Here is a 288,358-nt window from a genome sequence, read left to right as displayed (position 1 = left end):
GTAGAAGGTTCAGTGAAACAGATTCGGGTTCTTCAAGCAACTGTCAACATCTGCCTAATATGCACCAAGTCTGATCCTTCTGTCTGGAAGTACTTTGTGGAACCACTTCAGTATCTCGGATGCCTCACTGCCCTTTTCATCAGAACTTGTTAAATACAAAATGGGCCCATTAATTTATAGCTCCTTACCATACAGGGCTACAACAAAGAGCCTCTATTATAATTATTCATTTTGCACACTCTAATTCCTACCTTACATGAAGAACACCCAGAAATGCTTATGGTTTGGGGCGTTGGGTTCCTTTGCACTTCCCCCCCTTCAATGGTTTTGAGGTACAAATCTCTCTGCTAAAAATTCACAACAATATGGCCAAAATAAATCCAACAATATTAAAAATATGGCAGTGTTAAGATGCTGCCACTTTAATGCATTCTCCATGTACTTCTTCCTTAATCTTTATAATGCACGCAGTTATGAAATATATTTTAGTCTGATTTTTTTTTTGGATGCATAGAATATGGATTATACTCCCCATAAATTCACTATATAGATGTTGTGAGATTAACTTCACTCAGGTGTTGAGTAAGTAAGGGTACAGGAAATTCTGTTGACGCAATCCCCAGCATGGACGCCTCATACATTGAGCACACCTCTCACTGATCTGTATCAAGTTGGCAGGTGGAAGTTCTGGACGTCCTGGTGTACAGCAGTGCTGCATGACCCTAGCCGCATACAAGCTGCCACACACAAGAGTTAACTGCTTGGAAGTGGTTCAAGGTGCCCCAAGGGCAGGCAGGCACCAAGAAAGGTTAAGTAAGGGAGACAAAGTGCCCTGGTACACAGGCACTACATACACCACCATATAAAAGAATTCATGCCACCTGCCATCATAGCAAGGGCTGACCACACTCACAGTTCTCCCCTGCAGTTTGGTGCACGTGCATCTCAATACGCCTAGAAGACCTGTGTACATAAGGACTGTGTTAGCAAAGCATGTACTACCCAACACTAAAGAAAAATCACTCATTTGCCAGGCTGTATGTTGTCTGTTCTGCAACAGGAAAGATTCGGTAAGTAGCACAAGGCTGCACTGTGATAAGTCATTACAGGTACTGCAGTGGAGAAAAAAAAAATCCAGGGTAGTCTGAGCAGATTACCAGGCTTTTAATGCTCCTAACTTAAAGACAAATGCATGGCTTCTGTCTCTTGTGCCAGAAGCCACTGTTCTTTATTAGCGACTTCCCATTAGAACCTCCCAAAGTCCATAGGAGCTATGTACAAATAGGTAAAGCTAGAAACATGTCTAAAGATGGGAAGAAAGCTTATTGTCTAAAAGGCAAAATCAGAGATAACTGCTAAAAAATACCCAAACCAAAGAAACAAAAAACATGTTAAAAAATACAAAACACACCCCACACCAAAAAAAAAAAACCACAAACCAAACAAAAACACACACACACACAAAAGCCCCACAATTGAGCAGAAAGACAGCAAGGAACAGGCAACAGGACAAAGAATGTTCATCTGACTGTGAAAGTAGATTTTGTCCAGCAAACTGAATTGCACCTTCCAAACTAGTTTTACGCTCAACCCATCAAAACAAAAAACCCAACTAGGTTACTGCACTGTAAGAATAAAATAGTACATACACAGCATTAAAAAAAGAAAAATGAAAGCCACTAAAACACATGCTTTGATTAAATTTTCAATAAGCACGATAATATTAACAAGTAATACAAGATAGCAAAACTGACAAAAATAGAAACTTCCACAACAGATATGAAATAACAGCTGAAGCAACTTAATATAACCCCATCATCCTGCAGGAAATTTATCATTGGAGATAATCAAATCCCAGACCTAAGATTTCACATACTATGAAATCCTCAGACACATAAATCTTGGCAAAGCATTTGATAAGCTGCCACTAGTGAAGACTGAGATAAGAGACAGTAGTAGAAGACATGCACAGGGTAGAGACATGACAAAAACAGAGATAGAAGAGCATAGTATTAGAATAAGAAGAGATTACTAACAGTTATTAAATATCTAACACCAATACAAATATTGGAATGATAAAACATTTGTAAATACAGGAAAGCAACATAATACAGGACAAATAAAACTATCTGATGGACAGAAGAATGAAAAATGGAAGTCAATCATTAAAGGATCTTTTGGGTTGATCCCTGTAAAATTTCTGCTATGAATTTCAGCGCATCAGTTGGAAATGACTGCCACCAATGCTGTAAGCATGAAGTAGACACATAAGATCATGATGTTTGCATTAGTTATGGACAAGTAGTACCTCCAAAACATTTCACAAGAGACATTTATTCTGTACTCTATGCAGTTCTGGTCACCTGGCTTCCAAAAGCTTTTTGAATGAAACATGCAAAGAAGGGCTTCCAGGTTCTCTGAAGACTCCATTGCAGAAGGGGAAACCAGGAGACCTCAGCTTGCTTATGCTAACAAACTGAAATCTGCACGAGGATACACTTGCCATGTTTAAATACCAGGCAGACAAACCAGGAGTATGAATAAAACGTAAATTTATGCTCAAAATCAGAATTTAGCAATCAGATTCTAGAACAGTTTCCAGAAAACAGCACTAAGAGTCAAAAACCATAGATACTTAAGTTGACACAGTTTCTTTTAGGAAGGAACCTAATATCATATGGTGCCTGCGCAGTATAGCTAACCCAGTAACACAGACTCCTTTTTTCATTGGTTTGATTAGTTCTGCTGCAAACTCAAAGCACTTCTATATTCCTTCTCATACAACTCCACCATTCAGTTGTGTCACACATCCACTTTTTCCCTAAGCATCTGTTGCACAACTGTCACAGTAGTATCAGCTGTTTAAGCTCAAAGACAGATGAAATTAGAATCCACAGACTAGTAACAAACAAAAAATGTTTTATTAGGTTTGACAATGAAGTTTTGAACACACAAAAAGCTTCATTTAAATATGGCCCTTAATTTAGGTTCTCTTTTCTCACCCTAGACATGGCTTTCTCACAATCAACTAAGTGAAATTATTATTCTTTTTAAGCAGACACTACCCACAGAGCACTTTCATTATCATGCGTGTGCTCAGATTCTGGACAACAAAATCATCTTATTGCTGCTTTTATGCACCTCATTCTCTCACTTCAGGGCAGGGCAAAGAAGAAAAGAGGCAAGAGAGAGGTAACATTAAGGTAATACATAGTAAGGGTCTGTCTCAATCATATCTTACTCAGTTTCCAGCCATCAAGATACCTTCTTCACAGTGCCCCAGTACTCAGTGCTCTACAGAACTGCTTACAGAACTCATAGCTTCCATTTCCTCAGATAAGATCAAGACAAAAAAAACACCTTACAAATCCAGGAGAATATATCCTTTTCCAGAGCACAAGCTACCCGTTTACCAAATCCTATTACAAAAATCAAACTATTAGCTCAGCGTGTAATCAACTTGCAACAATAAGAAAGAAGTTCAGCTCAAAACGGAAGGTGTTTAAAATGTATTACACACTAATAGGAAGGAGATCCTTAGCGTTCTGACTTCCACCATTCAAAAGCCAGCTATACTCAGTTGCCTTACAGCCAAGAGTTAACTGGTAGATACTGTAGCACAAGGCAACAAATTTCAGCAGTAGCATTGGTACACAGCTGCAAGCAGCAGCAGTTCCTGGCCCTCACACAGCGCAGGCATGAATCAACCAGAAGGACAGAATCATTACAGGCAACAAATGGCGTAAGTCAGAAATGTGAACACGTGTACATGCTATTTAACTTTAGCCTGGGGTTGTAAGAGGTTTGCTTTCTTCTTACAAAAGGTCTCTGTCTCTCCAGCAGAGTTTGAGCATTAAAGACAAAGTATAGGTTCACTAAGTAAATAACTGCACAAGAACTGAAGAAGTTTCTGCTCACAAACTGCTTACAAATTATCAGGTTCCCAGAGTTTCTTTCTTCAGAGATCACCTACAAGCCTCTATTCTGTTTTGTAGTTCTTTAGAAAGGACATTGCATAGAAGAACGTTTTATTCTTTTTGAGCTATTATTTTACAATTGCTGTCAGAACAGACTGAACATCTGAAGTTATGATCCAGCTATAAGTTTTGAGTGCAAACAAGAGAAGTAGTAAATGATTAATGTCATGCTGATTAACTGATGCTCTGTTTGCAAAATGTTTTTCATATGGGTTAGATGTGCAGGCCCAATATCAGAGGAACTAACAAAGGAAGAATATATCCACAGGCAACGTTCTGAACAGAGAAGTCATACTTAAGAGCATACAAAAGTGGAGCACTGAATGCTGCTAGCACGAACTTCAACATCCAAATACTCTTTTCAGAGGTACTCAGATCCACAGCTTTGCTTTGTTTCTCGATAATGCAAACAACAGACCACTAGGGAAGAATTATTATGGACTGCGCATCAGAAAAAAATATCACAACACGCTCACTGTGAGAAGTCTCTAGAAGCTGCCTTTTTATATTCTTAGTTTTAATTTTAAAAAAAAAAATTATTTAAACCAGGCAACAATAAAAATCACAACAGAAGACAAACTTGAATATCATTATAACAATCTACAAACAGACCTAAGTGGGTGACATGCCTTCTCTCAGAATATTAAAAGTACTTCACAGGAAAGATTTGGGGAAAATATTTAAAGAAAATTTTATGTGCGACTGTGCACTCACAAATTCTGAAACAGAGATGACAACTGACAGCATGAGCTTTGTTACCTTCAATAGGCTACAGGAACTCTGTCACCAACAATCACTACAACTCACATGGCAAAAGCACATAGAAGAAAAAGCAGTGATGAAAACTGAGACTGAGGATCTAGACTGAATATTCTCTGTAAAGCTATACATCACACGTGGATGTTAAAGAAAACTCAAATATCCATGCAACTCATCAAATAATTTTCTTTAGGCATTAAGTGCTAGAGTCAAAACTGTAAACAGACAAATCAAAAACAAAATTATCAAACTAACCTAGGGATAGATTTTTACCAAGCAAGAGATGACAACGTACCAACTGTTGCTGAGTAACAGCCTCCAAATCCACAGAATTAAAGACTGGGTACATACACCTGCTTCAACTGCACACTTGCTTTGTACAGTAAGACAAAAAAGATTTACATTTAGGGAAAAGAAAGCACAACTCCTCCCACACTGAATGCCTGACTTCCTCATTCAAGAAGAAGAAAATACTGTTCAGAGAACACTTTACTGTATTTTTTGTAAAGACATTAATAGCCAATTAAGATCTTTCTTGAACAAGACACACGACATCTTTGCCCGTTTCAAAATTCAGCTTTTAGAGAGATGAGTACAGTCTTAATCAATAACACCTGTAATGACAACATTTCAACGATGGTCTCTATATTTTTTAACATCATGCATCTATATGGAAGTTTGCACCGTTGCTATAGAAATGGTACTAACAGGAAAAACTAACAGCATATGAATTACCTATATTTAGTATGATGAATGTTATGTGGAAACCAACAGACATTTGGGGAAGAGAGCTGTGCCACTATCCCCTGCATTCATTTATGAAAGTGTGTGAAGCTCAAAGGATCCAACTTCTACAAGCAAACAATACACAAACCAGTTATTTATCCACCCAAGCATCCACATCTTTCCCAGATTTCTAACTCCTTTTGGAAGAAACTCAGTAAATCAGGCAACTGATGAGACAGCTGGTAAAGACTCAAATACCAACAGTTTAATCCTAAATACATTTCTTCACCCACAACCAGTCAGTAATTGCTGACCACCAAAGCATCTGCCTAAGAAAGTATCATACAGAAAATGAGCAAATGGAAGTTAATTCACACAAATTGAGGATTTCAACATACCAAATGGATCTTGTAACCTTGTAAATGTTTAAGACCACTAGATAAACCCACTGAGGATTTGTCAGTTCTCACAGCTAGATGTCGATGATCTAGTCAAAGCTCCTGAAATTGGAGATCAAGCTACATTTGCATCAACTGAAATAATGTAAAGTTAACACTTTCGTGAAGGAGGATAGTATATTTTTAAGATGTTATCAGACTTCTTGTTATCAAAACAGAAACTTGCAGTAGATTGCAGGGAAATCTTGTCTCTTCAGATGCTCAAGGCAGACAAGAATTTATTGAAAGCCTGAAATTCTAGTACACCGCCTTATTTCTTGTACATTAACAACAACAGTTGAATGACCAGAAAAACTAAATGTGGTTTCAGGTAGATGGGCAGTATAAATGAAAGCCCTGCTAGAGCTATTTCTACACCATCTATCTACATTATTGATGAAAGGACCTGCTCAAAAGAAGGAATGACATAATATATGTCTACAGAGTTTGTACAACTTGTATAATTGATGTAGAATACAATGTTGTCCAGAAGACATCAAAAAGACACTTGAGATGCAACATAAGCATTAATTTGATGAGCACAGCTGGCAAAGCACAAGAACCAGCTATGCAAACCCATTTGTATACCTCTAATGGTAGTAGAGAAAAGCCTCAAATTCTTGTTACAAAACAGGTAAAAAAGGCAAACTGCAGGGGAAAGACAAATTATAAAGTTCTTTACAGCACACATGACAGCTTTAAACTAACCAGGGACAAAGGAAATCAAATAATTTCTCAAATTACTTCAAGAAGGTAGAGAGGCATGCTATTCTATTTGTGAGCCATGCTTCAAATGAGGAAAGCAAAAATCATCAACTGCTGAAGAAGCATGCAACCTTTTGCTCTAGTCTGGACTTAGTGGCAATTTGATCAACATGCCACGAAGCCAGAACACAAACCTGGACACAATTTACCAGCATTAAAAAAGTAAAGGCACAAGATGCTCATGTACACAAAATGCTGATTGGCCTGCATCGCTTGACAGGCACAGAAAGGCTGTAGACACTTAAACCTAGAGAGAACAGCTAAACACGTTCAAAGCAGAGACAAGCATTTTCTTCCAGATATCATAGAAAGCATAGGGAATCCTGGAATTCTTATATGCCTCTAAGAGCACGGTATCTGCTGACAGAGTAACAGCATTTGACAGGATGAGGGGGAATGGCTTCAAACTGGAAGAAGGTAGATTTAGATTAGATATTAAGAAGAAATTTTTCACTGTGAGGATGGTAAGGCACTGGAACAGGTTGCCCAGAGAAGTTGTGGAGGCCCCATCCCTGAAGGTATTTAAGGCCAGGCTGGATGGGGCTTTGAGCAACTTGTTCTAGTGGGAGGTGTCCCTGCCCATGGCAGGGGGGTTGGAACTCTATGATCTTCAAGGTCTCTTCCAACCTAAACCATTCTATGATTCTAAGTTGTGCCAGGGGAGGTTTAGATTGGATCTTAGGAAAAATTTCTTCACAGAAAGGGTTGTCAAGCATTGGAACAGGCTGCCCAGGGAAGTGGCTGAGTCCCCATCCCTGGAGGTACTTAAAGGACAGATAGACTTGGTGCTTAGGGACATGGTTTAGTGGTGATTTTGGCAGTGTTAGGTTGTTGGTTGGACTTGATGATCTTAAAGGTCCCTTCCAACCTGGATGATTCTATGATCCTACAATTTGTTGGTCTTTTCAGTATTTAGGACTCAAGTCCAGTTCATTTAACCCCCCCTAGTCTGTCAAGCAGGATTTTTTAAGATTATTCCAGCACTATGAACTCAGCATAGTAAATTCACAAGCAATATCCTACCCAAATTCTACTTGGATATTTGAGCTATTCAGTGGATAACTGGATAATTATTAGTCAAATGTATCCTTCAGCTTATGAAATTCAACTGTGTCCATTTCTGCTAAATCAATGGATGCATGCATTAAAGATTGATTTAAGTGCAGACACGCAAGCTGAAAACTTAGGTCCAAGAGCAATGACAGAGAGATAGCCTGTACACAATACAGTTTCAGTAGAGACTTGGAGAATGGTGTTTGGAATGTAAATCTACCATTTTAAAGCAGATGAGACTTTCTTCTTAAGGAAGTCACGCTGTTTAACAGTTCATTTAACTAAAAAGAAAATTACATTCATCTTTGTATAATTCTTCTAACTGATAAAAATTAAATCTGGAATGCTATAATGCAAGAAAGCCCACACCATGAGATGGCAGCATATCACAATTAGGAATACAAAAACCATTATTATATCACCATTCAGTGATGTCAACCGTATCTTTAAAAAGCTCACAGGCTGGTACCTTCAAAAAAAAAAAAAAAAAAAAAATCCTGCTAATTCAGTTAGTACTAACAGCTGAAATCTCTAATCTTCTAATCTTAGCACACTGATTAGAAAATGCTTTGCTTTCCTTTCTAAGATCACTAAAACTATCACAGCGCTAAAACAGGGGCGTAGTGCAAATCAAGATTAGAACAAAAGCGAAGATCCTCAGATCCTAGAATACCTACCAGATAAGCTTTAGTATCCTCTGGCAACTTCTGGCAGGATACCTCGCAGGAGTTCTGTCCTAAATTTTGCACAAAAGTCTTTTTTTCCCCCATCTTCTACAGAGAGGGGGTCTTCCGGACCAGACTAATCAATAGCACTGGCTTTCTCTTAAGTAACAGGGATTAGCCATTCTGGACAAAACAATGAAAGTTAATTCTTCGCTTCATCTAAATGAAAATACAACTTCTTTGAGAACCTGTCATGCCATGCTTGGCCAAGACAGCATTTTTGCTGTCACGCAAGATTCACCTTGAATAGGAGGGTAAACATGAAAAAAAGGTCTGAGGAACAGTTTAAGTATTTGGAACCAGTAGACTGAGTTATAATTAGGACAAAGATTTGATACCGCTTCATCATTATTGACATTAAACTGCCCTTGTCCTGGAGGTACAAGGAAATCTGTCAACATAAGAAATGCAAGTGGACAATGCACACCAAACAGGGAGTAGCCTTGTTTGAAGCAACAAAAAAGCGGCAGTGAAGAGAAGGCTGTGCGGCAAAACAAACTGAGCTGGGAGAGATGGACAGGGAACCCAGTTGCCAGCAGGATGTTTTGTTGCCCTGCACAGGCAGGCCACAGCCCATGGGCTGCCAGTTGGAGAACCCTATTGTGCAGAAGCATGTGCTTTTAAATGCTGCACCATTTAAGCATTTTTAATGCCCGATTATTGTAAGTTTAAGGCAAGTTACCTTGTCACTGCAATATTGCAGCACGGAATGAATTTGATTCTCAATTCAGAAATTGTGTAAATTTGCAATTCCAGAAGGTATTCTTTGATGACATACAAGATATACTAAAATAATTTACGTTACAGCATTTTCAAAGGGTTCTACCAATAAACTGTCTTTGCCAGGCAAACAAACTGAGCAAGTGTGGACTAGATGACTGCCCAGGTGTCCCCCCCTAAAGTATTCTGATTCTCTAGTTTAAAGAAAACACAAAAGTCATTAACGATCCATTAAAATAGCATGTAGGTTCAGAGAGAAAGAAGCATATCCAAATATACTGATCAAGCAGAATCAAATCACAAACTACTTAATTTTTTGCTCTCTTGATGACATAAATTTTACATATATTTTTTTAGATTCCAAGAAGAGTGGATAAACAGTATTAAAAAAGCTTGATATCTGTTTGAATCTCCCCTTATTTCCTTCCAGTAAGATTTGGTAAAATTTGGCTTCAAACCTCCCACAAAAACATTCTACTTCACAATAAATACAAAGAAGGTCCTGCAGAACAGTCACAGAAAACTATTTTTAAATGCATCACTTCAAGCAATCAACTTGTGGCATGGGTATGTTCTCCTAGCTAGAAAAAGCAGCATTGCGATGAATACTTAGATAGTCCAAAGATGTCATTCATATGGCCTCTCCCCCCCCAACATTAACAGGCACCAGAGATACACCACAGTCCATTTTGTCCTTCCTGAAAAAACATCAGAGAAAAGCAAGACTGCCAAACATGCATACACAGGTTGAGAGGCGAGAAAGCCTGTGGACCCCAGAATGAGAGCTGAAGTGTACTGGTGATGGAAGGCCATAATGCAGGAATAGAAAAGAAAAGCTGCAACCTCTCATGTTGTGAAATAGCATCTAACAGCAAATCAGCTGGGTATCATGGAGGGGCAGAAGCAAAGAGAGAGAACATGCAAGCACCATCCACACCCATTTCTCCTAGCCCTGCTAGGCATTGACAAAAGGTTTTATTGTGTTTTGATACTTTGTGATACTGCAACACTTCATGGTGTCACCACCACGAGAGATTCAACTGATACTGCCTATGAGGATTTGGATAATCTGAACTGCAAATAATTTGGTGACGGAAATTAGTACAGGGATACATTTTTCTACAGTTAAAAAATACATCTATATTTTAACTAAATAAACTCAGATCTTTCAGTGTTGTCTCAAAGCCAAGATCATCCACATTCGTGAAAACATTCTGTTTCTTGAAAAAAATAACACAAATTATTAATTAGTTCCCCCATTCTATAACTACCAGGAAGTGAGTTGCCTCTTACCTGCTAAACAAATGGCCAAAAAAGCCAATACCTTGGCTGCACTTAGAAAATACTTTCATTTTTTAGTTTCACATTCAGCTTGCCAAGTTGGGGAAGTTCATTTGGTCATGAACGTTATTTAAATATAAATGAGAACCAGCCACATCATAAATAGACTATTGGTATCCTAGTGTTGAAACACCACTGAAGTCACTAGCCACAACCTGGTTAATGTGTTTTTGGCAGGTGGTATACTTTTGAAACAGCTTTATCACTTAAAAGCTAAGATATTTTAATGAGTTACACAAACTTGTCTTCCACTGCCTCCAAGACAACAGAGAAAACCAACCTCAGCAAAAACAGCAAACGCAGCTACCAATTTAAATGCAATATTCATATAGTAATTTACAGGATCTTTCCAATCAAAGAATCGAGTTTTTTCACAAACAACAGAGTAGGGCTTTCCAACTGAGTTGTGTGTGGCTAATAAACACCATAAATCCAACAAAGCTATCAAACAGCAGGCAGTGGGGCTGCTCTACCACAGACACTGCTGCATAAGCCAGCCCCCTCACTGAGGAATGAATCAAACTCAACATCAATTCACTGTGGGACTCAACTGCATGCTCAACCCAGCCCCAGTACCCCCAAAAGAACACAATTTGCAAATGGCATCTCCAGCCTATGCAAGATCCCTTTTTCTCTTCCGAGATGTGTTTTCTGATTTTGAGGATTGTTACATTAAAAAATATCAGTCGCCTCTGCATTAGGGAAGATGCCAGTGATGAATCCCAAAAGACTGCAATTTTCTTCCTGTTAAGCAAAGCACTTCTACCAACATTAGGAGAATTATAAATACAGAAAAAGCCACAAAGAAATACCGATCAGCCAGTCTAGCGATAAGATCATGGAAACACACCCTATTGCCCTAGGGAAGACAAGATATCCAATTCCATTAATGACCTGGAATGTAATAGAGAAAGATGACACCAGAGAAAGAGACCAGCAACAAAAACTTCAGTTGCTGAATCCCATCACTTCTCCTCATCTTCCATCCCTCAGTCAGACAAGTAAAATCAAGAAGACATCCAAGACATTCAGCACCAGTCCGCCCAGAAATCTGACACCTAAATGCAACACAGAAACTCCAGCACATCCCAAGACAGCAAGGGAAGTCTTTTTTTTCCTGTTCCCTGGAGAGATCTCACTTCTGTCCATGTCCTTTAACTTCATTACTGCCCAATTCTGTTTGCCACTTAAGACTACCACTTCACCGAAAGATGAGAAGAAAAAGCATGTAAAACCATGGATTTTTTTTCTAAGTCATGAAAATAAAAGCTAGCTTTTTTTAAAAAAAAAATAGGTATAGCTGAAATAACTACATAAAGCTCTCAACTTTTCTACAATAAACCTTTGTTTACAAATAAATTAAGGATTTAACAAAAGCTTTGTGGGCACAACAGCTTAACAAGACATCTTTCATGTTAGCTACTTGCAGTATTCACCAACAAGCTTCCCTTTTTAGCAGTATAACTTAACATAGATAGACATAGAAATCTAGTTAGCCTAACAGCATAACACATATACAACCCACCTCTGAATTATATTACTATATAGATCTACACAACAGATTCCACATTTTCCCAAGCTAGCCTTTATAAAACACTTTTTGGCCTCAGCAATACTCTTCCAGTTAATGTCTTTATTGTCTTATAAATATGTTATAAAATTCAGATCAAGAATCATTCCTCAACAAAACTGTCAGCCTCAAATCATTATCACATACACCTTTGTTACTCTAAGTCTAAATTAGTTTCAAAATTCATACCCAATTTGCATATATTCACTCTGGACTTACAACAAGCACATGCTGTAAGTGTACAACTCTGCTTCCAGATGCGTGGGTGTTCCAGTTTTCTCCCATCAGCTAATCAAAATTGAATAGGGAAGGCACACAATTTCACAGAGAAAAAAAAAAACAAGATTTTTAAAGTTTCTCTAGATGCCTTGGCATAGCGTCACCTTAAATGCTTTAAAACTTTCCATTGCACATACAAAAAAAAATTTTGGGACCATGTAACAACAAACATAGAGATACTTCTTTTCCCTCTCCTAGTCATATGACATTCATTACCAGAAAGAGAAGAAACTAAAGCAGTTCTGGTTGCTGGTCTCTAACAGAATTTTTAGACATATATCTTTAACAAACAGAAGTCCCTGAATGCTAGGTTATACACAGATTTGTATGAAGAGAAGGTAAATTACCTTATCTGAAACATGAACTAGGTCCTAATGAAGAAGCCTTTCCACCACTCAAGACAGCTTCAGAAAAGAGCCAAGATTGAGTTTTCAGAAGTATTAAACACAAGTCGCAGCATGAAATACAGTTTGAGTTCTGTCATCACACAGACCCTATCCACATTAAAAAAAAAAGTCAGCAAGTTAATTAAGTACAAGGGCAAGCCATTACATGCAGACATTGAGGAAGTGCTATCTGCAAGCAGGTCCTCAAGCACACTATCTGGTTATGAATAGCTGCTGTTCTTCAAAGGTAAAGAAATACTGTACCTCAAAAGCAGATTTTCCACTTCTTTAATATCACCTTAATATGCCTTTGACTTTTTATAAAACATTGTACATTTGGGACCCACCTCAAGTGAAAACAGTATCGAGCTTGCCTTTTTGATCTCCTGACTACAATTTGCTTAACATCATTTACCTCTCCAAATTCCTTTAGAAGTATTCTGGGTGGACACTTGGAACACTTTAATAGATATTGCCAGTAGAGCTGAACAATTTCTACAAATAAAATAACCTTCTGCTAGCATAGCTAGATACACACAAGCATATAGAAAAATAACCAAAGAATCACAGTTTCATACTGCAATTAGATTTGGTACTACTACCTTTGGTACATTGTAATGAAGATCTTATCCAACATAACACAATACATACTTGTTTAAAGTACCATTAGAAATTATTTATTACCATGACTGGAAACGCCACCCACTAGACTGGATCAGAAAGTTATTTTCCACTAGTCAGGAGAAAAGCACTTTTAGTAAGGCATATCACTAACAGCACCAGAATCTATTATCAAAGAGTTATCTGGCAAAATCTGTTCAAAATAAAACCAAAATAGACCCAGATTGGGAGGAAAAAAAAAAAGACACAAAAGTGGATTAGAAGAAATTATTTATCATCAATAGGGCTGGGTGGCTAGCCAAGCGCTTTTCAAACAGGAAGTAGCAAAAACATTTTTAGTGCAGAAAGACATTTGCTATTATCATATAAATAAAATGGAAAACAGCTTCATCAGAAACTGCACACCTGACACCATCCATGCATGGCAAATTAAAAGTAGTAATCACAGATAATTAAATAATAATAATAAATCCTTACACCTAGGTAATGTTTATGCTCCTCAAATCTTAAGGCAGACCTGCAAGGCCCAGGTTTTATCTGCCCTAACAAACATTTCAAGTTTCGGGCTGCTCACTGTCTACCACGTTCATGGTTCTCATAAGCACAGGGCTAGTGTCCAGCCAAGAAGAAATCTTGCTAAGCCTTCAGTAATTTTTGCACTCTGAGCTCCAAAAGATACTTGTAGATCACCTCAACTGCATGGAAGGACTGAATTCAAGAAATTCTACTCTTCTTATACAGTACTTCTTTCTAAAATGCCTTTTGCTATATTCCCATAAAAGTTTGATCCATAAGAGTATCAGTTATTTAAAGGCAAGCCTGACAACTAACACCTTAACAAACTGGTCAGTCTAAAAGTACGTGACTATTATTCTAAAAATAAATGACATAGCTGCCACTATTCAGGTATACTTACCAATAAAGCACATGGGAAAACTGGCTGGTAATCAAAGACAAGGCTGTTGCCAGAGTGGTCTGGACTTGCTAGCAATAGCAGCACAGTTCAGATGCCCTTTAACCACACAGAGAAAGTTAATTACGTGACAGAGTAGGAGAGGAAATACAGTGATTATGAGTAATCCACTTAACCATATGCTTTATCAATACACCTCATGATATTAGAGTTACTAATTAGTGACAGCACAAAACAGTGATGCATTAATGGGAGAGAGAGTAGCCAAAATCTTTGGGCCATTTTTTCTTCTATTGATTTAGCACTTCAAAGAATTTATGTGCATTTTGAAATCCAAAATGTATACCCCTAAGAAGCTATGTGATGCTACCAGCATTCTAACACTTCACATAAGTAAGGTGATTGCAGATGCTTTTGGAACCCCCAAGATACTTTACAGACAAATAGCTGTATTACCAAACCTTCAGTAACACCATCATCATTCCCAACTCACTCTACCAGCCTACTGTAAAACATGCAATGACTCTTAAGTTTAGCTCTACGCAAAAGGAATTATCAGAAGTGTCACAAGGATCTTATAATGCCTCAAATATTTCCGCATGAAATCTGAAACTAAAACCTTTTCTCCCCATGTTCCCAGACTTGCAAACCCAACTAGGGATTCAAGACAGAGTTCAGCTTGTGCTCTAATACCAGAAATGAGCACTCTACAAGCTCAGCTATAACCAAAGAAAGGCACAACTGATCCACTTAATTGATTACAGCTGTTTTATGGAAACTCTGATTTTGTACTTGCCAGTTATCTCCACCACCAATTGCTTTTTTTTTTTTTTTTTTTCATTCCTTTCTCTGTTAGGACATCAGTGCAAAATTTTGTATGGCTGAAGAGGGAACTATCAAACTGAAAAACAAGGCAAGGCAAAAATAACAAAAAAGCTTAATTTCTTAGCTGGCTAAGTTACCTGATGCAGTTCACTCTACTAGTATTTCTGCCAAAACAGTGTGAGAAGTGAGCAATCAATAAATAAGCTGACCCACTGCATGTGGGGTCACAACCTAATTCAATTACAAACCAATTTAAATTAGTTACAACAGTGGAGGACCCAAACATTATCAAGCAAGTAACAGAACTTAAGAGCAATTAGAAGATTAAATTAACAACTTGGCAATAAAACAAGTGGACTAGAAACACAACCTTTTAAAGAGTTCACAAATTTGAGTTCTACATGGAATTAACAAGTCACAAGTCCACCTGTGCTTGCATGCCTCTTCAGATACAAACTCACAAGTGAGGCTTTCAAATAAAAACTTAGTAAATTGAGACTTTCAGCTTTTCATTGGAAACTTCTGCCTGCCTATACATTAATCTGAAAAGGCTGTATCACAGCAGAAAATGTGTTTTGTACTAGTGTTGTTGATTCACTTATTGGTCCAACACCAGTCACTCTGTGACATTACACCACTTATTCTAAATCTAAATGAAAATATAATACTATAGTTTAGACAATTATCCCAAACCCCGGGCACCTTAATAATGTGCAATCCACTTTACAAACTGCATTCAGATCACTTTTTCCAGGATCTCTGCCAGTTTTATCTAGACACTATTATCTAAAAAAATAGACCTTCAGCTTTTAAAAAGATCAATATTCTTCTTCCTCAGCATGATCAATCTGAGCCCATCTCAATGAGGAGAGCAAATTCCACAGTCTCAAAGCTGTTCCTTAATGAATAATGAGGAAAGCACAAATCAAACAGCTTTTAATGCCACACTACTACAACAACAGTCAGAGAGCTGATAGCCAGTCCTAGGTCACTTCAGACTTAATTGATTGCTGCCAATACCACAGCTCAATTAAAGAGAAAAAGAGGTAACACATACATATCCCAAAGCATTAGTGCCACTGACTCCTACTGAGATGGCTCCAAAGCCAGCAAAACCTTCTGCACCGCATTTTGCTTCCAAATCACTTTGAAATTGAGTTACAGCATGAAAGCCAACATATCTCAAACTTCTCCCCTGCAGCCCCCATTATGTATTTCTTCTCTACCACTCTGAGCGCTTCAGCCCTCGGGCAGCCTACGGACATACTGTACAAGCAGTATAAGTGAAGAGATTCATAAGCTCCAAGAAATTACTAAATTGGGCTAACCACTTTTCAGCAGAGGACCCCATAGCAAGCTTAACTACCCGTCTCCCTCTCTGGCATTGTGCTTTTTCCCGGGCATGCTGTTTGTTTTTCCTTAACTAACCCAGGCTCTCCCCAGGTTACATTTCATTACTTGCACTATGAACTGCTATAACGATCTAAAACCAATGGGAGGAGGGGCAGAGACGACCTCCAGCCAAAGTCAGCTCTAATTGGTTAGGAGGTCTCAATCTTCTAGTCAAAGATTTTAAAAAACTGATTTTACTGCTTCAATATGATTGCTAAAAACAACAACTAATAAACTCAAGTCACCAGAGGGCACTAACACTTCTACCTAATGGCAAATGCACTCCTTCAATTAGGAAGACTGATAATTACATCCACATCATCATGTATATTTTATCTGGATTGAACTTCAGCCAGCTTGTTCTAATCCACGTTCAAATCTCAACTACATGCTGATGAGGCACTGAGCTACATTAACTGTTGTGGTCACGCTTGCAATATATGGGGGAGACTTACAGTCTCCCCAGATAGACCAGAGAAAACAGGGCAGGCACATGCTTCTCCCAGTTCACTTGCAATCTAAAGCTCACATTGCCTATGAAATGTATTTGTATGTATACATATAAATGAAATTCTGAAACAGGCAAGGAGAATAGGTCACAAGTCTGGTACCTCAAAGAAACAGAATAAATAACTATTCTTAGGAGCTTGCAGCAAGATGAATCCTACCATAGGGGACGGCAAGCAATATCTGCCTCCAAGGGAAAAAAAAGGGGGGGGGGGGCTTCCATTTAACCACCAAGCAGCAACAGATGCATTGCTCTCTCAAATCTGGCATCAAATCAATAGCCATGTTACGTGCTTAATCTTTAACAAAGGAGACTGGTCTTTACCACTAAGAAATAAGCAGGTTTTTAAAACACAAATACAACGCACACGAGGTGCTGACAAGAGGGTTTCTTGATATTCGGACCAAGCAGCTCTTGAGCATCTCAGTGTCAGGCAGAGAGGTGCACTGCAGCACACCCAGAGATTTTCTGGGGCAAGGAACCTTGACTTGTTGATGCACCCACTACAGTCACAAAGAGCCAAAACGCAGCCTGACTGGTGCAGCCCTACGGAAACAAGGGCAAAGCTTCTGGGACCTGCAAGGTACACAGCTTCTTTTGTCCCAGCATTATTGTCCTGCAGTTCTACCTAAGCTGTCAGTTTTGTAGTTGGGACTGTTAAAGAATCACAGGCAGGACAAGGAAAAGGGAATCCTATCCTTACTTACAGAAAGACACACAAGCACGGAGGCCATCACTTCTCTGCACTCTTACACCCATGGAAAAAGTTACACTGACAATAAAGCTGGGATAGCAAGGATTCTGAGAGCATTCTCAAGGCATCTCCATGGGTTCACGGAAGACACCATTTATGCCATTTGACAGTCTACAACCCATGTGGAAGCTTGTATGGAGTTTTAACAAGACCAACTGTGAGCATACTTGAGAGTAGCACACCTCAGAACAGTGATACCAAGAGAGTAAAGATTAACATCTTATGCATGTCAGGAACATTTTATTTTAAAATACTTAGTACTGACCCACTAGATTTCCCAATATTTTATTTTGCTACACTATAAGATCCAGTGAATGGATCAGTTTTTCTAGACAAACTCGACAGGATCAGTCTCTCTCTTCCTCAGCCAGCAAGCAGGTTCAATGACCATCATTTACATCATGCCAACTTTTGAAAGTCACAGCAAGAAGCTCAAACGTTCAGAACACATCATGCTGATGAATGCGTCCTCCCCTTCTGTGACTTCGGGCCACCTTCTCCTTCTACCCACACCCTGTTCTCCACTTTACACAGCTCCTTCTGACTGCACAAAGCTCCTGTCACCAGCTTAGCCCAGTGACTGGATTGCCACTGCAGCAGCATGAGTTGCTGACACCCCACAACAGCCTTGCTCCACTTCTGATTTCAGAGGTCCCCTTTCTGTTCAGCAGATAACCGGGTGGTACCAGCTTGCTGACAAGAAGGATTCCAATGCCATATCCCTTGGAGTCCCACCGGGCCTTTAAGGATCTTTGTAAAGAAAAGAGAGTTGCAGTCACACATCCTCACGTTCTAGGGGACTAAGCATACGTAGCATCTACTGAAAACACCCAACTGTAACACTGAGTCTCTTGCTTTAGCAGTCTTTTAAGGTGACTAGTTCATAAATAGACAAAACATGAAACACACAAAGCTTCTGTTCATGTAATAAATACTAACTACACACGTGAACATTAAAAGATGATTTCTGATGCTGCAGTTCCAGGTACTTAAGTATAAAGGTTATTAACATAAATGTTTTCTCATTATTTTGAAAATGCATTTTTAAGTATCTTTTCTAACAAGGGCTGTAAAATAACACTCAAATCAGAAATACACCATGCCTTTGATGTCGTAGGCTTCAACAAAATGCAACCAACTACACTCCCCACCCTTAAAGGAAGTTTTTGACTCAGCTTGATTTATTGAATGAAAGGAGGAGCCCAAATGACTCAGCTCCAAGCAAATCTAAAGGAAAAGATTAACCCCTAATCTCAATGAAAAAAAAAAAAATAGGGGAAGAAACTGTTTAATATGGAGGCGTGTCCTTATCAATTCAAACCTTTGAATATTAAAAGACATGTCAAACAAAACATTAACACATTGAGATTTCATTAGCTTTCTGAAGTCTTAAACACATTTATTAAAAATATAGCCAATTTTAAAACCAAAGTTTACACAAGTAACTGAAGTTAGAGAGCCCTGTAACTTCATACTTGTTCACCGGTGCTGAGCAGCTTCAAGATCAATAAAGTATCTAAACATTGGGATTTTCAATCTAGACAGTCGCCAGCAAGATCTAAGTGTGGAAGCGAAAAGATCTCACCAAAAATTCTGCACAAATGCAGGTTTCAGAGAAAAAAAAACCAACAACCTGACAGTGAACAGGATAACCTCATGAAGAAGGTTTGGTTGTTTCCTCCATTAGACTGAGGAATCAAACATTGCTTATCAAAACCCAGAAAAATAAATTACAAAGTAGAATATTTCACAAGGGGGCTAACAGACTCCAAGTGACTGCTATACATCTTCCACATGTATTTGCAAGTGACTGCTTGTCCCCCATCTCAGCCATACTACACTAGCATTTCGCTGCAGAATACATCTCTAGCATTGTTGGGAGGAATATTTAATTTCAGACTAGGAGTGCTTCTTTACATACGGTTCAAACTTTAAACACAGATGTCACCAGAGGGCACTCTTTCAATTCAAGTGACCTAGCTTTAGCAAACTTCTGAGCAAGACTGCAGACAACCCACATGCAGGGATGCGCAAAAGCTGTACAAAACAGTAATAGTTTTGCTTCTGCAAAAGATTTCCCGAAAAAAAAAAAAAAAACACAAATAAAAAAACACCAAACATAAATGAAATTTAATTAGTTATCCCAGAAACAAGAAATAATTTTCAGAGTAACCAGAAGCACTGCTAGTAAATATCACAACAAATTATCAACTTCTGCACCATATTACACTGTGGTACTTGATGATACCAATTCACTCAAGCAGTTTTAGCACCCGTGTGGATCATCTCAATTTACAGAAGCAGGGCCCAAGCCAGTACAGCTTATGTAGAGGTGCCTATGGAAGTCCTCTGGCTATATTGTCACAGATACTAAACCTAACAATAATACATGAAAAAAAAAAAAAATCTATGTTGTCAAGAGAAAGCTCTGGGAAGCAATTTTTTTTCTACTCCTCACTGTTCTGTATTCAATGTTGTTTTAAGAGGGCCAAAAGTTAAACCATTTGCATGAAGATAATAGAAAAGTATCAGCAGTGTGATTAGTTTTCAACCTTTAGTCCATGTATTATTTCTAATAGCCTGCTGAGACCTAATAAAGATTTAAAAAAAAAAAAAAAAAAACAAAACACACAACTGGCAAGTCAAAGTTCATTAAACAAAAATGTGCACAACCACTAAAAATCACAATAGGTCTGCCTATATATCAAAAAAGGTTGCAAACCACTGTTTGATGTGAATAGAAAGCTAAGCCCATTTTGCTTAGAAACAAAACACCACCCCAATACTACTAAAATCAAGTCAGCTGCAGAGGCAGGCAGTGACAAGAAAAAAAGGAAAATAATCATTGTGCGCTTTATGACACTTTCCAGTCTTGAGAGAAACTCAAAAACCACAGGCCTACAAAACATTTGATAGCTTGCTTATCAGCCTATCCCATTTGAAAAGAAATAGCCTCTGTCTCTTCCAGCTATCTGTGACAGCAAAGCCCCTTAGTTTAGCATAGGAAATGGAAGGCGGGGGAGTAAGACCTGTGCAAAGGCACCTTTTGTCAGCATAGGGATCTCTCAAATAGATAAACATATCCACAGAATTTCACGAGGCCAGTAACTGCTATTAAACACACAGGGACAGGTTACTTCAAACTATAACCTATCACCACCCCTCATCGTGGTTTAAAATATGCCTATATAATTGCTTTTCCAGCATCTGCTGCCAGAAAAGAAATATGCCAAACACTCCTGGTGTCAAATAAACAGCATCTACTTGCCTACCCTCTGAAGCAGATCCTTGTCTACTGCAAAGCAACGCGCTCTTACTGCTTTGCGCTTAACCCCGTTCTATAGAAAAGAAACGCTATGTCGCGTTGATACCCCCCAATAACCCCCCACCCCCGCCCGGGGTCGCGCTGCCCTACCCTTCACGTCGCGATAACTTGGCCTCACTCAACGTGAAGGTGCCCCAGCGCCCCCCTCCCCCCCCCCCCGGGGAAGGGCTGACTGGATAGCGGTATCTCACGGCCACAGCCACCGCGCCACCCCCCCGCTCCGCCCTGGCCTCCCTCAGGCCCCACCGCGGCGCAGAGCCTGCTGACCCACGCGGGAACACGGCTCTGCCCATCCCCCCCTCGCCCCCCCCCCCCCCTACACACACACGAACAACCCCCTCGCCCGGGCTGCGGCTACTCCCCTATGCCGTCTCTATAGACGGCGGAGGGGGGCCGCTTCCCCTTCCCCCCCTCAATCCAGGCCGCAACCTGCTCTCCAGCACCTCACGCAGGTAGCGGAGGGGGGGGGATTAAATAACTGGAGGCGCGCTCCGGCCTCGCTCCACAGCCACGCATCCCTCCATCTTGCAGCAAGGCCGGGGGAGCGGAGGGGGGGCCGGGCACCGCCGTCGCCCTCCACACACACACACAAACACGCACGCACGCACCCCGCGAACACTGACGGGGGAGAGGGCGCTGCCGAGCCGCCGGCCCGGTCCGCGGGGGACGGCACCCCCCTTTCCCGCCGCCGCCCCCCGCGACGCCCGTGTGAGGAGGCGGGCGACAGGTGGGCGGCGGAGCGCGCGGCTCCGTGAGGCGCCGGCCGGCGGCGGGGTGACGGCTGGGGGCCGGGACCCTCCCCGGATCTGGGAGGGGACCGCGCGCCTCCAATCCCCGGCCGGCAGCCCTTTAGGGCCCGGCGTGCGAGCCGGGGTTAAGCCTCCTTTCTTTCCTCCTCCTCCAAGAAAGCCGGACAATAAGCCCCGCCGCGGCTCCCCGCGGAGGCGGGCGCCGGCCGTGCAGCTCCCTCCTCCTCCTTCTTCCTCCTCCTCCCCGCGACAGCCCGGCTCACCTGCGAGAGGGAGGGATGGATGAGCGGGGGCGGGCGAGGACGGGGAAGCCGCTCCGGCGGCTGGAGGGGCTGCCGGGCTCCTCTCCGCCCGCCTGTCGTTCAGCGCCGCTCGCCGCCTGCCGGGCTGCGCTCCTGCGGGGGAGCCGGCGGCGGCAGCGCTGTCACACACACATACATATACACACACTCACTCACTCACTCACACACATACACACACACATGCGGGGGGCGGGGGGGGGGGGGGGGGGGCGCCGCCCGACTGCGCATGCGCGCCGAGCCCCCTTGGCCCGCCTCCTCCAGTGTGGCGGAGCGCCCGGGCTGGGCGCGGACTGCGCAAGCGCCGCCTGAACCGGGCGCGCGCGCTTCCCCCCGCCCAACCCTTTCTCACCCGCCGCCGCGCGGGTTGCCGTGGCGACGCGGGGGCGCGCGGGGCGTCCTCACTGTGAGGAGCGTCCGCCGGCAGCTTTCCCCGCCCCGCGCTGCCCGCTTAGCGGGCGGCCACCAGCGGGCTCCGGTCTCTCACGGCGCCTCTCGGGCGGGCGGCCCCCTCGTCGTGCCGGCTCACCGCCATCCCCCTCCCAGCCCCGCCATGGCTGTCTCCGCCGCTGGGTGCGGGAAGCACCCGTACACGGCCGCTGAAAACGGGGCGGGGGGATTGGAAGGACCACATCTCCCTGGAGGTGCCGCTCCCCGCTTTAGGAAAGGCGGTTGGGGCAAAGAAAGGGACTGGCTCAACAAAAAAACCCAAAAACCAAAATCATTACTTTGCTAAGAAATGAATGCGTTAGGAAGGTACACAGTGCAAGGACTTTCTAGATTTTGCTCCCACAGCCGTTGGGAAATTATTAAGTTACAAGAGGAAAGCAAGGCCTTCAAGGTGTTTGCATCGTTTCAGGAGCTCTCAGAAAACCGCCAGATTTTGCAAGAATTACCATAAAGTCGCAAGAGTTGGCAATGCTGCTGTCATGGAGGCAGGACGTGGCATCGCCCACTTTTCCATCTACACTCTCACTCCCCCCTTACCCGGGAGGCTCCAGCCCGAGTGAGTTACTACGATAATTAATAGCTAACATTTATACACATTCAGAATGCTTTGCAAAGAGTACCTAATCTCATTAACTTGTGAATTGACTTGTTTTCGTCCTGTCATGGAATTACACTAGTTGCTGCCTCCTTCACATCCTTGGGAGATGGAGTCAGTAATCTGTATACTGGATAGCCCATTGCTGCCATCCAATATATAGCCACCTGCTATGCATTTTTAATGCAGTATGTAGCCACCTGCTATGCATAGTGCCCGATTTTCAGTAGAGTTACAGACTGGTGAGAATATAGGTATTGGGATCCAAAGCATATTTGAGAGGCCCGGATTAAATGAGTACAGCAGCTTGGAAAGATGGTACCAGCTTTTAAAACTGTGACATGAAAATAAGGCAGGAAGGATTTGAGAAACTAGGCACAAGTTCAACAGTAAACCAGAAAGGCATTATCTTTAGGTACAATGCCATTTTCCCAATTTTAATAAAGCTTTGTGCCTAGAAAGAGAACATTCTTTCCCCTTGTTTTTTTTTTTTTTACCACAGTAATCTGGCATAGTGTCAAATTCATTATGAACCGGGATAAAAAAAAGGAAAATAAAATGCCATCCTTCTGCAATGTTTTCAGCAGGTGGGTCAGTGAGTGGAAAAAATGTTTCACCAGTTTTGGGACCACAACACCTTTTAACGCAGAAATAAGATTATAGGAAGAAAAGATTTTTTTTTTTTTAAAAAGGAAGTAAAAACACCTCAGAAAGGGGAAGCAAAGGTGAATTTTTTGTAAGCTATTCTCCTTCACTAAAGCAGGAGACAAAACTACTTTGTCTCATAGAACAAGCTTCTCCGCATTAGTTGAGTGGTGGATATAGGGGCTAGGTGATGCAAATTTTGAAAGACATTTTACAAATCTCTCATTAAATACTTCCAGAAAAACTACATATTGGGTTGTGAGGAAGAAGGAATGTCATGGACCAAAAATTAAGAGAAATGAAACAGGAGAATGCATGATCATTCATAATCATGGTGAAAATCCAAAAGAGTCAGGTGTTTTTAAGATTTTGTGATAAGACATGTGTGGTAAATACCCTTAAAAATTATCTAGAAAAAAGGCTGTACAGACAGAGACAAAATTTGTAGAAGACACAAAATTACTCACAATTGTGGGGCAGGTTGTGAAGATACTGAGAGTGACCCAACTGTGTAAGCAGACAATATAGTGACAAATTCAATATTGATAAGTAGTCATCAATACAACACAGTACATATAGGATAAAATGTGGTTATACATTGTAGAGGGGTCTAAAACAAAGGTTTGGGAAATACACAGGCATTCTAGGCAATAGTTGAGTAGAAATCTCTCCTTAGTATATGAACAGTCATGCACGCAATGTGTCAAGATACAAAATGTAGAAAACCAGAAAATGTTGGATGCCATGCCATCATTTCATATCAAAAAGTTGTAAAGAATTAAGGGGGAAGCAAAATGTGCATTGGGCTGTGAAAATGAAATGTCCAATTCCACTTAGGTGCTGAAATGCCACAGTTTTACACTAGAGCCCCATGTTTAGTTGCTTTTCCCTTATGATTCTGAAATCTTTTCCAAGATACCACCTTCCAATATTCAGTTGCCTGCTCTGTACACAGCTAATGTTCCATATTATTTTATAGGTACAGATTTTCCACATTATACTAAATATGCCATTTAAAATTCGTTATTAGTTGACTACTGCAGCTGTGCTGTTAAATATTCAAGTCACAGGAAGCATAAAAAAGAGAGGAAATGACTAAATGAAGATATGTGGCAAAATAGTTGGTTATAATGAAGAAAGCTGCTGTCAAAAGTGACAGGAAACCACTGTCACTTGTGACTGGCAGACTGTGAGGGAATGGGTGCAGAGGGCCAAACCTGAACAAACACAGTTACTCGAATCATTCCAAATGAACGTGGCTGAAAGTCTTACAGCCCACAGGATGTCACACTTGCCATCACCACTTTCACCTGAGAGAACAAATTTAGAAATGGTATTTGTGTATTCATCCTGCAGATAAGTATTCTTCTGAATAATTATTTACTATGGATCTCAGAAGTTATTGTTCAGACATACTTATCCCAAATTTTATTAGCAATGATTATTTGTGTAATTCACTGCCCAACAAAGAACCTATGCTTCTCTGCAAGAGTGTAACTACATTCATGGTACAGAGAAACCCCTCAAACTATATAGGATATAACATTCCATTTTCAAAGCAACAGCTTGCATCTTGGACATTATCTACCAGCTGAGAGGATGAAAATTTATCCTTGTATTTCTAATTTCACAGATCAAAAACATTTTTCCATTTGGCAACATAAAATGTGTGTCCTTCCATACACAAACTGCCACGTATTTGCAGGAGCAGATATAATGAAATGTTGAGACTGCAATCTGAAGCACTTGCTATTGTAAAATCTAAGTCTATAAAAATGCCAGCAGAGTACAGTCACTGTTTATTATACTTTCATTACCAGAAGATCGCATAAGCATTTTAGATTGAAAAATGTATAATGTAAGTTACTTTAATGTAATCAGCTTTGCTTGTATAGATTACAATACAAATTATTCTAAAAATTTTAAGGAGAAAAGAGAAATAGTATTTGATTATGACTGAACATATCAGGCTGCATACAAAGGTCTGGGATTAAAACTATACATTAATATAAAATCAAATTAATTTTTTTGCCTTTCAGCTAGGCTTCCTGCGTACTGCAGAAAAGAGACTTCTTAATCTTGTTTTGGTAACTAATGATTTGAAAGAGTATACCTTACGTTTTGGCACCTAGTTAGCACTTCATTAATTACTAATTACTTGGCACTAAGTAAAGTTCTTCTAACATTGCCTGAATCTAGAAACAGTTATTATCATAAAAAGTCATTAGTTAAAATCAGTTTGATATGAGATGTCCCAACTGGATAGCTGCTAAAGCATGTGGTTCCCTAAGGAATGAGAATATAGTAGAAAATATTTTATTTATATAATGTGTAAGTGCTATTTTCTATTCTTACTCTTTGACTAAGTTATTCCATGAGTCTAGCTGCACTTAATTCACACAGTACATCAGGGTGAGAGATGCCTAAAGAAATGCAAAATATTGCTAAATTTACTTGTCAATTTATGACAGTAAAATTGTATAATTTTTTGTTGAAACTGTGTAGTCATATCTCAAGACTGCATCACAGTGCTGAAGCACAGTTGCGGTACCTGCCACCTGAATTTTGTTATTTCCTGATTTTGGAGTGCTTCTCTATACAGGTCTGACTTTATAAATGCAGTGCTTTACATTGTGCAATTAATATCTGTGTTCTAGTAAAGTAAGTAATATCTGTGACATTTACACCTACATATTCCTGCTTTTTTGATCCGTGATTCTCTGTGGTATCCTTGCCTTTGTTATAGGTAAAATAGGAGTCAGAACCAGATAAATATAACATTGCTGTAACTATCACCATCTTCCTCTGTCCTTTTGGTGGATGTTTATGCTTAATACATATTACACACATACTATCTTCTCCCCTTTAATAGGGAGGATGAGATTCCTGCTTCAATCATAACAGAATGGATTTTTCAGTTGGTTCAGTTAAACTTGAAACTAAGCATAAAAAAATATTCTAATGGATAATAATGTCCATACCGGAGAAATCTGGTTCAAATAGACACTAGACACCCTACATGTTTAGAGTTTATAGTTAGAGGAAGAAAACATTACCTAGAATGCTGTACTGAAGAGTGGATATATGCTTCATAGCTGCTCTAATTCAATGTGTTCAACTGATGTGCTAATATTTGCTCCTAAAGGTATTGCAATTAATGCTAGAACACCTCCTTAGGTATACACATCTACTTGCTTCTCAGTTGCAGCAACAATGAAGGAATGAGTTAGAATTATAACAACATAATAGCAGTCTGAACTGGTTCTGGGTTTTTCTTAATGTTTTAAGATCACAGCTTTTTAAAGAGTGTATCCAAGCAGCAGCTTCTGAATTCACCCAAACATGCATGTAAATATATAAATATATATAAATAAAATGTGTGTATATATACACACACACACTTTAAGAGGACTTCCTCTTTACATCTGCAAAGCTTTGTTTTCCCAAGGTCAACAAAGGTTCTTCCACATGTCTAAGCAGCTAGAAAGCTGAACACAGATAACACATTTCCTCACTGTCTCTCACACAACCTACGGATTTTTCCACAGGAAGAGAATACTGTTCTTTACTGTGTTGCCTTCCTACACTCCAGATGTATGAAAGTTAGCAACATGCTTTATGTTAGAGCCCAAAGAGGAGCTGTTTGTGACAGGGACGATGCTGATAGTACCAGGGAGGGAGCTAGAGGCAGAGAACGGTTTGGCAGCACAGAGGCTGAATACAGATGTCCTTCTTTTTCTGCTTTCCTAGTACCCCTGTACATCACAGAAGACAGTATGTCATTAGAGACAGTACTTGTAAACTGCTTAATAGAAAGCAAACACCATTTTTTATGTTGTATAAATATCTATCTACACATTTTCCATAAAGGATGGAGATGCTGGGATGCCTACATGATTTATGCACAGTATTGCAGTAGTACAAACTTGATGATTTACAACAGGTTTTAATGACCATCTGAAGGGGAAAGATCCCAAATATGGACAACAGCAACTGTTAATTGAAACTAGTAATATTTCATCTATGTAAACAAAGTAATGATCACGTCTGCCACAAGACTTCAAGAGATTTATCTTCCAGGCTCCCTAATATGGTTACATCTGTCCCCTGCTTAAATCCTGTGTTCTTGCCATCTGCTCCAACACACTTTTTTCAACCTCAAGCAGTGATTAAACGGTTATTTGGAGAAGAAAAAAGTATTTTTCAGTTTTTGAACAAAATGTTTAACAACTGGAAAAAAGTTAAAAAAACAAAACCACACACCCCCTTGGCTCTCTGTTGTTTCTGTGATATGAAATGTTATTAGTGAGATACTCAACTTAAGTTTCCAGGATTCTTTACATTTGACCATACAACAGGGAACACTGTACCCACAGATTCAATGCAGTTTCATTATAGAGTGTAATAAATTGGGAGCAGATTAAGTTAATACCATTCAGTTAATAAGTCAAATTGTCATTAAGAGGTAACATTATATGGGCAAATCAGGAAGTGGTCTGCTTTAAAAAGAAGGAAACTTCCTACAATTCTTTAGTTGCGCCGTGGGAAGCCTAGCCAGTTACACTCCTTTGAGATGTGAGGCGTACTTAACTCTACATGTCCAGATATGGAGGAGGGGGAAGGACAGAGCCATAGCTCGCTCTCTTTTCTGTATGAGGAGAACCAAAGAAGAGCAATTTCACAGATCCTGTGCTCCTGCCTTCTGGGCAAGACCAGGCCTGCCTGGTCCTCATGCAGGTCACATTAATTAGAGAAGCACTTTACTCTGCATCCCTCATCCACTGTAGTCACAGAATGGTCAGTCACAATCCATCTCTTAGTGTTTATTGGGAGCCTTGAAATCCTTGAAGAGTATTAGACGTGTACTGAGTATCTTGTTACTTGTTACAGTAGAGGTACAATGCAATGATAATACTGTCATGAAAATACTAAAAAATTACCTCATCCCTTCTCTAGGAGCTTCCTCAATTTTTTTTCCAAGACTATTTCTTCCTCCTACATAGAAGAAATTATGGATTGCACCTCATTCCTTGAGCTTCATAGGAAGTAACTGGACTTGGTACTTACACTTTTTTGTCTTTGCTCTTTTGGCTGGTATACTATGCTGCAGCTTTCTCTTGCAATTATAATTGCCACTGCTTGCAAAGATAGGAAAACAGATTTTTTTTTTGCACTGTTTGTAAAACACTGTGAAGTATTTTCAGAAATAATGCAGAACAAAGCACATCTATGATGTCTTTTTTATCCACAGCTAATAATCCTTGTCTGAAAAATCTAAGAGTATAATGGCTACTAGTATAAATAGGTGCAGCTCCATTGAAGGCCTTGCCATCCCTTACTGAAGAGCTTTGCTATGAAGAATGTGGATAGTCAGGCGGTTCAGCTTTAGATGTAATAAATATCATTGCTTAAATTACTAAAATATATAAACCACATTGTTTTATAGCCAGTATTTTCAGAATAATTTATATAAATGTATTGGGAATACTTTTGGGATAAGCAGTGCAGCAAGCCATCATCTGTTATAGTCTATATGTCTTGCTCTGTAAGTCTTATCTGCTGGCAATCTCTTTGGTATCATGCTACTGCATGTAAAGTGGCTTGTTGGGAGCTGGCGTTAGATGGAATAAGTACTCTGATGTTATGCTCCGTACCTGCTTAAATGAAAATTAGGAAGCCAAGTTATAGTACAGTTTTAGTTACTCATTTTCAGGTGAACAGAAAAGGTAGACATAATGCCTCAGGTACTCCATGTTTTCATGGTACTGCTTTTTTTCCTGTGTATCTCAAGCATTATCAGGATGATCGAGGTCAGTTACAGAGACAGGACATCTAGAAAATGCAGAATGTTATGACTTAGCAAGCACTACTCAAGATAGTTTACATTAAAAAAAAAAAAAAGACACAACAACATTTAGAAAAACATCTATGTAAGGTTTCAATACTCTCTCCTAGAACTGAGAAACCCATGTATGAAATTAATCCAGGTTTCTACATCCAAATTCTCTCTTAAGCTGTGAAACAGTTTTCATAACAATATAAATATTATGGGGAACGTAGAGACTTTTCAAAATTTCATTTTAAACAGAAAAGATAATAATGACTTTTTCACAGCCTTATAATATCCATGCTGAAAAATCACTTCAGCTTTCATCAGAATAGCTCCTGTTAAATGAAAAGAGAGAAAAAAAACCCAATAAATATATTTTTAAAGTAAACAAGAAGTCAGTCTGTATAGAGGCAAGGCCTGTTTCTTGAGAAAAATCATCTGACATGGAGCACTTGGACTGGAAGGTCTAGTGTTTATAAATGTGTCTCAGCTGGAGACGGCTGCTGAACTTCTGAAATTTTGAAGAGACATTTCCTGTATACTCTGGAAGGCCATCAAAGCAAGCAAATTCCAAAAATACAATGGGTGTATTTTAGCCGGTGTTCACCTAAACTTCTACTGCAGTCTGGTTGATTCTGTGGCCAAAACTGACATCTATTAGCAAATTTTCATTTGCATATCACCCTTTCCTACTGATAGGCTTGGGAAGTTGTCATTTAAAGACCGAAATCTCAGTCTAAATATGTGAGAAGATGAAATATGTTTCCAGAATGTTCTTTAATTTTTCAAAAGAGGAGCCATATATCATGAGGACAAGGAACCCAGTCCACAATACTATCCTCTAAGGAGAGCTTCTTACCATTAGGATGAAGTTTGTAGTTAATACTTTCTATCAATATAGAATCATAGAATCATAGAATGGTTTAGGTTGGAAGGGACCTTGAAGATCATCAAATTCCAACCCCCCTGCCAAAGTATGTAGTGGTAAATTCTAAAAAGGTTAAAATATTAGAAGTAAACATTCAACACTGCTAAAATCTAAAAGTTTGTTGCTTTACAGTGTTCTCTCCAGCTACTGCTGTATGGCACATAGTATCAGTAAAAACACATACCTGAGACTCAGAGGAGTATTACACCTTGAACGATGGCATATCCATTATAAATTATCCTTTGAGTTGCATGAGAAAATACTTTGCCACTGATTATTCTAACATAATGTAGAATGTGAGTATTTTCTTCTGTCCTACAGCTTATGACATCACTTTTCCCAACACACTGTCTCAACACTTCTCAGCATATGACAAAAACAACTAAAATTGGACAGATTTACTGTCTTGTTCTTTCCCTGGAGAAGTGTAAATAAGTCACATTGTTTTGCTACACTTTGTGTTTTAGATATATCTACAGATACTTTTCATTTTCACTAGAGAAGATAAAATTGAAGAGGTACATATTGAACTTGAGTCAGAAATCAGAGAATTTCCCAATGGTCTTTAATTCTTGCAGGAATCCTTTCTAGGGTCTCACCCTGGATGCCTCTGTCTCCTGCATAGATGAAATGTACCTATATAGCAGAAAGCTTCTTTGTGTCTAATGAGTGTGGTAAATTTTGCTTCCAGGACTGAGGTTCTCATATAGAAATACTGAGCTTAGATCACCGAGTAACCTCAGCTAAGGACTAACACTTTGAACACGACGTAATATTCTGCAGAAAGCCAATGCAGAGAAAGTTTGATGTACTCCTCATTGCTTCCTTTGCCCATTTCACCTCTTTTTTTTTTTTTTTTTTTTTAAATAGTTGGCATTTAAGAGCCACTATTCATTACAATGTTGCTTGTCATAAGTAACAGTCCCCATTCTCTCAGCCTGATCATTTACACGATAAGGTTCATATCTCCCTTTCAGGAAGAGGGCTGCCAGAACTGAATGCATGTTTTACTTGGGATATGCAAATAGTTATACACATGCAATAACTTGTGAACCCTGCATAGCATTTGGATACCAGTTAGCCAATGGGGCTAGAAATAGCTGGGTAAAGGGATGGGTTTGGGACTCTCCATGCAGGTCGAGGCATGATCTTGAGGACAAAGAGAGGTACCAGAGAACAGCACAAGAGCCAGGACAGGGATACTACTTTGAGGAGTATGCTTGTATAATAATAGGGCAATGAAGACAAAGGAATAGGAGATGCCTTCACCTGCGTGGAAACTACAGTTGCTCCTACAAGGACAATCCTGACTTCTACATACTATCCAAGCAAACTGAATTTGGGAACCTCTGTCATTGTCAACAGTAGCTTGGGTGGATTTTATGGAGATGAGAGCAACATGATGAAATGCAGAATTGGGATGGGGAAGGATTTTTGAAGATGGACTTGAAATTAAGCATGCAGTGAACCTCAATTATGGGCATATTCCAATAAAAGTGGAATAGGATGCTAGCACTATATAACTAAATAAAGCATATGGAAAACACAGAAAATACAATAGTTTTTTCAGCAATAGATCCTTAGCTTAAATACTACTTTGCATTCTGTCTTCTGGCTTAAAAATGTATCAAAAGATGATTAGGAAGAAGAACCTAAAAGAATCACAAGAGAAGATTATAAAACAAGAGAAACTAAAAATAATGTGTTTAAGTGCTTTGATCTATAGATGAGAATTAGAGACGAGTTTCTTATCTGCATTATCATCATCATCCAGTGAAACCAGTAGGCCAAAGCACTCATAGGTACATAAATGTATAGACAGTGACAGTTTCTACTCCAAAGATCAAAAAGTGCACAATGTTTTCAACAGCATCCAGTATTACAGATCTCCTGTAGCAGCATAGTGGGCTTGCTGAGGGAAGAGGGGGCACCAAGGCCTTCAGGCAGAATTTCCTCCCCAGCCTGGCACATCATCATAATTCCCTCAGTCAGGGCTGTTCTCCCGGCTCCGGCTTTTCTCTGCTCTCCACAGGTAAGTAGGGGAGCACAGCTCCCAGCACCACCTCTGCATCTGTGGCAGCATCCCAGCTTGACTGAGGCTGAGACCAGCAGCTGGGTGAAGACTTCTGTCCTACCTCTCGGGAAGAGAGAGCCCAGGCAGTCTAAATCCTAAGGAAACCTCTCTACATCTTTACACGGCAGGGGGGCTTAGCAGAAGCTGGGAAGCAAATGAAACACATCTTACACCCTGTCATATACTATAAGAAAGAGAAGACACCTTGTCAAATGAAGAGACAATAGAATTCTCTCTGAATGCATATTAATGGAATGTACTGCTTTGGTTCTGGAACTCTGTGCTAGAGAACAAATGGTTCAGCAAATGAAACAAAAAGCTTAGAAGATTTTTTTCAAGGATTAGGCATGTACATGTGTAATAAGAACATGCTGACAGGGAGAAGAACTGCAAGCATTAGTGTCGGTGATGCTTCACGGCATAAACTGCTCACTGACTAGAGAAATTTCTCCTTTATATATTTTGCAAAAGGTTCAGGTACATCATGCCTTCTGCTGTAGTATTTAATATAGGCTACTGTTGGAGGTAGAGAAGATCCTCAAGACTAACAGTCCTTGGTTCTATTCTTTGGGGTTTTTTACTACCAGCTATTTATAATATATTATTAAAAAGTCAGACTGTACCAATTTTGTTTTGAGGCAGAGGGAACAAGCATGTGCATATGTGAAATTTATGTCAATGTATATTTGGGAAAAGAACATTAAGAAATGATCTTAAGAAAAAGGTCTTCTGTTTCTCCCTTGTATCATCTAATCCCCTTTGAGTTAAGTGCTTATGGTTTGGATTCGTACAGGTAGGAAACATCTTTCAAGACTTTTCCATTTCAATTTAATCCATTTCTTCTGTTGGTTTCTTTCTGTTAAGTAACTGGAGACAGGTATTTAAACCAATTGATACACAGTGAGCCGTAAGAAAAGGCAGCAGGTTGGATGGATGCCTATAAGGCAGGAGGTTTGAAGTATACTGACAAGATATTACCCAGTTTACAGCTCTTATCTTTTGAAAGCAGCAGAACAGAATGAGGGCAATTAGACTTACTAGCTGGTCTACTGACCTGTAAGAATAAAGGGAATAAAAATGCCAGTGTGCGATAACGCAGGCAACACTTGCAAAACAATAACAGAATGTGCATAATGCTCAAGAAACATCCTTAGGGAAAAAAATAACAACTTTATACTTCTGTTTTTATTAGGAAAAACATAAAGGGAGAGAACGACCAGCAGCTATGTGGAATAGAGCTAGCTTTTCAGGAAAACACACAGGGCCAGATCTTGCCTCCCACTTCTTCACATGTTTTCTGCTCTTCAGGCCCATGGAAATGCGCCAGGAAAAATTAATCGGCAGAGGAACGTATTATCTCTTCTGCATAGTTCCCATGTAGTGTCTCAGAGAAACACCATGCAGCTAGGGAGCTGGCTGGAAAAGCTGCCTGCCTGGGGAAAACTGTCCTTGACTCCCACAGATCCCAGAGGATATACCAGATTTCAGTGGGTCATCTTTTTCTTGTTGGTCTGAGATGATCTGAAGAATTCTGTCGCTGAGATTTCCTTCTACAGATGACAAGCAGGGGCTGGTTTGGGCGTCAGGATTTTTACACGCTGTGTAAGTTCTGGGCAGAAACATGAATGCTGATATAATGACAGCTTTCTTAAACTGAGAAGTACTGATGGGTCACTGATTGAATGCTAGGTCATTAAGTCTGCAGCTGCCTCGTAAATATTGTAGAAGAGGTTTTGATCTTGGAAAAAGGAAATAGGGACAGTATAAAGTCCTGGCTTGCTCCAACACAACCCACTCCCTCCCCTACCACTTACCCCTCCCCTACCTTTCATTTTTGGAGTTTCCAGGCTCTTGGCACCTGGGGAATGATGTCTTTAAAAGTAGCTGATGCCCCGCTGTAATATATTATGAATATAAAGCTATGATCCAGCCTGCTGATTTACAGAAGAAATATCAATAAAACAACCTTCATTTCAGTTTCCCGTTAAGTAATGCACATTCTTCTTCTTGTCCAATGGAAAATCCCATGAAGTAGGAAAAAAAACATTTTGGAGTTTGCACTGATAAGTTACTTAAAGCGCCTCTCCAGTTGGGGTCTGCAAGGCATGCAGAAGGGTCATAGCCTTCATGTCCTCGGGGGAATTCTGCATCACTTCCATTAAGTGTCATTGGAGTCCTCTCCCCTCCTCCATCATTTCCTGCTCCCTTTGCTGTCTCTTTACCGCTCTGACAGCACAGGTCACTAAGAAACTGTTCTGGTGTTAGCTCCCTCCCATATGGCTATGCACTAATCCCCCTCCCACACACATTCATGCAAAGAGGGGAGAAACTATAGATGTGGAAGAAATGCTTCACTGAGTAGCAGTGTCTGCGATCCACATTATGTCTGGCAAATAAAAGGTGCAAAAGAATCATGGTAAACAGCATTACCACTTTCCTTCCCATTCCTTGCAACATCTGCAGAGCTCCCAAGTATCCCGAATCTGCAAAGAAAGATTTTGGGGGGGTGTCTTAGAATTGGGAGACAGCTTGCAATCATGTTTCCACTCTACTTATAATATCAAGCTATTTTCCACAGGATTTTTAATTATTATTGTTGCTCCCTTGTCAAGTCTGTTTGGTCAATAGAAGAATCAACCCTGGAATCTACTGAAGAGCGAGGGAAGTTAGGAAAAAAAAATCATTGAAATTAAATCAGATTTGGGATACTAACTTTTTGAAAAAGCTCTGCCCCTGTCTATTTACACTAAAGATTTTTTTTTTTTTTTTGCATCCTAAGAAAGCGCGTCAAGAAACATACCATTTGTCAAGTGCTTGCGATAGTGGGCTGTCAGCTCACTGCCTAGCAACTCGCTCACACTGCGCAGGGATATCCTGGCATTACAGACACTGTCACGTCTCATTGCCTAATACTTGCCTTGAAGCCTTCTCACTCGCTAACAGCGTGTTACATCAGGTTCCTCACTTGGGAAATACTGAGCTGCCCTTCTGTGTCATCTGGCCCAGTGAGCTCACCTAATGACACGCATAGGAAAAGCAATATAATGCTTTATCTAGATAGCAGATTTACTATACTGCAGAAGTCACAATGTATTTACATAAGCTTTTATGTTAAGTAAAAACTCAGCATTTGTGTAGTATGAACATCAGGCTCCTTGAAAAGTCAGCAGGCATTTTAAAACTTATTTCTCAATACCAGTTAGTGATTCCCTGTGAAAGAAAGCTAGGAAAAACTAGGAAAAAACCCCACGCATATAATTAAAACCACACAGCAGCAGCTTGGTAGTGTGATTTGGTGATTAAATGAGGTACTAAGGTTTAGACTCAAGAGCTCCAGGGTAGGAAATCTGAGGCGCCAGCCTCAGCAATGACAGCAAGTCACACAGGGGATTTTGGGGCCTCAAATGACTGTCACGTACTATTGATTGTCATCTTGCAGGTCATGGCTTCCCCCTCCCAGGACATTCAGTTCTCCCGAACTTCTGTTGTAATACTATGGAATAGGGGAAACAAAACTGAGGATCAGAATCCTGTATTATTAAAAAACCTTTAAGAACACATAAGAAAACCTTGACTTGAACTCGGTAAATAACAGCCAGATCTCAGAGGTCACAAGAATGCCAATTTTGCAGGTGAAGATCTTTGAAAAACCCACTGTGCTGTTTTCAACACAGCTGTGTTAGGGCCTTTTATTCTCAGTGAGATTTGTAACTGTGACAAACAGCTAATGCTTTTTTTACTTAGGTCAAGAGTTTTGAACCACAGGCTTTAATATAATACTGACGAGATGACTTTAGTAAAAAGCGTACTAAGTGAAATAGAGGTCTTCTCTCAACTGCCTCTTTAAACATGAAAATCAAGAAATATACTCTAAGCGGATTTTATGTGGATTTTATGTATGTATACAAGTTGGAATTGTCTCAGTGCATGTATATTTTTAATTGACTACATATTCCCATACAACTGTATTGGGAAACAGACAAAAATACAGAACCGTTCAAAAATGCAAGTCTTAATGCAGACAGTGTACCTAGGGGTGGTATTGCATATGGAAAAAAAAAAAAAAGGAAAACAAAATCTGCAGTTAAATGAGTCTGAAGGAAAAAAAAGCATCACAGAGAGTTAAAAAAATGATAAATTATTATGGAGGTAGAGTAATCCTGACAGGCAGGAGGTGAGTCTGTTCAGAGCGGAAGAGCCTGGCAATCCCTGAAACCTCTCTGCTGTTCACCTCAGCCACAAGTACAGTGGTTTTGCTGTTACGGCACAACTGGCTCCACGTACATACTAGACAATTGAATAAAGAGGCAAACTGATTTAGTCAATGCCCGTAAAGTTCTGTATAGGACCCTCAGATGTGATCAATAATTTTTCATCCATAAAATCACTAAAACTCCTCCCAAAGAACACATGAAATCATTCTCAGTGAATTTTTTTGCTAGTTTGTGCATCGGGAACAGTATCATTAGTGATCAGGACATAAAGTATCTCTGACCAAGAGATAAATCTTGTGCATCAGAACAGAAGACTGAAATATGTTCCTCCATTGTCGCTAACATACCGTATATTGCAAGGGGACATGGAAAGCTAGATAAATTTTTAGGAGCCAACATCTAAAGAATCTCAATTAGAAGTAATCTTCCTCTCCATTAATGCTTTTGGAATTACCCAAATACGTGCATAAATTCTTATTTATTTTCTCAATAAGCTGTCTTTAGTACAATTATTCTGAGGAATTCTATGTGCACAAACAGATTTTCCATGGGAAAATGATGTTATTGATAATTATAACTTTTGTATTAATGAGTACAGTAAAACAAGTTAGTGAATATAGTTTAATCTAATCTATTTCATTTAAGTTCGGAACAAGGCAACGTGCATGCACTTGGCTAGTTATCATGTCTCAGCTGAGGCTATGGTAACAGTTTAAAAAAAAATATGGACAGGACCCTTGTGAGTATAACCCTGGAAATCGATCCTCTAATTCTGAAATTAGAAATTAGAAAATGTACATAAATACCTTCTGATCAGAAAATAAAGCTAGATAATATAAGAATTTTTATTTTTAAACAAAGAAGAAACTTGCTATTTTTGTCAGCATGACCCTTCATTTGCCTCAGAAAGGTTTCAATAAAAACCAAAACACTATCAGAAATGCATACCTTACAGTATTTGGTGTACTAGGCACATTAGCACCTCTGTAAACTAACTTCTGCATCACTTTACTGAAGCCTACTTATCCCAGATTATTTCCTGCATTTGAAGAGATGCAAGAAATTACTATAATTGTGATTCTTATGCTTAACTACACACTAAATGTAGTAGTGCATGTTTTATAGTGTTCAGAGTATGCTGCATTTAATAACTTCAGTTACCTGGGTTTTTTTATTGCAATAAGAGACAGAGACTAATGTTAATCATTGCGTCTTTCTCTCAATATAAGTACATTCATATAAATGGCAGTTGTATGGTACGTATTGTGGCATTTTTGGAAGACGTGTGGACACATGCATCACCACTTGCAGTTTACTCTGTAAGCCATCACCAACATGTTATATTTTATCAGCTTTATTTTCAGCTAGGGATTCAGTGGTACAAATAAGGGAGGCAGACATACTTGAAACGCTCAAATAAAGGCTGAAGAATTATCCATGAAAATGTATAATCATTTGCCAGAAAATAAATGCAGATGGTACTTGGACTCCAAACAACAAAACTGTCTCACAGATCATTCGTCATTGTGCTGACCCAATTAATTTTCCAATTCCATAACTGTTGATAGTTTTTGATCTTGTTAGTTAAAGGAGCCATCAGAGCTGGTACGTCTCAAATCTGACCCAGCAACAGCATTTCAGTGGGCAGCCCATCATGCTGTCCCTTCAGTCTCCCTCTCCTCTCCACTCAAAAGGAGCAGGCTGGGCATCGAGGAAGAATTTTTCCGCCTCAGAACCCTTTGCCATCACAGTGCCTTGCTGCTAAGCAAAATCAGAGCACAGCAAAGTCCAGGGGCAGCTCAGCGCGCTTGTCTAGACACCCCAGGCTCATCACCCAGACCCTGCCATGCTGTCCAGTCTATCCCCACGGAGAGAGATAGGCCTCTCAGTGATTACTTGATTCCTCGTGTTCCAGACAGCAGATGGGACCCAAGGAGTAAATTAAAGTTGTTTTAGCTGCAGTGGCCCCAGGGGATATGCAGAATGCAGTAGTGCTCCAGCCATGCCCTTTTCACTGCCTGCCCTTTCCTACGTTGGAGGAGAAATGAGGGTAATTCCCAGCTGTCTGCACAGCTGTACCCTTTCCAGGGCTCTCCTGACTCTTGGGAAATCCTTCCATGGCCAAACAACTTTAGAACTGCTTGGCTTTGTCCTATGGTCCTAGAAGGTCTCAGGGCAGGATTACCCCTGCTGAGGTCTCCTTCCCACATCTCGTCTTCACCTGTGGCTAGCCGCGAGCCTGGCTGAGGTGGAAATGGAAAAACATCTACACATGCTGACAAAGAATCAAGGCTGGGCTATCTGCTGCGATCTGGGCAGCAATGTGATTCTACTTCTGACTGGCACAGGAATGACAGCCCAGGCCCGCGCTAAAATGCTGTGCTAGTGTGTAAGAGATCAGACAAAGCTTTATTCCTGAGCACAAGCTAATGTGCAAACACCAAGCTTCGGAGGCGAGTCTGGGCTTAACTGCAGGCCCAGACCTGTGCTTGGCAGAGTGTAAACCCAGCTACGTGACTTCAGCAGGGTCAGGATGTGGCCGTTAAGATGACAAAAGAAAGCTGTAAAAGTACCTGGCAGCCTTCTTATTTTAGCGTTAGCAAAAAGAAAGAGGCAGTACATGTCTATGATGACTGTTGCGGCTTTTGTTTTGTGAAGCTATGAAATTTTCCAAGATTTCCACAAAATAGTATCAGGGAAGAGGAATATGTATATCCTTAAGTCATGCAACAGTAAGGAGCCATACTCCTTGCAGTTTTACGAAGTAAGCTCACATTTGAAGTCTAGTGTTTTTGCCAACTCCAGTTGCTAACACAGCTAACAGTTCAAATTTAGAAGGAATTTCCTACTGGTTTTATCTTCCAAACTCTGAGTCCTCACATAGGTTAGTATGCTTCACCTAGCTCAGGTTTCAGAGGTAGTTGACTCTTAAAGATTTCCCAGGATCCATTCAGTTCTTGAAGAATCCACACAGCTGAGACTACACCGTGTTTAACCTGGAGAGAAGGGTACGGAGTGGATTTTATACTGTGTGGGTCATTCCTACGAGTTTTCCAGTTTGGATTAACCCAGATTTCAATGACTGCTCGCTTATTATAGAGAAAAGTGAGTGCAATCATGAATAACAGTAACAAAAAGTTCCTTTATCTAATTTCTCCTGTATTTGTAAATCAAAATAAAAGCTTCACAAAGTTCAGCTTCAAATAGCTGGAATCTATAAAAACAGAAAAATTACAAAGCACCTCTAAACCTGATCCAGAAGCAGTCTTCCCTGGAGTTTCGTCCATAACTGCTTGGCTCAAAATTGTGACAGGTGATGGATCTGATGGCTTCTGACAGTGGATAATCTGTAACTCTTAGAAGCATGAGGATTTCTTAATTGCATAAATCGTTTTTGAAAAATAAACTATAAATGTTTTAAACAAAAGTTAGGTGAAACAAAGCAAGGAATAAGGAAATACAGAATCATAATACAGGAAGATTAGGCCTTCAGATGATCTTAAAGATCTATAGTAATACAAGGGCTTTAACCCAGCTGTATTGTATTAACCCCTTTTTAACTCTGCTGTGCAATTGCAATTACAAATAGCCTTAGAAGATGTGCTGATGCTCAAGGAACAAACGGGATTTTTGATTTGTGAAAAAGGATATTTGTTTGGCTAGTTCTGTATTTGCCATGTACTCTAATCTGGTCCCGTTGCTTACAGGAGATAAAAATAATTTCAGATAAAAGTTGCATAACCCAGAAAAGTCTGTGTTTGTGTAGAGGAATTATCAGTTCACTAATGTGAAGTGACATTAACAATTTGTCATTAATTATTTGCTGGATTTTTCACATTTTAAAACACATGAACAGAGCACACTTGTTTATCCAACCTGAGATAACACCAGCAGTCACCTCCTCAATGTAAGAGGTGTAAACTGCTGGCTGCATGCCCTTTACGTGACAGAGAGAAGTCTGACACCAGAAAAACATCACAGGAGAGATGAAAGAGGAATTTGATAAGATGGGTTACCTAGAAGTAATGAGACTTTAAGATGGATAATACCTCAGTACAATTTTCTCGTTTACAGAAGTCATTGTGCAATTTTAAAAGCATTCATTGATGTTCCTTATGCATTCATGTCTTACAACTACTCACTTTTTCACCTTTCTTAATAAAAAGGGTTGAAGTTGCCAGGGATGTTTAAAGCACCACGTACAATGCCACATTTCCTGTTGACTCAGATCCTGACACATACAGACATAAGGACAAACTGTTACTGCGACTGCAAGCTGGACACGGCTAAGAACAGAGCACATTTGGTGGCTGCAGCAATTTCACACAGAAGTATTTAAGGAGAACTAAGAGAACTACAGAGTATTTAAGGAGAACTAAGAGAACTACAGCGTTTCTGGTTAAAAACACATACCAAAGTACGAAGGCAGAATGTTAGGGTAGCTAAACAGCAAAAACTGTTTCCTTTCTAATGGAAGTAAAAAAAAAAAAAATCATAACACATGGAAAGGGATGAGTACAAGGGTGCAGTGTCACGCCTGCCAAAAGCGAGCAATTTGCAGTAATGCATTGCACTCACTACAAATTGGAAAGGAATTTAAGACCAAAACAAATGCATGAACATACAGTCAGAAAATGCCCTGTTTATGGCAGATAGCATTTTTTCTTGGGTATCCTAAAATGTTTACAAAGTAGAAGAGTTAAAAAAGCTTAATAACCATGTAAATAAATGAACAGGAATGAACAGCAATACAGCTACTGTAATGGTATGCAGAGTAATTATATCAAGGATATAAAAATATTACTGGGGGTCCCACTTTAAAACAAAAGAAGCCCTAACACTGTCAAATGTGTCATGTGGCAAGCTGCTCTCCTAAGAGCAGATGTACCTCCACAGGATTTTTAACAGCAGAACAAAAAGTTCCATATGTGCTTGGGTTAAAAAACACTCCCCAAATGAAAATGATCAAACTGGTATAGAAATCTGCCTACAGAAGAGGACGCAGAAGATAATCCTAAGGAACATGATTAAGTGCTTAAGAACCTATAATGCATTCAGGAAGTAATACGCTACATTATTACAGGTACCAGTGTATTTATGTATTATGTAAACCCTGTTGGCATAGAAAGTTAACCTAAGGACTGAGGTTGACCAAACGCCAAAATGAGACTTTATTGAGGCAATATTGATACTGACTGGATGAATTAACTGTTTGGTTCCTGTAATAAAATGTATAAAAAACTTTTATCCTTCCACTACCAGAAAACCAGCCAGTACTGAGTGCTCCTTCATGGGGCCAATTGAGAATACTGATATTTCTAGTTAAAGAGTCATTCTGGTACATCCTTCATGACAGAGAAGCTATAAAAGTTGCACTCACAACTCCCTTTCTCCAAACTTAAGAAAGGCATCTCAGAATCATAAATTGCATACAATAGTACTGAAATAATGGTATGGTTTAAAAAATAGAAACAACCCCTAAGATCTCTATCAGTGTAGACACACATGTGTTGGGAACCACCCAGCAGAATTCCTGCCCACCAGTGTCTATGTAAAACTGAGGTTTCTATAATGTAGAAGAACACTTCCTACTGTTCAGAAGAACTGAGGCTGTAAAAGCACATATTGGCTGTGAAATACAGGTGCTTCTAATGCCTTACACTTCCCTATAGTAAAATCCAAAAGCTGCAGGAAAAGATGTTTTTTAGAAATATGACTCAATACTATTATCACTTTCTGGAACACAAAGTGATATGACAAACTCAAATATGAAATATAAAATGACTCAAGCTTATCAGAGCCTGGGAAAATAACTCCTGATGCAATTATGGAATGCAGTGTTTTAGGTGATGGGGTAGAAGGAAAACCCTCCATGATGTGCTTTTTTACCCCAGGAAAAATGTCCCCTCCCCTATAGGGGAAAGATGATAGGAGTTGGCCTACCTTCTTAACGTGGTCTGTCTCTGCACTCCATTTGCATTTGAAAGCTCTAGTTACAGTCACTGTGCCATCCTCTCTTTATTTAAAGAATAAAAACTTACTACACTGGTACCACTCCCAACACTAGCCTTTGTTTGGCTAAATATTCACCCTGCATGCACTTAAATACATACAAACTTCACATTGCTGGGATGCTTTGGGATGAAAGAAATGTGACTCGTCAACCCCTGATGTCCATAAAAACTAACGCAGCTGATCAGAAATGAGTCTACTATGTCCTATAAGGTCCTCCCAACTACTTGTCCAGAGAGAGACATGCTGCTCTCGTCGTAGAGATGAATGCAGGGTGAGGAAGGCATGCAGCTTCTATTTTGGTAATAAGTGGTTTGGTAACACGTGATTTGACAGCTTATTTTTCAGACCACAACATCCCCATTCGCCACAATGCTCAAAAGGACCAGTCGCAACGGTCCTTGAGCTACCCAGGAAAAAAAAAATCACATAAGGCAAAACAATTAATTGGCTGCTATATACATATTGTACTGCTGTATAGTGAAAAGTAATTGAGCAGTTTGATTAAATCAACACTGGTGTTTAATTTTCGAAGTGGTCTTTCCTTAGCTAGAATTGTAATGACATATTTTTACAAGTTTTGCTTTTAATATTATTGCTGTTGAGAGATGCCAAACATACACACCCTGTGTCGCAACTCTTCATCTTGGCTCCAAATTTTAAATAGTATTCTTAAATATAAACAATAATAATCCTCTGTTGAAAGCAATTTTAAAGACCCATGATCCACATTGTCAGCCTAAATGGAGATGGGGGAATTAAAAACTGAAAGAGAGAAATATTCCAGTAATAAAAGCTACAGCAGAACAAACAGCACAGAGTGCAGCATTCCAACTCTTTTTAGAGCTACGTCTGTCATAGCCTATTCAATTGTATATCAGCACAAACTTTCTGGAGTGCTAACATGCCCTAGTTGTCTCACAGAGTATGTGAGTATATGTCTCACATATTTTCTTTATCTTCAGTACTGAAAGCACAGAAAAAGAAATTTTGAAAAACACTGCTTTAGGATACTTGCTCTGGAAAATGACTGTCAGAAACTAAACAAATCTATGCCAGAATGCAGCCCTGTGGAATTACAATACCTGTCAGCCAAGAGGAGAAAATAAAGATGACCCTTCAAATCACCGCAGATAGACGGCCAGCGCAGGTACTCACTGACCAACTGACACTTCTGCAGAGTGTTTGTGGAAAGCATCGGTGATCTGTCAGGCCTTGAGCAATCAGGTGTAATAAAGCTCATCTGTTACGGCTACCTACTTGTGTCGCACAGCTCGGCAGAGAAAGCCTTTTCTTCTTGCTAAAAATACTTCTTTCCCTTCTCTAAAATGACAAAAGTATAACTTTGCCTGACCTATTTTTCGTCCTTATTCATTCTGTGGAAATCTTGCAAAATTGACACCTAATTTCCAGGTGCTGTTGCTTAGCTTCCTAAATTATTAATGAGTGTAATAATTATCCGTTTTCATCATCCCATGGGACAGGGAATAGATGCAAAGATTACAATCACACCACCACCCTCATATCTGAGCATGGTTATGATATCAGAAGATTCCTCTACCAGCTTCAATCAATAAGCTGTGTTACAACATGCATTTTATGTCGTGGTCTAATGATACATTATGCTGGTCTACTCCAATTATATGAGCAGAGACCCAGGGCAGAGCAGAAAAAGGGGAAATATGGACCAAAATCAGGGATGTCTGACTTGTTTAGTGTATTCAAGAGTGATGCCAGGTGGAGCCAGAAGCCTTCAGTGGTTGAGGTGCGCTGTGTGTGCTGATTGTGACATGGGTTTACAAAGAAGAAAAGAAATGAAAGGAGCAGAGAGGAGGTGAGACTGGTGATTGGGTGTGTCAGGGAACTAGTGAATAACAGGAAAACTTCAGGCATCTTGAAAGTGTTCAGAATTATTTCAAAAGTGAAAACAAGGGATATTTCCATGCCACAGGATCTTCACAGCTGTACCTGTACCAGCAGAGCTGTGTCAGCAAGGCTTTCTATTAGCAACGCGGCCAACAGGAAGAGCTTTCCGGCCAAATTAGCTGTCCCATCTCCCAAGGCCAATGACAGACATCCTTCTGGCTGAGCTGACTGAAGACGTTCTGCTTCACAGTTGTCCATCAGCGTCTGCCAGCTGGGAGTTACCACCCTGCAGCTGGGCCCACAAAAGAAATCCTGTGAGTATTCTCTCATGCTTTGGGCTAAGCTGGATGAGTTAGCACTCACCACTTTCATCAGCACTTTAAATCACTCCCTTGGACCTTGCCTGAAGTGAGCTAGGGCACAATCTCTTCTGCCCACACATAAAGGAGGCTGCGGCCTCCAGAAGAGCAGTAACACAGGAGGAGAATAAGGTCTTCCATGGTCATGGTCACGTCTCTTCAAGGCCTGAACAACATAAATCAAGGTAACAAAAGCATGTGCTGGTCAACAGTGGTACATCTACACCTATAACTTTTCCTGGCACAGCTATGCCAGCAAATCTTTGTAGTACTAGACCTTGAAGCCACAGTCCCTGCTGGATTTAGCTGTACCTGCTGAAGATGTTTCTGCTCTCAGAGCTCTGAGGCATGGAGAAGTTCAGCCACCATAGCTAAATCCAACAGGAATTATTAAATGGAGCTCCTAACCACCAGGATTCCCATCTCAGGAAGCTCAGCTCACTAGCGTTGTAAGCTGCTTGTCTAAGTGGTGACCTGTGGCATGCACAGAACAGAGACACAACCCACCGTGCCGCCTTTGCTGTGCATCAGCCACCCTCCAGGAGAGGGGCAGTGAGGGACAGGTGGGGGCAGAAAGTTCCTAAATTGCCATCGCACAGATGGCCAGACTTCAAGAGACCAGGCTGTGGTCTGAGCCCTCTGTGGGAAAACAGGGCAGTTAGCAAAACACTAAGAAGAGAAATCAGAATGAGATAAGGGGAGTCTGGTTGCAGGTGGAAAACAGGGAACTGGAGCCCAACTAAGAGGGACGGGACAAAGAACAAAAGTAATGAGCACCAAGTGATCTGGACAACTGCTTTCGCCCTCCTGCTGCCCTGCCCATCTGCTTGGAATTTGCTTTCAAAACATGTCCTATTTTCCTTACGTCTGTCCCGATCCAAGCTCCTATCTTGTCCTTTATGGATCCGGTGCTGTCACTCAAAATCATTAAGAGTAGAAAAGACAAATTGAGAAACAAAGACAACTTATTAACACCCACATTCTTCACCCTTGTAAGCTTCTTTCAGCTGTATTTTCCCTTCAGTTATTCAGGTCAGAGTCTTCTGGCTGGTTTATTACAGGCGTTTAAAGGCAACAATGATTTTATATGACTGTCTGACTGCGTTACAAATTCATCACAAGTCCTGGCTGTGTCCGACATTTAGGTTCAAACAACTGCATACTGTTGGAGAACACCCCCTACCCCTCCATGAAATACATTCACTGACCTCCCCCTCCAGAAGAATGTCATCAGTATAACGAGCTCTCCAAATTGATCTGTAAACAGCCTGATTCACAATTTTTCCCTACGAAAGAGAAGTTATGAAAGGAGCAGTTGGAACAAAAAGGGCTTCAGCTCCACCCAGTGGTAATGAGAAGATTTCCAAACCATCCCTCTGCCCCTGCTCTGGGGACACAACGCTATTTTTTTTAAGCTGAGGCACTAGAGACTTCCGCTCGGACACTGCTGTGTTATAGCTTGAGCTGTTACAGATCTGAACAGTGTTGTTTCCTTAGTAGCCTGTGCCTTCAAAAGCTGGGGACCGATCGTTACTCTGAGGCTGTATACATCAGCTGTCACCATTCTCTTTGGTATTTGCAAATTTCGAACATTTCTCTGCGCTAACCGTCTTCCACACAACCAGCTGGCTGGGCATAGCACCATGGCCTCTTGTCTCTCTGCAGTCCTTTTGTGAGTGATTAAGGGGTCAAACTTCTCTTTTCTGTCTCCTACACCTGCCCTTTAACCAATTTTTGTTTTATTTCTCTGATGAGGCACCACTTTCTGACAGAACTCTTGAAGCTCGTTTTAGAATTAGGGATGCTTTTAAGGAAGGTTTTTCTTGCTCAAGTTTTCAAGAATGGAAGTGCTCTCTAAATGAACTTTACAGTTTGAATGACAGAGACGTTGGGAAACTTAAAGCCAGCTCCAGCTCTGTTGTTTGGCCAAAAATTAAATAGTTCACTTCTGACCTAATTAATGCTCAAATACACGTCAGCAAGTCTCATGCTCTAAGGCATAAATTTGTGACAAGTGAAGGGTCAGGCAGATACTACCACCTCACCCACCCCAAAACCCCTCAGCGTCACCGTCAGGTTAGCTGCATTATCCTTTTTCGGTAGCACTGAAACACCAATTTGTGACTCTCTGGGGAGCAGGTTCTGGATTAGACGGACTCAAGTCCTGTGTAGAAATCTTTATTCTATTTCTCACCACTGTCCCTGTCCTTCCTACCTGCCCCAGCTGCTCTTTGTTAACATTTTGGAAGGTGTGTCTCATTTTTACCTCTTTATTACCCCCATGTGAGTATCATTATTGTGATTATATTTACAGTTCAAAGTGTTGAGCCTGTAGCATTTGTCTCTGGGTTTTGAGATCGTAATTAGACACAGTGCTTAATTTTCACCTAAATAGTCCAAAACATATGCAAAGCCTGAAATAGATTTTAAATGAATGTGCGCTGCATGTAAGCAAAACTGTTTGGGTTTTTTCCCCATCTGAAAATCTATTCACTTCAAGCATTCCCTTGTGCGCTTTCTCTCACCTATAGAGGATCATATTTATTTTCATTTTAATAACATTTTCCACCACAAAACTGCTATGATATTTTTAGCTATCAAACTATATCACATTCATCAATTAAGGTTTGAAAACGATACACGAAGAACATAATAAAATACAACCAGCCTTTCTTCTCCCACGCAAAATCGAACTTGTAAAACCAGTATTTCACAACATTTTATAGCAGCTATTTAATTTTTCAGCTCATGAGGGACAAAACCAGATATAGCTAGTTTTAGATGCAGTAACAATTTGTACAATGCATCAAGTAAAGCGCTGTTACGGTTTTACTTACAGGAGGAAGGGGAGTAGCCAACTCAGGCAGGCTCTAGTACGTATGTATTAATGTCAGTCTATGAAGTGGCAGGAAGGTGGAGAAAAAATGGGTTGTGTGGGACAGCCGAAATGAGGTTTCCTGAGGGAACCCAAAAGCGAGGGTTGTGCTCTGGCTGCAGCCATGCCCCCCCCATCCCCACGTTGCTTCTGCTGCCAGCAACACCACAGGGGAGAGGCAGAACTGCCTTGATTTGAATTCAGCAGGCATTTTATCATCAAAATTACTCAAAATTTGACCCCTTGCTAGCACAAAACTGTAATGCCAAAGGAGTTTGGGAACCCTGCGCTTTGAAATAACACTGAAATTGTCAAATCTGTTTTCTTTGCCCAAGCAGCCCCACTTCTTCAGCTCTTACACTGGCACTCTGAGGCGCTTTGATGCAGCATCACGCTGCCAGTAGCGCCTTCTACCCTTGGGCAGAGAGGACATATTCCTAGATGAGCTTCTTTAATTTCTAACAAACAGCTATATTTAATAAATGCAGTAAAGCCAAGAGAGTTAGCTTAGATGTACCTTTGCTGGGCAGTTCGGTACGTCTTCTTTGGAACTTCTGCCCCTCCTGAATCCAATAACCAGCTGCTGGTGTGTGACTCCCAACACTCGACCAAACCGGGTAGCCGGGCAAGTGGCTGCTAGAATGTTGCTTGGGGAAATCGAATGTGTTCCTTCTCACCAATCTCTCTCCTCTTGTGCATAATTTAGAGAGGCAGCATCCCTAACCCTAACCTTTCAGTTGCCCATCAATTGGAGATAAAGAAAAACAGATCACTTTCTGCATGTTAATCAGATGCCTTGAGCGTACATCCTTGAGCAGCAGCATCTCTGATGAAACGTAACCCCGTTCTCCCTCAATCTGTGCCCATCTCCCTGCCTTTTGGGTAGTACTATTGGTGGTTTGGGAGATTCTTGTCAATTTTTATAATGCAGGAATTTTATTTTTACAGAAGGGTTTTTTCCCCCCCCACATTGTGTAGGCAAAACAAAACCTACAAGAGATATGGCAAGCAAATTTCTAAGAAAAATGATTCTCTTTACAGCCAGAACGGTTATTATTTCAGTCTTCCCTTTTCTGTGTCATATAGCAAAACCAGAAGATAAATATTTTGGGGTTTTGTCCTTCTGTCACTAGCACAGGCCCCTTGTTTCTGGCTTTGATTAAATCTTTAGCTAAATACAGCCTGATAACACAGCTCCAAATATTCCTTTAACACCTGGGAGAAATTCCAGGCAGAAAAAGACATTCGTAGCCCCTCATCTTCCAGAGATGATCAAAACCACTGTTCATATTTCACTGAAGTTCTATCAGGTAAATTAAACCCTGGATGGAAACAAGCATCAGGCTGCCACGCAGATTACTATTAGACCACAACAAACAAACAAGAAAAACAAAACAAAACAAAACAACAAACCACCCAGGCTTTTACCAAAGTCGGCAGTAAAGCTGAGGGGCAGAAATGCTTTGATATTTTCATGAAACATTAACCTTCAAACATAATTACTACAGGCACTGAGATCGCACCTGAAGGCTGCACTGTTGGGGAGAATTGCTGTAAAACTGGGCCGCAGGGCACGAATGTGGCAGGTAAACAAAAGTAATGTCTGTGCAGAGATAATGGGATACAGGTCAGCACATAAAAAGCATAGCTTTAGGCGATGGAAGTGCTGTTACTGACGGGAGATTTTTGCCACTTTCCACATACCAGCAAAAGTGATGGTGACTCGTTTGACATTGCACGAACAGTAATCTTTGAAAACAGACACTACTGAAACATAATAAGCTGGATGGGGGAGCATGAAACCAATGCTGTCCCCACTAAAATCTAAGTGGTTTAAACCATTTTAATATCCAAAAAAACGTGATTAATCTAGGTTTACTCTGAACAGGTAAACATCCCATGCCTTGGGATCTGAGATAAAAGGAGATGTCTCAGCCTTTGCAAGATTTCCAGCCCTATTTTGCAGATCCGTGAGTTGAGGAAGAGACAAGAGAGAGGCATCCCAAATCTTGTGTGGTTATAGGCTCCCTATCTCCTGCCTGTATTAGCTGGTATCTGTAAAATACAGTGACAGAGACTCTGCGCTGTTTCTTCTGAAAAATATGATATGGGGAGAAGATAGGAAAACGGAAGCTAAAAATCAGCTTTGGGTGGCTCTGGTTTCTGGAGCACTGCATTATTATGGTATACTTCTATGTGTATCAGGTCGAAATCTAGCCTGAAGTGTTTTCTCCTTCTTCAAGTGTCCAGGATAGAGTGATCTATTTAAATTCCCTGCACTTCACTACTCAGCCTGACCTTTAAAATGACTCTATCAGCTCAGAAGTGCCCAGAAAGTGTATGCAAATATATAAGATGGAATTGTTAAAGCTCACATTTCAGGGAATGCAAATATGAGAGAGGTGGAAGGGGGCCAGGTCTGTTTGGGGTGTGATTTGTGGAAGCAACTGATCTGGAAGATCCCAGTGTTGGCAGGCACGTCACAGGAGAAATGGTACAGAACAAGTTCTGAACTGCAGCGGTTTCCACCAGAGCTCTTCCTTGGCCTTCCAACCTTTCTCTACCTGGGGTAAATTTTGGGGTGTGTGTCAGGGATTAAGGGCCCTGGCCCACGCTACTTAAGAGCACAATCTCTTTGAAAATTGGGGTCCTAAATCATTTTAGTGAAAAATGACAAGTTACGGTGCATCACCTCTTCCCCAGCTTCTCCTGCTGTTAGTTTTTATATACAGAAAGGGAAGAAGCAGGAATTTAACCAGTGCTGATGATTTCTAATCTGCTGTAAGGAAAGACGCAGCATGGGCCGAGCCTTCCCTCCCAACTATCCCATCTGGAATTTGCTGCTCTCTACAGAGCCTTTACTGCCTCAAAGTGGAAACACGCTTGGAAAGCCAGCCCATAAAATCCCTGCACTTCATACAGAGCAAGGAGAGTTGGGAAACACAAGAGCACCACCTCCGAAAAGAGGTCTTGGGCCAGGCCACAGGGTCCGACACAGCGGGACCTTACCTCGTAGCTGGGATGCCTGAGGACACGGATGCAGCACTGGACAAATAAAAGTGTCAGGAAATACTTGCTGTGCAGTCCTTTGAGCAGGTCTTGTTCCCTCCGTGACTCAGTTTCTCCCACTGTAAACCAGAAGCAATGCGGCTTGCTAAAGCTCCTTCCCAGATTACCTGGTGAATACATTACTCTGGAAACAGCACACAGAGCTGCTTTTAGTGTTTTAGAGATAACATTACAAAAAACAACTTCCTCCAATACTCCATTGAACTAAATATAAAAGATTTCTGCTCATGACAGCGAAAGCTGTGTGTTCAAGGCTGCAAGGATTGCAAGGATGGCGTAGCATTGCTTTGGATTTGCCCACGTCATCTCAGAAATCTGCATGCTCTTATGACTATTATAAACTTGTGCTTTAAACCCACTAACGCTTCAGTCAGAGCTGAGCTTGGGGGATTTTACAGCATTATTCGTGCCTGCCTTCAACTCGGCAGGGGGCTCTTCTGGCTCCGGAGATCTGTGCTTGAGAGAGAGGCACCAGCAGGAAAGATGCTGTGGCTCAGGAAGATGAGTGTCTTTCTTACCTAATTTCTCACCTCCACAGTTTGCAGCATACAATCACGAACAGAAGTTTTTGCTTCTGTCTTGATTTTCTGTTTCTGGCAAAGTGGGTGCCTCAGGAGGGAACCAATATACCAAATTTCCTAGTGGGTGTCATTGCGTTGCAGCTGAGCATACAGTAAAGGTAAGCCCCACATAACCTCTGCTGGGAACATACTACTAAAAATCCTCAGATGCAGATAAACTTCCCTCATTCAGGATTGGATTTGTCCTGCTTGCCTGGCACACATTTTGGACTGAGCTGCAAAGGCCAGTCTTCCCAGGATGCTGCCCTCTGAATAACACGCTGAAATGTGCAGATGATGTTCCCAGGGCAATTAGCACCTTCCAAAATGTTGCCTGAGGTGGCACGAAAGCCACAAAAGTCTCTTTTCAGCCCTGTTTCCAGTAAGCAAATAATCCAGCCCATGTGATCGCACAGTTTGTTCTCCTCAGGGTTTCTGGTGATTTGGAGCACATGGGAGAAATTAAAATACCTGATATGGGTAACAAATTCTTCCCGTCTGTGCAAAGGAGATGCAAATTGCATGGTGTTCCCATGGCTCCAGTATAGTTTGCATAGTTGCACGCAGCACAGCCTTGCTATGCCTACTGTTTGGCTGATAGGCCAGGTGCTATTCCATCATGCATTTCTACACAGTGAATTATTAATTATAACCTCCAAACCATAACATCACAGTTGTCTTACTATATCTACTTTCAATAGTTTCCTTCCTTCTCTCCCACTCAGACCCCTGTTTTTATCCCAGCCTGTAGGGTCATTTAGTTGATTTTGGAAGATATTCTGGTCCTTCCATGTTTGAAGATGGCTCCCAAATTTGCATCCTAAGCAGTCTTGTTAAGCACATTTGCATTGCTCATCCTCAGGTCAAAATAAATGCTAAACGCGATCTCAGAACTGCAGTTCTTCAGCACAATTTACTGCCTTCCTTGTCAAACAGATTCTTACCTTCCAGTCTGGGAGTAATCTTCTTATTTCCATTTTAGGCAACAGCTTTCCATGTGTTATCCAGTGTTTGTCCAAAGCTCAGCTCATCTACTGCATATCCCTTATGTGGAAAGCCCCCAACTTGTAACAAGAGACATTACCGCCCCAGTCTCAATGTTTGATCCCAACTTGTCTATCGGGTTGAAAATTTGTCATAGGAAAAGTTGGTTACATGGTGAAAAACCTTTAGAAATATGGTGTGTGGAGGCTGCAGACACAAATATTATCCCCTCTTCTACCTCTCAATTCTTGAATTTTTTTCCCCCCCGAGTTCCAGAGTGATGGTCCTAAGGCCCCAGTGCACGAGGTAGGCTTTCTCAAAGCAGAAGAGGAAGAATTTAGATTTATCACTACTAACATGGATTCTTCACATTATTATCTCGGTTGCTGAGATCTGCAGTCTTAGGTTAGAGTCAGTTAAAGCAAGAGAAGTCAGTGTAGGCCAAGAGTTAATTTAAAAAAAAAAAAAAAAAGAAAGAAGGTAATGATAGCCCAGCGTTTACAAGGTATTATAAAACTGCGACACTACTCTTGTGCACTGAACAGCAAATCCAATTTTTTTTTATTACAGCTGTGTGAGGGTGGGAGGGGTAAAGTGGAGAAGGGCACCACAACAACATGCTTCTGCGTGGAAGGCAGCAGTAGCCAACTTACCAAACCTGCAGGATTACAGTGGGATCTAGGCATACACCCTGGGAGGACAGTACAACTTCTGCAGCGTACGCAAGAAAGGAGTAGACAAAGCAGTCAGTATATATGTGCTGTGTCTCCGGGACAAATGCTGTTACACTTGGGGACCAGCTCTCCAGCCCAGCAAGCATGCCTGGGAGGTGCTGGATCACCCAGGAGACAATCTAAACAGGAATTTTCAAGCCCACTCAAAATTCCTTCCCGGTGATATGAAGCAGAGATTAAAGATTGCTGCTGCTTTCCTTGCGGTGGCACAGCATTTTATTGCACTCGGATTCTGGACTTTGGGATTGGGAAAATCGTCTGCAAACATCACTTTCCCTCATCTCCCAAAGGCAAGAAAGTCTTTCATACTAATATACCCACTCTCTGCACAGTTTCTCTAGGAGATCTGGTAACAAGTTTGTTCTTAGTGCAGATGCGCCACTGGGAAGCTCTGTTTCTTTGGATCTTTTTCCGTAACAGTTTCATGCGGGTCCTGTTCAATGTTCCTGTTCCACATGTCCTTACTTCTAGCATATCTCCTCAATCATAACAAGAGCTGGGGAGCAGAAGTCTCCATGCAGCCCCCATGAAGCACTACAGGCTTGGGGAAGAGTAGCTGGAGGGCTGCACAGCAGAAGAGGACCTGGGGGTGTTGGTGGACAGCTGGCTGAATATGAGCCAGCAGTGTGCCCAGGCAGCCAAGAAGGCCAACAGCATCCTGGCCTGTATCAGGAATAGTGTGGTGAGCCGGACTAGGGAAGTGATCGTCCCCCTGTACTCGGCACTGGTGAGGCCCCACCTCGAGTACTGTGTTCAGTTTTGGGCCCCTCACTACAAGACATTGCGGTGCTGGAGCGTGTCCAGAGAAGGGCAATGAAGCTGGTGAGGGATCTAGAGAGCAAAAGCCTTATGCGGAGCAGCTGAGGGAACTGGGGTTGTTCAGCCTGGAGGAGGCTGAGAGGAGACCTTATCACTCTCTACAACTACCTGAAAGGAGGTTGTAGTGAGGTGGGTGTCAGTCTGTTCTCCCAAGTAACAGGTGATAGGACAAGAGGAAATGGCCTCAAGTTGCACCAGGGAGGTTTAGATTGGATATTAGGGAAAAAATTCTTCACAGAAAGGCTTATTGAACATTGGAACAGGCTGCCCAGAGAAGCAGTGGAATCACCATCCCTGGAGATATTTAAAAGATGGGTAGATGTGGTGCTTAGGGACATGGTTTAGTGTTAGGTTAATGGTTGGACTTGATGATCTTAAAGGTCCCTTCCAACCTTGACGATTCTATGATTCTAAGTCAAGTGAGAGGAAAGGCGTGGGGAAAGGGAGGCCAACTTGGGTATCGAATATCTATTGACTCCTAAACAGCCCAAGTTCAGAGTGACTGGAAAGCACAGCATTGGTTGTCGTGTGACAGCCCAAGAGCAATCCTTCACCGTAGTTCCTACTAGGTGGACTTCCCCCACACAAAGGCCTGCTGCTGCTATGGGCTATTTTACTCTTTGTAAGAGCAAGGATTGAAATGCCCTTTAATTCTCAACATGGTTTGTCCAACTCTTTCACACTGATATGAAGAAAACCTATTATCATCGCTGTGTGTGCACTCTTCATTTTAAGCTATTTATTTACAACATCAGTGCATTATTAAACACTAGCTAATTTTTCCTAATATCACTTCTGTGAGAGAGAAATATTGCAGACCAGTCTGCAGGTGGGAATGACAGATTTGTTATTTAGTCCATCTGCATCTGCTTTGTCCTCCTTTTTATGTTCCTAGTACTTCTGTAAGACATAAATTAGAGGGCAGTGTGTGTGGGAAGTCTACATGGACTTTGTCACAGTGACAGATCTTGACGTGCTCTCAGAGAGGATGGGAGTGAGTTAGCAAGGATGGCCTAAGGCTTTCGTGAAAGACGAGCATTTTACTGACATCAATTCAAAGCGTATTGAATTGCAAATGTTATCCCTGAACCAGTTTGCTGATAACGTGTGTAGCTCTCCTAGCATCTGCACAAGTCTATTTGCCCAAGATACTCAACATACTTGTTTTTCATGCTGATAAGGGAGCAGTGGTTAGAAACACTTGTAGCAATGAGTGTGTTCCTGTCATGCATGTGTAGGATTCGTTTATCAAACCTATTCCAGACTCACTCTAGTAGGGGCCCAGGCAATAGCTGTGGCCCTTATAAGCCAAAAAATGCAGTGGGAACCTGGAGAAATGAGTAAAGAATGGCCATACAGCCTGATACCAGGGCAGCATGTATTCAGCCAGCCACTTACATGGGTATTAAAGAGACTAAAATGAAATTAAAAAAAGTTACGTGTGGAGCCTTGACAATGAAAATGCCAATCCTCACATGAAGGAACTACAGTTTGGTTGAAATAATAACTCCAGGACTCCCGACTCACCGAATTTTCTCCCTCCAACTGTTGGGGTGACCTTTCCCATGGGGAAGGCAGCCAGCTTACCAAACCGGGCTGGGGCCAGTTCCAAGTTAAGCAGATTCCACATCATTGGACTCCTCCATGTTCATTATCAGCTGATGCAAGCAAGACCTTTGGGCTGCCCTTCTGAAGAGTCCACCAGAATGGGCTCTTCATGATGATGGGCATCCCATCTTTGACCAAAGTCAACTGCAGATGTCACACTGGAAGGTGTAAAAACTTTATTGTCGATATAAATTTTCAAACTATTTAATTGCATCCTGCTTTGCTTTGTGTTTGTGGGGTCAGCACCCAAAGTACCGATCTGCTGGTGCCCCAAAGACTGTGGGACAATAAAAGCCCTTTTACCTTATGCCAAATAGCATAATGAACGTATCTGGAGCAAAAGCTGCTTTTATTGTTTACGATCAGGAAGTGGGTAGGTCAGTATTTATTTCCACAGCCTGGAAGGGCATGTATTGTCGGGGATACAATAAATCTGTATCAGCATAGTCCTGCATCTGGGTGAACTGCAGAGAAAAGCGTGAGTACAGGAAAGCTGCACTGAGCAAAACCACCAAGGAAACACCTGTCCAAGTCTTAGTCTCCAGAGCAGCAAGACTGAAACCAGCCAAATACTCAGATCCAAGAGATATTTAAATCCATCTGAAATCAGACACCTGAGCATTTTTGAACCAAGGACTAGCCAAGCTCCTTACCAAGGGGACACATCTCTGGCCTTATGGGCACTGTCTCATTTCTGATCTTTTGTCTTTGAAGCTGCTACCTGGGGCAAACAGACACCCTCAGTGTGACCTGACCACAGCTGCTGGTGCAGGCAGTGTGAGGGTCCCCCAAGTGATGGGGCGTACACGTTCCTGTCAGCTCATTTCTATTCCAGGCAGCCACAAACTGCTCTTCCTTCTCCACCCAGCTCCTTTACTCCTCCTCTCAGCATCTCTGTGACTGCAGCTTCGTGCTGCAGAGGTCAGCAGCTGAATGAAGAGCACGGCATCTGGCAGGGAAGCAGCTGACTTCCACCCAACTCTGCCAATGCAGCTCATTCCTGACCCACAGCGTTGCAGCCACTCCTCTCCTGGGCTGAGCAGGCAGCAGCTGTGGTAGCCACTGAAGCCGGGGGATGTGACACAAACATCTGTGTAAGACAGGCCTGGGGCTGCCACCCAGCTTCTTTTAGGAATGGCTGTAATCTGCGTTCAGGGTCCCAGCAGTTAGTGGCTAATCAGATAATTTTAGTAGTTTTGAATGGCACCTGAAAAACCACTATCAGCACTATAACTGTAAATGGCTCTTTATACCCAGGATTTCTGATCTCCGAAAGAACTGGTGCTTGCTCTTCACAGACTCCTCTGGTGCTGATACATTTTAGCAGCTAACACTGGCGTTCCAGCTAACACTCAGCTTCTGTCCCTAACCAGAAGAGGAAATGCTTTGCATACAGGTGGGAGCATTAACGCCTGTGATGCTACGTTGACTCTCTAGAGGACAGTCATCACAGCAAAAAAACCAGTGTAGCCCATCAGGAAAATTTCCTAGCAGCTGTTAGACCACCAACGCATTGGCAGAAGTCTCATAAAACCACGTCAGCCGTGATTGAACAGAGCATTACTGTGCACGCAACAGCGAACCATGAGCCGGACTGAGTATACTGCCTCCGAGGTCTTTCTGTCTTCCCCTTTCAGGCACGCAGCTTATTCCAGCATCACAGTTGTCAAGTCAGCAGTTGGGGCAGATGGGCTTTCTGTTTTAAGCTCCCTATTTTGCCAAAGCCACAATCTGGAATCTGCCTGCAGGGAATGCATTTCTTTCAAGAAAAGAAAAAAAAAAGCAACCCAAAAAAAAACATTACTGAAGGAGTAGCAACCTCCCTGCCCTTCAGTCTGCCCCAGAGAAGATGCTACGTATTTTATCAGCTTTTTTTTAGCCTTATTGGTTGCTGTAGCAATGACTTCCTGAATGCACCCCAGTAAAGCATGTAGCGTAGCAGGAAGCCACCATTCAGATTCCCAATGATGGAGAAAAATCTGAAAGGCAGAGCTCTGCTTAATCCCAGTTATGAGCGCCTTGATCAGGTCTAAGTTCTTCAGTGATTCCTGATCCTAAAAACATCCTACAATATAAAACAAAATTTTGCAGTGGCTTCTGGTACTGCCAGGGAAAGGGAAGTCAATCCTCATCTTTCATCACCGTCCCACCAGGGAAGTCCCGAGTCCTGAAAAGAGTCCTTTGAAAGTGCTGAAGGAGCCGCTGCACACAGAGATATCACTGGAGAGCAAAGCTTTGAACAGGGAAACACAGACTATGTAACCACACCTGAGGTAAAGGGGGAAAGGGGGACACATTCTAGGTATGGACTTAAGGACAAAGCCCTGCGTCCAAAGGGCCACACGCTCCCGTGCATTTCAGCTCATTTGGAGGCCAAAGTAAATTCTCTGCCTGTGACGAGAACCGAAATCCACCCTGCACCTTTTCAAGGCCTTTAGAAAGGAGGTTTTTACTGGACATTCCTAGTTGGTGTCCCCGGTGAGGATGACTCCTCTTTACAGAAAGAGTGCTGTCTCTGCAGAAGGATTTGCTGCACTGAAGTCAGCTGCTGAACACATGCGGGGTGTCATGGTCAGGCTACCTGCCAGGGCAGGGGAGCGGCGCCTGCAGCTCTGCCAGGGAAGGCTTGTCCTCTAAGGAAGAAAGGGGAAAACAGCAGCCAGCAAATTTGCCAGGTCCCAGATCAGAAGAGGCTGACCCAAATGCCCTGCCACGCTGCTTCTACACAGACCTTTTTCATGGAGACAGAATCAGCTTCTTCACGTGGAAACTGCTTCTGCAGCTGCTGGTTCCTGCTTGGGGAATAGTCAGTTGTTCTCCCCCATGTTGCCCAGCGCTCATAAAAGCGTCTTAACCTTTAACGAGCTCTTGCCACCCCACTATCCACACTGTACTCTTGTATGTGGGGTCTCGTTCAACCTCCTCTTTTCTACCTCTCCCCAACGGGTGAACTTTTCCTTCTTCCTCAACCAATACAAAGAAAGGGTATAACATCAGAAGCAGCACCAATGCTGACCCTCCAGCCTGCAGTTTGCACAGGTGGTAGCCTGTTTCAGGGCAACCACCTCCCGGGCAGGTATCTATCACAGCTTTACTGTGTTCACCTTCCTTCCCCAACAAGTTTAGTTTGCTCCCATAAATTCAAAGCCAATGCTTTTGCAAAGACAGCTGCATCTGGGAGCCTTCTCACGATCGGCCTTGCACGCACTCCCAGGAGTGACTGTCCCTGCAAGATACCACATGCCGTGTGGTACTCTGCATTCATTTGATTATGTTCATTAGTATTATTTGCTTGTAAATAATAAAATTTGCTTGTAAATCTGAAAATGGATTTTATCTGATGTGACTCTGAAGACCAGGGGAATATAAAACAGTAGTTAACTTTGGGAGGCAAGATGTAGGTCTCCCCAGTAGAACAGCCACTCTTAGAGCAGTAATTCATAAATTGATAGTTTCGGGTAGGGTCCAGCATGGCACCTGCATGTTATCTGGCTTACGTGAGCTAAGCAAAGGGAGGGAAGCAACAAAGGGTAAGGGTGAATAAATGCAGCCTGCAACTTAGCTCTTCCTCCTTCACCGCATGCAGGACTTCCTCCTTGCCAAGCAAAACAGGAACTGCTCTCAACGCCTGTATCCTGCTGCAGACAGAAGCCTGGACAGCAGAGAAAAGGGAGCGAGAAGTGTCATTCGTATCTGCGCAGATCACATTTCATTCCGCATTAGTTTCTATCATCGCTGTATCATCCTTCACTCCTGGTGTCGACAGTAGGTATTTGTTCCTCATGATCCCCCTCTCCCCAATAGTAACGTGACTGCCCGTAGGCTCATACTATAGCGTGAAAGCCGGAAGAACCCAGAGGGTGTGGGGAACATCTATCCTGAGTGCCCTGCTCCTGGCAGCTACCCTGAAATCTGCAGCATTGATAACCATTTCTATTTCAGCCAAGGCTGCTCAGCTGCTGAGCTGGGCCAAGCAGGGTTACCGAAAGTGGGTTCAGGTCCATAGAACTCACATTTCCAGTTGCCTAAGCAGGATTACAGGTTCCCTTGGAGCTGAGTAAGAACAAGGTATTGATACTCGCTGCAGGAAGCGCCAATGGGTAGCTGGGTTTCATGCCTACAACCAAGATATTTGATCTACCTCTCACAGCAAAAAGCAGGAATTTAATACATCTTCTGGAGACATGAAGATATTTAATCTGTGGGACCAGGAGAAAGGTGAAGGACAGCAACATGAGATGGGTTCTGGTAAAAGCAAGGACTTTCTTCTCATGAGACTCATATCTCAGTGTAAGCAAATTGGTATTCCACCTGCTAATGTATTTAAGCAGCAGCTGCTGCTTACTTAAAAGAGCAGCACACGTTCTTGCACATAGGAAATCATTAAAGTTTTTACACTTGCATCCTTTAGACAGGAGGACTCTTGGAAGGGAGCTTCTCCAAAGGAATTTCCCAGTTGGAGTGGGTGAACTGCAAGAGCGATGAGGGAAGGCTCCAGAGCTGTGTGTGTTTTGTCCAGAATGGCTACAAATGGGAGAAGAATTTGCACATTCACATACAGGGGTTTTTACACAGAGGAAATAAGGAGCACATCCCGAGTAAAGTGGAATTTAACATCCTCAGCAGGACAGAACACTGGAGCATCAGTTGATTTAGGACAGTCACAGAAAAGCCCAGACATCCCACAGTTTTAATTGTATTATCCCAGGGCCATCCTAACTAGCATTTATGCACTGCTCCTGCTCTACCCCACCCTGCTTCACCCAGCACACCCTCCGGCTCTCTTCTCCTTCCCCTCAGCTCTGCTTTTCCTTGCCCATCCCTTTCCCATTTAGATTCCCTCCCCTTCCCAAAACCACGACAGCAAAAATGATACTGAGGTCACTTTGCCTGCTAGGTTTACATCCCACCCTACTTCTCACCTGCCTCTTCTCGCTCACGTCTGGGCCACTGGGCCTGTCCCCTCCCCATGGCAGCACTTAGCATTGCCACCGTGGAGCAGGTGACTCTGCCAGGAATGGACAGGACACAGGTGTGGGAATTTACAGATCCACCTCCTTCAGAGACACTGTTTGTGCTGCCCTCGTGCCCAGAAGCATCAGGCGCCCGCTTGTTTTGGGTTCTGTACAAACATGCAGGAAGACAACTCTTGGCATAAAAAACTTACAGCCTAAGCAAGAACAAGGCAGAACACGCAGGGGACTTGAACAGAACAAAGTGTAGGGCCAGGGTGGAGGCACACAGTAGCAATGAGAAGTTTGCTGTGTGTATTTTGCAGGCTTCAAAGCTATGAGGAAAAAAAAAATCATGTGAAATGAAAATAAAAAGACTTTTAGCAAAACATTCCCTTGAGTATAGATCTTACATTCAGTAAGTTCAATAGGAAAGGTTTTCCCACTCATTATATACAAGATTACATACACATATGAAAAATAAATATAAATTGCTTACAATCCAGCAGTTTACATGAACCTGTAAATAAATATTCCTCTGTAGATCCATGCCTCAAACACTGCAGCTTTGGGCTGGTGCATGAGGACCTGTAAACTCGGAATTGACTGAACGAGAAAACTGGGCTGGTCACATTCACCGGTCTGGCAAGAGAGGAATAAATACATTAATTAATACAAGGTAACTCTCTTTTCACCATTTAAGATGCTGTTATTATCCAGAAAACCCCATGCCTAAAAGCTGCAGAGAGCAATTCTCCGTGTCTCCACAGCTTGTCGCTCTCTCCCTCCACACTGCCAGATGTTTCCCAGCAAGCAGACAGCTTCAGAAAGTGCGAAATGTCACCGGCGCGGGGTGGCAGAACTCCAGGACGCAGCCCTGGGACTTGTGCTGGACACCCCAGCAAAACAACCAGCCACAGAAACGTGAGAAAAGAATTAATTCTGCTGCTCTGCTCTGCCACAGACCCTCCCTTGGTTAACCCAGGTAGCTCCAGGTGTCAAATGGGAGCGACTCGGTCCCAAACATTACGTGACACTGCCCAAGTTTCCCTCCACCCTCTGAAGTTACACAAAAGACAAATACAAACTGAGAGCAGAAAGCAGAATTTTAAATCAGCAAAGGTTTACTGAGTCCAGACTGTTTAAAGTTAAAGTTTATTTGTATTCTTTGTAGGAATATCAATAAAAGACCTCAAATGTATCTATATCTGTACATATTACAAGAACCTTCAAAAATTATTCACAGAACAAAAATAAATCTTCTTTAGAACAAACCCAGGCAATGAAATGCAGAAATGGATCTCAGAGACCAAACAGTCCAGTGCTACTAGCATAAAAATACGGCTTGAAAAACAAGTTTATTACTTTTTAAGGTGTACTTCGTTGAAATAAAAATAAATTATTTAGAGCTATCATTGTAAAACAGTTCTGTGTAGTAACACTCTTATTAAGGCCCTTGAGACAGAAAATCTATTTTTACAGGTAGGATTCCTGGCAGGCATGATCTGTAATGACACGCTTGCTCTTATGGGAGTTAACTTACTGGGGAGAAGGAAATACCTAAAAGCATCAGCCTAAATTTAACCCTTTTTGCTCTGTCACACTCAGCTGGATACCTGTGGCCGACCATGCTAGTCACTGATGTAAATACATTTAATGGTGCAACTCAGACAGCAATTGTTCTCCAGGAACGACATCAATAGTTTTGCAGAACACAAACAGAATTCATACATACACGGTGACCTTAGCAGGTAAGTATTGCTGACACATTCCATGGGCACTGCTGTAAAATTGACGGACTTCTATCATTGAGTTTTCAAATGAAGTTAAAAGCTGGTGGGTTTAAGCAAGCATTAAAACATGAAATTAATATATCATGGGGAAAAAAAAGCCCAAGCCAAACCCAAGCACTTGCAAGAACATAAAATAAAACCCATTTCTTGGATGACTTATTAAATGGATACGGAATTTATTACTGGATACACCTCATATTCTCTAACTAGAAAATATACACATCCCTTTCCATGCTCCTCTGGATCCCCTGCTTAGAGTTATTCCACTGCAGAGGAATATTGCAAAACATGTAGCTGTATGAATCTGTGCTTTTACGCATAGCTGCCCATTTCTAATACACCAAGGAAATAGTAATTGGTAATTACTGGATGTGAAATCTTTCTATTTCCCTTAAAAAAAAAAAAAAAAAAAAAAAGGCCTGAATTCCTAGAGTTGCAAAGAATGGGCATTTACAGGATGCCACTCCTAGGCCGTGCTCCCTCTCTTCTCCATTACTGCCTATCGCATGTCATTCAGGTCACCTCATTCTTCACACGCCCTGCAGACGCCACACACAACATGGCAAAAGGCCACAGCGCGACAAAACTCTGCTCCATTTCCCTGCCCCGCCATATCGGCCGTGAGGCATTATGGAGAACTTGGAAGCCCGGATGGCTTTGCGGTTTGGGAAGAATCATCCTAGAACAGTATTGGAGAACATGGCCAGCAAGGACTGAGATGTCAGCATGGCGCAACTTTCCTGTTTCAGTCTCAGGAACACACGAGTATTACTCCTACGGGCTATTAAATTTTTCCTGTGCTACTTCAGCTGTTTTGAAATGAGAGCAGCAGCTGCTTGCAACAGCAGCAGACGCAGCCTGATGCATTTGCTGAAAGTATCGACCAAAACCTCGTGTCTATAATGCTCATCATCAGACTTCGCACTAGTTACTACTTCTGTCATTGCTGCAGAAACCCTCTGGCTACTAGTCTTAAGCCAAACGCGATCCACCCCAGTTAGGGCTCTTGCTCCAAAAGAGACAGACCTTTTGGCTGCCACGTGGTTTAGCGCCACTTGAATTTTATCCGACTGGACAAAATAGAAGCTGGCATTTTCACATATTGTCGGCTTGAAGCGGCTTAAAATTTCTCTAGAAAGCTGCTTGGTAACAAACGAGGAGAGACAGCTGCCTGCAGAAGTCAGGAGCATAAGGTTTCGTTGTGCAGCTAATAAATTTTAGTCTTGCAGCATCGTTGAGTCTGCAACCTTCACCCCTTTTTGGGTCAACAGGCAGCTTCTCCTCTATAGCGGGAGTTAGAGGAGAACACTTTGCAATTTAGGGTAGAAACTGAAATAGAAGAGAAACAACCAGCCCAGCAACAAGCTGTGAGAACGATACTGATGGGTCAGACTCTTGTAGAAGAGCAAGCTAGTCTACAAGCTTAAGAAATACATAGGAGAAGGTACATTATTAGAATGATACCTCACTCAAGACCTCACCAAAATGTATTAATTTTGGGGCAGGTATTATTTCCCTTCTAAAAATCAGGGCTGAAATGTTGCCCCTATTGCATTTCTCTGCAGAAACCAAAGTGGCCACCTCGGGGTCTTCAAGCATCAAACCATACAGCTCAGCCAGAGATCTTTGACAAATTACCAGAAAGCTGGGGAGCTCTGGTGAAATGTGTTTCCCTAATTAATGCTAAACTAACGCTACCAGATTGACATACCTGCTTCTGCCTTGTTCTAGTCAATATATTCCTATGACCACTTGCTCTTCACGTCTCAGTCACAGAACACCCATACTATTTGCATGGCGTAGTAAGGGAGCAATGCACGTGTCCATCTGAAAAGGCTACTTTTGGGAACAAATTTCCCACAATGCAGCTGTGTAATTACAGTACATAGCGAAGGGGAGATGCAGGTCACACAAAAATACTCAACAAAAAGGGGATTGCAAAGGTTCCTTGTAAAAGAGAGCTACTCACAAGACAGATTACCACAAACTCGATAGACTGCCTACGGCTGGGATGCATGAAGGAAGAAGGAAAGAGGAAGGAACTTAAAGGCACAGTTTGAGGAAGAAAATATCAGAGGTCAGCAATGTCCCAGAGGTGGAAGACGGTTTGGAAAGTATGGAAAAGAAATCACTACTGAGCAAATGCAGAGCACAACCCCAGGTGTGTCAGACAGTGCTGACTTGGCTACGATACACCAAGAACTAGACAGGAATCCTCCCTGGCTTGTGGTACCAAGTCACATTCGAGCAGCCAGAGAAGCTCTGCTCTAAAAGAACCAAGCATTATATATAGAACCCAACTCACTGCAGACAAATCTCCTCTAGATGTAAATCAACAGCCAAGGCCTTGCTAAGAGAGATTCATACACATTTTCCTTATACATCCTACAGTGCAGGAGTTGTGGTCTCTCTATTTATGCATAGCTAGTAATATAACATACTTGTGTGATGACTTTTAACTGAAGTATCGTAACACAGTAACCAGGCAGAACAGTTAACATATTGCGCTCTGTCACAAGCCGCATTTGCCCACAGAGGCGAGATTGATTCATTTCCAAAGAACAAACAAACTTGACAACAAACACTGAATTTGGGTCCTCAGTATTGCCAATCCTTCACGTTCAAGGCAACATGGGTCACTTTCAGGGGGTCAAAAAACTGGCTTAGAAACTCCTATGTTTTTAACATAGTACAATTTTATAGATTCTGAAACTAAGGCCAGACAGGATAATCAGATCATCAGCTCTGACCTCCTCCATATCACCGGCCATACCATTTCAGCCAGGTACCCCCACAGCCACCTCATTAACTTGTTCCTAGTTGCAGCCTGAACTGTTTGCTAAACACATCCCCCACTCGAGGCACCCTGTCGAGGTTTTGCCTTGTTTTGAAGTCAAGTTTTCCAATTTCTAATTTCTACAACGAGTTTGAATGGTTAGTCACACTCCCTGTTACTAGTATACTTCTGAAATTCAAAATTTCCATTGCTGTTGCAGTAATTTTATTTACTTTTGAGAGTTTGGGGGCTAGAAATGTATACCAAAAAGTGAAAGTGAAAATTCATACATTATTACTTGAGTGTAGAATTTGGGAATTTAAAAGAAAAACCCCTCAGACTAAATATTGTGGCATTTGATGAAATCATGAGAATTGACAATACTGTGCCATTTATTGTTAATCTTTTACAGTTTGTGAATGTCATTATCTTCTATGAGAAGGTCACTTTGTAATTACATACGCATTCACATACAGCCTGTAAGTATGCTTCTACAAAATGCAACTGAAAGTAATTGGAGATGAAAGCTTAGTCAAAACTCCTTAAGAAAAAAAGTGTGTACAGAACTTCAAAAACCCTCTCTGAAGTATCCAAAGAAAGGCAAATTTCAGTGGAAATGGAAGATCTTTTAACACCAATGTGCAAAAAGCATCTTTCATTGAAACTAAAAACTGAAATAGTGAAATTGAACAAGAGTTAAACCACAGAAATCCTCTAGGAAAAAGGAAATTTTGCATATGGAAGTCTACTTTGCTGGGCACGGGCACCCTTCGGTTAGCCCTTTCCTCAGAGCATTAACCTGACTGTTCCTGATGGAGTGCAGAGAATGAATTCAGGGTGCCGCTCCATGGTGCATAAAGTGGGCATCGGATAGAAATTTTTAAAAAAAGTATTTACAGATCTGTAAATTCTCCAAACAGAAAATATAAAACTGCATTAGAACAGGGGTAAAAAAGAAAGAATCCTACCTTGAAAAACTGCGGATTCCCTCCATCTGTTTGATGGGAATCCTGAGTGTGTGCAAATGCAAGGAAACAAGCTTGCAGCTCCAAGTTTTCACCTTGTTCAAAAAGACTGACAATTTTTTTGCCGGAGTCCTACTGAAAGTAGGTAGAGGATCCAGCAAGAGCCAACTTTCTTGCTAAAACGTTTGCTATCGAGTTTGCATTCAGTTAAAGAACAGCTAGAGAAGAGGGGAATAAAACCAGCAGATGAGTTTTCTTATAGAATTCATTTCACTACTATTTCACTCCACTCGTGTACTTGTATCAGTCAGCCTGATGTATACAGCTGCTGTTTAATGTAACCCACTGCTCATCTCTCTCTCTCTCTCACCCACGACACACATGCACTCACACTCCCCTCTTCCTCCTCCAAGGACTGCAGTGCTTTCAACAAAAGAAAAAATAATAATAATAAAAATAGCAATAATTAAAAAAATCTACAGTATTCACTTCCTTTTGGTATATTACATCGGCATTTTCTGTACATGACCCAAGAGCTCCCTCTATTTACACAGTGATATGGAAGGACTTGTTCTTGGGAGCCCGGTTCTCCTGGCCTTGAGTGGGGAATTCAAGCCCACCTTTCAGAGTTCTTCTTTCTCTTTTCCATTTTATTAGCAGCATTATGTAAACCTGTAAGGGGAAGGGGGGGCTATTTTGAAGGTTTTTTGAGTCTGCTCCCTCTTGCCCTGGCTCCTGGGGAGATGGCCGGCAGCATCTGCCCAGTTAGCAGCTGCTGTTTTTGAATTCACCATTCTCCGTGATGGAAAGCTTGGTGGGATTGGTGGGGGAGATGCCATTGCGGACTTGCATGCTGTAGCGCTCCTTCACCTGCGTCAGGGCACTCATCAGCCGCGTGTTGGCAGAGTCCAGGGACACGATCCGCTTCTCCTGCAACAAACACCTCACAAAGTCAGAGATCCTTCAGAAATGAAACACCTTTGCCCCACAAACCTGCTTTATGGGGAACCTCCAGGACCCAGGGCTGTGACAGTGTCTTCAGATGATTTCTAGGCAGAGGCAGCTTGGCTAACATTCTCTGGTAAGATGGGATGTCTGCCTCTTTCTGTTTTCTTGGGGTAACATGGCCCCTGCGTGCCACGGGCTTTTCACAGGCCGGTCTGGCCCTCCTGGGCTTTTTGCGTGACGGAAGGTGACAGCGAGTTATGTTTCCATTGGTGAATTGATCCAGTCACAGTAGCTTTATCCAGACAGCCTCCAACCGAGGCAGATGGAAATGCAGTATTTTGCCATGGCGGGGGTGTGGTGTGGTGGGGTGGAGGGTGTCGGTGTTAATAACAACAATAGCCAATTTAATTTTTTTTTTTTTTTAAATGTTAGAAAAACAGAAACAGGCAGCAGAAAATAAAAGTGGTGGAGGTTTCATCTGGCAGAGAAAAGTGCAAGTGGTATCTAACGGCCATTGTCTCTGTATTTTGGATGGAGTGTGCTCAGAATAAACTCATGGTATGCTTGAAATAAATAAATAAATAAATAAAAGCAGATAATGGCAGCCTGCAGTCACCAGCAGGAGTGAGGGTGCAACAGCAACATAGAGAAGAAGCAGCCAAAAGCTAAAACTAAGGGGTTATTTGAGGTGAAGGGGGAGAGGGCAGTGTGGGTGGAGGGGGAGATGCCATTGACAGAACACAAAGAACAAACACTGAACACACTGCTCCTAAACCCATTCCAGCTCAGAGGGGCTCCCGGGCTCGGCCAAATCCAGGGGTCCCATATCCCCAGTTTGATTCTTCTGGCACAGAAAGTGCTAGCCTCCACTTTTAGCAGAAAGCTAAAGGATGTGTACTAAATTCAGAAAAAAATAAAAACCTCATTTAAAAAACCCAGCCTACTAACAGCTAGATTATCTGCAGTGGGATAAAGCACTGGAGGGTAAAGCCAAAAAGTTGGTGGCACAATTAGAAATGACAATTTTCATCTTCCCTCAAAAAAAAAAAAAAAAAATGCAGCCACACAAACCAGCAACAGAGACGGCAAAAGGTAAATATGCTCTCCATGCTATCAGCTGATTGGCTTTTTTTCTTGGAGAAGGAAAAATATCTAATTTACGTGAATGAAAAAAGCTGCATGCAGGAATTTTTCCCAGTCCAGCCCATTGAGAAACAAAATGGAAGGAAAAATGATGCACAGGAGGCACAAACATTAAGGGATAGTTCAGACGTACTGCTCAAAAGACCTAAGCGCTACAACAGCCCCTTGAGATTTTGATCCCAGCACATCAGCTGTGTGGTACATCAGTAATCAAGTAACATTTGCTTTTCTCAGTGGGTTTCCCCACAGGGGTAAGTGTTAGGGTGCAAAAACAAAGCAGAATTTAAGTACTGCTTGTATTACAGCCCTGAAGAGACCAAGCTCTATACAGCAGAGCAAACGGAGGAGGAGGCATGAGAAATCAACAACCACCAAGGCAGCCGACAGCCTGCTCTAGCCCTTGCCCTGATCCAGTCAACGTAAGTAAGGAGAAGCGACAATGGAGGAGTTAAAGGCTTATCCTTTCCTCCCATGCTGTAATAACTCCTGCGAAACACAACTGCCTTAGCAGAAATGCGTTCTTCAGCAAGTTAAAGCTCCTCCTCCTCAGACTAAATTTCACCTGGACTATATATATGTAATTTAAAATTAAAATTTCTTTCCAAAGAATATAGCTTTCCAAAGAGTTAAAAATGAAAGGCTGGTTATTTTCCGGCACTGATGAGTGCTCAACTATGCCAGTTTGCAAAACAGCTGGAAATCTACACTTGGAAAATCAATCTTAAAAGCATGAGCTTGGTGAGTAGAGGCATCTTCTCACTCAAAGGAAAATACAATCTAACAAGCACGTGCCTAACACGGATGAATTGGGCACAGGGAGTGGGAGGAGCTGGAATGGGTAGGTCGTCAGTGCACTGGGCCAGGACTGGGTACTGCTCAGCTAGAGAACTGATTGGGTTTACTTGCCTGTTTGAATTATCTCATCCCCATTTATGACCTGTAATTTAACACAGCGGAGATGTCACTTGCAATAGCAACTGGGCTAGTACTCTTTGCAGCTCCGCTGCTCCAAGGAGAGAGTTTAACCGGAGCTAGCCCCTTGCTTGGTCAGGGAGTCCCAGAGCCAACCTCTGGAACCACAGGGCACACCAGGCGCTGCCCAGAGGCGGTTGCGGACAGCGCGTACGCTGAGAACAAGGCTGTCCTTGTGCATCGGTGCAGTACTGGGTGCTGCACCTCACCACAAGGCAAAAGGGCAAATCCTGAAAAGCATCTTGTGGGGACGTAACTAAGCACAAGAAGCCCAGTTACTGCTGTTTCCTAGCAGCCATGTAACCCTTCAAACAGGTGCGATAAGCAAGGTTCCAACTCCACTCCAGCAATCGCACGTAAAAAAAGACCTTTTCTTTTCTAGACACTGCTATATCCCTTTGCCAAATAAATCACAGACTAAGAAAAATCTTCCAAGCGCAACTTAAAGGGATTGCTACAGAACCCAGCAAACAGTTGGCCTCCTCTGGTGTGTCTGTTCCGAATCTTTTATCAGTTTCCTTTACTGCTCAGGTACCCATGAAAGCGCAGCGACAACTAAGCTTCCCCCGTGAACTGGTTGACACTGAAGCATTTAAGGTTTGCTGATGACCTTGCTTGCCCAAGTAGCTAACAGCACTTGAAAAGAAAAAGGTGTCAGATTAAAAGAAGAATCATTAATGCTACTGTTTTGCTACTGTTTTTTCAGCAATTTCTACTGCAGGTGATAAATGATGTATCATTTGATCAAGCGTGATCAAGGACCGCACCCTTCCAGCCCTGAGGGTTTGAAGCTTTCACAAGTCAGCAGTGGTCTGGTCCCCTCTGCCAGCTGGTGACACTGATGGATCAGACTGGTCCGCCATGCACCTTGCTAGTCTATAACCTTACACTGTGGCTGAGAGCCTACTAGAATAGACAGGTAACAAAGGGAAGGGCAAGTTTCTTATTCAGTCACAATCTCTCAAATCCTCCCCTCCCCAAATCGTTTTTTATGAGTTTGCTCAGTGCCCCTTTCACCTTCTTGAGGCAGATAAAAAAGGTATCATCTCCTTCAAAAACCAGGCTGCTGTTGGGATGAGCTGCCATTCCGTAAGTGGGTAACAGCAAGATGCCCTGACTGTGCCTATCTCCAAAAAATGACTCCAGCTTCGACTTGCCATACTGCTTGATGAGACTGGAGGCTGCTGTACTGTTCCCCCACCAAGAAAATAAAAAAAAAATACAGTGACTGACTGCATTCCTGTTCATTCTCCAGCACTGCGCTCTCCCACTTTGCATTTTCAGTCCAAGTCCTCACAGAAAGGATTTAATCTTGAGCCGCATCTAGAAAGGGTGACTAAACTGGTGTCTCCATGTAAAGCATCTTGCACAATAACTAGAAACTATGTATGGTGTAACTCCAGTAGGATTTTCTTTTTATTCTGCAAGGCTAGGTAACAGAAGTGCCATGTTATTATACACAAGTGATTTATTCAGATTGGATGGCACAGATCCAAAACCCCAGCTTTCATCAACAGTCTTTCTGAAGAACTGTGGAAAAATGGGCAGAGGCAGGAGGAAAAACGTAACTTTCCAAATTATCATAAAGAAATCTGCTATAAATAGGCTCCTAGTGTTACCAGGCTTTTAAAACCCCAGCTTTTTTCTATTTTATATTTCCCCTACAGTTCCATGTGAGCTCAAACATTGCTATCATTGCAGACCATTCAGCAGGAAAAAAATGTCCAGGGTATGACCTTTTGTGCTCACTTATGCCTGTATTCTAATACACCAGTACCATCTTAACAATGCTCAGCTGAGGCTTTCCCCCTCCCTCCCCTCTTTCTGAAGGGAAACAGCTCTCTGAAATAACTTGGGTTATTCCTCAAACAGGTCATCTTAAGATTATCTATTAAGGAAAGTTTACAGTTGGAACTACTGAAAAGCCCAGAAGCAGGAAAGACGTCCTCCAAATGCAAGTATCACAAACATAACATGGCAGGCAGATATCAAACCAGTCTCAGGTTCTGTCATACAAGCTTTGCTCTCTGGGATCAGCGCAGACACAGAAGAAAAGCTGAAACAATCCCACACAATACACCCACATGCACTGCCCACTGGGTCCCACTTTCCACAGCTAATGTGGCAAGCGTTGCAGGTCTGTGGCAAAACGAGCATTTCTCCTGGACTGACGTGGACAGTCAGATGGGACGAAATGCCACACATGACATTATACAGGGCAATGCTCCATTGCAAGCATTCTCTTTTCTTGACTTGGATGTTCAAAGCCATGCTTTTAGCTTGCATAGCTGAGATGCATGCACATGGCCATTAAACTATGCTGGTATGAAGCACAGCTTTTCCAGAGTTCCCAGGCCCACACTCGGAACAATGTCTGCACAATGCACCACTATTCCTTTACACCCTTGGGAACTCACAAAGTACAAAATGTTTTGGAGAAGCAGTCAGTCCTGTGATTTGTTGTCAAGCTTTCTCAAAGCCTAGTGCCTGACAGTACAGTCTTTATTAATTAAAAAACCCAATTCTCTCCTAGAAGGCAGTAAGTTCACGTGTACAACACCATAGGCCAATACTGGCTTGGGAGCTAGATAACAATGCTGGGGCAGGAGGATAGGGGAAAATAATGGGTTCTACACACAGAACACTTAGTTTTTGGAGATCCTGAGCTCCTTACCTGTGCATCAATAATTTTCTGCTTTGCATCGATGACAGCTTGCATCTCTGCATGATCCTTCTTCAGCTCCTCTTCAACTGCCATGAGTCTGATAAGCAAAAAGAGGTACAAATCAGGGCAGTTCAACAGTATTCCAGAGTGTTTCAGGTACTCTGGCCTGTTCATTTCACTCCTCCGATTGTCCTGGCTCTGCAAGAGAAGAATTCTGCTGCACTTGGAAAAGCTTGTCTATCCATCTGACACTCCCAATTGCCTAACCTTGTTAGTCTCAAAATGGACATTGCCAAAAATGCAACTGCTCTGAAAAGCTACTGCCCGAAGTACACATTCCAAACAAAGCATGAAGACCTGTTATAAGTACAACAGAGACCAGGGTTAAAAATGCCTACATCTTTTCCTTCACTGTCCTGGCAATCTGAGGCAAATTTCTATACCTGCATCTCTTTCTTCATCTCTAAGGCAGGATGGTATCAGTCCAGAGATGTCAAGAAGCAGCTACCTTCTTTAGCGTCAAAGAGAATACATGACAGAGGGGAGCTTCCTGTCCTATGCAGTCCCAAACTTCCCAAAGCCTCACCTGCTGATGATACTTTTCATCTGGCTGTCCTTCTCCTCCTGTTGCCTGCGCAGTCTCTCCTCACTGTCTTCCAGCCTTGACTTGTACTCCATCAGCAGCTTCTGCATTTGCTGCTCTTGCACCAGGAGCCGCCGCTCATACTCCTCCAGCCGGCGGCTTGACACCTTCAGGCGCTCCTTCAGCTTCGCTATCTCTTGTTCATACTGCAGGTGAAAGGAAAGAAAGAAAGAATCAGATGCAAAGGAAAAAGGAAGGGATCAGATCATTATGATCTGCTGCTGCTGTTCAGAGAAGGACATATTTTTTTTTTTCATGAGAAATAAATTGATAGAAGGAAAGGAAATGACAAGCAAACAACCATGGGTAACCACAGACAAGAAGCACGTAAGCTCCCATTGAGCACTGAGCTATTCCCATACTATAGGATGTCATTCTGCAGCGCAATTTAAGCAGTCAGAGGGGTTTGACATGGATCTTCAGCCCTGACTGGTAACAGCCCCAGTTACTCCAGACTCAGCAGTTCCCAGACAGAAGCTGCTAATAGCGCTCAACTGTAAAAATGTCCTGGGGTGACCCAACTTACAAAACAGACCAGTATGGGACCCAAATAACTCATTCTTCAGAACCTAATCAAGGCATGAAACCACATGTGAAGATAGACCAAATTATTCACTACAGAACAGAGCCTGTAAGTTTACTTGGCAGAGGTTTTGTTCTTCTACTTACTGTCTCTGTGGACAACCGCTTCTGCAATAGTGCAAGGAACTTCAACATATTCCACTTTGTTTTGGGTTTATCCACCTTTCCTAATAATCCTACATTCCCGCTTCTTGTCCACCAAACGTTCTCCTCCTCGCTCCCTGCTTTCTCAAAATACCAAACCTCTTACTAAACTTCATCACCATAGCAGCACATAGATGTAACCGCATTTGGGAAAATTGTATCTACTCCTGAAAATAAATATGCTTTAAAAAACAACAAAAAAAAAGATCTTGAATGTTTCTGGGTAGCCCAGAAACACTGACTACCTCCATGACAGGCATTTGCCTCAGGTGAAGCCCAAGACAAAATTTGAACGCAACTACTGATGAAGATTGAATTGCATTTAGAGAGCCTTGTACGATAACTTACCATATCCTAAGCTACTCTCAGTCAGGTTAACAATTGTGATTTTTTTTTTTTTAAATGGAGTTTAATGATCACTAAAAAGTTTTGCAAGCATAGAAAAATAGCAGTATGCTGTAGCTATAGTGTTGTCATAAAAAAATAATGACTTGAGCAGGATCTAATACACTTAGGCACTGTGACTCACGATGCACGTAAGTGCCAAATACCAGCCTGTAATGTACAAACTCTCAGCTATGTCAGTTTGCACCCATTTGACACGCTACAGCCTGTATGTTGGTTAATCTATAGCATGGAATACTGTACTACAGATGTGTGACAGCATGTAGAGCAGGAAGTTATGCCAATAAAACCTGTGTTTGAAAGCATGACTCTGTCAAAGCAGCACCTGAAAGTGGTTCTGAATTTGGCAGTGGGGGGGACAGGACTCACTGAGTGTCCTCAAGTCAGCTGCATATAGAATAAAATCTACCTTTTCAGCATGCTTGACTTCATCTGGATTCTGCTCTGCGTCCTCCTCTACTTCTTCATACTGTCCGTTATTGAGAACCCACGCAGCTGTCCTTTCCACGGGTGACATTGTGGCAGAGTCCACAGGCGACTGAACCTGGAGCAGAGATACCTGTAAGCATTCTTCAGAGAAACTACATACAAGTCAGTTTATTTGAAGGAGAAAAATGACCATGAATCTGTCAGTCTCAAAGGATCCCCCAAAATCTCTCTTGCAGAGGTACTTCATCCTCCCTTCACTTTGGGCCCACAGCACTTACTTTACTCCCTATAAAACCAATGCACTTGATAAATTTTTCCTCCTCTCTAAGCGAGCTTCTCTTTGGAAAAGTTCTTGTTTCCACACCCTGTTCACATCCACCTTTCCCCTCTGCCAGATTTTCAGTAAGGCTTTCTCAACCTGCGATCTCTCTCACAAAGAAAACAGAGTGACAAATCTTCGCTTGCAGCCTGTCCCGGTAAGACGGATAGGGTTTTTTTGGAGTATTGAGGAGCTTAACTTGGGAGCAGCTTTCTCGGCCAGGCTGCAGACAGGCTTTGCAATGGAGCACGGGGCCACACGGCTTGGCTATGACACAAAACAGCAGTACTTAGAAGCAGCAAAGAGGTGTAACATTATCACTGTAGTGCCTATCGGGTTTAGACGGTCTATTGCAGCACGTACACTCAGACAAGGCTGTGAGAGGAAGTCACGGCCAGCAGCGCTTACTAGGAGAACTGTAAAACATCACGAGAGGCTATCCTCTTTAAGGGAATCTGAAAAGGAAGCCAAGAAAAGAAACAAGAAACTCTCTGCCGGCTGGGGAAAATATGGCTTGCTACAAATTCCAAGCGATTTTCATGGACAAAGACAAGTTTATAAGCACAGGAATTAGCATAACTACCCCTGAAAGAGCAACGCTGTTTTAACTTTTTGAGAAATGCGAAAGATCAACTTCCCCCCTGCGCCCCCCCCCCCCCCAACTGTAGCTTCTTTTTGTGCTCAAGCAGCTCTTCAGCTCACTGCCTCGTTTCAGTATTGCACCAAAGTGAAATGTGCTCCGTAGCTGGGGGACTCTAAAGTCTTAAGTTTCCGAGAGGAGCTCTTTATGGAGGAGTAACAGCTTCTTTACATGTTTCAGGTGCGGGATCATGTCAACCTCCATTTCTGTTTCTCTTGTGTGGAAGAACAGGGCAGGCGAATGCTGCGTACGTCCTACATGAGCTCTGGGCAAAGGATCTGCCTGCAATGGGCTCAGCTGTCCTGAGCAGCGATAAAGACTCAGGCACTGGAGAAGCCTCAGCAAGGATGGGTACAAAGGAGTAGGAATGAGGCAAAGATCCCTGGTTTTAGGCAGAGGCCTTTTTGCTAGAAGGAAGTCTTCACAGCAGAAAGGCTAATAGTCCCTTTCAAGCGCAGTGTGACAGCTTAGCAAAGCTCCTTCCTTAGATTTTTTTGACGGTATTTGCTGTGAGGCAGCCCTGGCAAGGGAGACTACAAACTGTGTGTGGCTCTGCCACCAACAGACTCTTCACGGAGGTAAATACTTTGGCTCTAGGAATTGCTGTAAGACTTAGGAACAGCTATGGGTGAATAGTGTCACCATTCGTTGGAGTTATGGAGGACTAAGATAGCAGAAGGGTGACTACAAACTGTATCGCCAGCCTTGTAACAGACTGCTGTTCAGCAGCAAACCTTGCTACACAACCTTGCAAGCTGTAGGACAGAATATTCCCAGCAGCCAAACTCAGAAAGCCCACAAAGACCAAATAGATGGCAAGCACTTCACATGCTAATAGGTTATGAGTTACACTCTAATAAAGAGGGGGAAAAAGAAAAAGGCTACTAGGAACTTGTATTAATTCCCCTCTTTGCCTCTCTTCCAGAGGAACACACTGACATTTCTGTTCCCACCTACCTACTAAATGGAAATGGAAGGCAAAAAAGTGACCTCTCCCAGCAAACAAAGGGCCTAGCTCTATATTCAGAAACAAATGGGACTTGTAGAGAACAGAGTCTAATAATTATAACGCCCACAAAGCATGCCTAGAAAGAACATGCCCAGAAAGAACATGCCCAACTTCTCTTTTCTCTTTTTCTTTTTTTTAAATAAGAACAGAATTCCACAACAAGATTTGCAATTAAAAGGATGCAATGGAATTTGCCTCAAAAAAATGACAGCCACTTGATTTGGCACACAAGACATTTCTCAAGAGTATGCAGAAGGAAAGAACAAATTGATTTCCCTGAATAAAGTACAAACAAGTACTCTAACGAATCCAGTGGAAACAATTAGTATGGAAAGCAGAGTGGAAAAATAAGTAGATGCACATTGCCTACACGAGGGGGGAAGGAGACTGCCCCGAAGCCAGCCATAGTCGCAGGCATCCATGAAGCTGAATGTAAAAAGTAACTGGAGAAGAGGGAAGTCCAAGGCAGTCACTCTGATGCTAAACAAGTGAAGGTAACTGATTTACTTGGGGGCAGTCAGGTAATCAGCAATTTGAGATGAGAAGAACCAGGGGTTTGCAAACAGCTAACTGAACATTTCTTATAAATACACACAGAGCAGAAGCCACCCGTGTAAGGGGTACACACAAAGACTGGAGACACACCACCTATATTTTCTCCTCCTTACCCTAACACCTTCAAAGTAAAGCCTTCTTTGCATATTTGTGTAGGCACTTCCCGTAACAAACCCTGAGGAAAGGCACCAGCTCCCCAGGGATTTTGGCTAGGACACTACACAGAACCATACAATAAAACTCAGCAGATCATACAATAGAGGTTCATACTGGACACCTGAGAACTGCAAAGTGAGTTTATCCTTCAAATTTATCCTTGTTACTGGCCTAAAAATTTCCTACCACCTTCACAGTAGGCTTAGTTGTATTTAATATACTTTACCCATCAAGCCCTCTATGCCCAAATGTAAAACACAGGCTCCAAAGGAGGACACAAACATATGCACTTCAAATAATATGCAATTACTTTTTTTGGTATTACTAACTTGGCATATTAAGCTTCACTTTGTGATTCAGTGTTTCTGATCTCCTTGTACTTTAATGAACTTGAGGTATCAAAGTAGTTCTGAAGCCCTGATTGCTCCTGGGTTCCCAGGCATCATCCAGATTTTCCTCCTTTTGACTGTAACATTTGGGAGTTTGCCAAGAAAGCTACACCAACAGGGGTACCAGTAAAACCTTCGGCAGAGTAGGAGCTCACACTGGCAACTGAGTTCTTCTGCCAGCTTTAATTTACCTTACCAGCCAAAAGCCGCCTCCCTGCATAATCCTATTTCACCAGTGCTTCTGCCAACAGGACTACGTCAGCAAGGAGGATCATAACCTCCTGCTCCTGGCGGATATAGCTTCATCAGCAGCATGGTGCAGTCTCAACCTCAGGGGCTGTGACTTTCTGGAGCATAAGTCCTTGCTTGTGCCTGTGTGCAGAGTAGCATCCTTCCTAGAAAGTCTTGTGGAAAGCAGGAGCTTAATTTCCTTCTATACCAGGTAAGGTAAATCAAACATGACCATGTTTACCCTTACAGTGACCACAGAAGAAAACATTTACCCCCAAGGAATAGCGCAGGTGTTGCCTTCAAGAGCATCACCCTGCCTAGCTGATCTGTAGGCACTAATATGTTGTTTTTAAAAATAACCACCTTCCCTTTGACCTGCAGATCGAGACATTTTCCACCTTCGCTGTAGTGCCAAGCGTTTAAATACTCATTTTCTCTTTAGCACTAAAGTTATTTAGGAAAAGATTTTCATACACAGCAGATCACAACAGGATTTTTTTTTTTTTTTTTTAAGGTAAAGGAATGTTGGCTTTTTGACAGGAAAATCTTGAGTTGCAGTCACCTATGAACAACTGATAAAGTGCATTAGGAGTTAGTACATATAAGTACTCCTTTCCAGAAAGTGTTTGCATTATTCATAGTTTGGGATGATTAATGAAAAAGCCGTATTTATTTGGGGACCAGCAATAGATTGTTGCCTCATGGTGAAATATAGATTTCTCCACACTTACGACAACGGTACTTATTTATTATTTTGGCAGCAGTTTACTCTATATTTTATCTTTGTTTATTTCTGTTTTTAGGTAGCTATGCTTTAAATTAGCACCACAGGGCAAATACAGTCTCACGTGGTGACCTTAACTACAATTTGGAACAAAGCTTCTTCTGTTGTTTTTGTTTTGTTTTGTTTTTTTTTATTCAGGGAAATGCTCAAGTTTTGTTTCTTTCAGCAGGCTTGCAGCATGCTACCTTAGTAAATGGAAAACATTTTTCTTTAAATTTAGTGCAGAAGGATTGAAAAATAATAAGTAAGCTAGGCTTGCCAAGCTTGTAAGGGTAACAAGCATGACTATTCCTCACGCTTGCTACTGGCCACTCGCTTAAGTGCCAGTACTCATGATTCAACTCAATTCAACTCAAAGGTCAAAAAGCTTTGAAGGTCGGTGCAGCAATCAGCGAAACATCAAAGCAGAAAGCGCCTGGAAAAAAGGCTTTTCTTACCTGCTGCGTTTGTTGCCTCTGGATTGCCCTCACCTTTGGGACGGGGCTCTCTCTCGAGGACGAGGACTGCTGCCGGGACCGGCTCCCATTCTGAATGGGTTCAGTCACCATGGCCCCCGACACTCCCGACATGCTGCCCGTGCTCCGCAAGGAAGCGCTGTGAGGCAAGGACTGCGGCGCTTTGGCCCTGGCGCCCAGCCCAGCTTGGTCCATTTTGCGGATCTGTGCCTGGCTGCTGCTGTTCTGGCGGGGCAGCGCGATGGGGACGTGCTTATCCGGGACCGTGTGGCGCCGGGAGAAGTCCTCGCTCTGTGTGCTGCGTTTGGTGAAGTCCTCCATGCTGCTGTTGCTGGGTCCGCTAAGTTTGAAGTCTTCGCTGTTGCTTCGGCTCCGGGAGCTGGCGGTGCTCAGGTTCTCCAGGCTGGAGTCCACGGAGGCCTTCGGCATCGGCGGGGTTGGGTTGTTGAGATGGTAAACCGGGTTCTGGAATGACAGAGGCTGGAGGCTGCCCTGTTGGTTTAAAGCCGGGTGCAGAGGCCTTCTCACCTGGGGAGCGCTCTGGGGTGTGCTCTGAGTTTCCCACAGCTGTTTGATGTTCGCCACCTGTGTGATAGAGAGCTGGCTGCCGGCCAAGCGCAAAGGCACATCGTGCATTATAGAAGCGTGGTCACTGTGAGCCGTGTGAGGATCCTGGAGGTCCATGAGAGAGATGCTACGTCCATTGGGCAGGATGCTTTCCCTCTCATCTTTATCTGAGTAAGTCATGCTCTGGGTGGATGCCTGCTGAACCAACAGTAAGGTCTTGCCCCTAAAATATCCATCTACGTTTTCCTGGGTTGGAGACTTCAGCTTATGCAAGTCACTGTGGAGTGGAAAGGAATTTGGTTAATTTTTAAGCAGCCAAGACCCTAAGAGATCTGTCCCAGAGAAGTCTTTCTACCTCATTTAACCCCCCCCCCCCAACTGAAAGCTTCAAGGAACCAGATTTCCTTTCATGAGCTCTTTGTGTTCAAGTCAGAACACACTCTTCCTTAATTACCACTTATCTTTGAGAATTACGTTTGATTCAAGAAGTGCTTCATCTTTTTTTTTTTTTTCCACAGGTGAAATGCAAACCATTCCCACCAAACCCTTCCCCCTTAGACACTTCTGTCTCCAGCAAGACTCCGGAGGAGTTCAGATCCCATTTAACCCTTCACCAGCAGTATGTATCGCGGGGGTCTGATGATTCAACAGGAGCTGTGTGAAGGCTCCTGTAAATCTAGATGTAAGCTCAGAGGGCAGATGCTTCCACGTGACAAAACTGGCCTTTGTACCTGACAGCACAGAAACTACCCTGAGACCACAGTATCCAAGCTCTTTGGCAGTTCTGCCACGTCACAGCTTTTTGCTTCAGATTAATGGTTATTACAGTGTGAGAAATGCTGCACTAAACACAGTAAGGACTGTTTTTCCTATTCCACCAGTAACGAGTTCCACCTACAGCCCAGTTTTTTCATTAGCAGTAAAGAAGTGGACTGATCGCCAAAAGGAGACATTATGGCTGACTACGCATCCGGACACTCAGACAGGCAGTAAATCGCACAACCGGTTTTTAGCAGCTGAAGTCATTGACTCCTTAGGGACATGTTTGAGTGCCGGGTAAGTCAGAAGCTTCAGGTCTCCGGTGCCACCTTGTGCACCTCTTACTGGGACTGTGTATTCCCCGTTACAGAGGCCCAAGCTCCCCAGCTCCTCCAGCTGCCCCAGGCAGACAGTTCAGGTGATGAAGTGCTCAACTCTTAACAGGCTTACCAACCCCCTTATCCCACGTCTTCCCTTGAGCTCTGGCTGTTACATACCCATCAGTGGGGTCCTCAAATATCTTCTGAAGCCCTGAGGAGAGACTGCCACTGACGTTTGGACTAGAGCTGTGCTCAGTGAAACGCCTCAGCTGCTGCTGTATCGGCGTAGGGTTGGTCATTGATTTGGTGATATCAGCAAGAATACGAGGAAGAGGTCCCAGTTTTGCCACGGTCGCCTGTAGGAAGGAATTTTCACCCTAATTGGACAACAAGCACCGCGACATCCGCCATTTTTTTTTGATAACGATGCACAGAGGCGGAGGGGTGGAGGTGGAAGGAAGGAGGGTGGGTGGTTGTGTGCGGGTGTGCCAGGACCGTAATGCAGTGTTACGGAGCAGCGTAACCACGGCGACGAGATGGATGGAGGAGACGAAACGGGGTGCAGCAGACATTGAGGAAAGAAAAGGAAATAGAAAAGAAATTAGGATTGACCCCCAAAAATAAAAATCATGCTCAATAAAACAAAACTATTGCCATTCCAATGCAAAACTATCATGCAAAGCGGACTAAGTCCAGGGTGGGTGAGGTCAAAGTGAAAACTATGGTATCTACTCATTAAAGGGCATTCAAAGACTACAGATTCAGCTAGTGGGGGGAACTTTTCAGGCAAAGGGTGTCATGTGGTAAAGGAAATGCATGCCAACAGACAAGGGGATGCGGCATTCAAGGGGGATCATGAGAGAATTGCAAGGGTTGAGGGAGATGGGGAAAGGGAGGGTTTTCATTTCATAAGCCTTTCACTTTTGGCATCCTACACTGATGCCATCTTCTGTACCACCCTGTTACCAACGACTAAGGCATTCTTCCCTACCTAAAAGTGAAAAATACTGCATGAAAACATCAATAATCCTCATCCCAACATAATCACATCAGCCTGGGATTAAATGTGTAACTTCTTGTTCAAGTATGTCTTAGCTCGGTGTTGGCCAGGCCTAGGATAAGAGCAGCTGACCTTCCAGCAAGGAAGGCTGCTTGTTCAGGCTCTTTATCTTTCTCCCCGCTTTGGGTCACTGCTGGTTATATCATCTACAGGGCATCTTCAGCCTCTTAGGACTGCAGGAAGAAGGTGAAAGTGCTGGAGGTTTATAAGAAAGTAAAACTCCACTAGAAAGACAATGCTTTTTTCAAAGACATCCTTATTTTTCCTGTAAGCAGGTATTTGGTCAGTGTGGCTCCAGAGAAAGGTATCTTTATAGACACTTTCGTACAGCACTTCTTCTGTGTCTATTAAAATCTCTGAGGTGACTTCTCTCATCATTTCCCAGTCATTACCTACAATAAAGCAGTACTGCAATGTAACCTTACCCCTTATTTCTCTTTTTAGCAAAGCACTATACTGGCTCCCAAGGGCCTGTTAGGATGGATCCATGCCTCTAAAGGGCAAAGCAGATCTGCTGTGACAGTTTATCCAGGTCTGGCTCCTCCCTTTCCTTGCTGCCCAAGACATATATGACTGTTGAATTCAGAGAGCAGCTCGCAGTATAACTAACACCGAGTCCAAAGATCCATTTACAGTTCTAAAGACTGGAGCTGGGTTTCTCTTGACCTGACGCCTGACCAGCTCAGAGGGAGATGGCAGTACTCCCTGCACCAGGGGGTTTACCCCAATTTGTAGACATGGAGGATCTGGTCTTCTGAGTCTCACTTTGCCTGTTTTCCTGAGGCTGCTGAACTGTCTTTATAGCTGACTTTGCTGCCTGTGACATTTTGCATGTACGCTGTGTGCATGTATGAGGGAAACGGAAAAACAAGATCATATATTGTTATCAACCTAAGATTAACTAAGATTAATATATAATGCCTTTTTGAGTCAAGGACATTTCAATTTACTCTGATGCAACAAGCTCAGGCTTTTTTTTTTTTTTTTCTGTTTTAAATAGCGTACTGTGAGAAAATAAAACCCCAACAAATAACTATTTTGGCAAACCTTAATGCAATAAAAAAATATTAAGAGTGCATTGCAATTCATCTCACCTCTCCAGTTTCAAAAGAAAGAATAATATAAATGGAATATGGACAAAATAATGCACCTCTAAAAGTTGAAATATGGAACAGTTGCAGGCACTCGCCAAAAAATAATGACTTACAGCTCAGCTTTTCTGGGTCTTGTCAACTACCTTTGCTATCATAGTTTTAATGATTTTGGACCCTGCAAAGCCACATAGCTAAGGAAAAGCAAACTACTGCCTTCTCTCCTTCTATAGCTAAATGGAAGCAGTGCTTATTGTTGGCAATATCTGTTGCGATCAGCAGAACAGAATCTGGACTTGGTTTTTTTACAGGATAGAACTGAGAGTGCAACCAGGTTTTTGCATGGCATTCTCTTGTATACTAATAACTAAACCAAAGACTACAGAAATGAGAACATCCCAACGGGCTTCAGATCAGGTCTTTAATGAGAACAGTTCTGCCTGGCCAACACATTACTCCATCAGAGCTGCGCAAGGTAGGGCCTCACGTGCAGCAAAGTACCTCCATTAGCATCAAAAAGGGCACAGAAACATTTTCATTTTCTGTCCAAACACCCTCCCTTTTTTTGCAGCTCACTTATGAGAAAGGATCGGCTGCTCAGGGAATTCCAGGCCTACTTTTAAGTGCTGCCTTCTCCATCACTGAACACTCAGCCTCACTTAAGGCTCTGCAAAATGTTTGCACTACTGCTGAAGCCCAACCACTTCACATGCGCTGCTTCAGGCCTTGATCTGAAATCACGTAAAGAACAATTGTGAAACACCACTATCAAACATTCCTCTCAAAAGCTGTTGAATAAGTTCTCCCCAAAGCAGGCTTCAGCTGCTCCCTTGATGTTTCCTAGTGTTTACTGTTGCTACGATACAATCGCCGGATTCACCCTCCCGGGCCTCCAGCCTGCTTTACCTTATCAAGTTGGGACACAACCTCCCATAAGAGGGAATGCAAAACTGAGAGCTCTCTGCCCAGGTCGATGTAGCCCTCAAATCCAGGCATGTTTGAGATGGTATCTGGATTAGAGATCTCCAGGAGAAAACGCTTCATCCCTCCCCACTCATGTTCCAAAAAGTCATTCATGAAGGCCATATACTCTTCCTTGTTACCAAACCTGCAAGAAAGGGAGGGGGGAAACCCAGTCAATAACCTCCACATAAAACAGAGTACAAGTGCTTACAGGCATTTACTTAAATTCTTGAGACCTCCCTTTCTGAAGATTTAGTCTGGGGGCAAAAAAATTATCAACTTAAGAGATTCACTGCTTTCTTGGACTTACTTAAATACTAGTAATTTACGGTTCATATTACGATCAAGGGCTCAACACATCTCTACACCTTCTCTCTCACATCCCCCTTTCTCTCCTCCCCTTCTCTGCATCTCCTCTCCTGTATGAGACATGCCATGCCCGTTGTATCATTCAGCTGGGAATTTTGGAGGAAGTAAGGAGAAAAATCATGACCCTTAGTGGGAGCAGGCTTTTTTTCTTTTGATCTAGTATACACACTGACATGCTATTGCATGGCTCTTCTTGGTTTTATACTGTGTCCCCTCTACTGAATTCAACACAGTTCAAAATCTGCATGTGAAAAGAATTTATCTAGCTCAGCACTGAGGTGTCTCAAGGGGAACAGCATTCACATATAAGTGAGAAGTTTCCTCTTTTTCTAAAGCTGACTTCAGTTTGCTAGAGAACCAGCTGCCTGCAAACCTGACTGCCAAGCAGAGCTCTCCTTGCTCCATAGTAACCTGTGGTGACTTGCACCCCTAGAGGCACAGATTTCAGTTTTATTGCCACCACCTACTTAGCAAAATTGGCGAGATTCTGAATGACTTTAGCAATAAGTGTGAGTGTGCGAGATGTCCGGTCGTCAGGATACTCCTGCATGAGGCTAAAGAGGCTGGGGGACATGATAGCGGGGCACAGGAAGCGGAGGAAGAGTGAAGCACTGATCAGGCGTTCACTGATGTCCTGCTTGCCCCTGTTCAGGCACTGCTGCTTCCAAGATGCAAATACCTCCTTCAGCTCACGAGGAAATACACTGAAAAACAACAAAGCAGGAAATAAAATCTCATAGGCAATGAGATGCAACAAGTTGAACTGGTGACCAACCACCTGAAATAATTACCTGTAAGAAAACAACACCTGCTCTTTTTTTTTCCCCCCTCTTTTCTCTCTCTAGGCTAGGAAATGTCATTAGGTATCTATTCTTAGATCCTCATTTAATCTGGTCATAAGTAGTCTTTAAAGCATCCCTTGTTCATATATGTTAAGTGAAGCCATTGTCAGATACACTGATTTGTGAGCTAAGAACTACTCAGCCATCGCTACCCCGGAGCAAACAGGGCATTAGAATACTAAAAACAAACTGAACCAAACTGAACTCATCTCCATAACTGAAATTCTTATTCTGCTTGTTAAGCTCTCTCAGTATTTCGCCTGTGCTTCATCCAGAAGCAGAAAGGCCCTTCTTTCACTGCTACTCAGAAACAGAGATTAATAGAAATCTCTCTGCCAATGTTTTTTCCCTGTGATTTCCTGTTCAATTCTACAGATCTAAAGGGTCTGAAAGTTTTCTGTAGACATCAAAACTTTCAGCTTTTTATTCCAAGTTCAAGCTAAGCTGTTATCTTCTCACTTTGCTCAGCCACAGCTCAGTATCTGTTCCCTTGGCAAAGCATTTCAGCAGAAGCTTGTGTCAGGTACAGTGTGTGGGACTGGATCCCCTCAATTTGGGCACAAGTTCCACCTGCAATATGGTGTCATATGTAGGAAGGTAGCGAGGAAAGGAAACGAAGGCAGTTTCAGAAGATAGATGGGTCTATGCTACTTCCCGGCACAACTGCTGTTTTCTTATGTTCAGAGGAGGAATGGGCACCCTCTAAGAAAATGACCTAACGTGGGACAAGGGGAGGGGAGATGCCTCACCAGTAAGAATTGATAATCTTGCAGAAGGCCAGCTCACAACACATTTTCAGGTTGCTCTGATGGTCTGTTAATTCACTGGATGAACATTTGCTGGGATCCACTTCACAGTTTTCATCTGACTCATACAAAGCCTTGATAAACTCCCCTGGACAAAGGGAAGAGGATGACAAACCAGGGTAGTTACACGAAAAGCCTCCTTGACACACCTTTAAATCCTGCTTATGTCTCTCCTTGGCAACTGCCTCTTCCTCTCCCTGTGTCTGCAACACAGCCTCCAGACACCAGATGTTGGGGACACGACTCCTCCCAGCTCTTTCAGAGCAGAGCACTTGCTCTGCCAGATCAGACGGCCGGTGCTCTGATGTTTCAGCCTCCCGTGCCCTCGCTGCCCCCAAATATAGCCGCAATAACAAGATGGCTTTGCTTATAAACCCTGCAGACACTTCACTTAGAGCGTAAAGAATAGGATTTGACTTTGTATTCAAATTGTATTATCAACTATAAAATTATCCACAGTCTTAGAAATGAAGCTGTGCTATTTGTCTTCATAATTTCCCCAGGAAATGCAATTGACAATGCTATTTATTTTTACTACATCTAAATTTACCATTTTTTTAAATTTTAAAAAGTGTCACCTTGCTCTTGAGTAAGAGTAATACCTGAGTGACAGTAGATACTGCTAGTTTTCTCAAACTCTTTCATCAACACCTTACAACATTTTTATAGCCTGAATCTTCCAAAATCCTTTGCATTTCTGTCGTCCTTCTCTTACGGCATCACAACAGAAACGGGACACTTACAAAATCAGATGAAGTTTCCCTTGTTTGACATATTGGAACGAACTAATTACTAGGTTTCCTCCTACATATGCTAGCACACCAAGTGATTTTTAAACTGTTGTTCACTAGGAAAAACTCTTTTAATTCATTTAATGATTCAATGTCTTTTAAGTTAATCTCCACAGATGATCTTGCTGGCTTCAAGCTAACGCCACAAGGCTTGTTTGTGCATAAGGGTTTTTTTTTTTTTTTTTTTTTTTTTTGTCTTTGTTTTCGTAAAAACCCTTAAACACCTCCCAACCCCCTCCCCGAATCTCAAGTCAGCAGTGTTCTTGCAAGCAAAGCAGAGTGCACATTTTCTTAAGCTTTTTTTTTTTTTTTTGAGTCCAAAAAATTTCTGCTGAGGGCATCTAGATCACTTATTTGCAAAACTCCCGGCACCACTTCTGTTGAGCCAATTCTGTTTTAACTGTTGTTTACTGGATAATTTCTTTTTTTTCCTTAAACACATTTGAATCTTTCTCTTTGTGGTCCACAAGACCCTGCCTTAATCAAAAATTGAGATGCCCTTACAGATGTATTAACTAGCTAACACCAAGCGTAATGTTGTTAATCCTTTCAACGAACATGGCATCTGAGCAAAATGACATTTAAAACTTGACAAGAATTAGATGGCTATATTGTCACGAGCAATCTTGCCCTAAGCTACAGACAAGCTGGATGACCTTAGAGGGATTTTCCATCTCTCACGTCTATGATTTACAACCTTATCACTCAGCACCAATCCTCTAAATGATGTATTAGAAGTCATTAATTTTAAAATATTTTTATGTAATTATTGCACATTAAGGGGTTTGCAGTCAAATGTAATATACTGAATCCCATTCAGTCTACCAAAAAGCATAGTACAAAGTATTATGCTGCTCATTTCTCCATACCAAGCATGAGCCTAGGACTGTGACTTGTGTGCAGCGGTTCCACCCATGAGAATAAGGCTACCAGAACAGGGTCATTACACTTAAGAAATGGCCAAAATGCATATAATCACAGACCTGACTGTACTGACCCTTGGAGTGCTACTTTAGCCAACTATCTCCTTGATGAGTTGCCAGTGTCTGGGATTGCTGAGGACAAGCGAGACTGTTGGGAAAGCAAGCTGCTGCTTTTTTTTTTTTTTTTTTTTGTGAAAGGATGTGGTGTGGGACTGGGCTTTGGTCTGATCATGTTTCTCTTGTATCATTTTTCCAAAGCTTTCTTCATCCAAAAAGAAACAGGGGGATGGGTGGCTCATTGTGTAATTGTGGATAACAAAGATTGCGTGGAGTTGGTAAAAGCTCGCTGTAGCGAGGCTGTGAGTTTCTTTGGAAGAGAACGCACATGTTTTTGGTCCTCTTTATTGCAATATTAGTTGCGTGGACAGTAGTTCCCAAGGCAGTGGCTTATGACTACAGCAGAATCTTTTGGTGGAGAGGGGACAATAATACAATTATGAGAATCCACCCTGGCATGCAACCGTGGACATTAAGACCCCACAGGTGGAATGGAGTAAGACACCACAGATTGCTTAGGCAGTTTTAATGAGGTGGCAAATAAAGAGTGCTCTGAATCAACATAGCCAGGAGGCTCCCTAGACAGTCTGCATCTTGATCTCCTGCCCAGTACTGCTCCTCAGTAGCCCTGCAGGCTCACTCCCTCCGGCCGTGTTTGTCTAAGGATTTTTGTTGGGGCAAGGTACCATTTCAAAAGGTTAACAGGAGTGTTTATGAATTAATTGCTCTGAGGCAAAGGTAAGGGCTGAGCAAGTCTAAGGGTCGCTCCGGAACGTGCCAGCATTACCAATAGCTGCAGCTGAAGCATTTGGAAATGAATTTTCTTGTACTACCTGCATTCAACCCAAGCAGTAGGGTGGGCATCTCATGCTTAACACTTGTTAACACCATAGCTAACATTTGCTGTTAGCTACAACAGCAAGTGAAAGAGACTGACTGGAAACGCCCCAGCAATACGCACTTGTGGATGAGAACTTCGGCTGTCAACCAGATACCCCTGAGTATATCTAACCTCCTAGGTGGCGGCACTTCAGCCTAAAGTCAGTGCAGGAGCTTCTTTAGCATAAAAGGAGATCAGTGAAATATATGCTTCACATTCATTAACCCTTTCTGAAATCTCCACCTAATTGGATTGCACTTGATACCAGATTCAATCCTGACACAACACAAGGTATCAGTCTCACTTTCCACTGTTCAAATATGTATCAAAATCTCCTTTTTAAGCCTGTTTGTATATCAGATGGAACAACCACAGTTGCTTACAAATCAGTTATAGTATTATACCTCTTCATCCCAACTAGAGACACAAAAGAAGGTTACCCAGAGAAACATACTGTTGTGATACAAACTTTAGGAGGGACTCAGCTATATCAAATCAAGTTTGCCTTGCCTTGGGTGCTACTCCTGCAGGCACCAAAGAGCAGCTTCCTCTGTGAGGAGGAAGGGCATCAAGAGTAAGACAGCATATATTTTGCTGTCTGGATGCGAGACACCTGGGTTCAGTACTGAGGCAGCTCCTTCCCATCCCACGTTCCTACATGCATGAGGCTTCAGCCACATTGCAGACGCTGCAGGGTTAGTCCTTGCAACGCAAACAGCTGACAGACAGGCACTTTCTTACCTAGTGCATCGTGAAGATACTTTTGCCCTACCAACTTTAGGTATTCCTCAATAGCTTTGGTAGCAAGTGTGTTCTCCCTGAAGATCAAGACATCATGCTCCCCGCAACGATCTACCTCAGACATCACCAAATCCGTCAAGAAGTCCTGAAGAAAAAGGTCAAATGGCAAGAGGTTATTTTAACCAGACTCAGTCATACCAGGCTAACCGCAGAAGCCGAGAAGGAAGGATAAACAGAGGAGACAGAGGATTACTGAAATAGTTGCCCAGCTTGGGACATGGGGTGAAGATGCTACATGTAGTATGGGCCAAAGAAATAGCTAGGTAGGGCTCCTCTTGGGTTTATCATACTTATAAAATTATATAGATTACAAATTATAAAGGGAGAAGCAGAAGTCTCTTAAAGAAAACCTTTACAGACAAGTCTGTGTTTCAGTTTAGATCCTGAACAGAAACCCTCACCAATTTATCCATCAGTGGCTTTGTCTGCTGAAAGAAACTGTGATATATTTGTCTTTGAATACTGAATATTACATACAAACTTGGATTTAAAAATCCAAGATGGAAGTTAGGTACAAGTTCTTACGGCTTGGTGAAATTTAAATAAGAAGAATGGCTTACATCAATTAAATTCACAAACCAAAAGTGGTTCAAGATTTGGGGAAAAAGTTAACATACCTGCTGTGGATCTATATCTGAGGCTTAACTTGAACTGTATTCAAATGCCCAGGCAAGGACAATCAGCAAGTCTTGATACAGTGAATAACCTCTTGATATAGGCTCTCATTCTACAGTAATACTTACTTCCTGAAGTGATAACTTTATGTGAGTCAAGGACACTCAGCTTTTCACAAGAAACACTCGGCATTTTGCAATTTCAGCCCCAATAAAGTTCTCCAGGAGAGGAAGTATATTTCTCTCTCTTTTTTCTTTTTTTTTTTTTTTTCAACTGTTCAAAAAAAAAAAAAAAACCAACCAAAAAACCAAAACCAAAACACCACCCTGAGTTAGGGCTAAGTGATAACTGAGTTGCTGGTTCTGCTGCAAACAGCAGCATCCTCCAAACAGTTCAGAGTGCTGTAGCAAGGTTTCATAACCCCATTAACTACAGAAGTCATAATGCACTGCTAGCATGAGTGTAAAATACACAGAACAGATTATTTATGATAAATATAGATCAAAAATACATTTAGTACTCTTGGTTTTCAATCCATTATTGATGTTTCTTTTCAGCAAAATCTGAGAGAATTATTTTCACTTGGCGCAAACCGGGAACATCCAGCTGCGTCACCACCAATATAGTCTGAACTGGAAATGTACCCTCTTTGCAGCTTTAGGTTGTGGCAGACTAAGCTGCTCAACGCTGCCAGTAAATAGAGGTTCAAACGTTCAGGCGCTAGGAAGGAAAACTTATAACACTAATTTGTCTACCTGCTGCAGCTAGCACTGCAGGATTCCAGAGGCTGTTTTCCAGCAGGATTTCAACACAACCCTACAGGAGCTATCCCAGCTACCAGCTTCTCTTTATCCAACAAACAAGTTGGTAAGGAACGAGTTCCTATCACACGTTGTCATAGAGCACCAGCCTCTCCAAGATGTATGTCAAGGGGAGAACAGTAGAGAGTGGCATATGATTACGCAAACAGAAAAGGACCTTTTCCGAAGAGCTAAATTAGGCTGTCCCTTGGATGTTGCTTACGGCCATCCTTCCACATCTCTAACCTTCTAACTTGTGTTTGGTTATGCTTAACTTGCTCTAGCTGGCATTACTGGAGGAAGCTGACTACAGCTTGGTACTACTCAACACAACCACTTGGCAGCATCCAGATAAATCAATGCTTGTTAATGATTCTCAGAATTTCCCAAGACCTACAGAATATTCTCCCACAATCTATTTGAAAAAACTGATGCTCACACCAATTGCTGCCTCACAGAGGACCATCAGTGTGCACCCAGAAGTCCTAACAACATCCTTGGGGCAGGTGGGATCACCATTAACTGAGTATAGATTCTCCAAATGGCTGTTCAAATGCTGACCAAATCAATGTTAGCATTGATTAGCTGACTTAGCACTGAATCAACAATGGCACCCTGCTGCTCATCAGAGACGTATTTATAGAAGTAATTCTCTGTTTTACTAATCTCTTACTTACTTATCTCTTATCCTGTATCATGGTCTTAGAAATGCAGAAAAGCTTCCTGAACACTCAAATGCAGGCCCTAACTTTTCAGAATAACGTGAAGTTACATAGTCCTCCTGCTTATACTTTGTGCACAGCATCTTTAATCTTTCTATCAACTCGTAATCATTGTTGGTATTGTGTCTATCTACATGCCTTCCTAGTAGCTACAATTGCCCAAGTTTTTTCAAGTACTTTTGAGACCCTTTTCTCAGCCTGACCCCATCAGGCATCTTCTGCTGTTGCTTATGGTGATGAGCTTCCTAGTTTCTAGCTGAAAAGATACCACCTATCAGCAGTGAGAGGGAGTCGTTTTGACAGGAGCCACCTCTTCTTACCTTAGCTCTCCCAGTGCTCTGAAGAATGTGCACCAAAGCACAAGCCATCTCTTCCTTATTCCTTACACTGATCACAGGTTCCAGCACAGAGCACAGCATAGTGTAGTTGCTGGTAACAAACTCTGCAAATTCTTTGTATTGCTCCATGGGTAAGATGGTGATGGTCTGATAACGGGACTTTATCCGAATGGAAGGTCCCCCTGATTTCCCTTTGTTGGGCGTGGGCGTGCTGACTGGGTACCATTTTTCCACAAACTGGCGACCGGTTACACTGGCCATGGGAATGTTGACCAGGCCTACGTAATTGTTCTTGTCTTTTTTCTTCTTCTTCTCCACATCCTTGTAGATGTGAACTGTGATGCTGTGAAGAGGTGGGAGACCATAGAACTCAAAGTGCTCTCCCCAGAAAATGTTATCTGCTTTTGTTTTGCTGGTGGTGCGGGCAAAGAGAGTGTCATCAAGGCACAGCTCACAGAAGTATTTCTTCTTGGGGGCCAGGTCCTTTGCCTCAATAATCCAGAGACGGAGCACATTTTCAGCTCGACGGCAGTTGTCCTGTGCAGAAGAAAGAGCTCAGCTTTGATTCAGAATCCCTAAATATTGAACATTTTGTGTTCTAAAGCAGCAGCAAAGTGCTGCGTTTGGTGTCCAAGGCAGGGACAGAATCAGAATTTAGAATCAGATTCTCCGCCCTTCAGAACAGAATCTCTAGAAAATTGGACATTTTCTAAAGTACAGGCATAGGGTTGTCTTTTGTATGTCAAAGGTGGGGACTGGAACATTTTTCTTCTCAAAAAGCCATATTTGAAATGGTTTAGAAAACAAACACTCTGCACTGGAGTGCATAGCCACTCAAAAGCCACTAGACTGGCATGGCACGCTGCATAGTTTACTCTTGTGAATAACTCCAAGAGCACTGTTAGCCTGTCCCTCAAAGGTGGTATGCCAACTACGGAGGGGACTTATCAGATATTTCCAGCTGATCAATAACTTGACTCCCCTTCTCGCTCCAGCTCAAATTCCCTTCTGCCTCCCCCGCTCAAATCTGCCCCTGCAGTAAAACATGAAACCTATGAAGCCATGTCCCATCCTTCTGAGGTGCATGGTATCAGAAACCCAGTCTGAAACATCGTAAGCAGGCACTGGGGCAGAGATCAGGAAGCACGCCAACATGTATTTAGTCATTAAAGATTTGACCTACTGCACTCGCTAGAATAGTACACAGCAGCTTTTGATACACTGATGAGCGGACTTCTCCCCAGACTAAATTAATTGAGGCTGCATCTGTGGGAAGCCCTGGTACACTGGACTAAAATCCAATCATACCACCTCCATTCCCCTGGTAATCTTATTTCTGCAGTTTCTATTACCTTATTTGGCTGCACTGTTCTGCGTAGGTTTTCCATCCACTTGTCCCTCTCTGCTGCAGAGGAACAACTGAAGCATTTACTGCCGCTGGAGTAGGTTACCTGGAACATATAAAGAACAGGCTGAGTTCAGGCAAGCCTGGGAGACACATAAGAGGCTGTCAAAAGCAAGGAAGAAGATAAGCAATGCTTGAGCAACAAAGTAAATACGAAAAAAGTAGAAAACCAATATGGGAACCTAGAAGGCAGAAAGGTTAAAAGGCCCACAATGTAGAGAGAGAAAAAAAAAAAGTCGGTTCAAATTAATACAAAACTAAACAGATGAGGGGCACCAGAGGCTCCTCTTAAAGACTTTTAAGCAAGGCTTTAATCAACCGGTTAATTTATTTTTAAAAAACACTTGCTAATTGATCCATAGCTATTAAATGCTTGGAGTTTTCCCTGTTAAGTCCCAGAGGCAGATGATTTGGTTACTAACAGTGTAAAGACAGACAGAACTAACAACGTATTAAAATAAGGCAAAACACACTGGAAATGGTGTCTTCAGGAAATACAAAATGTTTCCACGCGTCCATATATACAGCAACAGTCTAAAGCAAACTGAAGGAGTTGTGCTCTTATCTGGGCCTGACACTCAGTGCCATACACAACTCTGCTTTCACACAGGAGGGAACCACCTTGGTTTCTTTCACGTTTACGTGGCCTGACAAGCTTCACTTGCTCTTTCCATTCATTTGTGCACACAATTAAAAAGCACTTTGAAGCAACAGCCTCACTGCTAAGGTGTTGCCAGTTTTTTTTCACTCAACTCCCCAAACCTAAGCAAGCTGGAAAGCGCTTCCAACCAGAAGAATGAGACTGAAGCGAACAGAAACAGTTCCTGGATACGTCCCGAGGGAGAAGGGCCTGATATGCTGGTTTTCTGCCAGAGCAGTTTTCCAGGTTGTAAACAGATCTTTGTTCCAGAAGTTTAGACACATCTGACTAATCCTCCTGAAGACAGACTGTCACCCGCCCCTGCACGACAGATTACGATGGCCTTAGACACATCTGAATAGCAGACACGAATATGCTGTTGGTCCTGCGAGCGGCAGGATGTGCGGCAGCCCGTGCTGAAACAGCAAGAGGATCTTTGCATCCTGCTCCATGGTGCAATGGGCACGTCTGCAGTTACGGAAGCTTCTCCTTTAGCAATCGGCTAACGGGCTGAGCTAATGAAAGGGTACTCTGACTGGAAATCACCTTTCTCAGTTATGGTATATTTTCTAAGTTTAATTTTAGGACAATTTGGAGAGGATGAATACACAGCTTATGAACAATAGTATGTTTGGATGATACATTTGCACGCAAACTACAAATGCTTAGATATTTATCAAATTAAAGAGATTTTTCGATTAGAAGACATAGTAGTTGTAAAAGCTTTCTCTCCAGTTAGTGATAGATGCCTTTAGCCTCGAGGACTTCAAAATCTCATGCTGGTTAGACAGCCCCCACCCAAATCTCAGGATAGCAGCGGCTGCTGATCTGTTCTCTAATTACAAAGTCACAGAACAGCGTACTGCAAGGCTTCAGACCGACTGACAGCATATAATCGGCTGCATGTTTGGCGAGCGTTCATTACCTCAAAGCAGAAGTCTTGTCCAAGGATACTGCTGTGTAGTGGTTTGACAAAGACTTTTTCTTCTGACCCGAGATCCAGGGCCTCCACGGCGCTGCCTGGGCTCAGTAAAGACTCATGGGAACGGGACTCTTTCAGCTTTGGTAATCCACGTGACCTGTAGGAGAACAAGGGGGAAAGGAAACATTATTTTTCTCACAATTACCAACAGAGTTGGCGAGATCCCAGAGAAAGCTGCAACTTGGTGTTTATTCAGAACAATTTCTACAATTAGACTGCAAACCTTATGAAAATAACATTAGGGCAGTAATCCCAGACTCCTAAGGAAAAATCCACCTACACAAGCCCAGGCAGTCCATTCCCACTGACCTAGAAATTGTAGGTGCTAAGCCATCAGCGAAAGAATGGCAAAACAAAAAGTTCAGAACTTAACTGCTGAACTGTAAAGAAACCCCACAGATAGTAGTAAATATTTTCAGTAATATATCCAAACCTATCTAGACTACTAGATAAATGTTATGTGTTAGCAGCAAAAAGCACACCAATCTCTAAATCTCTAAAGCAAAGCAGAATGATAGCTACTCTCATTAGAGCAGATGATTCCCCTGCAAAACATTTGATTTCTCTTCACATACAAAGTTGTTACACGAAAGTGCAAATTATTCCCCACTTCACAATGCTCAAGTCAGTTACCTACATTTAAATTTTGCGTTTTCTTCTTCAGCTGTTTCTTCCAGTTTTAACAGTTTCCGATTTTTTTGATACCTCCCTTCTTTTTTAACCTTCTCTAACACATATTGCTTCTCTTTTTCAGTTGACTGTCCTGTAAATCCCTGAGCTCTACTAGAGCTGGCATCCCCCAAAGGCACAGTACCTTTTTATCAAGGCAGTCTTCTCTTTGTCCCCACCAGTTCTTGAATACTTCTCAAAGACATATCCCTCCCTCCACTGTGCCGTAGCTTTTTACAACCAACAGCAACATTATAAAATGTGCCCTAACACTTTCTTTATTCTCCCGATTCGATTTAATGCAACGTTTGTGCGTAGCAGGGAGTTCTGCTGTCAAACAGCACTGTAAAACATGCTCAATTTATAGGTGACAGTGGCTTCATCTGTGCTCCTTTTAACTCGAAGCTGACACCTGGACTATAAGCTTCTGCAATAAAGTTATATGATACTTTAAGCACAACTAGCATTTCTACTTCAAAAGACAAACATGATCTGTACACGCATCTTATTCTTCCTCTAGCTGGAACTTAGTCAAAGCCTTCAGAGATGACCAACAAGGACGAAGAGCACCAAGTCCCAGCTTAGCAGAAAAGGAGCTGTTTACCTGGCAGGTCTAGATTTTTTTAAGATATTGAAACTCATGCTGGTCCCTATGCCTGTTCAGCGATCCATGAAAGTGTGTCCATACATACAGCTGCACATCCAGCAAGTGTGACTGAGCACCAAAACCAGATGTAAAAGTAGAAAGGCATCAGCTTTCTATACATTACAGAGAGAAAAGCCATGCTCTGAAACGAAGCTTTCTCACCTGTGTTTGTCCTCACAGTATTTCATCTTTTATTCAAAGCATCAACAGAGGAGTGAAAAGCACCTCTAACAGCTTCCTTGATTTTGAAAAGTAAGTAGTTTTTATATACTTCCCTCATACCTCTTATACAAAACCCTCCTCTTATTTTGTAACCTTAGCAAAATCAAAATTCCTCCTACGCTTGAGCAATCCTACATGGAAACAGAAAGAAAGAAAAAAAAAAAGTTTAGAAAAGGCATCTTCAGTACTTCTAAGGCTGTCTTCAGTACTTCTAAAGGGTTCTAAAGGGTAAAAACTTGGGTATCACGAAGGATACATGTAAAGCAACAAGCAGAGTTCATCTGACTACTCTTTTGCACAAAATGAAATGCAGAAGGTATTTTAGTAGATTCATATTTGATAAGATTTATTAAACAGTAAGGGAGAACTTTGTTCCCGTTTAATATATTGAATGACCTAGGTGGAGGCAGCAAAAACCTTTAATCAGAGGCATATTCAAAGACACTGATTTCAAATGCAAAACAGCAGCACTGCTACAAATGCGTTGGCTGCCCTGTGCATGTTTTGTTATAACAGGTTACAACAGCAGCTGTACCAACGCAAACCTAAAACCTCAGCCATGTATAATTGAACACTTGCTGCAGTTAAGGTAGGGCAAGTCTAAAATAAACACACCACAATACACCACTTTAATATCATCTCTGCAAAATCCTCTCTAATTTCTCCTCTCAAGAAAGCAATGCTGAGGTCACTTGGCTTCTGTCCCTATCCCAAACTCTCAGCAATTCCAGTTCTAACAAAGTACTTTGGTGCATGATGCAGGGGAGCTGGCAAAGAGCCTGCAGCCAACTCCAGCCTTGGCTCCTTGTCAGAGAAGGAAAGCATAGAGTGGTCGCAAAGAGGGTGAAGAGGAAGGAAAGAAAAATAATTACCAAATAAAGGAGAAAGAAAAAGAGATTTTACAAATCCCAGTTAAGCGGAGGCTGCACTTGGAGTAAGACAAATCAAGCACACCTTACATGAAACAATTGTACAGCCACTTAGCAGTGCATCCCCAAATCATAGCGGTGCCACATGTCACAGCCTTTCCTTTCAAACTTCGTTCCCTGGGCTACATCTCAGACAATAAATCCTGCCGGCAGAGGAAGAGAAGCACAAAAATCCAGGAGGAGGTTCTTCCTCAAGCCTTAGGTTACAAATTTCAGACGAGCATCATGCCAGGCAGATACGCTGGGGCAAGAAGAAAAGTCACAGCTGCACCGGTAAAGAAATCTCTCTCCTCCTTGGCTGTGCTCCCACCCGGCCCCGCGGGTGACACGAAGAGGCTCCTGGGTGCGTGTTGCCATGGTGCGGCCTCCTGTAAGGAGATTAGGGGGGGCCGGCAGCCAGGAGAGGCAGCAGGCGCGGGGAGGCCGCTCGGCAGACGTGGCAAAGGTGACCTTTCCAGAAAGAAAGAAGTCCCTCCTCTTCCTTTCCTACACTGAGTTTAAGGAGAGCCGGACAGTTAAAGATAGCGGGAGGGAGCGAGGCATCTTCCAAGAATGCCTCCGAACAGCCTCTGGGGACAGGGTGAGGGCAAAGGCAGGTACGCACAGCAATTGTACTCCTTGCCTCCACACCCCATCTCGCGAGTTAAATCTTTTAGTAGCATCTGTTCTGCTTCGTCGCGCACCCGACTAGTTAGCTTTGAACGTTTTGTTTTGTTTTGTTGCAGATCAGCTGCAGCACAGTTAGTTTTGTTGACTCAGGGTCCTGGGGCAGAGGAACGTCCATCTGTTCGAGCAATCCCTTGAAGTTACCATATTTAAAACAGCTCAATAAACTGATTAAGTGGCTTACAATTGGCACTTTATCTTTCACAAACACCACAGCAATGTTGTTAAGTTGTTGGTTAGATGCAACCACATGAATTTACAAACATAAGTACATGCATTTGTAAGCACCACGGTATATATTTCATCTATTGATAGATCTGCAAAGCAAATCATTGACTTGTGCCTAAATCAGCAGCATCCCAATCAATATAGGCAATAGTTATACAGAAATAATGGTTCTCTGCTGCTTTAAAGCCTCATCTGATATTCTGAAACTGTAAGTAACAATGAAGGAAAATTGCTCGCTGGCTTCCCCTTTTGCACAGAGGCACAGTTAATAAACCGATGCCACTAGCTTACTTCCCAATGTCCAGCAAAGGGGCTGGATTAACAGAGCCTTTCCTGTATTAGGTAGGAAGCTACGGGTAAAATGAGTATTGCTTAGAGTCTCTGTTAAAAGAGAGGTAATCCCAGAGAAGCAGATTACTGTAAACAGGAAGATCGCACATGCAGAAGGTGGGGGAAGGGTTGTTTGTACAAATCTGTTTCTGTTAAACAGCTCCATTAACAACACAAATCCTGTTTTAAATTATAATTAACCTCCGATGATCAACTTTTTTCCTGCTGCTTTTTCTATCTGCTACTACACAAAACAAAAACATTGCAAAGGAACAACACACAAGTTCAGAGCAAATAGCTACACCAACAGCACCAAACAATTCTTACATAGTTATTCTCCATAATTTCTTTCCAATAGGAAAAGCAGGTGGAGGAGGAACATGTCAGGGAACATTTTAAACTTCTCACCTCTTTTCACACGTTTTGAAGTACTGGTCTTCAGAGCTGCACAACTTCCTCCTAAATCAGAGCCCAGCCAATGCCCCAAACCACTGACCTGGCAGCAGCACACGACCGCTACTGAAAAAGATCTCTTCAACAACACCATCTTGCTGGGCCAACCCCAAGCTGACCCTCTCTCCTTTGCACACCATAATTCAGTAATTTTCCACTACAGCAAGATCTCAGTTCTAAGCCAGGAACTAGAAACCTCTGGCTTTCAGTGGTTGCTCATGGCACACAGCAGCCTATTAGTCAACTTCTATTATATTCTACTGTCTATACGGCACGTAGGATAAAGGGTTAAAATCCTAATTGCTTTGGTTATGAAGATCTCCTGCTGATTTTGACCTATTTAAAAGCCAACCTACAAAGCACAAAAGACTTTCAATTACTGAGCTTACCAGGGAGAGCACTATATTGCTTGGCAAACAGGCCTGTGGACATCAATAATCTAAAAGATAAAAAATAAATGTATAGAAATGAACTCCCAAGGAAGAGAATCCCATAATCTGTTTCCTTTACCGAAGAGGTTGTGAAGGCAAAGAATTCTGAAAAGAGTTTTCTGTTCATCCCAAGCATCTGGCTAAAGCCATGTCTCTGCTGGTCTTAGGTGAAACTGGACGTCTGCATGCTTCAAATAATTCCAGCACAATACCCGTGTGTTTAGAGACACTCCCCGAGATCAGAAAGTTGAATTCAATACTTAGCCACTCGCAGAGTCACAGGAGAGAGCTTGGACTGTAACGCAGGGAACTTTCTGCTCAGCGCTGCTATTCAAAATCCCAGCCCTGCCGAACTGGACCCTAACGTCGGCAACATCACCTGCAGTACAGGTGTGCTCTACCAGTGTGGCAGCATCAGGTTTCCCCGTGCAAGTGTTCATTTTGTCGGCACCACACCCCGCTTCGTTTTCCAACTGCCAATTAGCAGAACATCCTATTACTCGGTCAACAATTCTACAAGTCTAACCAGTTTCATTATTAATATTTTTTTATTTTTAAATCAGAAACTTAGGGTAACTTATTTAGACGCCAGTTCTACTCAACTGCAATTAAACACTGGCTTTTTTCTGAGCCTGTTGCTTTAGCCTTCCATTGAGATTCTGGTCTTTTCTTGCAAGGCCCTACCCAAAGCCTCATTGTTTGAATGCTGGATTTGCAAAGCCCACCCCTGCCCGCCTGCTCTCCCTACAGATCACAGCTTGTCTAACAGACACCTCAAACCGTGCAGCCAAACAGGCTGCTGAATTTCACAGTGGTGGCATTCTCCTCGCTCTACTGTCAACGTGGCCTCTGCTATTAACGTTTCAAATTCTTTTGTTTTGCTGGACCAGAGATGCTTAACCGATTCAGTTTCATTTCACTGCTGAGCGATTTCTAGGGGAATGCAAAGTGGAGGAGCCCGGGTTTTGCAGAAAAGCATCGGCTGTTAAGAAGGATGTTTTTATAAAGGGGCTGAGTGAGCTTGCAGGTGGGACAGAGCAGTCTAGCACCAAGGTGAAGGTTTGCGAGAACTGGCTTAACATTGATATCTCCTTCAGTTTTCACTGAAAAACAAACAACTGCATGGGGATTGAAAAAACTGGCTGAAAGAAATATGTTCACCAAAACAGGAGTGAGATGCCTCTCCAGAAACAAACCACTCCTCCCCTTTCCCCATACTCCAGTATGCAGATAGAAACAGATACGCTGAATGAATACAAGCTCTGAGTGAGTCAAGCCTTAATAACACATTGTGTAACAAGGATTTTTATCCTTACGTCTAAATCAGGGTAAAAATTACCCACCTTTCTTTTTTTGAAAATTGGCATTAAATTAGAATGAATGAACACAAAAAATACAGCAAGATTTCCTTCTATTATTTATATGATCTGTGCTATTTTCATACTGCAAAGAAACCAGGAGGGAGGAGCAAGAACTTACCGAAAGTAGAAAAAGCTGTCGTTTGAGCAGCGATACCGTTTCACCATGAACCCCAGAGCCATGGCTACTCGCTTCCCCGCAACCCGCCGGAGCCCATTCTGAGTAAGCACACAACCGATCCTGCGCTCGTCTACGACTATCTGATAATGCCATAAAATGACTTTTAGTAAAGCAGGAGGATTCCCACGTGGCAGTAAATCCCAACAGGGCAAAACCCTCCCAGCTGTCCGCAGAGCTTTATTGCAGTCGCTGAGACCATATGCAGCCAGTCTCAACCATCTTCGCTCCCTCACCATAAACAAAATCAAGGCAAGAACTGTCAGTCCACTTGGAAATACTCTCAAATTCCTGGCCACAAACCCAAAACATTTGGTCTGTCCTTTCAAATGTAATTTTCCTTAAATCTTTTCTCATGCTTTTTTACATGTTTTATTTATTACTGACACTGAGAAAATGTTAGAGACAAATGTGTGGGTTGAAGAGCTCAAAGAATGCAGTGGGAACCAGGCTAGAAAAGCTGTGAAAGATGATATGGTAACACAGTGCCAGAGAGCCTCATGGCGAGAGCTGTTGATAACCTGGCGAGATGCTGTGCTGGCCACACCTCTGAAGAGCTTTATTCACATCTGGCATGGGTCACAACCAAGCAGAGTCTAAGAGTTCTCATGTTAGTGCCTTGCGAAGACAAATCATGAGTTTTCAAGTAAAACAGACCACCCAGCAAACAACCTGAACCTGGAGTAACCGAAGTTATACAGATTGAGAGGGTGTGGATTCATACGGGACACCCTGATGCTGACCCACGGTGGACTTGTTTCTGGAGGGGCACCGCAGCTCTCTCCTGTCCCCATCCACTAATCCAGTCACAGTGGGTTGGCCAATTGCTTATCTCCATCCTACAGCATTCCTCAATCCTTTCTATTTTAAATCAACCCTGAGCATCCATCCTCTGCCACCATCTGGAATGGCATGCAGTGTTACAGTATCCCAATCCTCTGTCACCATCTGGAATGGCATGCAGTGCTACAGTATCCCAAATCCTGATGTGTACCAGGATAACAAATCTCCTTTAATTTTAATTTTATAGTTATTTATCTATAAAAATCTCCTGTTTCTTAACAGGATAACAAATCTCCTTTAATTTTAATTTTATAGTTATTTATCTATAAAAATCTCCTGTTTCTTAACAGGATAACAAATCTCCTTTAATTTTAATTTTATAGTTATTTATCTATAAAAATCTCCTGTTTCTTAACAGGATAACAAATCTCCTTTAATTTTAATTTTATAGTTATTTATCTATAAAAATCTCCTGTTTCTTAACAGGATAACAAATCTCCTTTAATTTTAATTTTATAGTTATTTATCTATAAAAATCTCCTGTTTCTTAACAGGACCCAAACACCTCAAAAGCATAAGAAAAGCAACATGACAGCGGCCACTATTTCCTTCTAATCCTTGCAGGGTTTTAATTTATAAAGCTATATGATACTTTCTTTGAAGGCAGGGCTCTTGTATTTGTCAGAGCAAGAAAAGGTAGATGCTATCAGTCAACCTGGCTCTGAAAACCTGTATAACACCATGACATCACCTAGCATCACCTGCTTAAAATGGGAAAGGACTGACTCACCAGGGTAGGACAGGAAAGTTTTTACTGCAACAGATCGAGACTCATACAGAAAGCAGGGAGAGCAGAAGGTGAGAGAACGGCAACGAATTAAGAGTCAGCTGCTATATGTTATCTTCTTTCACGCAGAAACAGTTGTCCCTGATTTGTCCCATTGGAAAAATCCCAAACAACAGCACAATTCTAAACACAAATCAATCTTTTAATCTTTTTAGCCTCCTCTTTCCTCCAGTCCATCTCCTCCCAGTCTACTAATCTGTTCCTCATCTTCAGTGCTTCATTCCCACATGGTTTCCAAGTTGTTTTTCCTGCTATTCTACCCACCAATTGCATTTTTTAGGCACCCTTAGATACAGAGCAAAACATATGGGAGGGAAGAGCGAAATCATTGGCAAGTTTCACTTTACAACTGAATTTCCTTTATGGTTTTATTTATAAAATACCATTAGAAAACTAGTATCCCTAACCATAAACTTTCAAAGTTGGTATATTCAATTGGTGCACTGTCCGATTAGAACACAAATGCGAAGAGAACTCCATTAAACCTTCAATCTTTACAACAAAAGGTAACAACAAAGTTGAGTAGTGCTGTTAAGTTATTTTTGGAAAGAAAGCATATCAGCGATTTGTGACCCTCACCTGCAGCACGAGACTTCAACCAGCTTGAGGTGAGGCTCATGCTTTTGAACAGCAATACTCATTTGGGCAAAGATTTATCTCCAAATAAACTTCAGGTCAGCTTGCTTTCCACATAGCTTGGCTACTCTCAGGTGATCTCCCTCGCCTCCAAACTGTGCCCTCTGTTCACTTCAGCACACATACCTCTGAAAGGAGGAAGATCACATGGACTGGTTATCAAATACGTTTCATTACAGTAGTAGCAAGCGACCGTATCAAGTCACAAACCCCCCAAAACACTGTCCCATCTCCTGCCCTACAGATGCAAGATGCATTGCTATAAGGCTAGTCAAACGAGGAGGTTGACCAGATTGAAAGTAAAGAGCGACCACTGGCTTGTCCCTGTCTAACATTCGGCACGTCATTGGCTTGCCGGGGCTCTGTCCCCCAAACCTCTATGTGCACTCTGCCATTGGAACTTCTCAGTTCATTTGCTCCTGGATCGTCCTTTTAAATTCATGCCAAGACGACTTGAGGGGACTGACAAAACAGACCAGCTGTGTTTAATGCCTTCACTGCATGCATTGGATTGCTTTGCAAGCAATCAGAGAAAATCCACGTTTCTTTCAGGTCTAGCTGACAATGCCCACACTGGCAGGGAGTAGATGGGGATCCAGTTTTAAAGAGAAGGTGGCTTTGCTGGGTGTAATATCATGTCTTAAACCAAAGCTAAATTTATTGGCTTTCCCAGAATGACAGCATTTCCCTTACACTGCAAAAGGAAGTAACAGCAGTCCATGTTCACCATGAGTACCACGTTAAGGAAAGACAAATACATTGTTTAAGGCAAAGAGATTTTTGCACTTCAAAACTTCAAGCAAAGTTGGTTACAAACAACGGTAAAAATGACAGGTACTTTGTCACATGGTGGCATTATTTAACATGCTTATGCTCACTAAGTTGCTTCTTATAGCCATGTTGCAACTCCCTGAAAATAGGGATTTATAACAAAATTTGACTCAAAACAAACTGGGTGGACATTACTAGGAGCAACATCATCCACATCCTTAGTAATATTTGGTAAGCAACAGTCATCTCTTTAACCCCTGAAGTTAACAAGACTGCTAACATCTGAAGCCTTGCAATCTCCATGATTTTATGAAGCTGCTTTTCAGATGGAGAAGAGCACCATTGATTGAAGCAGCACAGCATGACAGATACAACTAATGAATTCAACTCAGCTAAAGGAGAATGGAAAATGCACTAAACAATGTAAAATCACAGAAGCCTGCCGTGGCCTTAAGTACAGGGCAACCTATTTTTCACTCAGTCTAGTCTCCTGCTGGGCTGCTGTGGAATGTAACACACAGTAATGTTTAATGAAAACAATCAAGAGACTTTACAAATAGATAGGAAAGACTCTGCATATGAGCTTTGCTTGCCTCATATACAATCCGTTCCCAGCCTGAATTGACAGCCAGAAACTAAACAAGCAAGAATATACCAAATGGAGCACTATGATGGTCAGAAGTTACCGAGTTTTCTGAAAAACAGACTGTCTGTTCATTGTAGTAACACTGCAGTAACTATACAATCGACTGACATTAGCAAGGATTCTTAATGTACCTGAACTGCACCATACGTCTCTGTGTTTTGCCAGCGCTAGCTGAACTGATCTGCTTGCGCCAGCATAATCCCTCATATTGGCCACCGCACTGGTCTGTGGATAAGTATTGCTTGCATCAGGGCAAGTTTCTCTAAAGCTGATCAATCCAATGGTTTTGTATCATGAAATTTAAAGTCTGCGTCTTACTTGAAATAGATGCAGAAAAAGGTATTTGAGTCCATATGCTTAATCTGAGCTTTTCCATCGGCTGTTAAGAAGAGTAAAAGTTTTCAGTCCTGTGTCAGTGGTACGTTGTATACTAAATAACTTCTAATATACTAGAGTCAGCCCTCTCCTTGCTTTCATTCTCTGAGTACATATGCATGCTGCATGTAGATTTTGCAAAGTGCCTCTGGATGATTGGGAGATGCATTGAACCTTACCTGTCATCAGCATTGCGGAGAGATGGGAGACGGAAACTTGTGTTCCTGTCCAGTTTTGACTGACTCTTTGTCCTCTTGATGGACCCTTTCAGACGTTTACTGAAGAAGCCCTAAAATGAGAAGTTGCAGAAGTGAAACAGGGAAACTGATGCCAGTAATAAATCAATCAATGCACTGTCACTGAGTCCAAACTCAGCAGTGATTCCCGCTGACAACGATTACAGAACGTGCTGTATTGGGATTCCTCTGAGCTGGAAGAAAGGCAGGGCTAGATTGTCAATGACAGTTCCAGTATGCGATAGCATCAAATTGAAATAATTAGCAAAACTCACATTACAGGTGCACTTCAATGAATTCCAACTATTATACAAGAGACCCAAACCACCACAATTATCATTTAATAAGGAGTAGTCTTAGATATCAGTATTTGTTCCTAGCTCCCCTTTACAGGACATGGTTTTAATTCTTGGTCAGATAATTGTACAAGATGTCTTTTATCATGAGCTTGTATTGCACCCACAGTCGCACCCAGGTTGTCCTTTTTAATTTAGATATAGCAGGCAAGTCTTACAATAATTTGTAATTTCAATAGTCTCACTAGCCAGAATTGAAAATTTCAAAAGATTTCACATACTAGTGACTTCGGATACCAGTTCTGGTATTGTTTTGGAGAAAACCTCAACTCAAAAAATCTACCTGTGATCTAAAAATACTAAATCTTCAAGTAATCTGTCTTCTGAACTACAACTGGCCACCAAACAATCAGAGGCCAAAGACACGTTAGTTAGGCTTAGAGGGAGCCTCTGGGGATCATCTAGCCTGCCTCCTGCTCGATGTGGGTGTACTGCCAACACTAGGACAGCCTCTGACTTTGTCTAGCTAAGGCTCAAAAACCTCTGGTGATGGAGGTTTTACCACCTCTCCACACAACTCAGTCCAGTGCTACATTACCCTTCCAGCGAGACAAATCTTCCCGGTGTTCAACAAAAACCTCCCAAGTAGCAATCTGCAGCTGCTACCTCATTATAGGATCTGCCACTGCGGGGAAAAGTTTGGCTCCATCATCTTTGTTATTCCCCTCTCCATTGCAGTAGGCTGCCTTATATCGCACCTTAGCCTTTTCTTTCCCAGATAAACAAGCCCTCAGCCTCTCCTCATAGTTCTCTCCTTGCAGATATCATGAAGAGACACTGCTGTATTACCAGTAGTGAAACACGAGTACATCTGACCACTGATATACAAAGGGGTGTGTGCATGTGTACCTGTGGGGAAATCGCAGAAATATTTCAACACCTGCACGTTTGACTTTCTCCTGTAGCCCTCTAAATTACTTTGAGCATAATAAGCATTTTAAATAAACCATATCGTGTCAAAATATTTCCAGGGCTTGCAGACATACGTATAAATACATTCTTTGGCATGATCAAAGCAAATGCGGAGGTCCTTAATCCAATAGGATTAAGCAACATTTTACTGGCCGAATCTGTTCTGCTCCTTCACAGAACAGCTGCACAGAGCCACCATACCTTGTGCACTGCTCTCAGGAGATTTACCCAAACACACAAGAGTGAAACCACGTTTATTAAGAATATCATAGACTGGTTATAGGTTGGTAGAATTTGCTCAAAGTGAACGTTCTTTTGGTGCGGATTGAACCAGCAGATCTACAGCCTTACTTTAGTAAAAGTCTAGTGACAGTGACAGCCAGCTGGGGCCAGCCCCTCTCTCCCATCATCCATGTTTTGCTAGGATAGAAGTCGAGTACAGCTAATTTTGAACACATTCGCAAGGCAAGCCTCCACAAGCTGTGTTTGGGACAGGTGACAGATGTTGCCCACAGCTGCCTCCTGTAGTACAGAAATCAGCAAATTGGAGACAAACAAGGTCTCCTGTTCTTCCTATGCAGAACACCGACAAAGCAAGAGTGGTTTACCGGCTCCAGGTGACTCAGCCAGGCTGAAGTATGTGACTTGTTCACCTCTGAGACTCCTAAGAGGCCTTAGGCCTTCACAACAAAAGGCGACTTTATCTGTAATCTCATATCTTTTTCACCTCTTCAGGAAGAAAGTGACGTTTATCTACAATCGAACAGGGTGCTATGTAATTTCATGTAGGCCCCCTTTCCCACAAAAGGTTGGACCAGGCGGTCTTTCGAGGTCCCTTCCAACCTGGGCTGCTCTCTGATCCTACAGTATTCAAAGAAAAGGGCTATTGCTCTCTTCTCACCGGTGGATGCCAGGTTAACTGTTGGAAAAGACAGCAAAGCCCACATTGGGTCAGGCTCAAGACGTACACTGCAAGCTTCTCTAAAACAATTTTCCAGTCTCATATTTGCCTTTATCTTCCCATACTTTCAGTGCTCCCTTTGAAACAAAACGTATCCTCTTCCATTTAAACAAGCACACCCTTCAACTCCTCTCTACCTTTCCTCATTATGTTATTCTTGGTCCCTTTACGCTCACTTTTTCCCTTCTTCCACACAACTCGCCCCTCTTTGAAACAGCAGTACAGTTACCCTCATGGTACACACTGGTAGGTGGATTCTCTCCCTCCTCACACTCATTCTCACTCTGCTTCTTTTGATGAACAACGAAGCGAGTACTGCTTAGTTGTCAAGTGTAAAAAAAATCCCACCAAATCCACAGTTCCTCAGGCCCACACCCATGACATCTTCAGCAAATACAGCAAGATGGCCGGTCTCCTCTCTTCCACTGAGATTTAGATGGTGATATATTACTGAAAGCCTACCCATATGTGACGCTGGCTGTAGGATCTTTCCAGCATATGCAGATTGTCCTCTCCCAAATACTTGCATAGGAAACAACCTGCTCACACGCACCAGAGCCTGACACGTGCCTGTCCACGGGCAGCAGAGAGAAACTGGGATGCCCTGTGGGATGGTGCTGCAGGGGACAACGGAAAAGGGAATCTGTTTTCTGCATCTGAAGGTAGCGCTACATTTAAGGCTGCCCTTCAATTTCTGTGGCTTGCCAGCCAGCAGGCTCCTCAGGGGTGAAAGCTGCTATATTCTCCTGAAATAGGAAATAAAGTGGAAAAGAAAAGGCCTAATATCAAGATATTGCAAAAAAAAAAAAAAAAAACAACCCACCAAAACCCCACAAATCTACATAGCATGTTGGGGGAAAAGGTACTGTCAAAAGGGAAGAAGCGTTTTAGCTGTGTGTGCCATGCAAACTCTCTCCATGTTCCTGCACTTTTCTTGGTCCTGGTATTGAAAAAGTGCCTTTGAAAAACCTCTGTAATCAATAGATGCTCTTGGGCTTCTCTTGGGGCCATTGCTGGAATTCAAGTAGAGGATGTATAGCACTTTCAAAGGCACTTTCATATATTCTGACCTCTCAGCATAAAAGGTAACAAACCCAACTACAGGGATTCAGATCTGGTGGACCCTGGCTTCATTCCAGTACCTCTCAGGCTACTCAAATTGCAAACACGAAATAACGTGTTTTTCTCCCCTTAAGGGCAAATAAGACAAAGCTGACCCAATTCAACAGGGGTTCCAAAAGTATTTATATTGAATCATTCCAAATCCCACTTAGAGAGGGACCGTGAATATTCACTTTTGTGTGCATGCACAATTTAAAATTGGCATTGCTTTAACATTAGTAAAACATGTCCTTGTTTTAACTGAACATAGTGTATTCCCCAATGAAATAAATGTGCTATCTGTAGTTAAAACAAGGCTATCCAGAGTTGACCATACTGAAAAAAACCCCAAAATATTAGGATAAGAACATACCTAAGGATAAAAATCATTCAAACAAAGAGCGTATCTATTGGTCATCCTCAAAAGACTTGAAAATGTTTGCAATATTTGTTCTCTGCACCTTGTTGGCAGTTCATGCAGGGCCCAATGCTTACAGATGGACAACCTGCAAGCAGCATGAAAAATTTACATGTGCCAGAACTGAGCAGAGCTTTTCGACTTCCATTTGCCAAAGGAAATACTTTTAAATACTGAATGCAGGTATATAAAAGATGTAGTGATGAAAAATAAACTTCTATCTGCAACTATATTGTCTAACTAAAAGTTTTATTTCCTTTTCCTTCTACAGAGGAGAAATCCCTGCCAGTGCTAATAACTGTAGCTTGTACCACTAAAAAGACATCACCACCCTGACTTTTTTTCTTATTTTCTAGGTATTTTTCTAAAATACTTATTACAACACAAAATACACTGCTGTTTGGTTCTTATACCTAAATGTCATGATGTGTCTGAGCTTTAAGAATCATCATGGAATATTTTTAAAAACAGCAGGAATTTTACTGCTTAAACAAACAGCCTCACAAAAAGATGTAAACTTATTACCTCAACTGCCAGAAATTATGAGACTATGGTCTTAATAAAAAGTATGAAATATTTGGTAGGCTAAATCTAGGATGCAATCTGAAAAGATCAGTACTATGTAAATGCAGCATTTTAAGAGGAGTCCAGTGAGAGAATAACTGTAGAAGAATTGTGCCTTAATCACTCAAGAGACAGATTTGATGGTCCACACCTAATGGGACGAAGCTCAGAACAATTTTTCCTTAGAATCATAGAATTGTTATGGCTGGTGAAGACCTTTAAGATCATCAAGTCCAACTGTTATCTAACTCTACTGGGCCCACTTCTAAACCATGTCCCTGAACCACAGGTTTAGGGGAACCACATGTTTAGGGGAACAGGGAGAGAAAAGAGAGACAGGGGGAGAGAGAGAGCAAGAGCACACCAGCAGGCACTCAATCAGGCACGTGGAATAGGTTCAGAGGAGGTTCATCATCTCAGCCAAAAGCATCAAACACTGGGGTAAGAAATCCCAACTATACAACATCTAAAAATAATTCAACCCCACTGAGAATTCTATTCCTCTCATTTGGAAGTTAAGCAACTCATTTTTCTCACTCTGCCAAGAAGAAATTGCCACAGGAGAAGTGATAAATTCAGCAGGTTTTTGTAACTTCCCTCCATAGCTGCACAGGGAAGGTATAGTATTTTAAACTCGGGGATGGTTGTTGTTCAGGGCAGCTTTGGCTTTAGGAAATGCTCACTCCATGCCAAAGATGACAACTGTCTGTCCTTATTCTCGGTAAAGCAGCCCAACAAATTCAAAGACAGCCCAAGTATGAACTCCTCAACTCTGATTATTGCTCCCTATAGATGCACTGATTCTTCACTTTGGAGAGAACAGCCCATGCATAATAAATAATGACTTTGTTGTTTGGAAAGTGAAAGGTTAATTCAGCCATGAACTAATAAAACTATATATAACACAAATTATCCATCGATAAAATGCAATGGTATTAGTGGAAGTTTCAAAGCAGAAAAACTAGGGTAGAGTGGGTGACAATAAAGGTTCGTCTTATATACAGCGCTGTATTTTGCAGCGCTGTACCTACAGTAGGTATTTCTGGGGACAAACACATTGCCTTTTGGAGGCTTGCAATGCATCTTGAACATTTATAATTCTCGAGGAGCACTAATGCATTATTAATAACAGCAGGTGGGAAACTTCATTTACAGACCGATGAGACTTGTTCTCTCTGAGGGGAAGCACTGGATGGGTACAAAGATAACACTCAAGTGACTAGGGACGATAGGAGAACCGGCTCCCAACTACTCCACGTTGTTAGTACACGAAGCATTTTATTTCGTAACTTGCTCACAAGCAGCTATCAAGAAAAAAAATAATAAATTGTAGCCAAGTGAAAATGCTCTCCTGTGCCAGCAACACTGTAAAGCTGTAGGAAGCAAAGCAGCAGGGGAAGATAGCCAGGTCATAAAATGGAAAGATACAACTAGCAGGATATTCCAGGGATTAGGAGCAAACATGGTGAAGTTTACCATCCCCTGTAGAACAACAAAACCCCAATATAACTAGCAAGGAGGTGAACTTTGCTTATGAGCCCAGTAACACTCATTTTTAAAATATTAGCAGTGACTACCTTTGAAAAGGCTCTCAGACAGTCACAGAGTAGAAAAGGAGATGAAAACAACTACACATACACCTTAGTGGTAATACAAAGAACAAGACAGTGACTTACAACAGTCAAATTCCACCATCAACTCATTGAAGAAGCCTGGCACTATGTCACTGAAGAGGTGGTTTGCGCACAGGCAGACAACAATAAAAAACATGGTTGAATGTTTAGAACAAAGGATAAAGCACAATAAAAGTAAAGTGGTATTATGTAAATCTGCCATAGCTTTCACACTAATGCACCACTCTCTTCTGATCTTCTCATCTCAACAAGAAAACTAGAACAAAACAAAACTCCAGAAGTATAAACTGATTAAAGGCAGACAAGAGGGGGGATTTACAAATGATATGTTTTAAAGACTCGCTATTTATTTTGGAAACAAAAGCAAGAAGGGATTATAGATGTATAAAACAAATAGAATGGAAATTAACTAAGCTCCTCATGCACCCTGTTACATAAGAAAACCAAGGCGCAATTTAACATGAGAGGCAGCACATTTAACTGATTGTCAGGAGACCTTTTCTAATGCTATCTATAAATCAGCCCGTAGAATTCTCTACCACAAGATATTATACAGACAAATTTTTTCAGCAAGATTAAAAAAGGATTATGTGTTTATATAAGGAAGAATAACATATGTAGCTGCATTAGTCAGGTTTAAAAATAACAAGAGTGAGTAATTATCACGCTTCAGGACACAAGCTGATCAACAGCAAGGATCAGGAAGATATTTTTCCCCTGATGGGACAGCACTGCAGATCTGGCCAGATAACAGTTTCAACTTTCCAATGAGAAATTGCCTACTGCCACAGGAGGGATGTAGAATAGAATGAACAAGTTTAAGAACAGCAATAAGAAAACCAAGGAAATAGGGAGGATACAAGAAGAATACACTGATAATGTACTCTGCGTGATATGCAGTCAAAAGTACTAAAGGAATCAAATTTCCAAGTCACTGGGAATCATACTAAAAAATTCATGAAGAAACAAGAGCTACCCGATAGCTGGGGAGAGCTACATCAGCTTTTCAGATCCCAGTTCAGCAAGGTGTTTAGCATGGACGTGACTGGGAGCAGAGCCTGGCTGCCTTCATGGGAGCTACTCTCATCAGGCACCGGCATAAGGAAAGAGCACCCTTAAAAGCCGGAATTAATGAACGAAGGTCAGAAGTCTGTTTAGAGAACAACAAAACAACGTCGATAAACAATAAATATTATAAGAAACAGGTCACCTGAGTCTATCAGAGTGTTTAATCAAACAACACTTATCGGCTGCAGCCAGTGAAGCACGTGGAGAAGTGATGGCCTCCAGTCTACCTCACCCCGATTCCAGTGGCTGCATTTTTGTCTTTCCCTCACACCAGGAAGGAGGCAGTAATTTTCATGACCCTGGCTCTTTAGTCCCCTGGCACACAGCCAGTAAGCAGCCCAACACTTCAGAATACCTTTTGATAATACAACGTACATACTAATTAGAAAAATTAATGGAAATGAGCTTTGTCAAAGCTAGTAACACAAACCCGAGAACTGGCTGCAGGATATCTAAAAAGAGTAATTGTGACAAGTGATAAGGTATCAAGGTGGAAGAAAAGTTCCAATGGGATGTGGTGGGGATAGGGGCATGACTGCTTCTGTTTAACATCTTTGTTAGTGATCGGGAAGAAAAGTCAAACAGCACATTAATTACACTGAGCTATATTAAATTAGGAGGTGAAGCAAGGGCCAGGGAGGACAGAGAAATAGCACAAAGGGTTGTGAGCAATTAGAAACTGATAACACACATTCCTGTGAACTTCAGTACCAGAACTTGGAGAATCAATTGAAGAGAATTAAAAACAGAAGAGCAGGAAAAGTGATAAAAAGGCCAGAAGGACTGATTTGCAGAGGATGCATTAATTAAACTCTGCACAACTTGACTAAGCCATGATTTGAAGGTGAAGAATAGAACAAGTCGGTACACATTTAAATACTATTGAACCAAGGACAACTGGAATGTGATCAGTGTTTAAAGCTATATACATTCATAATTCCCCTACATTAATTGCAGAGGAATTAAAGTCAAGTTTACACTAAACATGAGAAAAATCTTCCTGCTGTTGAGGTCCACCAGACGGTGTCACAGACTGGATATACCCATCATCTGACTCAACTCTGAAGTTCGATGTAATGAACAAATCTGCATTGGCAGAAAGACATTGTGAAGGTTATAGAGCCTATGAACAAGATTACCCCAGAATAAAGATACAAATGAGAACTTTGTGAGCATCCTGGACATAGCCAATCACCCATTTGTGCCTTCTGGAATAATAGCCATCACACCTAAGCCATCACATCACAGGCAAATGATAAAAAATAAAAGCAGATTCAAACAAATGTGTTATAGGAAGAACAGAGTAGAGAGCGGAAGGAAAAATGTTAATCTTACAATAGGGAGGACAGATTTGAGCACAGCCAGTTTTTCATAAAGGATGCCACAATGCCTCACATTAATGTAAATCAACAATTTCATCTCTGCATTGGCGCTGACACAGAATTAAAAAATATGTACTTGGATGCTGTCAGGTCACATGGCCAGAAGAGATCAGACTTGTCCTAACCTGGCAGCATGACGGTAGCGGAGCAGTGCTCTGGAGAAGCAACAATCTTGCTGACTGCATAAAAGATGAGGCTGGGCAGCCGCGAGATCTCATCAAGCTTTGACCTTCACTTAGGTTGGCTGCATTGTCTTCTGTTCCATTTAGCAGTACTCTTAAAGAGCAAAGAGGCAGACAGTATTTCTATAGATCCAATTATAATCTTGACTAAAAACAAACCAAGGAAGTCAATCTGTAAGTATCAGTCTTCCCATCATATTCACACAGGGTTCCTATAAAAATAATTTTATTTACTTCGAAGATTGCGTTCTGGCTTTTCTATCTCATTTGCACTTGTTTCTTTGCCTCTTTTCCTCCCCTCCCCCCCCCCCAAGAGCTAGCAGACATGGATGAATCATATATTATTTGTAATAACAACTCACTAAAACCCTACCCCAAAGAAGGAAAAATTGGAGAGTGCAACATGAGCCTGAAGAGTGGTTTAGCAATTCCTCTCTACCCTGGCACTGCAGGAGGTTTGAAGATTTTGATAATCTCCTATTTACCCTGGTCCCTCAGTTCCAATGGCAGAGCAATGAGAGAATATGGTAGGTTGCCGCAGTGCTACCGGGGCTCAACAGTGAAACAGTAGGGAACGGGATGCACTGAGACTGAGACACTCTGCCAGGACATAGTGTGTGTGGGAAGGGAAAAGCTGGTTTCTCGCCCACCTATGCGTCACGATGCCTACTTCTAGCCAGTTCCGTCTGCCTTCCTATTTGTTCAGTCAAATAATATTCATTATTAAAAATATGACTTTTTCTATATATGCGTTTCTATAAACAGCACACATCTGTCTGTATGTGAGAAGACACACACTTCTTCATCTCAATTTTCCTACCTTTTGTGCCCTTCCGTTCTCTCTCAATATTCCTCCCAGATACACTTGGAAGTTGTCAAACGGCATTGAACACAACTGAACCTAGATGGAGACTAATGTTTTAACTGCAGACAAGAATATTTGGGGCAACTGGGAAGAAAGAGAAAGGACGAGCACCAAGAGCTCTCACCGTTGTATGTATGCCTTGTGCTGTGCAACGTCAGCATCAGCAAAATCCACTTTATTCCCCTTAGTGGGAGATAACCAGAACAAACACATTGCACAGACTGGTCCATGTAGTGGTTAGTCCTGAGAAAGAGTATATTTATAACTACTGAAAATCTATTTTTTACACAATAGTAAATTTAAACATGTGTCTTTTCCTCCAGTGTACATGCAGGAGGTAGGAAAGCAAATTTCCTGAACTTTACACATCAGCCCCTTAAAATAAATCCTTCATTGACCACTGCCAATGAAGAGACTACTTTAAAAATGTCTCGTCAAGGAAATGTTCGCTTAAAGACCATTATGCTGTTATGAATCAAAATTCCAGATGCTAAACAAATGCCAATTAGCAGTATTAAAAAAACAGATGCCTTGTTCTGAGTGAGTACCACTGCCTGGCGTTTGAAAGGAAAAAAAACCTGCACAGAACATGCTGGAAGCCACTGTCCTGTTGAGAAGACAGCTTTTAAATAGCTTTTCTGAGAAGCAAACTTAAAAAGCTGTAAAAGCAACTTATTATGAAAGTCTCAGCATAATTTTCCATCAGTATGGAAGAAGGTTAAGCTGTCCCCTGCCTTAAGCTGCTTTCTGTTAGAAATCCAAGCAGTGAGTAGAAGAGGTATGGCACAGAGTCAGGTCCACGGAAAGAATAACTGAGACAGCACTACACTGCAGCTGCCTATAGCCCTCCAACCTATACTGTAGGTGTCAATGTTCAGAAAAACAAAACCGCCAAGTTCTCTTATTATTAATCTCCTTTACATGTACAATAAACCCCTGACAAATAAAGATGACTTTGCGCACACACACAAATTTAAAGCCTTTACAGGCACCCCTCACATCCTTCACTTGAAGCTCTTCTCAGACCACTGATCTGAGACTTCCACGAGACACCCAAGTCATCTTACCTACTTCTGAGAGCTGGGAAATTCTTAATATAAATCAAAGGAAGAAACATGATTCCTCCCCATCTTATCATCCGCCTATTAGATATGTGCCAATCCACAAAGTTAACAGGGTATTTTATTTCAGTAGTTTTGGCTTGAGCTCATCTGTATTCTTAAGCAACCTGACTTCTAATTGCAGCTTGCTCTTTTTAAACAGATCAGAAGTTGACATGTTTTAAAACAGGGTGATCTCAGCCCCCACCTGCACTGCAACCTGCTTAGGAGTAACAGCATATAAATGGGTTATTCAGAGCAAAACCTACAAAGCCAGAAGACTTATCCCTATGAGAAAAACAGGAGGGTGCATTATGCTCCTGGGTATACAGGTGGCCAGGCAGAGAAAGAAGCATAATACCAGCTACGCGTGGCACAAATAGCTTCTAGGTTTTTTGCTGGTTTATGCCCAAGAAAGGCAGCCATGTACTGCTTCCTGGGCCTATTTTCCAGGGTTCTAAAAGCCCAATACACTGCCAGGGAAAATGAGAAACATTCTGTAAGGTTCTCGTTTTGAAAGGGAGCAAGAGCTAAGAAGTATTAGAGAACTATTAGAGATGAATTAGAGAAAAATTAAAACATTACTTAGAAGATAGGATCGACATCAAAAAAATTGTACAAAAACAAGGAACAAAGAAAAAAAGAGGCATATAAACCAAACAATACAGATAGTAATCAAACACTTCAAATAAGTAGCTCGCAGTTGTTAGACAAAGACTAGGCCCACGTATGTACACATCTGAAGGCTAGGGCAATTACTTATGGATGAAGATAAAGAAAACGGAGAATTTCTTACAAATGAAGATGAGAGCAGCTAGGACTTTTGAAGGCTCTCAGAGTTCAGAAATCGTCCTGGAACTGCGTGGACTGTGGGCTCACCATAAAAATCTCAGAATTTGACATAACAGAATATTCTTGTGACAATTTCACTTGCAACTAGACCAAGACCCTTTTTTCCCCCCAAGCACCACCCAGAAAACAGGTCACTGAAGTTGAGGATAGTTCATAGAATCACCAAATAGCTGAGGTGGGAAGGTACCTCTGGTGATTCTAGTCTAGTTCAACCCCCTTCCTCAAAGCAGGGTAAACTAGAGCAAGATGCTTAGGACTGTGTGTCCGGTCTGCTTTTGAATATATCTCCAAGCACGGAGACACCACAACCTCCCCAGGCAACCTGTTCCAGTGTTTGTCAGCCAGTTCACAGTGAAAAAAGGCTTTTCTTATGTTTAAATGGAATTTCTTGGATTTCACTTTGTGCTCGGTGCCTCTTGTCCAAAGAGCCTGGCTCCGTAGCCTTTATTCCCTTCCATCAGGTATTTATACACGTTGCTAAGATTTCCCTCTGAGCTTTCTCTTCTCAAGGCTAAGCAATATATTCTGCTTTAACTGCTACTTCAGATATTTTCTGAACTAGAGGAAAATGTGATTCATAGTCTTTCAATAGACACTAGAAGTTCAAGTTTTGCTCTGACAAGAAAGCCTTTACAGAAGAAATATTTTTCAGAATGAGGATAGTCAAACGTCAGAACAGGTTGTCCAGCAAGGCTGTGCAACCTGCATCCTTGGAGGTTTTCAACGCCTGACTGGAGAATGCCCTGAGCAACCTGATATAAGCTGGTCCAGCTTTGAAGAGGTGGATAGATCAGAGACTTCCAAAGGTCTCTTCCAATCTATATTATTCTGTGACTCTAAAAAGGGACAAAGTATGGATATGCAATATATTCACTGTTTCCCTAGTCCCTTTTTCAATTCCAACAAATCATGAGTTTACAGGTTGTTTTAAACACCATATATTTTGTACACTCTGACAAACCTTAATCCTTTTGTAATTTAAATAGCTCTCATTAAATCCTTGGCTGCTTTTTTAATTTATTCTTTAAATGACACAATGTAGGATTTAAAGAAAACCCAAGTTTCACGCACATTTGGATCTAAAGCAAGCTAGGAAGTGTGCGTAAAAGGGATGAGTGCTATCTAAACAAAGCAAGAACATATACCCTAAGGAACAGAAACGGTACTCTTGTCCATAGAGAATATACAAAAACCCCCAATGTTCGCTAGGTAATTCTCCTGTTTTTCCTCAGGTTTTAAAGCAGGCAGATTACTCGCCAAAAATAAAGAAGGGTATGAAAATACTTGCAATATTTAAGTTAGGTGCTTTAAACACAAACAAATATTGTTAAAAAATCACTGAGCACCTCATTTTAACTTAAGTGTTTGCCCTCAGTCTAATAATAGAAAGGCCTTTCTGCTCTTGGACACACTGACCAAAAACTGACACAGGCAAGAAAATCCGGACTCTAGCTGAAAAAGTCTCATACGGACTTACAGCCAACCAAATTCACGACAAAAACTGAAGAGCTAAAGAGCAATTAACACACCTGCAGAAATCTCATCAGCTTCTGAATAAACCATAAAGCCATTTCAATTTCCTATGTACTTCACTGGCATGAGGGAAAAATAACATGCTATCACCAACCTAAAGGAACATTTTTGCTAGTCAAAATTGAATATGCAATGCAATCCCTGGCGGCGACTTCAAAAGTATTTATATAGGTCGCTGCCCACATTAGCACTGATGCTTCACTATTTGCAACTTTAGATCAAGGCAATGAAAATAAGCAAGTTACGGATCTACCAGAAATCTCATTGATAATACATGACAATTGATAGCAATACCTCTTGGTCAACTGAAAATATTAACTGAAAGCTGTTGGCTTTTATTTATTTATTTATTTAGAGCTCAGTTGTAGACTGTGATATTTTAACCTCCTCCTCCTATTCAATGAGGAAAATTCCTCCTTTACAGGAAAGGCACACTTACTGGCACTTTGAAAGGAGAAGTATTTGAAGCATCCATGGAGTTGGTTTTCTCAGAGGTGCTGGTCCCGGAGATGCTCCGCCTGCGAGGAGATCTCTCTGCTGGGACCTCTAAGGAAGAGAAGAAAAAGAAGATGAATGGGTACCGGGGGGTGGGGAACAGTCAGGCTTAATGCTCTATAGGACAGACGCCTCAGCAAAGTTTCAAGTGCATTACTAAACTGCTGAATTACACTCACCTGTTTTTCTGTATCTTATTTGCTTCCTAAATTACAATGGCATTTCCACTGACAGATTCAAGGTTGTGAATCTGACTTGATTGTAGGCAATTAAAATAAAAAATGCTGGTAAAGATCAATACCCAAACATATTTAATATTCTAGTACTGTTTGTGAGATAGCATTCAGAGACCCTTATTTATTTTTTTATTTATTTTTACAGAAGCAATGCAGTAGTTAACAGATAACTAAAATCAAGACACAGAGAAGCTCAATTTTAGTCACAGCTGAACATAATTTGACAAAGGTCGAAGTTCAGTCTTATATGATCACACTACTTGCTCAAACCATGCAACCAGCAGACAACTCATAACTGCCTGGGTAATATGACATACATATCCTGCAGATAAAAAAAAAAAAAAAAATAGGTCAACTTCTCCTCATTCTGGCAATATGACCTTACTAAGATACGACTTTGGCATCTTAAATCCATGCAGACTGATCTGACGAGCACAAATATTCATAAAAACCACACTTACAGCTTTTTCCAGTGTAAATACTGGAATAATAGGATAATAAAGTATACACACTATTAAAAATCTCTACACACACACATACTGTACATACATGCATTTTTATATATAGCTAGATACATATATATATAGATACCTTTATCACAACTGCTGCCCATCTCCAGCTCAATTGCCAGACTTAAAGGAATCCAGCTTCACAAAACATCCCCCAACACGGGGAAGGAAAAAAATCACTTCCTAGCAGAAAGTCCATTGTTATCTTCTGAATCTTAAAGAAAAGGAGTAAGCCGTGACTCCAGAGAGTGACATTTTGACTCCTGCCGTTTTCCTTTCAAGAGACAGATGCAGCTTAAACTTCCATTTCTGGCCGCCTGGCCCTGGGGATCCGTGCTACTTCCACTTAAGAGAAAGCTGGGTCTCTCCGTTCCCCCTCCCTCCCCACAGCTTGCAGAGAGCAAGCCAGCGAGCGAGCAAGTGAAAAAGAACCACACAGGACTGCAGCTATTCAATCAATCGCTCCGACTGCACATCCTCATTAGTTACTTTCAGGCTATTAACAGACGCCCAACTGCCGGCTTCCCTCCGCTACAGAAAATTTCACTGTATATCCTGATTCACAGCAGCAAAAAAGGTTTACAGAGATAGCCAGCTGGTGCCACGAGAGCAGTGTTTTCCTCAAAATAACCGAAGAAAAAACGAGGAAAGCCTTCTTCAGGGATAACGTTACTTGTGATGCCTTTGCATACCGGATTTTGATTTCACCAGAGTTATAATACGTATCTCCCATGGATGCTTGAAGAACGACAAAATGGAGCATACTGAACGAGAGGCTAAGAAATCTGGACCCTGCAGTATTAGTGTCTCACACTGTAGATATTTATCTTTCAAAAAAGCAGACCGCTAACATTCAGCCTCTCAATCTGCTTGTAACCCTCGGTGGGGAAAGAACTGCTAAGAGGGAGAACAGCCCCTCCTAAACTGGGCAAACAAAGTCTAACACATGATTGTAGCTACCACTGGAAAATGGGCAGGGCACAGCCGCTCGCTGCCGACCGTGAGGACGATGCACAAGCCCTGCTCGCGCCGACTAGGTAAATCATGCTCTGCCAAAGCTGGCAATAACGGCGACAGAGCAAGATATTGCTCTAAGTCAGGGAGATTTCTCCTTCGGCTGGTGAGCAGCATCGGGCACTTTCTCGTACAGCTAAGGAGGCACCATCGCCTGTTCCGCTGCTGGAGGGTTACGTCCCTGCCAGGGCACCTTTAGAGAACAAAGCGCTTGGAGCAGGGCCAGCGCTAGACCAAGGCTTTTGAGTAACGGTCAGTCGCACCACCTCAGGAGCCTTTGCAGAGGTTGCTAGTTTTTATCGGAAGATGCGCTCTTTTGTACCGCCAGTCTCCTCCCCCCGCCTCCGCGAAGGGAAACTTATTTTCTGCAGCACCTGTAAGTACTGCTCTCCCAAAGAGAGCTGTATTACGTAGGATTTAAATGATTGCTTCTGCTGTTCTCACTGTAAATGTAATGAAAGCAAACAGGAGTGATATATTCACTTGGAACCGGGGTCTAAAGCGAGCACCTTTTATTTTACATCGAATAGTAATGCGTAACGTAATAGGTTTGGCTTTCTCCACTTCGCACACACAGGAAATCACATCAAAGCTGCTTCAGTAATTTAACACAGTCTGTTAACTTTGCTGAGTCATAAATGAAAACAGGAGCCTGAATTCCCCACTATTTTCCACAATAGGTTCTGCAGGAGAGGTGGTTTAGGAAAAACTTTAAGTTTAAACAAAATGGAGTTGAAAAGCTACGACAAGGAACATGCCTGGCTCTCCTTGCCTTCCTTCTTCCCCCCACATCTGCCCAGCAGCAATGCAAATTCTTTGCAAACAAACGACTAAGATTCCATCAGTAAAATGAGTTTCTTCTGTTCTCAGACCATCACAGAAGCGTACCAAATGGGGAAGACAAAATGAAATATTCTCTTCTGAATAATCTGAAAGACACCTGCAATGACCTAAAAATAAAACTACCTTTCCCTCTCTTCTCCTTCCAAAAACCAAAAGCAAATAAACAACGTGCTCAAGTCCCCGGGAAAAAGAAGACCTAGATATAGCAAAATTGTCGAGATATGTTAACTGGAAATCAAAAGCTAAAGCAACCTGCTATGATGGCCGTAGAACAGTATTTGTGCTGAGTCGTACAAAAAAATCTATACTGTCACCACCAGGCAAAAAATTAGACAGTTCCCTCCCCTGCTTCACAAGTAATGCTAGAGGCTACTCTTGCATAATCTTCACCTGCTGCAAAAATCAATGTACCTCTCATCGGCTTAGTATTAAATTACAGCTGCTTTCTGCATTGCTCACTCTCAGGCACCAAGGCTACAGATAAATCACATTGTTTCTATGGATAAATAATCTGAAATCCTTTTCATCCACTCTCAATTTCTCGGGGATAGGAGGGGAGGGTATGAGATGGTTGGGGGTACACACAGGTCTTCCCCTTTTCAACCTTAAAAAAATACTCCAGCAAACAAATGAGTTGTAAACATCCCCATGGGATACTTTTAATTTATCACCTTGTATATTGGTGATATGCAGTAATATTTATGTAAATAAATGTTTATGCAAATAAATATTTACACACTATATAGACATAGTCAGTCACAAATTAGCTGAGCCAATTACTCAACAACGGCAGATGCCTCTGAAGAGGGAATTGCCCAAGGATACAATGAAGGTAGGTCTCTTCACATCTTCATATTGCACCACTCTCTACCCTCTGCAACACCAAAGCTCGTTTTGTTGGCCAGAAGGCAGGTTTGGGTAAGACAGGCGCCACTTAGTACTATGAGAAGTGGTGATGATTGACCTCCTTTGAAGGCAACCGCCTTGGCCACCGCGGCGTAGCCTCAGTGACCTCCAGTCAAGACGGGGCTCCTGGACTCGATCTGAAATTCCTATTGCTGGGTGCTTTGGCCACTTGAAATCTGAAACCTTGCTGTTGTGGGAATTTGCATTCTACTGCGAAGAGCTTTTTCTCAGGGTGGGAGAAGTCAAGATGAAACAAAGCCCCCAGCTTTGCAGGAGAGAGCTTGCTACTCTATCTCCACTTTTCTGAATTAGAAATGGATTGGAGAAGGGCAGGCAAAACAATCAGGAACAAAGAAACATCCTCAGGGGTTAGGGTGAAAAGAATTAAGTTACCAAACTTGCAAATAAGGTCACAAAAACAAAGATTACAGCGGTGTCTGTGATTTTGCAAAGGGCAATGCAATGAAACTACTGCACAGTCTCAGTGGAACTTGCATCACGACTGTGGCACCTTCCAGACTGGGCTTGTGTTCTCCCAGGACTGGCAACAAGACCTCTAGATCCGAGTTCTTGCATATGAAGTCCAGGAGGTGACTCTAAAGCAGTCCCCAAAGGCCTACCTGGAGATGCAAAAAAGGGGTAAGCACGCTGGCAAGCATAACTCTTGTCTGTCATTACTCATGAGGGGCTGGTACTGGTCTCTGTCACAGCGAACAACAGACCAGACCATCTACTCCAGGCTGGCAGGTCCTATATTTCCGTAATAAAGTTCTCAGCCTGCACACCAGGCTTTTATCAATCGTGACTTTTAGCAGGTCATAATAATCAATCAATTAAAAGTCTCAATCAATAATCAAAGTCACAATTTAATCAGTTGTAACTTTTAGCAGTTCATAACAACACATGGCTCAGCACCAACCAATTATCTGCTACAACATCCTTCGCTCTGATGTGCAAGAAAGATTTGGATTTGTGAAAGGCTACATTTACCATCCACTGAAAAAAAAAAAATTGTACTACTGACAAAAAAATTAATATTTCTTTCCCAAGTCATAGATTCTGTTGAGCAAATAAACAGGTAAATAATAAAATCTGTCCTCAAATTCATTCTCCAAATATCCTTACTTGATATCTTTGTATTGTCTTTACTGGGAAGAAGCCTTTACTAGGCTGCCAGTGTATATTATCTACTGGTTAGGAAAATAGAAGATATAATAGGATTTCAGGGACTGGGACTTCCTTTTATTTTGTCTGCACACATCCTGATATGATGGTACCTTGGTCTGTGACTGGAGGGCATAGAGAATATGATTCATAAAAAAAATTGATTCTTTCTGCTTCTCAAGTCTAGCTTAATTACAGGTATTTGGAAAACACAAAACCAGTTCAGTACAACCTACCCAGAACCGAGTGTTCCCAGGGACTGCCTCTCAGGTGCACTTGGATTAAAAATGTCCGCAGCTGAAACAAAACCAAACCCCCACCCAAATATTTTCACCCCCTTTATAGAGCTACCTTGGCACTCCCCATGAGAAAATGGTAATTGCTACTGGTCAGAGCATTACCTGAACAATCAAACAATCCTACATTTAGCCTCTAGTCTGAAGAAAGGATCAATAAGCTACACATACTACACCCCTTCTTTTTAAGCAAAATTTGTCATTGTTTTAAATGTTGTAGCACTCATGCAGCAACAGTAACCACAGTGGACAAATAATCTAAATATTTACCTTTTGTGTATTATATTTTAGAAATTCGTCTGCTTGGAGAGGTTATTATACATTTCAAATACAGTAATGCCTAGAGGGCTCTAACGAGCCCTGCAGCAGAGGTAGACCAAGTACTGAACAGACACCGTTTCTGTCTCAAACAGTTTACAGTCTTGAAACAAGGCACTATGAGAGCAGAATAAACCCTACACGGCAGTAAGAAGTACGTTAAGAAAACTTCCTTCCTACAGGAGGGAAGAAGTACATTAAGAAAATAAGACATGCAAATTAAGTAAGCTACCCTTCACGGGCCTCTGGGTAATTATTTATTTTTAAAATATACTTGGATGAAAGTAATTATCCCCAGATAAATAACCAAATCCTAGTGGGTGAAAATAAGAGTATCTTGAGGAAAGATTTGGGAAAAAAAAAAAAGAACAAACAAAATAAACAAAAAAAAAAACCAAACCCCAAAGTTATTGAAGATTTGTAAGAACAGGCAAGACAAGTGTGTCTCTCAAAGAGGACAGAGAGAAGACACCCTACTGGGGATGTGGCAGTGGACTAGAAAGGACTAAAGGATTTCAAGGCCTCCTTCAGCACTATTTTCTACTCTGTCAAAAGGCCAATTAGCCTTACGGATTAACCGCAAAAGAAATACAGAATAAAAACCTGCAGCACTTGACTTTTTATGACTTAGCATTTCTTTTACAAACACACTTGAAGAAATAATATGCTCAAATCTAAGCTTGGAAGAGTTGGAGCACTTACGGGTTTGCTGTTGGCAGCTGGTTTTTGAAGATGGTATTCATAGATGTAACCACCAGTGGAGTGGTTTACTACAAACAGAGATTCAATATTTGTTCCACAGACAACAGGAACTACAGAGCTTGTTTCTTAGTTTCCAAAGACAGTACACTACAACTTCTAGCTTGTAGGACAGTAAAACAAGCCCAAACAGAGATGCTGCCTTTCTACTCTGCTACATTTTTATTAGTTACTTTCATTGTGAGCTGCTGATCACCTACCACACTGCATAAATAACGCAGGTGCTTGTTTGACCCCGATGGTTTGGATCATATTGGGTGCATATATTAAAAAAAAAAACAAAACAACCAACAAACAAAAAAACCCAACATATATATATATGTAATTTTAAAAAAATGGGTTTATGTGCATGAGTGAATGTTCATCAAGTGGGAATATTCAGCTGGGGTGCTAATTCAAGTATTTTCATTCCAAATAAACTACTGTGTTGGGCCTATTAAAAAGGGAGCATCTAATTCACTTTTGGAGCCTTTTAAAAATAAATAAGCATTTCACCAAGTACAAAAATTCAACATGCTCCAAGGCAGTTTATGGTATATCAGTACAGCATATACATTCAGTAACAATATGGCACTCAACTTCGTTATGACAGAAGAGACTATTTTTGTCTGAAACAACCCTAAAGAGACAATGAGAGTGCTCATGTGACAGCACTAACAAGAAAGAGATGTCCTTGGGTGCATTCGCTATTTACTTATGGTTTCTTCTACCCTGGTGAAAATACATACCAGCTGACAAAATTAGAGACAGTAATAAAAAGCAGAAAGATAGAAAGCATTAGGAGATACATAAGAAGGTACAAGAAGAAGAAATGTCTGAACAGCCTTTTTCAGATGAGTATTACCTAATGAAATAGGAAGCCTCATATAAAAATAAATAAAAATGTTAACATTTTATCTTGGAGTAAGCATTCTCTCTCATTTTGCTCACATGGGGAGAATTCAGACTTGGGCCCAATTCATAGACTGTCATAAAAATGTAACTAAATGCCTGCGTTAGAAACTTAGGGTAAAAGCAAACTCAAACCCCCTGATTTAAGTCCTGAAGACCAAGTTCACGTTCGGACTAAAAACACATTATGCAAATTCTAGAGGCCACAACTTAAAGGAGAAAACTGAAATTTGCAGTGATAGCTTTTCCACATTTCTCAAGAAAACTAGACAGTGGGAAAGAAGCCACAAAGCCACAAGAAGATACATCAGAGAGAACGCAACCAAGCCCCAGTATACTAAAGCGTACAAAACCTACCAAGCCTGGAAAGGGAAATACAAAGGAAGCTCTGCAAAGCTCACTGGCTATAGAACCCCATCATCAAACAACTGCCAGATACCCATTATGATCAAAAACTCTCCCAGTCCATTAGCAGAGACTTTAAAGGAAGATACTGTGCTTTACTAGGGATTGAGTCGATCAGACAAGTCTTGCAAGATGATCCAGGTAAATATAAAAGATTTTTAATTTACAGACAGGTAATTCTGGTGGTGTTAGACACTTGCATTGTGCTGGCATATAAAAAAGTGTAATTGAATTAGTGCCCAGTTCAGAAGGTGCATAGCAAGCAACCTAAATGACAGTTTAAGTCACTTAAATGTCTAAGTCATTGATTCCTAAAGGACTTTACAGTCTGAAAGACAAGACCTATCATGCAAAGCAGATGAACACACAGACGAGGCTGGAAGAAAGGGCAAGAATATCATAGGAGATAATAATTTTTGGCTTTCAAGTAGCGATTCTCACATTTTCTTTTTGCAGAATGTTCTGAGGAAGCTGTATGTGGCATTTACTGAGTACAACATCAGCTGTTATTAGACATGCATTCGCTCTGAGGCAGAGGAACGAACCCCCCAGCTCTGCAAATGTGAGTCAGAAACAAAACATGCACGTCCCTAAACCGTTCAACATACCCTCCGCATGATGTGCGCAGCCATACAAAATTTGGAATAGTTGCCCCTTTTTAACCTCCTCGTGCATCAGCCTCTAAAACCTCCCTTAACGGTAGACTCGAGCCACAGCAATACAAATTGCCTCGACAACTGTGTCAACACAAAAGCAGACACAAGGAGCTACTGCACATGACCTGGAGATGCTGATGTCCTCGTTAGTTCCTAATGATCTTGGGCTGCCCCTGCTAATTCAAATTACCTTGTGTTTGCTGCAGAGAGATTGCACACAGACAATTAATGCAGATCAGCTGATGCATGGTAACTTGCTCCTGCAATGTAATTTGTTTAGAGGCGTATGACTTAGACACACATTAGTATGATATCAATATTTATTATCCTCATTATTAAACAACAGCCTTGAGCCATGTCTTTCAAACCCAATCCTTTTACTCTCTGCAAAAGAGCTGCGAATTGAGGCATTCTCAAAAAAGCGATCCTTTGCTCTAGTTATTAGGATATTCTCACAAGTGACTGGCTCTCGAAAGTATCAAAGCTCAACGGCTCTTGTTGTTCCTCTCAATGGGCCAGAAGGCTGCTCTAAGCTTCAGTACCTCTTGCTCACTATGGCAGGATTTTGCCCCTGAGCAATAAGAATTATTGTTATGAACACACAAAAATTAAAAATCCCAATGTACTGTAGACATCTGAGGCATGTCACTGAACCTTAAATATGGCCCCAGAGTTAAGACACCATTTGGGAATTGGTATCTCTTTAAGATTAAAAAAAAAAAAAAAAGATAATTTAAGTACTCGGATGCAAAAACTGCTACCTTAAATAGCTCAGCTTTGTGACACCCTTCAGACTCCAGGCTGAATAAATACTTCCCGGTGTTTCTGGGGTGAGATTTAGGAGGCACCTTCAGGATCTCTTGGTTTGGGACACAATAGGAACGCAGGAATATGTGTAAGTGGGGAAAACCAGGAGACTCTTGAAGAGCAGCACTGGTGCCCAGCCCATGTATGCTCTTGTTCCTGTTCACATCTGGTGTGATATTTCCAAAGAAGGCCACAGCACATAGCAATAAAGGGTCAGCAAATCAAAATACACTCTGTGGGAGTCCCTTATTTTCCTCCCACATTCCGTACTGTTCTGGACCTGATAACCAAGAGAACTGCTTAGAGAGACTAGTGTAAACTCTATCTACTGAAAAGCGCACAGCCACACCAGGTACCTGCCTATGGTCTGGATGAAGGACACAGAACTGGGGAAAAAATAGCATCTGGATTGGCTGTCACCTACTTGACTGACAGACAATGATCCATAATGGTGACTACTGTAATTTAGGGGGGACCGGGGAGGGAGGGGCGGCGGAAGCTATTATAACAAACATTATTTTAAATAGTCCATGGAAAGGAAAAGGGGCATGCATATCAAGCAGTCCATCTGAGGAACTCAGTACCTGGAAATTATCAAAATTGAAAGAAAACAGACTGCATCCTAAGAACAACAGAAACCATTAAGGAGAGAGATGGAATGATTTGTGGAGATGGTATTAAAAGAACAAAACCAAGTAACAACAGTTTGACATGGGAACAGCGTGAAGGGAAAGACGAAATAATAATCGGCTTGTATGTGTAAACACGATTTAAAACATTTTCAGCCTCTTACCAGTATTTACGCTGGACTATAAATAAAAGAGTAGTTTCAATTTTCTACCTGAATGCAGTTAAACTAACGTGTAAGTATTCAGAAATAGAGCACAGGATTGATTGTTTGTGCTTCCTAGATTTAGTTTCTAGGCTGGAGAAGTATCTGATCCCTCAGCTGAAATTTTTGTTCTAAACGCATCTAAACATTTCTCTTAAGAAGAAAAACTTTCAGCAGTCTCCTCTGATTTATCTTACTGCCATCACACAGTTGAGAAGTTAAGTTGTAGGCGAGCTGACAGAAACGAGTGGAAGTACACTGAACACAGTGATCAGCTGGTCAAATGGCACAGAGAAGAAAAACAGACAAGTAAGTAACATTGTTTAGTCCAGAAACGATTTTCTGCATAGCACATGCCCATTTATAACTTGACCTTTGCCTAATGTGTTTGCAGCTATTTCAAACAGATTGTAGCCAAGCTTAATTAACAATTGCATACCACTTAAAAGCTTTTAAAAAGAAATAACATCAGCTAACTGAAGGACTGAAGAAATTAAGCGCCAGTGAAAGTAGTAAAGGCTTCCCAGTAAAGTGTTAAAAAAAAATAAATAAAAATACAGTTAGTACCCTACCGTACCGAGAAACGAGAGAAGGCTTTTCTCATCTTCTGTGCTGCTATCCAGCCATTCGGCCACATCACCAGGAGAAAGAAGACTCATTCTCCAGCCAGAAAACTTTTCCATACAGAAAACAATAAGTGAACGAAGCAGGGTAGGAAGGGTGGGGAGGAGCTGATGGTCTTGGGATTCCAGTACTCCAGTTATTGTCTACACTGACACCATGAGAGCGTGATCCTGCCCTGTTCTCTCAACCCTACATCTGACAGCCTGTACTGACAAAGCAGGTATGGGTGGGAGCAGTAAGTGGGATCTGTACTTGTTGTCCCTTTGTGTCAGGTTTCAGTCCAAGCAGGAACAGAAAGAAGGCAAAAAAGGGGAGCAGGGGAACCCAAGGTTTTAAAATCCAAAAGAGGTAGCAGCTTATGGCAGAATCAGTTTAAGTAAAAAGAAGAAATAGGTCTCAGTGCTGAAGAAGCACAAATAATTCAGCACAATAGCTCATCAGCTAAGTGTAATACATCCCTACCATTCCTTACAGTGTTGGCTTTGTTTGTAGGCTCAGGTATTATGCTTTATGCTAAAAGAAAAAAGAGCAAGCTTAGAGGCAATTTAAATACCCTCCCCATCACTGAAGAGCCTGCATTCCCCTGTTTACAAGCCCCTTCCTGCTCCAAGCTATTATAACAGCATCCCAGCCTTTCTTACAATGAATTTGTTCATGCAATGGCAGGTTGATCAATCTGTGAATAGGAAGCTCCCACCCCTCCCTCTCCCCTCCTCCTGCATGGCGGCAGCATTGATCGGCAATAATGGAATCTGCTCTGACTGCCAACAGCAGCATTAGAGAGAGGGGAACTGCTCCTCTTCATCAGCGCGAAGCAGCAGTCACAGCCCCGCTGGGCTTCAGCCTCCACTGCAACAGGGCAAATGAGAGAGAGGTAAGGAGAGAGCAGCGTTCTTGGGGGTTCAAACAAGTCAAACGCTAACGGTCGGTTATTTATTTAAAAAAAAAAAAAAATAAAAAAAAAGAAGATAAATGGGAAATAATTCTGCTCTGTCTAGACAGCGAGCTTGCTCTGCGCAGCTTTGCAATGAGGACTTGTCATTGTGACTTTATGTTGGGTCACATTTAATTGTACAGGATTTATAGCATATGATTTATTCTACACAAAAGAGCATTTTACAGGTTTACACATGCATGAGCAGAGACGAATCCCGGTAAGTGAGGGACTCCTGGGCCCCACAAATCAAAATTGCCTTTGTCCTCAGGGGATGGAGCTGATGCTCTGATCAAACTGCACTCTTTAAAGAGACAGCCACCTTTTGTTCACCATTTTCTGAACCTGTTTTTATTTTAAATAATTTATACAGTTGCCAATCCCTGTTACAAACTAGGACGCTTGCTGACCACTGACTAAAACCCAAGCCAAAACAGCAACAACAAAAAGCCATTAGATCAGCAAAGCAAAGAATTAGATACCGACCAGCAAACTAAGAAAAACAAAAAAAAGAGCTATCAAGTCCCAGCAGGGGAGAAAATTCCAATTACTAAGACAAACTGTAGCAAGTATTGTTTGTGCAGGACAGATATTTTCATAAAACACCTGCCAAAGCAGGGCAGATGCTATACAGAATTCACCATTAATGAGGGAACAACACGGGACAGACAGTTCAGGAGTGAGATACCACAGCAGCATGGAAGACTTAGCTGTAGAGTCCTCCTGTTTGCACTGAAAAAGTTCATCCCTCCACCCCCAATATGAACAGAGGGATAAAAAAACCCAGAAACATTTCCTACATAATATAAAATCTAACAATAGAAAGACAACAGATACATTTCCCATCTATGCAAAAATAGCTGGGGTTTATTTTTGACAAAGTGAGCTTTTCCAATAAATTTTACTCTGTGTGTGGGAGGATCACATTTTGTCCAACTTCTACAAGTTGAATCTTCTTTGAGTTAAGCCTGTGCAAACTGATGACGTAAATCTCCTTGCAGTAAGAATGGAATTAAAGAACTTTTAGAGAAAGGATTAGATAACTATTTTCTTCTACCTAGTTAGACAATATGAAACAAAAAATTCACCTCCGGCTTTTACTTTTCTTTGAAACAAATACAGTGCCCAAAACAACCTGAGTGTCCTTCCATTAAAAACTAGTTAACTATCAACTCCATAAATAATAGGTTCTGGAGAAAACAAAGTTAAGAGTATTGATTTCCCATGAATGCTTACCAATTTTGCATCCTTTCTGGGAGTACAGATTGTGTACAGATCCTGTTTTCCTCCCTTAGCTGCCTCATCTTATATCATAATTTAGCTTTATTCATCCCTTTCAATGCATTATAATGTTCATGAAATCAGGGAAAGTATATTAAATATACCAAATATGAAACTGGCTTATTGAAGTATTTTAAAATATGGAAACATAAAAAACTTTGTGAAAATTACTTCAGTCAGGAAGATGTAACTAGGAACTGAAATGGCATTAAAGTTTTTCATATGCAGACGTCTCCTGTGCATTAACATTCCTGGGGCAACATACAGAGGGGGGGAATAACCTGTATAAATACTTCCCTACTATTTATCTCCCTTTTGTGTGGTTTAACAGGACACAATATCATGCAGGAAGCCTGTCTGCAATGGACTGTCAGAAGGTGGAGATACGCATCAGAACAAAAGCATGAATTGAAAAGTTCTTGTAAGTCATGAACACACACCCATTAGAAATCCAAGAAATTTAAAGCAACAGATGCAGAAGAACCACTGACATTTAGAAACACCAAATCCATCAAATTTAAAAAGAAATAATGATTACAATCATCTAACCTGACTTGAAACACCTTTAGAACATCACCCAGTGACTCTCATCCATTCATTGCATTATTTCTAGTTGAACAAAGACAGGTCTTTCAGAAAAAAGGACATCCGATTGTAGACACACACTGCAAAGACATAAAGAGCCAGCCTGTTCCCTTGGGAAGCTGTTCCAAGGGTTAATTCCACTTGTGCTTAGCGATTTGCATCTCCCAGCCACTGGGCACTGGTTGACATTTGTATGCTTTGAGACTCGCCATTATCAAATTCTGGCCTCAGAAATGTCCTGCCTGTTTGCACCCTTTGAAAACCTAGTTGCAAACAATCACTTCAAAAATATCTTGAAACTCCTCTGTAGCATTGATTTTAATTTTTAAACCTGTTTCTGCGCAAGAAAACCAAAGATTAAAGTTGCTCCACAACTACAGTTCCTACAGGAGGGATGTAGTACTGGTGTCCTACTAGAGCTTGCCACAGGCAGAAGAAACACTGAATATCTTATTAAATTTGTCTTGTTCCACGCTAAAGCAGGTCTTGGGCTCTAGAGCTTACCAAAGCCTTTCAGAAAAACTCTTGTCCAAATCTTCTAGGACAGCCAGTTTTTGTGATAAGCTGCAAATAAGCATGACAGGAATATTCAAAACATGACTAACTTATTTTCATGCTGTGAGACCTACCTACACTGGAAAAAAAAGTTTGTTGAATCAATGCAAATATAGATACAAATTGCTCTATTGACCAGAGTAGAAGTATGCAAAATGTGAAAATAAAGAAAGGTGGGAGAGATCAGCAAAGTAGTTAACAAAAAAGCCTCCAAAACCAGGAGTGAGAAGTAGCTAATCTCTGCCTTGAGAGACTGATGTTTTCCAAAATTAGCACCAGTAGTCATACAGAAGAGCAGATAAAAACAGGACAAAACTCCTTCAAGGAGTTTGGGTTCATCTCCCTCACCCCTCAGTTCCAAAAGCAGATGAGTCCACAAAGCTGAAAATTAAACCAAGCCCATATGTTTTGGAACCTCTTATATAAAACTTGTGTACATCCCCAGCTGGTAATTCTTTGCATTACCACCAGCGAATGGGCTTCTGCTCCTTTCTGCAGTTGTCAGAAATGTCACCCTCCTATAGTTCTGATTCTGAAACCTATGAAGTTAAGCAGCTTTGCCATCCCGTGGATTAAAAAATTAGCATTCTTGATAAGTGAAACTGCACAGAAGCACGAGTGCTCAGATTTTTCTTACACGAATTTTAGTGAATGATAATTCATAATATATGCAAATAATAGAGCACAGATGCCTTCTGATGCAGATGCTTTGTAAGCACAAAGTCATGGTAGTATTATAAATCATAATGTATTAATGTTCTCTGCAGGAGGCACTTACAAGAAGAGGAAAAATGGATCTTACTTGCACTAGGGACAGACTGATGGACTGATTGATGGATATTGCTATAGTCAGTAGATGATGTCTTCACAGCAATACACATTAGACATTGTAGCCCAAGTCATTCTTATTAAAATGTTTTACAGTTAATTTAGGATTGAATAAAGACAGGATATTTGCGTACTTGAAAAATGAAATGCCAAACATGAGCACACTGGGTAGGGAGAGGGCAAATTTTTTTCCACAAAAACCAGGCAGAGACATATGAAATAGCTTATCGTGGTTGCAGCACTGGTTAATCCACAAGAAACAGTAAACATCCGCTTGTCCAACTCCTGGATCAATGTCATATGTACTAGACAAAACTACTCATCTCTACACCTGTCCATTAGAAAATAAGAAAGTTATCCGAGTCATTTTGCCCCAGAAAAATGCAAAGCTGTATTAACTTTCCAATCCTATTCAATGCCACAGCACAGAACAAGCAAGCTAGCTTGATAGCAAGTTTCCCAGACATGTAAAAATGTCAATTCTATATGCAAAAGGCTCTGTTTCCGCCATTAAATAATTTTAAATGCCTATCTATAATTAAACTAATTTTGCTTTGAGAAGCAGTATTACAATATAACAGCCTCCTAACCACGCTATAATCTAGTTCGAGAGCATCCAGATGGAAAAGGCCAAGTAACTCATTGTGTATTATGGAATCATGGTAGAAGGATTCACAATTATTTTGTGACATGGATAACTTTTTGGCTTAAGCTACATAAGCAAAACCAGCGTGTCATACTGTGACACAATCCTATGAACAAGCTATGAGCAGCAGAACAGAATCATTCTGTTGCAATGTAAATCAATAGTAGATTTACATCAGACATGAGAAGATGTGGACAGCCCTGTGGGAGCATGGCAAAGTACACAGAAAGCCTTATTATCAGACAAAAAAAAAAAAAAAAAAAAAAAAAAAAAAAAGATGGACTCATGTCTCTCTCTCTCCCTCTCTCTTTAAGCCAGTCCATTCCATTGTGGAAAGTGAAACCGCGCTGATGAAGTACCAGCCCACACATACACATTATCGTCTAGTATTTTATCCTTTCAGATTGCTTAATGAAGTGATTTTAGCACAGTCAGTGTTCTTTAGCACTCACCCTCAACAGCTCTCATCCAGCTGAAGATGACCACCTCTACATGCCACAGCATTGACGCGATATTACCTTTTACCAGGGTAATAGTCCCCCTTACTTTCCAGAGTGAACACCTCTAGCCTTCCAAACCCAGCTGAGTTCAGAGGCATTAACCTAATGGTTACCCAGGAGGGAAGCAGAGCAAAGAATTTCCTAAATAACAATTGCTGGAGCAGTGAGGAATCCGGGGGTAGCAAAAGCTGTACCTGCTGACAGCCTGTAAATATAAATAGGGACAGAAAGGCTCAAAATGAAGGTGAGAAAAACAACAAACCTTGAAGTTCTGTAGTATATAATAATACAGGCAAGAGCCCCCTTGTACAAGTGACATTTTAAATAATGTCAAGAAGCTATTTCCACACTTAGTTTTGACAGGGCATCGGAGACGAACAGATCAGCAACTGAAATGCAAAAATAAACTAAACCCAAAGGGGCTAGCCTTTATAAAACTCTTCTGTGCCCACCGAGCCTCCCTAGCAAAATCATTTGGCCTCTTGGCTGGCTATTCATACGTCACCTTTATGGAAACCGAGCAGCAAGACCCTACCACAAACACTTCAAAAATGGTTAAATACGTAAGTCTGGTCATGGGCCTCTCAGACAAAATTCACTTAAGTCAGTCTACTTGGACACAAAGTACGACACTTACCAGCACAATCTGGTGGAATTAGGAATCTAATCAATGCTTCAAAATCTTTCCTATAATAGCAAGCTATGGCATAAGAGACCTCCTATTACATTGTGTTTCCTTGATGCATATGAACTATTTTGAGCATATACAATAATTTAGAACTACAGATGTGCTTTTCAGGTTAAAGAAAAAAAAGCTGTCAGAAGCCTATGAAGCTACTTGCTAGGGAGCTGAATTTTAAACTACTTTTAAAATGCATCTTCAATTTTTCCATAATATTTTCCTCCTGAACATTCTAACACGACATAAACAAAAGTGGCTTTTTTTAGAAGGATGTCTGCCCCAGTTCCCTCTTTAGATCCCAGTATTATGTTTTCCTGGCAAAACTGATGCAAGACTGTAATGCTGTAGGGGCTGGAGATGAATCCTTCATGCTGCTGACTGTACCTGCCCACAAAATTAAGTCTTGCTGAGTCTAAGACTATACACCCCTATAATTTTTTCCTCCAGGTTTTATTAATAAAGAGATGCTTGAGGAGAGCAGGAAGACTGCGAGTCAAACCATCAGTTGAAGATCAACAGAGTGAAACATGTACCTGTACCCACATCACAGAGAACATCCAGCATTGTACAAGAAAAGAAAATTGGCTCTATCTAGAGGCCGAGGAGGTGAGCACAGAAGGAACCATCATGCTGCTCATGTACAGAAAGAAAGATGCAGTCTTAAATGATCTTTAAAAAAAATTACTGTAATGGAAGAATGGGCAAATTACCATGATTTTTGGTTCTTGGACATGTTAACTCTAAGTAAGCCAGTTCCAAAAATCAGAGGAACTAGCAAAGTTTTACTACTATAGGTCAAACCGTCCTGTTATTGTTGTCCACTTTCCCCATGGAAAAAATCTTTGTCAGCATTACAAAACAGTGACCCAACCAGAAGCACTAAGAGCTCTGACACAAGCATTTCTGCTGGGGAGAACTGCTGGATTTTCAGAACTTCACTGATGAAGCAACCATAGCGTTTTTCCCCATTTCCACATGAACATAATTACATTTTTGTACTCAATCCAACTTCAGGTATCCTCAACATAGCCAAGGGATTCGGCTAAGTTATGCTGCTAGCAGTATGGTAGTTTGTAAGTATCTATTAATGACTACTCTAAAAACATTAAGCTAATTTAATACCAAATTAGGGCCAAGACATTATTTACAGTCATCTACTCCGGAGTGCCTTTCCAAACTGTGAGCCATATGCCTCATGTAAACAGACCTCTTGTATTAAAGTATGAATGCATCCAGCTATATATTTAACAAGCCGTATGTAAAGACTACTTAATTTCTGATGATGGTCTTCATGCGATGACTTTTTTCCCAAGAATGTGTTCATGAAGAATACCTTCTGTATTCTTTCCCTCCAACCAAAACCACTGGGTGTTCAAAACAAAAAGGAGACTGAAAACATGGAGCTGTAAAAACAAAACAAACCCAACACTTTCCAGATTTGCCAAGCACAAGGATTGATACGGAAGCCCTTGCTCAGTAACACTGTGAAAATGACAGCGTGAAATGAATCTAATCTCAAGCACTTCAACTTTAAAAAAGGACTTCTGAGCTAGCATCTTTGCTGGAAATGTTACGTTAGTTCTAAAGTTGTTTCACATTAGAAACGGTACTTTAATGCTAAGTCTGAAAGAAAAATTAAGATGCCCTGAGAGGTGCTAAACCTTCAAGAATGGATAAAGATCATGAAAAAGTTCAACATTCAGGGTCTGTTTCCCCCACCCACTGAGCCCAGTTATATCACCTGCTTCACACATCTGAAGATCCAGCCCAGAAATCCAAGAGCTCTTCCATCTTTTAAAGTAGTATGAAAGCAAGATGGGGAGTGACTTCTGACCTTCGATACTGGGAGGACTGAAATCATCGGTATCTCAAGTGGTATCAGCATCACACTTTTTTCTGAACAAGAATTTCCAAGAAATGCAAACTTCAAATATAAGTACAGCTTAAACTTGACAAAGACGAAAGTTAACAAGAACGAACACTGTTTTTGTAGAGCTACTGGAAGGAAAATAGTGTTTTGGAGAAAGCGAAAAACAAGTACAAATATTTGCTGACATTAAAAAAAAAAAAACCAAACACCAAAAAGAAGCACAGCTTCCTTCCTTCTATTCCCCCTGACTTGCATCAACCAGGTAGTCCAGGAAAAAAAGTCAACCTTTCCAAGCAAGGAAGACCCAGGTACAGCTCTGCTGGCTGTACTTCCAAGTCTCTCAGGTATTAAGAAGCAGGAAAAAAAAGTAATTGCCCAGAAACCACACTGCAGGCAGGCAGTAAGCTGAAGCACCTGCTCCCCCCTGCCCTGGCTCTAAAAGGCATCAAAAGTTTTGCTTAAGCAGTTCAGGTACAGCACCACTGCTGTTTTACAGACAATCTTCAAGGCCTCTCCGATTTTATCTGTTCTAAATCATTATAAAGGAGCTTTATTAGAAAGACAGGCAAGGACAAGCACTTAACATATGATGGATTTATCAGAAATTATATTGGAACACCATGGAAAAAGTATCTTTTAACTAATTCTTCCTACTGCTTGTAATGTAACTGATAGAGACAATCTGACAGGTTAGTACTATCCTCGAGGACTCAACTGCTCAATCCTTTGCACTTCAAGATGCTGATGTGCTAGGATTTGTCAGAAAGAGAAATCAAGCAGGCAAGTTTTTGGGGAAAGGGGACACCTTACACTAAGCTGTCCTCCAAGTTGCCATTGGGACAGCGATGCACTTCCCCATGAATACTGCGGTCAAGCATGGAAAAGGAAAACCAAAAATTCTTGCTCACCCCGCAGGCCACATATTTTGCACAAGTCATGTCTTCACAAGTGCTGAATTTTGCCCAAATTCAGAAAAAAAAAAAAAAAAAAAGGCAAGCAAAAATAATTGACTACGGCAGTTTTGTCAGAATACTACCATCATTCATGTTGGTCTCTACTATTACTTTCTGACCTACTGTTTTTCCTTAGGCATATACTCTCAAGAGCAGGGAAACAGGTAGGAATGATTTTTCTTATTTAGATTAAATTATTTGGATGACATCTCCAACAAGCAAACAAAAGAAAGAACAACTCAGTGGTGGCTGGGGTTTGGGTGGTGGTTGGTTTGGGTGGTGGTTGGTTTGGGTTTTGGTGGTTTTTTTTGCCTTCTATGATTAGACACGATCACATAGATAATAGAGAAATACAATTTTGAGAAAACCAGTTTCAGACGAGAGAACAAAACATTTTATCATTCAGTTAGCAACATTCTGGTGCCATCAGAATGCATAAGACCCACACAGATGGCTTCAAAGTCTTTTGGGAAGCGATTCAAGAAGATTGATATACGATATTCTACTGACCATATGATTTCTTAAGCTTCTGGTAAGATCACGCAGGAACTGCAACACCATCCCATCGACTTATTTACCATCTTCCTACAAGGTTCAGTACAAGGTAATAGCTTCATGTATCACTACCACGAGTTCAACGTGCTTGTTTTCAGCACAAGCTAAATACCAGCGGTTCTTGCAGGGCAGGCTTGAGGGTGCTGGGCCAATAGGGAGCTTTACTCCACCCTGAGGTCACTGCTTGCTCCCTTTATATGTCAAGAAACCGCAGCTTTGCCGACATCATCAGGTGGGAGTTGAACTCTCCTTGATTGGCACAGACAAAAAAAGAAGGAAAAAAAAAAAAAAAAGACGACTAATTCACAATAACCTACACCTCTAACACCAGATAGTAAGACAGAAAACCACCAACAAAAACCTGTTAAGTGTCTCGTAGCCCAAAAGCACGCAGCTTGCACTTACCAGGTATGCAGCAGAAAAGCAGAAGCATTCTGGAGAACGAGTGGTTATGACCAGCAATATGATTTCCTACCCCTGCCTATGAATCATGTGGTCTCCCTCCCTCTTACTACTCAGTCCCACCTGTGTTTACAGGAATACTCTGTTAATCTCTATGTAAGCATCAAAATAAGGCAACTGCCAAAGCCCAAGGCCTTTCCAAACACTAAGAGATCGGTACAAGAAAGGCAGTACACGGAGGGTTTTTTTCATCTGTTTCCAAATTAGGGACCAAATTTAGTGGTGAAGCAAGGAAACACAGCAAGGTAAGACACTGTATAGTTTAGGGAATTTTTACAAGGACATACCAAGTCCTCCATCTTGTGGACACGGGCTTAATTTCTGACTGATGCAATATCTTAAAAGATTCTTCTTGGACACTCTGGTGAGAGTTCCCCTGGAGAATATAGCTGACATTTTAGAGTGACCTTAGGACATACCAACACAGGACTTAAAGAGCATGAATTCTGTGAAAGATGGCATTAGAATTATGCTGTATTTCCCAAACTTGGCATTTTTTTCCTGTAGCCATTACCCCTGGAATCAAACAAACGTAGAGACAATTAAAGCCTCTATTCTAGAAAAAGGACCCGCCTTTCACAGTTTGAGTGCAACTGAGCTTGAAATCTGACTGAAGCCTACTCCAAAATGGATCCAAACAAACATCAAAACTAATAATTAAAAAACAAACAAACAAACCAAACCAAAATCAAAAACACACACACAAAAAAAAACTTTACAATCTCCTCTTTTCTAATCCAGAGTTTGCATTTTTGAATGCTTGTGGTTGATGCCACTTTTGAAGGTTGCCCAGAGGCCTGCTCTAAGCAAAGGCGTCAGTGGAGCTGTTGCACTCCTCTGGCAGGCATCCACATCACCACATTGCCCTCCTGAAGTCCCTGCCGAGCATGCTGCAGGTGCAAGAGAAGAAAAATGCAATGTTGTGTGTCATAACAGCAGATCCACTGCCTGACTGAGGAGCAGCACTGTTCAGCTATGGCAGGAAACTCCATACAGACTCACCGTAGCTATTCGTGGCTGCCATCATCTGCTCCGATAACCGGCTATTACACAACTTCGCAACCCAATTTTTGTGGTTATGTTTACCATGACAACTTCGGGACCCTTTCCCATTAAATCTGTAACATATATAGTCGAAGTCTGTTGACCATTTAATGTGTGGAGATGATACTGTTGAAACTGTAAGCACTGACTGTAGTTGCATCATTTGCTTCCTGACTTCTTGTGCAGGTTTCCCTCTCCCTTACTAGAAGCAGCCACCCATATATAGAGAAAATTAAATGGAAGGCGATCATTAGGTCTCCCTTCTGCCATTGGCCCAGTTTCAAATCCCATCATTATTAGCTCTCCTAAAAAACATTCGTGCTGTCTGATGCCAATTAGCCAAGAAATCTAGATAAAAGGAAGTATTCCCTTTGTGGAGAATTAAAGCTTTGAAAAGGTACATACCTCTACAGGCTGGAAAACGAATCTGCCTCTTGATGCCAACGAGCCATTTACAAATGCCGTCCATACCCTGTATTTTGCTGCATCACAGGATTCTTTGACTTCCAATACTACATAGCTGGTGCAATACTTACTCCCAGATATCAGAAAATGGCAAGGAGCCGGTCAAGCCTCAGTATACCAGAATGCCCCTTCCTCCTCCTTACATACAAATGGGGCTGATTAGTTCCCATGAGCTTTAAAGAGCCATGACAGATCTTTCTGACAGAAGTCACCTCAAGTATTCATTACAATTACACCGTCTTCCCCTCCCCACAGATTTTTAGAGAGAGAAAGAGCGAGAGCACCCACAGAGTATGGGATAAAGCTAGGCACAACATGAAGAACTGGCAGGAATGCAAGTTGCTGCTCACGTCTGCCTTCCAGAACTCCCCAGTAGTGTATTTTTAATTTACTACCCTATTAACATGTTAATTGTATGAAAGAGCCCCCAAAAGAGACAGGAAATTCTAAAGGGTACCTCCTGGTAACCACCTCAAAATCACCTAAATGAAACTTGGAAGGGACCAGGATTGTGTTGCTTTGAGCTTTTCTAATTAGTTTGCCAAAAGTTTGCTTGGTTTTGAAAGAAACACATGTTTGTCCAAAAAAAGCTAAGGCAGAAGGTTTTCATTTTCTGATCATGTAATTCAAATACAGCTGCAGAACAACCTCATTGGTTGAGGCTAACAAAAACAGTCTCACCAAGTTAGCAAATTAGTATTCTCCCTGGTCTACAGACGAGGAGGAAAATGACTAACAAGGACTTCAAAATCAGTACCTATTAAAGGCTGTTTCCAAGGTAGAAAAAATTTAACACAGGAGATTCCATTCCTGGTTTTCTTAGACAACGTTTACTGACTTTGTAGCTACTGAAAATTGTCTAACTATATCAAAAGGCATGAAATTTAAATGCTTTCCAGCTTGCTATCACTTAACAATACATTTTAAGACAAAAGCTGCTAGAAAAGCAAGCCACATTACTAAGGCAATGCCCTTTATATTGATTGAAAAGAAAACAAATCCTATTGTTTTTATGAGCAACCTGTAGGATTCCCTGAACTGCTTTGATTTACCATCGCTTGCTGGAGGACAGGAAGCAAGGTTGGCAATATCATATGCCGAAAACATCACACAACGCCAGCCACAAGTAAACGCTGAAAAATATTCCCAACAGTGTGCCCTTGAAGAATGATGTCTGGCCTTAACCAGAAATCCAATGTCACATAAAAACGTACTGACTTATGTTAGGTAAGTAAAGGCTTTCAGGGAGAGGGAAGAAAAGTAAACCTAATTTAAGTAGCAATAAATGAGATCTTTAACTTTGAAAGCCATTTCAAAAACTTGTTTCTCATCTTGACATCTACATGATGTTTGAATACTAACATGTAATTTCTGTACCAGTGAGCAGAAAAGTACCAATAATTTACTTTTCCATTAATCACATTAAATCTATGTAAATATCTCTTTAAAAACCTGTGTATAAAACTGAAATAATGAAGACTTGATATATACATGCAACACAGAAAAAAAAAAACCTTAAAGTTTCTAGTTGCTTTAAGTCTAGTCACTTTACATTTCCAGCAAAATACCTATGTGCCTCCTACGCAATCCCGCCTCACTGGAAATACTGCAGCCATACAGTCCCCTATTTGCACGGACGGTGTCAGGAGGGATCTCACCTGTGAACTGCATTCTGCGGTAATCCTAATACCTCTACCATGATCCTGCCACCATGCCAACCAGAAAGTCAGCGTAGCCTCTGCATACTCCTCTCCCGCGCTCTGTTTTCTCTGCCTCAGACGGTTTGGAATGCAGAAAAGCCAGAGCTGAAGCCCGTCAAGCGCAAGCCTCTCTATTCAGCTCCTTGGCTCGAGTTGAACAATAGCCGCCCTTCGGTCGCTCGCCTTCCCTCTCAGCGTATGGGATGCATGCCGTCCTCCCTGCAAACAGCGACATAATCTACCCAGGATGGGTAGACACTTCATTTTTCCTGTCCCAAGGGAGGGTGGGAGAGCTGAAAGACAGCGCAAAGCACTCAGGGTGGGGTAGAAGGGGGTGTGGGCAGGAGGAGGCTCCTGTTAAGCAAAAACACATCCCATGCTGGGAAAATTTGGGGATTTCAAGCAGCTGACTCCAAGTCTAAAATCAGCTACAGGGAAACTTAAGAGGCTGATACCACTGCATACTCTGTCTGGACTACAAGAAGCCAGTCAAGATGAAAACATGGTTTTGTCAGCTGAACAAGGAAATATGTCTGAATGTGTCTGACAAAACTGCACTTTCTTTGAAGACGTTACCCCACTTCAAATGTTGCTACAGCTTAGGAAATATGCAGTTCCAAAAAAGCCCCAGACAGTCACTGGAACAAACAATGAACTTTTCTCTCCCCCTTTGTTTCCTGCACTGCCCTTCTCCCGCCCCCCCCCCCGCCCCCCCCTTTAAATTCAATCTAAGATCTATGGCTTTGAAAGTGAAATGGTGAAGTCTGATACCAAAAGCCTTTTCCTGAGCTCTGTTCTTTTTTATTTTAGAAGTGCTGAGAGCTGAACTTCCAGGTATAGCATTCCTCTAAAATAAAAAGACAAAAGCTGCTCTTTAAGGCACAGAAGCAAAACCTACAGTTTGGTTACTGCTGCCATCATAATGTCCCTTATACATTATAATGCCCCTGCTGAGAACAGCGTGTCAAGTTGGATCAGTATAAAAGTCCACGGTTTGATTCCCAGCAGATCCCACCTGCCAGCCAGGGACCAGAGCAGACAAGCACACACACAAGAGGAATGCAAAGTTGTTCAGCCTGTTGCTAAACAGGCTAAAATTGCTCACGAAGAGCTAAGAAGCTGCATGCTCTCTACTCCCTTCTGCAGTTCTTGAGAGAGAGTGCACACGTGTGTGGGGGGGAGTTCAAACATACCTATTTTACTCTAATTTTGCCACTTGTTTGCAACACAATAATGTCCTCTGATTCAGTCCTTTTTTTTTTTTTTTTTCCCCCTCTAATCCCATCTCCTTTCTTCTTACTGGATTACTTAAAATTACTTTCTCTAGGTTCTCTTAGAAAAGAACAACCTCCCCACACCCTCACAGTGTTTCTCTGGGAAGAAACAGTAGCTTCGGTCACCCTACCCCCTGCCAAGGCTCACGTGAGAAATCTGCGTGAAAAAGCACAGCGCAGCCCTTGGGAAAGAAACTTGTTGAATGTGTGCTTAAACAATACTGACTGCAATATAAATAATAGAAAATGATAATTGCTCCCTCGCCCTCTAAACCCAATCACTAAACACCCAGAGGCCTCGCACCAAGATTAGCACTGGAAGAGAACAGCAGCTAAAAAACCAGACAGCCCCCCAAAAATCTGTCACTAGCACCAGTGTGAAAAAGAATAAACAGTCTCGCTAAAAGACAAATTGGTTTGACCTGCTGCTTAGAAATGCCTAATTACCGGAAACCGTAGGGCAAAACGGTCTCATGATCTCAGTTGAGCCAGATTCTGCAAAAAAGCAGTAGCAGTTTGTAAGTGATTGCAATCTCCTCTCTCTCACCATCCTTGCTCCGCAAACAACCAAATACTATGGTAATTATATAGAACACTTCATTCCAGAGCACTGTACCAACTACATTCACAGCACCACAGAAAAGCATCCCTCTGGAGGGTGGAGAAACATCAGTCAATTCACGTATACCACAGGGTGTGATAGAAAAGACGGAAAAATTAAGGACTGGGACATTAAAGTTAGCCTGTATGTCTCTTCAAAGAGTTCTAATGCTTTTATGGCCAAATCCTGGCTTTTTTTCCCTTTCTTTTTTTTTTTCTTTTTTTTTCTTTTTTCTTTTTTTTTTTTTTATTTTTTTTAGGTTTGTCTGACTACATTTCTGGTTTTTGTTTCCATGTTTTGCTTTTTCATTTCACACCATTTAGGCATCCTCTGTTTTTAAAGCAGGTTCAAACAGGAGGGGTAAACTTTGGATCCAGCTCTGAAATAAGGCCATTATCTGCCTGTTTCTTCCAAAGAAGACATTCTTAGTGACTTGGGAAGGTTCAGTCCTGGTATCTATTTTTATCAACCCTAAAACTTGCTGTACCAACCTCAAAATAAGATTTGTGAAATGCTGAAGGAGCTCACCAACTCAAGCAAATGCACCTGCTGAAGGCTTAGGAAGAGATAGTGAATTAGGAAGATAGAAAAAAAAATAAAAATCAGGAGGGGAAAAAATGCAAACCATACCAGTACTTTGAAGTATTCTAGAAATCTACCCAGTTTCGGGAATTTGAAATGCAATTTGTGAAGTCTAGGAATAAAAGTTGTTTGCAAAAGACTGTGACACTGAATAAAGGTTATAAAAAAATTCTGATAATATTACCTGGGCCTTACCACATGTCTTTTGTTCAACTACCCAATCTTCTGACAAACGTAAGATTCTACTCATAAAAAAAGGCCTGTTGAATTGGAAGAACAAAAAGTTGCCTCCCAGTATCTCAAGAAAAATGTCAGTGCAATGAATTAACTAGTTCCTGGCCAGCTCTGCTGCCTCTGTTCAGACCTTGCCGGGAGGCAGTGCAGGTACCAGGCACATTTACAGCTTCTGTCTCTGGAGACGGCTACTGAAGAAACATATTAGCAGAGCAGAAGCACTAGAGCAAAATAGATAAAAAGAAAATAACAGAGAGTTGGACCTCTTAAAAAAAAACAACTACATTTTAAATGTAAATCCATTTCTTTTAGTATAAATCATTCATAATTAAAGGTGAGATGTTGACTTAAGTCTATCTTCCTATGATCTATCTGAACTACTTAAAATTAGAAATACGTATGGGAACACTCAGCTAGCAGAAGATTTTTAAAATGCCAAATTACACAGGGAGAGAATCTACTAGAAAAGCATTTTAATAAACATTCTCTACATATATCCAGCATATTCCAGATCTGTTTATCTAAAAAAACAGTTGTCTGTATTCAGCAAAATTTCCATTACTTAGTCTTATGGAAAGGACTCAATTTAAAAAGCAAGAAACATCATTAGGTTTTCTAACATCTTAGAGCACTTATAATTTGAATAAGTTTCTATTATTGTAATATGTGCTGACTATTGCTTGTTTATCAAGAAAAAGTACTGAATTCAGCTCATAGGCCTGTATTGATCATGTTACCACCAAAAGCAGGCGGGAAAAGTGATGTGACACGAAAAGGGTATTTCAGTGCAGATCCTCCTTTTCCCCACAAATAGCCGGACCAATGGCAGTACGAAGGAAAGCAGCACTTTCCCCATGTGCCCATGTATCCAGAGATGCCACACCAAGCCCCGGCTGCTCTGAGGTACCTGTACAGGGTGCTGGTGGCAAGGCGCTGCCAGCACCAGTCTTTCTGGGAGGAGTTGCCAATAAGATGGCACGGTGGTCGAGGGGTTGGGAATGAAGGCGTGAAGTTGGAAAAAGGGGTGGGGGAAATTTGTGTTTTAAGTTTTGTTCCTCCAAACTTATTTGAATTGGCAATAAATTAGATTAATTTTCCAAGTCAAGCCTGATTTTCCCGTGACTGTGACTGGTAAGTGTTTTCCCTGTCGTTCTCTCAACCCACAAGCCTATTCTTATTTTCTCCCCTTGTCCTGTTGAGGAAGGGGGTGATAGCGGCTGGGTGGGCAGCCAGCAGCTGGCAAAGGTCAACCCACCACCACATGCTTCACCAGGAGCAGGAATAAAACATCTCTTCCAAAATTCAGTGTCTCTGGAATCCAACAAAACCCATTTTCTTAAATCCTTCCTGCTTGCTCCTGGGTGGAATGGTTAAAACCTTACCCTCACTGTCAAAGCAAGAGTAGAGCACTAATCCAATGACGATAAAAAGTGACCAGCCTCTGGAGGCTCCATGAGGGTTTCCCAGCCTTTAGCCAGCAATCCCCAACACCACCTGCAGCCAAAGGGTGACAAAGTTGGCTGCAAAAGCAAAGCACTCCTTATTTGTACAACACTGGTATCTTTGGGTCAGCAAGGTTGGTGACCACTGCTCTAGACTTTCCTGCTGCTGTTTTAGCCCATACGAGTCACATAACAGTGGGAAAAGACCACCGGTGAGGAACAAGTGAGAGGACTGAAGTTTTCAATGGTCAGTTTCTCACCTAACCTACATCAAACTCACTGAAAAAAAAGGTTGCTAGTCAGTTCCGTCCTACGTGGAAAAAAAAAAGCCAACCAGAAAACCCTTTCAGTTCTTCACTGGGTAATGAACAAGATAAAGCAGTCTCAAATATGCATCAAGAATTATTAGCTTGTAGCCAAAAGCACTTTACTGGACATTGAGTTGAATCTTAATGGACACTAATCACTGGTAGAATGTACAGTCCTCTCCATCTCCAAGGCTTCTTTTGGGAATCGGGGATTTGCTTGCGACACAGAGGTGCCTGTTAGAAGAGTTTCTGATGAACTCCAGCGGAGTTCAATAGCCCACTTTTCCTCTGTGGCTTTATTATTTTTCTTTTAAGTAAATTATCTCTCTGCTGTGCTGAAACATTTTCGTCTGCTTTGCAGATAAAAATCATGGTTATAATTCTTTCCTCCCCTTGTGCTATGAAAGAGTGATCACTTACAAAAGGGGTAGCAGGTTAGCAAAATATCCAGTACATGTTTGAATAAGTCTAATTTAATATCTAAGTCACGTCATATATTATCAACCTTTTGATTTATGCATCAATAAAAAGTAGTTCACCCACAGGAGGTGTGTCACTGCCCCAGTGAAGTGTAAATATCACAAGATGGCACAGGAAATACCGAAAACTCCGCTTCTTTTATTTATTTTTTAAAAACTCTACTTGTCTACTTCCCAGAGGTATTGTGGAGATTAATTAGCTCATGTTCATAGACTATTTTGAAGGTATAAGAATATTACTGCCTGATAGAAAACAAATCTCCTGAGGTCTTGCATGGAAAAACCCAATATATAACTGACAATGAATTTCTTGCCCCATTATAGCTTTCTTAGCAAGTTCTGCCATCCTCAACCAGAACTAATTATAAGGAAGAAAATCCCCCAAAACTTTGGATCCTAGGGCAGCAATGACAAAAAGTTCTTCAGCACTTTTTTATGCAGATGTACGAAAGCCTTTCACTGAATACCTTCAGAGACATTTCAGCAGAGGCAGCCCAGTTGCGCAGATACAAACCTGCCAAAGGCCACAACAACAATCCATAATGCCAAAAGGATTTACAGGTTTTCAGCACTCTAGAGATAAGATACGTGGCACCTCACCGATTATTATAGTCCAATACTAGCCAACCCTCCTTGTCCGTATTCGCTTGTTATGAGAATGTCCAACATAACAACAACAGGCAGAATGTATGCTGAGGAATGGGGAAGGTATGAGAGAAGAAAAGACTGGTTCAAACCTCCTAGAAACAACACATGACCAAGGAGGAAAAAAAAAAAAGCAGAAGTGACAGTCCCCAAACTTCATTAAAATACAAAAATGTGATGGTTTTATTACTAAGCATAGTGCACTTATTTAAAACAAATCTATTTAAAGGTTGGACCAGATAATCCTTGAGGTCCCTTCCAACCTGGTATTCTGTGATGGTATTCTATGGTTCTATCTCTTTTAAAGCTCCTGGAAGCATGACTTGAATGGTCTTCCAAAAGGACTCCACATTTTTCCCCACTTTTTGTACAGGCTTGTCCATCAAATACTGCATATGTATTTTTCTTGTTTTGAAGTTTGGACTGTAAAAAGATTACAGAAACATGAATGCTACAGAAGTGGATGAACTTGTCACACAATGTATGCATAGCTAGCATGAGATAGGGAACTGAAGGCTATGCCTAGGACAGAAAAATGTGCAACCCTAATAAATAGTTTTCCAAAGCAAGGCATGACTACACTGCAACTATGTGCCCTAACTGCAATGCACGAAGACATACCAGAAGTAGGTTCAAGTAACAGAAGCTGTAAGAGTATGAGGCCACAGAGTTCAGTGGTGGCAGAAGTGGGTAGTAACACAAGCTCTTCTGAAAAATCTTGCACAGCCCTTGTTCAAATCTCTGCTGCCTTGACTCCACTGGCTAGATCAAAGCTAACTCAGAGAGCAGCTTCATATTACACCCGATCCACTCTAATTCCAGGCTGCTACATGGCGTGACCGCAGAAGTATAAACAATTTGGCTCTCCTACTGTCCTTAAGCAACATGCTCCCACCATCTCCTTTGTGTTGGAGCCACCACATGGCTGCAGGGTTATTCGGAACATCTACCAGATCAGATTCAAAGGTAACCCATCAACACAACATGTATGTGAATATGATTGCGCTGCATGAAGTCGAATCGATTCACCTGGCAAGCGTGCGACAGAACTGGCACCAAAGAGGGAGTGAAGCAGGGAGACAAGAGTCTGCACACCCCTGCGCAGTGGGGAGAACTTTGTATATTTAATTTCATACAAACTTCAAGCTAGATGCACGTAATCCAATTTCATAAGTGTTTGAATTTTCGAGTATCAATTTATGCTAAAGCAACAAACTGAGCAGCAACTAATTCCGCAACCAATACCAAAGTCTGAACCACATTTAATTACATCAACGTTTTAAAATTTAGTTCAACAGTTCAAATTAACTCTAGACAAGACTTAAGATAAGGAAATTCAGGCTGTAGGAAAGAAGGTTAATTTTCCATTAAGTGTAAAGCTGGTTGTTACTGAAGGAAAAAAGGCAAGTATACATGGTTGGGTGAAGTGTAATTACTTTTTGCCACAAGATCAAACAACTATAAAAGAAAACCTACAAAATTTAACAATCCACAGTAAGTTCATGCATGATTTAAGGTAGATTCCTCTAAAGAATTTAATAAGTAACTTTTTGTTGGTTTTGAGAAACTAAGGAAAATGATAGCTTCCTTCATAATAAACTGAGGTCTGGTTTGAACACAGCCAACAAATCTGCCCCAGATGGTCCAAGAGCTACCAGTTCTTAGCAATTACTACATTGGACAGCATGCTCTACTTACCAAGTGTTCTTTATACCCACATCACAAAATTTTAAAATCTCTAACGCAATTTTTTGTGTGTGCTGGAAGTAGCAGGCAGGGATGTAATAATACATTTCCAAGGGGGAAAAAAAAACCCTAACGGATTATGCGTCAATACTAGATAGTTAAGATTATGTGTTCATACCCCTGTTAATCTCTGCTCTAAAAAGGTTTAAGATCTAAACAGATAAAATTTGCTTCATGACGAAACTTGGCTTTCAGCACAGATGATCTGTGTCCAAGGGAATAAAGTTTCAGCAGCATTCAGAACAAAACAAAATCCTTTGGCTTTGCTTGTGTTATAGAAGAAGAAAAAGATAGCAGCTTGGCAATTTTCTGTATACAAATAACTCCAATTGCCTAGGGGGAATGTCACTGAGATCCAGGCATTCTCTTTGCTACATCTAGCTTCCCTGGAGTCAGTTTTAATTTCAAGCAGAGTTGCCCAAATTCTTCTCCCTTCCAAGGCAGGCAAATTACACTGTACATTGTCCAAATTTCAGATTACTTCAGGGCTTTTCCCAAAGTTTCCTAATGTCTTTTGTGGATGCAGAAGATGGCAGGACACTTTTCACACAGTAGGTGTTTCCCTGTGTAGCCTGTTGGCTCTTTAATGATGCCCAAAAGCAGCTGTATTTCACGGGAGGTTTTTAAAAATGCAACTCAGTTTGCATGTATTTGCATTTTGGGATAGAACATGATGAGTAAACAATGTCATCTAAAGACAGTTAAAGTTTTAGAATTTCAATTGATCTTGGCATAGCTACAATCCCTACTAGTCATACCCAACAGTCACAGCACGAGGAGATCATGACCCAATGCACTGGACAGTGAAGCAGGCGAAGGATAAAACCCTCATTTGTGCTATTATGCGAGCCAGAGGCTTCAGATCTCAGATCATGAAAGGCTCACCTGCACGGGTTCTGGCAACACCGTCAGGTCAGGGCTGAAGCACAGTGAAGAACAGAGCCATGCGCCTAAATGTGCACAGTACCCACCTGCAGCGGATAAAAACACAGCCAGTTCTTCGGACACCACCGAGCAGTGTCAAAGCACACAGGCAGTGCTTTCTGCACTGATCTCATTAGAGTATCACCTTTCAGCTCTTGGGGACCTTTCAATTTAGATTTTTGGTACAAAGCACTTGCAGGTAAAAAAGGAAAAAAAAAATAATTCCCAAACCACTCATGGAGGGTTGCTAATTTAAACAAAATAGGCAATGGACAGTAATGCATCTGACCCTTTAGACTCCTGGGTCTGCATAAAGGAGGATGCGAATGTCTCACATGTATATTTGTGCATGTATATACAAACACGCTTGTGCAAGCCCAAATTGGGCAAACCCAAAAAGCTGCAAACAAGTCAAGTCAGCACATCTGAATCCATCTTCCTGCCAGAGATACTGCTATTCAACACACCCCTCAATTTGAGGGCTAAACCCAAAGCCCTATTTTGCATCCCTGCCACGCATAATAGTTGACAGGAGATGGATATTTTGCAGACAGGAACACAGTGAAAAAGCAGACAGTGCTATTGGGAAAATTCTTTTATCAAGACACATCATAAATCCCTACAGCTGAGATACAGGGAGTTGTAAACTGCATTTTTTCCATCCTCACTTGCTAACAGATATTCTTTGTAGGCAAAGTTGAGTGGTGGAAGGTAAAGGGACAGCGCACAGTTTTGTTAGAAGTCCATTATTTCAAATTCCTGCATCTTTCCTAAGTAAATCTTTAGTGAATATGTAAAGATTGGTGCATTGCAGATTCTTTTGACCAGGTCACAAACAATCTCTCTTCTTCCAAAACAGACTGTCATCCCCGCCCCTGTACAAGCAGTAACCCTTTTCAGGTATTCATCTTAAACCTTACTGCACAAGGATCATAATTATGTGGTGAGCACAGAGTAAATCTATTAATTCTTTCATCACAAAGTACTCATTCCAACAGGAATACACAGAAACTAAGGCTCAGCTTTGACTGTTTTAGTTGCAAACAACCTTGTCTTAGAAACAGCAGTTATTGAAATAACCCTAGAAATCTTTTCAGCTAACGTCTGTTCTCTCCTGCCAAGTTTTTACCTGAAGGAAGATCACGGGCTGTGCATTTTCTTGGTGCAATCGTCCTCACGTAGGACGGCTCAGCAGCCGCTTGCAGGAACTGTTGCAAGAGGTACATACCAGGCAGCAATGAAACCAGGTGTCGCTTAACTAATCTTCTGTTGCTCCCTCCATTTCCAAGCCTCTGGACATAACATTTTAAAACAGTACAGAGGCAGGATTTCTGCACAGCTAACTGGTCACCTGATAGCAATACAGTATGGATCTGGCTCCAAAACAGATTGGTGCTTCATTTTTATCACTTCTTCCCTTGTCTGCGTGACCAGAGATTTTTCTGAATGCAGTGGGACTTTTACTGAAAAAATGAGCTTGAGGGAATGCAAAAGGGGGGATCGCTAAGATGAAAATCTATCAACTGTGTAACTAAGCCAGAGGATCAGGAAGTTAAAAGTAATATTTGAAACTCAAAATTCCATCTTCACCAAATTTCAAAACTGTACATGTATTCACCACAGTGCAGAAGATAGATTTCATTCATTAGCTCTAAAGTACACTCCTGAAGTGGTGTAGAGATCTAAAATCAATTTTAGCAGCCTCTGTCTTTCTGTAAAAGGTAGCAATAGCTGCAGTTGCTTTGAAACTCAGCCCTCTCACTGACATGCTTAACTTGAAGAAATTCAGGTTTGAAAAAATGCAACTTGGGTGATTTACTACTGAGCGAGAATGCCAGATAAGGTGCCCACTATGTAACAGTTGTGTGATCAGGAAAATGAGGGAGCCTAGGTTCCTATCCATTTGCCTTTTGCTGCTTAACTCCTAACCAGAGCACACACATTGCAATACTGTTTTCATTAGAATTTGCCCAGTCTCCTTCCCATATGATCACTAGGCCATGTATTTTTATGAAAGCTGTAGGAACTCAATACCTCTGAGACCTTTCTCTCTCTCTCAAATTCACTATTTGTCGGCTGGGAGACACAAATTACCGGAGAAAGGGGGACGCAGTTTTATTTCATTCAAAAAACAGACTGAAAACAACCAGAGAAGCCTCTGCACAAGACAAGTCACAGTTGCTTTATGACAACAGGCAGATACGTACTAGGAAGAGAAAGTCAAAAAGGGATAGAAAGTAAAACAGAGGAACAGTGAAACACTGGTTGTAAGGAACCTCTGGAGGTTATCTAGTCCTATTTTTCACCCAGAGCAGGGCTTTGTCAACACCTGATAAGGTCAGCTGTGGCTTTGTCCAGCCAAGCCACGAAAACCTAGAAGGATGAAGTTTCTCCAGCCTTGCTGGGCAACCTGTTTTGGTGCTGTACCGCCCTCCTGGTGCCAAACTTTCTCTTAATCTCCAATTCTGAATCTCCCAAAGTGCAATTTGTGGCCATTCTGCCTTGTTTTATCATCTACCAGTATTGAGAAGAATTTGGCTCCATTATAGCTGTCTGTCTTTCAAGTAGCCATAGACTATCGATCAACCCCTTAGCCTCTTTTTTTCTTGCCAGCCTAAACAAGCCCAGCTCTCTCAGCCTCTTTTCATGGGTCACGTACTCCTGAACAGAATGACCTTGGCAGATCTCTGCTAGACTGTCTCCAGATTCTTAACATCCTTCTTCAAGCAGTGGGCCAAACACTGGACCCAGTATTCCCAGTACGTCAGCAGTGCTGAGTACAGGGCATCAGCATGACTTCTCTTCCATTGCCATGTTAGTGGTCGCAAAGGCAATCTTTAGAGACACTCAGAGAATGGCAACTCATCAGAGCACGGGAGATTCCTCCCCAGGGGGAAAAACAAATGATAACAGTAGGTTGCGTGGGTGCAACTGTACCAAAGGACAGGGAGAAGACCTGCAGAACCAAGATAGGGGTCAGCAACCGAGTAACAGCTATTAATGCTCTACAGAGAGGACTAAGGCACTAAAGGCTAGTTGGTGCTCCGATGAAGCGAAGATGACTCCAGCACAAAACTTCGAAAGATGAGCTAGAGAGCTATGCAAGGGTGAATAGATATTGACATGCAGTAGACACTGTATATGTAGAGCTGACTGTGTAGAAGCACCTAAAAGGTGTAAGGCTTGCTTACCCAGATTGTCCTCAGTCTTGGTGGGTATTCTTTCTCCAGCCAAGAAACTGGAGTATATTTTCAGACAAAGCTAAAAGGAAGGGGAAAAGCTAAAAGGAAGGGGAAAAGCTAAAAGGAAGGGGAAAAGCTAAAAGGAAGGGGAAAAGCTAAAAGGAAGGGGAAAAGCTAAAAGGAAGGGGAAAAGCTAAAAGGAAGGGGAAAAGCTAAAAGGAAGGGGAAAAGCTAAAAGGAAGGGGAAAAGCTAAAAGGAAGGGGAAAAGCTAAAAGGAAGGGGAAAAGCTAAAAGGAAGGGGAAAAGCTAAAAGGAAGGGGAAAAGCTAAAAGGAAGGGGAAAAGCTAAAAGGAAGGGGAAAAGCTAAAAGGAAGGGGAAAAGCTAAAAGGAAGGGGAAAAGCTAAAAGGAAGGGGAAAAGCTAAAAGGAAGGGGAAAAGCTAAAAGGAAGGGGAAAAGCTAAAAGGAAGGGGAAAAGCTAAAAGGAAGGGGAAAAGCTAAAAGGAAGGGGAAAAGCTAAAAGGAAGGGGAAAAGCTAAAAGGAAGGGGAAAAGCTAAAAGGAAGGGGAAAAGCTAAAAGGAAGGGGAAAAGCTAAAAGGAAGGGGAAAAGCTAAAAGGAAGGGGAAAAGCTAAAAGGAAGGGGAAAAGCTAAAAGGAAGGGGAAAAGCTAAAAGGAAGGGGAAAAGCTAAAAGGAAGGGGAAAAGCTAAAAGGAAGGGGAAAAGCTAAAAGGAAGGGGAAAAGCTAAAAGGAAGGGGAAAAGCTAAAAGGAAGGGGAAAAGCTAAAAGGAAGGGGAAAAGCTAAAAGGAAGGGGAAAAGCTAAAAGGAAGGGGAAAAGCTAAAAGGAAGGGGAAAAGCTAAAAGGAAGGGGAAAAGCTAAAAGGAAGGGGAAAAGCTAAAAGGAAGGGGAAAAGCTAAAAGGAAGGGGAAAAGCTAAAAGGAAGGGGAAAAGCTAAAAGGAAGGGGAAAAGCTAAAAGGAAGGGGAAAAGCTAAAAGGAAGGGGAAAAGCTAAAAGGAAGGGGAAAAGCTAAAAGGAAGGGGAAAAGCTAAAAGGAAGGGGAAAAGCTAAAAGGAAGGGGAAAAGCTAAAAGGAAGGGGAAAAGCTAAAAGGAAGGGGAAAAGCTAAAAGGAAGGGGAAAAGCTAAAAGGAAGGGGAAAAGCTAAAAGGAAGGGGAAAAGCTAAAAGGAAGGGGAAAAGCTAAAAGGAAGGGGAAAAGCTAAAAGGAAGGGGAAAAGCTAAAAGGAAGGGGAAAAGCTAAAAGGAAGGGGAAAAGCTAAAAGGAAGGGGAAAAGCTAAAAGGAAGGGGAAAAGCTAAAAGGAAGGGGAAAAGCTAAAAGGAAGGGGAAAAGCTAAAAGGAAGGGGAAAAGCTAAAAGGAAGGGGAAAAGCTAAAAGGAAGGGGAAAAGCTAAAAGGAAGGGGAAAAGCTAAAAGGAAGGGGAAAAGCTAAAAGGAAGGGGAAAAGCTAAAAGGAAGGGGAAAAGCTAAAAGGAAGGGGAAAAGCTAAAAGGAAGGGGAAAAGCTAAAAGGAAGGGGAAAAGCTAAAAGGAAGGGGAAAAGCTAAAAGGAAGGGGAAAAGCTAAAAGGAAGGGGAAAAGCTAAAAGGAAGGGGAAAAGCTAAAAGGAAGGGGAAAAGCTAAAAGGAAGGGGAAAAGCTAAAAGGAAGGGGAAAAGCTAAAAGGAAGGGGAAAAGCTAAAAGGAAGGGGAAAAGCTAAAAGGAAGGGGAAAAGCTAAAAGGAAGGGGAAAAGCTAAAAGGAAGGGGAAAAGCTAAAAGGAAGGGGAAAAGCTAAAAGGAAGGGGAAAAGCTAAAAGGAAGGGGAAAAGCTAAAAGGAAGGGGAAAAGCTAAAAGGAAGGGGAAAAGCTAAAAGGAAGGGGAAAAGCTAAAAGGAAGGGGAAAAGCTAAAAGGAAGGGGAAAAGCTAAAAGGAAGGGGAAAAGCTAAAAGGAAGGGGAAAAGCTAAAAGGAAGGGGAAAAGCTAAAAGGAAGGGGAAAAGCTAAAAGGAAGGGGAAAAGCTGTTTTAATTGTGTGGTTCCAGACACTTTTGTCAGCAACAGAAGTTAGTGTAAGGAGTTCCTGCCTCCTCTCCTCACCTCTGGCTGCTTGTTTGTATTGCAGAACCATTCCACCAGAGCTCCTCATTTACATGCCATGTTAATATTTAGAACAATTAGATCAGCAAAGGCAACAACCAGCAAGCACGCTAGCAGTTCATGTGGGTAGAAGGTACAAACTATGTTTTCCCATTGATTAGACCAAGTGACTGGATACAAACCAAAATTTCTCAATGCTACTGACTCAAGGTAAGGACAAAATGAAAATTTGCAAAGAGCATCTTCACCTCTGACCCGCTTTCAGCAATCTTTACTCAAGAGCCTTCATATTCAGCAGTCATAGGCTTGACTGAGAAAAAGCAGGAATAACTTGTTGAAACAAGTGAAACAGTCTTCATTTTCTTCTCAGATGACTTAATCTCCAAATATAAAAAGGAAAATCCATCTGCATCAACATGAGTCTTCCTAAGCATCGGAGAATCTCAAAAAAACTATCTCTGATGATGTTCTTTCTTAATATTTTAAAAATAAATCAAAAAAAAAAAAAACCACAAACCCCAAACCATTTCCTCACTTTCAATCCCTCCTGATATTTTCACATATGCAGGCAAAAAAATCTCTTATTAATGCTGTAAAGATGCACCCAGATGCCAGAATCAAAACTTTTGCTACGTATGCTCCTTAACAACTCTCATTTAGTGTGAGCAGGTGGTGAGAAGGAAGCAGAGTAAGAGAGAAGAGGATTATTTTGGGAAAGGAAGCAATAACTGTTACTAGTCTGTCAAACAGTATGAATGGTGGAAATCTGAATCATGCTTTTACTGTATGAATGGTTAATTCCAATATGCTATTATAAACAATGATCCTTTACAAGGGATGTAATCTCCCTAACAGGAAAAAATACACCTGTTAGATAAAGAGCAGGATCTGAAGCAGAACTGGAGGCAAGTACAAGAGATGGACCAGTTTGAGTTTTCTTCCTCTTACTTCTTCCTATAGCATTTAAGTGCTGGTCTCCAGGGCCAGTATCACACTTCATAACAGAATTAGCCCATTGAAAGTAACACTGGAAAGAAGAATGAAAGAGGCTGTCAAGCTGGAGTTAGGGAGAAATTACAGCTACATTTTTAGCTTCCCTGAATGGAAGCACCTCTGGATAAGTGCTGCCAAGATGAAATCCTAGCAAGTAAATGACATATTTAGAGTGTGCCTATTCACTCACAGAGGGCTATTACTACAATGATACAGATTACATAGCAAGGAAATTTCATGGCACGAGACCACCTGAGGAACCTGAAGTGCACAAGTCCACGGGACCCGAGGAGATACATCCACAGGTCCTGAGGGAACTGTCAGATGAAGTTGCTAAGCCACTAGCCATCATATTTGAGAAGTCATGTCAGTCTGGTGAGGTTTCTGCTGACTGGAAAAGAGGAAACATAACCCCTATTTTCAAAAGGGAAAAAAGGAAGACCCAGGGAACTACAGGCCATTCAGTCTCACCTCTGTGCCCAGCAAGATCATGGAGCACATCCTCATGGAAACTATGCTAAGGCACATGGAAAAGAGGAGGTGATTTGTAGCAGTCAACATGGCTTCACCAAGGGCAAGTTGTGCCTGATAAATTTGGTGGCCTTCTGCGAGGTGTTACAGCAGTAGTGGACAAGGGAAGAGCAACTGGTAACATCTACCTGGACTTCTGCAAACCAGTTGACACTGTCCTGCACGATATCCTGGTCTCTAAACTGGAGAGACGTGGATTTGATGGATGGACCACTTGGTGGATAAGGAACTGGCTGGACAGTAACATTCAAAGAGTTGTGGTCAATGGCTCAATATCCAAGCGGAGACCAGTTATGAGTGGTGTTCCCCAGGGGTCAGTACTGGGACCGGTGCTGTTTAACATCTTTTTTGGTGACATGGACAGGGGGATTGACTGCACCCTCAGCTAGTGTGCCGATGACACCAAGCTGTTTGGTGAGGTAGACACACTGGAGGGGAGGGATGCCATCCAGAGGGACCTGGACAAGCTGGAGAGGTGGGCCCAAGCCAACCTCATGCAGTTCAACAAGACCAACCGCAAAGTCCTGCACATGGGTCAGGGCAATCCCAAGCACAAATACAGGCTCGGCGGGGAATGGCTGGAGAGCAGCCCTGCAGAGAAGGACCTGGGGGTGCTGATTGATGAGAAGCTCAACATGAGCCAGCAAGGTGCGATCGCAGCCCAGAAAGCCAACCATATCCTGGGCTGCATCAGAAGAAGTGTGGCCAGTAGGTCAAGGGAGGTGATTCTTTCCCTCTACTCTGCTCTCACGAGACCCCACCTGGAGTACTGCATCCAGCTCTGGAGCCCCTAACATAGGAAAGACAGGGACCTGTTGGAGCACATCCAGAGGAGCGCCACAAAGATGATCCGAGGGCTGGAGCACCTCTCCTATGAGGACAGGCTGAGAGAGTTGGGGTTGTTCAGCCTGGAGAAGAGAAGGCTCCAGGGAGACCTTATAGCAGTCTTCTAGTACCTAAAGGGGGCGTACAGGAAAGATGGGGAGGGACTTTTTACAAGGGTATGTAGTGATAGGATGAGGGGTAATGGCTTCAAACTGAAAGAGGGTAGATTTAGATTGGATATTAAGAAGAATTTTTTCACTTTGAGGGTAGTAAGGCACTGGAAAAGGTTGGTCACGAGAAGCTGTTGACGCTCCATCCCTGGAGGTGTTCAAGGCCAGGCTGGATGGGGCTTTGAGCAACCTGGTCTAGTGGGAGGTGTCCCTGCCCACAGCAGGGCAGTTGGAAGCAGATGATCTTCAAGGTCCCTTCAAACCTAAACCATTCTATGATTCTATGATATTTAATGGATGGCTTGATGATAAAACTCTGTATACAGTGTACATTCCATATACGAATGAAGAATATCAACACTAGAAACAACCCCTCCACTCTCTGCAAGCCTAGGGCAAGCTCCTAAGCTAGCAGTAGACGGTGAGTATCCTCTGGAGCTACAGTTTTTAAATAATCTTTTTAGTTTTCACTGTTTAAACAAGTCACTTTCTATCTTGTGTTTTATCTTTGTGTCCGCCCCTCCGGCTCTCATTCGAGGGTGACCACAGCGGTTTCTGTCTGTACAGAAGGGATGGCTCAGCTGCTCCTCTAACAGCTGCTGAACCATCACAAATTACAGCTTACTGTACTGAAGTATGTGGAAATTGGTGTCTATCTTAGTACATGGGACTGTAAACCATGGTGGTTCAGCAGCTGCTTCACGAACAGCTGAGCCAACCCTGCAGCAAGGGTAAAAATGAAAGAGACAGCAAGAATGTCTACAACAGCCCTTGGGTAAGGCACACTTGACTCAATGCTGACCTTTGGCGAGTTACACATCTCTTGCTTCAACTTCTCAGCTGTAACGTGGGTTGTTTCTCTCCCACACACTTCCTAGGAATGGTGCTACAAGGATGTGTGCACAATGTTATAAAGAATGCCACAGAAATTTGCAGAATGGGTACTACTGCTGATTATGCAGAGCCCCTGAAGAACATGCACTGTTCCAGTTGCTCCATTAACAAAAAGATTGACTTCGTACGATACTCCTGATGTTTCATACAAGGTGTAACTGTAGTGCTACAGATGAAAAAGAGTTCCCTGACCCGATTCCCCCCTGCCTCCCCCCCCCTTTTTTTTTTTTTCCATCAATCGGTCAATCAATCAAGAGGTATGCCAAACTTACTTAGGGAAAAAAAGCCAATGTCATTGCTATGCTTAACCTCTGCACTACATCCAGCCCTAAGGAGCTCATCTACAAGTAGTAATTTCAGGTACCGTCATAAAATGCAACGCCTGCTGTTGCCATGTTATGCACATGATTGCCTAGGACAAGCTAGATATTCTTATCAGCTCTGCATAGCAATTTCTCTACTAGATATTTCAGCTGCCTCTGCTGCACTTTTCAGCTTTTGGTGACCATTCCAAAGCTATTTTAGTCCAGTTGTTATCTGCACTGCTGGTGATACATTCTGGCTGCCACCATCCGTTTCTTTCTCTTTATAAAGTTATTCAATGGTTTCCTTCACTAGTTTGTCCTCTGGCTCAACAAAGAATCACAGAGTTTTCAGAGTTGGAAGGGACCTCTAGAGATCATCTAGTCCAACTGCCCTGCTAAAGCAGGATTGCCTAGAGCACATTACACATTACATTCACTGAAGCTGGTCTCCTCGGCGAGAGGAGAGGAGAGAGGAGACACTTTGACACAAAGCTATTCCCATTGTTGTCTATCAACCAACTTTTTCTATTAGCAGAAATTCTGTAACCATGATAAGAGACATTTCTAACCAGGATGTGAAAACAAGGTAACAACCTAGGGTGCTGCAATCAGAGATTATATATAACCTTCCCTCCCACTTAGCCTCATCCTTCCTTACAGTATGGGCACTGCTTAATTTTTCACCAGCTCATGCCTTTCTTCTTCCCCTCCCACTGCATGCCCACTTCCCTTAGCTACACACCTTGTGCCGTTTATATTCACTACAGTTGCAGGTCTCATATGGAGAAGACCATGTGGATATGAGTTTCTCCTGTACTTTTAATATATTCTTGTCAGGCGTACATCAAGGAGCACACTATAAGATGCCACACGCATCTAAAATTGTAGAAAAATACATAGTAAGGCATATACCCAAATAGCACAGTCATCTGTTCTGTACAGCAATTCAAGAAAAATGAAGAAGGTTATAAGGTTACATGTAAAACCATAACACTGGGATTTCCAGCTATTCAGATGCTCAGTGAAGTCTAGAAAATCATCTACATGTTTTTTGCACATGGTATAGAAAAAGAAGGCATTTAAATCCTAGCTTTTAAAGGTCTTTCTAGCTTGCAAAGCTGCAAATAACATTCCTTGCCTAGTGCAGACTGGCTGCAAAATGATTCTTCATTATCTCACTAGCCACACACCTGGAATAAGTACTTTGCCTGTAACACTGTGTAAATGTGTTTAATACTGGTTTTAGTCGTAAACAAGAATGAGTATACATGGCAAAACAAGATGATCATTTAGAGCTGCATTTGAAATGCCACAAACAAATCCAGTAAGGTTTCTGTTTATGCCACTCATCCCCATGTATTTTGCAGTTTTCCCTCCTAAATCCCTGCCCTGCCTTGTTTCTTTTCAGGTTTGTAATGCAGGAGTCAAACAAAACCAAAAAGAGAACCCTATCTGCCTTCTTCAAATAAGGAAGAGTTAAGTAGTGTTATTGGCAAGTACAAATGAATAAGTACTACAGTTGCAATGTTAATTAACTATCGAGAAGAGTGGGATTTTAATGACGTGTGTGTAATACACTCACAGAATAAAATTCCTTGGCACAGAAAACAGCTGAGCCTGTGAAATGAAAAATACCTTACCTGCTATTCATTTTTGATAATGATGTTATCAAGGCTGCTTTACTGTCTAGAGATGCCAGGCTGCTTTAGTGTTTAGAGACGCATGTTACTTTTTTCCTCATAGCTCACTCTGCCAAGATTGATATTTTTTACAGCTGAACTAAGGAAGAATTGGTCCTAGATCTACCAGCCTATGCCAAGGGAAGCATAGGTTTGGAATAGGAAGAACAGTTCACTTGTGTGTGGTTGCTGCCTGCCTTCACTCTTCCTTTCTTCCGGAAAGAATTGGAAAGATGCTCTTTATGGAACCACAGGTGGGATGAAATAAAAGGTGAAGCAGGCCAAATCTGGGCTTGGGAAACTACCGCAACAGAGCTTTTGTCTGTCATTTTTAATACCTGCCCTTTCTTTTGCTTTCCCTAGATTTCAACATGTATAATTATTGCCAACAGCAGCAAGCAGTTGGTTGGTTCTTTTAGGAACTGCACCCTGAACAGGCATGAGGTAAGTTATAGAAAAACCTGTTATCCAGTACTCGTTATGAAAATATGAAGCAAAGGAAATTTCAGAGAGACTCAAAGTGAGGTAAAACATAACCACCTAACAGTTCTCAAAACCAGCGGGAACCACTTACAGCTATCTGCAAAAGCTGCATTCCTGTTGGCCTGCATTCAGCAGCTCTCAGTTGTAAATCCCAGGGCTGTCTAGTAATCTTACAAACACAGCTACAAACCTTCCCTGTGCAGCAACAGCCCAGCTTCTCTGCTACCCCATAACAACTTCACTGACGCTTGGATAAATCCTGGAAGTCATTTTGCTGGAGGCATTTACAAGCAATGCCACGGTCACCCGAGCTCCATCACCACCTAGCTGCGACGCTACCCACCTCAGCAGGCTCCTTCGGCAAGGATGCTGCCCGGGAAGCAGTGCCCTCTGATACAGCTTGCAGCTATAAATTAAAATCAATTTGTTGCAGCCAAGTTTTCGACTTACCTAGTTTGGTGGCCCCCTCTGGTGGGTACTCGGGGAATTGGCCCTCGGAGGGGACACTCACTGTCCGGCGCAGGCAGCGCCCTTTGGTAGTATCCGCCGGCGGCTCTTGGACCCCATCGATAGGCACCTGCAAAAAAAGGATGCCGACAGCTGTTAATTTGCCACCGGACCACGCTGTTAATATGCCATCTTAATAAGAACTTAATTTGCTACTCATCTGGTGATAACTTTTCAGACGCAGTTAGGCGTGCCCGGCCTTACCACGAAATTCCTGAGGCTCGGGCTCAGCGGGAAAGCACTGCAGCAGTGAGGAGCTTTAGTGCACGCAGGAGGGTGCGCAGCCCCGAGAGGGCTGCATGCAGGTGTGCAGGAACCTGTGCTCCAGAGGTATCAAGTCACAACACAGACGACCCATCTAACAAGGCAATCCTTCTGCCTTTCAAAACTGGTTCTCCAATGCCAGACTCATTGCTACCCAGCCTTGCCCGCTTCCACACTGGGCAAGTCGGGCAGAGGCTGCTGGTCAGACGGCTACATGCGAAACTCTGAGATTACAAAAGCGTTTTTGCAGTCTCAGCACATATTCAGTGATCAGCTACGGCATGTCAGAGAAAAACAGACATTCTGCTGGTCATGTTGGGCACGTGGAGAAAGGGGATACCTTCTATGATTAAGTCAAACTCATCATAAAAGTGGAACCTCAGAAGGCTCTGAGAAAGGCTTGGGGTCCTCACTATTTCATAATAATAAAATTCTGTCCACTAATTCTCTTTAAAAGTACTGAATGTATAAAGATCTTGTTTCCCTTCTGAAATTTTGGCAGAACTTGACGCTTTAGGGTTTGCTCCCCTGCTAATCTTGCCCTTAAACACCTGACTGGATGACTACATTTTGCTAGAGAGGTGCTTATGATGGAAGAAAAGTGATAAATTGTGTTACCTATAACTACAGCTGCAGGGCATTTAGACAACAGCCAAGACCTCTAAAAGAGCCTACGTGATACAGTCTCTTTGTCCAACAACCTGTATGTCTGGGAACAAGAAATGAGGCTGATGTACTCCTAATCCAATCCCAAAAACACGCACAAAAGGATTTGGAGGATAAGGAAGAGAACCCTACTGCTTTATGAATTTATACGCACACCTTTGTGCATCCCAATTTTGTTTACATGATCAGCACGGGTTAATTCAAGCATTAGTTACTTTGCATATAGAAAGTCTGCAGAGACAGACAAAACCTTCAGACCTGCTCGCCAGAGGTGCAATCCAAATTACTATCCCACGATAACTACTGTTTCCTTGATTGAGTCACTACCAAGGGGTGGGCACCCGGGGCCAGTACTGCCTTATACAGTATTTCTGGGCCCCACGTGCCCCAAAGAAGTGGCACAGAGCAGGGCCAGAGGTGGGATGTGATGGTTGAATAACAAGTCCAGATAGTGCTTCCGTGTCTCAACAAGAGGACACCCCAGTCAGGGACTTAAGAATTCCCTGAGCCCACTGGCCGGTCCAAGTTGCTTGTCCGAGGAAGCCATGCCCTGTGTCCTGCTGGCCTGCCTGATCATCATGGTTATGACCATGGTTTTGTAGGTCTTTGCATGCTCAGATATTAATGCATGCTCAGTACCAGTGAATTACTGGATTTGCTGTCGTTTCAACCTGGATGATTGTGCTACTGAGTTACTGCATTTCTTGTAACAACCCGGATAATCATACTCCTGATCTGTATTTGTTACTGCAACATCATTTAGAGATAAATTTTTTATCACTACAGCTGTTGGTCTGGTGTCTGTTACTCTATCTGGAACCTGTACTTGGTGGGGACGCCTTAAACCCTTGTATTCAAGGGTTGGAAGAAACCCCAGGGATGAGGGAGAGATGCAGCATACAGGGGCTGGAAGTAGGCACAACCCCTCAGTGCCCAAAACATCTCAGCGCACTTTGGCTTCAACAGTACAACTGCGATACGTGCAGTATGGCAATTTATTTTCATATAGCTATGTAAAAGAGAGCTTGCAGCTAAAGGAATAGAAGCCCCTGTCATATTTCCTGTACTGCTTATCCTTTCATATCTTCAATCATCTCTGAAAACCAAGTATTAATAGCAAACAAAAAGATATTATTCATTTGTACTGAAGGTTGTAAAATATGTACAAGATAGCGTACTATTTTAGAAACAGGCTGCACTACAATGGCTCTCACAAACTAGTTCTGGCATTTCCTGACTTTTAAGCACTTAGCATTCTCTTAAGGTCATTTTTTAATGCTATTTATTACTACACCAGTCTATTTGTCTCCTTCAAACAGTGCTCATTTTTCAAAACAAGTTTCCCAAATCCCTAGAGGTTATTCTGTCAAGGCTACTTTGCTGGTAGGCTTTTACAGCAGCTCCTTTGACGAATGTGCGAGGGCATATTAGGAAAGTAAGCAGAGACTAATTTTGCTAGTTTATGCCACATTCATTCAATCAAGATCACATATTAGATTTTCAGTTTTCATCTGGAGGCTCCATGTAGTCCTACTCCTTTCCAAACGCTCTCCTCCTCTACCACCTCTTCTGCCTCTCCTGATTTCCTTCAGAGCATTTTTGGTGGGATGCTGCAAGCCGTATCTCCAGAGTAGCTACTACCAGTGATAGCACCCTCCTGCTTCTGCACACCTTAAAAGCATCAAGCGACTCTCCTTTCTCAGTGAACTTGTTGCACCTACACCTAACTGCTAGCTCTATATCAGTACAACTCCTGTGGGGTAGACTTCCCCACTATTAGATTTTTTTTTTTTTTTAACTAGGAAACGAATACAATCCCTTTTCTTTTAAGTACACCTCTTCAGTATCTGCATGTGCTTTTGGACATGGGATTACAGAAACATTCTTTTAATCCACTGACACGAAAAAAAGCACTACTACCACCGTGATAGCAGCGTATATGAGAACAGCGATGATAGCCAAGAAGATGCTACGGATGTACTGACTTGCTGCCGAGGGTGAGGAGGAGAATAGTGATTGAGGCCAGGCTGTCCTCTTTGTCCTTGGGAAAAGCAAACAGGCTGCAGCACACCGGAGTCGGTGTCAAAAACAAATCTTCTGCATACCAGAGATAGGATTTATCTTCAAAGAGGAACTGAGCCATTAACAGAAAGACTGCCTGAGAGCTCAGGTCCTAATTCTGGGTCACTTAGCCTTTTGTACTTAGCATTTACCCAGACTAGGAAAACATGGTTAGGCTGCAGACTGAAAAAAGGTTCATCGGTGTAGCTATGTTCATCTACTGCAGTACACCAGCAAAAGATTGGTGTGGACTGGTGTGGTAGCATATTTATAGTGGCTTGGGAAAAATCTGATACTGCTTATTTCACTCAATAATCCTATAAACTGTATAAGGAACAACACTTTAATGCTACGTAGCTTGATCAACACCAGAGAATATACAAACATCCCACAATTTCATGGACAAGATTAAAGCAGCAAAGTAGCTAAAAAAAGATTCCCCCTAAGTCCGACTTAAAAGTGCTGCATTATTGTAAGTAACATCCCTCCAAAACCATAGTCTGCATCTATACTGACACAAAAAATGAACTAATTCCAAGCCTTCAGGACCAGTATTTACTGCTTAGCATAAGATCAGTCTGCTCTTAAAAATACAGCTTCATAAACATGCGACAAGATCTCTGTCAGCAGCTCTGCATCTCTCTGGGCTGGACACGTTTTCAAACAGGTATATAAATCGCTCTGTGGTAGGTCAAATGGATTCACAGATTGGGTGGGACCGAAATATAAGCAAGTGCACAACTAAATACCATGTAAACAACAGGTTAGACACCCTCAATCTTCCCGACCTTCCTCCAGCCCCTGCCATTCCAGCAAGCAGTTCAGCAAAAGATCAAAGAGAATGACAAAGTCGTGCAGAGTCAGGACTCTACTGGCAAATTAGGCTTTCAGATTTATTTTTTTTTTTTCCCCCTCCAGCTTTGTTATCCTGTTCGTTGCCCTGCTGAGACTTCACCAAACTGGGAATCATCTGACCCTGAGCCGATGTGCTGAAGCTGCTGGTTCAGGGCTGGACTCTGAGCAGTGTAACTCTGGGACAAGAAGGTATGTAGGGACAGTCCAGATGCTGACTATTTTGGCAATCTTGACAATTTTAGTCACAGGCCATGTTTCGCTGGCAAACTTCAAAGTTTAACCAGGACAGGTTCAGAGCTTGGACTCTAAACTCTTTAAAAGCGTCGCAGCTCACCTGCCACTGAACAGGCTTTTTAAGTATAAAAAGGCTATATTTGCAATATCTAGTAGTTTGATGATGGAGAGATTTCAGAAGAAGCAGGAGTAAGAGCTTTACAAGCATTTAATACCTCTTAAAGGTAAACTGAGCTAGACTCTTAAAAAAAAAAGTAGGAAAAGATGTTTCTTCATCGCAGATAGATTTTTGGAGACTGGAAAGACTGATTCATGACAAAAACTTGAGAACTTGCAACCTCTTCTGAACTAATAGTGAGAAAGTTTGGAATCATGTCAATAAAACATGTTAAAAAATGTTAAATAATTAAAATTAGTTTTTACCTTCCACAAGAAAGTTAGAAACTGGTTAGGATTTTGACATAGAAATCCACTTTAAAAGTGTTGACAACAAACATTTCTTTGGGCTTTTGGAAAATAAATCATTCAATTCATTTGGGAATTGAAGCAAATCTGGGTTCAGCTTTGACAAACTCCTATTTACAGGTAAAACATATTCGCTGTAAGATGCCAACTTGACAAGTTTTTTGAGAATGGCAGAGAGTGTTTCTGAAGAACCTCCCTGGGGGACCCATGCATCAGTGTCTGCTCTTGCTGTTTTCTCTTGGGATCACCACTGTCACTGCACTACTGATGTCAGTCACAGGAGATGGAAGAGGAGGAAAATGCATCAGAGATGTCCTGCTACTGGCCTCTGTCACCAGCACCAACAAGTAGTAGATCTCGTCACAGTGGATGTAGGTCTTTACTGTCCTTTGCCCTTGATTAAAAACACCTCCAAATCCAAGAAGAAAGATGAGGTTTTGGGTGCAGGGAGGAAAAAGGAAGAGTGTAACACAGTGAAAACTGTTCATCTTCGTTTCCAGCTGAACACAAAATTAAAAGATTCTGCAGGACAGCAGCCAAGTTACAGACAAAGACTAACTAAAAAGCAGCCCAAAATCAGATGCAGCCATTTGTCACATCCCTCATGAAAGTGCTGCGCAACGGATTATCTGTCTGAAACGGCTCTTCATAAACACTAACTCATTCCCTTTCCCTGTTTAAATGGCACTGATTTTGCAGACGCTTTTACTGTGCCCTCACAGCTCTTACCCTATGGAACAGGCTTCACAAACAATGAAAACATCTATGCCTTCCTGACAATGGGAAACACTTCCTTGTAGAAAAAATACCTGATTTGTAAGTGAATCAATCTAGACCTGTTCTCCTAGTCTTAGATGATGCTGCTAGATATTACTACACCATGATATGTTGTAGTAATTGCACATCTCCTGTCACTCATGACTCCTTATTTGCTAAGTCGTCTCTCATGTCCCTGCAGGGATTCATTTTCTTTCTACCTACTTTTTAGGCATCAATCTCTTCCCTTCATTAATAATCTTCATTCTTCAGTCTCACCTATTTTCATTTTATAAAGTTGACAAGGTGTCAAGTAATTAATATTTTTCTACTCTGCACAAGGTGACACCTTCAGACTATTTTTGTGTAAGTATTTACAGATATTTTTGGATCAAGTTGTACCTCAAAAATTTCTCTGATTTCCGACCTACTCCTGTGCTTGCACAAGAGTACAGCGCAAAAATCTCTCCTGCACATACACTATCAAACTGCATTGACAATAAATCCATAGTGGTGGGACGTTGTAAACAAAACAAAACAAAACAAAAAAGAGAGTTTTCCTACTATGTTTATTTTTCTGTATTGTTCCCTCAGTCTTAAAAATCTGTGCAACTTATAATGCTGTATTTTAAGAGCATTAACTGAAAGAAACCAAACTTAGCATTATACCGGAAACAATTAAGACATCTTTCATTTGCCTGTTTGCATTTTGTATGTTTTCCTACTTTTTGGCTTTGACATACATACTTGCATAATGATTTTACAAAGCGTTATAAACATCAAACATTTCCATTCCCTTTCAATTTCACACAGGCTAAGCTTCTTGCATTTTTATTTCATGAAGTAACAAAGCAAACGCACAGAGAATAAAATGAGATGCTTCAGACTTACAGTTTTCAAGTTACACCAGCCTTGCGATGAGGCAAGTGCTCCCTTTCAGCTGCAAGGGCACTCTGCTGTTAACATCTCTTCCTCCTTCCCTTGCACCCGCCCCCTTACTGATGGGTATCATTTTGTCCCTCATGTTGTTTCTAAGATCCTCTTCAGCAGTCCAAAGAAATTCTGACCTACCCACTCTGTCAGCAATTTCCATGTTCAGAGCAGGAACCTCTCCATCTTCAGCTTCCTGTTGCCTATCTCACCTCATTTCACGTTATCAAAAAACCTCCCCCAGCATCACCTTCCCAGTAATTTTACTCTAAACATAATCTTCATTTTTCTTCTTTAAGCAACCTCCCTCTTCCTCATTCACCTGGAATTTTGCTTAGGCTCCCTGTACCTGTGGTCCCACCCATGGGCTTTTTTCAATTCCCCTCCTACATACTTTTCAATCATTATGCTCTTCCCAAGCATCTCTCCCCATTGCTGCCTAAGGCCTTTGTTCACTTTTCTAGATCACATTTCACAGAGCCTCTTTCAACTCTGAATGACTTGCCAAGTAAAATTTAACTGAGTCTCCTCCCCTTCCCTTTCTCATGAAAGCTACAAGGGGTACTTCTATTTCAGAAAAATTAGGAGGTGCAAATCCAGAGTATCAGCTCTGTGTCTCTCTCTTAACTAGCAGTTCTACTCATATGTTTTGCGTTTCTTTAAGGGCTCATATGTACGCTGCCATGTGTACAGACTCAGAAGCTTGATTAAAACAACCTTTTATTTTCCTACAGGGTACTCATGACTCTGCAAGGAGTTCCATTTTTCCTTTTGCTTGAAGTAGCCCCAAATTACTTAAAAATCAGAATGGCAAATCTGACTCCAGCTACTAGCTTCTGAAACAAATCGCATTATCAGTGTGTGGAGTCACACCTGCACCAAAGGCATGTCTGCTTGGCCCATCTGCATGCAGCATTTCCCCAAACAAGTTATTGCTCATTGTGATAGTGCAGGCAGGCTCCTTTGAGAGCACACTGCAAAGATTTACTCTACTGCTCGACTTTTTGGGGGTAACTGCTATACTTAAAACCCAGGCTCTGTATAGCCTGATATTGAATTTCTCCAGCTTCTGACATAAAACAGAGCATATTTAAACATAGTGTATAATTACTTAATACACTCGTGGTACTTAAGACTTCCCATATTTAATCCTCAGGATCTAAGCAAGACTCATCTTACTCCCAGCAAAATGCTTTTAACTGTATGTGATAGAAGAAATTAAGAACCCGTAAGTGCATGATTACCACCTTCAGATAATTATTTGTGATAAGAGCCAGTGTTGTTTTCAATTACATTTCTTTAATGAGATGCATCCTTTTAGCCCCGCTGTGCTGGTACAGTACAGTTTTAGGAATAATTCTCATATGTCTTTAGGTTTCTTCAGTATATACTTTAATTCCTTAGGTGACAGTCCTGTCAGACTAGAAAAAGAATTACATAGTAAACAAACATCATGATATGGGCCTTCCATTTTCCATGCATTTGATCACCTCTCCTACGCATTACCATTGATGTTTTTCCCTTCTAATAACTCAAATCCTTCTCTAAACCATTTCTTCCTACTCTCCCTATGCAACGAAGTATTTCAGCCCTTGTAAATAAACTGGATCATAGCTGAAGATGATATTTAGTGCAAATCAGAAACAGGTCTTATACTCTCAGCCTATACACAGCCATGCACAGAAGCTTCAAAAGAAAAAAAAAAAAAAACAACAAAAATTCAGGTCATCTCCAAATGCAGTAAACCGTGGTATTAGATGCAAATTCATGGGCGTTTATATGTAATAAAATCTATTTCAGTAACCTGAAAACGTTCCTATTGTATAGCTGCTCCCGAAACATTTATTTTTAAACAGGGTAAATCTACAGAAGAATAATTAAACAAACAAACCCAGGAGCGTTATCAAATGCTTCTAAAGCTCATGTGTTCACGACAGTCTCTAGACATCAAATATCACAAGAAAAAACATATCATGGCATAGTCTAGGAGAAAGGACTTATCAGCATTTGTTTGTTCAGCGTTTCAATCAACTAAAACATGCCTACTCTTTAACCATATTGACATTACCTTTACGGCAAGGCACAATGCCAAGTACTACATGCTATATGTACACACACACACACCCCCCACAAACACGGTAATTTCATAATTAAAGCAAAGATGGTTGCCATAGTTTTGAGTATCCATGCCAAGGGGCACCCAATCTTCCTTGCTGCGTTTAGCAAGAGAGAGGGCAAACCTTCGTCTCAATCAATTTACTTTGTGACTACAGCAAGGATGACTGCATTGTGTCAAGGTTGCACACACCTTCTTGGCCAGCACTCCAATTCAAATACAAACAAACCCCTTTTCCCCCTACCTTTAGCGCACTTTTCCCTACCTTTATGTCTGCACTGATGTGAGGAGGTAGTCTTACATAGCTGTGGTGGCTTTAAATTACCATTAAAAGCAGCAATAACATAGGAAGATGTAGTGGCAGACTTAAGCACAGGCTGTAAAACTCCAGGAGGGAGTTCTGGATGCAGACAGTTTGCTGTCACCTCTTCCATGCAACCAGCATCTGGGCCAGCTGGATTGTAACTGCACTTACAGAATAGGTTAGCTCCCCTTTTCCACCCTTTCACTAAACTTGTCAACAAAATAAAGGGGAGATGAATAAAAGCTGCCTTCTTGTTTTACCAATAAAGGCCAAAAGGTAAATCCCGAGTGGCTGAAAAGAATTTCTCTCACCTCTTTCTCCCTGTTGAGCAGCACCAGCTGACTGTCTGTCAGGATGCAGTATTTCCTCTCCCATGTTGTCGTTTCAGTGTAGGGGGACTGGCCACAGGACAGTCTGTGTGTAGGTGGTCCTTTCACATCTGCGAAAAGAAAACCGCGATGCCAGAATCATTAGCATGTGCCATTAACCACCTTCTTTGCTTCTGTGGTTCTGCAGCTAGATGCAAACCAAAACTGCAATCTGTACTTAGCAGTGTCTGTTTCAGCATACTAAAAGACAAAATGCTAATCCTGAGAGGCACCCATGTGGAACGCTACGTAAGGTACAATATGAATACTTATTTATCTATAGCATGACTTACAAAAATGGCAAGACTGAGATGAATATAAATGTCTTTGTCAAAGACTGAAATATAATCCAAAAAAAAAGACTAAGAGCTCTCATGCAAACTTCACCTTCCCTCCATTCCCTTCTCAAAAATGTGGTTAAATGGGTAGCACCCTGAATGTACCCTAAATCTTAATAAACTAGATTATTTGAGACTAAGGATAGAGAGACATAGGAATGAAAATGGGGAAGGCAGGCTTGAAGAAGGAAGGAAAAATCCAAAGGAACGGGCATTTAATTGAGAAGGGCTTACAAGCATCTTTTGGTAGGGAAGCTACTTGATTAAAGTGTGGCAAATAGGAGTCTTCAAACATTTTCATTGAGCCACAGCCACTATAGTGACAAAAACTCAAACAAACAAAAAAAAAAAAAAAAACCCAAAACCCAAACAACAAAAAATCCCAAACCCAAATCCAACCTGTTTGGTCCCCAGCGCTGATCCTTTAAAATTTCTTTTAAAATCAATTTCCCTTAAGTCTCTCATGCTTGAGCTACATATCACATTGAGCCTCTCACTACTAAGAAGTTTTCTGCAAGACTGGGAAACATGAACATGAACAAGCACAGCAGACAGACAGAGACTTCACTGCCAAGCAGCCAAACTCAAAAGCAGAGAAAGCCGTGGAGCAGCAAGGTACTCTGTCAGTGCTACGAGATGATTGGCTACAACGAAGATCACCCTAGGAATTCAAGTGTGCAGTCCACTTATAAAAATCTCTTTACAGGAGACAGAAATGCTATATGAATAGTAGAAGGGACGTCTGCAACAGACCCATAGGTAGGCACCATTTATACAAACTTAGAAAACAGTTTCAAGTCGTCCCTTCCTCAAGGTTTAAGATGAAGTTCTGGTTGCTTTGTAACATTAAGTTTTGGGTTTGTCTTGCACTCTAATTTTATACAATTTTACTTGCACTGTATCACTCAATACGTACACTGTAGATTCCTGAACTACCTCTATGTGGTTTAAAACAGACACTGCAAAAAAAATACAATATCGTCAGGGGCTTGCTGTGTAATAGTCCAGGATCTCCTTCAACTATTTTAGGAGCCCATTAGGCAAAATGAGTGTTCAAAACCAAAGTGCTTTGTAATGTTAGCTTCATTTTAGCACATATACACCCCCCCCCCCCCCCAAGTGCTTCCACAGAACTAAGTACAGATGCTTCTTGTAGCTACTACCCAGCTTCACCACTAGAGGCCAGTGAACGCTCAAACACCCAGCATCTTCTCGGCGGCAAGGAAGAGCACAAGCCCAAACACAAGCATTAGAAGTTGAGTAATGAACCCCTCCAACTGACTTCACTCCTTGCAGACCCTGTGTATGCCAAATCCCACCTAATTAGTAGTAAAAGCTACAACATCCTCGTGCTCTTTTCCTGCACATAACAACAACTTTGTCTCCACATTGAAAGGAATGCGTCAACTTCTAAAGCCAGAGAATTAACTTGAAAACCGGCTTTCAGTACCTAGTTCAACCTCATGTTGCAGCAGGATTTTTGTGATCATTTAGAAGAATGCTTGAAACACACAAGCTGAAAAAGAACGGGATTGCATGGCTCCTACTGCTCTGAAAAATAATGAGATGCACCTTTGCTCCCATAATTTCAGATGCGATAATTCAGGAAAGAAGCTGAGATTCAGAATCAAGCTCCGCACTGTTACCTCTCCTAACAAAGCTCAGTTTCCAATAGTGACAAGCAATGCTGTGTACCTCAAAATTGCCCAAAACTCTGCTTAGGCATAAGCATAATTAAGGGAAACCACCACAATCTCTGTGAAGCAAAAATGTATTTGTGCAAACTCCCGGAGCACAACAGACTCTCTCACAAGTTATGTATTTGCCCATCTTACAGACATCTACCCTCCAGGTAGATTTTTGGCATAACATCAACTCACACATTTATCATAGTGTACAACCAAAAACCTAACCAGGTGCAAAATAAAACCACTGTTGCTCACTTAGACCTTGGTTTCCCAAACAGCAGCACATGAACCCTACCCGCACCTAAACGAGACAAACCTCTGAGCAATGGGCTGGCAGAGGGAAGACAAGCGAGGAGGATGAAGCCACGGGCCCCTTGCATATGTATGCAACAGAAACATGAAGACCAGAGCTCTGGGGATTTGGTCTCTTGGGTAATGAAAGCACATGACACATCACCGAGGGGAAAAAAGGATGAAGACGTGCCCCGTCCTGCTCACATGGGTGGGCTACCAGCAAGAGAGTGCCTCCAGCTGCTATGCCGAGTGTAACCAAGTAAACTATGTTTTGAAGTGCCAGTAGACTTTTTCATGGCAAAAGAAAACTGTTCTTTCTGAACTATTAGCTCCAACGCAGAATCTACAGTCACGACTCACCCAGCCCCAAAAGACTTTCTCATTAGAATTCCTACAAACTACGGGCCTTGGCAGGATACCATCCAACTGATCTATGGGCTGCACAAAGGAATTAAAGAACAGAACGACTTCTTCCATTGCAATAACAACTCCAGGACTTAACTGAGTCATCAGGCGCTGCGGGCCAGCCACGACTCTGCTGCCAAGTGGGTTGGCTACGTCAGAACAGCTTTCCACAGACTGCTGGCAGAGTAACATGCCATCTCGTTGTCTGGAGCTGTCAATCACCACTAAAGAACATCACAGCATTAATATTTTGTGTTTGCACTGGTATCCTTTTGAACACATGTCCGGACAAAGCCCCACCGCCCCTGCAGGCTGACCAAGCACTCTCTTCAACAAAGAGGAGCAATTGCAAGCTGTTTTTCCAATGTATCAGATCCCATAACTTCAGTCCTCTCCCCGAGGCTGACGCTGCAAGCCCATCTCATCAAACAGACAGAAGCTGAATACATGTTGCAAGAAAACTCACTGCAACAAAAATCACAGTGTAGCTTTGGTACATTTGTACCGTCTATTTAATTATTTCTCAGCTAGCCTTCCTGCGTGGTTGACCTCTTTGGAGCCTCTCGCAACAGCTGTAACTTCAAAACTTATTCTGAAGTTATGTTACCAGTTTAGACTGAAGACTCTGGACTTTACACAGTATCACATATACACACTCGGTCACTTTACAAACCCTGTTTGGCTTTCCATCTTCAGTTTTCATTTTACATTCTTGGCTCCAACTTTTCACGTGAACGTAATAAAACCCACCAACCTCTTCCATTAATGCCCCATAAAACTAATTTATCACCACTGTTTGAATTGCTGGGGAAGCGAATGGCAAAGAGTCCACGTGTGACTAGAACCACTTACACTTTTGGGAAAGCCTGAAAGCCAGGGCTATCCTTTCTCACTTTGGGGCTACTGTCTATCAACTCATACAGGAAAGCTTGTGCTTTGGAGGGTAACTCACTGATGCAGGTAATTTGGACAGGAGTTGAAGGAGACATCAGGGAGGTGTATCTGAATGCTCCGAGTTTGCAGATGTTACAGTGTGGCTTCTGTAGCCACACACCTAAATATGCAAGTTCTGGTGACAGAAGATTTCTTTCTCTGGTCTGATGCAATCCTTTCCATTCCGCATCATTACAATGAAGCATTCAAGCAAGCAGATCAGTTAGTCTACACACAGGATTAAAGGTCATGCCTTATGTGCCTTCAAATGCTAATATCAGTTAAGTAACAGCTTGGAAAAAATCCCCTTCTCGGTACATCCTCCCCAGCTGAACTGAGAAGAGCATCGCTGCCCGCCTGCCACATCCGACATAGCTGAAGATTTGAAGCTGCGTTGTTTTTCCTTGGGGCTCTGAAATGCCATTAGACATGTTATAAATATCCACAAAGCTCCCTTTCTCTCAGCCAAATGACAACTTGTACCTTATTATTCTTTAACGACAGAGCTTATTTAAAAAAAAGGAGGGGAAGGAAAAAAAAAAAAAAAAAGGAACAGTTATGCCATAACCACATAAGAACAACAAAAAGTGTTGACTGGTGCAGGCTGAGGGAACAAGGAAAGAAGCAGCCAGTGCCAAGCTGATCCCCACAGAAAGGGTAAGACATTTTATGAAAACTGACGGCAGTTTAGTAGTATTTAGGGAGTAGTACTAGTGCTATCAGATGGGAACATTTCTGAATCTTCCATTGCAAGTATGCAACAATCCTTTTTTTTTTTTTTTTTTTTTTAATTCGCAAGTGGAGAATACTTTCCAAAAAGCAAGCAACGGGCAGAATCAGAAAATTACTTCCAAGAGATGACAGGCGTTACAGTGCCATTTAGCCCCCAATGGCTTTTCTACAACCAGAAGAGCAGCACCTTCGCTCCCCTTCAGAGCTAGTGAAAAGGGCAGAATTAGCAGAAATCAGGCCAACAAAACATTGAAGGTATATTCATGCCTTCAGTCTCTTTACCAAAAAGCATTCTCTATCTACCATCAATAAAAACGCAAAAATAAACCTCCATCCCAGTGATGACAAGAGCACCCCTGGCATGTGTCAAAGCTCCTTTTCTGAACCACACTCTTCCTATGGTGAAATCAAGGGCTTACTGAAGTACTTGCCAAATTTTCGTTAACTTTATTAGGGTCGTATTCCATTCCTAGTATTTCCAATAAGGAGCTGCCAAACAGCTGAGTAACTAATATAGGTGCCAAGTTTGTATGCAAGGAGGATTTTTTTCGCCCCTTGAAGAGAGATTAATAGAAGCCCTAACACCTTTTGACAACAGGTCTACTTGCCCAATTGTCAGTGTTTCCATGGTATTTTATGTACCTACCATAGAGACAGGACTCGGAGAACTTTAGGTAAGCACTGTCATCTGAGAGCTTGTCAGTACCCCAACCAACCCAGCTGTGCATATGCAGTTCAGTTTCAATAACCATCAGTTTGAACCTTTATCGAGCCATTGAACAGAAGCTGAAACTTCAAGCCTTGCTATTGACATGCAGCTTCAAAGACAAAAGGCAATTTAAAGACCTTCACTAAACTTATACCATGTCTCTGAAAGCTGATGAAGCTCATGATTCAAGGGAAAGATATGGCAGAGAGCAAAACACACCACGTCTCAACATGTTTCATTCCCTTAAACCTGCATCTTGTAATAAGGCAGGATTTCTGCAAAAAGAAGTCACTAATGCGAGTGAAAATAAACAGCAACAGCACAGTTACGCGACATACAGCTGTGTATATCCGCAACTATTTGAGACAGCTGTGTGACATCCAGATGAAGATCTGCAGGATCTGGATTTAAAACAGAGAATTCAAGCACCGCTGGCCTGAGAGCAGGTACAGGCGTCAGAGCAACCCTGGCTTAGCTAAAAGAGGGACAATCTCTCAACATTTACACAGAGCAGATGATGACAGAGGTCAGTTACAGAGGGTCTGCTAGGAAAAGCACAATCAAGACAACTTCCACTTTCTCTCATGCTGATATATATAGCTTTTGTTTACATTTCTGATTTCTCAAACCAACTCCCAGCCATACACAACAGTTTCTGATCCAAGCAGGACTGTAGACAGGCACTATCAGAAACAACTGTTCAAAGAAAACCTATCATGATGCACAAATTCACTTGGCAGAAGGAGGGGACACTCACCCTCCAAGTTTGTACGGACAACCACCACAATGTCCCAACACAGAATATAAACCACTCATGACTAATCATATAATATGATAAGGAAAATTCAGCACGGGTGGTAACACAGAGACGCACAGAGAAAACATGACGCTTTTAGGGTTGATTAACTCTTCTCTGAATCACAACACACTTAGAGATATGACCAGTACATATTATAGAAATAAACCCATTAATCCTGCTATTTTACTTCAAATTGCAACACAGGCAGTGACTGTAGGTTTTCTAGGAAGCTTCCTGTAGCTACTGTGAGATACGGCATTGCTCACTTGCCCCTCTAAATCAATGTGTGGCACAGCTCTGTTTCAGTTAAGAGCTACCTACATTTTCACGGTCAGCAACAGATCCCTCTGGCGAAGCAGGTGTTATTTTAAGTGTAGAAAGCATGAGCAGATCCTTTGGGATGAGAAGCACGTTATTTATGTAGGATGTTATTACAGAGGTATCTAGTGTGAATTATTTCTGTTATATTTAATAGCCCCACTCAACAACTTCATTACATGTGCAACGACTAGCCCTCAATTCAGCTGAATCCAGTTGCTCTCCTCCAGCAGCTGCATGCAATGATAACCAAATTCTTGTATGGAAACCTAATATCGTGAGTAGGAGGTAAAGAAAGCTTAGTCAAACCATCAGATTTCAGTGATCTCAAAAGCTCTCACCCCAACTGGTTACAGCCAAAAAGGTACCTGGAAAATCCATTCTACACAGAATAAAGCCATAAAAGGTTTAAGTAGGTGAAAAAGGTATTCTAGAAGCTGGCAGAAGCCATGACCAGCACCATGACTTTCTCAGATTCCAATGCACTTGGCACTGTAACATGAATTCTTCACAAGATCTTTAACTTTTCTCATATAGGCCAATCTTGCCAATCTAACCTATTAACTCTCCACTACTCTTTTATTGAGTGGCAGTGATCAAGCAGAGTCTAAAAACTGGTTTTCCATTATCCCAGTGGAGAACCTCATCAGCCACAGACATATTCACATAAAAACTGTTCAGTCAGGTGCAGTTTTCATGCCCCGTACCCTCACAGAAATATCATTGTGGCAATTTTTACGCTTATTGCATGTGCTTCCATTTCCCTACCATTAGTATGCTAACTATAGGTGAAGGAATCTCTTCAAATTTAGAGATGAGAAGTCTGAAGGTATTGGCTGCTCACTGCTTTGAGTTTTTCCCCCCCCCTCTCTGAATGAGGACCGTGCATCTCTTCAAACAGAAAAGGGCATAGGTTTTTTTCCACGAGCTGCTAGAAGGCTTTGATCTGTGATGGGGTGGGAGAAGGGTTGCCTTTCTGCTCTGAATTTCTCATGTGCAGCACTCTCACCTCAACACAGAGAAAGCAAGACTAACCTTTAAAGTTGGAAGAGTGGACATCAACATTTTGTCAACTACCAGGGCTACCAGCCAGATTCTTAAATTTCCTACAGACTCTCTGCATAAAAAGAAAATGTAAAGAGCAATTTTTATGTGGGAAGGACTAAGCCATCAGGTGAGTGAACACCTAATAGCCAGCCAAGTGCTGTCTCCTTTGCAACCTGCAGGAGACAAAATACAGAATGCTCCCATTCCACGTATCTGGCATCTCCCAGAAGGATGAGCTCTTGCTGCCTCTTCTCTCCGTTGCTGACATCATTCCCACCCCTTCATTCCTTCCCTAGGAGAGATTTGACTTGTTTGTACAAGAGACGGCCGGCAGTGAGCAAGGTACAGCAGGCTCACTCCCCCAGCTGAGCTCCCAGACAGCTCTGCCAATTTAACTTGGTCCTGAGTCAGTACATCTGCCCTATACTTGCAACGTCGCCACTTTGCCTATCAAAAGCTCAGTAGTTTTCACACCAAGGCTGAGGCTTTGGCAGAGATCAGCCAAGATTTTTCCCTCTCACTTCCCTATAAGACATGCAATTCAAGACCCAAGCCATTCACAAGACCTGTGCTAACACATTTACCACCCTCAGCCCCCAATATTTGTTAAAAGGGCTCAGTGTTTCCCGGTACCCAAGCATCCTGTGGAAGCTCGAGAGCACAAATTCAGTTAGGCCACAACCATGCGAGCAGTTTCACTGATATTTTCTTTTCAAAGGGGAAAATCATGGAGTTGTTCCAGAAAAGAAACCGCAAGTCTTATAATCTTACGAGTAGTTTAGCAAGCAGATGCTGAATGTGCCAACAGTCTCGAGCTTTCTTGCAAAGACCTAAAAAACCAGAGCTAAGGAGCTAGCAGCAGAAGCAAGCAAAAATTAGGCATAAAGCTAAAATTGGCCTGGCACGGTAATTCTGATTAGAAAGCAGAAAGTTGCACCAGCTCGCTGTCACTGTGCGGCTTCTTTGAGCAAAAGGTGTGGGAGCTCTTAATAGCAGTTTAAAGCTGCCAATTAGCTTGAACACTGCTGAGCTCCTCTAAGCTTCTTACGTGCCGCATAGTCGATTGCTAAACTTACAAAGGGTAATTGATCCTCGCTTCCCTCGGCTGCACCTCTCTCTCTGTCCCTGTTCTCATGGTCTGTACCCAGCCAGGTTCACGAGAGACAGCGTGAAAGATGTATCTATCGGGAGACATCAGCACCTTCTTGAATGGATGGGTGCCAGCACCCTCAAATCATGCAATCATCTGCACACTTCGTAGCTCAACAAGTGGAACCAGAAAGCACAACCCAATCAAGGTGGGGACGTTACAAAACACGCAGGTGCGCTTCATGCTCAAGCCCAGCTTCCCGCGTGCGCCTGCAAACAAGCAACTCATTGTGCAGCCTTGTAAGTCTCATGACATCACAACAACAGAAGCTGCTATCTGTGTAAAAACCAATTTGGTTCCCAGGATACTTACGATTTCAAATAACCCGCAGTTGCTCAGCCATCGCTGTGACCCTTCCTACAATACTAAGCAGGTTTTCCTTCCTTTTTATTCAGTTCTCGTCCCCTGCCCAGGACCACTCATCTTTGCTCCTGAATATTAAGCACATTTTTCTCTCACAGTTAAATTCCCACTTGGCCTACAAAACGCTTCGGAATCTCAAAACAGAAATGGTTATTACAAACCTGAAGAAAGGATTATAAAAGATTACATGCCCCTATTACATAGCTGCCAAGTTTGGAGAAGATTCTCAACTGACACTTCTCCCTAAAGCAAGGAGAGGCTTTCGTGAGAGGTTTAGGAAGCGGAAAATTGAGAATAGCAGAAAAGTTAATTATTCGTGGGAGAAAAAAAATCTGCCGTTTCTCCTCTTAATTTATGCACAGACCTTTTCTTACCCAGTTCTATATCCTTCCCTCTGTTCTTTTCTCTAATGCTTGCTCTCACCAACTCCTAATCTCCATCTTATAGCCTCTTCAGCACCGAGCATCCAGACTGGGCTGTTCCCTCTTAATTCTTTATTCTTTGCAGCAGTGCAGGAAGAAGACTAGAGGAAAAGCATCCTGAACTTAGAAAGGACCTTGGCTCAGGGCAGCTGTGAAAAAAAACAAAAAAAACCAAAAAACCAGAACCACCAACAATTTAAAAGCAAACTCTGCTCAGTTCCTGCACATTTTTTGGGTGCACAAAAAACACACTAGTGTACTTGCGGTCAAAACTAAACATACATGTACCACAAGCAGTGCATGGATCTTGGCAAAAGCACCATGACCAAAGGTTCCGCCCCTACAAATAGCTTTACCCCCTACCCTTGCCAATGAGGCATCAACCAGCTGACAGTCATCTGTCACAGACCAGTTTCAAGAGAGAAAGACCCTTCTGCCACAGAGGAAGATACGGGAAGAGCAAAGGTGGAGAAGCATTTCTGTGAGGACAAGAACAAGCCACAGGAACAGACAAGGTGATGAGATAGTGACCACAACAAGTTCAAGATGAACGACTGAAAAACAAACACACCGTCTTTCAGGCTTTCACGTGCAGTTTGAATTACACCATGCAGGCTGTTTCTTTTAGAAGCTTTCATCTTTAGCCTTCCTTCAAGAAAACTAATAGATTCATTGTCACTGATCTGAACAATCTCAGCCCCATAAACTTAATTTCTCAGAGCCGTGGCCGGATTGTCGAATATCCCTTCCCTTAAACCTACCTCTACAGAAACACAGCCTCTGTGGTCTCCAGAAACAACCTTCCCTGTGTGTGGCAGTTTTCATGACGAGAGAGAAGAAAAGGAAAAATAAAGAATAAATAAATAAATAAAATCGCAAAGCTCTTATGTGATGCTCTCCCATAGCTAGGAGTTTTAAATGCTCGGTGACCCTGCCATCACTGAACAGCCTGTTGCTGCTGTACTCTTAGCTATTTTCAACCTGAGCATCTCTTGAAGACTGAATATACACATGAGCGATTGGGTTCTTTTTGGGGGTTTGGTTGTTGTTTTTTTTTTTTGCCTCAACACTTTTGGGAAAAGAGAATATAGGAGTTGGGACCACCGCTGACATCTCAAGACGGACGAGTTTATTTCCCTTGTCGAAGGGAGAGTTCACAGGACACTACAATCTGCTACAACTGTGTGCATTTTTTTTCCCATATTATCCAGGCCATTCAGGCATACAGGCTAAACTTAGCTCTCTTATTTTAACCACTTAAAACAAATGACTTACTAAGGGACCACCTCAAGGGATTAAAATATAATGTAAAAGAAGCCCTCCAGTACTCCCCATGCTATTTAAAAAGACTCTTCCTTCTGGCATCTTCAAAATGTTTTCAGAAGAACCTGGAACCAGCTATTACACACTGATTCGTTGATTTGACCTACTTAAAAACAAAACCCCATACAAAAGCAGCAGAACACTCCCCTTTCCATTTTTCTCCCTAACGTCTGAAAAGTCTTCATGCATTTCAGTAATGCAATGCTAATATACAAAGGACTGGACTTTTTTCGTCCTTTAAAGATGGTTCAGACACAAAACTTTAGAGGAAGGAGACCGGATCTTACATAAATGCAATGGGGATTCTGAGCCATATTTAGATTTATGCAAAGAGATGTCTTGTTGCAAATAATCTGAGTCCCGCATTTAATCCAGTACAGCGAGGTAACGACCTGTAATACCTCTTTTAACAGCTCTACTCTTTATCCTTTAGTTAAAGGTTATATGAGGTTAGTTTCCCTTTGTAATTTAACCTAGATGTTGTATCTGTTTTTAGGGAAGGAAAGCTGGCTTCAGGAGAAAAATCCACTTTGGTTAAGCATAAGGAGGTCACCACCAATTTGGTCAAGGCAGGACACCGAGTTGCTGGCTCAGACCAAGGCTCTGGAGCCTTCTGACTCAGAGCGCTTTGCTCTCCTTATTTCCGCGTGATTTAAATATTTGCAAATCAAAGCTCAATTCTGTTCTGAAATTTCAGAATACAGTGGGTGATTTCTTTCTTCTTGCCTCCCCTATATGATGTTGAAGGAAAATAACCGTGAAAGAAAGAGGCAACATGGGAAGAAATAACAGTGTCAGGGCAGAGAAATTGCAAGTGCTGAGCTAACATTGTGTCAGGGGAAATTCATTCTTGTAGGCCAGGTCAGTTTGGACATCTTAGCCATGCTGACATCAAGGCTCCTGAGATACGACCAAAACAGGTGGGACAGGTTTAATATGCTTTTGGCAAACTGAAATAAGCATGATTAATATATCCTTTGATGATGGGCTAGCTAATTAAAAGGATCTGTAGCTAGGGTGCAGTATTTCAAGTATTCTTCAACTGGGTTTTCCCTCTACTTAATATGTTTCCAGTAAGCTCGGCTATGAAGAATAAAGGGATCCCACATCGACACCCCAAACACCTAGACCCCACACCTACTAAGTTTTTCCTCCTTACTCCTGCTACGTTTCCCAAAACCTGCAAAATATAAAGCTTGTGAGGACTAAACCTTACATTATTTACTATGTTGGTTTTTTTTTTTTTTTACGTCATTTCTCTGATGCTTAGTGGTAATGCCACAAGTTCCCTAAGCGCAAACACGCACTTGTTCCCAAACGTTTTCCCTGCCATATGTTTTGTAAACTGACATCATGAAGCCCCCCCAGCCCCCAAGCCCCCTTCTATCAGAAGAGTAAAGCCACAGGTGCTCATCTCCAAAATCCTAGAAGGAGAACAAATGAACCCAATAAGGATAAATAACCAGTGGAGAGAAAACGTCTTTCCTACAGCAATGCTAAACAGAAATTTATAGGTCACAACCTTGCAGAAACAGGCCTGATAACATCTAATTAGCAGTCCCGCTGCGCAACTGCATTCTGTAACAGTAAATCCAACCAAACCAGGAGGAAAGGGAGAGGGGAATCCTATTTATATAGTAATTTTCATCCAGTTTGAAGAGATTTGCTTTATGGTACTGTTCTGTGGGGCTCCCCCCCAGTAGGAACAATCAACCCACACAAGTGATTTTATGAGTTACTACTTAAATTCATTTCACTCCTATTGAGAAACAATTTACAGAGGCAGCAGATTTTTATTAATTAATTTATTTTTAAATCAAAATACTAAGAATTCTGTTTGCTGCCAGAAGATGGGTGGAGAAGGTAAGGAAAGTTCACATACCCAAGAGACTATTAACTAGAACCAACTTGGACAATACATTTGAGAAGCATTTCCTTCCAGCTACTGTAGATAGCTGTCCTTAGCATGCCTTTACTTAAGCAGCCAATTTTCCACCACCGAGTACAATGAGATTTCAAAACACACACGAAATCAGAGTATAAACAGACGCAAACATCCACTTAGTGATATAACAAAAGAAAATACAGGGCAAAAAACTTGAGCTTCTCTATTTTCTGCCCATTATAAAATATCTTGGCATTTCAAACATCCTCCATTTCACTCCCCTCCCCCACTCCTATTTTTTTTTTTTTGACGTGACAGTATTATCACAAAATACCCTGCTTAGCTGTCTTTGCAATGGTGTTCTTGAACAAAAACTCTTTCGGGGGCTTGAGGGATAAATTTCACCGAATATTATTACACAGGGAATGGTGTTTCAGATGAAACAAGCAGCAGCAGTACAGACAGCAGGAGGGAGTGGTGAATCAGGCAGAGCTAGTCCACACTAGCAGTACAAAGCAAGAACATTTAAAATACGTATGAAAATCTTGTCACAGACAGCAGAAACGACAAACAGATGAGAGGCAGTACCAAAGAGTGGTACTGCTTCAAGAGTTTTACTTTGTTACAGACAGACGGTGCTGCTTCCACATCATTAGAGCAGGATGGTACCCTACCCCCAAGCCCTGATGGATGTCAAACTTATTTTAGTAAATCTCTGGCGATAAAAACCATCTATGGCATCTTGTTCATTTCCTCCTTACTACTTAGTTTGCCAAAAAAATTAAGCTCTGCTTCCCTCACCACATCTACAGACCAGTACTATTTCAGTACTATTTGTTTTGCTCTCAGTGACTAATGATGATCATGCACATCCCCTGTCTTTGTAAGAGACTCCTAACAACAGGATGAGAACTGACAATGATATCTTGGTACCTGGGACCAGTTTTGCTAGCCCTGAAGCAATCAGACACGATGATGATGAAGAGAGAAAAAAAAAAAAAAATCTGTTGTTTTTTTTTTTTTTCCCCCAAACTCTCCTGCGATTAAAATCCATTAAAATGCAAACAGGCTTGAATTTTATTTTATCCATCAGTGACCACACTTCACTGTCCTTGGGCTATGACTGTCTCTTTGTGAATTCTCTGCACATTAGAGGAGTCAAGCTCCAGGTTTAGGAGCAATCAATTTAGTAAACCTTGCTGAATATATATGTGTGTATACATTTTATAATGATCTCCATTTTTCACGTTGATTTACATTGATCATTGAAAAGTACATTCAGTTTCATGTTTGCTCATCTCTGCATAAACAAAGCAAAGGCTGTTAGGTATCCAAAGACAAATGAGACATTACAGATGTAGACAAAACCTATCATCACCCCGAAAGCATTCCTCTTTGAAATTATATAGCTATGCAGAAGTTATTCAGAGTGGAGATTGCTATATGTGTTTTCAATTCAGCCTGGGTCTATTTGGGGCAGGGATGGAGTCTGATGAGGCTATTTTCCCCTCCACATGCTTGACAATTCAGAAACATATGACTCAGTAAGGATGTTTTTCTTCCCCTTGCATTCTACGGTTTCAATTTCTCAGGATAGGTCTCCTTAGGTTCATACATCTAAGTTCATATATAGCATGCCTACTTGGGGTTTCGCCATTGAAATAAATGCATCTACATCCATTTGAGCATGTGATTCCCCATCAAGTACAACCACGTAAATTAGATACAGTTAGTGCACCAGCTGGGTTCCTATTGCACAGGACTATTTCTTTCTCATCTGCAGACTTTGTCCCCTTTCGCCTCAGCAGAAAAAAACACCCCGTTTCAGGGACATACAAGTCTGGAGTTAGAAATTATAGTTTCCACAGTAACAGTAGGAAGGTGTCAGATGTCTGGGCACATATGCTGCAGAGCGCAGTGAGGCTGTTGTAGAGCTACATCCACCAAATTCGAGACCTTCCATATGCAGGCAATAAATTGTTTTGGTTGCTGTGCAAACACAAATTTCTCAATTAGTACATTTAAGCCATTCATGTCTTTTGTTAAAGTAACTCAAAACTCCTGCTCTACACATAGAACTCCTCCCAGACAAACCCAATGGCATTTTACAATTATATTCAAGGGCCTTCACGCCTGTTCATAGACACGTAGCATTCACAGAAAGCTCAGAAGAAAACTCCACAACGAAGAAGGAAAGACGTATTTCCTGTAAAGAAGTTTTCCCCTTTTGCAGCTATTAGACTATATCTAAGCAGGAGCTAATGACCTGTCATTATAACGAGCTCCTCAGGCAGGATTTGTGGCAACCTGCATTGAGCTGCCTGCTGCTGTGGATAAGCCAGCTAAAAACTACCTTGTTAGCACAGCTAAAATAGTGGCTGCAGCCGTCAGGTATCTGTATGGGGAGGGGGAAAAAAGTAATTAGCAGCGCTGGGTAGACCTAGAAGCTAGTCCAGTCTGGAAGCAGCATGGGGCAGTGCCCGAGTGGAGATGCCCGGTTATCAGCAGCGCAGGGCTGCCCGTCTCTGCTACCCCCCAGCTGCCCTGCCCTGACTTGCGCTCACCAGCACCCGACGAGCATGTAGGAGGGCACCAGCCTGATTTTGGACACAATCTAGATCAAGACAATTTTGCACCATCTTTTACTGCGGTATGTTGCTTTGCTTTTTCCTTATTATTATGTACACTGTTATTCCACTGACTTTTCTGAAGTATCACAGCGACTAGCTCAGCAATTTCTTTTAGATTGTCTTTTAACAGTAAAAGATAAATAAACCTCTTAATGCCTAATCCCACAAAGTCAGGAGGGCCTCACCTCCCACTCTGCCAGAGTATTCAACACTTTCTTAGGTGTCCCATGCTTTCTACAAGTCTTCTGGATAAAAGACTTTTACCAATACAGGTCTTCTCTAACATTGAGACATGGCAAATAAGAGTCAAATCTTCATGTGACAGTGACACATGCAAGTGGGGGTGGAAAGTCACAGTCAGAAATCATGAAAACCAACGTTGAAGCAAATTATGTGACTCCAATGTTGCAGACACTGAACGATTATTTCTTCCTCTCCCATTCCTTTTCAGAACTTCCTCCTATTTTCCTTAAGAATCATAGAATGGTTTAGGTTGGAAGGGACCTTGAAGATCATTGAGTTCCAACCTCCCTGCCATAGAAACGGACACCTCCCACTAGACAAGGTTGCTCAAATCCCCATCCAGCCCCATCAAAATAAGTCTCTGTACCATTTCGTACTACCTCAGTAAAGGAAAAGACTGTCATTTCAAGACATCGGTGGCTTGAACCCCACTCATTTTATCAAGTTTCAGGAGGGCTGACTGGAAACCCACCACCAACCACACTGCAGCCAGAAGCCTGCCCTTGCTAAGCACCACGTGTTCAGCAACTCCAGCCTGAAAATGCTAGCGTCTTAGCATATTAAGCACGCAAGTCTTCATTGCTTAATAAAGCTCGCAGAGGAACTGGTTACTAAGACAGGCTATTTATACAGGACACAGCCAATATACTTGATCAGTAATGTAAAAAAGGCGCTGCTTGAGCGGTGATGACTGTAGGCAACTGGGAGCTATTCAGACCTGTGTATTTACCTTTTTCCCCTCACATGCAGCTCATTCAGTGGCACTACCTGGAGAGGTGTCGCTGACAAAGCCTCTTCTCATGTACAAGTGCAGCCAGAGCTAATAGGAGTTATGAGGTAGATGGAGACACACAGCAAGAATTTAAAGTTTGGCAGATTTTTCTGTAGTAATTTATCAAAACTGCTTGCCAAAGGTTCTCTGTCACTGAATGACCGTTAGAGGAAAATTGCTCTTAAAAGTGATGACATTGGAAGGGCTTTTATTTTTTCTACAAAAATGCATTGTAAACCCATAGATGTAAGTAGAAGAAAATATATAGCAACCTAGATGAGGACAAGTGAGACGCAGCTAGAAGTAAGACCATATCATCACAGAAGTATGCAATAATCTCTGAAGATTTTAAGGTTTTACTCAGGAATATTTCAAGTATGGGATACAGGAAAACGCTTCTGTTCCTATAAAACATGCAAAACCAGCAGAAGTCAGACATAAAATGAATAAGCAGGTCTGCTTACAACTTGCCATTGGACTTGCCAGTGTACTTTCTTGCATTTCACTTTTTAGAAAGAGGGATTCGTCCCTGACATCCCCCTCCCTGACGAGAGGAGACGGAGGATGAGGAGAGTCAGAGAGCTTTGCAGAAAAACCCTGTATCTCCAGAAGTAGAATTCAAACTTCATCCAAAGACAAGAAACTATTAAACCAACACATAACTCTGATCCCCTGTGTCTCAAACCTATAGACAGCATCAATAGCAATGTGTGGTGATAGCTGACAAATATACACATCTGAGCTGGAAAAGTGTGTTTGCTCACTACCTGTTCTCACATGCTACTCAATAATCTGGCTCCTCTCTGCATCGGTTTTCAGACAAGTGGTTTTTGAGAAGGATGCTGCTATACCAAATGCCCACATTAAAACAACCAGCATATTCCCTATAATGAATAAAGACAAAGACTGCCTGCTCTCTAAAATATAAGCTTCTTTGAGAAACTAGCTATTTCAGTAATTTTTTTCACCTTCTCTGTACAAAATATTTTTTAACTTGACTTGAACAAGTGGTCCCATTACTTGTAAAAAGCTCTCTCGCCCACAGATGACCAGATGTCTGCCTTCAGCTTTCCTCATAGTAAGAACAAAACCACGCAGGGGACAGTCGGTTTCAATGCTAACATGTCAAGAGTTTCATGCATTAGCCTGTTGTTTACATAAACAGCTTCCTTTAAACAAGTGATGTTTTACAGGATTAGACTCTTCTGGAATAAATACTTCATAAAGAGTCTCTTGAGTTAACTACCACAGAGAAAGTATCACCACAAGAAAGCATAAGCCTAAATGATAATACAAGTTAATTAGCTAAAGCGAGCAATCGAGTAACTCTATAGTAGAGAAATGGTACAAATAAGAAAACTAAGATAATCTTGTACATGTTCGTTTACTTGTAAAATGCCATTGCTTGAGCCCTAAATCAGACACTGTTAGCATTACAAATCTACACTATTCATTATTTGGAAAGAAAACAAAGACCTAAATCCCAAATACTTTCCTTTGCATTTGTTATTTCAAGGAAAAAAGGGTCAATATGCCTAGGAAACGCTCGTTGTGTAAGCATGTGGGCAATTTTCATCTCATGCCAAGTTCCATTACAGGCAGCATTTGTGGAAATGCAAACCAGGGAGCTTTGCCTGAAGAAAATGTTACCACAGCAGAACTTACCCTCTTGCTACAGGCTCTAAATGTACGCGTCTACAAGAGTTAAGATTCCCATGTCCAGCGTCGAATAAGCTTAGCAGGAACTGAGTCTGCCAGGACAGCTGAACCACTGGGTACAGTTCCCCTTTCTGCACGTGGCAACAGCTGCGTTTTAGGCCTATCTTCAAGAAGAACACAGAATTTTGAGAAAAGTCTAACACAGTTTCTTTCATACTTCCTAAACCTGGGCTCACTTACCTCTCAAGGGAAACGGCAAGGACCAGCTGCCCTCCTGGGCTATGGGGTAGATGCTGACATGCCGCAGACACCCCCCAGACCATAAGCATCTCCCGCCGTCGCCCTCCCAAGGATCCTGCCCTCTTGGGTCCTGCAGCTGTAGTTTCTCTTTCCAGAGATTCAACAGTCAAAACATGAAGCTCTGGCCAAAGACTCCAAATCCAACTCCAAAGACTCCAAATCCAGACATAGCTCCTCCTCTGGAAAGCAAAGACCATTTTTCCTCCTTCATCCACTTCCTTTCAACCCTGTCTGGCCTGTTATCAAAGTAAAAGTTTCTCCCACCAAACCCCCAAATCTATTTCACTGGGAGCCCTTTCTCCTAATCTCCATACTTTCACTCTTGGCTGCCTCTAAGAAAGCTGCATCTCTTCAAACCCCTATTGCTCAGCAAAGAAAATACAGGAGACAAGACGTCTCTAGGACACAATTACCCTCTCCTCAGATAATTCCCACACAGTAATTTCTCGTGTTCGAGGTGATCACAGATAATATTCTTGCATGCACCAGCTGTCAGCCTCCTCTGCACAAGCAGCATGAAGTACAACATCCCAACAGTCCCACGGATATGGACCACAAAAACAACAAAAAGCAACCTGGAATGCAAGATCTTGTTATTCACTTGCTGTGATTTCATGAGTCAGAAAATAGCTCTTACAAATATAAATGTCCTCATTCATCCCACTGAATGTTAATTTTTGGATTCAGACAAAATGGTCTAGAGATTAAAGAAATGAAAATCAACAGTCAACACTGAAATGAGCACAACTACCTGCTTAGAGACACCATTCATCAAGCGTAATTAAAACCAGATAAGCGTAATTTTATTAGCTTCAGATATTATAGAATCATAGAATTGCTGAGGTTGGAAAGGACCTTTAAGATCATCAAGTCCAACCATTAACCTATCCTGACAAGACCACTTCTAAACCATGTCCACAACTACCACATCTACCCTTTTTTTAACCACCTCCAGGGACAGCAAATCCACCACCTCCCTGGGCAGCCTATTCCAATGTTTCATAACCCTTTCAGTGAAAAAATGTTTCCTAATATCCAATCTAAACCTCCCCTGACATAACTTGAACCTATTTCCTCTTGTCCTATCACTTGTCACCAGGGAGAAGAGGTCAGGCCCCACCTCTCTACAACCTCCTTTCAGGTACTTGTAGAGGGTGATAAGGTCTCCCCTTCAGCCTCCTCTTCTCCAGGCTATACAACCCCAGTTCCCTCAGTCGTTCCTCATAAGATTTGTCCTCCAGACCCCTCACCAGCTTTGTAGCCCTTCTCTGGACACGCTCCAACACCTCAATGTCCTTCTTGCAGTGAGGGGCCCAAAACTGAACACAATACTCGAGGCGGGGTCTCACCAGTGCCAGGGGCATGATCACTTCACTAGTCCTGCTCACCACACTATTCCTGATACAGGCCAGGATGCTGTTGGCCTTCTTGGCCACCTGGGCACACTGCTGGCTCATATTCAGCCAGCTGTCCACCAACACCCCGAGGTCCTCTTCTGCTGGGCAGCTTTGAGCCACTTGGCCCCAATCCTGTAGTGCTGCATGGGGTTGTTGTGACCCATGTGCAGGACCCGGCACTTGGCCTCATTGAACCTCATACCATTGGCCTTGGCCCATCGGTCCAGCCTGTCCAGATCCCTCTGCAGAGCCATCCTACCCTCAAGCAGATAGATAATTAGCCATAGATTATGGCTAATTATTTTTGTGTTATGTTCATAAAAATTCAGCTGGATAGTATTAGCCTATTGAGCACATTAAATGTTGCAAAGCTTCGGATGAACCAGGCATGGCTCACCAGCAAAAAGAAACAGGGTGCAGGGTGGTGGGGTGTTTAAGTGATACCCAAAGCTGTCAAATGCCTGAAACGCTCTCCTGTGCATCCCCATCCCCCTGCAAGTTTTGATATACCATGTAACACAATATTTACTACCACAAATTCACACTACAGTTTAAAGAGACAGACCAATACTAGACTGGAACGTGTTATTTTCATAGTTATAACTCTACAAAAAAAACTACAGTCATTTTAATGCAATGTAGGGATTAGGTATAAGCAGCTATCTTGACTCTGTTCTGACAATTAAAGGTGAATGAGTTTTAACATTAAGACTACACCTTGCAGTGAAACACAGGGGATCACAGCAGAAGGCATGTAAACTGACATTTGCACAGCACTTAAACGAACACATTAATTACAGAATAAGCTCAATTGTGCAAAAGCTTCTCAATAAAAAATCCATTCAAAAATAAACTACTTAAGAGCAAAAGAGATTTGGGGGTGAAGGAAAATGAGTCAGTAGAAGCACTTCTAAAATGAGAAAGTGGTTTTAAAAACATGAAAATAGAAAAGCTGCTCCAATGAGTAATAAATACTAAATTCCCTTCTCAGACAGGAAGAAACAGTTTTGTATTTTGGGAATCGCTGAGAGAAACTGGATGTGCAACTGCCTCAGCTTTAATTTGAGTTATAAATGTGAAAACACAAATCTCTAAATAAATTTATATGAAAATATATAAGAAATAGAATTAAATTAATCTAGACTGTAAAGATATTAAAAAGAACATAGAGTTTGAATAACTTTAGTGCATTATAAAAGAACAAAAATCAATTCCAGAAAAGCAAGGATATAAAATATTCTCTCTCACTCTAGGCACAAACAACTCTATAAAATGAATTAAAGCATGAAATCAAAATTAAAAAACTGAAGAAACATATCTTCATCCAGGTGAAGAAAAATAAAGAAATAATTCTGAAGTGTCTTTATAAAAATTGTAACAAGAGAGTGACTGAGAAAGCTAAATGCATGGTAAATAAAAGAAATCGGTGTTTACTCTCTCCCTCCCCCAAACCAAAACAGAGATACCCAGGGAAGATATAGGTAATTGATTCTACTGAAGAATTATTTTGTCATCAATCTACAATGTAACTTGCACTGCCCTGAGATCCAGATAAGAAGGAACAGCGAAATAAATGTTATCTGAGAAGTCTCTCACAAACCCATTCTCAACAGTGTTAAAGGGTCAGTGGCAATACTCAGAAATAATAAAAAAGATGCAGCAGCTCACCTACAACCCTTGGATCCAAGGCTTTGTCTGCACAGCTCCTTCCCTGTTTCTAACAAAATCATGGTATGTTCACAATCAACAAGTTTATCAGAATGCCAGTTCTTCCTCAAGCTGATACATTTACTAGAAATTAAAATATTCTTAGATTTCTTAAGCTATAAATAATAACTTAACAGTGAGTATAAATCCTTTTACCTTTAGGCTTTGCATATGTTAATGTAAATGCTGGTTCAAAATGCCTGACTCTAGAGGTGGTTAGAAGTCAACACAAATGCACCAAAAGCACTTCATTCACACCCAAACCCAGCCCAGGCTTCTCCTGCAAAGACCCACGCAGCACACTGGGAAAGAGCTCTGCTCTTCCCACTGACCATCCACTCTGTCGGTCCTCTTTCTCCTAAAACCCACACTGTAGTGTTGCAGAAGGCACGCCACACGCATCGGGGAGCCTCTGCATCCTGCCAAAGCTCTGGGCAGAGCCAAAAGAGGCAGCTCTCCAGAGGTTCAGCATCCTTTCATCACCAAAGAAGATGAGTGAGTCCAACCAGTTAGGGATTGCTGCAGCCAACAATTGATGAAGCAGTGTCTGAACACGCTTCCTAGGTTGTGAGACCGACTGGAAAATATTTACACAGATTTCCCCCCCCCCCGCCTTTTCTTTTTAAATCCCACTTCCCTCTTCAAGTTGCCAAAAAAAACAACTGATCCTCTTTTGGGAGGTAACCATTTCTTGACGAAGGGAACTGCTCTTCCCTAGGCTTAGAAAGATCAGTAGTAAACTCCACCAATCGCTACACGAACCAGCCTCTCCAATTCCGGTGCTGAGATGAAGAAAAACTCAAGAGGCCAGGTAAGGGTTGGAAGGAAGATAATGTTTTAAAAAGTTGATAATCTGCAAGTATTTCGGAGGAAAGTGGAAACACTTTTAATAAAGTGAGTTTCTGGAAGTAAAAGGCTTGGCTCCTTGGACAGAAGGAAGACAGAAAGCATGCCTCCAGGTTCTCTTGGTTGAACTCCAAAGCACACCTCTCCCACAGTGTATTTAACAACAGAGAAAAGGTCCTCTTGGGTTTGGGTCATAGTGACAAGAATTTCTGTCCAAACAGACGTATCCTGGGAGACTTGCAATGAAGCTTTTCCAAGTTAAACTGTTCACATGTTTTGGAGAAACCATATGTCTCACACCATCTCTTGGCTAGTGAAGTGCCAGAGCACTTTTACCACACACTTCAGTTGCCTGAGGATTCCCAAATTCTGCTTTTCTTGGAGAGGAAAACATAATCCATTTTCTTGGATTTTTCCTTGAACAGTAGACAGGACTGGAATGCAGATATAGGAAGATAACTTGTGCCTGCCTAAGCACTAAAACTCTCAGTGGACAATTTGGTGATCTCCCCCATGGAACTTCTGTCTGGTATTTGGAAGAAGAACAGAAGATTTGATCACTTCTGAGCATCTAGACTGCGGTTGAAAAACATCACATACTAGATATATTTCTCTCACCCCTTTTGTCTCCAAGTTACCTCCCTCAGACCCGAGACCTAAACCCCAGGAGCTCACAAGTTCTGCCACTGTTTTATAAGGCCTCAGCCTACAGTACTGTGTGGGACAGGAGACTCTGCCCAGCAGCTCCAGCTAACTCTGGCAAGAGCAGCTCTTCTTTAAGGAAAAATAAAACCAGTGGTAAGCAATTAGTTGTCCTATAGCTATATATCCCACATCGCAGCATGTCTTACAGGGTGAACTAGTTCTTTTAAACCTAAGCTGTTGTCTACTTGAAGATCAGAGGCTGAACCTTTGAGAAAGCAAAGGCTGAAAAGAAACTCCGCGGAGGTATCCATCCCACCAAAAGCTCCGTGGTCCCGCGACAGCAGCTCAAGAAGGACCTGACCCTTTCAGGCAATTTTGTGGGTGACTGCATCAACCTTGTTTCCTCAAACACCTTCCCAGCTACGACTTCCTCCCTCGAGAGAGTTTGACTTTTAATCTAGAGTCCCATTGTTTTTCTCTCAGTTCCTGAACTGTGACTCTCTTTGCAAAACCAGTTTTGGCAGGCTCAGACAGAGGTTTGTCAGACCCCGAAGAGCCAAAAGACTCTGTTGTTGTCTCATAACTGACATGAAGTATTGACCAAGTGGGGACTTGTCACAAATAATCCTTTTCCTCTGTTTACTTTTCATGCTACTAAAAGCAAAGCATCCCAATAACCTAGTCCACTGACAATACTTATGCGTTACAAGAGAACCATTCAGTATCAAAGTGCACCAGAACAGAGGAAAAAGAGGAACTCCAGCACGCTCTGCCCTTCATATACTGTGAGATTTTGATCCAAAATGCTTAAACACATAGAATACCTTCCCAATATACCTTGCTGACATATATTGGTGGGCAGAAGAGACCAAACAGAATAAACTGTCCCAAGCAATCTGCAACAGTATTTCAGTCTCACGGGAGGTCTCAACAATAGCAGGAGCCTGCAGTAGAAATCTTTGTTTCTAATGTGAATGACTAGAGAGGAGAGAAACAACCAAACCAACCAACCAACCCACCCCTTAACGAGAAGCCTTTCACATAAAAAAAAAAAAAAAAAAAAAAAGTAGTTCTATTACTTCTTGGGTTTTTTTCATTTATCCCATGCAATTTAACAAGCAGCATCAAGCCAAATTCCCATTGAGAAAGGTCTTGGAGGAACACAAATCAGTGACTGTACATAATTAAGTTTGAACAGATACAGTCCTTCTTAGTTATTTCTTCTCTTTGGCCATTTGTTTTGGTTTTAAAGCAATGTGACTGCTTCCAGTAGCAAACATAAGCCTGTAAGGGACATTCCACTGTGACTGAAAGACTGAACACCCTTGTAGACAGGGTATATTCTTCTTTCGCTACTAAGCTGAGGTTTTTTTGAACACTGATGACTTGTCCAGCAGTCTCAACTGGATCCAGATGCTATCAGGCTTTTAATACAATAATCTGGAGGACTCTGGAAAGTGCTGAGGTTTTACAGAGAAGGAAGGTTTATTTTCGCTTTTACTACAAAAACTGTGTTTTACTACACAAACTGTGTGGGGTTTTTTCAAAGCCTTATCAGTTACTTGGTTCAGGCTGGGTAGCCCACTAGAAAGTTACAGGAGAGACCGAGAGAACAGAAGTCAAGATTCTCCCCTTCGCCCCCTCGCTCCCCCCTTTTTTTTTTTCCTGCTTTATGAGTGTTGTTATCAGCAGGGCAGATTTCAACAAAATCTTGGACTGGCATCTTGCTGACCTCAATCCCAGCTGGCTAAACCTTTGCAACACTGCTGTCCTTGGCATCTACCAGTGAGCAGATATCAATTTAGCTGGTTGATTACAAAACAGTGAATCTGGTATGAGGAACTAGATCCGTTCCACTGTACTGAACGCTGTTTAAAAGACAGCTTTATTTCTGTCTCTCCCTAGTAGTCCATTTACAGTAGCAGGCTTGATATCTCAATCAGGGCACTACAACGCCACAGAGGCTACCGTGCTTGCAGGACTGCATAGCCCTCACACATGCGACTGCTTCCACCAGATGATGTTTGTTTTAAAGGGATCTCCAAGCTTCTGAGCACACACCAAAACATCTCACACCACTTCCTTATTAGGAAAGGCCCTTTTTCAGTTACCATTTTTAAATTAGGATAGAATATCAGAAAGTCACTGATACCATGTTAATAAAACTAAGTTAAGAAACAATTTAAACAACTATTGCATGTCTCAAAGAATGTCTCACTATACTCACCTGCTACACAAACAGAAGTAGAACAAAACAAAGATGAGTTCATTACCTGTACTCGAATCAATTTGATTATCATCTGTCTTCCCTTCATTTACTGACTCACTGCTAGGCTCTTCTTTCCGACTCATTATCTTTGAAAAGCCACTTGAGAGAGAGGAGAAAAAGCCACGGATGAAATAACCTTGCTGTTCAGAGTCCACCGAATGCACGGCTTGCAGGAATGGCTTTGCATTCCTGTTTTCGATGTGTGGCACAGGTTCAGACAGAGATCGGTTGAAGGGAACCCGAAACGGTCTAGTCCTTGCCTGGAAAAGCGCCTCCGTTGGGTCTTTGTGGAGATCATCAGCACTGGTAGCATCCACTCTTGCAGAACTTTTGGCAAGACTTGGATCATTGCATTCCCCTTTCAGGCTGCATGAGCCCTCTCTTTTGCTTATCCTCCAGGGAAGCCAAGGATGCGTCTGCCACCTGTATGCTCCAATAGGTTTCTCTGGGTCAGAACTCATTTGTTTATTCATCTTCTTGCTTTTCATTTGGTGGTACCAATGATAGTCCTTTAAGGCAGCAGTGCCAGCATCTTGTTCTGACAACGATCTTCTGAAGGTCCTGGGAGAGAGACCTTTTTTGAAAGCACTCATTTTCCACTCCTTGAACTTCAGCTCTTAACTTACATTCCTTGTTGCTTAATAGTCATATAGCTGTAGTTCCTCACTCACCGTTTCAAAGCCCCGGTCACTTTGTTCACCCGTTGTGAACTGCAAGTCAGCAGAGGTTCTTTCTGAAGATCTTGAGCATCAATCCCAGAACCGGGGATTTCTACATCTCAGCAAGAAGGACGTGCCCTCACCTACAGCAAGTCAACTTCTAACAGCACATGAAGCCTTGCTAAGCTTGCTGCCGCTTCCTGCGCAGTCACATTTCTGCACCAAGCTTTCAGGAAATGACTAAAAGAGCCCAGCCATGAAAACCCACAGTGGTGTTCTGCGCCAATCACACTTCACTTTTTTCAGTCTACATTAAAGATTTGGTTAAAAAAAAAACAAAACCAAAACAAAATGAAAATACTTCACTCTAGAGTCACAGCAAAGTCTCAGAAAAGTGTTAAAAAATTGCAATATTCAACTGATAGTCATGCATATTATGTTCTTCAGTTAAGTAGTGAAGTATATAACCATATATATATATAAGTACACAGTAATACACAAAATAAAGACAATTCCTAGAGTTTATATTTACCACAGGTATGTCGTATCACTTAAGAATACCTCAGAGTTGCCTTTTAGAGAGAGGTAAAATAGGCAGATTCATCAGAATCGAGTGCTGGAAGCCCCAGAGAGGAAGGCAAAGGGGAGGAATGGAGTAAGGAGAGAAAACACTGCAACTTAACGTAGTGAGAGTGTAAATACACCAAAGGGAAATAAGTAAAGGGGAGGAGAAAAGGGACAGAGAGAGTGGGTGGGACTTCACCAAACAGACCAAAGCAAAGGGAAGGGGGGTTTGAGGCATGATTGTCTGGCAAACAGAACAGCACAGCAAACAGATCCCACCCCACCCCCCTCCTCCCCTTTTAAACAACAGAATAGGGTTTTATTTTTATAAATCTAGTTGGACTATGTGAGATGGAAAAAACAGTCCTATCCGTTTAACCAAGAGAAGAAAAAAAAAAAAAAAACAACTTGCCTTCTCTACAATTTAAGAAACAGCTGACTATTTTAAAAATCTCATAACGAAAATATCTGCTGGTGAACTCAGATCATGCTTGCCAAGTTTTAGACCAGAACACTTAAATCTCAAGTCTACTCAAATCCCTGAAAATAGGGGGTTTATAATGGAAACACTGACAGACCCTTGGCAATCAAGTGACAATGAAAACTACTTCCCTAGTTAAATAAAATGATAATCTGGTCTGGCAGAACAATAAAGCTTAACTGACCCACTATGGGATTTCGCCTTTAAGCTAGGCTGAATTCGTCAGCCAAAGTACATTCCTGACAATTGCAGATGCAAAAACTTCCTTACTTATATGTATATATGGTAAAGGGGTATCATCGCTCCCTAGAACAGGGATGGAGTTACCCAGAGATTCCCATCATGCAGAGAAATAATTTCCTTATTCAGTAGCATGTTACGTTCTTCAATTACAAGCAACAGAAGTGACTATCTATAGTCACCACATTCAAGAAGTTACAACAAATAACCTCAGATGCAAGTACAGCTCAGACATTGCAATGCAAATTCTGCATCAAAAATAATGATGCTGACTCTCGTGCTTTGTAGGAAGTCATACTGCTCAAAGCATGAGTCTTGAATGACAAAATGTATCTAAACAAGAACTCTGCTACAATTTTCATCCAGAGAAATAGTCTCCTCAAGGAGGCATGAGGAGCAGTGAACGCACGCAGAGATGCAAGTACTCCCATCGTGAAAATTATAGAATTCACCAGGAAAAAGTTTGCTGGCTCTTGTTTTCTGTTTCTTGATTGCAGGGATTGCTGATCACCCTTTGGTGCAGCCTATCTGGTCCCACAGACTCGCACGGGTTGAATTCTTCTCAAGTAATTCTCAAGTAATTCCTGACTTGACCTTCATCCACTGCTAGCAGGTTTTTTTTTTCCTTCTTGATCCCTTTCAGCAAGCACAGAGGCCTGAGAGTCCCTGTTTCTGAAGGCTGAGGCAAATGCAGCATTGAGGACCTCAACTTCAACTGGGTCTGCTGTACCTAAGATCACCCACTCCTCTCAGCAACAGGTCCTCGTTTTTCTTGTTGAGCCTTTTACTACTAATGTGGCAGTAGTGCTTTGAACAAATGCTTTCAATTAGTCAGTCTGGTAAAGTAGGCTTTATGGAACTTCAGAAATAAGTATAAATAAATACAACAGACAACAATGTGGTTCACTCTAATGGCAGAAGCCATAATCAGCAGAGAAAACTGAGAATGTGAGGTAGGTTTCTGGTCAGCTCTGTAAGCCTTGCTTGTACAAGTTTCCACTAGCACATCTACATCTACTTTTTGGTTTGGGAGCACAGAAGGGCAGGAGAGGACAGAAGACGGAGACAGACAGTGTAGCAACTGAAGTCCTCCTGGGATGTGCTTGCTGTAGATTTCTAGCACGCTTTCTAACTCCTGTTGAAATGTAACGACCAAGCTGAGCACTCATACAAACAGTGCTTTGAAACAGCTTTTTGAAAGCACTTATCTGCTGTATCAGAGGACTTGATATGACCTACAGCAATGACTCAACTCAGATCATATGACACCAGCTGCATCAACGTTATTCTGAAGTTGGGATTTAGCACAACAGCACTATGGACAGAATGACTCTTTAGGCCAGACACTGATCTTTGCACGAGGACAGATATGCTCACCAGTTCATCCTAGTTCTCTTTTTCACCACCATACTGTGGACACCTGACTGTATGGAAAGATCATTTCATCTCCTTCCCAATACAGCTTGCATTACATCAATCACTGACTTCCACAGACCACCCATTTCAGCACGGGAACGCACAGAAAGATTAACCATGTATCAGGTTACAGCATGAAGCAACGTGCAAAACCAGTTATGGGTTAACTTCTGCTTAAAAATATTTTTATTGGTGTGGCCATGGGTTGGACCACAGTTCTGTACAGAATTAATAACACAGAAAAAGACAGGCTTCAATAAGCACTCAACATGAAGCCAGGAACATCAAAGTCACCATTTAGTTTAAGCCTGAATAACGTTCAGAAGGGTCTTTACTTTTGACTTTTGATTTCACTTTTGATTTCATGTTACCACTGCTCAGACGAACACACTTTGTGATCAAAGAAAACAGTCATCCAGCTGCCTTCACTTAGCAGAGATTTCACATTGTACTCTACAGAGGGTAAAATGGTCTTTCTCCAAGTTCTTCTAAAAACGGTATACAAGGCTTGCATGCTTATTGACATAAAAATCACTGATACACAAGTTTGCTTAGTCTACAAATAAGACAATTCTTTTAAATTGCTAGCCTGGGCTTTGAGTCAAACTAGACTCTCTCTTCCTTACACACATCATCAATAGCAAAGACGATGCCCAAACAAAGCCTTTGTCTGCACTAACCCGATGCCACCGAGTTAAAATTGGTCTCACACGGCTCCAGCATTTCTTGTGTATATATAACGCACAAGAAAGTAATTAATGTAGTAGAACTTTCTCCTTGATCCACAGTCGGGTTACTCATGTGAAAACCCAAGTCCTTTCAGAGCAGCAGTTCATCTTGGGAAGCATTTACATGGTTTTGCTATCGTAAAGAAATCAACTTAACAGCAATGACTGCTAACATATTGGTTATGCGAGATCTTTAACCATACAGAGCCACCCACTCAGCTGTCAGCAGGTAAAATAATTTCAGTGGAAGAAAGGAGCTTGTCAATTAACTTGAGAAAATCTGGAATATTTTCACTTACACCTCCTGTTTTTAATATCTACTGCATAAAAACGTGATTCTCAGCTAGCAAATTTTCCTCAGAAGAAGTTTTTTTTTGGTAATGTTTGCAGTTCATTGTGCCAAATCATTCATTTAGCTTTTTCAGAAAATTACTATTTTCTTCCTAACAATCCAGTCATTTAATCATCCAATCTGACATGTTTAACAGCATACATTTCACTGCTCCTAGATATTTAAGTAATTTATGCACAAAATGTAGATTTGCTACATTGGAATATAACTGTATTTCAGCTTTAGGATTATATTGGGAAAACAATCTTTCTTAACTTTATAACAACATTTCACAGAAAATGTACACAAGCAGCATTACATTTTCACCAAGCATATGAAGATTATTCTTTGGCAACGGCATCCTGCGTGGGTAGTCCGCTCTCCACCATTTGGCTTTCCAAAAAACTACCCAGCCCTGCTGCATGAAGCTTCAGAAATTCCTCAGAGTATCTGTTGTTTAATAAATACCACCAGCCAATTAAAAAAAAAAAAAGAAAAAAAGGGCAACACCACAAAAACACAAATGCATCATTGCCAAGCAGCTGGAGGAAGAACCTGTCTCTGATGATAAAAATTAATGTTTAATGCTCGTTCGCTCTCTGAAAGCTATCTAGTGCTTGAGTAAAGGCACTACAGTGTGGACAATTTTAGTTCATCTTCAGCATAGCTTATATTGAGAAAAAGATTAATTGAAACCTCCCATGACTGAACTACTCCATTTTAAATTAGTTTTGAACCAAGCACAAACTTACCAGCTTCTCATTTTTTAAAACATTTGCCAGGACATGGAGGAGGAAGGAGGAAAGAGAAGAAAGTTAAAAAAACAAACAAACCAAAAAACCAAAAAAAAACCCAACCAAACAAAACCACACAACAAAAAACCCCAAACCCCACACAACCACCATAACCTACAGCAAATCCTGAACATTTATTCACTGCACTTGGGTTTTCAACCAAGTCCCCTTTTCTAAATCATAAGTACAGCAGGTTAAGATAACACCACTTCTGAGAAGATCCCAGACTAAGTCCCCAACTACCAGCCATCAAATGAGTTCTTTAACGTGTAGAAGAGTAAAACAAATAGCGCCTTGCATGCTCCCCAGAGAAACCAGAAGGGATGCAGTCAGGCAGGGATCCTCAGTTTTGTAGCCTATCTCCCCTTAGCTCCTTTCCCCTTTAAAACTAGTCCAACGCTCACTGCAGTAGAACAGATCATGGAAGAGTAATCAATATATAAAGCAGAAACCATCACAAAAGTCTTCCAATTGACCCAACTTGACATGTAGCTAAATAGCACAGAAGATGAAAGATTTTTCCTTCCCTTTAAATTAGAGACTTTTCAAAATATTAAGTTTTGTTTATGCAAGGCTAAGTAATTAATGACCTAACATCCCCTTCCCATCTCCTATCACCAAGATGCATCTGTTTCCCCCTGCAACATTTCCTGCAGGTGGATATCACTTCTCCTCGGCTCAGCGCAGACCAGTGCACCTGACTTACTTCACCGCTTAATATTTAATGCATGAAGTTATGCAGAAGACAAATGAAATAGCACCTTAAAAATTGTTGCATTTGGGATTAGAGTGACTGGAAGAGCAAGGCTTGCTGGAGTTTGGCATCAGCATGGTTGGAACACAGATAACTTACCGAGCCCAGATTAGAGATCCTGACAGCAAAGCTGCCCCGCATTTATCTGACAAGCTTTGAGCTGGCAATGCGTACCAGTGACCACACAGAAAGCTCACCTGTCCTAGATAAATCAACAAGGTATGTTATTTTCACTATCACTATGCAGAGAATAAAATGCATCCATGAACAAGCTAAATGGTGATACCAGCACATTCAAATGCCAGAGAGCACCTCATTTTCATGATCTGGAGTTTCTGTACCAAGGTGTGTTGTGTTGTACAGTCACTGCCCCGCGTTTCCAAGCTCTTTACCTTTCACTATAGCCAACGCTGCAGTGATGCAGACTGGTTCATGTCGGCATTTGCAGTGGCCTAGTATCTGAAGGCAGGTACTGAAGATTTTTGCCCTCAAATTCTTCTGCTACACTTTCTCTGCTGATACAAACTCCCCACTTGAAAGTCTCCTGGCTACACTTTTTCCATGCTGTTCCCGTGATCTGCACGAGAAGCCACTACAGCCCTGTCAACTGAGCAGAGCAGAGAGAGACAGTAGAAATTTATGAGATGCCGGGTTTTGGATGGATGCCAGGAAAAGTTAGCAAGAAAATCCCATTTCAATACATCGCAAATAAACCTGTACAACAGTGATGCCAGATTTTAATTTCACTAGCAATCTTTTGTTGTTGTTGTTGTTGTTGTTGTTGTCGTCATCGACAAAACACAGCTCATGCCAAGTTTCAAGGGCCATAAAAAAGTACTTTTAGAAGGTAGCCAAGCACGTGTAGAAGCTAAGCAAGCCCACACACAGCTGCGAGCAACGCCACCCTGAGCCAGCCAAGTCTTTTAGCAACATGCACTGGTGCAAATAAACAAATGTATAACCTGAAGGTAAATACTCTGCCAACTACTTGGTAGCACGGAAAAGTCGTAACAATAAAAAGACCCATTTGTAGTGAGTGGCGGCACTTGCCTCAGAAATTTGTAGAGATTTACAGGTTTCCCTAAGGCAGGTAAGCCTTCAGCCCTGACCTGCGACACAGCTGCTCCCGCAGGTCTGGCTCCTCCATGGGCTTACCACCGTGCCGAGCTGTGAAGCCACCGACACGTAGAGGGGGCTCAAACTGAGAGGAAACCCTTTGGAGCCACAGATCACCATCTTCAGCCCCTGGAGAAAGACAAGTGAGCTGACCTACCTCACTGACAATTTTTGCAAGACCATCCTTCAACTATATGAATAAAAACGTGCTCATCCCTGCTCTGACATCCATTTCTTCATGATTTCAGGTTGGTCTTGGTACCATCTGAAATATTATACACAAGCTAGTGATTAAGGTTCTTAATGATGATGTTTTTTATCAGGCAAAATTACTTTTCCCTTACCCCACTCCTTTTCCAATTGAAGTGTTTTGGATTTCTTTTGGGGGGGGGAGGAGGAGGTGCATTATTCCTGCAATCTTAAACAGGGGTTTACCAGCAAAACAGTTTTATTGCTAGATGTGATCCCTGCTTGCATCAAATCAACAGCAGCTTAAACATTACTAAGGGAGGAAAAATAGTCATAGTATATAGGCATGTTAATAGACAAACATCTCAAAAATGGTCTTGGTAACTATGCCCAAATAGCAGGTGCATATAGTCAAACTTTCCAGGCTTTATTTTTAATGGAACTGTAAAGGAGCACATCCTCAGTGAAGACTGTTGCAAACACAAGACATACCAACCCTACTCTCCACCAAGGATATTAGGAATTGGGTTTATAATTTCACTCTGTGCATTTCTTTAAAAAATTACTTGCTCTGACTCTGCTGACCTTATTTTGTCTTGCTCTTCCCTATGATAGAGTGAATAAACTATCTTTATTTCACCAACTCCTTCACGCAAGACTAGCTCTGTAGATACATTTTAAAATGTAGCTTCTCAAACACTGGAAATCCCGCTGTAAGACCAACTGGCAGCAAAAGATAACCACCAACTAATTGACAATACTCTCCAAAATCACTGTGGATCAGTGCATTCTTACGGTATAAATAGGGAAAAAACTTCAACAACCACCATAATTATAATTCTTGTATTTACCATATAAACATAGCAAGTAATAGAAATACTCTGTCTGCTGTCATGACTCTTACCCTACCTTGCTGTTAAGTAGCAAAACTTTGTGGTATCTCCAGTGGAAAGATGGGTAAGAACAGGACATCAGCAGAGAAGTTTTTCCAACGCCCTGTGCCAAGCACTTACCCATTCTGGAGTCCGGTTTACTGCTAGAAAATGCCGACAGGCAGACTTGGGGGTTTCCATGGCCAAACTTGCAAGACTCTTTAAAAGTCCAGTCCGTTACAGGAAAGTGAACGATTAGCTCACACTAACCAAAACATACTCTGAAGTATCTAACACCCAAGATGTTTGATACGTAAGGAATCTATGCGTGAACTGAAGGAACATGAGCAAGTAAACTAAATTTTAGAAATCACCAAAGATGCGTTTGAGTTGCTGGTTAGTTTTACATCCAGTCTGCACAGCGGTTCATTACAGCTTTGATATCCAGTGGTGTTTCTGCCTGCTAGACCAGACTACAAACAGCAATGGTTTGAGAACCTGCATACATGACAGCATTAAAGTGTTAGCCATGGAGATGGGCACTGGGAGCTGGGCATACAACCAACCAGGAGGAAGAATTTACAAATCCAGAATTACTTTAGGCTCTGAATTTAGGCAGGAAAAATCCTTGAGCTGTATGAGAACTAGCCTAACACCCACCTCACAGCCCCTCCAGAATGTTGTATTAATATTAGCAAATTAAAGTGCAATACTTGACAATAAATCAGTGATGTATAGGAGTTTAATATTAAACCTTCATCTAAATGGAGAAATGGATCACGAGGAGGAAAAGATGAAATATGCCAGGATCTCAAAATATCAATAGTTTGGGATTAAAATATTCAGTACCAGCTTGGAAAGATGGTCTGTGTTCTAGTTGCTGTAGCACTAACTACTACACACTGCATGGGGAAAGTGAAAGAAACAACCAAAAGAGAAGGAAAAAGAGATGAGGGGGAGAAAAAAGAGCAGTTATTAAATTTAAATGACCTTCTAACCAGAAGAGTTCTTTCTCCACAGGTTGTCGGGAACAGTCTTGAATCAGTGCAAAAGCCAAAAGACAGGGACAGTGATGAAGCGCTGAAATGAAAACGTACCGTCTGCCAGCCTGAGACAGCTGCGAGTGCAGCGCCAGGGCTGGAGGAGATTTCAAAACTGGCAACAGCGTGCAGAGCCAAAAGATGAAGCAAGGTGACCTGCAGGCACCAAACCAGCACAAGACTGGGGGAAAGAAAGGAGCACACCCTCTTTGACTGAATCTGTATCTGTGTTTGTAATTTAAAGAATGATGAAAGATGTCCACTGCAGGACACTGCTTGCAATAATGCCGTCTGAGAGATGAACCTGTACATCCTAACACCAAGCCTGAACTGAGAATACAACAAAACCCCCTGAAAAGTTAATATTAAAATGTGTCTGATGGTAACATGTACAAAAGAGGCTCTTCCAACATGAGAAAGATATAGAATAATTTCAACCTTTGAAGAAAGAGGAAGGAGGGAGGGGGAGAGGGAAGGAAGATAAATTCTCTTTCAGAGACTATTTAGGGAACAAATTTGTGACATATGCACACACCTTCTCACTACAGGACAAAAAAAAAAACAAAAAAAAAACAAACCACACACACAAAAAAAACCACCAAAACCTGGAAATTGTGAAAAAGGATTTGCACAAAGCACGAGCCATTGCACCCCAGACAGAGTCCCCAGCCATGAAAGCTGTCCTTCTGAGGAGTGCTGAGGACTGCTGTCTGTGTCAGCCGGACAGGGAAGGTGAAATCCAGTCCCTGAACACATAATAAGCCATGCCCACGACACAAGCACTTCATTTCTTTTGTGTCTTTTCATTTCTTATTACTGTACCAGAGATGACTACTCTTTCAAGTTCCAAAACTACTTTGTTTTTGTTTCACTAGGTATGAACGCAGGCTTACCAGATGACAGAACGGCCTATTTCTGAGGTCAAATCCTTTCCAAATTGAGCATGCAAAGTCCCATTTGTAAGTCTGCCCAAGCAGCGCTTCCAGTGGACAGCCACTGTTCAGCAATTTCTTTAAACAAAATCAATATTCTCAATTATTTCCATTGCAAAAATGGAAATTTTAACCAAAACGTTTAACAGGACCAGGAGAAAATCCAAAACAAAACCACCCAGAACTGTATGCTCTTGCTTAGAGCAAAATCCTCTCCAGTTGAAGGTTCTTAAATGCTTTTTATTTAAATCCTCAGACAGTTTTGTACAAGCCTCTTTAGGGTGCTATTATCACAGCTATCACACCTACAAAGAAACTAGCTTTCGGAAAGAAGCCACTAATTGCCCACAAAACAAATTACTGCCAGCCCTGTGAAATGACCTGCCGATGTCCAGCTGTGACCAAGGTCATGGGAGGCTGCAGTTTCAGTAAAGACACTTTTGTCCCACCTTCTCTTGATGTGCAGCTATTGTCAAAAAAGTTACTTGATTAAAATATTCCTCCTTAAGGCATTCATGTTTACTCACTTCATCAGTAAAAGGGAAAATAAGCAGTTATTTGCTAATTTTACCTTGACCACCCTAGCGCTATTAATAAACCATGCTCCATCCTCGCGGAGCGGTGCAGAACTGCTGTGAACAATAAAGTCCGACTTTGAAATTGTATCTTGACATTTCAAACCAACCTGCCAGCAAGCCAAAAGTATTTGTTCTAAATATAAAACACAAAGCCACGCTGGGTTTTATAAATACATAAGCAACCACCAAAGCTAGACTAAATTAATTAACATCTGTATTCCCATTCCAATAGACGGGACAGCACTCGTATGGCTTCACTTAGTAACTTATTATAATCTATGCCTTATAAAAAGGTTTTTACACATACGAAACACTCATATACCAGCACAACATAAAATCAGGATGTAATCAAATCTCCACAGTTTTATGTACAAAGCCCTCGGGACTTCAAGCTGCAAAACTGAACGTGAATAATTGCATCTATTTTCTAATAAAGACCATGTGCCTCAGGAGTCAAGTACACAAGTTTTCAAGAGGTCTGCATAATATTTTTGGAGGTATTTCTACTTCAAATAAGCAATCCAGTTAAGCAGAGATAAACATGCACACGCATCAGTGACCTTGTTTAAACAATGCACCAATTATTGTGACAAATCTGGCTGCCAAATCTAAATATAGACTTTTAGGAAAAAACAATGGAGTTTGAGTATGAGACAGACTTCTCATATTTACTGTTTACCTAATTATCCAAATGAATGTGCAATTTGGCCTCTCTCCCCTTTTCAGGCTGCATGACCACTTTCCCCACTCGGAGCCAAGAGAGCTCTGGCTGTTACTGGAAACGCAGCATGATCCGGCACATTTGATGCTACAAGTGCACTTTGGTGCAATTTCAAACCTTGCATCACGGTTTGGGTATGTGCATACTCTGCTTCCCCCAGACAGCCCCATGCCTGACACAAGGCAGATAGGTACCGCAGGACTGAGTCACAGCCACAGAAACAGGGATTTTTTTAAAAAGTGTCATTTTTTTTTTACATGAAGGCCGGGGGAAAAAGGGGGGGGGGGGGGGGGGGGGTGGAGAAAAATCCCGTTCAAAAACCCACTCTAAGTTTCCAACTTCGGGTGCCCAAGCAGGAAATGAGGGGAGGAGGGGGAATGAATTAAAAAGGAGGAGGAGAAAGTTCTTTTATTCAGAGTTATATTTTTAGACTATTACTAGTTTTGTTTTGTCACTGTGCTACAGAAACTAGACCTGTGTGAATTAATGCAGCATTATCCTTTCTAATTTTTGCTAAGTCCATGCTGCAGTATTAACCTAATCTTCTTACATGGGACATGGCAGGGCATTTGCCTCCCCCCACCCTGTCCCACTGTGGCTGATGTTTTTCCACCACAGATATTCCTTACTACACCATACATTCCCGCTTTTTCCAAACCACGCAGGAACATGTAGAATTTACCCCTTCTGTGTTGGGAAACAAAATCTACATGCTGAGGACACTGAACCTGAAATCTTTATTTGTTTTGAAGCATACCAAGGTAATGCGATTTATAACCACGACGTATGGGAAGGAACACTGCTGAAATGCTTTTCCTTCTTACTAAAAATACTCATGACTTAAAGTGCCTTTGCCCTTCTTGATCTATTGATATTTATAAAAGTAAACCTCGATTTTGCTGGGCAGGCTGAGGCTAGAGGTGAGAAATCTGTGCCCGCTATTCCCCACTCTATTTTAGTTCATAACAGTTATGTAGCACATTTAATATTATTGTTTCAAAACAAGTTAAAACTAACTTGTAATTTTTCAGCAAGTTTTTCTTCCCAGCTGTCATTGCTAAGGTTATTGTCAAACTATTTTTTTTATTTCCTTTCTCCATGCTTGTACAGCACAGGCCAAACCCATTTGCGACTTCCCTCCCTAGATGCAAGTTGCCATGCATAGATCAATTACACAGAAATACAATGACTTACAGTAAAGAAATCATTTGGGAAAAAAAAAAAAAAAACACCCCCCAAAAAAAAACAACAACAACCCACAACCCATATGGAACTCAACTTATTTATAAATATCTTCAAAAAGGAGCCTGGAAACATTCCACCCCGGGCTGGCGATGGACAAGGCAGAAGAGGTGGGGAACGGCAAGGGAAGAGGCAGACAGAACACAGATTTCTGATTATTTTTTTTTTGTCTAAAGTTTTGTTTTCTTCTTTCCAAAAAAACAAGAAAGGCCAGGAAATCCTCCCAATTTGGCATTCCCAACACCACCACGTTAGAGGAATTCAAGGCCTTCGCTTCCTGTTCCCTCCTCGCTTCATAGCAAACGAGGACGGAGGAGGACAATGGTGACGTCAGATCTCACAGGGATGCTCCAAACAGAGAAAAAGGCCCATAGGTCAACTCTGCACAAGCTTGGGGTTATACTATTGGTTTGGGTAACATGCAACTTCTTATCCTATACTAATGCAACCCTTTTTTTAACTACGAAAACCCAGATCAGGTCTTAAGAGTCAGTAAAGCTTCTCCTACGCTTCTCATCTCTAAAACAAAGATTAACTGGCCAGGCCTCCTGCAAAAGTCAATGAGGCTCTCCTCTTATCACCACCAGCCAGCAGAATTTTGGGGTAGAGATGGTTAAAAGAGAAGGAAGGATAAGAAAACCCCAAAGCTCAGAACAACTCTCCCCACCTGCAACCCCCCTCTATGGGGGCAAGGGGGACAAGGACCCAGGCAGCTTTGCTCCTGCTCCCACCAGACATGGAAAAGCAGAAAATGTGGTGAAGCACACGTAAAAGTCTCATTTCCAACCCATACCTCGGGCTCTGGCTTCAGAGCGGCTATGCAAAGCTCCTGCCTTCCCGTATCCCAACGGCAGAGTGAGGCGCAAATAGCTTCGCACTAAAAGGTGCTGGTGGCACAGGATTAACACACAATTTTGACACTCAGTGAGAAGTCGTGTGGTTTTGCCATCATGCAGTTGGCATGATTTCCAGCAATGGAGGCCAAAAATCACCTCTCTGTATAAGTGTACATGCAGGGACATGAAGGCAACAAACCAAAACAAAACCGCATTTGTCCTCTCTGAAACGCTGTCAAGCTATCAAGTGCTTCTTTTATCTTGTTGACTGTCTAAAATCTGACAGAAGAAAACTGAGTATTACTCTGGAATAAACTGGAACAGAGGAAAAAAAAAAAACAGGGATAAGTAAGAGCTTATCTTCTTAAAATATAAACCCCTCAAGGAATATAATTTGCTGCAATTAGATATAAAAAGACAATCCTCAAGATAATCCTTAACAAATCACCTTAAGCGTTTAATAAGTTGTGGTTTGGGGGATTTTTTTAATGCATGTTTAAACTGACCTGTGTTTTAAACTGACCTGTCAAACCTATTTCTGAACTTCTCACAACTGATGAATATGGGAGCCAGAATAGAAAGTCTGCAAGACAGGTTAGTTTCTAGGACCGCTGAGATAAATATTCTAAGCCTATTTGTCGAAATAGTTAATTCTTAAACTAGCAAGAAGTCTCAGGTCTCAGCTTGTATCGTTCATAAGTTCACTGAACTTCTACAGAGCATTACATTTATCTACCAGACACAGCGACATCACCATGGGAAGCTGAGTATCCTGCCATCCAACTTTTTGACTCAGGCTCTCAGAGATCAACAAGAAATTCTTGATACCAAACTGCTTGAAAAGAGCTGATAATGCTGTAGATATTTACTGTCCTACAGTAAATACACCATCGCTTTTACACTGAAGACAGGTTTAATTGTTGATATTGAAAATAATCCTTACACACTCTTTAGATATAAAAAGTTATTTGAACAAGCTCTCTTTTGAGTTTCCTAGTCTTTCCTTTCTGGGTCACTAAAGTTTAGACATGGGCTCTATTTCCTGTGCACGGAAGACATGAGCTCTTTTTTCTGTATTTTCTTACTTGCTTTGTTCCATACACAGAAAGATGTTCCCCAGCCAGCTGAGAAGTGGAATGCTCTGCTCCCAGAGCAGATACCATGACTCATTGTCTACTCACAAGACAGGGTATAAGATCTCCCATACCTTCCCCCCAAATCCCTACCATTTTGCAAACTTTCAGTGTGCCTAAATTAAGCGGATTTTTGTCAAGTGAACAAAAATTGACATGTCCTGCCAAATGACTATATCACGTTCAAATCTTACAATATACAACCAGTTTAGCATGTCTCCTAATGGTTTGGGTGGAAACTCAGGTACGCAGAGACTGAGTTTGCAAAGCTACAATGGTCAGCTTGACAGAAGGAGGATGGTTAAGGCCATCAAGTCCAGAGAGAATCAACTTGATATTTACTTGTGCATGCTGAATTGCAGAAGTACAAGCAAATACAAAACTCATTGCTCACACCCGGCTGCTGTTGTAACCTGCAGAATTTCTGGCTATGAGGTGACCTCGTGGGAGCGTTTTGTTTTCTGAGCTGTTTAAAACCTTTCACTTTGGTGATTGTGGGTTTACAGCTTCACAGTTTAAGGTGGCACATCCGAGGAACCTGTAGCAAAGGTGGGAGAACACAGACAAATACCTCTTAAACTTTGTTACTGAAATCAGTCTACAGTGGAATTTCAAGTGTATAAAAAGTTTTCCAGAAATAGTGCAAGATTAATAGAGAGATGATTGCACATCAATTCCTTATTCAGAATAGTTTTGTCACATTCACTGGGAAGAGTTGGTTTTGCTCCTGTCCTTCCTTCTTCTACCCTACTGGGTTTTTTCCTTTTTTTTTCCCCCCCAGTCACTCTCCTCTCTGCTCTTCCTGTCAAGTGCAATCAACTATCAAGCACAACCAATAAATCATAGAATCATAGAATTGTCTAGGTTAGAAGAGACCCTTGGGATCATTGAGTCCAACCATTTACCCTACTCTACAGAGTTCTCCCCTACACCATATCCCCCAACACCACATCTAAATGTCTCTTAAACACATCCAGGGATGGTGACTCAACCACCTCCCTGGGCAGTCTATTCCAATGCCCCACCACTCTTTCTGTGAAAAATTCTTTCCTAATGTTCAGTCTAAATCTACCCTGGTGGAGCTTGAAGCCATTCCCTCTTGTTCTGTCATTAATTACCTGTGAGAAGAGACCAGCACCCACCTCTCTACAGTGTCCTTTCAAATAGTTGTAAAGAGTGATGAGGTCTCCCCTCAGCCTCCTCCTCCTCAAACTAAACAGTCCCAGCTCCTTCAACCGCTCCTCATATGATTCTTTTGCTAGGCCCTTCACCAGCTTCGCTGCCCTCCTCTGCACTCGCTCCAGCACCTTGATATCTCTCTTGTATTGAGGTGCCCAAAACTGGACACAATACTCGAGGTGTGGCCTCCCCAGTGCTGAGTACAGGGGCACAATCACCTCCCTACTTCTGCTGGCCACGCTATTTCTAATACAAGCCAGGATGCCGTTGGCTTTCTTGGCCACCTGGGCACACTGCCGGCTCATATTCAGCCGCTTGTCAATTAGAACCCCCAGGTCTCTTTCTGCCAGGCAGCTTTCCAGCCACACCTCCCCAAGCCTGTAGCGCTGCATGGGGTTATTGTGGCCCAAGTGCAGGACCTGGCATTTGCCCTTGTTGAAACTCGTACCATTGATGTTGGCCCAATGATCCAATCTATCTAAGTCTCTCTGTAGAGCTTCCCTATCCTCCTGGGAATCAACACTCCTGCTTAACTCGGTGTCATCTGCAAACTTGCTGATGATACACCCTCTGTACTTATCGAGATCATCAATAAAGACGTTGAACAGAATTGGTCCCAACACTGAGCCCCGAGGCACATCACTTGTGACCAGCCACCAGCTGGATTTAAATCCATTGAGCACCACTCTTTGGGACCTTCCAGTCAGCCAGTGCTTGATCCAGCGGATCGTATGCTCATTCAGGCCATGTGAAGCCAGTTTTTCCACAAGAAATGGATTAAATCACACAAGCTTTCCTGTTGTATTCACTGTATTTTTCACAGCTGAACAGTCCATACCCACGCCATTCCAATCTGTAGGGATTTTAGGAGATTGCATATCACTGAAGTTAACAGCAGAGTTCACCCACCTGCACATTTGCTTTCAGTCCATTTTTGAAAGTCCTTCTTATAATCATGACTCTAGAGTATCAAATGAATTACAGTTCAATAGATTTAACAATGCAAAAAAAAAAATCTATTCCAACACTAATTTAAATTTTCTCTTTTTAACATTTTAAAGTTGACAATGAGAGGAATATTAAAATGAGCGCCTTAACTCCTTTACGACTAAGATCTCCAAATTTTATACTAGATAGTTAAGGGAATTTCTGTATGAACCAGAATCTGGCAATTTCTGGGTAGGGTGGGGAGAAATCACTGCTCTCACATTCTTCTTCTATTATTAAATGCAATATAATTAAAGGCAAGGATCCCTAGTAAAATAACTGAAGCCAATCACCACAAACTACACTACTGGGAAAATTAAGCAGAATGAAAAAACAGTGCAGCAATACAAAAGAGATTAGTGACACACAACACAATATCTCAACTAAAGAAAAAGTAGGAATAAATGTATACTTAAAGCTCAGAAGTTAGAGCCAGGAATAAGAAAGGAAACATGACATAGAGAGGAAGAGGAAGGGAAGGAAGAAACATGTATTTATTATCTCAAGATCTTAACTTCAGGGATTCCAGAAGGAGTAAAGAAGCAGCAAAGAAATTCCACTGCAGCTTCTTCTGACACAGATAGGTCTAATGCTGCCATTACCTGGCCATAGAAATTCAGCGACTGATACAGAGCTCTTGAAATCCAACAGCTAGAAAGCTACAATTTAGCAAGGATAGTTATTTTTGAGCACTTACTCAAGAAAAAGCTGAATTTAGCTCAGAGAAGAACTAGCTGCTGCCTGTGATTGTCCCAGAAAATAACTGGCGATGTCAAAAGATTTATACAGGGACTTTTAAAGCTTTAAAATACACAGACACAAGCAGGAAATTAATGTTTGTACTTTTTCTGACTAGCCTAATTATAACTTTCAGCCCCAAAGCAACTTTCAGTATTAACTGAACTCAAAGTTTAAATTCACTCTTCTTTCTACTTAAACTATCATCTAATTTGTTATCTCCTCTCAGGCCCTACTAGGACTGGAAATCTCATTTTCAAAACTAATTCTCTCCCTTTCTGCTCTCTGATAACAACCCTCAGGATTGGAAATTTAATCACGATAATAGCAGAAAATACTGACAGGTGAATGTGAATGCTTTAAGTGTTTACACCATCAGTGATAATTGTTTATTTACATAGTGTTAGTAATGGAAAGCTGGTTAGCAGAAGGCAAAATAGCTCCATGTCACAGCTGATATTACAAGTACCCTCTGTGAAATTAGGTGGATAAATATGGGGAAATTAAAAAAACTGAGTATGTTCAGCAATTATGATAATTTAACATGCATAACAAAACATTTAGAAAGCCTTCCCCTACTCAGAATTACAGTGGCTTTCCTCTGGTATGGCTTAATTCAGTTTGGAATTAATTCTTTGGAAAAATTCAATTGATCACTAAAAAAATTGGTCCCAAAACAGTCAGGATATCTACAGCATGTGATGGAGTGGAATACACAGATCTCAAAAACTCAGGAATGCCCTTGACAGAATGCTCTCTCTATTGAACTCTCAAAGTAAAAACACAGAGAGGATACTAAAGAGTATTATTAGTCCAGTTTTTGAAGCTGGTACAACTACAATGTAGAACTTGTACTTATCTTGTGGAGAATCTAAGCTTGAATCTATTGCAAATCTAGAAAGGAAAGCCTGGTCTGCAGAATTGTCAGAGAATATGACTTGCAATCCAGGAATAAAGAAATATCCCATTTTGTCACATCAGAGAGGGACTTCAAATTTACTTCCGCAAAGAAAAAGTACTATGGAACAGTACAAGTAGCCTTGTTGCAGTCCCTTGGTTATTTGTAGTGCAGATACAGATATATAAATAACAGGAAAAAGTTTACTTTTAATACAAGGTCTTTTTAGAGATAATATTAAATGATTTATTACTAATGACAACTTTGCTTTTTAGAGGTTAAAGTGTTTTCATTATCTCAAAAAATTAAAAAGAAAATATATATTAAGTTCCCAATAAACAGAAATAGGAACTTATACACACTATTTAAGATTTTGTACTTTACACTGTTCAATTTCCTCTCCCTACCACAATTATCTGTCTGCAGAGGAAATAACACACAACACTCTTTGCTTAGGTAGAAGGTTTATAAGAACAATGAATATACAAGGTAATGCCACATTATTTTTAAACAGATTTATCTATCTTTCCTTCTGGGTTTTTGGGGGGGGGGGATTTTTTTAATTTTTTTTTTTTATGAACATTAAAATACCTTCTGAACACAGCATTCTGATGGCCGTGACAGAAGAATACATTACTAAATCCAAACCAGACTTAGAATATTTTTGACACCTGTACTGCAAGATTTTCATTAAGCGAGTTGCTTCTGTTAATATATATGTTCTACAACACGCTCACTTGAACTGGCAGCATAAATGTCACTGCACTTATGTGATTAAATTAATACCGAAGATCCCTTAGCCACGGCGTTCTGATATGACAGCTTAGCGGGTACTGCCTTTAAAATCAGTACTATTTCATGTATGGCCATTTACTGTAAAGGTCCCCAATGCATCATCCTAAACAGTCTGATATAAGATATTCCTCATGCTTAAAAATAATAATCCTCTGAAGTACTGGAGATTCCTGTTAGACTACCATTATTTACCTGCCAAAAGAAAGTAATGTTAAAATTACCTTCAAAACTGTTACTTTTCTGCTATTTAAGAACTTTTATGTGACAACTTTAACTTTCATTTAACAGCTTCTTGCATCCAACATCACCTTATACAACCTTCAGATGACATGGCAGCATCGTTTGTGGCGATGCAGCTGAAATAATGGGTGTCATTTCAAACACTAACTAAAAGAGAACATAACATATAGTTAGAAAATAAAGGATATTGCTTAGGTAAGCCCTTCTTTATAAGTTTTTGCTACTTTGCATTTTAAGTTTTCCGTACAGTTTGTGTTTTTATATTTTTACAAAGCAAACAATGATGTTAAAGAACAGGCAATTTCAGTTGACTTAAGTGCCTCTCCAGCTAGGGCATGGCTTAAGCTAATTTCAGTTTATCTCAAATCCAAAAAAAAGGTTTGCGTTTTCTCCTGCAGTTGTAGACCATCAGACAGGCAAATTAAACAGTATTTTAAAAGTAACAGTGATCTCAGGAGAGGAGAGATAAATACAATAGCATTTGTTAAGCTGGCAAAATGCCATTTGCCTATATTGACCTTGACTTTTTATAACCTTTTTGTTTTAAATAGAGATCAAAACCTTAGGATGTTCAGTTTCACCACCACTTCATGAAGTGTTCACAAATTCCCTACCATAATCAACCTTAAACATATTTATACAGAGGGGTTATTAAAAAAAAAATAAAAAAAATCAACTGTTTCTAAGTAAGTGGAATATAACTGCTGCTGAAATAGCCTCTGCCCATGTCTATTTTTATACAGAAGTCACCACTGAGAAGTCCCATATAAAGACTGATGTTTTTTCATTTAGTTCATTAATCCTGAAATCTCTGAAAGCTGCTTCCAGTTTTTGGTGGCTAAGCAAATGCATAAATTTGAAACACACAAACCCAAGATCACTTGCAGAGAGCTGATAAGTAAATCTCTCACTAGGAACTAAGAAAGAAAAAAAAAGATTTTTTTTTTAATGGCATGAAAAGAGTTAAATAAAGAAGAGTGGTAATCAGACACAGACCCTCATAGTAAAGCCAAAATACTCATCAGCCTATTTTACTGCAGACTTTTCTTCTGCCAGAATTACACATGATAACACAGAATAAGGTATAGATCTATATTCTTGCTGCTCCCCATACTTTAACACAGGAAAGTAAGTACTGTAAGTGGTTCTTTATACTTCCTTATAATGTTTCCTTACTGTGCCATTTCTTTTTCCATCTGACCACTCACTGCAGTGTTCCTTTTATCCAGGCACTAGTATGAAGATGGGCAGGAGGCTGGGATTATAGAACTGAGGTCTCAGCATCCAACCTCCCCCAAGTGAAGAAAAGCAAACTGGCTTCAAGCAAACACTTTCCCTGGGGCAGAATAAGTGCTTGTATTTATACATCCATCCAAATAGTTTTTCAATGGGTATGCCTCCTCTGGGGTCATCCTCCCACCAGCTGTATTTCATACCGCTCTCCTTAGCATCCTGAACTTCCTATCATCCTGCAGGTATTTAAAAAACAAAACAAAACAAAAAAAAAAACCCAAAACCAAAAAACATTTAACACACATCCCCATAGTGTAAATAATGAGGTTTACGTTTAAAAAAACCTCTCCAAAGATTTTGAAATCATGCTTAAAGTTATCAAGCCAATGCTTATTACATGTTTCCCTATTGGCTATGTTTCCCTCATCAAAGAATTGTGCTTTCAAACATCGATGGGCTAAAACTTCTCTGAAGAAATCTGTGCAAGGTAAATGTATGCTCTAGTCATTTAATATCTGCTAGACTTCTCTACAGCCCTGACCCCCATGTTAATTCTCAGACTGCCTTTTTTTTTTTCCAAGTGAAATTTCAACTAGAATCATTCCAATCTCGTTATCTCTCAAGCAAGGAAATATTATTTATTTATTTATTTATTGTTACTCAGCTTCTTTTTGTAAAGACTGGTTATTTTGCCCAAAGTCCCAAGTTATTTACAGAGAGATCAGGGAGATCTCCTCTTCAGTTTCCTGTATTTGTCACACCAGGTCTGTCACAACATAATCAAGGAGATTACTCAGTTTCAAGTGATATCTCCGTTTTTCCTAGAGGCAGAAATTCAGGGTTTCTAAGAAGTCTTGAGTGAGCGACGAGAGACTAGTAAGTTTAGGCTAGAAGGGAATAGCATTTGCCAACAAGATCTTTTTCCCATCAAAGGCCAAAGCAATACTTTGCACATCCAGTCCATAACCTACACAAGAGACGCTGCTTAATCTGTGTCTGAACTGTCCCCTCCACAAATACGGGCCCAGTTGCAGCCTTGGGAGAGGTTAGCGATAGCCACGAAATCACATAAAAGTCCTATTTTGCAAGAACAACTTTTCATTAAAGTTTATACATTGACAAAATTGGCACTTGCACAAACCTTACCACACATGGCTCAAATTATGCCCTCCTGCCCTTACCAAACCCTGGAGCACAGAGAAGCCGCTCTGCTTGGGGAGGGTTGTTTCAGTCTCCGATAACTCGACAAATCGGTCCCAATTAGCCCAAGTTATTGAAGAGCCTTCTGCCCTATTAAAGATTGATTCACTCAGATATGCCGCTGCAAAAATTGTTTCCTGCTGTGGCAGTTTATGATGTTTGCTTTGCAGAACAGCAGCATGAGGAAAGGACAAGAAAGACACAAAGCTAATAAAATCAATTCCTGAAATTTGAGCCGGCCTCTTAAAAACACTCACCGGTTACACTATAATCACACTCTATAATTATTCTAATTTGCACAATTAAGAGCTGAATAAACACCATAAATTTAAATGAAAAACCCCAGGCACAGGCTGGTGATGCTACTGCAGTGTTTTAAAATGCAAAATATACAGCACTGCTCATGACGATTTCTATAACCGCTGCAACACGAGAGCACCTTACTGAAATCCACTTAGGTACTTACCACCAAATCAAAAGAATAAAAATAAAGCAATAAAATTGTTCCTCCTACAGCTTATTAGCATTGTTTTCTTCTCAATCCTATCTTTTGGTACAGTCACAACTGACACAACAGTTTATATGCTCCCGAGATGCCTGTCTCCTGCAGGCTCCCCACTCCCCACAAAACCTCCCAAATTAAAAGCCATCCTACTTATATGGACTGCTGCTGTTATTTAGCCAAGCTAAGGCAGAAATCCCAGGGCAGGCTAAGGAACAGACTTTAAAAGTGACTATGCCCCATAACTAGCACATCTCTCTGGATAACCATCTTCTCCACGCACAGAGGTCTTGGCATTTGTCATCTCACGCTGGAAATGGCAGATGAAAACACCACCACTACACAACAGCTCTCTCCCCGCTACCGTGTTTCTCCTTCTAGGTGCCTAAACCAACACCTTCTGATCAGTTATCTTTCCCATCAGGCAAGATGTTTCTCATACTCACCACTGAATGGCTTTGTCTGCACTAGCACCTTCCTCATCAGGCTCGCCATACCGGAATTTTTACCCACGTTGTCTAAACCTGCTCAGGACCAAACCGGGTGGAAGAGTTCAAAAAAAATAAAAAAGACCGCCTGCATCTAGTCCCTGCGTCCCTGACGGCCCCTTGGCTTTTTCTGCCGAGGCTGCACAGCGTCTGGATGAACAAGGCTGAAAACACACACACACATACACGTGTGCACACACACGCACAGGAAGCTTGGAACAGAATCAGTATTAAACGTACCGACTTCCTTCTTCATGCTCCAGTATCTCTGCTGTAAACAAGCACTGCATATTAGCTAAGCCAAGCCGAAAAGTCCAGCAGAGAAGGGACAAAAGAAGGGAGTGGCTCCTGCAAGGAATAACTATTTTAAATACACAAACATCTTCCCATCAGATTAAAACTAGCTTTTAAATTAGGCAAATTCTGAAGCCATTGTTGTGACAGAATAACTCAAGACAAACAGGAGACGCTGCTTCCTCCTCTGGAGAGGTCTCCTGGAATTCCAGTACGAAACGTCCCGCAAGCTTTCCAAGTGCCTGGACGGAAGACCTGAGAAGCGTTCATGTCGCTCCAAGGACAGAAGGCAAAGAAGGAGGAGGCAGACACAGAAACAAGCTCCAGAAGAGGCACACCAGATGCAACTGCTGCACCTTGCAGTGTAGGTGCCATGAACAAGCAAGGGAAGGATGCTTAGCTCATGTCTGGGTCAGACGATGCTGCTGGGGCTACCAGCCCTGCCCTGCAAGCCAGCCACCAGCTCTCGGGAACAAGGTCAGCCTGGCAGGAGTGCATATGTGTGCAGGGATTAGGCAGGAGTCAAGTGCATCCTCTCCGATGATGTTTCGTAAACAGCCTGCTTGTGTTTTGAGAGATCTCCACCTGTGTCAGGTGTCATGCAGCTTCAGGCTCCTTTAGTCTTCAATGGGTTTTCTCCACTATTTTGAAGGATTTAACTCATAGCAGCTCCACCTCTGAGCAAACTGGAGAACACACCACCAGCATGCATCAGACATGCCACCAAACCCTTTTGCACAGACCCAGAGGGCTCTAACATTTGCCTCACTGCTGGCAACAAACATTCTCCTGACGGGTAAGAGAGAAGGCAGGTCAAGCTCTCCTGACCCAAAATGCTCCAAAAGAAGACCATGATGGCTTTGACTTCTCCACTGGATCTCCAGCAGGCCCATGCACTTGGCAGGCATGATGAGCAAGGGCAAGCAGAGCCCATGAGAGAGACAACAGTAGCCACTTCTGCCTATCCCTGCCCTGACAGAAGTCCTACTGCAGACTGTGCCAGGCTGGGTGGCTCTGGAGAGCATCCTACCTGGACTGCAGAGGGAGCAAGCCAGACACAGACCACTGCTCATCTTATCCTGTTGCAGTAGGCTGTAGCAGCAGCCCTCCAAACCTGCCAGCCTGCTGCCATCAAGGAGGCCAGCTGTGTCCAAGCATCCTTGGAAGAAAAAAGGGAAGATGGACAGGGCAGCTTTGGTCCATCACCCAGGATCAGCCAAACAGTGACCATCCTCACCCTTGGCCGGGACACAGCCATAGCAGCCTTTCTGCTCACAGCAGCCCAGCTGCTGGAAAATGCAAGTCTGGTGGACTTCTCCCCAACCACCTAAGTAGGAAAGGCTGAGATACATGTGGCTTTGCAGCACTAGAAACTTTTCCTTGTATCTGAAAGTATACCGAAGTTATAGTTGTTCTTGGTCTGGGATCTTCTGCAGCCAGTATCTTTATTGATAACATGAATGAAATAGTGCCTGACCACTGTGTGGTTTCTCAAACTGAGTTGCACAGTGGCCAGCACAGAAGGCTGAGTGAAGGGAAGCTGGCAGCTTGGCGATACTTAGCCCCAGGATGATAAGAAGTGCCTGTCGGAAAAAGCTGCCATCTTATGCCTTTTCAGACAGATGCATGTTATTTATCTTTCTATCAAAGACCACTTATCTCATAAAAGAGCTTTATTACATCTAAGCTGAAACTGTGAAAGATCTGTGACTATTCAAAGGTCCTTTTTATTACCACTTTGCAAAGTTGGCTACTAAAAGATCTCCCATTTTTTCTTACTCTCTTAACACAGCAACAGCAGATTCCACAGTTCCCTCCTTCCCCTCCTCTTTCCACTCTGTCTTTCAAGATAAACCAAATTCTCAAAAAAGTAAAGTAAAATTAAACTGCTGCTATCCCTTAAAGCATGTAACTGCGAGATCAAGGGGTTGGGGTCAAAAAAGAGATAGAGCTGCTCTTAAAATCAGAGACTTCACATGAGTCTTCCCAGGGCACATGGGACAAGTTTCACAACAACCTTCCACATAGAGAGAAGTCCAATTACAGAGAAGCAGGGTGGCACGGGGCAAGCAGTGTGCAAGCCCATCAGTCTTCTGCCAAAGGGCTGCTGCTTCTTGTTCCACTGTCCAAGCTTAAAAAGCGACACTTCATTACAGAAGAACTGAACACAGTTTCATTTCCATTTAACCAGAAACAACGTGCTAGCACATAAGAGTTTGACTGAGAAAGCATCCCTCCATGCTTGTGTCCCTTCGCTTGACCAGCAGCAGCCATCCTGTGTGCCACAGCCAGCCTGTGCCCTGCCAGAAGTCTTCATCCAGACGTTGGCTCACCTCTCTGTCTTCTCTCCTGACAGCTCCTGAGATACTAGGCAGGAAACTGGTCAGGCAAGTTGCTATTCTGGCAAACTCCACTCTGCTAATATACCAAGAAGGGCCTGTGATCAACCCCCAAACATGATGATAGAATAACAAAACAAAACAAAAAACCTAAAACATTAACTGTCTCCAACAACAAAACGTGACTCCACATCAATTGGATTTAAGACTGCCCAGCCACACAGACATATACCACGCCACAGGACTGTGCCTGGATGCATATGTCCATATACATGAGCAAATCCAGGGACAGTGCAGGACCATCCCCAATCTCCTAGAGAGCCCTTGAGAGCTCCGGAAGCTTACCTTGTGACCAGCACCAACACCATGCAATTCCCTTTTGGGAAACTGATCTGTACACAAGATAAAGCGAGGTTCATGTAGTCCAATGTGCCAGCTAACTGCCTTAATACAAGTGTTTATGTGCACATCTACCAAAAGACATCCAGAATTTCATCGTTCAAGTGTAATGAAATCACTGCTACAGTACAAAACACAAATAATTTCTTTAATACACATCAGCCAAAGAAGGCTTCACATTAACGCCTTCGTCCCTGCCAAGTACTGAAACAACTACAGCATGAATATTAACAGGGGTTCCTCGGCAGGATGATGCAATTATCACGGGGAATCTCAAGAGACACAGCAAGACTCTGCACGATGCCTCAAATTTGTATCAGTTTAAAGAGTGATTACTTCAGGCAGCAGAGGCTCCTCAGCCTGGTTACGGAGGGGGTTCCATGTAATAAAATAACAAGCCCCAGGATGAGACCGCTTGGGAGCAAGGGAAAGAAAACATTGCTGCTTTCAACTGCATTCCGGAGTCTCAGCTCTTCATGTCTTCAGCAAGGCAAAAAGATGATAGCAGTCCTACTGCTTCTCACACCCCGTAAGGAGGAGAAAAATTGTCTTGAATGTGGTATCTATTTAAGGTGATATAAAAAGAGGAGTTTGGTCAGTTCACCCCTTCAAGAGGTTTTCTGGGATAAACAACACTGTAACATACAGACAGGAATGAGGAGAACGAAGAGCAGCATACAGTCTTCAGACCAGCAAAACCATGCTCAAACATTTCCACTCCCTTTGATTTTCAACACCACTTCCCCGGTATTAGGGGTTTCACCTGTTACACACCACATTTAATGGTGTATTTTATACTTCTATGGTGAAAGCCAATTACAGCTCCTCACCTGGTTCCAGAAATATAAGAAGCCATGCAGCTCGCGGAGCTGAGCCTGCCCAGGTTTATGGCTCTCTCGGCAGCTAGGATATTCAAAAGATATTCAAAGGTTTAATGCTTTAGTCTAAAGCTTCAAAAGCAGCACCTTAAAACTGGGCACCTCCCCTCTGTTTGCCATGTGGATTACAGAAAGATGTAATGAAAACTTGTTCATAACAAATATTAAAGCAATCATATTTTTAATATTACATATAAAACCAGTACTCAAAATTTTTGCTTCAATTCCAACTATACTCAAAACCATATAAGTTACAACTTTGGGTAGCTAGGATATATTTTAAGTTTGGGAACTCATACATTTATAATATGTGATTCTGTATCAAGACACAAAAAGGGTGTTGTGATTTCAGGTCACATTTGTATTAAGGATCCACTAGCACCTTCAATTTTACAAGCTTTACCAAAAAGGAAGGACATCCTCTCCCCACCCTTGAACACCCCTCCTTCTATAGACTCTTAAAAAAAAAAAAAAAAAAGAGAAAAGTTGACACCCAGCACAGTGACCTGATGTTTTCCATGCATTTACCCTCTGATAAGCACACAAATGCCTTCTGCTGGGCGTTTTCCCTGTTAACCTTCCTGACCAAAAACATTAATGCTCAGAAGAAAACAGAACCTAATGCAGTAGGTAATGATACTAAATATAAGCAATGAGTCGAATCACTTTGTTTCTCAGGCGTTCAACTTGACAAGTAATTTCAGAAGTTCAACAACCCATCCCCCGTGCAGACCCTGGAACAGCTGATCAATTCTCATTTTTACTATTTTTTTTTTTTTTTTTAAGTGAAACGTACTTTTAAAAACAGAATTATTACAGAACTGTGAAACAGATGCAGTTCAGGCAATTCTTTATAACAGCCGTTTTACTATATCACCAGTGACCATATAAAAAACATTATTACAACTGGCATAAGTAAAGAGAAAGGAGGTACAGAAAAAAGCACGCAGGACAGGGAATATCCAGGAGATGGCTGTGATTGTTTTCAGAGAGCTCCTGCCATGGATTTGGCAACGAAGCCACGGGATCATAGCATGCACTGTTCAGGCAAGACAGATTAAATTGGCTCAGATGGCCACAGCCAGGTACAAAGCTGAGCATGCAATGGGGAAGCCTGCTCCCCAACTCCACCAACTCTAGCAGAAGAACAGGAAAAGTCCAAAGCTTTCAACCGCCCTTGAAAGCAAAGTCTCAGGGCTGGCAAGGTGACAGAAAGCCAGCAGGAGATGCTTCCCGCTATGCAAAGGACAGTGGGAGGCTGCTTTTGAAACAGAAAAATACACACTTTTAAAAAAGAAGAGATTAAATATCTAACAGTCAAGTCAATGGAGGAAATCAATGATGCATTAACAGTTTTGATCATTCTCAAAGTATTTACACAGTTTGCATTCACTGACTTTCTTACAAAAAAAAAAAAACCCACAGACGAGACTTGCTGGATTAAAACAAACAAACATTCTCATGTCCATTTTTTAAATTTATCTCTACAGATATTCACCAATTACCTCCCACCCCTGCAAATTGTGCCCAATATGGAAAAAGTAATCCACGTTAAAAATTCAACTTTTTAGGCTTCTTCAGTACCGCATCTCTCTGCACATTAATGAGGAATCAAGATATCCAAAGAGTACTGAGACTACATGGGAGATCACTATAAATTTTTCACCAGAGATGGTCTTTCTTTGGGAGCAGAAGTATATTTATTTTCTATGTCTAAAATGCCAATAGCAGCTCCATGTCTCTGGTTTGCTTTAGCAAAATTTGAAACAGTGAAAATATCAGTAACTAAAGGCACTATTAAGTGACAACAATAAAGGTTTACAAGACATCTATAGTAAGGGGGGAGGCGAGAACCATACACTCTTCCAGAAACGTGATAATAAAATGACTTGTCTTCTTGAATCCAAGATTTCAAAACCAAACATATCTAATAACTCTTGACAGGATGAAAAAACACTGTAAAAAAGTTGCAAACATGGAGTCACGCTTTTCTGCATGCAGCATGAATTCCCTAAAATAGAGTCCATTATTTCATCTACATTTTGCTTTCTACAAAATCAAATCTTCCACCATCAGCTTGGCAAGTTCTCAGTATGGGGCTGGGGTTCATCCTCTCCTGAACAATCAAGTTCCCCATGGCTGCAGAGGTCTGAACATGTGTGGTACAGTCCTCACTGAGGTCATCTCAAAGCATCTGGAGGAAAAGAAGGTTATCAGAAGTAGTCAACATGGATTCACCAAGGGGAAGTCATGTCTGACTAATGTGATAGCCTTCTACTATGGCATGACTGGACGGGTGGATGAGGGGAGGGCAGTGGATGTTGTCTACCTTGACTTCAGCAAGGCTTTCAACACCATCTCCCATATCATCCTTAGAGGGAAGCTTAGGATGTGTGGGTTAGATGAATGGACAGTGGGGTGGATTGAACAGTGGCTGGCAGATAGAGCTCAGAGAGTTGTGATTAGTGGTGCAGTCTAGTTGGAGGTCTGTAACAAGTGGCGTTCCCCAAGGGTCAGTACTGGGTCCAGTCCTGTTCAATATATTCATCAATGACCTGGATGAAGGGATAGAGTCTACCATCAGCAAGTTTGCTGATGACACTAAACTGGGAGGGGTGGCTGACACGCTGGAAGGCTGTGCCGCCATTCAGCGTGACATGGACAGGCTAGAGAATTGGGCAGAGAGAAACCTCTTGAAATTCAACAAGGGCAAGTGTAGGGCACTGCATCTGGGGAGGAATAACCCCATGCAGCAGTACAGGTTGGGGCTGACCTGCTGGAGAGCAGCTCTGTGGAAGGGACCTGGGAGTCCTGGTGGACAACAGGATGACCATGAGCCAGCCAAGAAGGCCAATGGCATTCTGGGGTGCATAGGGAAGAGTGTGGCCAGCAGGTCGAGGGAGGTTATCTGCCCCCTCTGTTCTGCCCTGGTGAGGCCCCATCTGCAGTACTGTGTTCAGTTCTGGGCTCCCTGGGTCAAGGACAGGGAACTGCTGGAGAGGGTCCAGCAAAGGGCTACCAAGATGATTAGGGGACTGGAGCACCTTTCTTATGAGGAAAGGCTGAGGGACTTGGGTCTTTTTAGTCTAGAAAAAAGAAGATTGAGGGGGGTTCTTATTAATGCTTATAAATACTTAAAGGGAGGGTGTCAGGTTGATGGGAACAGTCTTTTTTCAGTGGTGCCCAGTGATAGGACAAGAGGTAACAGGCACTAACTTGAACATAGGAAGTTCCATCTTAACATGAGGAGGGACTTCTTTACTTTGAGGGTGGCAGAGCACTGGAACAGGCTGCCCAGGGAGGTTGCGGAGTCTCTGACTCTGGAGACATTCAAAACCTGCCTGGATGCCAACCTGCTCTAGGTGAACCTTCTCTGGCAGGGGAGTTGGACTAGATGATTTCCAGAAGTCCCTTCCAACCCTGACCACTCTGTGATTCTGTGACTCCAAGTGCCATCTTGTCTCCATTTTTTCAAACCCCAGGGTTCTTCTGCCAAACAGGTCTCCCTTTCTTCTCCAGCAATGTACCTCCTTTGGACGAAGTCCCTTTCTCCCTGAAGCTTCTCTTACCTATGCTTGCATAATTCATAGTAGAAAAGAGGAGAAAAAAAAAATTTAAAAAAACGAGGACAGGAAGATGAGGCCAGGTCCTCTGATAGAGGGATGTGGCGGTCAAGTACAGGAAGTCTAGAAGAGGGGATCTCATGTCTGTCCTTGGAGAAGCAGTTGTTGGCATCTTGAGAGCAACCTCAGCAGCTACAGGTGGTCACAAAACAAGTCAGTCTGTTACTGCGTGCAATTGCTTGTTCTGCCTACACACAAAACCTGCAAGGATAAGGCAAAAAATCCCCCCCAAAATATAAGCTTCACTGTGACAAGTGTTTCTCACCTCTAGCACAAAATCCTTGATGAACAAAATAGCTTTGCTGGAGTTTATCCAGTATTTCAAGGTGCACTAAATAAAAAGTCTCTAAAGAAGAGTGAGGTTTTAAATTCTGTCAACGAAAGGTTTTGATCAGGAAGAATTTGCAGATTGTTCTCTCCGCTCTCACTGCCCTCCCTCCCCTGGGAGACAAGACAATTTTCTGCATAAACGTCCAACGAAAGACGTGCTAAAGATTGCTTTTGAGTTGCAATTTGAGCCAGACAATAAAGAAAAAAAAAAAAAAAAGAAAAAGACAAAGACAAGAAGCTAAATTCAAAAGACGGGAAATCTGAAGCGAAAGATGAAAAAGAACTGCACAAATTATGCCATTGCCAGTAAAGGGGGAAGGCCTTTGTGGCTGACATACAGCCATGTGTGCCAGCCTGGCAGATCTCAGCATCAAGGAGTTTTCAGGAGCGTAATTGCCTCCGTTAACTGTTGAGTGAATAACCCAGAATCCAGACAAACAGGAAATTTATTGGAAACTGAATGAGAAACAGCCAGTGGTTCATTCTGCCAGTTAAAGTGCTTTTAAATGAAATGAACAATGAAGAGATTACAGCTTTGTAATCAAACCACATATTTAAAAGAAGCGAGGGAGGAAAGTAGGGAAGGGGGAAGTCAGGGAGACTGAGGGTGGGAAGCTAAAAAAAGATCAGATATCTACAACAGACTAAACGGGGAGAAACCAGAAGAAATGTGACTTTTTGTCTTTACATATTCTCTTGGTCCTCACACATGATTTTGCAGTCCTTAACCGAGTACAAACAGATGTACATAAGCTGGAAATGGACCTGGCATCTCTCTAGAAAGACAATTTTGGGGTGCATATAGGAGACAGAAGTGTATTCTATAACCCTATGTTCAGCACAGGGAGGAAACACTGTCTGCACCTGCAAAACATCCATCACACTTCTGATTGCTGTTACCACAGGCCTGTTCCCAGTTCTTGCCACTGGCTCTGCTGGGAGGTGAGATTAATGATTTTGTTGTCAGCACCAGCGCAAAGAAACACACATCAGACCTCGCCTTACCCTGCGCCCCTCATTTCAGAAGAGGGCCTCCTGCCAAAGGATGCTAAAAAGACAAAAGAACAAGTGTTTCCTTACATACCATACTTATTGATGCTCCACATAAAGAGTATATAATTCACTAGTATGCTAATAAATTACCTGTTTTATTGTAGGATATCGCCAAGTTCAAATAACAAAATAGTGCTATTACTGTGTTAGTAAACTACCTTATCTTTATAAATAACAACACATGCAGTTTTGAAAGTAACTGACACTAATTGGAGCTTTGTCTACTCTGCACAGAAGAGACTCAAAGGTATCCATCTCCCTCATTCTCAGTCACCTCCCAGTGACATCAAAATTAGTCATTTGCAGCTTTATTGATAACTCTTGAATTCTGGAATAGGTTTACTGCCGGTGTCAATATCTTATGAGGAGGAAGCAGCTATTAATCTTTAACATTAAGGTTTTCTTTACCAAGAAGGTCAGCCAACCAAGCCAACCATTTTTTAAAAACCTTTCTCAACACATGACAATTTGTCTCCCTCTCACCTGCTTAAAATAATTGTCCTGGCTCTTAAAAAATTAAAATACTCCCCTAGGTCTTAAGGTTAAGTTCTAAAAATGCAAGAGGTACAAGCCCTTGTGCCTCTCCAGCTCCCATGCTTATCACCTTTCCAGGCAACTGCCTCCTTAAGACAGCTTGTGGCCACCAAACAGCATCACTCCTCCACAAGGAGAGAGTCCTACACTGCATGCACCCCAGCAGATGACTCAAGTTGCTCCTCAGTACTGGAGTATCTCTCTACCCTCCACCTCCAAACCTTCAATAAAAGGGAGTACTGAGCTCTGGAGCCAGTGTAATAAGGGAAAAAATTTTGGTTGCAACCAGCTGCAATACTGGTTTAGGCATATTATGAAACCGCACCAGCACATAATAACCAGAGCCGCACTCAGGATGTGGTCCACAAAAGGGACCGTGGGCTTGCAGGAGAGGACAGTGTGGAGACACCCTCCACCTGGAGCAATCCTCCCAGCAGGAATTTGGCAGCATCAGAGAGGCCTGGCTGCTTGGGTCCTCCTCCAGGACAGCAGAAGAAACTGGCTGGTCTCTGCCTTTCTCCTCCCAGGATCTTCCACCGCAGACCAGACATTTTTAATCGCTGTGACTACATATGAGATTGTACACTTCTGCAGTTGGCAGACAGCTGCCAGAAACCCACTCTTAATCCCTAAACTTGAGCATATTTGTAAAGAAAACAGAAGAGTTCAGAACCACATGAGAATCTTGTAATTTGCTCTCCAAAATAACCCTAAAAGCCCATGGCAATCCACGTGCAAAGGAATGCATTTTTCCTCACAAAACCTCAAATGAGCATTTCAGTCCCATGTTATCATGGGAATCAAAACTGCCATTTTTGAAAAATCATGGATTTAAACATTGACTGTGTGAAAGTCCGAATACATATTTTAATGAAGCAATTGTTTTTCCCTTAGTGGAAAAATTGTTTTCATTTTTTTCAGTTGTTTTGCACAACTCTTCCTCATCTGCTTTCCCAAAGAGATCTTTACGTGAGTATACGCACACCTCTGCCATGGGGCGGGCACTTGTATTTTAGAGTAGGTGAGAGGAAAAAAAAGCTGCAAGATATTGTTGCCCAAAAAAGCAAATCACATGTTCACACCAGATTTCAGCTGTGTTACTAAATGAAAATCAGTGAATTTCCCCCTCCTACATGGTTGTAGTCCTGGGCTTTTTCGCTCGAACTACAATTAGTGGCTACCTAGCAAGAAGAAAACCCACCAAACTTCCTCTCTTTCCTCCTCTTGAAAAGTTTTATCTGGAGACGGTGAAAGCATGAAGCAGGGGTAGTATTTATGAAAAAGATGCTCATTTTACTGAAGGAATTAGGAATATCTTTATGCATGACCAAGTTACCTTATTTATTGAAGCAGAGTTGACTCAACCACTCATCGCTTTCTTGTGAGTGCAGCTGTGAGTCAGTCGGCTGAAAAACTTCAGGGTGTAGCTGAGTGTTATGCTGAAGTTGCCCAAGTTTTTCTAAGAGGGAATAAGTCAGACATTTGACAGGCCGTTGGACCACAACCAGTGGAAGCAATACGCAGCCAAAAATTTACTTACCGAGATGGAAACCTTCCCCACAGGTGTAAAACAGCTTTGGGATACCATTTTCATGAAAGGCAAAAAGGCACTTTGGACCACCAAAGCATGGTTTCAAATGCTAGTTCACCCTTGACATGTCAATAACGAGCAAGAATAATTCGTGCAAAATGGTTTTCTGAAAAATGATTGTTTTAAGGAAACAAGGCCAGAGTGAGAGAAACCCATGAGTCCTCTCATGCATTTTTTCTCCAGAATAAAGTACAAATTTGGAAGTTGAGTGAGGGCACAGTAGAGATTGTCCCCTTGGCACAGAGAGAAGAGAAGGCTTGGTCTCTTAGAGGCAACTGCTGAAAACCTTTCTCATTCTCCCATGGACTGAAAAAGAGCACAGGTAAAAGACATCCTAAAGAACCTCACTATCAAAAGGATATGAATTTTGATGTAAAAACCAGCAAGATGGCACGCTGCTCCATGTGGGGCAATGGCAAGGAAGGGAAGCACACAGACAAAAGAGACAGGATGATATACACCAAGAATTATACAAGAAGGAAACGAGAGAGAAGAAAGAAGAGAAAGAAGAAAGCGAGACTGGTTGTTTTGGGGGTTGGGAGAAGAGATGAAATATAGGAAGTGGAATAAATGAAGTTATATAGCTGTTTCTTTCCTATAAAACCATATGGGACAAGATCATACAGGTATTTTTCACCTCAGCTAATAAGCACATATCCTCAGGCTAGTAAGTGCCAGGTATATTTTTCCAAGGACTTGAGGAAATACTCGTATTAAAATTAAAAATAAAAGGGAATGCTCATTTAATCTGCTGTGCAATCTGAATGCTCACTTATAAATGGAGGGACTGGAGACAATGAGAAATTGCTAGATTACACAGTCCTCTGCAATGCAGTTAGCAACAGCTGAGGGGTAAAGTTGGAAAAACACCAACAGACTTAAGAATGCCAAATTAAGTTTGCTTGCACAGTTGCTGCTAATAAAAACCACAAAGCCTTTCTCTCGGTCCTCGCACTGCCTCATTCATACTGTCCATACCGCCTCATTCATACTGCTCTGTAACGCCGAAACGGAACTAAAATGATAGAAAAAGCCTCAGAAAAAAAAAAATCCTGTCTCTAACACCACCAGTCTTTCCTGCAGTCGAGTGAACGGAGCGGCTGCAAATACAGCTTCATGTATGATCCTTCACCGAGGATTTTTGGTGAAGCCCATTCCTGACACAAGGCGGGAGTTAACTCATTACCCCAAGTGCCAAAGACAGCAACACACGCATCCCAGCAGGAGAGGCACTTCAGCTTACAGCAAAACATGTAATTTCAAGCCAATGAAGTCATGACACAGAATCAGACAGGAAAATATTTTCCTACTATCTCACGGATAAATGGAACTTGCTAAAATTTATTAAAAGGTCTGTTGGGAGCTACGAAACGGTTTCTTCATTTTCTAGAGCCATAAACTCCTCGCCAAGCATGAAGGGTTGTCCTGCAATTCAGAGAGCAAACGTAAAGTGATAATGTGCACTGAGCTACAGAAGCTACTCTGTCAGAGCTCGGTAATTACATGAACGAACTGATCTATTAACAGAGAGTCTAAATACAGCCCCCCAAGGGGCTACAACTCAATCAATGGTATTTTGAAAGGAAACGTTGCTATTGCAAGGCAACTGGGATGGCAGAAGGGAAGAGTAGTCATGTGGTTATCAGCAATGAGAAATTACCTACTTATGGAATAATAAATCATGCTATTAAAAAAAAATAAATTTACACTATAAAGAACTTCATTTCACACACGCCACGTTTAGAAGTACATCAGTTAACTCTAATTTGCCTTTTTAAAGCAGATTAGCGATAGAAATTCTCAGCTTGCAACTAAATCGAAGGATTTCCTAACCGCATTAGCAAAGTAAAAATCACAATGCTGCACGTCGTAACAGTTTCATTGTTGTGAAAATGACTCTGATTTCAGAAGGCAGCTTCTCTCCCCACTAAGGAGAGTGTCAGTGAGTAAGGAAGATCTGTCAGTGAATTACTCAGACCAACAGCCCTTCGACAGTTAACCCTACCAGCCGACTCTCCTCCTCACGGGGACAATTACTACTAGAGTGCCATGCATTTTGTAGAGCAAACTAATCCCAAGAGCCCCCTAATAAAATTCTGTTGTAGCCTAAAGAGTCATCCTTCAAAGAAACATATGTTCCTGACTGTTTTCTTGTGTAAATGACACTGTAAAACAGGTATTTACCTTCTCGGGTCAAGCTTACTGAAATTAGTCACATAAAATATTTGCATGTTTGCTACAACTTCAGATTAATTCAATTTTATCTTGGTCCTACACTTAAAGACCACGATTCTGGAGAATGGAAAATATTTAACTTTTCTAAAGAATATAATAATTTCTTCTTTTTACAAGTAGACAGTATATAGATATCATCAAATCTGTGCGTTGCTGTCATCCCTATTTAAACACTCTATACTGACCTTTCACAAACAGCAGTCCTACTCGCATCCTGGACATGTTAGATTGCTCTGTTTTTCTAACAGCAGTTAGAAAAAAGGAAATGCTTCTCCATTACTCACCTCTCCCCGTTACAACAGGGAGAAAGGAAAAAAACACCTTCCAGGAGCTGCTGTATCTATAATACATGCAATTCAACACACAGGAAAAGCGCTTGTAAGAAGGAGGAGGATTATTTGCATGTAGCAGAGACCAAGAAGTCAAAGAGCAAACATGAGGAAGGCTGCGCAGTCAGCGATGTGATGCTGCATTCCTTGGAAATACTATCATTTTATTACCCCTCTCTTCAAGGAACAGGCAAAGCTGCAGCACTTGTGAAGATGAACAAAAGGAAAAAGGGATAAAGAAATGAAGGTGTGGCAAACAATAGTCAAAAACAAGATTACTCACAAAGAAACTCTCATAAATAAACATGCGTTGTCTGCTTTTTATTTTGCACTTTTGCATACCTCTTTGCTTTTATTTGTGCATGTTTGTTTTTTCTTTATAAAAAAAGAAAACTGCACAAGCTTGGACTGTGTCTATGAAAGTGTAATACTGTATAAGCAGTGAACAGCCACAGGCCAACAGTCAGCAACTTTCAACACAGCTGGCATTAGGGATTCCACAGACTATGGCCCTTTTGTTACCAGAGCTGAAGGACATCAAATATTTATTTCATTTGACTAGCACATGTTGCTGTAGCGCACTTACATTTTATGCAATCTAAGCTTTCAATCGGTTATAGAGAGGAAGCTTTTAAAATTTGTATTTTTATATTTCCAAAGGAGATTGAAGATTCAAACGTTAGTCTACCGTGGTAAACAACCTGAAACGATTGCTCTGGCGATATGTTAACTCTCTAAAATTTTTAATCATTGGGTTCACAGTGAAGCAGGATACTTGAATTATTAATTGCCTTTTTTTTTTTTTCCAATCAACCATTTTTATCAGATTCGCTCCAAAAGAAAACACAGTGAAGACAGAAAAGCCACACAAGAATATATTTAAAAGATCAGGTATGAAAGGAGTAACAACAGGTCTTAAAGAGAAACCTTTTCATTTCCCACACTGAGCAATGCTGATTGCAAATAAAACCAAAAGTTTAAAAAAGAAAAACATTGCTATACACTGTCAAGTGTTACTTTATGCAAACTGACATCAGTAAGAGATCTGCTGAAATGCCAAACTTGGGGCTGTGCTCATATACCCCAATGCACCATGGAAGCTGGTGTTTGCAAAGGAAGAAGCTAGTGCTCCACTCTGTATTTTCAGGGGGGAAGACCACCCTAAAATCACTTCCTTTCAAACACACTCGGTCTCAACTAGGGTTTTGAGTAAATAAAATTATAAACAGAAAGACCACTCCTTATGTTACTGAGGATGACCATCTCCACACGTAGTTAATTGACACAAGGAAGCCACAATCATAAATTATGCTTTTATGATGCATGATTTTCCTTTTATCTTTAGTTACGCTGTACCACCATCCAGGGTTCTTTGGGAGACTCAAACTCCGAGATCCAAGTGACTATCTTACAGTCCGTAAGGCTTTTGTCCCTGCAGAACACAAATCCTCAAGCTTTCAGCTAGTCATCCTTGTGCCAAGTCCAGCTATTTTGATCAGTACACAGCATCCCTCCAAGACAAACGTACATAACACACGCCAGATACCCATGTATGGGGTATAAAGCGTAAAAGTCACAAAGCAGGACATAGGCATGCATTAGCATCTAGTCTACAAACCTTTCAGGACTACTGCGACTTAGGAAATTATAATAAAAACAGTTTTATTCAGCAAGGAAAATTAAATCAGATATACAGGAGGCTTTCTTGTCTTGTTTGCTATTTAGGCACTAAATCTAAACTAGGTTTGATGTATAAGACTGAATCCTGCACGTGTTGTGTTCATAAAGTGCATAAGGAAAATCCTGACTTGAAAACTAAAAATCAAATTCAAGATGGTTATAAGCATGAGTGTAAAACAATGAGGACAAGGAAGAGAAAGGGACATGAACATTTCTCTGAGGCTAAATATCAAGGCAACTGTCCAGGGAGTTTCTGCTTCGGTGAAATCCCTCCTCAGCGCAGAGGAAAACTTCAAAGCTAAGCTACCCGTCGCTGAAATTCTTCAATTAAATTGGAGCAGGTACTTCGAAACCAGCTTCAAATTACAGAAATTGGCCCTCAAGGCCAATTGTTGTAGAATTACTTTATTTAAGTAATCAACAAAATAGTAAGACTGGAGAAAAAGTGACAAGAGCAGCAAAATATCCTACTTTTTCTAAAACAAACAAACAAAAAACAAACAAACCAACCACACAATCACAACACAACCCCCCACACTTTAGCCTTCAGAATTCATCTTTCTGCCTGCCATGAAACAATAGGACTCTGTTCTCTTTGTACCCCTGACATGTTTTATTTCAACCACCACACCCAGTTCTGGGAAGGGCACTACGATAGCCGCTGATTTGTTTGCAAGATGGTGCAAGGTGAAGTCAAAGTTAATGAAACCATATCCTGTTTAATTTATTAATTTTATTTTTATTTCACACTAGTAAACACAGAGACAGAATTCACTTGTATGTGTGCTAAAAGGAAAAGGGTGAAAGGGGTAAAAAGTTATCGTATACTAGCCACTGTTTAAAAACCTAAATAACACTAAAAAAAGAGTGTAGCAGAGCTCATGAATAACGACGAGCAGCTGCAGGCAAAAGAGATGGCGCAGAGTCCCTTGGGATCCGTGTACTCTCCGAGTTAACAGGGCACAGGCTATGGCAGCCCAGGGAAACACCGCAGCAGAGCTTTCACCACGCTGCCTCACCACTGTGTCTCAGCCTTAATTGGCACGAGCTTCAAAGCAAGGAAAAATTCTTTCCTCCATACAGTCAAGCCCCAACCTTTGCAAAAATCTACAATTGACGCGTTCCCTACTGAAGAAGAGTTACAAGTCAAAAGTCAGATTTTATTTACACAGCTCTGATGGTTGTTGGGTATAATACCCTGAGCTTATTTTCACCAACGACCTAGATATGATAGACAAATTATACTGATGCAAATCCAGACTACCTCAAAATAAACCGATGTATGCACTGGGGGCTGTGTGTGTATAATGTATCTTTTAAGTTGTACACCACAAGGTGCATCAGATCCTTTACCTAGACTGAGGACCTGAAGAGGATAAGCAGATATGTTCTAAAAAGTCCGTTGAGTGTTACGATCACCAAGCTGGCCACTCGGCTAGAACAATAAAAGGATTTCAGCCAAATGAGCATTACTTCCTCCAGACTGTCTTTTAAAAATTAAACTCCGTAAAGATAACAACAGTCATGCTCAGAGCTAATTATAGGAGATACGTTATAGTGGCTAAAAGTGCTAAAAAGAGGTGGTGGGAAAGGAAGGAAGGTAGCTCAGAGGAAAAAAAGAAAACAGGGAATGGCAAACCAGTCATGTGTCTGTCACGCTTCGCCTTTATGCAATGCTCGCAGCGAGATGGAAGGTAGGAAGCACATACAGCAAAAGTCCCAAACCCTGATAAGTACTCAAAGACAGCGTTTATGGGGCTTCAGTCTGCCACATGCAAGAAACCAACAGAAGTCTGAGTAATGCGCAAATTAAGTGGAAAAAAAATGAGGAAAGCTTCTCACCCTGCTTTTTATCCCAACTGAGATCGCAAGGGGAGATTGGAGAACTATCCTGCTCCCACACTTGAACCCAACTTGCCAAAGCCCAGCCTGGACAGTGGACAGGTACTAGGCCATTTTATTTTAGGCTGCAGGAGAAGGCTGCCCTCAGCAGCCTGTTGAGCTTCTATTTGAGTAATAGAAGCAATTATAAACCTGAAGAAATCCCAAAGCCATCAAGCCCCGTGAAGAGCAGGAGACCATGCTGCCAGGCTCCTGAAGTCACCGGCATATGAAGCAGCTGAGGAAGAGCCTCATTTTCACATGTAATCGGCACTTGCATTTTCTTGTCTTATGATTTTCTTTCTAACCCTGTAATCAGATGTTTAGCTGCTACTTTGACAGTACACATACCACTTTTTCCTTCTATTCCTAAACTTTGGCTAGTAAACAGGTGATCCAACAAGGGCAGACTACTCATTTCTTTGGGAGTAGCAAATTGATGAACGGAGTAAAATTCACAACACCCTTTGCCCAGCGCTAAAGCTGGGGTTAGTACCTTTCCTCCTAGGACGACTGGCTGTGCCTCGGACCATTATCTTTGGGGAACCACCTCCTCCCAGGATCTGCAAGTGACAGAAGAGATGATAGAGCAGTCCCTGACTCAGAAAGGTTCATGGCAGCTGCCTACAGCATGCACGTGTGCCTATGTACAGCTCTGTCTCACCGTCCAGAGAAAAACATACAAAGCCTCTAATTAATTAAGCTTTCCAATGCAGCACAGCATGCGCATAAACTCTGACTCACAACAGTGACCTACAATCCTCTCAAACTGATCACAGGACCCGACGCAGACTTTGCTGTTCAGGATGACAGCGCTTGCCCGTACCTGGAGGATGCAGAGGAGTCCGGCAGTGTGAAATGACCATGGAAATGACTGATGACTGGGAGGAGGGGGGGAAGCTATTTTTTCCCCATGCAAGTGGCTGTGTATTAATAACTTCTCACCCCCACCCCTAACAACTGTCCTTATTTAAAAGATTCCTCACAGTTGCTACAAGCCAGCAATAAAGTCGATATAAAAGTATTGCAAAAATCACTGTAACAAGAAAAACTGTCAGCAGAAAAGCTACTGGAAACCTACAGAAAAGGTTTCATGCTTATTCATGCTAGTTACATAGTAGGATGGTTCTTCCCCTAATATTTGTAAGACCAGCTTGTAAAACTGGAAAATAAAGCTTCTCCATCTGTGAAATCAGTACAAATATCAAAGACTCATTTTTAATCTTTCCCAAGCTGAAATGAAGCTCTGGTCCATGCTAGCTAGGTTAAAAAAGCAGCAGTTTGGTTCACTGAGGATGACTAATCAAACGGTACAGCGTTCAGACAAATGCACGTCCCCAGGCTGAATCACGTTATCATTTCTTATTTCCCACAGGGGGAAAAAAAAAACAGTGGTCGAGAAAAGCAGGGAAAAGGAGTTGGGATAGGCATTTGATCACAAAATTAAAACTCAAAATTCAAACAGACACCTCAAATTAAGACAGAATTTGTTCATAAACAAGTCTTTTTGAGAGACAGGGCAGTGCCAGCACTCCTCTGGGCCTGTAAGTCAACTTGCTCGTTTGTTCCCTGCACTTTGTCTCAAACAGCAGGTGCAGCCAGGTGGAGTATTGGTACAAGTCCATGATAAAATGCCATTTATCTTCACAAATACTAATATTCATCAATTCCTCCTGCAGACAAAACAATAAATGTTTGCTTCCACAGATGGAGGGAAAGTTATTTAAACCGTGATACTATTCTAGTAAATCCGAGACAGATGGGCCAGGATTCAGGGACAACTGAAGTTGCTGTGTTTATGATAAGGGAATTAGAGTGACAGAAAGCCTCTTGCTGGGAAATGTGGGGTCTGGTAGATTTGCATTCGCTTCATAAAGAAGGCGAATGCTCTACAAATACACTATTCAAGGTCAGTGAGCCAGAACAGTTTGGAGGTAGTGGGTCAATCCTAAAAGAGGGCACACAGATTTCCAGGTAATCATTCTACAAAGTACCATTCAGAGTCCAGCAGTTCACTGCAAGCAAACCTGAAATTAGTTTTTGACATATCTTGTTTATCTCTCAGTGTCAAGAAACAAAGAGTTTGGGGAGAAGGAGGAAAGTGGGAGAGAAAATCCCCCAATCTCTCAGATCACAAGAAAGTGAGGAAAAAAAGTATCCCATGTTAAATTTGAAGAATATTGTTCTTTTGCATATTAATAACGGTACAGAGTGTTTGCAACCCACCAATACCAAGCAGACACAGAGCAATTAAAAATTTTCCATCTCATATAATCAAAATAGCATTCAAACGAAGACAGGATTAAAACATGTTTGTCAGTCTCTAACTTGGCTACAGGTTACTGTAGATACACTTTTTTTTTAACCAGCAAAGAAAGAGTCAAAGGTGTTAACAGAAAATTGGACCTGGTACCCAGTGACCAAGGAAGCAAAATTTATCCACTTCAGCAAATGTTGACAGAGCCATTACTCAGGCAAGGCTTCAGATAAGTCACTACTAAAGTCTTGAGCCCCAACAGTGAACTGCAGGGGTCCCTGCTCTTGGGTCATCTACCACAGCTGATAATACACTGGAGAAAAAAAAAAAAAAAAAAAAAAAAAAAAAAAAGAAGAAAAAAGAAAAGAAAACAAAGGCAAGCTCGCATACACTATTACTGCAGAAAGTAGATGCACACAAGCTATATTAAGAAGATGTTATAAAACTGGCATTTTTCTAATGAGCCTGCCTATTTTAATGATGCTATCTGAAAGAAGGACCAGATTAATAAGGCTGCAGGGCAAAACAAAGACATAAAGAAAGCAATCATACCTATATTAAGTAAGGCAGCTGCCAAAACTTACTCAAAAAGTTTAACTGGATAAGTAAAACTACAGTAAAATTTAACTCAAGTAACCAAGTTTACTGAACAGAATCTATACAATTTCAGGCATAGCAGCAGATGCTGTGCATCTTGTTTCGATCACACTGTCAGTCTGCTCTCTAATTATGTGCCTTTAAAAACAGACATCAGTGATCGGATGCTTACTGAACTTCTAACTTCCCACTTGAGAAAAAGCTTAGAGCATGATAACAAAGCTCATGTTATCATGAAAGCTCATGCTTTCTCACTGAAGCATCACCCTGAGAACTCCAGCCTCCTGATTAATACCAGCATCAGTGTTACTAAAGGCTTATAGTTTGCAAGAGGAAAGACAACCCTTTTTTTTTTTTTTTCCTCATATGTGGATGTATTTGGAGTAAATGGGGAGGAAGCTGAGATACTGCAAGTTGAAACTAAGGACAGAAAAAACATGGCATGAATATGCATTGCACAGCTTAAAATAAGCACAAAATGTTGCTTCCTGATAGTCAGTTTTCGAATCCAAGCAACTTCTGTCTGCATTGGCCACTGGTATTTCTCCACATCAGGGAGGGGAAAAAAAACCCCGACATCTCATTCCAACAGGAAATGAGGCTCAAAACCACTGAAATCAACAACTTAATATTTGAGACTGGGGAGGAGGGGGGAAGTATTATTATTGGTATTCCAAAAAGCGACTTTTTAAAGCGCATTCACAACTCCACATGACAGCCACTGAGGCACATAACACCATCCAGAGGGACAGGGTCAACAGCCAGCGGCTGCTTCCTACACCAATTGTTAAGAAAATTTAAAAGGCTGTAATATTTGTATGTATTATGCCTTCCCTGATTCTGTATGACAAAATTACAACTGAAATAAAATGGAAAACCAATGACAGCTCAAGTTTAGCAAAACAACATTCCAAACCTGCTTTCGTCACATCTCCTGATTCTCACTGGTTGGTGTGACATGCCAGAAATAAAGGAGCTTCTTCACGTAATTATCGTGTCTCCTACTGCTTTATCTTTGTCTTCCTCATAAACACTTTTAACCAAATGTAACACTGCTTAAAATGCCAGTGCAAGAAGCATTTCATGTCTACAGCAAAACCTGTTTCTTCTGGTCTTATCAGTATTTTCATTAGAGGTGCTTTTAGCTCCTATCTTCCATCTTTACTGCTTGTCTCCATGTTGATGTTGAAACACTTTTAAAATGTGTACCAGGTCACAGGCTTGCTATTTTTCTTCCTATTTTTCAAAAGTTCCTTAGAACTTAGAAACAATTTCTTCCTGCAGCAATGAACCTGTTCCTCTTTGCATTGGACTGGAATTCCAAAGCCCTTTTGTTTACTTCCTCATTTGCACACAATCCTCCCCCTCCCTTTTTAAAATCATGCAGTTCTGGGAATACATAATTTCTTAACAAGCTGCCACTGAGAAGCCTGAAGATAGCAGTATTACTGTCACTTACCAGCAGCCAAATAGAAGCTTCAAAAAATGAAAAAAGAAAAAAAAAATCAAAAGCATATCTAGATTTTGCAGTTTATTCTTAGTACTAATGGATGTTATCACTGCAAAAATGTCATACATTTTATCAATGCTTTATTTCTATTAAAGAGGTTTTGACAGGAGATTTTGACAATTATTAAATTCTCCTGCTGCAGTTTTCTTAGGTCAGTAAACTTAACTACTGCACTTAAAGCATCTTATTTTAAAAAAGATGCTTGCTGCCCCTCACAAGCCCAAACAGCAGGCAACAGAAGGGCCAAACGAAGGATGGGAGGTGGGGGGGAACTGAAGGTGGAAAAGAGACAGGTTAGAAAAATCAGTTTACATACTAGAATTCATGATTAAGTCAATATTTCCTGGGAGATTTTAATTTGATTTCAAATGCTCATCTAGCCTTCCAATAGACAGCTTGCTAGATCTCTAACCAGAGAGCCGCACCTCTTCTACTTGCTGACAACTGGCTTGGTAAAGCACGAGACACAAAAAAGGCACTCAAGGCAAGATGACAAATATCCAAAGCTACCGATGGGAAAGAAATTCAGGAAGCAGGAGCGTTGAAAGAGGTGGGGTAATCATGCACAACATACTGAACAGGAGATTGTTGTGGAAAACTGACCCATTAAGTAAGACAGGATTTGGATGCAAATCAAGGAACACAGTGGATGTATGTTATGACCATGCCTGGATCAGTACAGTATTTTTTGGACTTTTCTGGAGAGGTGCTCATGAACTGTGAGTGAAGAAAAGCAACAGCAGAATACTGAGCTGCAAGACTAAGCCTAAGTGGTGTGGACAAACTGAAACTTCACCAGCTTGTAATAAGCGGGAAATAGTTTTGGGGTCTCAGCAGATCTCTAATCCCTACCAATTTCTGCTCTTAACAGTGTCCTGCTGCTGCTTTCTAGATTCCCCCAACCTTTCAGCTACAGCAGTCAGCAAACACAAGGCTTTACTTATTATTATAGGCAAATAACAAAAACATACCAAACAAAACCCTACACAGTGTAAGCCTTTTTTTGAGGTGTTGGACACTAGTCACAGCAAGCTATTTTTCAGACACTTGAAAGTTTTAAACAGAATGAGATGTGATTTTTTTTTCTATTATTTACTATCAAATACAACTAGAAATAAAAAAAAAAGGAAGTCTCAGTATTCCTCAAGTATTTTGTGGAAACATCCCAAATAAGTGCATCGAGAGAAACTGCTGAAGCAGCATAACCTGGAACATCAAATTAAACTGGAAATACCTATAAGCATTCTTGTAAACAGATCACGCGTGGATGACGGGGATAAAGGCTGCTATAAAAGACCAGATAACTTACTGAAATATTCAGCTGCTGAGGATATGAGGGATGGAAAGGATATTATTAAAATGTTTATTATGGTAATAAATAGAAATTAATTTGAAAAAGAATCAGCTCCCACTACACAAGCCTCATAATGAGCTTACAGCCTAAACACTGATGCTTTGTCAGATTAAGCATACTTTGCTTCCTTTGTATTTTATGATGTGATGTAGCTACATGCTTTTTTTTTTTCTTTAGAAGACGTCTCCTTCAATATTCTATTACCAGGGAAATAGGGTTAAGAGACAGAAGTGTCCGCCTTTGAAAGGCAACAGGATTTAAAAATGAACTGAGGGGGAAAAATATTTAGTTATCTGTTAATACTAGACTTTTTTTTTTCCCCTAAGAAAGTTAATGTCATTTTACAGTTCAGAACTTGCTGGCGTTGGCTTACAGAGATAACAGGATTTACATGATCATGACAATTTTTAAAATACCCCATCACTATTACTAAATTTTACTTGTCCTGCAGACAAGTCAACGCAATTTTCTACTTGTCAAAGATGATAAACCAGTTGTCTGGTGACACTGACAGGTGGATTTGTCAAATCTCCATTGAAGTACTTTGGTTTCTGCTTTCAAGCTGCCTGTGAACTCCTGAGAGTGTAGTAACACAATAGAATGACGCAGGGATTAGGAAGAGTTTAGATTTTTAGGGCTGCTGCCCATTTCTCCATTGGGTAAGCTTTCTTGGTATTTTTCTTTCTGCTTGGCATTTTTCTTTCTGCTTTACCATTAAAGTGGGTGTACAGCATCCAGCTGCTGGGTTTTACTCTAGCACTTCACCCACAAAATTCCAGTTAAAAGCAGAACAGTTAAAAACACCCATAACCACACGCTGCATTTGAAAATACATTTTGCTTATAAATACAATTTTCTCTTTTCTTCAAGACAGGAGCACACCTTAGGAAAGATGAAATTAAACCCCATTTCTTCTACCCGCTCTGTTTGCCCCTACAAGCTACTCAAAAGAAACAAATGGTATTTAAAGTGAGAGGGGAAAAGCAATGGCAAAGGTGTGCAAATAGAAGCGCATACCTTGTACCTACCAGACAGAAAAAATGTCCATTTACTTACAATAAAGGTGGAAATGTTCCAGTGAAATACTTTAAGTACTGATGTTAAATAAGATTGACAAACCGTCTAACACAAATTGCTCCCTTTTTAGCCCTTCCTTCACAAAATAAATTAGAATGATGTTAACAAGTTGTTTAGCCTGTACTTCTAAAACAGATGAAATTGTGCTTAAGAGTCCATGCAGGTGTACTTCAAAGACTAATTTGGAAAATTAACTAGCTACAGCTAAAATATATAAGAAATTAGAAAGTGCAGAAGAGGAAATGTTTTATCCTACTACCCACAGAAGTAACACCACTTGGGTACGGTGCTTCTCCATCAGCAATTCCCCAGTGGTCTGCAGCGAGCTTCCAATGCTCTTGATCCAAAGACCAGACAAATGCAAACAGAAGCTCACATTTAACCAGCAGATATGAAAAGAGGAGAAGCCTCAAAGTGAAGCCCAGAGGCAATGTTTCAAATTGAATCCTCCTCCTGAGCAAGCAAGCCTGTTGGTGAGGCCTCTCCAGGCACCAGTAAGCACCACCTCCTCCTCCAGACCTTTCATACAGACTTTGGAGTAGCAAAGTGGATCCTGTTAGTTGAGTTTGGCCTCCAAGGCTTGCTCTGCTCCATCTCCAGGACACTGCAGGTACAGCCTCCCTGGGTCTGGCAGGTATTATTATTACTGGCGGGTATTATTATTACTATAAAGCTCAAAGAATTAGGAGAACCAACAACAAACGGTTTTTCATCTTGCCATACAAAACATGAGCTACTTCACAACAAATAGAAGGCAACCCCCCGCTCACAAGCCTGTTCTTTATTGGAAAACCTGAAAAGCATAAGCTTTTGCATTTTATTTTCTCTCTCTGAGCAAGGAATGCCAAAGAGCTTGTGGGTTTGAGATAGAGGATTAGCATTGGTTTTACTGTGTCCTAAGATAACATTTGTACCATCCCTCTAAATTTCCATATTAAATCCTCAAAGTAGAAACACAGCATAAGGGCATTTTTACATCATTTTGATAGCAAGGTAGTTCATACTTATACCTGAGCTTTTCAAAAGCACATCCTTCCTCCTGCATATTGCACTCAACACACAGGAAGTGGGGAAAAAAGGCATTTCTGGCCGCTGACAAAGCCTGAACAAACCGCCTGGCAGCAGCATGCAATTCACTGTATCCCCATTTATCCAGGGGGCTGAGTCAGAGCTGTCTTTCCCCACTGTAAGCAGGGAGGGTGGAAATGATGACAATCTGCTTCAGAGGCTACCAGATGAACTAAGACATTTGGTATTAGTGTAACGCAGACACAATTCTAATTCTAATAAAGTCATTTATTGGAGCTGCTAAGTGCAGCTGTTCTTCCCCTGTCTTGCCACCCACACTGTACTGCGAGCAGCAAGACAGAAACTGAGGGGTGAGGCAAAGAAACCAAGTGGGAAAATGAAATAAATCATTGGGAAAACAGCTGGACAGTAAAAATGGTCAGCCCTTAGGCTGGAGTACTACTCTAGATCCTGCTGTTTTACATTATCATTAACTTGAACCTAATTGCCATTTGGATAAGCAAGCTACATTTTAAAAGACACACGTAAATTAATCTGCAGTTATTTCCAAAGATAAGCTGCCACTGCAATAATACTCTTGCCAGAGAATCCAGAGCAGAGTTGCTCAAAGTCTTTAGAGGCAAAAAGTTTTGTTCCTGGATGTGCTGTGATTTCTTAAGAAAAACTTTATTGAGGATTTCTTCCTGGCATGAATAATTTATGTCCCTTGATACTCTTAATATTAGAGAAACACAATTATGAACAGAGCAGGAGATAACTCTTTAATTTTCAAAGTTGCTCCTAATTCAGGCTGCATTTGTACTATTGGAGGGGATGGTGGGGGGGGAATCATACTATCCACTCTCTCCCCCTTTGTTGTCAAAGGAAAATTGAGCAAAGCATAGAGCCAGCCAGCATTTCTTTCAATCCTAAACCAACAGCATTCAGATTGCAATATGGGTTCAAAGAATACAAAAGGGGAAAAAATGCAGAGGAATAATACCCACAATAGCTCGTCAGAATATTAAGGAGATTGCAGATTGTCAGAGCTCTGGAATTGGATGCTGATAATTCATCAGAGCTCCTGCTCAGCTTCCAAGCGACAAAATGCATCTGCACGTGTTGGGGGAATAGATTTGCATTTGTTGTTTCCTATCTGCTGATAAAGGGTAAGATTAAAAAAAAAAAAAAAAAAACAACAAAACAAAAACAAAAAACTTAGTAGCTTTCCCTCACAGGTGCCAATGTTTCACTTGCCTTGCTGGTTATTTCAACCAGAGAAAACGAACATCCTAAAAAAACTGCAAACCACTAAGATCTTTCACATGCCATGCCTCTGGGCTAGGACAACCTCTATAGGCAGCTTGCTTCTAACAAAAACAGCACCACCACCCTTTCACCCAATACCCTGCTGGCAAGAAATGGGGAGAAATAGCTGGTCTATCCAGCAATCTACTGGGTAACACAGCTTGCCACCACGCTGCAGCTGGCATTCACAACATTTGCTGAATTGTTCATTTTCTCACCAATCATACACAGTTCATTTAACCTCAGAGTCCTGGTAATGCTCAGCCCAATGCCCTAGGCTTGCCTTCCAAGGCAAGAAACTCAAATGCAGATACTTTGAGCTACATTTTTAGCCCCTCAGACTCTTTCTTCCAGCACTCGTTTTACAAGCATACTTTCACCTCACGTTTATACCAGCACACATGCCTGTATCCAGTTAAACATGATACAAAGCAAGGAAGGGAGTGAGGATTATTATTTATGACAGTGGGCTACAAGAAGAACTTTCTCCTCAAATGCCTTGCTACCTGCACCACTGGTGAACATCTCTTGCTAGTTTAAGTTCTTCATTTGCCTTCTGTGAAATGTTTTCCTAATCAGGTTAAAGGCACTGCACACCCAACACCAGTGGAGTGAAGACAAGTTCATCTCCAGATCCTAATGGGAGCTGGACATCATCACCTTTGTTGAAATTCCTTTGACATTTACACACACACAAAAACTATTTCCCTCATAGCTTTCTTTGCTGTTCCATGCAAAAACTGTGCAGTTATAAAATGAGCATGCTATTAACTGTAACAGAAACATACACACCAAAAAACCCATCTGGCTACACTTTGCTGGAAGCCAAATAGCCATCAAGGTTCCAGGAAAAAGACTGGTGTGGATTTTTTCTTTAGGGTAACTAGTGTTTATACCAACATGACACCCAAGTGAAATAGGGGGGGGGGGGGGAAGGTGGAGGGAGGGAAGCAGCAAGTCTTACGCGATGATGATTACAAATGCTAAGCTATGTCCACTTTGTGAAATTACAGAAGTGAATTATTCTTTTCCAATGATATATAATACCTGGAAGTATTAATCCCTCCATAAGACTTAGATAAATGCTATGTATCTGCTGAAAACTGCACATCTGCATCACATTAACTGGTTTTTAAAGTGTCTCCACAAATAAGTAAGCACATACCTCATGCCCCAGATAAAAAGCAAAAGCACCACTAATTGAAGAGAGATACAGCAAAGCCTCAAACTGAATCACCACTAGCGGAAATTACAGAAAAAAACCCACAAGGAGCAACGCAAAGGAAGAATACCCCAGAATGAGTAAAAGGACTAAGAACTGGGATGTTCCTTCCTCCAGCTGTGCAAGTGCTTAAGTAATAAGCACATGACATACTGCTGGCCCCTTGCAAGGACAAGAGGCAAACGCAATGCCCTTATAGTCACAGGGCTAACCAATTCAATCATGAGTAATGAGAGCTCCAAGGAAATACAGGCATTTCCCTCCCTAATTCTCCAAACACCCACCCTCTAGGGTCTCAAAATGATTAGCAATGGGGCTTAGTAAGGAAAGTACCTAAGTTGCATTATCTGTCCTGGGTGTAAGTGGAAGGCCACTCAATTAGTCAGGTTCCATCTACTGGTATTAAAAACTGGCTAGTGAGCTTCCAGCATTTCTCATGGAAGGCACTTCCTTTTGGAAGGGAATGAAAAAAAGCAATATTAAAGCAGCGAACACAAAGTAGGTCACCAAGAAGCCACATCAATGAAGTCTGGAAACAAAATAGGGAGGGATACTGTGTCAGCTATAGAATCAAGCGGTTATTATAAACGGACATCAAAAGTCCAGCTAGAACATTTTGACTGGTAAGCCATTTCATGGATGAAATATAAGTACACAGTAAGTGATACAATATAGCTTTTCCTTTGTAAGTCTCCAGCAAAGCTACTATATTTTTAAACATAATTGCATCCTTTTTAGACCTAACTCATGATAACCCTTCTAAACTCCATCAACAATAGCAATCTTGACAGCAAAGATTTATGCTATTCAATATCAACCCCTCCAACAACCCTCTCTCACTGCAGTTTTAAACTTTGGGATGAATCTTAGATATGTTAGAGCCATCTAGGTACAGACTGATCTGGAAACACATGTGGTACTTATGTTCTACAACTGAATGGGTAAGTCAGCCAAGAGATCTCATGGCCTGGGCAGCAGCCTAGTGGAACCTCAGCTGATCCCGTGGAGTTGGCAAGCCTGCTATCCAAGGTCGTCAGCCTGAACACATGGTAAACTAGGGTCCATCAGTCCACTTTCACCCTTTTTCCTAAAATGCTAGTGAAACATCAAAGCTAATGTAACCTGCAATAATAGCAAGTAGTTTCTCAGCAAGAAAGAAGTAGGTCAATTTAATTTTTGGCACTTGTTTGTAGGAACACCTACCTACTCATATGGGAAACTACCTTAACTCTCACTAGAGCACTTGCGGTGTCCTGGGCTGATGTTTCAAACCCATCCTGAGAAGAGAACCAGACCATTGCAAGGAAAACAGTTAATATCTCTTGATAATAAGAGCTATTGCACTTCAGATTCTTCATACAGACAGGCCTTATATATTTTTTAAATGTTTAAATCAGAATATAGGACTAAAGACAATCTCCTGCTAGTTGCTAATAGAATCATATTGGTTGGAAGAGACCTTTATGATCACCAAGTCCAACCATTACTCTAGCACTGCCATGTTACCACTAAACCATGTCCCTCAGCTTTACAAATCTACACGTCTTTTAAGGGTAATTCACAGTTGCTTAGTGGCTCATATATGTAAAAATTATATATGACTGGCTGCCGCCTCCTTCTGAGCACCAGGTTAAAGGTGCTGAGAGCGCTATTAAACCCAAATTACCTAAAACGTACAACCTGAGATCAATGAAGCCAGGTTCCAGATAGCTTTGAGACACCAGGCTTCAGGTGAATGCTGCTCTTACACTAAACATATGCTTACCACTGATAGAAAACTGTCTGAAAATGCAGTATGGCTATTTTCACCCTCTTCTATTTTCTAACACAGAAAAAGCAATGTGTTCTGACAAAGAAATAGCAGAAAGCAAGTTTTACCAGTATAGGGAAGATTAATGCCTTTTCATTCCACTTAGCTGTTTAACTATTATTACTGCATTCCTCTCAAATTTTTTTTTTCCACCAAAGTTTCAGACATATTTTCATTTTTACGGCATGCAAACTCCCTCTTTGCAGCACTGGGCTGGAATAAAAGATATTTCTTTCCTCCTTATCATCCTTCCTTTCTCCTACATATTCATCATTCTGGTGAACAGAGGCTGTTTACTGCACATTCCTGACTTCCCTACTAGTAAGTCCAAAAAAAAAAAAAAAAAATTAGAGCGGAAAATGCTTAATGCAGTCTATAAAGAAGTCTACAAAAAAAAAAAAGGCTTTCTTCCTTAATGCGATTTAATGGGTATAATGATTTAACGGTTATAAATTGAGAAATTAGCAACCACTGGAATCAAAGTGAGGCTAGTTGAGTTTGAAGTGGCCTCGGTTCACACTGCTCTGCCATTACTTACAGATCTTTACATGAAAAACCACAGGGGCTTCTTTAAGCAGAGGAGTCACCAGCCGAGGACATGTGAAAGAAAACTGACATAAATATTTATGGCAAGACCATAAAACTTTTTCGTACCTTACTATATGGGATATAAAAGTCATTGCCTCCAAGGAGTTTAGGCTATTTGAAAACTTCAGTGAGCAAGGCCTTAGCTAATGGAAGGAGTTAAGGAAGAACCCCATGAAATCCATTCAATGGGGTAATCAATCACCCCACACCTCACTGACATCCTACACAAGTGCTGCCAGAGAGCAAGAGAGAAAGAGACCCCATAAGCCTATGCCATCTAGAAGACAAATCTTCTCAAATCAGGTTTAAAAGGATGTTGGGTTTTATTAATTATTATTATTTAAAACACCGTATCCTTTTGCCATAGCTCTCTATTTCCGTTTTGGTGATACTACTCCATTTTCCCTGATTTCTTATTTTCTCAGAGATCTATCAACTACCCACCACCCTGAACAACAACAAAAAAAAAAAAATAAGGAAAATAATTACAGAAATGTACCTCAAAATAGCAAACGCTCAGTATTATTTGATGAGGAAGTCTAATGATTTCCTAGTAACTGTGAGTACATTGTGCTTTTGGTGCATGATGTACGTGTTCCAGTATACTCAAGCAAGCTAGGAAACCCAGCAAAGGCAGCCGCTTGGCTGTACAGCCTGAGGTATAACCTCATAACATAAACAAACATATTTTCAGGAAGCTTTTTGTCTCCTCTTCTTTCATAGTGCCTGCACTGCACTGTACTCGTGCACATCAAGATAAATTACCTAACTAATATGGGAAACCACTATGGATCAGTCAACTCTCCTGGCAAAGCCAACAAAACATAAGTGTTACCCAGTGGCACAGGGTCTGAATTGCCATGGAAAGGACAGATCTTCAGGTGGTTTAATCATTGCTCTATGGTTTTCCAGTCCCAATCTGCGATATATTTTCCTCCTCCCATCTACAGCAAAGACTTGCCTACTTGGAAATAATGATTTAATCAAACACCTGGTCCTGTGCACAAATTAAGAGAAGTTAATCAGTGCCAGCTATCCAAACTCCTTCATACCAGCAGCCCAGCCTGCTATCACTGTAATGAGACAAGTTTGTTACATTTTGAAGGTCACAAAACTTTCCCTTGGTTTGTTTTTTTTTTTTTTGGGGGGGGGGGGAGGCAGAAAGGTAGCAAGCAGACATAACCACCTGAATTAAAGTTTTCCCTCTGAGAGCATCTTGCCCTGCTGACCTACAGATTTGACAACTAATAGGGTATTCAAGAGGATTATTAATAGACACAAGAGGATCCAAGTAAAGCAGCAGGCTTAAAGGTACCCCAAATGCGAAGAAGCGCGACTCAAAGTATGCAAGCAAAGCACTGTAGAGGTCTCAGGAGATCTGACTTCTGTTGCCAAGTTTCTTGTATGTCCTTGGGCAAGTTATCTGACCTACTTGTGCCTCCTTTCTTCACCTTCCCAGCTCACAGCAGCACTCTCAAGTAAAACCGTTAATGCTTTGGACTCACTCACATAATACGGCAATGAATGGTCCAAGTAAGTGAAACTGATCCCTCCTTCTTTTACCCTAATGGGCAGCACGGGAATTGCTAATAAAGCGGTCACCGTTTGCTGTGACAAAATGGTACACAAATCTGAAGCAAAGTGATAATTTAATTCCTTAAAGAGATTCAAAGACCGGATTCAGCCATCCCAGGCACTGCTACTTTCTGCACATTTTCCTCAAACCTGAAATCCTTTGTACCACACATTGTGCTGACTAGCGCAGCATCTGTACCCTATCTTGTTGAGACGGGTATCAGTGCACTAAAGAGTCAGCTAAATGAGGGTGTGAATTACCTCCGCTTATCTCAAGACAATCCACTGACTCAAGTAATGAGAAACTGAAGAAAGCAAGCAGGGGTTTTTAACTCTACCTGCCATACAAGTACCAACCATGGAAAAGAAATCCCTCCAGAAGTACCAATCCCATCCGTATTTACTACGGACCCACTCTGGCAAAAGGAGATGTGTGTCCCAAGAGGAAAAGTGCAGTTACGTTGTTATATTCCATGCAGTCAACTTTAAGTTCTTCTATGAAGGATATCCCCCAAAATGGATATGACATAAACTTCTAGGCTTTCCAACTTATTCAACCTAAACATAAACACTGCTATTCTAGACTTGGGGAACATCAGTCCTCTGGCAAGAGAGATTGAAGCTCTTAAGGGTGTAAGTTGGCTCACTGCCATCCAGTGACAGCTCATAGCCCTGCAGACCCCTGCTGCCTACTAAGAGCATTTCCTTCCTTTCCTTCTCCCTTCCACGCCACTAAATACCTTGCAACTGATAAAACAACAAAGCTAGAGGTGCTGCATGCAGGCAATGCTAACCACTTCTCATCTAGTGAGATAATGCTCTCTCCAGTGCTGGCCAACCCAAAAGTGCTCTGCTGGCTACCAGACCTACGCAAAAATCATCACCAGCAGGAGACGGGGCAGTGCAGCTCCAGACCTGCATTCCTCAAGCATTAAGCTTTGTCTAGAATACTGCTAAATTGTCTTTTGTTCCTTCATGCCAAAAGAACCCTAAAAACAATCCTGACACAAAACCTCTTCTCCCAAAGCCCTGGATCGTGGTGGTGGGTATCCAACATTTGTCATACACGGATAAAAATCCATGCAAAAACGTTGCTTCCTAATTAGTTTCTCTCTCCTTGTCAGAAACTTCACATTGAAATCCAAATTCTTATCCTTTTTTCCAATATCCCGCCTCCCAGTACCTTGCTTAAATTCCCTGCTACCCAGAGTACAGAGAGCTTTCTCAGAATTAATGCTACAGTATCTACGGTCTACCCAAAAGAATTTTCTATGCTTTTGTCATGCCATCCAGATTGCGAACAGGACCGAGTTGAAAAGGTTCTGCTGAATCCTTTGGACTATTACATGAAAGCCTAACATTGGGAAGGGTTAAGTCTAAGAGACCGGGGATCATTTTTAGTCACCGGTTCTTAAATACTTCTCTTCCTCTCATTACAGTACTGATTTCCATTCCCACACCTCCTTGGAAGCAAGGACTGAATACACACAATCCCCTCCCATCTCATGATACTCTACCGTGTAATCCTCCATCCACTTCCAAACGCATTTGCCATTTTTCATCTTTGCTATTTCCTTTCTTCTCCAGTCCAGGCTACAAATTCCAAAAGGCAAGCAAAGCAGCCTCTGCAAAACACCAAGCGCATCTACAGTGCAAGTACTGTGTAAATAAAAGGAATTATCTTAACACAGAAGAAAATGGGGCATTTTCAATTAAACCACTAATGCCCAAGAATGCAGACACAGCGCTACAGGAAGGGAAAAGGTGCCTGCAAGTTTTAATCAAGCCAGAAACTAACAGAGAAGCATATGCATTCTTATGCAAATCTACACCAGACGGCATTGCACATCTGCTGAAATGGGTGTCGTTTTCCCACAGTTTGCAGAATTAATGTGTTTAACTAAGTGCCTGCCAGTGCTTGCAGTATAAGAGCTAATTTTTAATGGGGTGTTCCCAGCTGTAAAAAAAAAAATAAAAATCCCTTTAGATAATAAGGGATCTAAATCCAGGACTTGGTTTTACATTTACTTAAGTGCAAAGACCCCCTTCACCTCCAAGAGCTCATTACTTGCACTACTCCAACTTGCTTTATAATTAAAAATAATCCTGATTCTTGGAGAAGAGCCTTTCTACAGTTTTGTGACCTTTGAAACCCCATTAAAGATAATTAACAAATGTTATTCCCTCCTGATCACTTTTATAACGGCTTTCTGAGATAGAGGAGCGTCAAAACACACAAAAGACTTTGTGAGATGTTTACAAACCAAAATGCCGTAATTTTTCTTTTCACTTTGTTACTTTCCTTGCAGATACAAATTGTATTTCCATGATTACTATGTGCCTTTACAGAGGATTTTGAAAGAATTCAGAAGAGAACTTAACTCTGTGACCTTGGGGCTAAGAAGGCATATATGCCAGAAAATACTGAAATCGCAGCTATTTTTTATAAAAAAAATCTATAAATATCAGTTGAAAGGAACCCATGATCTCATAGTAAGTCAGTGGGTCACAGTTATGCTCCTCTTATCTTCCCTTTTTTTCCCTATTGTTTAAAAATAGGAAACAGCACCACATGAAAATGTTCAGCCAGAGATAAATCGTGTGACTGAAATACAGGAGTCAGGAAACTGATGTTTTAAAATAATGTCATCCTCATTTTCCCCAACACACTCTAGTATTGTTGATGCCTGCAAATATTTAAGTGACTTAATAAATTAGTAACCTAGGCAACATTTGCAACAACACAGCCAGCTGAAAGAGCCCAGCTAAAAACTCCTAAAAAAAAATAAAATCCATTTATGTATAAATTAACATCAACATTCCTTAAAAAGAGAAAGGGCAAAGAGTTTTAACATCAAAGGGCTAATTCTGCGATAAAGTTTGGGAGTAAAGCAACCAAGAAGAAAACAGGCTATATCCAGCCCTCAGCTGCACTCCAAATCACCACAGCAAATACACAAGAAAGTCAGCAGAGATTCAATAGCTGCGGTAGCACAGAGGGCCCATAATTCACCCCCTACGTGCTTGTACGAATTCCCTGCAGTCAGAAAGAGCTATCAGAGGAGCTGTCATACAGCAGGTATGAGCATATCACCTGTAAGAGCACTTCAGTCGAATCTTTTGTTATTCCCTGCTGCTGGTTGGCAAGGTAAAGTGTTATTTCTGCCCACAGCACATTTGTCCGTTTTTAATCTGTAGCAAATGTAATCCCTTAAAACCTTGTTTTTGATTAAACTCCATCTTTTACAGTGGGGCACCAACTAGAAATCATTGTTATTTCTCATCTTAAAAAAATGAAAAAAAGCTTTATGCCTTCATTATTTAATGTTTGTAACTAATATGCTGCAACAGTACCTGAAGGCTACGATAAGGTCAGATATCACTATAGTAGGCATTGTCCAAATACACAGGAAGTGACACTTCCCGACTCAACAAGGTTTATCTTCTTTTGCACCAACTTTCTAAGTGAGTTAAAAATAAGCCTATTGATCAGAAGGCAAAGAAATGCTCATGAACACTGACCTTCTCTACTTTCCAACACAAGACTGCCTGCACAGACATGCCGCGCAGCTCTTCAGCTCTCTTCCAGCTTGCCAAGGGTCTCATCTGCACCTTCAGCTTATCTCACACTAAGTCCTTCATAACAGCAAATGATCTCCTGCAACAAATAGCCGCTCCATACACACTCATAAATGCAGCAGTGTACAAAACGTAGCCCAGCTACGCATCTCAAGAAGCCGAAGAAAACCCTCTACAGCTGTAACAGCCATCCCTCAACTATCAGATTGCCTCGCCGCTTCAATTTAAGAGGGTTTTTTTTTGGTTTTGTAGTAAAATACACCCTTCCTACCTATCCCTTGTTATACAGTCTCCAGATTACTTTTTAATTGAGTTCCTGGAGATGAGCGATAGGGTTCAGAAGCGGTGAGGATGCTATCCCCCAGCCTGTTACGGCAGCCTCCGGCATCCTTCAGCAACTCCTGCACCACCGCAAGGAAGATGCCGCCACCTGGTGGGATCTCCACCGGCTTGGGTGGAGGTCAGGTGGGAGGCTGGACCCCGGGTAGCAGAGACTGACCCTTGGGGAGGCTTGTGGCTCACACTCACCATCCTCACATGGACATCTCAGAAAAAAAATGGCTGGCAGCATGAGCAGGGCTGGAAGGAGAGGGTTTGCTGACAATTACAAGATGCTATTCATTACCAAAGCCTGTTGGTGCTCATTCAGAGAGATGGTTCAGAAATGGGTAGTCTTGCATTTTTAGGTACAACTGCAAGCAGTGGAAGGAGAGAAGAAGAAAAGAAAAGAAAGAAAAAAAAATCCAAAAGAAAAAAAGGTATCAAGCTACCTACAAAGCCACAGTGAGGCAAGCTGTAAAGAACCAGAAAACCCTAAGAACAGAGTTGGAGTCATTGATATAAGAGTTGAGCAAGGTAGACAACAGGTTGCTGGGATGAGTAACTCAGAAATTGGGCTTTTGGACTGAATTTCACATGATTAGGAGATGCTTCTGTTCAGGGCTCAAGCCACAGCTATTTTTTAATCTCCAGATGACACTATGTGCATTACCATGGCTTCAGCCCTGGGCATGAGCCTACCATTTTCTGAGGGCCAATACTTAAAAGCCTGGAACTCGGTTTTGAGGCAGCCAAGAGACATTTCTGTCTGGTTGCACAGGGTCTAGGGCTTTTTCTGGAGTCAGAGCCAGCGAAGCTCTGCCTGTAGATCAATACCCATAAAAAAGCATGGAGCCCTTCAAGCCTGTCTTTGAAGAGCCTTCTCTTTCTGCCAAGAGAAGGGGGGTGAGGAGGCTTATTCAGGCAGTGAGGAATGTCTCCGGACTGCTTGCAGAATTAGACGACAAGGTGATGAAAAAGTCCACGTCCGATCTGCGCTAGTTTGTACAACTACTGTCGTCTTTTAGCACCACTGCTGAAAGAGAAAGACATTTCCTAGTCCAGATAACGCCTCAGAGCAGCAATGTCCATTCGCAGGATGAACATTCAAGAAAAAACAGCTTCTTCCCCATGCTATTTTCTATGTATTTCAGCAACTCCTATTTTGAAATTAATCATTTTAGCACATGAGCATTAGCAGTGAGTTTGAGCAGGCACACTAGAAACTAATTTGACAACTGCTGCTGCAGAAGTTTAAAACATGTTTAGATGCAGACTGTAGGTCAGGCAAAATCCGATTCTGCCCCCATCACATGCAACATTTAACACCAATGCTGATATGCTAGCTTTATAATTCATCGCTACAAAATCCATAGATGTTTAGTCAGTCACAGCAGGCAATATAATTGCTCTGTTTTCACAGTTAGCACTGAGAATGCTGTAAATTCAGTTATTCCCCTGCTTCCTCCCCCCAAAGTCTGTTTCAAAGAGCAGAGAAAAAGACCCTGAAATACTGGTGGATGCTGTCAAAAATCAGTTATCCCTTTTACAGAGGGGAAAAAAAAAAAATCATAGCATTAGTCCAGGCAAGACAATCTCTTCCCTCTTACCCATTACGCACATGCCATGAGTCTGAAAGGAAGCCATGATCCAGAACATATGTTGATACATATTTTACAGAAACATTAGTTGTGTGTCAAAACTAGTTCTTGGAAACATCATCTAACAACATTCACATGATTTGTGTTTCACGAGCAATTAAACCTATCACTTGGACAAGCAAATTTGCTGTTCCCGTTCACTATTCAAACATCAGATTAGAGGAAACTGCTTACACTACAAACTCTGTCCTTCAGTAAGGAAATTGTATTTCCACGGTTTGATAATGTCCTTGCTAATTCACTTAACCAGAAGCTGACGAACCTCTAGAACACAGAATGAAAATGCTACACTTTTAACTACTGCAGCTAACGCAGGAAACGAAAAAATAGCCAGACTATGATTTAGATCTCATTGTGAAGTCAGACAAGACCTCAGTGTCACACTGAAATCACATCCCAGGCATTGTAAAGTCCTACTGTATTCACATCACTGTCATACTGCTGGCAAGCCACAGAGACCAGTAATGACGGTGCTTTACTACTAAGTTCTTTTCTCTTGTGCTTACAGCCGAAGTTTTACAGGCTCTGCAACCGGACCAGCTCCCCTCATGCCAATAATTACCTCCTTGGATAGAGATGAAGTGGATGGCACACCACTGCAGAACAGAGATGCACAGAAATAAACAGTTATCTTGAAGCGGCTGCTGAACTCCTTTTCTTTAAAGTAAGTGTTTCCACTACCTGAGACACTTTTCACTCACCTTTCATTTGGAACAACTCCCCAACACAACGGTCCACTAACGTAAAGACACGTGGAAAAGAAATACTATGACATCAAAAGCTGCATTTCTTGCCACGGTAGAAAATGCTTCTCCACTTTTCATATGCTAGATATTCCTTCCCTCCCCCAGCCATTCATGGTGAAATAATTAGTGTTAGTGTTCTCATTGTTTATCAGACAATAAGGCTAAGCTTTCTGCTCCTGTTTTCTTTCGCTCTACTGCTGTGGTTCCTCAAACAACTGTGCAAGGCTTTACTTTTAATCCTATAAATAACACTTGTCACTCATAGGTTTGTAACCCATATTTAGTTGTGCACAAACATGGCACAGTTTCAGCTTGATTCATTGTCCACAAACTTCTCCAGATGTGTTCATGCAAGAAAAAAAGGCTAATAAGCAGGAAGAAATAAACAAATACTAGCTAATCCGATTGCAATTTCATAGGGAAGGAGAAAAGACACTACCACATCAGTTTCTTTATGAGGGAGAGAGATAATGAGTTGTTTTTAAACACAGACTAGGAATAATTAGTTATTGTCCTTGGGCTACAAGATGTATTTTTACATGCTGGAAGTCTATGCTGATTTTTATAGCCTGTGAGCTAGCTGCTCTGTCACAGGGAATTTTTTCCCCATTTATCTACATGTTAGTGTCAGACTACAAACACATCACAACATATGATGTGACTTTATCAACAAGCAATTTTTTTCGTTGTGGCTAATTTTGAAACCACATTCCTGCTTCCACTCATACAAGATATAACCTTGGGTAACAATCAGATAGGCTGGTGCCAGACATCCTCTTCTTAAGTACATTCTCATTTTACCTTTGGAAAGTATTCTAAACAAACAAACAATTTCAAGGCAATCTGCTTTCTTCGAGGCTCCCCCTGACAACAGCAGAGAGATTTCTTTTAGAAGACTGCATTTTATAGTCTCAGCACTAGGCTGACAGTAACAAAAGAAAGCCACACAAGAAGCAGCAAGCTAGACACTGTGGAAACTACTAAAAATCCCAAACTTCTATTACAATTAATTGTGCTAAGTATAACTTTGCTCACTGATGCACCAGACAGAAAGCAGACAGACAACCTCATCCCACTGCACCAGCTTTTCAAGCTTCCAAAATAAACACAAAGGTCTTTGAACAGACTGTGCTCTCCAGAAAACCTGCAGCCTGATCTTCCTCATTTGATATGTGCAGAGGCTACTGCTGGTGGTACTCACAATAATTAACTGCCATCAGCCAAGAAATCCAGCAGAGTTCTTGGAGATAACTTATTTATGTCATCTTTGTGTTTCAGGAATAATGCAACCAGTAACAGTTCAATGATACGGGTAACAGAGAGCACTTGGCTCCGAGTTTCACAGACCAGGGAAAACCTGGAGAATCTCTTTGGGATTCAGGGCAGGGGAGGAAGAAGACAGGGACAGCCAGCAGCGTGACAGGATCTGAGGCAAAAAAGTACCAATAAAAGAAAGTGTTTTTACAGGATCCACGTACTATTAGGCAATGGTAACATAGTAACTGCACGTGCAAACACCATAACTGCTGCCTTTTCAAGGCTGGACCATCAAATTTGTTACAGGAGGGAAAACGAGATACTGTCTGCAGTGATCTTCACTCCGCAACGTGGGAGTAATTATCGTTAGATTACCAAGACAAACAAGAGGGAAAGACAAGGAAAAGATAAAACAGAATTTCCACTATTTAGGTGCTGATCGAGAGATTAAGCCTGACTGCATTTCAGTTGGGAGCCTAAACAAACCAGAGCCCGGTCACATAAATCAAGCTAATTTTAAAAGGTTACATACCAGGGAGAGTTTGAGACAGAAGGGGAAGCACCACCGGGTCCTGTACACTGCCCAGACTGCTAAAGATTTTAACATCCTTTTTATAAATAATGAAGGTGCCAATCTAACACGCCCCAGTAAGTCTGGGGCGACGGGAACCCACCGTATCAGTACCTCCCAGGCCTTTAGTACCTCATTAATACTAATCAGAGCCGGGGCCGGCGGGCAGCGAGAGCTCAGCCCTGCCTGCGCTCGCATCCTGTACACGACTCCCGGCGACACAAAAGGTTTTCGGTGCGGATTCTCCCCGGTAACACCAACACATCTCCCCGCGGGTGCGGGGTCCGCCATCCCATCTGGGGGGGGGCGGTACCGGCGGGAAAGGGGCTGCCAAGACGCGGGGGGGGGGGGGGGCGGCTGAACGCGGGGCTCCAGTCGCCGGGAAAGGGGCGGAGAGGGGGTGGTGGGGGTGGAGTAAGGAGACTCGGGGAATTGGGAGCTTCGGCAGTAGGGGCAAAAAGAAAAGGGGGAAAGAAAAAGTTAAGGCCGGGAAGTTTTCCACCGCTCCCCGCTTCCAACCTGCCGCCGCAACCGGCAACCGGGCCCCGGCCCCGGCCCGCCCCGACCCATCGGCCCGGGCCCGCCCCTCTCTCCCCCGGCGCCCCCTCACCGTAGACGCGGACCCAGCCCTGCTGCTGGCAGACCGACTCCAGCAGGACGCGGTCCAGCGCACCGCCCGCCGCCGCCTCCAGCTCCTCCGAGCCCAGCTCCGGGTCCGTGAACGCCTCCGCCGCCCAGGCCGCCGGCTCGCCCGCCGCCACCGCGGGGGGCGCCTCCATGCTGAGGAGGAGCGGGGAGGGGGGGGGAACACAGAGACAAGGAGGCGCTGCCGCCCGCCCGGCCGGCCGCGCTGCGCCCCGGCCTCGCCTCGCCTCGCTTCGCCTCAGTGCGCGCCGCGGCGCGGCTCCATCCCTCCCTCCCCTGCCTTCCCCGCCCCTCGGTACCGCCGCCCCCCGCCCCCCTGCGTCAGCGCGGGGGGAGGCGGCGGCCGCTGCCCGCCCGCTCCAGCGCCCGGCGGCGGCGGCCCCGCCGCGCCCTCAGCGCCGGCGGCATCCCGGGCGAACAGGCGCGAGCAGTGGCGGGCCGAGCGGCCGCCCGGACGGGGCAAGCGGTGGACGGCGGGGCTCGGCCAGGCCAGAGTAATCGCCCGCCGAGGCGGCGAGCCGGGACACCCCCTCCCTCCCCCCCCCCCCCCCGCCCCCCATCAGCCTGAGGTGGGGGGGGGGGGGGGGAGATGGCGGGCGGCACTGGGCTGCCCGCAGCCCTTCCTTCCCTTCAGGGTTCAGGGGCGCGGGCAGCGCTGTCCCCCCGCATCCCGCTCAGGACCGCTTCCCCCACGGGGGGTTTCTCGTCGCGCCCCCCCCCCCCCCGGGGTTTCAAAATGGCCCCCGAGGGGTTTCCCCTCAGGCCCAGCCGCCCCGCACAGGCCGGCCCCAACGGCGCCGCCACAGCTTCAGCTGCCCGCCAGGAGCCAGCCTGCCACGGGAGGCGGGAAAGGCGGCTGGAAGCGGAGTTTGTGGCTTAGTAGAAAGCATCCCAAAGAAGTAAAAAGCAAGGGATGGGCCCGCTGGGGTGTGCGGGGCGGGGGGGTGGGGAAGGTATGGCACATGCATCTCTCAGCGCCCCTTTCTCAGACCTGCTTGTAACAGCGCAGGAATCAGAAAAATGATGGGTTTAGACTCAAAAAGCAGTATGAGGTGGGGTTCCCCGGGTTTCTGGGGTGCAGACCCTTTGTCAGCGTTCACTTTGCGCTTCAGGAGCACGCCTAGTCGAGACCATTAAATCTTCCATGCACTGCACAGTCTCTTTCTTTCAGGTACATGGGAAGGAGATGTGCTGGAGAAAAACGACTGGCTTGATTAAGTTTATTTCATGTAGGGGATTTGCGGGTTTGTTTTCCGAATGCCTATTTACTGATCTCCCCAATTGCACAAGGTTTTAATTTTCCCCTTGAAGTTCCCATGGCTTAAGTTGCATGTTCTTAAAAATCCAGAATAAAATATCTGTGAGTATAGCATGCATCCCACAGTGTCTTTTAAATCACGGTATTATAACTGGAATTTTCAGGGAGGGTGGGCAAAGGGCTTCAGCTTGCTTTGGGTTCCTTCCATGTAATCCCTTGGTCTGAGTTTGTGCCTATCCATGATCAATAGAACCGGGTAAATTCATCCAAGCATGTAGATTCGATGATTGTCTCCATGGTGCATAGAGGATTTAGCAAATCAGCCATCTCTTCAACATTTCTCACTGAAATCAAAAGCTTAGCACGGGCTGTGTCTAAGGGCTCATCTCTGTGCACAACTTCGGCATTAGTATAAAGGGGCTAACGATTTTTTTCTTTACTGAAATAGCTGTTGAATTAGCATGGACCTATAGCAGTTACACTGCCATAAAGCTGCTTTAAACTAGATACAGCTCACCCACTTTCTAACCATGCTCTGTATCACCTTGTTTTATTTTGCATTACCACAGAATAAGAGGGTTCGCATGGCGAGTTTTACTGCAGGTCTGTTGAAGAGCAGTAACTTCCCTCTGAAAGGGCCGTAACTCTCTAAGCTTTGCAGCTTGGCGGGTTGTGATCAGCTGCCTGAGCCTGAAGGTTTGTCTCAGGGGTTCCCAAAAGTTCCTTTTGGGAGCTGAGAACTTGCAAAGTGGCAGCGAACCTGAGCCGACTGGATGGGAGTACCCTTATTCTGGTATAGTTGCATCCGTGATGGAAGATGTATTAAGTATTCCAATGGAGAAAAAAATAGTTCTGCCAGCCCTATGATTAATTGATGAAACCTCTTTTCCTGTGGGTTTCGGTCTCATGCTTGACTGAGAGCTTGACCTGAATCTTGCCCTACAATTGGGTCATTCTCTACCCAGTTGGTAGCCCTGTTTTCTGAAATGGGATGAGTTTGTGTTGCAGTTTTTCCATTGTATGGTGGGAATATGCTCCCTGCTGCGATTTCCAAGCTGAGTTTGAAAACAAAGAAACTTCCTTCTTCAAAATGTTTGGTTGTTTCGTGATTAGTCCAGTTTCCTACAGATTCATGCTTCAGCGTAGCTCGCCTGGTGGACACGCAGAGGGTGGACACGCTCAGTGGAGAAGCTTGTAAGATCACCCTGCTTTACCTTGCTGCCAGTTTTCATTATTCCTGCAGGGATTTAATTAGCTCTTGGACCTTTATCCCTCTGTTTGCTTTGTGTGAAACAGACCAGCGAGTTCAACGCTTCCTGAGGTTGTAGATGAGACATGGGATCAGCGGAAAAGGGAGATCCTGTGAGCTTGATGGCATCAGCCTTAATTCTCTGGGAAATAAGAATTTTAAAATTACCCTTATAACCAAGAAGAGTTAAAGCAGGCTGAAATCTGGTTAGGATTCATCCTTCCATCACCATGACAGAGACAGGGCAATTCTGCATAGTTCTGCACAGCTGGGACACCCAGTAACCTCTCCTGGCTCCTTCCCGCCCCAAAACATGCTGCACGTCATGGTTTCCAAAGGACTGGGAGCTGAGGGCAAGCGGGCTACTCCTTCCAGAGCAGACATCTGCCTAAATTGCCATAATAATACTGTAAAGCAGTAGGAAAACCAATTTTTCCCTATGTTCTCTCTACCCCTGCTCATTCCCACTGCTGCTGATAATATAACAACGTACATATTCTCCAAGCTTATCAATTAGTGGCCACAATCCAATAAACTCGTCAAGGTTCTCCCCTCCTACTCACCCTGCATACACTTTCTTGCCGTCAGCCTCCCAGAGACTTCTCTGTCCCTCACAGAAGTCTGGGGTCTTTAGCTGCTGCAGCTGCAGGGAGCTTGCACCAGCAGCTTCAAGGAGAAAGGGGGACGAAGCTACTTTGAGAAAGAGAAGAGGAGCTGGGGCGTTGCGAGGGAAGGATGTGGCTGCTGAGCTACTGCCAAAAGGGGAATAGTGGAGTTTTAAAAAGCTACCACACAGTCCTGGGAGGACAATTACACAGGAGCGGCGCAAGACACCAGCAACTGGTTCCCATCAAGCGAGGACTGGTTGTATCTGCAAGTATGATCAAGCCATCCTAACAGCAACGTCTGGAACGACCGGATAGTGAGGTTTCTGAAATTCACACGGTAGCAGACAACAAAATCCATTCTCCTGCCTTTATTTGTGGGGTTTGGCACAATATAAACATTAATAAAGAGCAGGAATGACTAAAATAGGAAGGCTGGTTTTGCAGGCATGACAGTAGCAAAAATAGATGTATTTTATAAATAAAGATGTCCTGGAAATCAGAGAGTCCCAAGTATCATGCTCATCAGCTCAGCTGTTCTGGCTGGGGGTCTTCACCAGCAACGCACAGGGGATTTGTGCAGGCATAAATGAGCAGTAATATAAGCACATGCATGAAATTCCCTTCATGTAAAGCAGCCCCATTAGTTGATCTACTCGTGGCTGTCACGTTAACCCACAGGCTCTAGTTAATTTAGGGCTGGAGGTTTACTCAGAATAGGTTAAATCAAAGCATTTGGAGAGAGCTGCATATGTGTTTCCATTAAGCCAAAGATCGTATGTGTTGTTGAAGAAATTGAACTACATCGGTCTGACTTGAGAAAATAAAGCTTTTGAGCTGACCTTCTTCCAGGAGAATGAATTCGCATCTTCAGGAGCAAGCAAGTCTCACTTCAGTGATCTTATCTCAAAAAAAGGTGATAATAAAATGAGAAGAGGCATGAAGGAGGGTGGTAAGGACAGTGGAAGTGATGGGATAGATACAATATGAGGAGGAAAGACTAGAAAAATTAAGAGCCTCCAATTTGGAAGAACAAAACTTTGGAGCAAGCGAAGACAGAGAAGTCTGAAGAGGTCACAAGGTTTGGTATGGACCTGGGAGTATTTTTCCCTGTTCATCAGAACATGAGAGTGAAGGAGCATGGAGAGAAATGTTCAGGAGCTGGGTCTAAAGCAGACAAAAGGAAGTACTTTTTCACACAACACATAATTACATTGTGGAACGTATTGCCACAGGATGTCATGGAGGCCAAAAGTATAAATGAATTCAAAAAAAGGATTAGACATATTCATGCAACCTCCGGCTCAGGAAGTCTCTCAACTGCTGATTACCGGGAGCCGGGAGGGTATGCCGGAGGAAGGATCACTTTATACTCTCCCTCTTCCGATATCCCTTCCTAAGCATCTGCAGCTGGTCATGGCCAGGCACTGGTTATTGCCCAAGGTGAACGTTTATTCTAAGCCAGCCTGGCAATGCTTATATCCTCCTGGTAGCTCCCTATGGATGGGGCCTTAGGGACCAGAGGCATCTCCTGGCCAGGTATGGGACCAATCCCTAATTTTATTACCTCCAGCCTGACATGGTTCCAGCAAAGTCCGTCGTGGCCATTCTTTGCTGAGTTAGGCTGATGTAATTGAGGCCAGATTGAGACCTGAAACCTTCAGAGAGACTCTTCCGCTTTCCCTGCCCCTGGGATTAAGCGCTGAAATCTCCATGCTAAAACCCTCTTTGAACAGGGATGGCAGATAATTCGCAAACTGATTAAAAAAACCCCAGTGCTGGGGAAAGTTAAATATTAAAGAGCCAAGGCCCAGTTTTAACTGCTGCTGCCGTCCCTCCTTCATCTCATGCCAACTGCCTCCAGGATACATATGCTGACACTGAATTTCTACCTCACAAAAGTGGCCACAGCATGGGCTTTAAACTCAGGCCCTTAATGCCGAGATAGGAAGCAGAAAAATAGAACAAAGGCAGCGAGGGGCTCCTCTGGCTTGCACCCACTCCGACCGTGCCCGATCCATCCCTGCAGCATCGCAGGGTGGCTACCCGGCACCCCCTGCCCCAGCGAGGCATTTTGCTCCTCCTGTCTTTCCTTTGACTTCCCAACATTAGTAGGTCTGAAATATTCTGCTGCCTGCTTAGCCCTGTTGTGACTAAACTATAATTTTCACTGGTGGAGAAGAGGAATTTCGGAGAAACATCTGGTCTCGTTTCAACGGGATAACAGCTCTGTCTCTATTTATACACACGCCAGGATCATTGTAACTCTCAGCTGTTCTTCACTCAACATCTCCTTTCAAGCCGCTGTGTCCCACTCTGTTGGGGCAGGCGGCGGGTCGAGGCCAGCCTGCTGCAACATGAAACAGAAACCGGTCCTAAAAATGGGGACTTGTGAGAACTCGTCCTCTCAACACTTGGTGCTTGCTGTCTGCCGGGCTCGTGACAACGTGCCTTGATGGACGGTGTTGCTCTTGTCCTTCCATCCTGGTGAACAGAAAATGGGGAAAACCCATCTGACCAGGAAAATAATAGCAATTTGCTCAGTAATCCCAGAGATTTTGCTCATCAGGGTTCAGGCCTGTAATGAGCCAACCTCAATAGCCTGAATTTTCTTCCAAAATCACAATGTGGATTTTGGAGGAAAATTCAGACCATGGAAAAGAGACCGGCTGGCCCTGGCTCTACTCTGCAAGGTGTTAACAAATAAGCTGTGACCCTGCAAAGACACGGAAGGGTCAGAGACTCCGCTTAGGAAGGCGGCGTGTCCTACTTAATTCACCACGGTGGGAAAAATCCGCTCTGCTGCCTCCACTCCAGCACTCACAAGACATCACATCTCATTCGGCATGTTTAAAAAACCCTCAAGTCAAACAGCCAAGTACCTGGAAAATTACCAGACCACAGGTTCAGAAGCGCGAATCGCTGTACAAAATGAACGCTCATCTCCTGAATGATGATGGTGTGTAGGTCGGCATTAATCATCTCGAGAAAGTCTACCCCACTGCCCCGCTTTACTCTCAAACAGGCTGTTCCTCTCCTCCCATCCCCATCCACTTCTAGCCCTGCATGCCGCCAAAACATAGCTATTTTGACATCACTCCCTCTCCTGATTTCAGATCTGGACTGTTTATTAATTATTTTCTGATACACAGCTACAAAAAGAGGAGCCGCTTGGAGACACAGATTTTTGTAACCCAAATGAGACCAGCGTTTTCAGATGCTGCTATTGATTGTACTGGGGTTGCAAACTCCCTGGAGCAGGATTGAATTTCACCCTGCATTTTTACCGTCTGATGGGATCCTGCCCCTTCAATATACTACTTCAAAATACTATTTTCAGCAGTGACCTGAGGTTGGGTAGATCAATATTTGTTTACTCAGCTCAGGTCTAATTTTCATGTGTGCTTGGTAATCCAAGTCCACCTGAGTGCAACAGAAAGGGCCACTGCTGCCTATTGCATGAACCAGGCAGAAATGTGCACCCTTCCCCAAACACCACCCTTTAGGAGCAACTCTTGAGGAAGGAAATATGACTTCGTCTTGGGAGAACACAGTCCAAATATAAACCTTGGTGATTCTGTGGACTCTTTGGGGTGGAGAGGTGACCGTTTGAGCCCTTGTGAGCTTTTCACTTCCAGGACTCTTCTGTTGGTGAAACATTTATTTATATTTTCTCGTTTAAGTTAGTCCCTTTGCAGCACACTGAGTACCTTTGCAAAATGTGTCAGAAATGCACCAAACTGGCCAATTTCTGTCTTATGGTGAAATCCATCTTCATCCCATGCCCTTTACGAAAAGCAAATGTGAAGGCATGCACAGCACTGCACATCTTTTTTCCCTCTCCTGTGGGATTTAGGGAAGAGGGGAATGAAAAAGGCTGGTGCTGGAATATGAAGTTCTGATTTTGCATATCTTTTCTTTGGGCCCTGGGGTGTGAGGATTGGACAGACACAAAGCTCGAGGAATGGCTGGATGTGGCCTTGAAGTCTGATCAAAGACACTCACGAGTCTGTGCAGGGCCCTTGTTAAAGAAGGAGGAGGTTCCTCTCTTTCTGCTGGAGATGCTCAAATCCTCTGCTCTGGCAACACATCCCCTCGCCTTGCAGGTCAGGAATATCCGGACACAAAAAATCCTTCAACTTGTCAAAAGCAGTCAGCTGGCTTTAAAAAAGCAGTCAGCTGGCTTTAAAGCCCAAATGGCTTTTTTTTTTTTTTTTAATTTCTCTTTTTAATAGTGGCTGCCTGTCTGCTGCTGCTGCCCGTACTGTAAAACAAAATAACCAGCCTCCAGCAACCTTCAGAACAGATCTGTAAAACTCTCCAACTGACTCTAACAAGCAAAGGCAAGACTGTGACAAACCTGCCAGCTTTCTCTTTGTGGATTGGATCATCTTCAGGGAGCGCAGGACTGGCATTTAAAAATGTAGCCTTTGAACTCATCCTTTTTTTGTGATAAAGCTGTTCCCTGGGACACTGGGGAGGTGACGACAGCAGATGCTGTGATGAGTCAGTGCAGAGGAGGCTGTGGGATGGACATGGGGTCAGTGAAAGGGTACATTTACTGGACTGTGCTCAGCCAAAATGGTTTGGGTTTTATCTTTGAGCAAGAAATGAGGCCAACAAGGAATGATTTATTTGTCCCTATTTTTCTTGTCAGACTCCAGGTTAGATGACTTGGCTTGAACTTTGAGGAAAAGAATAATCACTAGATTTATCTACATCTCTAGGAATACAGACTTCTTTTTCTGGGTTGCCTATATTATTAATTTATCCAGCTTCTCTCTGCTATATTTTTGTTCTGCATTGCCCAAACAGATGGGTTCCCTTCCTTTGCTATTGTGAGTGGAGACAGATGCAAATAAATAGGCACTTGTGCTCTGTTGTGTGGTTACCTAGAGAGGCTGTTGTTTGCAAACAAAGGCTGTACCAGGACACAAATAGCCTCGTTTGGTGTAGCCCGGAGATGCACTTCATTAAAAATACTGCCGTGGGGGTCTCCCATGCTGCCCTTCAATGTTTATCATTGGAGCCCAGTGCGGCAGCAGTGGCAGCATCCACCAAAGCAGAACTGATCAAGAGTGCTGACATTTCGGAAGAAAGGAGGAGCAAAATGTACAAGCTCTCCTCCTCTCCCCTCCCAATTCTCTAACCTATTGTTCCTTTAGATGTTTGAATAAATAAAGGAGAAAACATTGCTCTGGAGCAAAAGGCAGGTGTTTCATAACAGCTCATGTATACACAAATACGACATCCAGCTTTGTCCCCTGTCCTGTGAGCCGACTGAGACAGTTGATACACAGACATTACCTTGCACCACAAACAGTAGCTGCTCCTGGTTTTACAGGGGCTGGATGCCAACTGGGGGAATTTCCTTGTGGACCACATGGAAGCAGTGACTGTAGCTGCCAGCTCTCAAAGCCAAGTCCAGCCCTGCCTCCCACAGGGAGGGCACCTGCAAAGATGCTGGGATGGAGATGCATCCCTGCCTGTCACCTGTGAACCTCCTGGGAGCAGAGCCTGCCCAGTAGGGGTGATGGCCATGGTGGGTCCTGGTCCAGGACTAGGCATCATGGTAACATGAATAAGATGCCAGCATAGCTGTTGTAGACTCAATCCCTGTTAAAAATGCAGAGATCATTAAAACTACATGCCCGTACTTGTCCTGGTACAAGCTGCATTTAAAATAGAATGTAGGATTCCCAGAGTTGGTTCATACAAAAGAAAACTGAGTCTCAGAGCAAGAATGGCCTTGTGGTGGAAAATAGCTGTGTGGTGCTGGTCACAGCAGCCCTTGAGCCCAAAGAGTGCAACCAGGATTTAGGATTGCAAAGAGGAGATTCAGGACATTGGAGTGGTACAGAGGCAGACTGAAAACCATAAAAACATCTCAGGCACTTCAAAAGAAACACCTGACCAGAAATGCCTCTGCTGAGCACAAGGTTATAACCACAGAGCAATAACAACAGCCACAATGAGAGCAATGATGTAGCTTTGCATTTCTGAGCAGCATTCTCTCCAGAGAAGGTGTAGGCTTCCTTGGTTACCATGTGAGCCTCAGGTCTCAAGCCCTCTGCCTTCGTTTTGCCTGCTGGAGTCTCTGCAAGGATTTTGGTCCTCTTTTCCACTAGGTGTTAGTACTTAGGTATTTATTTTAAGAGATGGGCAGCAACATCCCTCCAGGAGTCATACCTGCTGCTTGTGCTATGCCTGTGTGGCATTTGAGGCATCAGATGTTCAACCTCAGTCCATTAAAAATGTCCCAGGATAAAAATACTGCCATTTCCTTTCTGCTTTTCCAGGAATAAAGCATGCATTTGGAGTGCAGATGACAGCAGTGCCATCTGTACAGGAGGGGTGAGACTTGTGAAGGTGTTGAGCAGACGGGAGCACCACTTCACGGCTGCAGCACAGGGAGAAGGCAAGCAGTGTGGGATGGTGCCATTTTTACAGTCCCTATTCTGCCCTTAATTACAAGCTTAAGTGATGGCTAATAAAGATGATCCAAAACAAATAAATTGAGCTGTTGCTCTAATTAAGCGGCTTTTGCTGCATACAATGAGCCAGACCCATCTGTGTCATAGTTCAGCAGAAGCCAGGAGGGTTCCACGAGGGATTTATTTGAATTGCATCTGAACTGCTTCAAGGAGGAAAATGCAGTGCTGACCATCTTGTTTCCTACACCGCTAGCCAAGAAACACTGGTCCGTTCCCCAGACATTCACCCTGGGCAGGGGCACAGTCATTCACATACATTTCAGTTCATTGCATTTGCCTTTATGGCAAGTACATTAATGTGAGACCTTCCATTGCTTATGGGAGGGAAGCTTGAAGCTGTTGGGAAGCAGTGATTGTTTTTCTCGCCAGATAATACTACAACAATAACACTTCATGGCTGTACCCCTGTTTTTTAACCAACCCCATACAGCAGAGACAAGAAGTGATTACTACCGGACGTATGCTTATCTGATGGAAGAAATGAGCTGACAGACTCCCCCTGACAAATTGCAGCAAAATGCTTTTTAAGTCATCCACTTCATCTCACAGGTAGAGGCTGATGCCTGGGAAGGGCCGATGCGACAGACAGCATATATGGAGAGAGCCCAGGCCGTGACTGCCCTGCAGATATACAGCTTTAATTTCAGGAGTCTGGACTGGCAAACAGCAGCTAATGTTCCTGCAAGCCTCCACTCTCCAGACATGCGATGCCCAGTCATGTCTGTAGGTACTGTCCAAAATGTTTAGGGCTCCCTGTGTATGAGTGCAAATTTTTGCCTGAGAAATACTAAGCATCTGGGAGCTACATAGGGTATTTTTCCTCCCTCCTCTGTATTTTCCATGGAAGAGTGCAGTCTCAGCACCTTATCTTCTGTGATCACAGCTAATATTTTAAAATCCACTTGCCCCAGAGAAGAGCCAGTACGTGATCCTTTTGCAGGACTCCAATCCAGGTTGTGTATGACATCTTGTAACAACGTGCCCTGGCATATCTGAAAATGGTACCAGTGCTCAGCTTGAACCTGCTCCCTTCTCTTCATGTCACCATGAAGAACCAGGGCTAGCAGTCATGACCCCAGTAAGAAAGGCATTCTCTCCCTAAGCTATTAAAATACCGTTTATTTGAGCTAATCCTAGAAAGAAAAAGGGGATAGCATAGAAAATCTCACATCTGTTCAAATTACACAGAACCACAGAACAATAGGGTTTGGAATGGACATCCAGAGATCATCTAGTGCAACTGCCCTGCCAAAGCAGGTTCACCTAGAGCAGTTTGGACAAGAATGCATCTAGGTGGGTTGTGAATATCTCCAGAGAAGGAGACTCCACAACCTCTCTGGGCAGCCTGTTCCAGTGCTCTGGAACCTTCAAAGCAAAGAAGTTTTTTCTCACATTGAGATGGAATTTCCTGTGTTCCAGCTTGTGCCTGTTGCCCCTTGACCTGTTGCCAGGCTCCACTGAAAAGAGTCTGGCCCCAAATTCAGGGCGCTCTGCATTGTGCAGCATCAGCTGGACCTCCAGTCAGGGGCATAGCACCCTGCACAGATCCCATCCACCAGGCCCATCGCTGACACTTTGGTCTTCAGAGTTTTTGCAGGATTTTATTAGAAGTAGCCACCTCTGTTCCTCATCCTGAGTGCCAAACAAAAGGGTGGTCACTTACAAACATGCTGCTTCACTTGAAGATAAAGACAAGGACACGCAAGTGGTGTGATTGCCAGTGCCAAGTGGGAGCTGCCTCTGATACGATTTGCCAGCAAAGTTTACCCCGTGCCAAGGGATACGCATGGCATGACACGGGCTGGACAACCACATTATATGTGCAGCACAGCCCTGTGCCTTCGCGGGGTAACTGCTGTGTGGACCAATACCTGCTAGACATACCGTGGTCTTCCTCTTAGGGTCACAAACGTAGCAAATAGCTGCACTGATTTCTCCAAACCCAAATTTGTCATCTCATTCTCCCTTCCCCACATACATTCCCATCCGCCTTCCAGACAGAGTTATAAGATGTTTCAGCCCAAGGAGCACAGTATTTTCTCTGAAAATACTTTTCTCTGAAAATCATGCACAAATGGCAACGCAGTTTCAGAGCAGGAGATGCCCTGAGGGGAAAGGATGAGCTTGTGGTTAAACCATGGGATGGAGACTCAGCAGACTGGGTTTTCTCATCCCTTGGCTCTGTGAGCTTTGACTCACCCCATGGCCTCTGCGTGGTTCAGGCATGTTTGATTTCCCCATCTGGAAAACCGGTGTGTTGACATGCTGTGACGGCAGCACACAGCCATTTATAGCTGCTGGGAACCACCACGTGCCCCTGCAAAGGCACACTCTCTCGCTGCAAAAATCGAGCCTTCGGGATGCAAAATGCTCCTCTGCAAAGTTTTCCACTGGTGTGGATCTGCAAAGATCTACTTAGATATTTAAATATTTACCCAGCATTTAAATATTTACCCAATAATAGAAGCATCAGTCAGCGCTCAATGCCCAGTCCCCTGGGGATGCACAGCCACCTGGGTGGCTGTGCCCCAGGGAGGTGCACTGTGGGACAGGACTGCCAGGGGCTGCAGGCTGCAGCAACCCTGCTGCCTCCCCAGCCGCCTTGAGGTTGGATGGGGCACAGGATGGCCTGGAAGGCCCTGAGGCACCCATTCTTTTTCCCCATCCCCTTTTCTCCATCCATTCCTCTGTCCCCTTCAGCACCCCCTGTCTCCCCCAGGCCTGCCTGCAGCTCAGACCCAGGGCAGGGCTTCCGTCGCTTCCCCCCAAAGCCCAAGACTGAAGATCTTTGTTCCCACAACACCTTGCTGAAGCATCCCCGAGATCCTCCTTGGCTTTAGCTGGGAGGGCCTTATGAAACACTGCCCTGGTGAGAGGATGGTAGTGTCTTACGTCCTGCAGGCTCATGTGTTTCAGGATGAGCGTCCAGGGACAAGCCTCCTGCAGAGGAGGTGCTCAGGGCTGCCAAGTCACATTGTGCACTGAGCTGGTAAAGCCTCTGGTCATACGTGATGTCCCGTCCCCTCCTCTTCAGCCCCACCAGGTACAGTGATCACTGCAAAGGCTTGTGGCATTTGATGGATCCCAGAGAATAAACTAATGCCCTTATAACTGGGGGAGTAAACCGAGTCATGTCCTCAGGGGAGCTTGTACCTGCCCTGCCTGGTCTGCTCTCCTCTCCAGGATCTGTTGTTCCTCTGCTCTTCTCTTTCAGCTCCAGTCATCTGCTTCAGCACCCTCTTCTCCTGCTGTCCTTATCCTCTCTCAAACACTACTGCGAGTGCAGGGGCCAACAGTTTCATGGACTGGAGAAAGCCCTGCTCTGGGAATTTGATGGTAACTCCAGCCCCCTCTCCACTTTGCTCTGCCCTGTCCTTTTGCCCTGAAACTCTCCACAACATGAGGGGCTGTCTTTTTTTTTTGTAGTAGTACAAACACCTTGCAACAGTGTAAGCCCTGTTTTCAAATCAGCCCCTTAAATGGTACATTAGCAAGAACAAGAGAGTCACCTCTCCTCAGCAATACATCTCCAGGCTCTTTACAAAGGAGAAGAGGGTCTTGGCCTCCCTTTTACGAGCGTGGACACTGAACTTACACAAGTGACTTGTCCAAGATCTCCAGGCAGAGAAGCACCAGCAGCACTGGAAGATCTCCTAAGCCCCATCCCAGGGAAGTTGGTTAAGAACAGGACATACAAACAGATGAAGGTTATGTTCAGGTTGCAAAAGGTACAGAAGACAGAAGGAAAGAGGAAGGTTAAGTCCAGGATGCAAGGCAGCGTGATATTCAGATCTCACCCTCCTCCTACACGTCACTTCCAGTATCTGCCATCACAACATACACCCCCACCACGGTGGAGTGTTCAGTACCTATTTGCCATATCCTTGAAAGAGTAGAGCTCTGCAAAAGTGTGGAGTTTTTTACCAATTATTTGCAATGGGGAAAGGGGATGACGAGCTTAAAATCCACAGTGCCTCATGTACCTGCACCACAGAAGTCTCCTGTGATGATCAACATAGGCTGAAAGAATAAACATCCCAAATTGAAGCATAGCACAAAACTGTCCCAGCACGATCGCTGCTCATCAGTGCATGCTATTCAATTTCCACCAGGTCCCATAGGACATCTCAGGGGAGAATCCACACAGCAGAATGTCACAGCAAAACCAGTTGCTGTCTCCAGTTTTGTCTGCTTGAGAGTGTGACCCCATGACTTAGAGAGCAGCAGTGTCTTTTGAGAGACAGGACTGCACAGTGGTCAGTGTGCCAACTGGAGAGATCAGGATTTAGTTATTCAGGCTTTGCTGCAGACTTTGGGCAGTGCCTCTAAAACTCTTCTGCTGCTGTGGGATGGAAGGGGGTTAATGTTTGTCCCCTTCTCTCTTGCAGGTCCCAGTGGGTGTCCATTACTGCGGGTTAAATTTTGCTGGTATCTTGGCCTGCCAGGGATTATATTAGGAAAACCATACTCTTCCCTTCACTCCTGGTGAGAAGGTGGCTGATCTGTGCCGAAACTGTAGAGTGACTAAAACAAACTAAAGTATTAAATATTATAATGGTTAAGAGCTGGGATATGAAGGCCACTGCAGGTAAAGCAGAAGCTCACTTAAGGCTTCTTCTCAGAGCCGACAAGACCACCACAATTTAACATCCTCTCTGAAAATACTCAATGTAAAATATTTTGCATTTTTGAGGTAGCCTGAAAAGAGCACTCATGCTAGTCTGGGGAGAGCTACAGTAAATACTAAGCTTGCCTGAAAGCTAAGAAAACCAAAGAATAGAGAGGTTTTGGGCAAGGGTGAGTTCTTCTGTCCTAAGCCTAGACCTCCTCGGTGCTGCAATAGTTCCCATATGCCCATGAGACAGCCTAGCATTGTGGGCAGGGGTGCCAGCCTGTCCCTGGGCAGACATGTCACCTTGGTGCGGACACAGGGACTGTACCCCTGCTAAAGGCATGTCCTTGCCCCTTGCAAAAACCCCAACCCTCTGGCCCTCAAGCCCCTGCATCTTTCAGTGCACGTGTGACACTTACATGGTCCTTCTCGCATTAAGCCCTTCAGGCTGAGCCATCTCCTTTGTTTTTCCAGTTCAGGAGTGTGTGTCTTGTGCCTTGATTACAATTCTGAAGTCCAAAGGCGTGAAAACACCTCCTTTCCTCTGGGGAAAAAAAAAAAAAAAAAAAAAAAAAAAAAGTACTGATATTCCCAATTAAAAGAAATCCCTAGCTAGTTAAGCAAGTGGTTGCTGTCTGCCGGACTGATGCTGCCATCTTCTGTCCACCTAGTGCTTTGCTGCCGAAAACTTCCCCAGCCCTTGGCCCTGGGACGTGCCCCGTGCAAGGTAAAGGAGATAAGAAAAATATTGGAATGTAGGAAATAACAATGGCCTCAGGCTCCCTCATCCGTCACTGTGAGTGGAGATCCAGATGTGTGGAGGTTGTCCTCTTAAAGCCTTTGCATCCTAGTTGTGGATGCAAGCGAGAGGTGCTGTGCTCTGCTGGATGAAGGAGAAGGCATGGCCTCTGTGTAACGAATCAACTTCCAAAGATGAAGGGGGTAAATACATGCAGTTAACACAATAGCTAAGTGGACTGGTATTAGACACAGCTTGAGCTGTTCACAGTTTTTCCTGAAAATGCAGGAAAATCAAATGCTTAATTCGGAGAGAACAGCAGGACTGCACAATTTCTCTCCTGACAGCCATCCAATAAGGTTTTTTTGGCAGGGATACAGAGTAATTGGTGCAACTGGCACTATAGCTATTACAGCGGAGTATGTTGTTGATCAGAAGGTAAGGATACAGAACATTTGTTTTCCAAAATTGCAAAAGACTATTGCCTCTTTGTTCAGGGCATTAGTTCTGCCAGAGCTGCTGCCTTGCAACCCTCTGATCACTTTTTTCCCCTTCCCTTAGTACTACTGATAGAGGGGATGCTCAGGGGAGTTTTTCCAAACAGCAGGCTGTTAAAAGATGTAAAAATTGTGAAAACAAACCTTTTCACATACCGATCCCCCACAATGCCTCACAATGGCTTCAGTTCAACAGAGTTGAGTCCCTCCTTGGAATTACTTGTGTTGCAGGTCTTTGTATGCAGATCCCTGAAGGTGTCAGGGGATGCACTGGCATTGCTGACCACCTATAGCACAGCCTCAATGGGTATGAGGATGGGGTGGCATTGATGGCCACCTATGGCACAGCCTCGCTGGTTCTTGGCCATAGGGCACAGCTTCAGCCAGGGTAAGTGGCAGCAGCAGTTCAACAACATGAAGCATAACCCCAAACCTGGGTATTTCAGTTGTCAAAAATATTGTGGCGTCTTGTCTCTTTTGCACATACCTATATAAGCTGGGGCAGATCATTTCACGTTTGGGCCTTGATTTTCCCTCCAAGACAGAGGGGGGAAGCGTGCAGATCCCATGGAAGTGAGGATTGCAGAGCAAAGAAGGATGCAGCCAGTGGGAGATGTGGTCAGCAGCCCCATCCTGTTGATTTTCAACAGTATTAAATTGTCAGGGCCTGTAGTAAAGGCAGCTCTTGTAAACTAAACCCACACAGATACAGCACGAGCTTTAAACTGTCCAACATGAAATTTCTACAAAGAAGCTGATGTTCCTGGTGAGCCTTTTCAGCACTGAGAGACTTTATAAACCACAGGCCATGCGCAGTGTTGAATTAATTCCCCATTCATCTCGCTAGGAAGCATCCTGAGCCGGCAATACTGCATAGCTCTCTCACTGAAGACGAGCTTGCTGTCCACGTGCATCTCTCCTGATGGGGCTGTAGGGCAGCAGCTCTGTTTTGGAGGAGCAGGGTCGTACCCGCTCTGCCTTGGCTGGGGAGCTGTAGTGGGGGATGTCTGTAACTCACTGGATTTTCAGTAGAAGCTGAAACGCTGCGTTCTCCGCTCCTCTGAAATACGGAAACGTCACTAGACAAAGCTATAGAGATTAAGCAATTTCCTGATGTTCATACAGACAGACAACAGCAGAGGTGGGGACAGCCTGCAGAAATCATGTCTACACCTTGATTCATGCAATCCTCCTCCTCCCACCCCGCAGCAGAGGCAATTACACAGTCTGTCTGAACGGTACAGGAGTGACATTTTCTCTACAGCCTGTAGTTAATGTACTTCTGCTTGTAAAGTCAGCCGGCAAATGCGGATCCTTGCTTAGCAGATCATTTCACTTTGCAGCATCAAAGCTTTGCGCTGGGGCAGAGCCAGCACCTTGCGTTCAGCTGAGCCTGGGGAGGGGACGGGGCCTCCTTTCCAGATGTACCCCTCAAATGGCTGTGGTACCAGCACATCCCTGAGGGTGGTGGTGGGGGGGATTCTTGTAGCCTGGAAACATATTGTCCCCTTCAGAAGCCAGTGACATGTTTTTCTGCTGTTCTGTATACATATACATTTTAAACATATACAGAGATAGAGTTAGGTCACTGACTCCAACTTCCCATTTGCTATAAATAAAATAGAAAAGAAACATACCTCCGGCCTGAGGTGGCCCGTGCTTCTCTGAGCAGAGCAGCTTTTGCACTGGGTGGTGGGTTTTCCTTTGGTCACAGGTGATAGTGGCAGCTGGAAGTGACCCCAAATACGAGCAGGCTCTGAAAAGCGCAAAAGCCACAGCATGAACTACAGCTGGAGCTGATAGAGAGGAGGTGAAGAAGCTCATAAGCAGCAGAGGGGTCAATGTGGCCATCAAGGCTGTCAGCTGGGACATCCTCAAGGCAGTTCTGCAAAGGTGCACTGAAATAAAAGTCCTGTCTTCCGACAAACCTGGGCAAGCCCAGGTGATGCCATTGACCTGTTTGAAGGTTTTGCCGCCCTTTGGGGAAGGTTCAGCGAACCAGTTGGGCTCTGTTTGCAGATGCAGCCAAGGGCATGCTACTTTAGGGTCCAAATACAGCTGACCACCTCCTAGGGTGGCCTCCTAGGGGCAACGTGCTTAAGCCCCCTGTGCATGCAGAGGAGGTGTGGGTGGGGACAGGACCTTGGCTTGCTGCATTTTTTTATATATTTTTTTTTAAGGTTTTAAGTATGTTCTCTGAAAACTGGCACTAAAGTACAACAGTCCAGACCAGAGCTTTTCATACCTGAAAGTTCAACATCTGCAGCTCTTCAACATGCAAGTACTGCCTCAAGATAAGGTGCGAGACCTCCACTTTCTTCTTCCCTCCTTCCCAGGTTGGCATGGGAGGGCAGGATTGTGGGGACAGATTTTTCCTGAAGAAATATCCCCTCAATTCCCACCAAGCTGCTGCTTCTGCAGAATGTGTCTGCCCTGGGAGCATACTGAGTTGATACCAGGAAGATGATTTCCCTGTTGTTTTTTTTTTTTCTCTATCTCCTCCATTCTGCAGTATTGCCAGGAGGGGAATATCCATCTCCATGCTGAAGCACTCTTCAAACTGGAACAGGTAAATGTGGAGCAGATTCCCCAGGATTATTTTAACAAAGCTCTTTTTTTTTTTTTTGTAGGTAGAAACATGTTTTTGTGTGCAGTTAGGCCCCTGGCACAGAAGCCTCCAGAGTCCTGCTTCTCTAAGAAACAAAAATTTTAAATCAAGAAATCCCATTTCCCCCTCACCCCTTTTAATCTTCTTTCACTGGATTTGAGCCAGGGAGCCGTTAACTCCTGGTTCAGTACTGCAAGACCAGAATTGCGATGTGCTCAATGGCAAATCCATACAAAACCTGCTCACTCCCATACCAAAGAGTTTGTGTTCTTAAAGAATAATGTGCAGGGATAATATTTTAGCAGTGGATTAGTGGATCCTGATGTGCCTTCATTTGCATTTTTGCCCTAAGCACCTCTAAAGGTGTTCAAAACACTTTTCACCCCCCTCATTTGATAGTATTTTAATCCTTAAATAATGGCTCAGCTCCCCAGAAATATTTATGTAGCCACCATCCAGCACATTCAGGGATGCAAGATAGAGAAATACCCAGGAGCTGGTCTGATCCTGAGTTACTTCAATCCCAACAGCGCATCCCAGGGATGGGAAGCCCAGACTCATGTGCAGGCTTCTTCCATGCATCCTTGCTCTGCCCTTTCCCTGCAAAGCCCTGCCCTGATGGCCATCACCATAGATACCCAGGGCTTTGGGTTTGCAGGTAAAAAAACCCTTAAACCACATGCCCCAGCACAAGTCCCAGGAAAGGTCATCATCTCCATGAAGTAAATTTGCTGTTTCCCCGGGACTCAGCCAGAGGAAGAGACTCTCCGAGCTCCCACCCCAACAATGGACAAGCCAAATGAGTCAGGAACACAAATTGGTGATGGTGGCTTAAGAAGTTGCTGCATGTCAGCTGGACAGGGGTAGCTGTTGATGGCTGTGTGCTTTTAGCCTGTCCACTTTCTGAGCTTAACCACCATCCTTTCCACCCCAGAAAAGTCTTCTGCCAAGGCTCAGAGCTCTTCAGTCCAAGTGAGGGCGGGACCCTTTGCCACCACGGCTCAGTTGTGTGGCTGATGCTTTGCTTCATGCCTTCACTCAGGGGACCCATGAGTATTGTCAGGGATTTGTTACATGACTGTACTTGTGTTCTATGGTAAATTAGAGGATCCCTCCACATCAAGCTTACCTTGTTAAATGTCCTGTATCACCACAGCTGCAGGAACAGTAATTTTGACCAGGTTGCCCGATGTCCCAGTCTTGAACAAATTTACACAGCACTCAACATCTGACCCAAAATTTCTTGTTGTCAGAGGATCACATATATAGTCCAGATGTAAGCTGATTTCTTACACAGCTTGTCCAACCCCATCAGTAAGCTATGGACCACTTTTCCCATATTGACAACAGCCTAATATCCTGTGTTGGCTGTGGTTATGGGAACAGAGGAAAGTAGCTCACTTCCAGCTTCTTTTTATATAGTTTAAGCTGTACAAAGAGCAACTGAGGCTAATCAGGGTCCCAAAATCCTCCTTTGGGAGCCACTGCTGTAGGATGTCAGAGCAGCACCCCACCAGGAATCCAATAAGCAGGTTCACAGAAAGGTCTGATCTGAAAGGAGGAATAAAATGAGAAGAACATGGGTGGAGGGATAAAGGTTTGTATGTACGTTCTGAACAGGGGATGAAGTCACTGGTCCATCCTGCCTCCAGCAGTGACTAGCAAGGAAGGGAGACTGCTCTCCTGCCTTCCCTCCACATCACTCACAGTATTCCCAGGCATTCCTGCCTCAGGAGAAGGAACATGCCTTCGACTCTGCATCAGCCCAGCTTGGTCCCAGGAGGGGCGATTACAAATACTGTTACCTTCATAAACATTACTGCAAACAAAAGGAACCTAAAACTCCAGTAAAAAGCTGGCTATACTCTTTGAAGCTTAACAAGAGAGACTTGAACTACAATGGACTGTGGAGACACAATAGTCAAACCATTTCATCTGACAATACTTAAATTTGTCCACGCTGTGCCCTGCTGTTCCAACTTCCAGCATTGCATAGACTCTAGCTACACAAGCCACTTCAGCATTGCCTCCAATTACAAAGTGCTTCTTCTGCTGCAATAATCCTCCCAGCTTTCTTAGCGTGCCTTTATTACGGCAGCACCACCACTCGGGCTTTGCAATGCCTTAGACCCTGGAGGAAGTTATTTAACTCTCATCCATCCTTTAAAAGCTTTGCAAATTCATCATGTTATGCACAGCTTCTCATTGCAGAAGAAAAGAAGTGGTTTTTCAGCTTATTTCACTGGTAATAGCAGAAAATGGTCTATTGCAGCAAAGAATTTATCCAAATAAGCTGTGAGCTGTAGCTGTCCTGTAGATAACGTCCAGCTCATTTTAGTGTCCTGGAAGCACTCGAAAAGTATCCATTATTGGAGCATCATTGTGCTTCAGGTAAGCGTGCTGCTTAAAGATAGCAGTCAGCAAAGACCGCTAAACAATGGTTTCATTTTATAGGTTCAAGCTGTCCCCTAAATTATTGACAACACCTAAAGTTGGTAGTCTGACAGTAGTAAAGTACTTAGTGTGGTGGTGGTGAAAGAACAGGACCTTTATCCTGTTGCACCCACTGAGCGTCCAGCAGTGTTGAAGGACTTTAAGTCATCCATCACACCTAGGTTACTGCATTCGTTAGCCTTCAATCATCATCCTTCCATCAGTTTGCTTTGTTGAAATAGTATATCCAGTGTCTTCAGGTCACACCACAGGGGGTTCCACAGTTTAGTTATACACTATGGGTACAGAAAACTTAAACAAATTGATTTTAAGTCTATCTTTTAAGTTTACCAGTATTTTTTATATTATTTCTATTACAATAAGCCATGAAGAACTAAAGTCCCTCACTACTAGGTGCTGCTCACCTCTGCCTCATCTCTTGATCTTCCTTTTCCCAAGTAGAAGAATCTTCAGGCCTTCAGAAACCCCAATACCTTACAGCCTTAGCTCTTCAACAATACAGTAAGCCTTTCAAGGACTTCTACTCTTCATTCACAAATAGTTGTTTCAGACAAAGTAAAAAGCATCTTTTTTGTCTCACGGCTATGGAATATATTTTAGCCTTTAGCCTCCATTTCTTCACTTGAGGCCCAACTTCAACAACTATTTAGATTTTCCTTCTTTATCAGCCAGCCCCACAGCAGAAATGCAGTCTCTCCTGCTCTACCTCTCCATAAGGCCCTGCTGGGCCTCTCAGTACCTTAATAAGCTTCAGTGGCCCTGACTGGCCTCACCTGAGCATCCCCACCCATGGGCCTGGGGCCCTATATAAGCTCAGCCTGCAGGCTTCTTTGCTTTTCCAAGCTGTATTGTAAGAGCACCAATCTCTAGCTCAGTATAGCCTGACTGGCCTTAAATCCTGCTACTTCTGGACCCAGGTTAAGTGTTTGATCTGGGTACTTTCTCTAGACTGGATTTGGATCTGCGGACTGACTTGCTAGCTGGGCTTTAGACCACCCTCATCTCTACAGAGGTGCCTGATGCATGGGCCTGGGGGATTTCAAAGTTCTTCCTTCTAGGTTTTCCACATCCTAAAGGAGGTAAAACCTTTACTATGAGTTTTTATATCCTAGTGTTAGCAGCTGATTGTTGTTCTTGTTGAAGTTCTTCCACCATCCAGGTGGGGTGGTTCCTGTGTGGCATTTTGCCTGGAGCAGCACTGTTAGGATATCCCAGTGTCTTCCCTTTGCAGCAGGAGCTGTGGTAGTGCTGGGCTTTCCCTTGCCTTGTCTCTGTGTGGCCTGCTGCCTGTCTGCACCCACATCTGGGTGGTGGGAAGCGCCCTTGGGACTCATTTTCCATGTCATCTCCTGCAGCCTAGTCCTGGCACCCCACACTGAAGCTCTTGGGTGCTGTGAGAAGGTTGTGCATCCCACCCAGACTTCATTCAGCTGAGCTGAGCTTATGGGTGTCAATAAGCTGGTCAGGTGCAATGGTGGGTGTCTGCTAGTGCTTGCTGAGTAATTTGTTATTGCCTTCTTGTGAATAGATGCTTGTCAGCCTCATGCTGGGGTAGCTGAGCAATTTGGGAAAGGAGCATGCTTTTGGCCAGGGTGTATCACATCCCTGCTAGGTAGAATTAAGTGATGGGAAAAAATTGCAACTACCCACAGGGTGTTGCCTTTCTCGGGAACTGTGAAGGATTTCTTCAGCTCTTCAAAATGTCTGGAGTTTTAGTACTTACAATCAGCAAAAATTGGAGTGGAATATCAACGGAGCACAGCTTTCAAAAACTCATTTTCTTTTTCCTTTCAAGCTGACAATAGGATTTTAAGAAAAACTTTGAATAATGGATACACTTTTGAATAATGGATGTTTCACAGCTGAAGTCCCTTGACTTTTCTCTCTGTGCCTGAATGAGAAGCCTTTTAATTGCACAACACGTGGAGAGGAGGTACAAAATGCTTTGTGTCTTGTGCTGCTGATTAACTGATGTATACACTCCCATTAAACATTCAGAGATGGGTTAGCGTATCCCAGCCCGAAGCTGTATGTTATGCATGTTGGTTTTTTATCAGCTAAGGATCTGGCACGAGATGTTTTGCATTTTTGCTTGTCTCTGTCATGGCTGCTCATAGTTTTCTTCTTTTTTTTTGGTAGGTTGGATCTTTCCTGCTTCTAGCGAGGTATTCTTCCACATGAAGAGCTTGCACCTCATGCTCTGGGCTCATGCAGTGTGGTGTGAGGTCAGCTTGTGAAGCGAAGGAGTCTCCTGAGCTTAGACCATGGAACAAACTTGTATATAGAGTCTTCCAAAACAGCAGTGCTTATTGCGAGGGTTTTCCTGAGAGATGATAATGTAGGGTGAAAGAGTCGCCCTGCTGTCTGTGCCAGGCTGGATGCTGTCCCATGGTGTGATGGTGAATCTGCAACACATGGAGCAATTTGAACCCCCTGCAAAATAGCTGTGCGGGGTGCAGGGAGGAGGATTAGCAAGCACAGCAGTGGTACGGGTGTTCCCTGCTCTTACGCTAGCACGCTGCTGTCTGTCCCTGGCGCTGGCTTTTCTCCAAGTTAATTCAGCTGTCATTAAAGTTTAAGTGTGCCGCAGAAGGGAGAAGACAAGTCACTGTGCCCCTGAAAAATGTAAAGGGTGGGTTTGGGGTCAATGTGGGTTTTTTTTGCACCCTGTCCTCAGTTTCCCCTGTTCTTTGTGCATTGCCCAGCGCTGTGAGTGAACCTGAATAGGCTCAGCCAAGGAAAACCCTGCTGTGTTAGTACTTCTCTAACTTTCGTCTGCATAAAATACCCTTAAACCAAGAAGTTATGATCCCATCGGTTCCCCAGTTTTCTTTCCAAGCACAAATCCAACCCAGGAACCAAGACTCAATGAATAAATGCTGCTGGAGCTTGGCTCTGTCCTGATCCCAGCTCTCTGCATCTTGGCTGCAGGGGACTGGAGGCACAGCTTATATAGAGACATCCTGTGAGTTTGGACTATTTTAACCCTTTATGTTAGACCACAGAAGACCTATGGAAGCAGCTTGTTGGAGTGGCACAGAGGGTCCCCTGGGCTCCCTGGTATGAGGCTTTTCTCTTTCACTTAGAGGTTTTTGCTGATCCTTGCCCCTGCATGCCATGGGAGGCTGCCAACCAGGTTTCTGGCCTTAAACAGAGCTCATTCTCTCTCAATTTTGCAGCTTCTTGCCTTAGAAGACAACTGCAATTTAGTTCTATTTTGCAAAATTTGACATGATTTGAGACTGTGATTTACTGGCCTTGAAGGATACGGTATATGTAACCATGGAGGGCATAAGTGGCTTTTCATGGTAGAGGAGTCATAAATTGAGATGAGAAAAAAATGAGGGAAATGTTACTGTCCAACTTTACAAGGTAGCACTAAGAACAGGACACAGCAAAGCCATCTGTAACTGTCAAGGGTCTTTATTGTCCCTCATTGTGTGTAATAAAGCTCCTGAACGAGACCTATGGTCTCAAATACAAAGGCAACCATCTTTCAAGTGTCTGAAAAGACACAAGATGGCAATCTTTTCAAAAGGACACCCTGGAATATCTTGGGGCTAAAGATTTCCAAGCTATCATCTTTCTGTGCTCCGGTGCTTGCCGGAGACCCTGGGAAAAGGGTCTGTGGCCAGCTCACTCCCTCCGTGGCCACCGGTAAAGGAGCCTGAATGTGCATGGGGTGAGGTAGAAATCTCAGAGGGCATCAGCCCAAGCAGGACTGGTAGCCTTGGCTGTATGGTCTGATCCAGACATGAGGTCAGCAACTTTCCCCTGTTCATTCATGGCACCTGTGCTGCGAGATGCAGCAGTTGTAGCTGGTGATATTTCTTCTGGGGCTTGTTTTGTCATCTGCATCTCCATTTCATAGTTTCAGCTGAGATTGAGTTAAATTTTTTTGCTAGCAACTGGTCTAGTGCTATGTTTTGGATTTGGGATGAGCAACGGTGATGATAGCGCACTAATGTTTCTGGTTGTTGCTAGGTGGTCAAGGCCTTTTCTGCTCTTCATACCGCCCTGACAGCAAGCAGGCTGGGAGGGTACAAGAAGTTGGGAGAAGACACAGCCAGAACAGCTGACCCCAGCTGACCAAAGGGATATTCCATACCATGTGATGTCATGCTCTGCATACAAAGCTGGGGGAAGAAGAAGGAAGGGGGGTACTTTCGGAGTTATGATGTTTGTCTTCTCAAGTAACTGTTATGCATGATGGAGCTCTGCTTTCCTGGAAATGGCCGAACACCTGCCTGCCAATGGGAAGCAGTGAATGAATTCCTTGTTTTGCTTTACTTGCATGTGCGGCTTTTACTCTGCCTATTAAACTGTCTTTATCTCAACCCAAGAGTTTTTTTTCCTCACTTTTACTCTTCCAATTCTCTTCCCCCATCCAAACTGGGGGGAGGGAGTGAGCAGCTATGTGGTTCTAGCTGGTGGCTGGGATTTAACTGTGACACCCCTCTTTGCCTTCTGTCTCCTCTGTATTTTCCGACATACACAGACCCAGAGGGGCATTTCATATAGCAAAGATATTTTAGACAAGGAAGAAAAACCTCCTCTTGATTTTTTTGGTGGTTTTTTTTTTTTTTTCCTCCTTAATGCCACAAGAATATCTTCAGAATTTGTCTCACTTAAAAATTAATTTTCCCTGGTTGAGCTGGGGGTGGTGTGGGGCGGGTGGAAGAATTACCTCTGCTTGGTTTTCAGCATTTGCCTGGCAAATATTTCCAGGCTTCTTGGTTTTATATGTTAATTTTCAGCTTAAAGGTTGTAACGCATTGCAATGTGGCAAGGCGACAGGGGCGGTGTGACAGTTTCCAGGCTGCTCATGCTCGTTTTATCTGCAAATGGTTGAATTTGCAATGTGTAATGATCTCTGTAAGGCAGTTAGCAGCGAGATAAACATCAATTTTATGGCTGGGAAAACATAAGGGGTGTTGCACAGAAAAATGAGAGGACCTGAATACTGAAAGCTCTCTGACCTCCTCAACGCGGTTGGGTTTAGCTCTTGCGTCTCCATTGGCCCCTGTGCATCCCAATCCCTTTCCATGGTGGGTCAAGCCAGGGGAGATGCTGTGGTAGAGCCTGCCATGATGGGATGCAGGAGCAGCAAAGCCTTTCCTTTAGGGGTGGGGGATGTAAGAAGCAAGGACTTAGTATTCACAGCCAAGAGTTAAGAGGTTTTGCTGAAGCGGGAATGAAGTAAGGTGAAGACTTCAAAGTTTTTTGGGGCTTGCTTTGTAACAGGAGCTCATGCAGAAGGCTGGAGTTACCTTTCAGTTGCAGCCAGAGTGGGGATGTGTACAGCGCACTGTACAGACGGGCTTTGATTTTTCACAAATAACAGCTTTTTGAAGCTCTGTTTCTTCATTGGATAGGACGTGGGGTGTAAAATGCTTTTTCTTAATTTGCTGTGTGCTGAATGCCTCTGGAATGCAATTAATACTCTTGCCTAAGTCTCAAAAAATTAATAGGCGTGTCTGGATGTTGCTAAACCACACTCTGTGTGTGCGGGGTGGTGGTGGGAGGGATGGCTCAGGCCCTTGAAGCTGGAAGCAACCTAACGTGGGGAAGAAAGGTGCAAAACCATTGGTGAAAACTTAAGCACACAAACTGGCTACAGGAAAATGTGAAGTGGTGCCATGCTGGCCAGATCAAATCCACATGATGGTGCTAACGCAGTGGCTGCAGGTGGGAGCAGGCATGATCTCAGCTGTTTTGGGAGCCACTACCTTCCTCCGACTGGGATGTCCCTGGCCTGGGAAGGCTTCAAATGACACTCCCAGCTGGAGTGGGGGCTATTACTACTCCTTCTGTGTAAGTCTGGGAGGAGTGATCAAGCTAATTAGTTAATTAGCTGGCATTGAGAATGAGGGGGCTCTCCATGTTGGTGTGTTGGTGCATGTGCTCAGCCTGCCTGGGAACCTGAGCTCCTGGGCAGTTTTAGTTTTCTTGGTCTGTGTGTGACATGTAATACGCTGTCAAATGTCTCGAATGCTGGCAGAGTGTTCAGGGCTGGTGTTTTCACTGTATAGAATATTTAAGGTGATTTTTCACATTTTATGTAGCTCATTTACTGCTTGCATTTCCGCCCTGCAGATGTGATGAGAAATGATCTGGTTTCAATTTTTTTCTGTTGACTGTAGCCAGCCCTTTCAAACTCCCCTGTGCTGTGACATGATGCTTCAGACACCTCCACAAAAAAAGTGTGCATATATCTCTCACATTTCTAGGGGGCTAAAGCTCAGAGACGAACAAAGCTTCCTATTGATGCCATTAAAAAAAAAAAATCTTGTCTCAGAACAAATTAGAAACAACATAAATCACACAAAAATAGATTCAGGTACCAAAGCCACCTTGATTTCTCCTCTTAGGTTACGAAGATTTCTGATGAGGCTTTGGCTAATGTTGGGTTTGGGGGGGGTGGAGGGGGAGGACTGGCCCGAGAGTCTGGGGCTGGCTGTGAGCGGAGCCCCAACGTACCGTGCAAACACCCGACGGGCATGAAGAAAAATGTTTTCCACCTAATCTTGTTACTGTGACAACAGCAGTGAAACCTTTTAAAGCGGAAAAATACGATTTTTTTAAAGAGATATTGCTGCCCCTTCAGCTCTGTCTGACAAATGCTACCCGTAGCATGTACTGCCTGCTTTGCAATAGTCTTGTAAGCTCAATGGTGGTCCTGTGGCACAGAGCTTGGATTTCTAAGCAAGTTATGAATCCTTTTGAAATAGAAAATTCTTGGCTAGAAGCGATGTAGTTAAAGGGTTACCCTTTTCTTTCCCTCTTTCTAGCCCATCTGGTCCTTTTATCTCTGTTTTTTCTTCCTTCGCTTTTCATTTCCCATCTCCTTCCCCTAGCTCGCTCCTCTTCCAACACACTTTTCTGCTGTTTCCTTTAAATTGATGTTCCCCAGCTGTCTATTTTAAGCCACTTTTGCTCGAAGCTTGACGTTGCTGGTAGTGTTTCTTGCATCTCCTTCCCTAGCATGGGCTGGTACAGAGTTTCCACTCATCTGAAACACAAGCATCACAAATTGCAGCTGCTTTTATGCGAGTCAAGCTCCCGAGTCTTCCTTGCAACCCAAATCCTCCTGGCTTGGCTGGCAACAGCAGCCCAAGAAGCTGAGGCTGCTCTCAGCCTCTTCGGACTGGTTGAACCCTTGCAGGATACCAGTATAAATTTGTGTGGTTGCTAGAAAACAGGTTGGAAACATCCAGCTGTCACCTCTTGGCTAGAAACCAGCAGCCAAGTGGAAGTGTGATATATATATTTATATATTAAAAAAGTCATGGTCTCTAGGGATCCTTTCTAGCTTTCCCAGGAGACCAGATCTTTTACTTTGTTCAAAGCCTCCCCAAGTTTTGAAGGGCAGCTACGAAACGGATAGGAGATGTTTAATTTTGTTCTGCCGAAGCCGCTTGGCAGCACAAAGGCAGCGCTTCCTTGGTTTGCGTTTCTTCCAGTCAGCTCTCGGTACGGCTGAGTGCTAAGGATATTTTTTTATCTGAAACCTTGAATTCTACAGAGACAGAGCACTTATTTCTTAGGATCACCAGGGAAAATTTCTTACTCTCCCAGTAGGGTAGAAATCTCAGGCTCTGAAGCTATAATGTATGTAGTCTTCCAACATCATTAAAACAGAGTTTTGCCTGACGGCGCCACTGCAATGCAATGAATGAGATCCTGCCTGCAAATTCCAAATCAGTCGGTGTCGTGGTATTGTGGTGGCGGTAATTTGGAGGCAATTTCTCAGGGAAAGCCAGGACTGCAAGGGTGTGGGAAAAAAAAAAAGGGGGGAGTGGGGGGTTTTCTGCCAGTCATCCCGTGTTCCTCTGTGCTGCCCTGGGGCTGAAATCTGGCTGCTCCCACTCAGCAAATGGAGGCTTCGGGGGTTAGGAAGCCACACGTGCTTTCCCCGGTGAAGGGAGAGAAGATGTCACGTCGCTAGGCTGCTGGGCGGGAGACACTGGCTCTTGTATCTAGCTTTTACTGCGGTTTTCTATGATGCCATTTGCCTTAATTTACTCCTTTTTCATTTTTTAAGGTGCCTGGGAGAGTTTGGGAGAGAGTCTCCAGACAGGAATCCCCGATGGTTTGTAGAGTGAGGCTGATCTCACACTACAAGGACTTAGATGAGGCAACGCTGGGGTGGACCCCGACTCTATCCTGTGCAAATTCTGCCCTGGGCAACGGCCGGTGGGGTGGATGTTATTTGCTCAAGCTGTGCCTGGGTCTGAGTAACCCAAAAAATCAGCCAGCAGGTTTTATTTATGATTTTTTAGGAAGTGTGAGCATGTATAAAGGAGGATAATTATCTCATGGCATTAAGAAAATGAAACAAAAACCAGGAGAAATATCTGGCCTTTTTTGAGCTTGGAGGGCTGCGTGCTCCATCTCTTGGGTGAGAGAAGGCACAAGTGATGGGGTTGATGAAGGTGACCCTCAGGGATGCAAACAGCAGCGCAAACACCCCCCCATCCCCCCTGAGAGCCAAGTGAGCAGCCAAGGGAGTCGATCCGGGGCAGAGGAGTGGTGGCTGCCCTTTGCCCCGTGCGGCGGCCGGCGGCCCATGTGGCAGTGGACTTTGGCAGTGGCGCACGGGGAGCGGAAGACGGGCCCCGGCGGCCTCCAAGCAGGTGTGTGTGGCTGCTGTGGGGGGTGGACAGCGGTGGGAACCCTCAGCTGAAAATTAAGGGGTCCGTTGGTGGGTCCAAAATGATGGGTGTCTGGATGCTTGTGCCCAGGGGCTGTTTAGGGTGAGGATTTAACCCTTATTGCACCTAGAAGAGGCACAAACTGAGCGGCCTTTGTTCGGACCTGAGTGTGTGCCCTCCCCCAGCCCTGAAACAACCCCCAAATGCCTTAAACTTTGAGTGTGAGGGGGTGACAAGTGGTTCAGACAGCATCTGGCCATCTGCCTGCTTTGGGGAGGTTTGTGAGCTTTTGTGGCGGCAGTTTGGGTACCACCCCCCCCCACCCCCCCCCCCCCAGCAGCTGGGTCTTCACCCACATGTTGCCCTGGGCTTTCCTTAGGTCGTCGTCTTCTGCGTGGGACCATTATAAGTAAATCTGGTAAATATAGCTTGAACTGCTATATTCTTGCTGGAGCTGAAAGGCAGGAGGAAATTCCCTGTTTCCACCCCATCTCATAGCTCGCATAAGCAAAGCTCCGCTTCTCCCTGCCTCTGTCCCTACTCATTTCTTTGAGAATAACTCTCCTCATCCTGCTCATAGCTTTGCCAATATCCTTTTCCCTACTGCTTATAAAATGGGGTTTCACCACCTTGTCACAGAGGTAAAGCTGATTTCTCAGCTGCTCAGCGAGGCTGTGAGCGG

At 42.3% G+C, this 288,358-nt stretch overlaps 2 protein-coding genes across 2 annotated transcripts; one reads left to right on the top strand and one right to left on the bottom strand.

Annotated features, from left to right (window-relative positions):
- Window positions 1–66,439: 66,439 nt before the first annotated feature.
- On the bottom strand, window positions 66,440–258,640 carry RASAL2 (RAS protein activator like 2; the record flags this gene model as incomplete). Its single annotated transcript, XM_082483300.1, has 18 exons — window positions 66,440–67,162; window positions 71,970–72,057; window positions 72,547–72,749; window positions 74,144–74,278; window positions 78,684–79,545; window positions 80,525–80,724; window positions 83,405–83,606; window positions 84,298–84,534; window positions 85,422–85,566; window positions 88,871–89,015; window positions 91,388–91,942; window positions 92,758–92,856; window positions 94,376–94,529; window positions 104,780–104,889; window positions 118,204–118,310; window positions 161,422–161,548; window positions 170,441–170,568; window positions 258,472–258,640. 18 exons carry the CDS (start codon window positions 258,638–258,640, stop codon window positions 66,998–67,000), a joined length of 3,831 nt encoding a protein of 1,276 aa, XP_082339426.1. The 3' UTR covers window positions 66,440–66,997.
- A 12,389-nt stretch (window positions 258,641–271,029) lies between these two features.
- LOC309672490 (quinone oxidoreductase-like protein 2) lies at window positions 271,030–272,650 on the top strand (the record flags this gene model as incomplete). Its single annotated transcript, XM_082484017.1, is given in 3 exon segments — window positions 271,030–271,155; window positions 272,501–272,566; window positions 272,570–272,650. Coding segments are annotated over 3 exon segments (273 nt in total).
- Between the last annotated feature and the right edge of the window lie 15,708 nt (window positions 272,651–288,358).

This window comes from Vanellus vanellus (assembly GCF_965231255.1).
Source record: "Vanellus vanellus genome assembly, chromosome: 5".
In the NCBI taxonomy this organism is placed as follows: Eukaryota; Metazoa; Chordata; class Aves; order Charadriiformes; family Charadriidae; genus Vanellus; species Vanellus vanellus.
The sequence above is the reverse complement of the archived record's forward strand: the minus strand, read 5'-3'. Positions and strand labels throughout refer to the sequence as shown.